Source organism: Lycium barbarum, chromosome 5 (assembly GCF_019175385.1).
Source record: "Lycium barbarum isolate Lr01 chromosome 5, ASM1917538v2, whole genome shotgun sequence".
NCBI lineage: Eukaryota > Viridiplantae > Streptophyta > Magnoliopsida > Solanales > Solanaceae > Lycium > Lycium barbarum.
Window position 1 is genome coordinate 2,935,122 of NC_083341.1, and position 282,152 is coordinate 3,217,273.

A 282,152-nucleotide genomic window follows, 5' to 3' on the forward strand; every position below is an offset into this window, starting at 1 on the left:
TAGCTTGCATGCATCTTAATTGTTCTATCGAGTACTTGCTATCTCTCATCAGCACAAGTATCAAACCAAAGCTTAGGCAGATAAAAAGAGGGAAATTTTACACTGTATGCCAATTATGGCAAAATATTTACTCATTTTAGCCCATCTTTTTTAAATTACCCGCCATAGCCCTTTTTTCCTCTTCAGCTTTTTGCTAGTCTTATACATTATTATACACTTTTATACAAGGGTTATACATTGTCTACAGTAGATGTATAAAGTTATATATTATTGTATAATATTATATACTAGTCTTATACATTATTATAAACTTTTATACAAGGTGTATACATTATCTATTATAGGTGTATAAAATTATATATTGTTGTATAAAGGTGAATATTCAAGTTATGCTATGAAATGTTGGGCTGTAGGTTTGTAATTTAAAATATGGGCTATGAATATGTAATTTTAACCCATAAATTGTTTATAACTGAAATTTTCCCAAAAAACCACAAAAAGATGCACGTCCCTTATGAGATTTGGACATTTGATCTCCCATGATTTTCATCCGCTTCCTTGGCCACTAGGTCACACTCTCTTGAGTACATTATGTGCAGTTTTTTATCGAAGTAACTTAATCATTATGCTTGGGAACATGAATAGGAACATCAAGTATTCTCACATTGGCTAGATTTTAAGAATCATATACAGACACTTTACAAAGAATTACACCTCAATCTTTCTAAAACAAGCAAGTGTGAAACCCAAAAAAGGACCTAGCATATTCTAGACATTAGTGACAAAATGAACTACAAAAGCAAGAAAAGAGCTTGCATTAGTTGGCTGAAAACTGAATTTACCACAATCAGCACAAGAAACATATACTCCTATTCATGTGTGTGCCTTTTTCTTCAAAGCCCCTCATAAACGATCTAATCGATAGATGCTCTGCAGCATATGTCATGAACGACGCCAAAACAAGGCCGCCTACGACCATCAAACCTAACCTGTTGGCAAAAATTATATATGACAGTTAATCAACTCCTATTAATTAGTCAAAACAAGCACAGAATAAAGCATGAAGTTCAAGATTTTCCAGTGCCTAAGCACACGAATAGGTCCTTCTCAAGAAAGGAACAAACTAAAACGACAAGGAAGGAATAGCAAATTGGATGACCGGGCTAAGCCATCTTGTACTGTATGCATGATTACCAGATGACACATGCATTGGAAAGTCGAAATGCATATGGTATAATCAACTAAATGAGAACAATCCGGTTGTCGAAGATGGTCTATGGTAACGTAGTGTTTCAGAGTCGCAATGCTATGAGGGCTTCAATGCCGTTAACACTACGGGAAATGACTGCATAAAGTTTAACCAGACTGGTTTACTACTGCAAACCATCTTTAGGGCCGTAAGTGTCCTATTTCTGAATATCTATTTTCATCTTTTATTCAATGTGCTCACCCAATAAAACATTTGTTCCTTAGTCATATTAAAATCCATTCAAACTGATGATGTTCAGTGGACTTCAGCGTGTCATCTATGAATACTAAATTCAAGATTCAAATTTATTTACGGAACCAAGACGTATGCGTGTAAACGCTAAATGACATGGTGTCATTCAGATGCAGCCATGAATACAAACAGATAAAAAGGATTACAGTAGATGATATGTAAACCACAGTAAATTGCTTGAAATGAAGAAAAAAAAAAGATTATTCAGAAGTACCTCAAAAACAAAGCAGTGATTCCGAAAATACTAGGCAATGCAGGGGCTAAAATTGCAAGAAATGCCATCCCTAACCCATAGTAGCACGCAGCAACATCGCAACATAATTGCTGCCGCTGATGACCTACAAGGAAACAGAACGTCAGGAACAATAAAACACTGCACGTAAAATTTAGTAAAATGAAAACTACTGATCTTACGTCAACCAACCTTTTCCAGATTCATGGTCCAAAGATGAAGGTTCAGCCCGAAATTGTCCAGCTCGATTTGCCACAGCCTTTCCCCATTGATAAACTAAGTGCAAATAACTTCCAAACTGAAGGAAGAAAAGTGTAAACGTCCACTCGTACATCAGGAGGAGACCCGTCCATGGCATTACTTGGCGGGGGATAATTACAAGTGAAAGCCCGAGGGACACCAGAACAGTAGCAAAACAGACACATATAGATATCCCGCCCAGAAAAGCAGGCACCTTCAGCTGCATAAAATTTGTGAACTTGTTTCATGTTAATATCATTTAAGAACAAGCAACATAAGCATATCATGAATTGCAAAACAATAGAAAAAGGGAGAAAATGACAAAAATAGTCCCTTCTGTTTGAGGGTAGGTTCAAAATAGTCTCTTAAGTATGCACTTGATAGTTTTGGTCCATTAAGTTTGTCAAAAGTTAACACTTTTAGTCTCCGTCAAATATTTACCGAAACATTGTCCGTCAGATATGACAGGAACTATGGGAAAAAAATAGCGGGAACTGACATTTAGAGGTATAATTTTTGTAATTTCTGCTATTTTTAATTTATTTAGAGTCTGGTGCAACTTTTTGAGGTGTAGTTTCTGGTATTCTTTTTATATCTTTTTAGTGTCCAGTGTTGTTTCTTGTGTCGCATATTTTAGGATTTGATGGGACTTTCTTGGTGTTTATAGTTCTTTTTCACTATTTCCGTCAAATCTAACGGACAGAGCCAGTAATATTTGACTGAGACTTAAAAGTGTTAACTTTGGCAAACTTGAAGGACCAAAACTGTTAAGTGCATACACAGAGAACTATTTTGAACCTACCCTCAAACATAAGGGACATGAGAGGTGAAAGAAGTAAGACTTTGCAAGGGAAAGATGTCATGCTTGAAATATAACTGAAAACCATTCTGCAAGTCGTGAGAGGCGATTCATTATTTTGCAATCTCATACAGATTAGGGAAAGGGAAAGAGCAAAAAAATAAGGACATCAAAGTTCCAAAAATTGACGGGAAGGAGCACAAATACCTGCTGATCTGAAATAATGGTGGATGAAGGAACGGAAGAATAAGCTAGGACACCTCCAGCTCTGATCTTGTAGTATAGTTGTCTAATGTGGTCAAATAATGATCGTGTCTGCAGACAGCAATATTTTTTCACTATGAAAGATACTTAAAATGCTAACAACTATTATAGTAATGACATCATTTCACCTGTAAACATGACCGATAGTAACAAAAGACTATCAGAAGTAACGGAAGCAAAAACAGAAATTTGACAAGAAGTTCATCTCTAGGATTTTTGCCCCCTCCAGTTCCAGGTAGAGATTCTTGAAGACGTACCCTAACATTCTGCAGCATGAGCGATCATAAGGTCAAACTCATACAGTTATTAGAGAAACTTAAACAAAATCCTCTCTGGCACACTAACATAGAGCTGGCAAAGTCAGCTCCACGATAGGAGCAGCAAAGTGCAGAAAATGACAAAAATGGTCCCTTATGTTTGAGGGTAGGTCCAAAATAGTCCATTAAGTATGCATTAACAGTTTTGGTCCTTTAAATTTGCCAAAAGTTAACATTTTTAGTCTCCATAAAATATTTACCAAACTGTAGGTTAGATTTGACACAAATATTGGAAAAAGAAAGTCTTAACTGTAAAGTTAACATTTTTAGTCTCCATAAAATATTTACCAAACTTTGTCGGTTAGAGTTGACGCAAATGTTGAAAAAAGAAAGTCTCAACTATAAACACCAGAAAGTCCAATCAAATCCTAAACATGCAACACAAAAAAACTACACTAGACACTAAAAAGATATAAAAAGTGGTAGAAATTACACCTCAAAAAGATGCACTAGACTCTAGAAATAAATTTAAAATAGCAAAAAATTACAAAAATGGACCTCTAAATGTGAGTTCCCGCTAAATTCCTTTTTTCATAGTTCCCGTCAAATCTAATAGACAGAGTTTGATAAATATTTGACGAAGACTGAAGGTGTTCAACTTTAGGAAAACATAAAGGGCCAAAGCTGTTAAGTGCATACTTAAGGGACTATTTTGAACCTACCCTCAAACATAAGGGACCATTTTTGTCATTTTCTCTGGCGAAGTGCATAAAATGGGGTTTATGTTGGGTAGGAAGACAGAGCCGTGGAACATGTTAGCAGGGAAGTAAAATATAGGATATTTATAGAGAAAGAAGACAACAATATTGAACGTAAAACGACTGTGGACAGTGACTAGAGCACATGGAGAAGAAAAATACCTGCCAGACGTCAACAGGTTTTAAAAGCCAAGATGTCCACCAATCCCATGGTTTAAGTGGTCCAAGTGTGTAATGAATAACTCGGAGTTCTTTCTCATCTACCATCCACTACAAATATATTAAAGCAAAAAAAAAGTCAGACCAAGGAAGGAAAAATTAAAATGCATTTAAAAAAAAAATCAAGGTCTTGCAGCCAAGATATTTCTGTTCTAAACATATGTACTCTAAAGTTTACCTTTTCTATCAAAGATTTTTACATTTATTTTCTCATAAACCCTTTACCCCACAAAAAAGAGAAGAGAAATTAACATAAATAGCCGCCCACGAAAATATTAGCCAGCAAATGTATATTTTTTGTATATTAATGTATAATATACATAAAATAAACATTTTTGATACATAATAGTGTATATTTTTTTGTATATATGGCTAGCAAATGTAACTATGTTTGGCCAAATGTGTAACTTGCTCACTACCCAACAATATAAAACGAAAGTTAAAAAAACACAAACACACACACATAGAACACACAACAGCCAGAAGAATTCAAACAAGGGCAGTCCCTTAATCCTAAAACAGACCTTGTTAGCAAGCATGTAAAGGCCAACATCTGCATTGTAAAGAGTAGAAAGTCTCTCCATTTCAGGGACCTTTCTAGAATTTAGGACCTCTGGAGGCTGGTTTGGCTCATAAACACGCGCATTAGCAAACCCAACATAGTAGGAGTTCAGAAAACCTTGATCACCTGTCAGCAGGAAGAGTAAAAGAGAAACATTTTCCACATTCATTGCCAAAATAGGAAGACTTTAATCTACACAACGAAAGCTCCTAATGAGAGTAAATGACTTCCATAATTAGACAACAAACTTAGTAAAACTATTAGACGACATAAGATAATCTGTATCCTTCCATACAGATTATATATGTTAGACTAATAAGGTTGGACCGGGAAGTGATAACCTCAGAATTAGTAGGCATTTGTCCATATAATTTGGAGCTCAAATTTGAAGTTTTGATTTGACATCAGTGTTTGTTTTTAACATTTGAACAAAATTTCATCTTCAATTTGAAATTTTGATTTCAAATCCTAAATTCACCTAAAAGGTAGGATTTCAATTTTTTAAGAATTTGAAACTTGACTGATAAGTTTAGATTTTGCAAAAAAAGACCCATAATTTTAAATTTTGCAAGAAAAAACACATGCTCGACGTGAAGAGATTGCCCATGCCACGTGGGAGGAATATATTAACTAGTTACTACTATTGTTGATTTATTGGACCAGTGGATCTTTGTAAAATTATGTGTATTTGAAAGTCTGTATATAGCATGTAATCACAAGCATTTATTTATAAACGGAACATGATGGTATGCGATTTGTTAATGCGGCACCTTAGCATATTCTGATACGTTGTTTATGAATTATAGTTTGCCCATTTGGTAAGATTGTAAGAATTGGGAAGTTTTGATAGTCTTCACAAATTGTGGAGTTTTCATGTTTATGAGAAAAACTACAACTTTTGAGATCCAAATTGCATGTCCAAACAAAATTTCAACTTCAAATCAACCTGATTTCGAATCAATAATTGCACATCATGATTTGAAATCATGGCCAAACGGGCTTAAACAGTTAAGAGAAATATCATACCTCCAGTATATGAAGGCAAAGTGGTCACCTTGCTCATCATATCCTTAAAAACCTTGTCTGATGGTTCAATCACCATTACTCCAGAATTTAGTTTCTCGGAATGTTTCAAATTTGCACAAAACTTCCCACATTTAAATAGATCTTCGATGCTCTTTACTACAATTGTATCAGCATCAAGATATACCACTGCCAAAATAAAAGGAGAAATTTCAACATTAAGGACTAAAATTTAGAAAATGTGTGCACCTCTACTTAACAAAAAGAAGGCAAACAAGTCACTATGACTGTATGACAAAGTTGAAAAGCACTCAAGAAAATCTTGAAATGTAGGAGTATATTATATCCCTTTCTTCCTTTCTGTCCAAACTTAAATTCAAGCGCTGAGCTATAGAATATATTACCTTTCTTGTACTTGGTCATGTTAAATACTTTTAGCTTTGTGTAAACACCCCAAAACCTCGTTGGCCTCACTTGATTTGGATTTGACAGTAAACTAATCTTTTCCACAATCCAACCATCAGCCTGCACAGAAAGAAACAAAGACGAAATCCTTCAATAAGATTATTAAGCCACGTCTAGAACTGCCATAGCGTCAAAGACAAATATAAAGATCGAAATTCAGGTCAACTGAAAAATATTAACGCGCGACTAATTGAGGAAACCTCAATGTAGAATAACAGCTACTACCACCGAAAAGAGTTTTAAAAAAATAACTGAAAAGTGAAGCAGCAAAAGGACATGAATACGTTGTTGCATTTGTAAGTACATGTTCGAGTCTATCTTCAACAGAAACCAAGCTACTACACCTACCTATCAAACTCAATCTTCTTAAAGTGAAGAAGCACAATGATACTTCAATTTAAGATCTTTAGTATTTACTGACTCTACGAAATTAATATTAATCGATCAATCATCATTGCCTCAACTCCAAATTATTTAGAGTAGACTATATGTATTGTTTGTATTCATTGTCCTTTTTGAATCACATACATACATGTTTAGGGCAGACGTGATGTATAAGCAGTGGATTTGTCCAAAACATTGCTCTCCACTCCCGACTTTTATATATAAGTGAAACTTTATTAGAATTAGTATAAATCGAAGAACTGGTTCAAGAGAGCATTGCCTCCTCAAGATGGTTAGAACTCCAAAACCACTTACTTAACATCCTAGGTCCATCCCTATACATGGGCATAGTTCTTTTTTTTTTCTTGTAGCAGTGGTGTCAGGTTAATTTCCACGCACCTCAACTAGTCCACCGAATGCCTCCCACCTCCCACCGGAATGCGGTTAACTCTGTCCACCAAGGCTTAGGCAGATGGGAAGATTCAATATAGAGTAGCAAGTGTTGGGATTCTAACACTGCTTTATCACCTAACTCTTCGATCACTTGGCTAGAGGCGGAACCAAAATTTAGAGTTTATGGGTTCTGGACTTGCTCTCGAATCAATAGTCGTCATAGTTACTAGTTTTGTAACTAAATGTTTATTCATATGTGATGGATTTCCTAATACAAATACAAGGTCTAAGCAAAAGTTACTGGGTTCTTCCGAACCCGCAACTAGTACTCTCCCTCCGCCCCTGCTGGCCACCCTCTTGGGGGCTAGGTGGGCCATGTTCATTTCAATTCACTATTTGATGGCACTCCACCTCCAGCCCATATTTTGGAATCCGGACGGTTTCTTGATATTTTTGCTTGGTGTAACCATTCAAATGTAAATAACATTTCCGTGCACTTTTAGGTTTTATCAGCTCCTTTAGTTTTTAGATAGACTTGAATGAATTTGTACTGGAGCTACATCATAATTTATCTACTCAATTGCATCCTCTGTATACTGATTAAATGAGAGTTCATCAACCTGGTAAAACAGCATTTAGAGGATTCATTATAACTAAACTACTGGTGTGAGCGGATTCGGCAGAACCTAGTAGTTTTGGTTCAAACCCAGTATTCTTCTTAAGAAATCCATTTAATATGTTAAAATTCTTAACTAGAACCCAGTAGCTCAATATGACAAAAATCCCGAACTCATAAACTTCAAATCCTAGCTCTGCTTCTGTTGCACTATCTTCACACTAGTTATCTACCTACTACATGACTACAACACTCATCAATTACCCGGCTCGAAAACAATTAGGGGTCGTTTGGTTGTTGGTAGTGAATTCATGTATTAAACTAGTATTATGTTAGGTAGCATTTTAGTTGCTAAGTATAAAATTCAGCACACCAAGTACGGTGTTTGGTTACCAGTTAACAATCTCGCATAACGAATAAATGCACTCTAAGTTATGAGAAAATCTATGTAAATTATTTATGCAGGATAGAAGATGGAATAACTAATACATGAATAACTAAACCCTCCATAGGTAATCCTTACATAACTAATAGTAATCCCTGCATAACTAATATATGCATTAATAATACTTGCATAACTCTAACCAGCAACCAAACAACCCCTTACTCCACAAAAACTAAATATTTGCATGAATCAAACTACACTAAGCAAAAATGACCCAAATGAAAGCACAAAGTAAAAGCTAATGCTAAGCAAAAAAAGTACATATTCGAAGGAGGTCACTGGCATATTGAGAAACTCCATCAGAGACCTAAATAACCATATCTCTAGTGGACCCAGTATCGCTAATTGATTTTCCAAGAACTCATCAGCCTAGAGAAGGGGCAGAGCTAGAGTACAGGAAATTGGTTCGGCAGAACCTAGTAATTTTGATGCAAACCTTGTATTGGTCTTAATAAATTCATTTAATATGTACAAATTATTAATTTAGAACTCAATAACTCGAAATGACTAAAATCATAAACCCGTAAGCTTCAAATCCTGGCTCCGCCTCTGTTACACTATCTTCACACTAGTTATCTAACTACTTCAACACACTCCTCGATTATCCGGCTCAAAAACAATTGCTCCCGCCATTTCAATTTGTTTGTCTTATTTTCCTTTTCCCTTTTAGCATGTTTAAAAAAGAATGTCACGTTTAGTAACTCTTTACACCAAACATCCTACATGACACATTATAGACCGCAAAATTCAAAAGTGCATTTTTGTACCTTACACACATCTTTAGTTAAGACAACAACATTCAAAAATCATTCTTTATTTTCTTAAATTCCGTGCCGAGTCAAACTAAGAGAAACAAATTGAAAACAATTACTCCATAGCAACTAAAATTTTGCATGAATCAAACTACACTATGCAACAAAATAACCAAAATGAAAGTGACTGCTAAGTATACAAAGTATACATACTCTTAGGAGGTCATTGGCATATTGAGAAACTCCATCAGAGACCAAAACAACCATATCTTTAGTGGAACCACTTTCCCTAATTGATTTTCCAAGAACTCTAACACCCAACAAGAACTCATCTCCATATAAAAGAGTCACATATGCTTCTTCACTTGATTGAGATTTGATAACCCAATTACATGATACAAACATCAATAAAAATAGAACCCCATATCTAAAATCAATTACTTTCATAGTAATCTTTCTCAAATTAAAATTTCCAGCAGAATTTAGTGAGCAAAAAGATCTTTTTTTTCAAGAAAGAAAGGAAAAAAGGGGATCTTGGGGTTGCTTGAAAATGGTATTAGAATAGTGTATCAGATATTTAAATTTTAAATTCAGGATTTGGGATTAGTATATTGTTTGTTCTTGTGTGTGTTTAGGTTGTTTCATCATGCTGGTCTATGTTGTCATATTCTACTAGGCTGTCTTTCTTGAAAGTGAGAATTTTCAAAAATCAAAGCTTTTCCAGTTACTGCTATTATCCCTTTATTTTTTGTTCTCTCTTTTTGTTTTGGTTGATGAGCCTTTAAAAAGGTTTGTGGCTTTTTTTATTACAAGAAATAGCTTAATAAATTTTACAACACTTCAATAAAATTAAGTGATTTTTTTATGATAAATATTATTTAGCGGTCTTAGTTGGGACATTGAGGTTTTTATATAAGTTTTAAGGACTAAGGGGTAGTTTGATCGTTGGTTAGAGTTATATAGGTATTAGTAATACATAGATTAGTTATGAGGGAATTTATGTATTATTTTATACAGGATTTAGTTATTTCATTTTTTGCCTTGCATAAAATAATAGAATTCCTCGTAGTTTATGTATGTATTAGTTATGTGTGTTTTTAGATTGCAAACCAAACACCGTATAGTTTTATACATGAATAACTCACCTCATAACTTAGCTACCTAACACAGTAATTACTTGCGACATGAATAACTTACTCCTAACCAGCTATCCAATGCCCCCTAAGGGTTCGTTTGGTTTGAATACAAGTCATGCAAGGATTAATTATGTTGGAATTAATTATTCTGGTAGTATTTCTCATTGATTGTTTCATTTATTGTATTAAAAGTAACATGCATTACGTAATTTCTAAAAAAAAGTTATTTGTTTGCAAAAATACCTCCATCTTATTTAGTAGAAAGGTTTGAGGCACCTCAGAGTTATTTTTGTCATTTTTATTATTTTATCCCAGGATTGTTATTCCACCCTATGCCTCTGATAACTTATTCTGGTACTATTTTTAATCCTGAATAACTTATCAAAAATTAGTAACGAAATTCAGAACTATTTTTCCTTATCCATTATAGTAAACGATCCCTATATCTTATGAATTATGCATGAATTGTTTTATTAGTGCTACATACTACTATATTTAAAAAAAAAAAAAAAAAAAAAAAAAAAAAAGTTCGCTTATTTACATGAACCTCCTACTTTTCTCCTCAGTCCCATCCTCCCCCCTCCTTTCCTTCCGCTTACGCACATTTAGTACAAGGCTGCTCGTGACTGGTTGGGTGCTCTCTTCGTCTGAGGTCTTAGTTTGGTTGCTCAGTTAAAATTTTCTTCTCCTCCGCCACAGGGGCGGAGCCAAGTGGTGGTCAGAGTGTTCACCCGAAACCCCTTGGGCAAAATATTACTATGTATACATAAAGTTAAAAACATTTTTTATGTATAAATAGTAGATATTGAACTCTCTTGACTTATTTATTTCTTGCTCTTTTATATTTTTAAACCCCTATTGAAAAATTTCTGGCTTCGCCATATGTTCCTCCTCCTTCACCATCATCATTATTACTACTACTTAGAAGACGGAGTTTGGTCGTCCCTCTTCGTCGTCCGTTGATGAGTCTCATTATTTTTTTTATGGGCCCTATATTAAACAGGCCCTAAAAAAAATATGGATTTCATATATATTAAACAACAATTAATATTTTAAAAAAATTGTGGGCCCCATATTAAATATCAACCAGTATTATAAAAAGAAAAGTGAATCTCATATTTAAAAAACAAACAATGTAAAAAAAAAAGTGGCCCCCATATTAAACACCATGCGTATTCGTAGCAAACACTAATATAATAAAGTTTTAGATACGGAGCACAAATTACAATGTTATATCAATCGTGTTTTGAACATAGCATATATAAAAAAAAAAAAAAAAATCGGACCCCATATTAAACAGGCCCATTAAAAAAAATTGTGGGCCCTATATATATTAAACAACAACTAATATTAAAAAAAAAAATATGGGCCCCATATTAAACACCATCCAGTATTAAAAAAAAGGGGGGGAACCCATCACATCCAAACTCACGGGAAAAAAAAAGTGAACCCCATATTAACAAAATCAAGCAATGTTAAAAAAAAAGAAATTGTGGGCCCCATATTAAACACCGTGCGTATTCGTAGCAAACACTAATATAATAAAGTTTTAAATACAGAGCACAAATTACAATGTTATATTAATCATTTTTGAACATAGTATCCCACATTGACAAAATCAAGCAATATATATATATAAAAAAAATGAATCCCACATTGTGGGCCCCATATTAAACACCATCCAGTATTAAAAGAAAAGTGGAACCCACCACATCCAAAGTCACGGGAAAAAAAAAGTGGACCCCATATTAACAAAATCAAGCAATATTGAAAAAAAAAAGTGAATCTCATATTTAAAAAACAAACAATATTAAAAAAAATGTGGGCCCCATATTAAACACCATGCGTATTCGTAGCAAACACTAATATAATAAAGTTTAATCGTGTTTTGAACATATTATCTCATATTGACAAAATCAAGTTATTATGTTCACTAAATATACTTAAAATATTTATATTTTAAAATAAGATAGAATTTAATGCAAAAGATAACATGACAAGTAAAATGAGCTAAACCGAGAATATTACCAACAATTAAAAAATAGTATTTCTTCGTTTAGATAGAAAATCAATTTCTACAACAAGTCTTCTCTTTTAAAAAATATTAATAAATTTGCCGATTTTGTATTCGTAGCAAACATTAATATAATAAATTTTTAGATACGGAGCACAAACTACAATGTTATATTAATCATGTTTTAAACATAACATATACTATATATATATATATATATATATATATATATATATATATATATATAATCACTATTCAAAGACAACTACATACACATAGATATACTATAATCTAAAGTGTTGGGCCCGTGCGCAGCACGGGCATAAGCCGTCTAGTTTTCAAATAATTAGCAGTTGTTTAATTATTTCTGGATATTTAAACATCTTCTCGATATTTAGCATCGACAACCGGAAGTTGTACTTTCCATTGTTTAACTCTCAGTTGTTTTTTGATGTACGGCAGATTTTATTTTATTTTTCACTATTTAAAATCTGATCTTCAAGAAGAAGAAGAACAAATGTGATTGAAGTTTATTGGACCAATTGACGTAGTTCTGAGCTATGTCAATTCTGAGCTGCGTGCAGCTCCTTTTAAATTATACTACAGTAGTATTTAAAAAGTTTATGGACAAATTACTTCAATCGCTGATTTCCATGACATAAAGTTGAAGTTCTCCATAGTTATTCCTTTAGACGAAAAAATTGTAATGCAACTTAAGGTTCATCGTGATTTGTCCCTTTTTTTTCTTTTTTTTTTTTTAATCTTTTGGGTGTCATAGATAATACAACCAATAATAAAACTTCTCAGCACTCATAAAATTTAATTTAATTTTTTGAGGTCATTGTGCAAAAATCGGGTTCGACACTTTTGTAACCCAAAAAAAAAATTGGGAACCAAACTAACCCATTAAAAAAAAAAACCAAAATAGGCTTCACGTACAGAATATGTGCGTGAAACCCGTCCCTAAAACCCAACATTTATTCTTTGGAAATCAAACTCAAAATTAAGGTTTTTTGCGTACTTTGACCGAAGATTAGTCACGTTTCAAAACACCGGAATATAAATATTTTATATAGAACTTAATATTTTTTTTAGTGTACAATAATATCGGCTCATTACATCAAGTATACATATACATTTGGATCGTCGTTTTAGGGGTTGTAAAGTGTTCCAAAGTACGTTTGAAAACTTGTTATATTTAGGTTTAAGTGCCATATTTTATAGGGTTTTGATTAATCTCTTTTGTTTTACTCTCAAAGCTATGAAAGTACTTTTTTGATTCAAGGCGAGAGGTTTATAATAATTGAAAAATATTTCATTCCATTAGCAACGAAATACATCATTAAATTACAATAGTCTTAAAAAAAAAAAAATCAAGTTCTAGACACTCTTCTACTTCCAGATGTGCTGCCACCACTGGAGTTTTGCCCACATGATCGCTTATCATGCCCAAATTGCTTACATGTCGAGCACTTGCGAGAGTAAGTCTTTTCACTAACATCCATTTGATTGTGATAACGGGTTAGCTTATTTTTTTCTGAATTTACGGATATGGTTCTTGTTCGCAATCATAGAAAACGGCGCGGTTGGCCAATAAGCTTGATCACCAAGGGGACGGAATTGGCCCGAATATGCTTTAAGGTATTTTACGACCTTATATTCCTCAGCCACACAATCAGTTACATTTCTGGCCATTCTCTCAAAGCACTTGACTGCATGAGAACGTGGCATGTGGTACGTTTGCCACTTACCACAAGTGCATGATTGTGTATGCTTAGTAATGATATGTTTGTTTCCTCCTTTGTTGTCACAATAACCCGTTCTAACTTCATACACTCGTTGAACGACGTCATACTCGGTCATTTGGTGACCCTCTGCCTTTCTTCTATGGTGCTCCATCTTTTTATAGGGCTTTGGCATCCATGTTCTCTCGTCGGCTAATATAGCTCTTGCCTGCATTGTCCTATCCGCAAATCGCTCCACGACCTGCCTCAAAGTTAGTCTTACCATTGCGGTGACAGGTAGTCCTTGAGTAGATTTGAGGAGTCCATTGAAAGACTCTGAGTTATTCGTTGTGAGCATGTCCCATGTCCTTCCTCCATCAGCATAAAGCGTTCATTTTTCAACTTCTAATTTTATCAACCAAATATATGCCTCTTCACTCACTTCCTTTAGCAGCTCCATTTTTGCAGCCCATTTTCTTTGTTGATGCTGCATCGCAGCCCCCCACATCAATTTGTTTACAGTGCCATTTGCAAACAAAAGTTTGCAAATTAGCCTTTAAATGCCTTAAGCAATATCGATGGTAAGCATGTGGAGGCTGACACCCTTCTAGAGTACGCAAATTGTGCAATATGCCTTTATGACGATCCGATAGGACACATATGCCTTGACGACCCTTAATAACATAAGTTTGTAGATGAGTCAAGAACATCCCTCATGTCTCGTTGCTCTCGTTGGCGGCAATTGCGAAAGCAAGAGGGAATATTGACCCATTGGCATCCATACCTACTGCATTAGGAGCTTAATGTCATATCGGCCATATGCATGGGTCCCATCTATCGATATCACATTCCGGCAGTGAGCAAAACAATCAATACTTGGTTTGAATGCCCAAAAGACGAAGTCGAAAATTCTGCGCTCTAAAAGCTGCCACTGTACAACAGTGCCAGGATCAGCATGTTGTAGAGCCGCCATATACCCCGGCAATGCCTGAAAAGAGGATTCCCAAGTTCCAAAGATCGTTTCAAAAGCACGTCTATGCCCGAGAAATCCCTTTCTCTTGCTTATGATTTTACCATATTTTGAGTGGACCATGCTAATACAAGTTTTGATAGGCATCCTGCATAAGTTTAAACAAACAACATTTAACAATGATATTTTAATTGCTATAAGATATATAACGTAAACGGTCAGATAAATTACCTTGGAGTTTCCTCAATGTGTTTAAGTAACACATGAGCAATCATGTTTATATCTAGATTAAAATGATCTGCTCGACTTTGTTCCATATCACAAGTGTGCTTCGGGTGGAATTTTGTGATTTCGCACAGACCATCCGGCTTAGCAATTTCCCGAAGCAACCACCGACAGCCTTGAGTATGTCGCTTACAAACTAGCCTCCATACCGATATGTTTGAGTCATCAACCTTAAAATCCCTTATATCCCTTACGCAATACATTCTGATAGCCCGTTGCAACATCTTTTTTGATGTGAACTGCAATCCCTTTGCAATGACGCATTCATCAGTCATGGGATTTTTTTGGTTCAATCTACGTTTTTTGGTGACTTTGATAATCATCTCTTGTGAAGACAAATGCATCCTCACGACCTTGGAGACTATTAAGTTATGGAATATAGTCAAAATGTCATTGCATTGAGCTGTCAAGAATTGGGTTTTCGGCCATCGGAGGTGGTACGTGGTGGTGAGTTGGTTCTGGTTGCTTTTGGGGACTACAATGCGTATCTTCTTCATCCCCTTCACTATCTTCATCATCGGTTACCTCTGCATTATTAGCTGGTTCATCGCCATAACTCTCTGATGTATTCACATAACTTGGACAATCAGTGCCATCTAAGAAAGGCCTCCTCATACACGATATATATATATATTGTTGATACCCAATTTTGTCCCGCCTCTCCTCCAAAATATCTATTTACGCTTCTAATATTTTTTGAAAAATTAAAAAATATATATATTATATTTTACTATAATTACTAGCCTCTTATCAATACCGGCGTTTCATTATTCCATTACAGTTACTAGCCATCATCAGTGTTATTATTATTATTCACAATTTTATCATTCTCGGCATTTTACCAGCTTAAGCACACGCATCGCATTTATCTTTGCATAATTAAGTAATAGTGTTTATTTACTGTGGATTTTCGAAATATTATTGCACGGCTATTACAACGCCATTTTTTATCTGAGCACCAATAATTGCATATTATTTTAACACAAGTTATTTAAATAGGTCTTTTATTTAAATGTAGTAGCTCAATCAACTCATACTATTTTCGGACCAATTCACAAAACCAGTCCACATTTTAATTTACCAGCCCATTTTAATTCACCCCAACTCATTTTTAATGCCCAATCCACATTTCAAATACCAGCCCAATATTTCAAAACGGACCAGCCCAACCCAATACACTACCAACCCAGTCCACTAATTGACCCGGCTCATCCGTTCAAAATAAGGGAAACCCTAAAGTCTCCCTTTCATTTCCTTTTTGTTATTCTCGTCGCCGCTTCCCCTTCCCCTTCTTCTCTTCTCCCTCATCGCTCCTCCCACGTTACCTCTCTGACACCCCTACTCCCCTCTGCCGCCTCCACTCCACCATGCCCTGTTCTCCACGCTTCTGCCACCCCCACGCTCCTCTGTCACTCCACCTCCATCTGTCCCCCGCTCCTCTCTCTCTTCTTCGCGACAAACCCTAGAATCGCCCTATAAATAATCGTTTCTAAGTCATCAAAATGGAGATTTTTTTGGAGGCAGGGAATGACCTGAAGAAATAGAGGATTCTGGATTTTAGAAACCCCCAAGAATCAGTTTTTTTTTTAGTCAAGAAATTTCTCCAAGAATTAAGCTCTCAGCCGCACAATAACCCTTTGAAAATTTGAGTCTTTTAGCCTAAAATTCCATAGAAACTGAAGGCATTCGTTTTGTTGCTAAAAATACTCTAAGCCAAAATTTCGATTTTTATCAATCTTTCTTATTTCTGGGAATTGAGTTTTGAAGTGTTCGAGGTGATATCGAACCCTTCGTCCCATTTCGCTGCACCCGAAGAAGGTCCGTAATTTTCTCGTCCCGTTTTAAATTTTTAGTCTCTGTAGTAGTAAGATGCTAATTGCGTGTTTAAATCAGATCTGATTATATGGACAATATGTTTATTATCTTAGTTTAGTTAGACATGTGATATGTGATAAATATGTTTCAGTTAGCCTTAATCTTGATGTTTGTTCGTGTTTGCATTATCTGAAGATTACCTTAGTATAAATCTGCATCTGTGTATTGGCTTGTTTAATCAAATAGTATGATTGATAATCCTTAACTAACATACAGTAATCTCTGCCCTAAAACCATAACAAATAAGTTCCCTATTGATAGAATCTGTTAGACATGTGTTGCGTGACCCTGTATGTGACTCTGCATGCTTGCTTTCATTAATTGTATGTTTGCTTGCTTCTGTTTGTGTTTGTTAAACTAGGAACTGATGATGAAACATGGACTTAACTTGTGGTCTATGTAAGGTAAAACAGTAAGAACAAGGTGAATGTTGCATTAAAATACATCTAAGAAAATGGGCTGTTCGAACCTCCTTTTAGTTTGCTTGCTCATATGATTCTAGTATTCCTATGTTGCTGGAAATGATGTGATAGAAGTCTTTTTTAAGTCTCATGTTTTTTCCTTTCCCTCCTTCCTCAAAGTCACATTAGTCGTTAATTACAATATTAAGCCTGTCCAATACTAACTTTGGTTCTGTTAGTCTGTTATTAAAGTGGATGTAATGCTGTGATTGGACTAATTGAAACCTAGAAGTTGATGTTTATTGTGGTCTGATGTGTTCTTAACCCAAGATTATCCTTATGTTTCGAATAAGTCTATTATCATCCAAATATATACTCGCATACTTCTCATCCCTCAAGTTGCTGGAATTGAGCAGCTCTGCTCTATCCCTTTGTTTACTCTGGTTTGTTCCCTTTGTTTACTCTGGTTTGTTTCCTATGCGATTATGAGTAGTTCGATATATGTTTAGCTTCTTGGTTTGTTTTGCTTAATGTTGCAGTTGGTAAGAAAACTATGTTCAAGTATTTAGTTTGTTTTGCTTAGTATGGCAGTTGATAAAGAGCTGTAATTAGCCTTCTAGTTTGTTTGCTCAATTTGAAACTGTGATCATAGTTGAAGGAGAAAGACACTCCTGGTTTGCTTAGAAATTAAATTGCCTAGCCTGTTTAAAGTTAGTTTAGTTCGATGAAGTTTGTCATACGATGAGTTATTTTTTTATTTTTTTTACAGTGAAGCATGGTTGGATGTTTGTTTGACCTAGCATAGTCAAAGTGTGTTTTTATGTTATCCTAGCCTAAGTCTATCCATGTTCAAGCATATGTAGAATATCCTGTTATGGTTAATTATGATTTATATGTCATATATATGTTATAGCTAGTGGCTGCATAGTGAATATTTTAAAAAAAAAAATCTGCTGCTTGTCCTTAAAATAAATGCCACTGGGCATAAAATCTGCTTCTTAAAGATGGAAAGGACAATCATTCTTCTTCATTTCTAAGGAATATAATTTGATCCTAAGTCGAAGTTCGACACTGTTTTCTTTTGGAGTTAAAATGAATTAAAAGACTTCTGATATCTAGTCATAGTTACTAGTGTATTGCCTTATAGTTTATTGCCATTTGGCGTTTAAATTTGGTGCGTTGTTGCAAGTATATATTTCAGTTGGTTATGTATATTCATGTATTACCGGTATACCTCTATTTAAAACCGCTATGAACATGTATACAGAAAGTATACTTAAATATACGTAGTATATACACGATCTGCTGATTTGTTTTGAGTTTATATTTCATATGTTCAATACTATTTACTGGTCGAATACTAATCCTTTTCCTTTCATCCTTTTATGCATGACCATCGCATACGAGTCTGAGGGACTCGTCTTCCTCCGCATTCGGTGTTAGGCTAAAACCTAACATAATCTCCCTCGCATCAGCTCTGTCCGCAGCAAATAAAAATTCTGGGCTAAAAGCCCAACAGCAGCAGCAGCAGTCCCTCAAAAGTGGGCTGGCCCATTTGATAATCATTGGCCCTTTCATTTTATTTTTGTGCACATTAATTTGTATTTGCAACTAACTTTTTTTTTTTTTTTTTAGTTTAGATAAATCCTAATGAATTAGTAGGTTTAGTTTAGGAATGGGTAGTTAGTTTAAGGAAACGAACTAAAGAATATTTTGTAAACATCTTTTAAGGTCATTCAAATTATGCATACTTTTAGCCGAATGTAGTTAATAAATCATAATTTTGTTTATACTTCTAAAAAAGCAAAGTCAATTAGTACCTCATTGTTTAGTTTGTTTCAAGTATTTATTAAAACATTGCACAAACTCGCGTTTTCTTCTATTTATATATTTTATGCAAATCTTATTTTAAATAGAATTATTATCTAAAGTCTTTGCAACATTTATAAGTTTATTTTAAATGGCATTTGAAGTTCTTTTTATGCAAATCATTATATTTTCTATAAATCTCATTCTAAATAGCATTTTTATTTAAAGCCTTAGCAACTTTTATAAGTCTTATTTTAAATAGCATTTAAAATCTTCTTTTATGCAAATTATTATATTTTCTCTACATCCTATCTTGAGCAACATTCTTATATTTTTTCTTAAAAACCTTACCAACATTTCTTAGCCCCTTTTCTTAAAATTTCAGGCATCTTATTTAGCATTAATTAATTAACCTAAGTTTGGCCGGATAACCGTAAGTTAACGGATTCTAAAGGATGCCTAACCCCTTCCCTTTAGGATAATATAGAGCCTTACCTAGAATCATACTGGTTAAGCAGACTATTAATTGAGGTTTAGTTTTAACTTTGCCTTAGTTGACCTCTAAGTGTCCTAATTCACCGTTAAATTAATTAGGTGGCGACTCCTTAAAACAAAATAAATAGGAATCACCAATATGTTGTACTCCTACTTTAACCCGGTTAATATATATATATATATATATATATAGAGAGAGAGAGAGAGAGAGGGGGAGAGAGAGAGGGGGGGGGGGGGGGGGAGAGAGAGAGAAAGAGTTTTGATAGTAATCAGCTGCACTGAACTGGGAATTATTATAATAATCAGCTCTACTGAACTGAGAATTATTGTAATAATCAGCTCCACTGGGCTGAGAGTTCTGATAATAATGACTTGCTCCACTAAATTGAGATGACTGCCCAATATTACTCGTATCAGGTCTATAACCCCTACAAAGATTTAAAAATGGTTATTTACCAATACATACAATAAACACGTGCTACTGCACAAAATAATAATATAAGAATGCATATTTACCAAGTTTGATTTAATTGTTGGGTAAGATTTTCCCGTGGCACCTAGCTACTCAAAATACCCCCGTAAAACATAAAATCTCCATACGTGTTAGCTTGACTGGGCTGTTCTTGAGAAACCTCTCTGGGTATCTTTTCATCTCCAGAACATTAAGGGCGACTATATGTTTTAATTCTTCTTGCGCATTCAAATAATCCCTTAAAGAATCATCATCATTGATATAATGCCTACCATAAAACACTATACCATTGGAAACTGATTGTGGATATCTGCCTGTTATAGAGATTTCATACTCATCTGTATTAACCTTCATTTTTTCATATATGTATGTGACTAGTGATTCATAAGACATTTCAAGTGGACATTTAACATGAACGTTTGGTCTTTTATTGTAACGAAATGTACTATTGTCATCAACGATAATACCATCCTAATGTATTGAAACCTTAATTGGTGGAATATCTTGAGCCGTTTTTGTATGACTTAAGATAGGTTTTTTTGAATGACTTAAGAGACTTAAACTTATGAAATGGATGAGTTTTTACCTCGTCCAACATTCTTCTTAAATAGATTCATATTCACCCCTATTGCGCACAAGAACATTGCGTAATATGAATTTAATTCAAATAAACAGTCAAAAATGCAGCATTTTGTTGTCAAATCGTTCCTTTAGGTGTCATAAAAAAGCTAAAATTGGCATGCATGATGTGTTGTCAAATCGTGTCCTATTGCGCACAAGAACATTGCGTAATATGAATTTAATTCAAATAAACGATAAAAAATGCAGCATTGTATTGTCAAATCGGTCCTTTAGGTGTAAAAAAAAAATTAAAATTGGCATGCATGATGTGTTGACAAATCACCCCTATTGCGCACAAGAACATGGCGTAATATGAATTTAATTAAAATAAACAGTCAAAAATGCAGCATTGTGTTGTCAAATCGGTCTTTTAGGTGTCATAAAAAAGTTGAAATTGACATGCATGATGTGTTGTCAAATCATGTCATATTGCGCATAAGAAAATTGCGTGATATTTAATTCAAATAAACGGTCAAAAAATGTATGACTATATATAACATGATTGACAAACAACTAGTATTCACTTTAAAACGAGTTATCATGACATTCTACAACCAATTTGGAAATCTTGATTCTATTACATGTTTTACCCCAGTAAAAATATTTGAAGTAATGGGTAGGACATGGGAACTAGATGATGATGATTTTCATTATTCATATAACCCTAACAAAATATTTAATCAAGAATACAATAAAACAATGAGTGAGGAATGAAATTGGCATGTTAGGGAGGCTGAAGCATTGGAGCAAAAGTTAGCTTCAATAGGGCTTAAACGCCCAAAAAAACGTGTTATGTCAATGCCTCGCGGAACTCCACAAGAGTTTAATTTTGCTCTTAATCGTTTTCGCGAAGAGAACAATCGGATGCAAATATGTTACCATAGGGTAGAATATGGTATACATGGTAACACAAGATTTAGATCCAAGTGGGATTGGGACTGTGAAATGTCCGATGAAGATTAATATTTTTCTTATAATAAGGTAAGTAGGTAAGGGTCATAAAGATCCTCCCCCCCCCCCCCCCCCCCCGAGGGTACTTGGGGGTTTGCAACTATATAAGTATCCCTTTCTTTTGTTATTAGACTACACCATATTCAATGTCGAGCAGTAGAAACTCAGCTTGGTCTTTACTCCTTCCAAAAGAACCAAATAGCAGTGATGATGAGAGTTCAAATCATAGCTGTTTTTCGAGTGATACCAGTGATTTCAAACTAGACGAGCTAAATCTGCACCTTCTTGTAGAGCGTAATGATGATTTCTGCAATGTGAAATATTCAGATCCGCGAGAATATTATTGCGGTTTACGCCGAGAATGGTCACATCGGATTGTCGAATCAGAACGTCTTGTTCGTGACTTGGAAAATCTCAACGCTCCAATCCCAACAAGGTACTCACTAACCATGCCTCGAGTAGGTCCAGCCACTTGCGAGGTGGCCGTACAAAGGATTAGAAAAGAAAACAACAGAATGCTGGCAAGACGTTGTAGATTTTACATGCTAAAGTTGGCTGAAGAACAAGCATCATCAACCGGTAGAGAACTAACATCTCCTGAAAAAAAATGTGTGTTAAGAGACCGCCAATATCGTTCTGAGGACGATATCGAGGATTTCTATTCTGATGACGATTAGGGTCTATTTAGGCTCACTGTCTTAGATTATGGGTCATTTAAGTTTCGGACTAAGGCTGTTAATTTGTATTTTTATTTTATGATGAAGTCATAAATTTGAATTAGTTTGGCATGTTTTTAATTCTTCAATGTTTATTGTTAAAGTCTATTATTAATTGACAATTTCACAAATAAACACAAATAAATTAGTACAAGGGTGCGGATTACATTATAGGGGAAAAGGTACAACTTGTAAAAAACATAATCCATAGAAATATTAAACTTAATAAACAAAATACATATAAATAACGAACAACAACAACATAGCACAAATAATCTTCCACAGTTTATGTTTTTCTTTCAAAGTTGTTTTCTCGTGTTGAGCTCCCTAAGTTTAGCCTTCAGCAAATTTCGTTTTTTTTTTCGGAATCGGTGAGCAACACCTCCAAACCTTCAATTTTTTCTTGAGCTTCCACAAGCTTAAATTCCGAGTCCAACTTAGCGGTATCTCTAGAGATACGTGAAGTCGCAATATCTCTATCCAAAATTGGATTTTAAACTTCGCTGCCACTGTTTTATCCACGTGAATGCTATCTTCCCACCGAAAGTATTTGCAACCGCCCATATCCTATAAACATTACAAGAAAATCAGTTTTTTAAAGTAAAATATATGGATAACGTGAAAAAAAAACACTAAAAAAATGTAAAAACACTTACTTCGGGCACTTTACAACGCCAAAAATGACGACCCGGATTATCTTGGGTCTTTGATATTTTTAGTTTACAGTAATAACTGCATTCGCAAATATCGGGTTGTATAGCAAACATTGAAGTTTCAAAACTTTGAGACATGTCTTTGGAAGTGCAAAAGTTTGTTGAAAGGGTGAAGATGGAGGAAATGAAAGAGAAGAGAATGCATGTGGTGGGTTGAGGTTCTTAGGGAAGGGTTTCACACACAGATTCTGTGCGTGAAAAGGCGAAAATATAAATGTACACTTTGGCCCTTTCACGCACAGAATAAGCCGAGTTTGATTCTTTTTATTTTTTTGGTTACAAAAGTACCGGACTTGCAAAAACCATGTACTTAATCATGACTAAAGATAGTGGACATTAGAATATGCATGTACTAACTCAAAAGCCGTCTAATAACTACATACGATATGTTTTCAGCCACGCACTTTCTTATATGCTTTCACCTAAGTATATGATAACTATGGATATGAATATTCTAAGAGAGGATATTTTATAGTAATTATCGCTTAGACCCCTAAGATTGGAATAAGTGGCACTTAGATTTTAATATACAACTGAGGTAGATAAACATCTCACAAATTCAAAGGATAAATGGAGAACTTTATACATGAACTATATAGTTTCGAAAGATGTATATATAATAATTGTATATTCTGAACATATTGATTTTAAATCTTAGTCTGCATGTAATTTCATTTTTCTCCTCAAAGTTTCATTGTAGAAGTAAGTGAAGTTTTGTGCACATCATGACTGATCTTTTCCGATATACCAAAAAATTAAAAATTAAAAGTTTTGTGTACATGACTGTCGCATCTAAAAGTTTAAGTTGTTAGAGAGAACACACTTATATTTACTTTATTATATTCGTAACATGTCCCCCTCACGTGCGACCTGTTTTTATTTTCATGGGTCAAACACGTGAAACTCGAATGAAGTACCTTTGTATGTTATGGTACCATGATCAAAATTGAACTTTGGATGTAACTTAACCTCAAAAGCTAGTTTATGAAGTGAGATTTTAATTTCAAAGACCAAATAGGAGATGTGAGATAAACTCAACACCACCCATCGCACGCTCAAGTTTACCAACTTGAGCGTGAACAACATAATATGAGGGTCTAATAGTATCGACTAAATAAGAATTGGAATAAATCGGGCTATGATATCATGTAAATTATGTAATTATCGCATTATTTAAAAGCTTAGGCTATTAAAGAGGTGATCAAACAATCACTGATTTTGTAATTAAAGTGTCCCCGCTAAGGTTTGAATTATATCAACAATTTAGACTTAAGCAGGAATTTTTTTGTTAAAATAAGATGCAAATATGCCGTGTATTATACTCGAAGTACAAGAATAGTTCCCTCCATTTTTAAATATCTTAATCCAAGTGATAATTAGTCAGATCATGCGGAAAAAGGTTTAGATGAAAATAGTCAAATATATAAAGTATTAAAATAACCAAAATGATGACTCTTGAGAGCTTTAAATTTAAATTTGTAAGTTCTGACTCTTATTCCACGAGCACATTTTTTTACTTTCGTGCATGAATGTCAAGATCTTAATCTTTAAAAAGGGCTCCAGTTATCTTGTCTCAACCTTTCTAAGATGTGCCAGCACTGACATCACAAATAATTATACGAAGTTTCAAATGAAATCTTATAAAAGTTTTCTGCTATCTTTTCAGGCTGAATAGCTTGGTAGGCATTTTAACTTCTTCGGTTTTGCCACACTATGGTTTCTATTTTATAAAGGTTCAAACCAGACACCTCAACTCAAATAAAATAAGTATTTTCACGCTTCTGGTCGTTCACCGGGCTTCCGTGGATGTGTCTGAGTTGGACAAAATATGTGTTATTCAAACTGTGTTCAAAATAACATTGTTAGTAAAATAATATTCAAACGATGAATTAATATTTTAATAAAACCGAGAAAACACAATGACATAAACACTATCCGAGTTCACAGAATTCACTGTGTGTCCTCAAGTAATTTAATCCTCAAGTACCCGAGGTTATGGATTACTTCCTCCCAGAATAAAACGGATATATAGTGAACATATGTCGGATATACTCAGTCAATTAGTAGATTTTATATCTTTGAACCGTTGAGCTTTGGTGTATACCTAGACAACCACATGTCACACAATTAACCCTTTAACCGTCTCTCACTGTTGTGCTCGTTTCAGCCATGAACACTGCCTGGTTCATGAGTGCGTAGAGCATGGGCCTCTACTTAACATACTCCTTGAAGCGGCTTACACTTCACACTCACATGGGCGATTCTTAAACGTGCCATCCCGTAGATATACTATCTGGTCATACCTTCCAAACTTAGAAATCATTAAAAAGCTTTAAGCTTTATTAACTCATTAAAAAACCTTAATGCTTTATCCTTGTTTCTAAACATTGTCTTCATCATGAGAATAGGTTGAGTTATTTGACAATGTTGAACCGTCATTCATAACTTTGTTTGATCTTTTTGAACCTAGCTCTTGGGATCTCCAGTCTACTAAGTAGAGTTACCGCCATGATGACTTGTCCTAGGCCTTAAACTCATTTCCCTCAATGATCTTTCAACCGCCTCTCTAGTTAGGCCTTTTGTAAGTGGATCTGATACGTTATATCTTGACCTTACATAGTCAATTGTGATAACTCCACTAGAGAGTAGTTGTCGAACGGTCTTGTGTCTCCGTCATATGTGACGAGATTTTCCGTTATATATAACGCTCCCTGCCCTTCCTATTGCTGTTTGGCTATCGTAATGCACGCATATAAGTGCCACAGGTTTGGGCCAGAAAGGAATATCTTCGAAGAAATTTTAGAGCCATTCAACTTCTTCACTTGCTTTGTCAAGAGCTATGAACTCCGACTCCATTGTAGAGTGGCAATACACGTTTGTTTGGATGACTTTCATGACACTGCTCCTTCACCAATCTGAATACATATCCACTTATCGATTTGGATTCTGTTGATCCGGTGTTCCAATATGTATCATTGTATCCTTCAATAACTACGGGATATTTATTGTACTGCAAAGCAAAGTTTTGGATATGTTTTAAATATTCAAGAACTCGTTTCATTGCCATCCAATGCGTTTGATTGTGATTACTCATATACCGACTTATTTTAATTATAGCACATGCTATATCTGGTCACGTACAGTTCATGATATACATTAAACTTCACAATACCCTAGCATAGTCCAATTGACACTCACTTTCACTTTTGTTATTTGCAAGAGCAAGGTTTACGTCAATTGGAGTTTTTGCAGTTTTGAAATCTAAATACTTGAACTTCTCAAGTAATCTTTCAATGTAATGAGACTGAGATAGTGCTAGACCTTGAGCAGTCTTGTGGATCTTAATTCCTAAAATTAAGTCGGCAACTCCTAAGTCTGTCATATCAAATTTTCTAGCTAGCATACGCTTAGTGGCATTTATGTCAGCAATATCTTTACTCATTATCAACATATCATAAACATACAAATAAACAATGACTATATAAATCAGAGTGTTCTTAATGTGAACACATTTATCACACTTATTAATCTTGAATTCATTGGCCAACATCGTTTGGTCAAATTTTGCATGCCATCGTTTGGTCAAATTATCATGCAATCGTTTGGGTGCTTGTTTTAGTTCGTAAAGGACTTAACAAGTCAACATACTTTCTTTTCTTTCAAGGGAACTTCAAACTCTTCGGGTTGTTCCATGTAGATTTTTTTTATCTAAATCTCCAATTAAGAAAGTTGTCTGAATGTCCATTTGATAGATTTCAAGACCATAAACAACAGCTAAAACTATTAATACCCGAATAGACGTTATTCTTGTTACCGGTGAGTATGTGTCAAAATAATCAAGACCTTCTCGTTTTCTGAATCCTTTAACAACAAGTCTTGTCTTATATTTGTCAATAGCACCATCATCTTTCATCCTCCTTTTAAATATCCATTTGGAACCTACAGGTTTGCTCTCAGGTGGAAGATCGACTAACTCCTACGTATGGTGGTCCAATATGGAGTCATCTCACTATTGATTGTGTCACGACCCGCCTAGTGGGCCATGACGAGCACCCGGAGCTGACTACCGAGCACCACGCATCATACTACCATCGTCTTAACCTGTACACATATAAACCCCATAAAACATGTACACACACACATATATATATATATACATAAGCCTTCGCGGCGACAGAAGTTTCATATACAGAATATACAATGAGGGTCACATAACATCCAATACCCACGCATGAGTATCTACGAGCCTCTAACTGAAATTCTGTAGTCATGGAGACGGGACAGGACTCCACCATATCCAAGTATGAACACTAAAAGATATATCAGAAACTGCACCTCCGGAATATGGAAGTGCTCCTGTGCAAGCTGGTCTGGCTCCTAGGAAGCTGGGTCGCCTCCCTGTTTACCTGTGGGCATGAACACAACATCCAAGAAGGAAAGGGACGTCAATACGAGCAATGTACTGAGTATGTAAGGCGTGCATCATAAAATAACAAGGGAACAGGAAGATAAAATAAAAATAAGAAGATAACCGGTAACTGCTTGCCTCTTAAGGCGGAGTCATGCATGCAAGCGCGTAAAGATCTCACCATATCATGTATTGTTGCGGAACGTGCAGCCCGATCTATATATCATTATATATCAATATATTGCCGCGGAATGAATGACCCGAACCATTACCCATATATCCCGCGTCCGGGATGATATCATAAGATACCAGCTGATCAGGTGGTTATGCGTCTATAGCGCCTCACCTTTTCCCCATGTCCCCTATATACATATACATATCATATACACATATAATATACGTAGCATGCATGAGAGCCCAAATAAAAGTGTACATTATCGGAGTGACGTAAGGTCGTGAACCTCCGATTACATTATGGCGTCATCCTCACCGTTAGGTCTCACCTTGAATGAACTAATATTTTGAGGTGAGGCAACAAGGACAAATAGTATCAATGAAACCACAAGCATAAAAATATCTGCAACATGAAGTCATCATTGTCGTCTTTATCGTTATGGAACGTATGTCGTAAAATATCTGCAACATGAAGTCATCATTGTCGTCTTTATCGTTATGGAACGTATGTCGTAAGAAGTTCTCAAAGTTCTTCAAACTTCATCTTTAGGAATGTAAGAAGGTCATGGAAGTATAGGGAAGAAATTATGAAACGAGAGTCATGCCTTTGAAGGAAAGGGGATAGCCTTACATACTTTGTATCTCCTTAATGGTGTCGACTAAGAGCTCTCCTTCCGGCTTACAATTCTACATACAAAGGGGTTCGCGCGAAGGTTAGATTGTTGAAGGCATACCTAAGCCTGAGCTAAAGCGAATAATGCTAACGAAAATTGGGCAGCATTTCGTTTGTTTCAACAACTTTCCCTCAAATAACAAAACAGCTCCCAAACATCATAACAACGCCCATAATATCATAACACATAAATTCCCTTGGCTACAGGTTATTCAATTTCCCAAATTCACCCCCACGATCCTCCATAACCACAACTATAATACAACATCATGCTTATCATGCACATAATACTTCCCTCAACATCATTAGTACTATTCATGACAATATTATACTCATATTATGACATGAATCATAACTCAACTACCTTTCAACCCAACATACCATTATTTGCATACTTAAGCTTATATTCCATACTCGTTTCTAATTCGAGTTCTTCAACTACTCAACACTATCATTAACATGAAATAATCGTAAAACTCACCTTTGGTTATGTAGAGATGATCTTTGGATGAAAATACTCCACTTGAGAAGAACTCCACTTCAATACCAAAGAGATTCTCAACTTCTACCAACCCTTAGGAAGCATTCACACCCTTGATTCTACCAACTTTTGATGTTTGATCCTTGATTTCTCTCTTGACTATGTGTTAATGTGATATGGAGAAAGTTCTAGAGGTTTAAAGGGTGTTGGAGAGATGGGAAATGAGAAAACAAAAGAGGAATGATACATATATATAAATAGAATTCGGACCCGACCCGAAATATACGGTCCACTATACGGACCGTATAATTTATACGGTCCGTATATTGGACCGTATATTTCTTCCAGAAACTCACCCCTTTCTGGAGGGGTTCTACGGGCAGACATACGGCCGTACAAATTATACGGTCCGTATGTATGGCCGTATAATCCATACTTTTCCGGATTCGCTCTCATCGCTTCGTTTGACCTCGAATCCTTATAAAACCTTCTTGGTACTTGTGTAACTCATCCTTAACGATCTAACGGACATTATAACTCGTCCTAAAGACCTTACTACATATTCATTAGTTCGACACCCATGAGATCCTCCCCAACCATAACTTATACTCCACTTCATTTGACAAACCTAGTTTCACCAAGTCCTATGACTTTAAAAAAAATCTTATCGTACATACATTAAGGCTGCCAATCACCCTCTTGTAGTCGTGAAGGTCTCGTGTCCGACTTAACTGAAGTTAGTCTATTCACGACGCAACGACATGAAATTGCCGAGGTGTAACATCCTCTCCCCTTAAGAACATTCGTCCCCGAATGTTAAATTCTCGGGATTCCTACCGAAATTTTTGCCAGAGTTTCCCCTGTAATTTGACACTACCATCCTGCCACAGCAACCCAAAATAATATCGCCACACAGGGCTACAACATCAACAATAAGAAACATGGCCACACACGACCCAGAAGTAATAAGGTAAAACATTTCATACCTGGGAGCACTGATGTTTCATCTTGGGTCTCCTCTGGGGGTGGAAATTGATGCGGATATTTAAACTTCATGGCTGCTTCTGCTTCCCAAGTCATCTCCTCTCTGTTATCATTCCTCCATAAAACTTTAACTGAGGCTACCTCTTTGTTTCTCAGCTTCCGCACTTGTCTATCTAGTATGGCAACAGGCACTTCTTCATAAGCTAATTTTTCAGTGACTTGAATGTCGCTTGTGGGTACTATTTTGGCCGGATCTCCAACACATTTGCGAAGCATCGATACATGGAAGACTGGATGGACTGAGTTCATCTCTGGGGGTAAGTCCAACTCATAAGCTACTTGGCCCACTCAGCGTACGATTTTGTAGGGCCCAATGTATCGAGGACTGAGCTTACCTTTCTTACCAAATCTCATTATCCCCTTCATTGGCGATACTTTTAAAAATACCCAGTTATTGGCCTGAAATTCCAAATTCCTATGGCAATTTTCCGCATAAGACTTTTGGTGGCTTTGAGCTGTCACCAACCGGTCTCGGATAAGCTTAATCTTCTCGATCGCCTGTTGGATCAATTCTGGGCCAATTAATTGTGTTTCTCCCACTTCAAACCATCCGATAGGCGACCTACACTTCCTCCCATATAAGGCTTCATAAGGGGCCATCTGAATACTGGCATGATAACTATTGTTATATGCAAATTCAATAAGTGGAAAATGATCTTCCCAATTACCACCAAAGTCCAATGCACAAGCCCGTAACATGTCTTCTAAGGTTTGAATGGTGCGTTCAGCTTGTCCATCAGTCTGTGAGTGGAATGCAGTGCTAAATTTCACTTGAGTGCCCAATCCTTCTTGAAAGGATTTCCAGAATTTAGCTGTGAATTGTGCTGCTCTGTCAGTAATAATAGATATAGGAATGCCATGAAGCCGCACTATTTCTTTGAGATACAGTCTAGCATTAGGAACATCTTCCTTTGTTTCTTCCCGAGGTTGTTTAGATCATTCGCTAGACCACTCACATTCCTTTTTATTCAGATATATATTTTCAAATAAGTCAGCATTATTTGATTTAATTACCGTATTCAGATGAACGTCGGGATTTTCTGGTTTGTGAACCAGTAATCGACATGTTTTACTATTCGTGTATGAAAACACAATCAACGGTTTTAATTTCTATTTTTACGCTTTTGGGTTTAGGAACTTGCAGTTGGCCAAACACCCCCACAATTTGAAGTATTTCAAATTGAGTTTTTTACCTTTCTATTTTCCATACAGAATAGATTGTGTTTTGCTATGGAGCACTTGATTGAGTATTTGGCTAGCCGCTAAGATAGCTTCCCCCCACAAGTTCTAGGGTAAACCAGGACTTGTTTATAAGGCATTTACCATATATGTTAAATTGTTCCTTCACAGTGCAACATCATCATTAAAGACCTATGCACTTAGTTCCGGTGAATCAGTACTAGTACGTACTAGTCACTCATTAGTAAAAGCTGAACTAAAGAAATCAGCCCGCAATAAAATTTTACAAGAAATCATTAACATAAGTGTCAATTGTCATTGTAATCTCCCTATTATATATATACAAAAACTATATGTATATCATTACTCCTGCTCCTTGCATCATAACCACTTTATCAACATTTAGATTATCAATAAAAAATTGATGGCCTGAATCTCTTTGAGATTGTTAGGTAAATAGGAAACTGGAGTGATGAAGAAGAATTTGCCATGAACATAGATGACACGGACAGATTTAATGTCAAGAAATTAATATGATCCTCTTCACATAAATCCTTAGCCACTGAATTTTGTAATAGTAAGGATAATCACAAGGAGTTATAGAAAAAACTTGTCCTTTCACACTTTAAAACTCCATTAGAGTTTTTCTTTAATTTCCATCTCTATCAGTCATTCGTGCCACAGAATGCAATGAACATCCTTTCAATCATAATCTTTCTCTTCTCTTAACTAGAGAATATAACGGTGAAGTTTTTATATCTTCAAACCGAATAATTTCTGGCACAAGCAGATTTTGATAAATCAGTGAAGTTTTTATATCTTCAAACTGAATGCAGAAACTTAGATATATTTGATGAAGTTTTTATATTTTCAAATCGAGTAACCAAATGAGTAGAAAGTTATGGAAAGTTTAGTCTCAAAACTAGAGTAGAAAATTCAAAGATAAAGTTTCCAAAGAAGTAACTTTTTATTCCTGAAAAAAAAAACTTTTTATCTTAGGAATTAGTACTTTTATTTATGGAAAAAAAGTATCCTTCAAAACCATGAGAACCATCGAAGATATTATTTCTTCAAACCAACACAATTTACTAACTTCGGCAAAGTTTTTATATTCTTTAAACTGAATTTACTAACTCAATAAAAAATTTATATTCTTTAAACCGAATGATAACTTGGAGTAGAAAATCACACAGATTTTAATCTCCAAACACTAGAAAATCACAAAAATTTTAATGTCCACAAAGAGTACTTTATTTTCCTTCTTTTTGAAAAGAGTGATTTTCTTTTCTAGGTAGATTATAAAGGAAAAACTTCCACCATTGGATTCCACACTTTCTGAAAAGAGTATTTTTTTTTTTCATTTGTGTCTTCCATTGACACACTTAAAATAATAAATATACACACATGTACATTTCAATCACACTGTATACTTTCTTAGCCCACTGCCAGACATCATCACTTAAACACATAGAATGAGTTTTTAACTTTGAGATGTCTTCACTGCTAGATTACATGGAGAGAAAACAAACTAATTTTCAAGCAAAGGAAAAGAAATTCTTGTGATTTTCTCCGTATAATGACGAGTGCACACAGACAAAGAAAACAAACAAATTTGTCATATAAACCTACAATTGGATAAGCAAGCAGTTCTCATCTCTCAGCAGTGCCGACAGGGACAAAGATCGAAAGCCAAATCCTTGCATGAAAAACTATTCCATTTTCTAGTCCAGAAAGGTCTTTCATTTTTCCACGCCACATGTCACGATTGTGCCGATAAATAATTCTATTTCTTGTTTAGTCTCCAACAAACAGAACACAGAAAATTAATACCAGTAAAAAATTAAATTCGTTAAGCTTGTTATTCAAACGGTGCTCAAAACAACAAACGTTGCTAGTAAAACAATTAACGACGAAACAATATTATAATAAAATCGAGAAAACAAAATGATATAAACAATATTCGAATCTACATAATTCCCTATGTGTCCTTAAGAAATTTAATCTCCTCAAGTACCCGAGGTTATGGAGTACTTCCCAGAATAAAACGAATATATTGTTGATGGCGTAGCAATACCTCAAACCTCATCAACTTCGTCGAATGCAAATTTGACAACGAATCACACGACTCTACTATAATTTTATTTTGAAAACAAATGCAAAAAATAATTTAGATTGGAAAAAAATTCAGATTTATGGTCTCCTAAATTTGAGGCAAAGCCTTTAAATTTATAGATAATGAAAGGGTGTGATGGAGAGGTGCAATCCAAAAGGTGTCTTTTGGGTACACTCCAAAAGATACTTTTTCTTATTTTTCATTCACACCTTAAAATCACAATAATATGTGATATCTGTAAAGAATGCAAGTAGAGGCGGTACTGTCAAGATTGAAGTTTGTAGATCCGAGATTTTAATTTTTTTAAATTATTATATTCTAAATTAATAACTTTATATATTTAATGAATTTATTAAGATAAATAAATATAGTATAGGATGTAAAAATAGAATAAGTAAAGGTGTCTATCGAGTCATTCGGCTATCTTTTCATCCCAAAAAGTCTTTAGGTAAGCTTACTTTGTTGAATTCAATTAGTGTCGGCAAAAATATAGATTTGCTCAATCTGGAAAATAGCAGTGTGCTTTTTATGGTGAGAGTGATGGGTCTACTTTTTTTAGTCATACATATAGACTATATAGTGCTTTACACGGGACATTTTATGGTACACATTCGAGTCAAATATTGATTATTGTTCATTGACCTAAATGTCATTTCGTTTTTTTCCCCTCTTGAGGTCCTCATCTAAACTACTTATGTCAACATTCAAGTACTTTAATAATGATAATTATGACGATGGTATTCAAGCTAGCTTTTTACCTCTTAAATTTAATAATAGAATCAGAATTTTCACTAATAAAAATAAAATAAAAAATAAAAAATAAGGACACGAAAAAGTTAAGTGTATATATGCATAAAATTTACGTACTTATATAATGTAACTTTTTAACGAAAGACTAGGAGTACCAATTGGATCCCTTGGATAAAGGTAGCTTCACTATTGCTCGAACCATTCCACCAAGTATATGTTACATTCTATTAAAGTAACTAGCTCACCGATGCTAAGACAAATCATAAAAAATTGCCTATAATTTCTTTTTATGTATAATGAGATTTAAGTCCAATAATTTTCATCTTTCTTGGCCGCTAAGCCACACCTTTAAATTCACTATTGTTGCTTAATAAAAATACAGATTGCTTAATAAAAATACAAAATAAACGTCAATTTGGGACATAAACTATTGCTTAAAGTCCCATAAGCTCAACCTTAAACCATATATGAGACGAGGTGTGACCAAGGCCGGCTAAAAGGCCAAGCTGCTGAAGCAAAGGCTTTAGGCCTCCACATTTTGGAGGCCCCGCTTTTTTTATTAGGGATACTAAAAGTGTTATAATTAAGTTCTTAAGAAAAATATTGAATATTGTAAGATAAAATGATATACAAGCTCTTCAGAAAGGGAAAAAAACTGTTTAGCAATGTAATAAGTAATTACTGTAAGATAATTTATTACATTCTCACATGAATAATCTTCTTTCGCTGATTTACTTTCTCATAATTTTTATTTTTCTTCTTCTTCCTACCAAGCTATCTATTGTCTCAAAGAGTTCAAGTTTGTATACTAAATATTTTTTACCATAAAAACATCCAAAGAATATTTATAGATAAACCTACTTAAAATATAGCAAATTTATTTTTATACTAAATTACCAACTCCTAGAATCATGCCCTATTGTTCGAGCATTCTGTTGCTTTTAAAAAAAAAAAACATATTTGTTGTATTTTTATACTTTTCTCCATAAGTGTATTCTTTTTTTATTACATGCTAAATTTCAAATATAATAACTAGAAAATATGAATCAAGTCTCTCAAAACTCAAAAAGAAGGATGTAAAAAACTGAAATTTGTATACAATCTAAAAAATGAGCTCTTTATCTAATATCTCAAGAAAGATTAAACGAATCGGTGATATTATAAATTAGAAAAGAACTATTAGAGGAAACCGAATATTAAATAATATTACTTAATAACTTTGTTTTTCAAAAAATTAATTTAAGAAATGTCAAAGTTTTTAAATTTTTTATAGAAAGACACTGAAGGCCTCTTAATATAATGTGATTTTTGGCCATTAAATATGTTGAGTCGCCTCTCGGTGTGACACTATGTTGACACACCTTGCGACCTCATCTCCTATGCCACTCGAGTGACAGAAGGGGTGCTAAAAAAACAAGTAATAACTTTTTGTGGATATCATAATAACTATATAAAATCTCGAAAAATCCTTTTAAAACACAAGAAAACACTTATAATTCTTCTTTTCAGCAAGAAGGAAAAGACCCACTTGAGTGACATATATGTTGGAAACTTTAGACAGGCGGCAAATTTGAGATAAATATGCGACTTTGTGGGCCGGGGACGCACGCAAATTTTGACTAATAACACATTGGAAAAAGTGTTACAAATGAAAAGGACATTTGCAGCCCAAAGAAACAACCGAGAAATGGTCCAGCATGTGAGAAATGTATTTAGCTCTAACATAAAAAGCATTTTAAGTAATGTGCAGTTGCACTAGCAAATTGTGTAAAATACGATCAACATAAACTTACCTATTATGATAGGTTAGTTAAATATTATTTCATAAAAATTTATCTTATAATTGATTTGTTCAAGGTGTAAATCTTTTTTATATACATAGAACTCATAGCATGTTCATCTCCCAAAATCTACTTAATTTAAAAAGTGTTCTGTCAGAAGTGTTTTTCGAAAAGTACTTTTGAAAAATATCAATTTAAAAAACACTTCTGACAGAACACTTTTTAAATTAAGTAGATTTTGGGAGATGAACATGCTATGAGTTCTATGTATATAAAAAAGATTTACACCTTGAACAAATCTCTCCATGAGGTTGGGGCAAGACATGCGTATACTCTACCCTCTCCATAATCCACCAGTGGAAAAACACTTGGTATGTTGCTGTTGATAGAACATAAATTTGTGCTACTCTCATAAAGTGCTTCGGGAAATAACTATTTTTTTATTTTCTAGACAACAGCTTTTCCTACTACTCAATTCGAAAAGCTTAATCAAATACCTTAATTTTCTAAAATAAATATTTTTAATTTCTCAAAAACGTGATCAAACAAGCTATTAAAACTTGACCAAACAAGCTATTAAACTCGATGAGGAAACTACCACCACCTTTCTCTATGTAATAATTAGTTTGAGAGGAAAATCCAATGCCAAATCTCTTAGTGATAAACGGTCACAAATAAAAATAAGAAGACAAGAAGAATTGCTTGAGACAGAGAAATAGACACACAGGACCACTGCAGTTGAAACTTTTTGCAAACACAAAAGTAGACCATCTTTTCCACGTTTTAAAGTTTTTATATGTACTAATTTATAGTTGGCCTTTTCTTTCACCCCCTTTTCATTTAGCCTTATTCTCCTCATCATAATATTTGTATTATCTAGAGAGAGAGCAAGAGAGAAAGGGTGATATTAAGCAATTAGCCAAAATGGTGAGGGCACCTTGTTGTGAGAAAATGGGATTAAAGAAAGGGCCATGGACTCCAGAAGAAGATCAAATTTTGATATCTTTCATTAAAAAATATGGACATGAAAATTGGAGGGCACTTCCTAAACAAGCTGGTGAGTACATGATAAATGATTCTTTTCAACTTGGCTTTCTTGTGTAATTCTTTTTCCTTCTTGATTTGTTTTGGAGTAGTTTAAATTCTATGCACATATGATAATGTACAAGAACTATCACACCATCAGATTGTTAACTGGATAATAGGTTATTACTTACATTATAATTGTTATAAAGAGCTACTCGTTGTTGTAAGATCAACTTAACCTAATGATATGTGCAAAATATATTCCTATATAGTATCAATGAGCAGAACTTATTTTCTTGATTTTCTTTGCATTTAGAAGGACGGAAGAATAAAGATTAACTAAATTTCTTCTAAAGAAGATTAGTTTTTTTTTTTTTTTTATTGAGTATGATCTATATCTCTCTTTCCATTTTTTGGTTTACAACTTTTGTTTAGGTTTATTAAGGTGTGGAAAAAGTTGCAGACTAAGGTGGATAAATTACTTAAGGCCAGACATCAAACGAGGAAACTTTAGTGAGGAAGAAGAAGAAACCATCATTAACCTACATCAACTTCTTGGAAACAGGTACAAGAATAACAAGAATATTCATTCTCATATTGTATTTCTTCAAATTATATCATCAGACAAAACTGGAGCACGCTTCTTTTGAATTTTTTCACTTTGGGCCTTGTTTCTTTTTGTAGCCTTCCTCTTAATTTCTTGTCCATGCATGCCACTATATATATACTAGCTACTAGCTGGCTAGGAACTACCTAATGTAAAAATTTCTTACTCTGACGGTATATATAATTTAGATTCGATAAAAATATGCATTTCATGGCACGGCATGGCTCTAGGGTTCCTTGCTATTGTCAACCTTCCCTAAGGAGAGGGCGGGGGGGTGTTGTGAGGGTTTTGGGGCGAAATCTACTTTGTTATCTTTCAACAAGGTGTGAGATTAGACGCCAGTTCTTACTCTCACAGTCAAAGCTTTAGTTGGCGCAATAAATTATTCTCATTGGATTTCGAGCATCTACTTTGTTATATGATGACAACGTGTTTGCGTATGCATCTATTTTTTGATATCTTATGTTACATGAATTTGAATCTAATGTAATTGATAGAAACACCCTTTAATAATTAAGAGGTATCATCCGACACTACTACTACAATAACAACATACCCCGTGTATTCCCGCAAGTGGAGTCCGACACTCTTGCTCAAAAATTCTTATCTATTTTGATTTGTTTTCAAAACAATATATGCGTGTGTGCACACACACTGACCTGACATCGCCTGAAAACAATAGAGAGCTAAAATCAATTTAAGATGGTAGAAATTAAAGCCCTAAGACTATCATAGTCTTAGACCTACACTTGCTATAAAGTCGAATTGTGATAATAGCCGACATTACTTGCACAAAATCTTGCGTTAGGCTGCTAGCTATCTAATCCTAGCACACGTTCGCACCCACACATATATCATCTTCATTTAACACAACTACGTCAAGACAAATGAAGGGGTGCGAACATATATCATCTTCATTTAACACAACTACGTCAAGACAAATGAAGGGTTTCATAAAATATAGAGGTAACATCTTCCCCAAAAAAAATATAAGCAAGAAAAAATTGAGAGGTCTGGCATATATTTTCGTATGTTATGTTGCAATAAATTAAAAGTGAGTTTTTCCTATTTGTTTCTTATTTTCAGATGGTCAGCAATTGCATCGAGGCTGCCAGGAAGAACAGATAATGAAATAAAGAATTTCTGGCACACTCACTTGAAGAAAAAGTTGGAATTAATACAACAAAATGATCTACCATCTACTACAACTACCAAGAGAGGCCATGAAATGATGCCTAAATGTTCAGCACTAAAAATTGAGCACCATCTTTCTTCAAATTATTATCAAGTTTCTCAAAATATTGTTGCCCACCATCCAACTTATTGTCATGATGAAGATCTTCAAGAGAATAATTCAAGTTCTCATGACACTCAATTAAACAAGGAGGAGAGCATGCAATATTCTACAAATGGACATGGGGACATGACTAGCTTCAACAATGATATGGTTTTTTGGTATAACATCTTCATGAATTCAGGAAACAACGTCTGAGAGTCAGCGTCGAATCCAGTATCTATAGTCAGTAGTAAGCTAAGTGTGATTTTTATTATATGTATACATTTTAAGTTTTTTCGCATATGTATACATAGAAGTTCGAGGCTAAATTCTCAATGGGGTTGGATCCACAGAAATCACTTCTAGACCCGCCTCTAATTATTTATGAGAGTTGTATTTCCACGAGATGTGTGTTTATATTATCGTCTAGTAATTTCAGATTGTTGGGATTTTTCGAGTCCAATCTTACAGTGAAAAGCCAACTTCTGAAGTTAAATGAATGAAACAAGAACAGCAAAATCACATATATTGGAGCTTTCTTGATATTGTTACCTTGCTTGAAGTTAGTACTCTAGCAGTGTGTTAAGCAAAGTTGAATGCGAGTTAATTTTCATTAAACTAAAACTATTTATATTTTTTCGAGAATGGAATTCACTCCTTTCGTGCAATCTAATTAAAATACTGACAGTAAATATGATTAATCTATAAGGCCCCGTTCTTAACTAGACTGGAAATAAGTATAGGCTTTGGAGCGATTAAACAATCAAAACGGACAAAAGTTGAAGAAAAAGTGTCTGGATCATGCTATGGGGTGTGCGCCACATGGCCATAGCATGGAATGCCCGGAATTAATATTGGAGGAAAAAGTCCCGGCCATCCCTGTACTCTACTTGTGAGATTATACAGGGTATGTTGTTGTTGTGAATAAGTCCCTAAATGAACAGCACATTTAAGCCTCATCACACAACAATCACACTAGAAGAAGGCAACAGCACCAGGCTGATGGAAATCAGGCATACGCAGCGGAAGCAAATAGCCAGGATCGAACTTGCATGTAATATAGACAACACATAATTAAGATATTAATCAAACATAAAATTGATACTTATCTCTTGAAGCGTGACCGCGACCAAGAATCGAATTTTCAATCACGAGCACACACCATCCAGTTGATCGTCATCCTTCAGTTCCACAGTCTTCTGCTGTGTAACCCGAATAATACCAGAATTTGTGAAATTCGTGTGGGCGAATTTCTATGGAAAAAGAGTAGAAACTTGTAAAACCCTTAGCCTCCTTATGAAATAAGACCTCTATTTTATAACCACAGGTTTAGGGTTTCCCCTTTTCCAAAACCTATTGGGTCTTTATTTTCCACCAAGAAGTAATATTCCATATAATTCTTTATTATTCGGGCACAGCAGGGACCACAGAATTTAATTAACGAGGCTTCCTACTATGGGATTAATTCAAGAAATCTGAATTAATCGTACCATAATAAATTACGAATTATTCCACTAAAAAATCGTAACTGCACTCCTCAGTTCAATTTTGAAATCATACATTAAAACTTATTTAACTCCCCATGTTAAGATTACAGATACCAATCAATTAAATTAAATTACTGACAATTTAATTCATTGATTAATTGAATCCTTTATATTTCTGCTTGACTTACATCATGTGACGGATACAAAATCCACCTGCAGGGTTTTCACATGAGACTTATAAGCATCTATGAAGAGGTATCATCAATCTCAAAGTCAAGACATGGATTCTATCAACTAATTATTTTTTCATAAATGTAATTTGCCATTATCCAATTCACCAGGATTACATAGACCCGCAATTGAGTCGTACCTTTTAATAAATCAAAATAATGAACAAATCACATTGATCATAATAATTATATCAAGATTAAGAGTATAAGTACATTTAATGAACTAGAGAATTTGTTTTATATATTCAGTACAAAAACACTTATCTCTACTTGATCCGTTCAATACATACAAAATGTACTAGCACAAGAAGACGAAATGATACCGTTCCCATAATGAAGATACATTATATTAATCTTGGGCTACAATCATACCGATGGCTTTGTCCAATTTCCATCTTAGATTGTGAACATAAATTTTATACTTATAAGAACCGACGATTTAATCTTCCGTGTATAAGCTAAACTCTATACACTAAATCATCTACTATATAAGTAAAGGACACACATACTGGTACATGATCTATTTAATTCTTTATTAAACAATGAATAAATAATTATTCTATAATAAATACTATATCCAAACACATGGTTAACAGTATATATCCCAACAATCTCCCACTTAAACTTTTAACCATGACAATTGTTAGAATATACCATGTCTAAACGCATGGTTAATGGTATATACCCCAACAATCTCCCACTTAGAATTTTAACCATGCATTTACAACTTTCACATGTATTCCTTTTGCACGACTACCAAAAGTCTTAGCGACTAAGCTCTTTGCAAAAATTAACTTACCAAGTTGTTTTATGATGCAACTTCGTCTAGTATTGCTTCGTCGTAAATGACCAGTTCTGTACTAAGATCTTCAGGGATCCTATCATGAAACTCTCCAAAAAAAAAACGTATTTCTTTTCAGGAATCCTATCATGAAATTCTCCCAAGAGTATACACCGAACCGATCTTGGTTATTATTCTCCCACTACGACTAAGTACTACTACTATTCTAGTCACACTATCATATTCCTGAGTCTTAATATTATCTTCATTGCCTTTCGGTATTGAAATATTAACGACTTCATATAGCGTTATTTGCTCAACATCACTCCCACTACTTAAAAGTAGTGAATTTCCTTACGCCTATTAACGTTTCTCCCACTACTTAAATGCAATGGAACGTCAACCCTGACTTGTCGGTTAGATGTTCTTGAACTTCTGAATTTTTTAGATGACTCATTTGTTATTTCTTTGCTCAGTTCCTATAAAACTAGTTTACTTCTAGCAACTTGGTTTATTAAATAGTCCTTTTCTAAAAATCTAGCAATTGTAATAACAATTACCTTATTTTCTTTTAGGACAGTAATTAAATCTCTTTTCGTTCCTTTTGGATATCTAATAAACATGCGTACATCCGTTCTTGATTTCCACTTATCCCTTTGAACACGTGTGCTAGACAACCTCATATCCGAACATGTTGCAAATTTGGCTTACTTCCAATCAACTGTTCTATGGGTATCAAAGGTACTAACTTAGAGCGAATTAAATTAAGAATGTAACTCGCAGTTTCTACGACATATCCCAAAACGAAAAAGCAAATATAAATAAGTCAATTAATCTTACCACCTTCAAAAGAGTCATATTTCTTTTCTCTTCCACACCAATCTATTGTAGAATACTTGATGTAGACAATTGAAAATGCAATCCCTTTATCTAATAAGTAACTAATGAACTCTGCAAAGAGGTACGCGCCACTATGATCAAATCACAGTGACTTAATATATTTTCGCTGACGCTTTTCATTTTCGCCTTAAATACCTTGAAATTTTCAAAGCATTCGGACCTACAGAGCATCAAATAGATATATTCATATCATGAGTAATTTTCTATGAATGTCACAGAATACTCAAAATCACCTCTTGCCTTGAAGTTCATTATATCACACAAATCATAATAGATTGTCTTAACTTGTCATTAACTTTATTTCCTTTTAAAAGAAAATGTCTCTTAGTAATTTTTCCTTCTAAATAAGACTCACAAGTTGGTAGTGCCTCTACTTTCAATGAACCTCAAAAGTTCATCATTTGGCCAACTTTGAAATTCTATTCAGATTAAAATGACCTAGACACAAGCGTCACAGATAAGTTCATTCAATTCACGAAAAAAAAAATATTCTCTAATGGGACAGATTAACACTATTCAGTTCAGAAGAGTTATTAATTTAAAGGGTCACGCATCAATGTACCACAAGAGATAAAATGTTTATCAAACTCAATAACATGAGAGTTACAAGAAAAATAAACTAACTATCCATCTCTTGTTTGGTTAGAAACTGAAAATAAATTCTTTTGTAACAGAAGTTACATATAATGCATCCTTTAAATTAATGTCTTATTTCTATCAGAAGAAATTCTTGACTAGTAATAAGTGGGCTAGATAAAATCTATTGAGAATTTGAGATATAATCATTAAATAGATCATTAGTTATGCTGAATGAATAATAAAATTCAAACCACACATCACACATATAACCATGCTTACCGAACAGTTAGATTCGATAGGGAAACTTAACAATTTATGCAAAATATATGAGTCATGCCAAATATATCACCCCATAAAGAAACAGAACCAACTCAGATAGAGAGTAAACTGCTAATTTATATTAGGTAAATATCCCATTTAATTATCCCTAGTTCCATTGAACCAACGTGTAACTCAGTTGGAGAGTCAAGACAAGCTATCAATTAACTAGGGACTAGGACACAGTAATCAACCATAATGAATCTATTCGATGGGGAGGAAGGCCTATGTCAACACATAAACTCATTATATCACTGCTATATACAATGGAGACCATAGAGAATGAACCCTACCACCACTGTTTGAAGAAATAAAAGTTTTATTTAGCAAAAAAAAATTCCAGAAAACAACAAAACGACCAAAAAAACCCATCTAAACGACCCCGGATGGCCTAAAAAGAGCCCAGTTCACGACCAAAGCTCATGAGTATTGCTCAGTGGGTTGTTTCCGATGAACCTACCAAATTTCAAGTCAATCGAAATTCGTCAAAAATCAAAATTCAGAAACCACGACCAATTCGAAAAAAAAAATCCTTTTTTTTCAGCCAAAATAGAATTTAAAAAAAAACATATAAATTTGTTCAGTAGTTCTTATCACATATCATCATAGCGTATTAATATACATGAATAAAGAACAACGAACAAAACTTTAAAATATGTTTACATAATCTCAGTGTTGCTTTCTGGAAATTAGCATGTTTTATGTAATCATTGAATATAAAATTCAAAACACACCACATAGATGTCCATGCATCTTGAACAACAAATTCCAATATAAAAGAACAATTCATGCAACATATATATGTGATGTCAGATATTCACTCTATAAATTCAAAACCAGAGCTAACTCAGACGAAGAGTGTCACACCCTAATGCCCTAGGGTGTGATGGGCACCCGACCCCATATCCGGAGCCGAGCGAACCCATAGATTCTTATTACGCACATAATTTCTTCGGACTCTGAAAATCAAATAAAAGTAAAATACATATTAAGCTTTCGAAATCTTTCCTTTATCGTTCTCAAAATTAAACAAAATCTGTAATTATATAAAATTTATTACATAACACAGAATGACAAATCGGCTGATGGAGCCACTTACAGACTGACAACCAATACCCACGACGCTGTCTCCAAAGTCTCTAACATCAATCTAGAAATCAGAACATACATATACTCTGACTCGGCAACGCTCCAGAAATAAATGGAGCTCGTCAATCCTGCTGAAACATCTTCTGACAAACCTTCTATTCGTCTGTAGGTACCTGCGTGGCATGAAACGCAGCCCCCGAAGAAAAGGGGTCAGTACGGAATATGTACTGAGTATGTAAGGCATAAGATATAGAAAACGGAACCATAATCGAAACAAACAGTACAAAAGGTACGTACATTACCCAGGACACCAAATACTTAATTTCCAAACGCGAATCATGTATCAGAAGAAATACAGATCCAAAATACCAAAACACCAGAATATCAAGATGCTTGTTTTTTTTTCGGACACAAAACATGGATGCCAATGTCATACGTAATGTAATAATGCCGCGGAACGTACGACCCGATCCATATATATATATACATATATACCGCTGCGGAACGTGCAGCCCGATCCATATAACATATCACATGTGTAAATAACGTGTCCCGGTCCTCGAGTGAAGGACTCGGTGAATAGAATCATGTATACAAACATCGTATATTACATATGCATAACGTGTCCCGACCCTCCAACGAGGGACTCGGTAGATAAAATCATGCATGTCACATCAAATATCATGTATGCATGTAACGTGTCCCGGCCCGCCAGTGAGGGACTCGGTGGATAACGTGTCCCGACCTTTTAATAAGGGACTCGGTAGAGGGGATCCGGTCTGGATCTGGCGCCATCATCATATAACGTGTCCCGGCCCTCTACTGGTGGGTCTCGGTGAACAATGCAATGGAATACGCAAGAGAACATATCCTGGCCCGGGACTCAGTGAACAGACATATAGAGACTTGCACGAACAGAGTAGTGCGAAACCACATACACACATATCAAGACTCGATATATACATACACATACCGACCTTTGAAGGATCATAAACATATTTCAAGTTAATCGGAGTTAGTATGTGAAAGTTACAGACATTTTTACCATAGAGCTTTTACGAACATTTCAAGCAAATCCAATATCCTTTACAAACGTTGGGGACATTAAAAACTTACAGAACTCTTTCAGAACAAACTCTTTATTCTCATCTCATTATTCGATCATATAATAAGCTTGATCATATCAGACATACTTATATCAGGAGTGAATCAGAATCATAGGCAACCTCGGAAACATATCGAACAGAGTCTCGGAATCACGGATACATATCATACCATATGGAGTAACTTATTCATTTAGTGATCATGCAATAGACTCAACCATACGAAACATACTCATGACAAAAGAGAATAGACATCATAACCAAACTCGGAATCAAAGAGTAGAATTACCCCGAGGTGCGTGTCATGTCATGCCTTACTTAGCTCTAGGACATGCCAAAAGAAAGGGTAAGCCTTACATACCTGTGTCACGCCTTATTAGCTACGCTTATTTATCCAAACTTGTTAGTCTACATTCAAGAAAGTTGACATAATCATTAGATTCATCGGCATATACTAGTCTTATTCTTTCAAATAAATTCATTTATATTCTGCCAAAATTTTGGCAGCATTTCCCCTGTAAATACACCATCCCCGAGAATCTAACTCGGTCAATTTCACAACAACAAATCCGAGAATGGAACTCGGCCACATTATCAACAATTATATTCAATCCAACCGCATACGATCAAGCCAATATGGTTGCTCACATATTCAAGTATTAATCCAAAACCATTCGAACGATACTCACGAATACTTCAAGCAACTCACACAATATTTTAAACGGCCTAGCCAACTTACAACATAGTCCAAAATCTTCCAACTTTAACATGGACAACAACAACACATTTTCCTTATTCTAGATTCATAAACTATATCAAAATTCACATGTTACAATACCGTCCATACAATTATGAGAATTCATGCTAGTGTCGTATTAACCTCTTCAACAATCCTACAACGATTACAACTTCATTTCAAGCCATCAAACTTTCATTCTCATCATAGAATCCACATCAACAACAACTAGAATATCAAATGAAATCAATTCACCATAACTTACCAAAACAACCCCTTATTCGGCCACAACAACAACATACACATTTTCATGAATTTTCATCTATTTCTATACATTACAACAACAATCTAAATACTAAGTAAAATTAATCCATTCTTTCTACACCACACCACTTCCATTCGGCCAACACATATACACACATATTTCATGAATTTAATCCTTTTCTACACACTTCAACATACATAAATCATCCATAACATATAAAAAGAAATTAATTCTTACTTTTTTCCTTCAACTTCTGCACTTGACCATGGTTATGAACTTGCAAGAATAGATGTTTTTCTTGCTCCAATAGGTACTCCACTTTGCTAGGGACCTTCCAATTAGTAGGAAAATAATTTTTGAACAAATTTTTCTCAAGGTTCTTGTTGGGGTGCACATGGCCGAATGGCCTTCAACTTGGGGCTTCTCCAAGTTTCTTGATTTCTCTTAAGGAAAGAAGATGAGAAATATGTCTTATTTATCCTTCTTTTTCCATCATTTATCCTTATTTATTTTTAAGTCCCTCAAATAAAAGTTATGGACACATGGGTCTTCTCCCCTTTTCTAGAATTTTCTTAAAATAACCAATACATCCACTTGTCTTGTTGTATAAACTTTGGTCCCTTAAGTAAGAACATGGACACATGGCTATGGGCGGAGCCCACTTTTTATGTCACATGGCCAAAGTGACATTTCAAGAATTTTCTTGAACACTCTGTGAAATTCCCATTTTACCCCTAGCCTTTCCACAATATTACCATAACCTCTTTTGTGAATTTTCATTTTTACCCTTAACCTTTCTCAATATTTCCATCCCAATAATACTCATAATAACTTGTATTTTAGAATAACTTTGGAAAATGATCTTGCCCTTAACTTCTCGCAATTATCTCGAATTATCCGAACGTACAAAATGCAGGATATAACATAGAGTATGCTGCTAATTTAAGCCAAGTGAATATCATTATCATTATCTCTAGTTCCATTGACCCAACATGTAACTCAGATGGAGAGTTAATACAAGTTATCAATAACTAGTGATTATACCTAGTGACAACCCATAATAAATCTATCCGATGGGGAGGAAGACCTAAAGTCAACACATAAATTTATTATTTCACTAGTATTTAGTCATGAAAACCATAAGAAAGAATCTTTATCACCATTAGATCATAGCCAAGTAATTTTTTCTAAAAGATTAATTTTTCAGAAAACGAAAATTGCCCAAAACACCATCTAAACAACCCCGAATCACCGAAAAATAACATGATTCTCTGCAAAACGGTTAATATTTCTTACTGGGTTGTTTTTGATGAACCTATTGAATTTTCGGTCAATCGGAGTTCGTAAAATTCTTGATCTCCAAAACTATGACCAAATCCGAAAAATAACCGATTCAGGCAATTTAAGGAAAACATAATATGATCTATATCCTTATCATATATCAATTTCATGTTGAATCATCATGTGTAATCATGTTCCAGATTTAACATAAATAAAATTGACATAAAGAGTAGTTTTTCATACTTAAAACACGCTTTAATCGAAAAGAACAGCCTAAAATCCATCTAAACAGCCACAAAGACTATTTCTTACTGGGCGTTTCCAATGAACACACCAAATTTCAGGTCAATAAGAGTTCAAGAAATTCTTGATCTCCACAACTAACCTAGTTCGTCAAAATAACCTTTTTAGGCATAGCTACGGATTAAATAATCTGATTCAGGTTTCTCTTCTCCTTTTATAATTATCCATGAGCACAAGATACATATTACATTGTGTCCTTTTTTCTTTTTTTTTTTTTAGGAAATACAAAATCTTCTTTCAACTAATTGTCCTTTTGATTAATACACCTGAGAATCTAAGATATTACGTTTCCCCTATTTGGGTGAGAAAATCTTAATATCTCTTCTCATGAATTAATTAAGCATTACCTTTTTTTTTATAGTCAAAATTCCACCACTAGCGTACCCTTATCTAGGACAATTTACACATAGTACATTGAGAATACTTAATGAATCAAATAAATAGATCACATCAGTAGATCCTATTTATTAATCGCAACTCTGAATTCATGTACAAATACAAGTGTACAACTTCACACATATAAAGCTACTAAGAATTTTCAATGATTCTGAATAAATACTACACCTTGAAGGTAACCATACATATCAATCATAAATTCTTAGTTTATACGGATTAATGCGTAACAATGTAAGGCTCATCTAATAAAATTCATTCAAGGCTCATCTAATAAAATTTGTTCACCGAAAGAAAACGGCTAAAAGTTAAATCCAATGATGAAACAGTGGCTGCCGTCTGGCACTTCAACTGAACCTCATCATTATTAATTTATCATACTTTGTTTATAATGCCCGAAAAACAATTGGTAGATCAATACTTTCACACAAACAAATTCTACTGCCACCATTCTTCATAATCAATAAAAATAGGTTCTTTTGAAACAATTAAACAAGGCACGTGTGCCTATTGAAATTGAGTAGTGAGCCTTAGCAAAGAAATTGTACACAATCAAAATAGAACTTCCAGCGGTAGCCATAAAGGAATAAACCGTATGCAACATACAAAAGATTGTTACTTCATAGGTTAAAATCCACCTTGGCAATTAAAATTGCCTTTCCACAGCCGCCTACCATGATTTTCCTTTCCCCGTTCTATCTATGGCCAATCACTAAGAACCATTATCAAACGTAGAAAACCAAGGCTGTTATTTCCTGCTCCCTGACAGACACTGTTTTCACACGCAATCAAAAGGGAATTGGCAACTTTCGCTCCACACAACCACTTTACAAAAGATCTAAACAAATTTTCAGATTGCAATGACCAAATTTAAAAAATGCAACCTAATAAACACAGCCGAATAACGCATAATTGTCCGACTACAATATGCACCAATCATGACAGCACGTTCGTGTCTACATAATCACGCATATACACATATAAATCTTAGTTATCTATTTAGATGCAAGTGTGGCTCTTGATGCCAATTGATGGAAATCAGGCATACGCAGCGGAAGCAAATAGCCAGGATCGAACTTGCATGTAATATAGACAACACATAATTAAGATATTAATCAAACATAAAATTGATACTTATCTCTTGAAGCGTGACCGCGACCAAGAATCGAATTTTCAATTACGAGCACACACCATCCAGTTGATCGTCATCCTTCAGTTCCACAGTCTTCTGCTGTGTAACCTGAATAATACCAGAATTTGTGAAATTCGTGTGGGCGAATTTCTATGGAAAAAGAGTAGAAACTTGTAAAACCCTTAGCCTCCTTATGAAATAAGGCCTCTATTTTATAACTACAGGTTTAGGGTTTTTATTTTCCCCTTTTCCAAAACCTATTGGGTCTTTATTTTCCACCAAGAAATAATATTCCATATAATTCTTTATTATTCGGGCACAGCAGGGACCACGGAATTTAATTAACGAGGCTTCCTACTATGGGATTAATTCAAGAAATCTGAATTAATCCTACCATAATAAATTACGAATTATTCCACTAAAAAATCGTAACTGCACTCCTCAGTTCAATTTCGAAATCATACATTAAAACTTATTTAACTCCCTATGTTAAGATTACAGATACCAATCAATTAAATTAAATTACTGACAATTTAATTCATTGATTAATTGAATCCTTTATATTTCTGCCTGACTTACATCATGTGACGGATACAAAATCCACCTGCAGGGTTTTCACATGAGACTTATAAGCATCTATGAAGGGGTATCATCAATCTCAAAGTCAAGACATGGATTCTATCAACTAATTATTATTTCATAAATGTAATTTGCCATTATCCAATTCACCAGGAATACATAGACCTGCAATTGAGTCGTACCTTTTAATAAATCAAAATAATGAACAAATCACATTGATCATAATAATTAGATTAAGAGTATAAGTACATTTAATGAACTAGAGAATTTGTTTTATATATTCAGTACAAAAACACTTATCTCTATTTGATCCATTCAATACATACAAAATGTACTAGCACAAGAAGACGAAACTATACCGTTCCCATAATGAAGATACATTATATTAATCTTGGGCTACAATCATACCGATGGCTTTGTCCAATTTCCATCTTAGATTGTGAACATAAATACTTATAAGAACCGACGATTTAATCTTCCGTGTATAAGCTAAACTCTATACATTAAATCATCTACTATATAAGTAAAGGACACACATACTGGTACATGATCTATTTAATTCTTTATTAAACAATGAATAAATAATTGTTTTATAATAAATATTATATCCAAACACATGGTTAACAATATATATCCCAACACAGGCCACCCGCGCAAAACCAAGGCAAAGCGCAAGCACAGAGCAAGGCCCTATTGTGTGATGCTCGTGCGACGTACAAGCTACTCCCCATGCCCAAAAACTATAAATACCAAGCTAAGGGGGTTTAGCGGAGAGAATAAACATGAAATTTTGGCACTTCCCAGACAGCGTTTTGAAAGAGAAAACAAGCCGAGGTTCAACATCTAACACCTTAGCTTAATGCTTTCTAGTTCAAAAAAAATGAGGCGGGCAACAACTTTTAAACAAATACTCCCTCCTATTCAAAACAAGTGTCCACTTATTTTTTATACCCCTTCAGAAAACACTAATTCCTACGGTAAGAAAACACTAACTCTATAAAGAAATAGTAAGTCTTTGGACAAAACTACCCTTAATTAATGAAACACTTGTCTAATTTTTGCCTTGAGTAAGTAGGGGAAAATTTGGGAAAATAAATCTAATTATTCCTTCTTGATTATGTAAGTGGATACTTATTTTAAACCAAGGGAAAATAACACTCTATGTCTATTTGGAGATATTTACCCAAAATGGCCCATATTTCTAATGTTACCCGAAATGACCCTTTTATACAGGGTTTATACTTTATACATTGTCTACAGTAAGTGTATTAATGTTGTATAACACTGTTGCAAAAAAGAAAGTTGGCTATGCGGATGTACGTTGAAAATATGGCTACATGGATGCAATATTTTATGCTGGAATGTATATTATTGAAATCATCACATAAAAGGCTAAGTTAAGTGGACACTTATTTTGGTAGGTATCTATTATCTCAGTTGGTTGGTTACCTGAGTTTTCACCTTATTGGTGAGGGTTCGAATCTCCACGTTTTAATCTCCTTCCTCATTTCCCTTTCCCCTACCCCTTATGTAATTAAAAGGGGGGGAAAACAGAGGGAGTGTAAGAGTAAGGAAGTTTGTGCCTTTAAACTCAAAAGGTTCGCGTGGCCTAATGGATAAGGCGCTCGCCTCCGGAGCGGGAGATTGTGGGTTCGAGTCCCACCGTGAACGCAAACTTTTTTTTTAAAAAAAAAAAAAAAATCCTTGAAGCCTCTCCTTAATTTGTAATTAGTGGCAATAACATATCATCAGTTTTCACAAAAGAATTTCTTATTTCAAGTCCTTTAAAATATATAATTCGATTAGTTTCAGATTAAGATGTAATAATAATTTTTTTTTTTATTTTTTTTGGTAATATAGAAATACGAGAGGAGAAAGCAGACAAATTCCAGTTCAAGTCTTGAAGACGACAAACATAAGTAACTCTATTTTGCAATCTCCCGGAGCCATTATTGCGGGTAAAAGTTTGGCAAACCTAGTAGTTTAGGCTCAAACTTTGTTTTTATGTTAATTTTTTTGTTTAATATGAATCAATAATTTATTCAGAATTCAATAAGTAAAAAAAGTGATTAAAACCCATAAATTAAAATTTCTGCTTTGCCTCTGACCTCTTTATGTTATTGCCTAGAACAGTTGCATCTATTTCATCCCATTATTTGCTCCACCAACTAAACAAGATTTAATCGAATCTATGGATGAATTACCTGTTGGTTGTTATGTTATATGTGTCACTGCGAAATCAAATTTGGATATTTGTCTGGAAATTCATTTGGACTTAAATTTAGGGGATTTGGAAGGTAGAGATTTTAGACTGATAATGGGCTTATTGAATCAATTTTGTCCTTTTATTTATTGTACGTGCCATTATTGTCATACCTGAAGAGTTAAAATGTGTTGTGGCAACTCCAAATAATAGTGACCGGTGCCATTTCAAGTTTCAGGTATGAGTTGACCGATTTATGAGTGACTGATCGAAAATTTAGATGTGTTATAATTTTTACATCAATAGATCAGTGAATACTGAAATGTATATCCAAATATGATGTTCCTTTTTTATTATATATTAGAGCTCTAATCCAAACTATTAAATTCTGCCGAACTCATGGTCAAATCCGTCATTAAACCTTTGTGACGTGTTGTTTAATTTATTTGAAATTGTTGACCAACGAATGTTTTAATTGGATGAATTTCAAATGACATGATAGTGTAAATACTTTTTTTTTTTTTATTCCCACCCCATTTAGGAGGATTTATAGTGTTTCCACACTTCCCTTCCAGCGTGACTCGAACCCAGGATCTACCGGTCGTGGGTGGAGGTGCTTAACCACTGAGCCATCCCTCACTTGTCCATGATAGTGTAAATACATTTAAGTGCGCGCGTTCATTTTTTAATTGGAATATGTTCTATTTACTTTTGTTTATAGTTAATGACTATCTCAACCCTCTGGTAAATGCCGTTCTCAGCTTGTTTATAGGAGTACCATTCTGTTTTACCCATTAAATTTTTTTGTGTATGCAAATACATACATGCATATATAAATCTTTAAAAATGAATCATAAACGTTAGAGTTTAAGTTATACATCATCAGTGTATAGAATTTTTTATACCATCAAGTTATTCAAAAGATATTTACATATAAGTTTCTTTAAATATGATAATTTTTTTTAAAAAAATATGAGAATTGAATGTTAAAAATAAAATAAATTACCTGCTATAACATATAAAGATAATCCGATGATATCAAATATTCCTTATACAGAACATGTTAGGAATTTTAAAAGCAGCTCAAGCAAGCAATTGTAATATAGTATGGTGACACTCACTAATGACAAAAGGTTGAAAACAGTAAATAGAACTTGTTGGAGACAAGATCCATCTGAAATGAAATTACGTTGTTTCTCTGAAAGGATGAATGTTACTTCAAGATTTTTGGATTAAGTAGTAAGTACTTTTTATTTTTATTTGCCACGAAGTTTCCTGGATTTATTTGTTGCTTTATTTCCTCTTTTATTATAGGTCAATACTACTATGGTTAACTAAACAAGCAATAATAACACTTGATCGTTCTCATTATACTGACACTTTTTCTTATAACATGACATATTTTAGACCACAATATTTAAAGGGTTTTTTTTAGTACGTAAACACAAAGTTAATTAGTTCAATAATTTTACAAGATTCAAAAGTTTTTTACGTTTTTAAATTTTTGTCCAGTCAAATTAAGACACATAAAAAGAGACGAAGGGAGTACTAATTTAAAAATTAAATGCCACCACTAAAGGTTATGGTGTGAGTGGTACATACTCCTTCAGCCTAAACTATATATTTGGGGTTTGAACGTTGAAAATAGAATCACATTTGATAAAAAAAACTTTTTATCCCCAAGTGAAACTTCCTAGCAAGAAACTACTTTAGCATGATAGCTTCAAAGTGGGCATCGGATAATTATTGTTAGTACTCTAAACATTTGTGTGTGTCGTATCTTGCTAAGGGATCGTTTAGTTTATGAGATAAGAGATTATGATAGAGGATAAACCGTGCGATTATATGTCATATGTTTTGTGAAAAAGATACTCCGAATTATTAATCGTGACACCTTGGCTTTCTCCCAGTGGCGGACCTAGGATTCAATAGCCCTGGATGCTCACCTTAAAATCAACAAAAAATATATAGCTTTGAGTAGGATTCAAACTCGGGTACTCCATGGCTTAGCTTAAATGCTATCACCTTTTAATTAGAGCACCAAGATCTTTTATTGCTTCTTAGGTGCTATTTATTATTTTATACCAAAATTTTAATATTTTCTATATGTCAACATAGAGTATCCGTCACGATTAATAGGTGCTCAAGCACCAAAAACTAGCTAATAGATGGGTCCGCCCCTGCCTTCTCCAAAGCTTTTCTCCCAAAAAAAAATAAATTAAAAAGAGAATGTTAGAATTCTTATTTTTATTTTTATTTTTTTTAAATTATCCAGTTCAAGCGAAACACATTCTTTACTCTTTAGTATCTTGTATATCTCATGTTTAGTCTAATATAAACCAAATATAAGAAATATACTAATTAAGTAGTTGTGTTATTTATTTTTTGTATAAATTCTCCGTATTATTTATTTTCGGCATAATTAATCCATCAACCAAACGAACCTCTAATAGCATAGACTGCTACTACTAGTTTAGTGCTATTATAATATAATTACTTTACTTTACTTTACTTTACTTTACTACTACTTAGAAGAGGGAGTTTCGTCGTCCCTCTTAGTCGTAGTTGATGGCCCCATAAAAAAAAAAAATTGAGTCCTATATTAAACAGGTCATAAAAAAAAATATAAAAAAAAAATTCTTTTGGGTAACCTTTAACATAATCATTTTCTTTCCCTTTTCCGTTTTAAAGTAAATCCCATATTAAAAAAATAAACAATGTCAAAAAAAAGAGTGGAGACTTTGTATTCGTAGCAAACACTAATATAATAAAGTTTTAGATACGGAGCACAAACTACAATGTTATATTAATCGTGTTTTGAACATAGTATCCCATATTGACAAAATCAAGCAATATAAAAAAAAAAGTGAATCCCATATTAAAAAAAACAAACAATGTAAAAAAAAAAGTGCAGACTTTGTATTCATAGCAAACACTAATATAATAAAGTTTTAGATGCGGAGCACGAATTATAATGTTATATTAATCGTGTTTTGAACATAGTGTATATATATATATATATGCATAAAAATAGTGCAAACTAATAATGTCCAAAAGGGTGTGTCCCATACTAAACAACACCAAGTAATAAAAAAAAAACTATATAAAGTATGGGTTTAGACCCATGCTTCATCGTCCGTTGTCCCTTAAAAAAAAGAGGGGGGGCATACTAAATAACACCGAGCAATAAAAAAAAGGAAGAAAAAAAATGGAACTCACCATCTCCAAACTCATGGGAAAAAAAAGTGGACCCCATATTATCAAAATCAAGCAATATCAAAAAAAAAAAAAAAAAAGTGAACCCCATATTAAAAAAAATATAATGTTAAAAAAAAGTGCAGACTTTATATTCGTAGCAAACACTAATATAATAAAGTTTTAGATACGGAGCACAAACTGCAATGTTATATTAATCGTGTTTTGAACATAGTATCCCATATTGACAAAATCAAGCAATATAAAAAAAAAGTGAATCCCATATTAAAAAAACAAACAATATAAAAAAAAAATGCAGACTTTGTATTCATAGCAAACACTAATATAATAAAGTTTTAGATACGGAGTACAAACTACAATGTTATATTAATCGTCTTTTGAACATAGTGTGTGTATATATTTGCACTATATATATATAGTGCAAATTAATAATGTTCAAAAAAAAAAAGTGCACCCCCTATTAAAAAATCAAATAATATTCATGTAATTTCCAATGTATCTCATTAAGTCAATAATGATGAATTCATTACCACGTGCGTGTCAATCCATGAAGTTGCTTTTCTTCAAAAGGTTACGTAGTCAAACCATACAATTTTCTTTCTTTTTTTATATTAGCCTGAGATCTAATCTAGTTATTAAACTGTTATATTTGCTATTCCGCCATGTCATTTATTTGTTATGTTTACTAAAATAAATATACTTAAAATATTTATATTTTAAAATAAGATAGAATTTAATTACTTTTTTATTTTTATTCTTACTCTAATAAATGTGAAAAGAAATTAATGTCGTAAAAAAAATATATCAAATGCAGATCAAATAATGAATAAGCTAAATTAGTCAAATTATAATTCTAATCGACGTTTTCTTAAAAAACCATGCAAAAGACAACATGACAAGTAAAATTTGTTTTAAACATGTAAAATTAATTTCATAATTTGAATTAGAATTGTCCAAATCAAAATTTTATAAAAAATAATAAGTATTTTACACCTTTAAATTAATCGAATTAAAATTGAAAGTATCAACTGATGCTTAAATATTGCTATTATTTTATCTCAAAAAGAAGAAAATAGTTTTCTTTTAAACAAGTCTTTCTCTTTTAAAAAATATTAATAAATTTGCCGATTTTGTGTTCATAGCAAACATTAATATAATAAAATTTTAGATACGGAGCACAAACTACAATGTTATATTAATCGTGTTTTGAACATAATATATACTTTATATATATATATATATTATCACTACTAAAAAATAACTACATACACATAAATGCACTATAATCTAAAGTGTTGGGCCCGTGCGCATCACGGGCATAAGGCGTCTAGTATACATATAAAGTATCAATAACTTAGGTGGTCGTACATATACACATTATCAGACAGAGAGTGCTGCTTCCTCCAATCACTTCAAATCAATGCTAAAATTAAAGCTTTCCCTTTCTTGCAAAAATACCGTCTTTCCCCAAATGCCACTATCTTCAATCATTACTCCCTTCTATTTTTCACATCTCTATTACTATATCCCAAAATCTCACACACAAATATGGCCAATGTCCCTCTTCTTCTTCTTGTTGCCCCTCTCCTTGGAAAGAAAATCTCATCAACGTCATCTCTTCATCTTTTAGGGTAATTATATTTCTCTCTTTATCATTCAACAAACTCAGACTCTTTCAAGATTTCAAGTTCTAACTAGTACTCAATTCACTTCACGTCAGTTCGATTCAGTTCAACTCGGTTTGATTTTATTCTCTCTCTTACTTAGTAAACTCAACCACTTCTAAAAAAAATCGCTTTAGTAATCAATCCAGCTTAGTTCAACTTAATTTTTTTTTTATCTTTTGCTTAACAAACTCAAACTTTTTCAAGATTTCTAGCTTCTACTATTCAATTCGGGGTCATTTCAGCTCGGCTCAACTCAACTTGATTTTTTTTACACTTTTACTTAACAAACTCAAGCTCTTTCAAGATATCTAGCTCTAGTATACTTAATACAGCTTGATCAGTTCAACTCGATTTTTCCACTCTTGATCTTTTACTTAACAAACTTAAACTTAAGATTTCTAGCTTTACTACTCAATCTACTTCAATTCGGCTCAGCTCAGCTCAGTTTGGTTTTATTGTTAGCTCTATAGTCCATCCACTACAATTCGACTCGTCTCGGCTCGATATTTAGTACTATTGATTGATCTTTACCATTTTTGTCTTCTAAACCTTCACATTTTCTAGAGATTATTATTACTACTGTAACCATTTTTAAACACAATTAATTTCCACATTGTCCTTTTGCCATTTCCTCCTACTACTACTAACCATATCTGAAGTAAATACTAACCCCCGACTTGTATCTATATATAACAAAGTTATAATACTTTCAAGAATCGACCTTTTTCATTGACTTCTCTTCACAACCCCATTATTTTCTTCAAAACCTATTATAAGATCCGAGTAGAAAACACTAGAAGTGAAAAAGAAAAAAGGGTTTTTTCTCTTTTTTTTTTTTTTTTTGGGAATGGATTTTGTTACACCACAAGGAAATAATTTCAGTTCAGGTAACAACATGGTTCAAGGTACAAACATGCTTCAAGGTACAAACTTTAATGCTGATGGTACTACCATGATTGCGTCCTCGGCTCCTCCTTTGAGTCGCTATGAGAATCAGAAACGTCGCGATTGGAACACTTTCTGCCAGCACTTGAGTAACCAGCACCCTCCCCTTTCACTTCCTCACTGCACTAGTGCACATGTCCTTGAATTCCTCAGGTACATCTCGTTAAATTGTGTGATCGTCTCGTTTAAAAGTTTAAATAACTATTAGAATGTTATTTGGTATGACAAAAGTGGTCATTTTCCTGAAAATATATTTCTGGAGAATGACATATATTCTGAAAAATGTTTTCCGATGGTTAGGTAGAGTAAAAATATATTATTTAAAGATTGATCAAATATTATAGCACACTGGATAGTGTTTTATGAAGATTTTAAGTTATAAAGATTGATGATGATGTTTAAGTGTGATACCAAATTAATATTTAAGATAATCGTGAACAAAGGCGAAACAAAGATTTTAAGTTTATGTATTCTGAAATTCTAATAAAAGCAATTTACTGATTTCTAAATTATTAATAAATCGATTTTTCAAATACAAATAATAATTGGGTTGAAACTGTCAGATTCTACCGAACCGATAAGCAGAAACCTAGTTCTGCCCCTGATCGTGAAGAAATATGATTTTCACTCAAAAGTGAGGCAATTCATCATCTTTCTTCTTCTGGGCAGCAAACATTTCTTGGAAAAATATTTTTCTGAAACATGTTTTCCACCACTTTCAATGTGATAGCCTACATTTCATTTAATTTACTTCTACCGAAAAGTGAGTGGAGTCATTTTTTCTCTTCTGGGCAGAAAATAAATGTTTTCTCTGAAAAAATATTTCTCAGTAACTAAAAACTAGAAAATTGACTTATTTTTCTGAAAACATTTTTCGTCAGAATTTCAACTTGTGATAGCGTACATTTCCATTCAATTTACTTTTGTCAACAAGTGAGTGAAGTTATCTTTTCCCTTCTGGGCAGAAAAAACTTTTAATTTTCTCGCAACCAAAAGCTAAAAATTGACTAACTTTTTTGGAATTTTCTTTGTCACACATTTAAGGCAATATTATAAATTTTTCATTTATTTAATTAATTACTAATTTGTCGGCACGTGCATTGCACGTGTGTACCGAGACATGTAGTATACGATTTTATAATTAATATATTTGAAACAAAGTTTTGAATGAATAATTATTCATGAAAGAATAAAGTATAAGTTTATGTGAGTGATTACCATAATGATACCATTGTTTGTGTATGACACTGCTTAGTACTTTGCTATTAATATGAGTGGGAAAGCGAAGTCATCTTTCCCCTTCCGAGCAGAAAAACCTTTTAATTTTCTCGCAACCAAAAAACTAAAAATTGACTTACTTTTTGGAATCTTCTTCGTCACATATTTAAGGCGATATCATAAATCTATTATTTAATTAATTAGTAGTTTTTCGGCACGTGCAACGCACGTGTGTAACAAATCACGTCGTATACAATTTTATTAAATAATATCAACATATTTAAAAATAAAATTTTGTAATAAGTAATTACAAAGTATAAGTTTATGTGAATGATCACAGTAATGGTACCATCGTATGTGTGTGACTCTCTCATTTATTAGAGATAGGTTAGTGACTCATTTTGCACAAATTAGAAATATTATCAACTTTGAAGTATTCAATTTTGCTAATTAATATGAGTGAGAAATTTTTTTATATTAAAAACCAAGCGAAGTCATCTTTTCCCTTTTGGGCAGAAAAAACTTTTAATTTTCTCGCAACCAAAAACTAAAATTGACTTTTTTTTTTGGAATCTTCTTCGTCACACATTTAAGGCGATATCATAAATTTTCATTTATTTAATTAATTATTAGTTTATTGGCACGTGTGTTGCACGTGTGCGAGTCGTGTAGTATACGATTTTATATATCAATATATTCAAAATAAAGTTTTGAATAAATAATTATACATCAAAGAATAAAGTATGCGTTATATGAATGCACTGCAGTAATGATACCATCGTATGTGTGTGACTCTGCTTAGTACTTCTCATTTACTTTTACTATTAGAATAGGTTATTGACTCATTTTGCACAAATTAGAGATATTATCAACTTTGAGGTATCCAATTTTGTTAATTAATCTGAGTGAGAAGAATTTTTATATTAAAAATTGAGCGAAGTCATCTTTTCCTTTTTGGACAGAATTTTTTTTTAATTTTCTCGCAGCCAAAAACTAAAAATTGACTTATTTTTAGTAATCTTTTTGGTCACACATTTAAGGTGATATCAGAAATTTTCATTATTTAATTATGTTTTCGACAGGTACCTAGACCAGTTCGGGAAGACCAAAGTCCACAACCAAAATTGTCCATTTTTTGGCCTACCAAATCCACCAGCACCATGCCCTTGTCCTTTAAGGCAAGCTTGGGGAAGCCTTGATGCACTAATTGGTAGGCTTAGAGCTGCTTATGAAGAACATGGTGGAAAGCCAGAAATGAACCCTTTTGGGGCAAGAGCTGTGAGGCTATTTTTAAGGGAAGTGAGGGATTTTCAGTCAAAGTCAAGAGGGATTAGTTATGAAAAGAAGAGGAAGAAACCATCATCATCAACAAATAACAATAAGCAGAAAATAGCAGTGACAATGGCGGCTGAAGGTGTTGATTGTGGTACAAGTGCAAATTTCTATGGACACACAAATATTAGTAGTGCTAATTGAGTGCTAATGAAGACGGGAGGTTCAGGCCGCGAAAGCAGGCTCTTGCAGAAATGCAAGATGAAGTTGTGTATATAAGATCCAATGTGATCGACCTGTATTTCCCCAAATTTAAAGCGTATTGCGGGAACTTGATAGCTCAATGCATCAGGTTATCCTTTTATTTAATAATTGTGTAGTTGAAGTTAAATCGTAATGTAGTATAAGAAAAACTATGTTAGTCATATAGGAGAATATGAAACTAGAACATTTTCCATGCATCCTTGTCTATATTATGAAGTACTGGTCTTAGTTTAATTAATTAGTATATGTGTATTTTAACCAGTTCAAGTAATTTGCCTTATTATCCGGGTAATTAATTTAACTTTTTATGGATAGATCATTGTAATTATTTTTTAGATGACCTATTCATGACGGAAATAACTGGGATTTTCAAATCTTTATTCTGAAGTTGCTAGAATATAATTGGCAAAATACATAAATAGGCCCTCAAACTTGGTCTTAGCTGGCAAGTATGTTCTTCAACTTTAGGTGTGCATAAGTAGGCATCTCAACTTGTATAAAGTTGAACAAGTAAACACGAATGCTCACATGGCACTGATGTGGCACTGACGTGGCACCTCCAAAATTTATGTGTCATGTCAGTTTCACGTCAATATTTGTGTTTACTTGTTCAACTTTATACAAGTTGAGGTGTCTCTTGTGCACCCAAAGTTGAAGGGCATACTTGCCAAGTTGAGTGTCTATTTATGTATTATGCCAATATAATTTGAACCAACTAATTGTACCACAGTTGAGTATTTTATCCAACCACTGCATAAACACAGTGTATTATATCTCACGCTCGGAGGAAACTTGAACCTGACAATCTCTTTATGAAATTAAAAAAAGTGATTGTTTGAACAAACTAGTATACGCTCAATCAATATATACGTTCTTCTCTTAATTGTTTTTCAAAAGGCAATATTTGGTATTCATAAGTCTAACTTCATATTTGGATTGAGCAGATGAATATAAGCAGATAGCTAGTGAATGATAATGCAATTTCAGCTGCTAGCAGAAGAAATCATAATAGCTTTTGACAACTTATATAATGGAGTAGTATATTTACGTACATATTTTTAGTCCTCTCATTTCAAAACTAAATGCTAGTTATTCTTTCTTTCTTTTTTCTTTCTTCTTTCTTCTTTATTTTTCTTTTCTGTTTTACAATCTTTTCATAAATTCAAAAACAAAATTTTGAAGTTTATTATAACTACATACTTTCTAGACATAATTCAATCTGGAAGACATGATTTATCTTTATTGAAGTTTATTATAAAACACTAACGAAGATTTGAAATAAAAGGGCCAATTTACACCACTCACCCACCCACCCCCTGGCCCAACACCCCACGTCATTGGTTTTTAGAAAAAGATTTCTTTTTTAATTTATTAAAAGGCACTAATCATGCAAGTTCTTGAATCTTAAGATGTTGATATAAAAATCTTATTGCTTTTTGGGAGGGTCGTATTAAACATGCAAGTTTTTTTATATACACGTAGTGTAAACATGTAATAAGAGTTTAAGTTCTACGCACTAACGTAAAAATTATCTACATAATGAAGTTACTTAAAAGAAAATTACATAAATTTATTTTGTAGCATTGATTGGTCTAGCATAAATGAACAATAAGTAACTTGTTATCGCTACTGAAGAACAAAAAACGAATGGATGAAAATTTCCGTCTAAAATCTGTTAGAATATCGCTGTACATCGCTCGTCGGAAACGTTTCCACAAATTTTTAGATTTCCAACATAAAAGTATGACGAAAATTCTCCTTTTTTAATAATATTATAATATGTTAAATTAAAGTGATACAAAGTTATTACAATATTATCATTGTATAACTTAAACCCCATAGAACAAAATTGTATTTACAATGATATTTTTTCCTCTATGAAGTGACCATTAGCTTTATCTCTTTATCCCATACATGATTTAATGTCATGGTAATGCATGGAAACTATCCACCAAGAGTTGTGGTAAAGTGATATTTACTTTTTCATTCTTAATTAGAGGTCTCTAGTTCGAGCGCTAGATACAAAATCGATTTGTTAGTCGCCCCCCATGCAGATATCATACACCAAATGGAAGCAAAAAATGCTTGGAACTATTGAACATTGTAGATTCTTATTTACTTAATTTAGAAACACTACAAGAAAAAACATATTTGGCAACAAATTATTTTTTGTTGCCATAGATTAATTATTGTTGCAAAAAATACTTTTGGCAACAAAAAAAAAATATTTTGTTGCATGACTTTTCTCAACAACTGTTATTGCAACAATGTGCAACAACTTTTTTTTTATTTTGCCAAAAGTACTTTTTGCAACAATAATCAATACTATGACAACAAAATTAAATTCTTTGACAATAAAAAAATCATTTGCCAACAATAAAACTAAGTTATTGCTAAATATAAAAAAAATTGTTGTCATTTCTATACTTTTTTGCAGTGAAAGTTGATTTAACCCCTTATTAGCTATAGTTCCCCCACAGGCCACCAGCTCTTTATTTGGTGCACAAGTAGCATCACATTCAACTATTGGTTCTTTTATAGAGGACAAATTTAAGATATTAGTGGATAACAGAAGAGACTATGGAAAGGGAAATATTAGTTAGCTATTGACTTATAATATAATCAAACTAGATCTATTATTAAACTAAAAGACAAAAACACCCGTATCTTGATTTGGGATTTAAATATCGTAAAGATAGATCCTTTGAGATCTTATAAAGTTTTAGACTATGACAGCTTACTAATATCATGTATTTAATTTACTCCTCACACCTTGCTAATATTTGCTATATAGTCTAATTTATTGATTAATCTCCCCATGAACATGTCCTCTTGGTATTGGCTATTTGGCTTGTTTTGGTGCAAGATCATGCTGCTAAAAATCTTGAAGATGAATATCTATAGCAATAAATTATGATGTGCTTCGATTATGTGCAGACTCCATTAAAAAGACAAAAGAAAGAGGGGTCTTTTCAAAGAGATTAAGTTTTATTCACGATATAAAAAGTATTTAGAAAATTGGGTCATTTAAAAGCTAATTATAAATGAGTATTATCATTAATGGTAACTTAGTAAAGATGGTAACTAACATACTATTAAAAGACAAAATCCACTAATAGTGAAAATCTATACGCGGTAAACGTATAGTTTGGGAATACGAGCAAAAGCATCACATTAATAGCTAAAAAGAAAATAAAGCCACATATAAGAGATATACTAATACTATCAACAATTGTAAGACTTTTTGATAAAAATTGTGGGTCCAAAAGGCACAATATATCACATTATATTAATAGTATCTTTGGACTGAATTAGACAAATAACTGATATAAGAGCCTCTGTATGGTTAAACAGAAAAATATGGAATATGGAAGAGAGAGGGGCGGGGACCCAATTTACTACTTTTACCAGGCGAAGATATAGCTCGGAGACGCCCGCACAAAAGAAAAGGCTAGCTTCTAAGCTTTGATTGCCATAAGAATACTCAGATAATATGAGTGATAAGCAATGAATCTCCAAATAAGCCCATAAAAAAGATGTGTCATGTGGAACATAAATCGAACGATAATGTCTAGAAAAACTTTGTCATGAGACACATTTTGAGAAAACTCATGAAGACTATATACATATAAGTATGAGGTTCATTTATATGTGTCGAATCACCACACAGCATTTCGTACAAATGTTTCAGAATTCAATTACATGAAGACAAAACTTGTGCAAATGGGCGAGTGTGTAAGAAGGGAGTTGTTGTTTTATCTAGTGATTCTTGATGTTCCCCTCAATAATATATTTTGGACTACTATATAGTATATATGTTCTCTTGTATAAAATCTTTTCCCTATAAAATTTCGGATCGCTTATAAAACAAAGCTCAAGTTTTTATATAGTATTATTTTCTTATGTTTCAATTTGTTTATCTTACTTTTTTTTTTAGTATGTTTTCAAAACAAGGTCACTTTCTATATTTGGTAACTCTTTTAATTTTAATATTTCACATAACATGTTGAAAAGTTAAGTTTTTGTAATCTCCTAATACTCTTCCTAAAAATATAACTTTTTAACTATATCTCTACTATTTTCGTCATTCGTCCCTTGTTACGAAAGAATTACTTTTTAATTTACATTTTATGTAAATAGTTTTAAGGAAGATTTCAATCATTTAATAAAAAATTATTTATCAACCGTTTTACCAATCGCAGTAATTGCTTACAATCAATGGCATGAGCGTTAGTAGACACGGGGAGGGAGCAGGCGAAACGCAGTAATTGCTTACAATCAATGGCATGAGCGTTAGTAGACACGTGGAGGGAGCAGGCGAAACATGTCGTTCGTAACGGTAGAAAGATACCTCTATTTCACCTCTTTGTTTGACCGCATTCATTTCAAATTATCTAGATGGAACAATCTTCTGCTTCCCTTCCACCAATGAAATTATTCTTTCAAAGTCATTTGTATAACCTTTTTCATTCAATAGCATTGTAACGCTTTCATTCAAGTACGTAACTATTTATTTTTAAAATTATTAGTATTAATTTAGAGTAACTTACATAAACAACTATAGTTTCTAGGCTTCTAACCAATCATCGCTATTGTTCTTGTAATTACAATTCGTAGCTATGTTTTACCTGTTTCGCGTGTGTTCGGGCATGTTCAAATACATAATTCCAAAATACAATCAGTCAAATACATAGATATATAGATCAGTCGAACAACATATATCAAATCAAACACTGTACTTTGCCAAAATACATATGTATATGGATTAATAAAATAATACATACAATCAAATATATCCAGTTTGCCCAAAACTACAGTCAAATTTTTTAACTATTTATTTGAATACATCTCGAATACACGCGAAATCTATAAAACAAAGCTACGAATTGTAATTACCAAAAAACCTTTATAGCTGCGGTTTGTAATAAAATTAAAGCATAATTATTATATTTAAATACCTGTTATATGTTAGTTACATTGTGTAAAATTTTCATTAATTTATTATTTATCTTTAATACTTAACAATAATTTTTAATCAACTAAAGCGGAGGTGAAATTGCATTTTCACTTATCAACTTTCCGACTACCTGGCTTTGCTGTCGGCAAAGATAGATCCCGGATAATCCGGGTGCAACGTGCTGTACTTTACTGACACGTATCCTAGTGGGCCCCACTACTTGACTACTCTCCCACGTGTCAGCTTGTACTGATTGTCGGCTCGTACTGATTGTCGGCTCGTTTTTTCGAGCTCAAGATCAACGGCTTCACCTTCTGCCACGTTGGCACGTGGATGCCTCAAGACCGTTAGATATTCATGATCCTTTTGTCCGTACAATTATCCGCGAATTTTCCATCTTTGGCTTTATCGTATGTTGCTATATAAGGGTACTGAATAATTATAAATCTCTACAAAGTTGTTTACATCCACTAGCGAAAAATAATAATACTCCTAACGAATCTACCAATAATTAGATCCTTGAATACATCTCGATTACACGCGAAATCTATAAAATATAGCTACAAATTATAATTAAAAAAAATTATAGTTGTGATTTGTAATAAAATTAAAGTGCAGTTATTTATACTATATTAAAAGCACGATGAGTCTTAGAAATGTTGATTGAACTTTTTGTCCTTTATTAAAATACTCTACAATAGACAAAATTGTCATTTACTATTTTTCTCACATTAATTATTGTTAATCTATATTGTAATTATTATGGTTTTTTCTTTTGATAAATATTTGCAGAATTTATGATTAATATTTAGTAATGTTTTGATGATGACTTTCTAGGGTTTCGATTTTGAACTATCTAATCGCGTAGCGTTTGATTTGTTTAATGGCGTCGTAACGTTTGAACTATTTAATGGCTTATTTGTTGTTTTGCTTATGTTCTCGGTAACTATTTTGTTGTTTTTAGGTGTTTAAAGCCGCATAAACCTCTTGCAGGGTAATTTTTGGAACTGAGACGTAGTTTACACAACGGAAAAGGTTCAAAAATACCCCTGAACTATTGAAAAAGGCTCATAAATACCCTCCTTCCACCTTTTGGTCTAAAAATACCCTTAAGGTTTGTTTTTGGCTCAAATATACCCCTCAAACTAACAAAGTTAAAGTTAACTCTTTTAAAAAGCCAAATGACATTTTGTGATTGGACACATATATTATTTAATTTAAAAATTAAAAAATATGAACAAAACTGATTTTTTTTTTGCATTTTGTGAATTAATCAACGAAATATGTTTTTTTTTTGCATTTCGTGAATAAAAAAACGAAATAGGAAATTATAATTTTTTTTTGCATTTCGTGTATTGAAAAATGAAATAGGATAAAAAAATTAATTTTGTTCATATAAAAACAAAATTGGAAAATATATTTTGTCCAATTTTCCAATTTCGTTTTTATATGAACGAAAATAATTTTTTTTTATCCTATTTCGTTTTTTAATACACGAAATGCAAAAAAAAATTATAATTTCCTATTTCGTTTTTTTATTCACGAAATGCAAAAAAAAAAACATATTTCGTTGATTAATTCACGAAATGCAAAAAAAAAAAAAAAAAACAGTTTCGTTCATATTTTTAAATTTTTTATTTTTTATTTTTTAAGTTTCCATACAATTTTTTTTAAAAAAAATATGTAAATTACGGAATTTTATTATTGACAATTTTTTTTTAAATCTGGAATTTTAAATTACTGGAAATTTATTATTGGCAATTTTTTTTTAAAATTTGGATTTTTTTTTTAAATTACGGAATTTTATTATTGACCAATTACAAATTGCCATTTGGCTTTTTAAAAGAGTTAATTTTAACTTGTTAGTTTGAGGGGTATATTTGAGCCAAAAACAAACCTTAAGGGTATTTTTAGACCTAAAAGGTGGATGGAAGAGTATTTTTAGACCAAAAGGTGGAAGGAGGGTATTTATGAGCCTTTTTCAATAGTTCAGGGGTATTTTTGGACCTTTTCCGTTTACACAATAAACTTGATAATTGATAGTATACTTGTCGCATATTTGACAGTTTATTATCGATATGAGCATGTTTAAAGTTTTTCTTTATGTTATGAGGACTATGATACCTGAATACGGGTTTTGATAATTGAGGCAAGTTTGTTCAGTATGAAGCATGAATAAATTAAATCACTTCTGCTTGAATATGAATATGAAGATGAAGCATGAGTTTGTTCAATATGAATGAATTTATGTGGGCTACTGGTTGGTTCATTTGTCACTATATAGCCTGCTTATAGTTATACTTCTCTCTATGATCCTCTCTAATCAGTTAGCACACAAAATGTGGTGCTGCTTTCACTTTGTCAAGACGTCTAAATCAGATTGTTTTTTAAAATTTAAAAGATGTCAAACTTTTTTACAACGAATTTATATAAAGGAAACATGTTTACATAAATTAAAATGGGCTAAAAGGAGTAGTATATATCAGTCACAGCGGAAGCCGCAAGAGAATTGATTGATAATTAAGTATCCTTAAATCTGTTGGCCTATGTTTGATGAGAAAAAGTGGATTCATATATTTTAGTAGTAGAATTTAAGATAAAGGAACAGAATCATTGTTGGATTATAACTTGAATCCAAACAAGAATAGACATTGTTTTATAATTAAGTCCACGATGTGGTCCTTTCCACAAGTTTACAAGGCACATGCCTATATTGTTTTCTTCGTTTCAAATAAAGAGTTAAAGTTGTAGTAGTGTACGTATTAATTAGCAAATGACTCCATCAAAAAATTGATATGCGTGTTTTCCTGATTTTTGAAACTAAAGTTTAAGTTGATATGGGGTTATGAGTATATATTTATAAATTAAACATAAAGTTCTAAATATTATAGGTTAAATTTTCGAACACTGTCAGCTCCTTTTAGGTTAAGGAGTATTTTTTCGTTTATAAGATTTTAGCTTAGGAGCTAAATTCCTTTAATTTTACTTGGTATTGGAATTGTTAGAAACTCCTTTTCTCCTTTGCGTTGTTAGGAATATCTCCTCCTATTTTTAATTTCGTATCAACATGAGTCCAAAGTGGAAAGATAAACAATATTAATCTTCGAGATATCTAATGTTCCATGAATATTATTGTTCTTTTTCTACCTTTCGTTCACCAATATGTTTGTTGTCTTTGTAAAGTTATTAGACCCTTCTTCAAACAATATATATATATATATATATATATATATATATATGAAAGTTATTATTGATTGATTCTTCAATATTCTATATAGGTGAATGAAGATTCATATGGAGAGTGTGATTGAGACTTCGTGCACATTAAGAACTGATTTGAAGGCATGTTTTTTCTGAATTTTATTTCTCATTCATATTGGTCCTATTTATGTTGCTATGGTTTTTGTTACATATTTTTGTACATATAATATTCTTAAGTTAATACTTCTTTTGCCGCATCTTACTTAGGGGTGGGCATGATACGATATTTGAAACTTCGGTAAGTTAATTTTGATTTTCGGTTTTTAAAAATAGTATACCATTATCGTACCAAATTAATTCGGTATTTTAAAGGTCGGTTTCGATATTTTACGGTACGGTAAATCGGTGCCATAATTTATCCTACTTCGACTTACATATACTCATATCGTTAAGAACTGTGACTTTCGCTACTTAAGAAACGTCTCAATTATTATGTACTAAAAACCTTACACATGTAAAAATATTCAAAAAAAAAAGTACAAGCAATCCCCATCGTAAATCAATTAAAAAAACAAGACATTTAAATCAAGATAGAGTAGTTAAAGTTCCAACGTTTAAACAATTAGTTTTCTAATAATACTAGTTTATATATTTGTTAGTAGTATAATGCTAAGATATTTGAATTGTATATGTAATTATATACTTCGGTATGGTATTCGGTATTTTCTTTATGAATACCGAATACCAACCTTTTTAAAAATGCATACCAAATACCATAATACCGAAACCGCAGTATAAACAAATTCGGTTTCGGTATGGTAATCGGTACCTACTATACCATGCCCACCCCTAATCATACTTATCTAAAATAAAACAGAAAATTATTGTACGTTTTGATTCAATTTTCATAAATTTATCATATTTACCGAGTGATAGTGTCTACTACTATTAGATGTGGTTATAGACAATAGCGTGGTTATAAAACCGAAAAGACGTGCTTCAAAATTCAAACATTATTTGAGATACAATATTTATTTATAGCTAATCCTATTTAGCGATGGCTAAGTAACGAATTATCAAAAAGGTTTAGCAATGAATAATTTAGTGACGGAATAACGACGAAATTCGTAGCTAAGTCAATTTTTTATAAGTGTTTGTTGTCAAATAAGGTACACGTTTTGTTTACGCGCAAAACACGTACACTAAATCTAGTTATACTTAAATACCTCTTATATGTTAGTTACACCATATAAAAATTTCATTAATTTATTATTAATTTTTAATACTCCACTTAACAATTATTTTTAATCAACTAAAGCTGAGGTGAAATTGCACTTTCACTCATCAACTTTCCGACTACCTGGCTTTGCTGTCGGCGAAGATAGATCCCGGATAATCCGGGCTCAACGTGCTGTATTATGTCTACACGTATCCTCGTGGGCCCCACTACTTGACTATTTTCCCACGTGTCAGCTTGTACTGATTGTCGGCTGGTATTTTCGAGCTCAAAATCAACGGCTTCACCTTCTGCACGCTGACACGTGGATGCCTCAAGACCGTTGATATTTCTGATCCTTTTGTTCGTACAATTATCCGCAATTTTTCCATCTTTGGCTTTATCGTATGTTGCTATATAAGAGTACTGAATAATTATAACACTTTATTGTTTTCTAACCTATTATGTTTTATAATAATATTTCTAGGAATTTGAGGAGGAACAGAAAATTTGTATAATGAAGACCATTGTTTGGTGGGGAAAATGTGGTCCTCACCACTTTAATTATTGTTCTTCACATTTTCCTATAAAAAAAAATGATTTTAAAGAACTATTGGTAGATTCATTAGGAGTTATTATTATTTTTCGCCAGTGGATGTAAACAATATTCTTGGCTTAATATCTAGATGGACCCTTAAACTTGGCATGTTTTGTAAGATAGGCATATAAACTTACAAGGTGACCAGATAGACACTTAAACTTACTCAAAGTGTATTTTTCAAGTTTTCCAGTTGTTTTGAAAATAAAAACTATATTTTTCAAACACTCACAATTTTCATGGCCAAACAAGCCCTAAATATATCACAAAATATTTTTTTAAAAATGCAAAAATAAGGCAAACGCATATACATGAGACTATAAATGTGCACTTAAACCAATAAATACTCGCTAATCGCAATTTTGCAACTTTCAATTAACTCGGATTTTTTTTTTACACTTGAATAATTAAAAAACAATAACTTTAACCAATAAAAATCCTTAAAAAAAGAAATTTCTTTTTTTAAGGATTTTCTTCTCGGCTTTACAGTTTTCTTAATTTGAAATTTCTTTTTTTAAGGATTTTTATTGGTTAAAGTTATTGTTTTTTAATTATTAAAGTGTAAAAAAAAAAACCGAGTTAATTGAAAGCTGCAAAATTGCGATTAGCGAGTATTTATTGGTTTAAGTGTACATTTATAGTCTCATGTATATGCGTTTGCCTTATTTTTGCATTTTAAAAAAAAATATTTTGTGATATATTTAGGGCTTGTTTGGCCATGAAAATTGTGAGTGTTTGAAAAATATAGTTTTTGTTTTCAAAACAACTGGAAAACTTGAAAAATACACTTTGAGTAAGTTTAAGTGTCTATCTGGTCACCTTGTAAGTTTATATGCCTATCTTACAAAACATGTCAAGTTTAAGGGTCCATCTAGGTATTAAGCCATATTCTAGAGATTACTGAATGAAACTAATTCCAATTTGTTAGACCCTTAAAAAAGTTTGTTAGACCCTTTAAAAAAGTACTATAATATTGTTTTGATAACATAAAAGAAAGGTGTAGTTTTGAAGATTTACCATGCATACACACAGTTTATTTCAATCCGGCCAACAGGGTTGAGATATGACCTCTACAAAGGTATCAGGCTAAAAAAAAATAGATTGTATAATTAATTAATACACATTGTCATCCTAATGTATTAGTAACTCACATCTAAAACAAAAAAATAAAAAATAGCGACGACCAAATACTATAGATAAATAGAAAAAAAATTATTAATCTTATTAACGATAAATTATCAAAAGATTCTATTAGGTACAACACAACTTTAGGTGACTGAGGATACTATCATAGATAGGAAGGTATAGAGGTTGAGGATTAGGGTAAAATGTTAGTAGGTAACTGAGTGTTGTTGTACACTTGTACTTTGAGTAGTATGATTCAGGTCTCATGTAGCTTTTTTTTTTCCCTACGTATACTGATATATATGTCGCTGCATTTATTTTGTACATTACTATTTTGTTGTTTATCTTTTCTTTCTTACTGTCTTGCGTCAGTTACGTCTCTTTTAAGACGAGGGTCTATCGGAAACAACCTCTCTACCTAGCAAAGGTAGGGGAGTAAGGTCCACGTACATCCTACCTTCCCCAGATTCCACTTGTGGTATTATACTAGGTATGTTGTTGTTGTTATTTGGTTAACTACAAGTAACTTTGCGATAGATTAACGACGAAATTTGTAGCTAATTTTACTTTTTTTTTTTTTTTTGTATTGGTAACAGCAGGGCCTGAATAAGCATTTGGGCCAGATTTTAGGTCATGGGAGTGGAAGAAGGCCCAAAGAAGTTCCGTGAGGTAATTAGCCTGAAGCCCAACAATTTTGTCTAGTTATTTTATTAGGCCTATTGTATATTTTAATCCAGTTGACATGTAATAACACTAGGGCAATTCGCAGGAATGCCCCTCATTCGGGGAGGTCTTTAATTTTTGTCCCTCAAATTGCTAGTCTTTAATTTTTGCGCTTCGCGTAGAAATCCTGAGGCTCTGGGTTCGAACCCCGGCTCCAGCATAAAAATAAAAAATAATTTCGTAAGGCAAGGCTTGAGGAAATTTATGCCGGATCCGGCATAAGCGCCTTAAAGCATAACTAGGCAATTTATAAGGCAGACTTTTAGTTATGCCGGAGACAGCATAAGTTGTCTTAAGGCATAACTAAAGTTATGCCGGATCCGGCATAACTTTTATGCCTTAAGGTAATTTATAAGGCAGACTTTTCTCAAAGCCTTGCCTTGCGAAATTATTTTTATTTTTACGCCTGAGCCAGGGTTAGAACCCAGAACCTCAATATTTTTGGCTACCTTTTCAAGCAAAGGGCAAAACATAAAGACCACCAATTTAAGGGCCAAAATTTAAAAACCACCCCAAAAGAAGGACAATCCGCGCAAAAAAATGATAACACTATACCCACGGGGATATCCTGTCTATTGAAATTAAATTAAGTAAGAATCGAGTTTTACTTGTATTTTATGTTTAACAATAATATTAATAATATTTTGTGCTTAAGGATACTTTGGATATTGTGAAGTTAGATATTTTGAATCCGCAAGTAATTGAAGAGCTAACCTAAATAATTGTGCAACCAACTGTTTAAACTAAACATAATCGGCGAACAATAATTTATGCATAATTCATATATAATATATGTATAACCATGTGTATAAGTATTTAACCTATCTATATTGGCTCAAAAAATGAAGTAAGAAAGTCTCTTTGCATTTTGGGTTTGGCCCATCTCAGACAGATCTATTTCAAATGATTTCGGGCTTGATCCTCTTTGGATAAGCCTTTTGTTTCCAATAAATGCGAGGTTTCAAATCATTTTTTGTGCGGATTGTCCGTCAAAAGCATTGGTCTTTAATTTTTTCCCCCTCAAATTGGTGGTCTTAAATTTTTGTCCCTCAAATTGGTAATTTTTAATTTTTGTTCTTCACCTAATACCTCAAGGTTCTGGATTCGAACCCCAGCTCAGTAAAAAAATAAAATAAAAAAAGAATTTCGCAAGGTAATTCACTGCCTGTAGGTAGAGTTTTGCATTCAAAATTCTGCCTGAGGCCTAACTTTACTACAAAAATCTTCCTTGCATTTTTTTTTTTATTATTTTTACTGAGCCGGGGTTCGAACCCAAACCTCATGGTATTAGGCGAAGGGCAAAAATTGAAGACCACTAATTTATGGGGCAAAAATTAAAGACCACCCCAAAATAAGGACATTCCTGCGAATTGACCGTTTGAAATTCTATGGATATCATAGTGGGTCATTTGCACAAACATCCTATCTTGGGGTGGTATTTAATTTTTCGCCTTAATCACTTTTCGCGAGGCACAAGTTTAGTTTATCTTGGCATAAATTTATATTTTCGTATTATAATATCTCATAAATTATTCCGAACACGGCAAAACTTTCAAAACTCAACCTAAAAATGACCAAAACACTCACGAAGAAGGATAAAGAACATATGCCCTAAAAAGCATAACTCTAGTTGCTGAACACTACAACAAATTTTGAAAATACTACACAGATTATGCCTCATATATTAATTCCTATAGAACTTATGCCGAGCAAAGCAAAAGTTCAGTTTTCGAAGATAAAACTGTTACAAAACTTATGCAGAACGAAACAGGTCTGGATATTTTCATTAAATGACCAGCAGGAGCAAAACTTAAAGACCATAGATATGGGGGCAAAAATCAAAGACCAATGTGTTTGAAGAACAATCATTTTTTTGCATGGATTTCCCTTCAAAGGTATTGGTCTTTAATTTTTACCCTTCGCTTAAAAAATTGATCGAACATACCCCAAGGTTCTGCGTTCGAATCCCACTCAGAAAAAAAAAGAATTTGCGAGGCAAGGTTTTACGAAAAGTCTGTCTTATAAGGTAGAATTTGCCTTAAAGCATTTTTTTTTTTTTTTGTAATTCTGCTTTTATTCTACTTAATTTTTCCATGAAACTCTGCCTTGCGAAATTATAATTCTCTTTTTTATTGAGCCAGAATTCGAACCCAAAACCTCAAAATACTTTAGACGAAGGCTAAAAATTAAAGATCAGCCCCGAATAAGGACAATGGTGCAAATTGGCCAAGATCAATACTTCTATGGCTGTTCAACTCATGCGGCCCATAAATATGTGCCTTTAGCCCACTTCTCAAAACCCGCATCTCTAAATTTCTCTCTTTTCTCGATTTTTATTGGAGATGAATATTATGAGCCCGTTTGGATTGACTTATAAGTTGCTTATAAGCAGTTTTTTTGAGTGTTAGACTGATCAGTTTAAAGTTATTTTATGCTTAAAATAAATTTTAAAAAGTAATTAGACTCATTTAATTTATCTAAAACAGTTTATAAGTTAAAAAAATAAATTAGACTATTCAATTTTTTATTTATTTATAAGCTTTTTACGGTTTATGAGCTAAAAAAAAATAATATTAGACTACCCAGTAAGCCCATCCAAACAGGCTCTATATTCTAGAACTCTCTACATTCTCCTCGTACCATCGTTCTTTTTTCTTTATGAATGAATGAAGGAACTCGTTATCATCATTCCACTGCAAAATCTGTCCAAACAGGTCCTTAAATCACTGATCGGAAAATCTCCTCTCTCATCTCCATTCACCTGTCCAAACAGGTCCTTAACGAGATTTCTCTTTTCGAAGAATTCTTTCGAACTCGTTATTATCTGAATAATAACCACTACAAAATCTAATCCAAACAGGACCTTAATTCATATCGGTAATTGCTATGTCTACGGTGCAATACAATAATTACTCTCACAACGGAACATACTTTCCGACGCCGTTTCATCCCTACATTGGCCCTACTCCTTCGCCAGTGGCTAATCCCGTTTATAATGCTACAACAGCTATTCCAGGCGGTTACTCTTTGCCTCAGTATCAACAAGTAAGCATTTGCATTATAATTATGTATCGTATTGTTTTGTATTATACTTGTATCGTTTTGGTGAATACCACGTTGAATACATTACTATCACTCTCTACCGATTTACGTGACATTTTTTGCTTCGCGCGATTCAAACTTTGACCAATATTTTAAGATATATATATATATTTTCTATCAAATTGATATGAGAATTGCGATTTATAGTATTTTTTTCGTGGAGTTTTCAAATATGTACTGATATAGTTTGATTAGGCACGAACTTTAAGAAACTAAAGAAAGACTTCTGAAACTTGTGGTCGGTAATAAATCAGAGATATTTGTGTGGATATAAATCATTTTATTAAGGGTAAAAGGGAAAGTTTTAAGTTTTTTTTTTTTTTAAATATAGAAATGTATCATTCAATGTATCTAAGACTAAAAAGGTAAGTGTTCATATCGAGGGAGTAAATTTTAATTTTAAAATATTAAGTTGATCTAATCCAATTTAGCTTGAAAGTTTAGTCAAACTGAATCTCAAAAAGCAAAAAGTATCACATAAATTGGACAGAGGGAGTAATTATTATGATATTTCGGCTGTAAAATTTGATTTTGATGAACCGACTTGGATTGAGATAGAGAGGAGAAAAACAGAGCTAATTTTTCAGATGCATGTTTAACTCATCAGTGGCTCGTAGGTGTATATATATATATGTAAGTTATATATAACTTAAGCATATAACTTAATATATATATAGTATATGCATGCATGCCTTCTGTGCATGTTATAGTACCTAATATGTTTACACAAAGTGCATGCTTCTTAGTTACAGTTAGCAAGCTAGCGATAAAGAAGATCTTCATTGAAGTATTTGAAGTAGAGACTCTGTACATCTTTATCGATGTTGTTTTTTTTAGCTTTAAAGATGTTGTTTTTAGCTTGAATTTGTTCCTCTCGTGATAAAAGAAGATTTAGTTGATAATCTTTCTAACGTGCCTAATTATTGTGGACAGGCGCAGGAATTATTTCAAAAAGTTGCACAGACAATTACGCCCGAGGCAATTCAGAATGTGAAAGCTGCGCTTGCAAGCAGTGAGATTGATCAAAAAGCTGAGGCCAAAAAGAAAGCTGTGCCTCGAAAGGCAGCAGGACAGACTTGGGAAGATCCTACTCTTGCAGACTGGCCAGAGAGTAAGTCGCTTGCTCCATTTGATTCTTTCTTCTAATTTGGTTTGGCGTCAAATGTTTGAATTCAGTTTTTACCCATTAAAAAAAAAGTTGAGTTTGTTTAGTTTATTCTCTTGGTGCTCTGTGGTTGTTCCGATTTGGTCTCCTCGCAGTCCTTGATAGTTTTGAACATGAATTGAACTATGTACTACCTTGTTATGAAGAGTCCTGGCAGCGCTTATAAGAATGTTAAAACTGGTCTGGATAACCGCGTAAGCTGTAGAAAGCAATTATGAGTGCTGAAGCAATCACCGGCTATGCCTTGCAGGGTGTGGAATTAAGGAAGCAGTTATTAAAGGTGAATAAGTCACCTATGCAATCACTCAGGGGGGGTAAAAATTAAGTCTAATTTCATATTATGATCCAACTTTCCGTGAAATCTAGATATATTTTGAGGTTATCAGCAACAGAATTTAGATTAAAGTGAGCATGATCAATAGTGATAGTTTAGGCAACTTGAAAGAATTGAGGACTGAAAAATATTTGACCACATATAGCAGTTGTTAAAAAAGTGGGCAGGCAATGATCGGGGTGCTGTTAAAACCAAGTAGGTGAGGTCCTTCAATAGAGCTGGCATGACAGTGTACCCTTCCCCTACTCCCCATCCTAAAGAGGTCAAAGCTTTCATATTGCTTCATGTGCTCGGCTTTTGGGGTGTCTCTGTGTGTGTGGTGGGGAGGGGGATTATCATCTTCATGAAGTAAACATTCCGTATCGAGTCTTCGCCTCGTTGGTGGACGGAGGGAAGCTTTTCTTTCGAGCCAATGCATCAGTCCAAGTAACACTTGTCATGCCTATCACCTTTATATGTTCTGTTTCCCCTTTTCCGTTTTGGCAGGGGCAGTGACACTTGGAGGCTGGAGCCAGTTTGAAGCAAAAATGGTCTATACTATAATGAATGCCTAACTGCCAAAGGCACAATGTGGAAGGTAGAAGAATAAATGTGCTGAATTAATTGTGCTTGAAAAGTTCTGGGTCGAGTCGTCCTTCTGAATAAACACCCCCCCCCCCCCCCCCCCCCCCGGGTCCACTCTTTTTGTGTGGAGGCAGCTGATTGCGAGGCGAACGAGCTAGCTAATACTCCTATATACATGTTTGAATGTTATCCTTTCGTGACTTATCAAAAAAAAACTACGCTTCAGTGATCCATTTTCACAGACTATTTTCCTGGTAATTTTTATGTCTGACTTCCCGTATAACTCTTTTCGCTCTTCTTGTTGTGTTGATTTTTATGTCTTGACGTTCCATAAAACTCTTTTCGCACTTCTTGTTGTGTTGACTGTTGGCTTTTGCTGTAAGATGGGTGTCAATTCTATTACATTTGACTGACCAAGTTGACTATTTTTCATGCAGATGATTTTCGTATATTTTGTGGTAACCTTGGGAATGAGGTGAATGATGATGTTTTGTCGAAAGCATTTTCAAGATTTCCTTCCTTTAACATGGCCAGGGTAAGTTCTTTTAGAATCATTCATGTTTCCGAACAGTGATACTTTTGATTCGTATACTTGGGACTTGTGTGCTTTCTTAAAATGGTCATGACGCGGGGGGGGGGGGGGGGGGGGGGGGAGGGAGGTCTTTGTGTCTAGACTTCTTCTTTGCTTTCTCTTATAGATTTTATATTTCCATACGTTCGACATCCTTCAATTTGGGGAGAGCCAGTGGCGGAGCCATTCTTTTAATTGACACCCCTTCGTGGAAATTTACTCTGCATAGATAGATAAAAATATACTTATATTTATACACTATATGTTGACTCCCACTTGTCTTTTTGGTATGTTTTCCTTTTTATATTTTTGGAGAAAATTGATTTAGTAGAAAAAATAAAAGAATTGCAGAAAAGGCCATTGTTGGGCTCTTAGATGGAACCAAACTTGTATCCCTCACCACAGCATGTTTTTCTCTTTTTCTGTTTGTTGTGTAGACTGCGTGTGTTACACAGTTGTCGTGCATGTTCATATTTGCACTAAACTGAAGAATATTGCTAAGTACATCAATCTCGAGCCATTAATAAGGTATCTTGAAATACTGTCAGCTTTTGAATGTTTAAAATGGCGAGTTATCTAGGTTGGTGAGCATCCAAAGGAGGAGGTTGTATTGATGGTGATCTATGTCCCAAAGACTCGTGTATAATTATCAGATTCAAGTATGGATATGTGGTATGTTCAACTTAAAGTCCGTGTAACATATAAGGGTTTTTAACGATGGTAACGGTGACAGGTTGTGAGAGAAAAGTGGACTGGCAAGACCAAGGGATTTGGATTTGTAAGCTTTTCAAATCCTTCAGACCTTGCGGTGGCACTTAAAGAAATGAATGGTAAGTGGTATTTCCATATGTATAAGGCATAAGCCTCTTACTCTGCTTCTGCTACGGTAGTATAACCAACATCTTAAATGGCATACCTTGATACAGGGTATGGTTAGATATCTTTTGAAGATCACCGAACTAGAATGGTATGGGATGATAACCCTCAATTTCATTTGGGATTTTCCTTTATTGAGATGCTTGATGATGCCTCATATGGGTCTCTTTCAACCCCTTGTTTGATGTCATAAGGTTGAAAGATGTACCCTGATGGGAGTGTGTTATCTGCAGACCCCTCTGGATGACTCAGCACCACAACAACTAGGAGTGTGTTGTTGACATTAAATTAGGTAAAGTAAAATAAGAAAGGGGAACTTTAGTTAAGAGTTTTGAGTAGTGTGGTTCCCTTGGGCCTCTTTGCAAAATGGAGGCGTTTGTTGATGTTTTAATGGGCAGCATATTTCCTACCAAACTTTCATGGCTCGGATACTTAAGTGACAGGGTACGTTATTGTGATTTCAGGGAAATATGTTGGAAACAGGCCAGTTCAACTTCGAAAGAGTAAATGGAAAGACAGGATTGACTATGAAGCTTTGGTGAAACAGAAGGTGAGCGTTCTTTTTCACTGATCAGCCTATGTATGATTTGTGTTCTAAAAATTGGCATTCACTGACCAGTTTTCTTATTGAACGTTGTGGCAGAATGAGTCTTTGAAGAAAGCAAAGTCGCCAAAGAAGAGTGTATTGCACAAATGAGCGCCAAATTTGTAGAGCATAGCTTAATAGTAGGATATTTTAGATGTATCTTGGTGGGCATAAGAGTAAGAGTGAGACATTGCAGTTATTGCATACAGATGTGCCATTTCATCCTACACTATCTTTAGTGCTTTATGGTTCACCATGACTCTCTTTTCTGCGCGTTGTATGGCGAACCTCTTGGCAATTGTGGAATGGGAAGCTTTAATTGTTCATTCACCTTGTGAGATATTTGCAGTGTCATTCATAAATCAGTGTAATTTGAAATATACTTTTATTACAGATTTACAGTGCTTAGTGCAGTCCGATTAAATGAGTCCACCATGGTCGTTACTTGGACTCTTAAAGTGCAAGCCCTGAATTGTTATGCATGTCAAGTTTTTATCGATCAACTCGTGGAGAATTAAAACATAAAACCAAAAATGCGTGACACCCTAACATCAGGTTGATAAAAATGCTCTAAAAAGACTGGTGATTAAACAATACACGCTAGTACTATACCGAAACTGCAAATGTTGACTTTACCGTCGGATTAAGAATTGAACTGCTCAACTAATGTAATGAGACCTGAGCTCAAGTAATTTGGGATGTGTTTAAGTGCATTCATGAGAATTTTACCATAATATGCGTCAAAAGTTGAAGTGAAAGTTATGCAAGCTTAAGTTTTAACTTCAAGAGAGTGTATCTCCATGTGTATGTGGAATCTTGGAGTTTAGTTTCCATCGCCACAAAACATTTGTCGATACGATGTTGGAGTAAAAGTTAGGCACGATTTACCACGGAACTGCGCGGCTGCTGAAAGGCAGAATCTGAATACGACACCAACTAGCCTCACTTGTGTGTTTCACCTATGGCTATGTGAGAATATACGCAGTTGCCGGTGAAAATGCAGCTGGCACTAAAGAAGCTAGGTAGTGTCTTTCTATTGCTTTGCTAACGGAGGAAGTAACCAGTGTCCCGGAAAAAAGAAAAACTCAGAAAACTACAATGGCGATGGGTTCAAAACGACAAGCGGAAAGTAATCAGCCAAAAATTAAGGAAAACGGAACATATGAAATCTAGTACTGTAACAATTAAATTGAATTGAAGTAACAGATATCAGCATCTAATTTACAGTGATGTCAGTTTATTCATGAAGCACACCCTTTACATAAGCGTGTGGTTGTATTCATTGCGATGGCATCTTCCTTGGCGCTGCTTTTTTCGCTTTACACAACGAAACAGTGACTCTTTATAACATTAGAGCAAACACAGTAAAATTTTAACAGCAACTCGTCGACCACATAATCAAGATGGATGTGCGCAGCCACTCCAGCGAGGGGTATATATCCTTAGATAAGTTACAGAGGTGATGCAGAAGTACCCTCATTTGAAAGAAGTGAAAAAGTCGATAGTGTCCTTGAGCGCCTCGATGAATCGGTCAACATCGTCTTTAGTGTTGTAGAAATGAAGGCTAGCACGTGCGCTTGAACTGATCCCCAAATGGCGATGGAGGGGCTGAGCACAATGGTGACCTGATCTAATAGCCACACCATGCTGCAGAAAACACTGCTATTTAGAAATACTTCATTTACATGACCTCTTAAGTTATAGTACGCATACCCGGGCTACCTTACAAATGCACATATCCATGTAAGGTGCATAGACATGCATTTGTTTTTCAGATCCTACCCTCATTTTAGTAAGAGTAAAATCGTAGCTATGCAAGAGCTAGGATGAATTTTTATTTCCCATACCTGTTGATCAAGGAAAGTCGCGATATCCGTTGGGTGAACATCTTTAACATTGAAAGAACAAAGAGCTGCTCGCTTAACAGTTCGTGAAGGTGCAGGGCCGTAAATACGAACATCAGATACAGAAGAGAGGCGATCATACAGATAATTACCCAGCTCCATCTGAGAAGGGATATGAGAATGGAAGAGCCATTATATCGCCAAAACCACTCCTTATCAAAATGCATATTATGCAACTTTACCTTGGATTTGCTTTTCACCACAAATTTGAGATGAACTCAAATATCATAATAAGTCAAAAGGTAAAGAAACATATATACATACTGAAGGTTGATTCATTTCGACTAAGTTCTAGATGATTCTAAAGACGAGCATTAATCTACATAAAGCGGCAATAGCCACCCTGATGAAATTAAAAGAAGTGAGCAAACCAGCAAAAGGTAGTGAAGAATAGAGGTAGTCATATATATATAGTTGCAAATTACACTCTACAGTGGAAGGTGCTAAATTAATGGTACAAAACTTTGAATATGACGCCCAAATAAAGGTTTTAACTGTAAGATTAGTTCAAAATAGTTGTCCATAGTAGCAAATACTGAGAGCCAAAATCCCAGGAAGACAGCATCTCAATGTCTTCTTTGAAGCTGGAATTGAAAAACTAAAAATCGAAGAACAGAAAACAATATCCAACCGCTACTTGAGATCTCTTCAGTATAATGCAAAGTTGTGGTGCATTTTTTAACCTCATTGAAATTTGCACGCTACCATTTTTTTATGGGATAGGTAATTTAGATGCTACCATACAGCCATACGGGAGAAGCAAATTAGCAAAATGGTATTGTGAACAGATACATGGATTTCAGACAGAGTGCAAAAGTACGTTTTTCAGGAAAATGAGTTTTTAAGGGATAAAAACTCACCTCATAATCATGAATCCGTTGCATGCCAATTTCCGACAGATAATCAATTGCAGCTCCAAGCCCAATTGCTTCTCCAATTGCGGGAGTCCCAGCCTCAAATCTGATCCCAATTACAAAAAGGGGTGTAAGAGGGAACTTACAAGAGCAATTAGATTTAAAAATTACTCCTAGATGATTGAGCTTTAGCCAAAACACTGAAGAGTTCCAGGCCAATGTATTATTTCCAGATCCAATATAAAGTTAACAGACAATCTAGACATACTTAAGATGAGAAGGGGTAATCAATGTCGTCGGCATAGAGCCTGCATTATTATCAATGTGTCATAGGATTTAAAACTCTCTTCAAACCAAAAAGGAAAAAAAAAATATTTTTTATTAAGACGTAGAAGCGTTGTATGATGCTCAGAAATGATGATGGGGAGGATGGATAGCTTTGAGAAGTGTGGAAGTCTTTGTATAAATCTAAATCACAGAATCATGAACATTTCCCCCAATGGTAATAAGAACCAATGACAATGAAGGGAAGATTCCAAGTTGACCTATCTTGACGGTACTTTATTCAATATAAGTGGAGCAAGAAAAGGATCGAAGAAATACAGCTTCAGGCTAGATGTAATGGTATTAATATCAAGATGATGAAAATGGACAAGTAGAGAAACTAAAAACATAAGAACTTAAAAAGATTTCAAGATCATGGTTCAAAGGCAGGCATTGGATGCAGTTCGGCTTGAATGGACAAAAGAACAGCTAAATAGTTGTCAAAAGTATTGCCAGAAAACTCTAATAGGAACGACGGAAAAAGCAACAAACCTAGAAGGAGGTTCAGCATAAGTGGAATGATCCAAATATACATCAGCTATCATTTCACCACCACCTGCAATTCAAGGGACAAGACAACTTAAGAACCAGCTTGACTGAAACCACCTTTAAATATCCTTCTACACATGGCATGAAATTTACCAAGCACGAAGCAGAATGTAAATAAATGATACTTGGCTTTGATTTTCTTTTTGAGAATAAAGATAAGGAAAAGTTACATACCAAGGAACGGAGGCATGCCAGAAAGGATCTCGCTCTTGCCATACAAGAATCCAACGCCTGTAGGCCCACACATCTGAAGCATGTTTATCCTCAATTTCAAATACTCAATGGAGAACCACTTATATAGTACATGGCATTTTCCTCACCTTATGAGAGGAACCAACAAGAAAATCAGTGTCTAGATTCTTAACATCGACCACCATGTGTGGGACACTTTGACAAGCATCTACAAGCACTTTTGCTCCAACATCATGTGCCCAACTTATGACTTCATCCATTGGAAGAACAGAAGCTGCATATAAAATGGGGATACTAAGAAGAGACCAATCGACAAGAAAAGGATAAATAGAAATATGGGAAAGAAAATTCACAAAGAGAAAGTGTATTCTGATTTGTTATTCAAATAACAATGAGCAGACTGAAATTTAAGCCACAGGATATCCACAGTTGACGTCACAAATAAATTCTAAAACATGCACCAATAAAAGTGACTGTTATCCACTAGGTTACATTGTCTAGGGAGTACTATGTTTAGACATTAGGATCATAATAGTCTATATTAGGGAATGCATTTTACAAGATTGAACCATCAGAACCTATGATACTGAAATTAAGCTCGTCGCATATTGCGTTGAATAAACCCCAGATTGAAGATCCATGATATAGCAGTCCCTCATACAGAAAGAAGCATCTGATTGGAAGGCAGTACAGGTGCTGCTACAACTAATTGGTTCTTCAGTTGATTGGTGAACAAAGGAATTTAGTATGGAGCAGCAAAGAAATATAAGAACATGACTGTCGACTCTAAATTTGATATTTTTTCACATTACCACTCCCAACAATGGGAGTAGTAGAGCCATCAGCAAGCTTTAGCTTACCCAATGATGTGATGGGTTAAGTGAAGAGAAAATGGTACTCATAAAAGAGTAGTGATCAATAGCGCCGCTATCAATTATACACTGTCCACTACTCGAGGCCAGAAGGAATTTGAGAGATCACTAAGACAGAAAATATGCTCAAGTAGATGATCTCCACCCCACCCCCACCCCCACCCCCTCCCCGGGGTCAAGTCCTACCATGAAGTATTTACTGGCTTCCATTTTCTTTTTTCTTTTTTTTTCCACAGTTCTAGTGTCTGAATTACTTGTTTGCTTACTTCTATTATTTTATCACCAAGTTTCTCCAAGAGCAATAGAAAATGATAAGTAAAGTGGCAATCCCTTCTAGAGTTTCGATATATCAGACAAAACTACTAAACATTATCTTCCAGTTATTCTGTTACCAATCAACTTTCAGTTAAGCAACAGAAAAAAGGAGAATCAAAATGAAGAATTCTTTTAAGAATATCAGCTAAATCAGAGCGTGCCACAAACTTGAAAATTCTGAAAAGCAGGTATAGTCAAGAGAAACCTGATATAGAACAGTTCCTGCAGGTTTTATGCGATAATCGATCCATGCTTAAAATGACCTCACTAGGTCAAGGAAAATTCTAGACAAACTTGATTCACTTCTACTATTTTCAATCAATACATGAAGTTGAAACTTGAAAGTAAATCATAGTTCTGCAACAGTTTCTGTTATCTTCTTTCTGACTGTGATTAGCAGTAGTTCTTTTGAGATTTGAGAATGACACTATGATTAGCAGTGGCTCACGCAACGGAAAGAGCAATTTGATCACTATCTCCTTTTGAGGTCAATATAACTGCAGAGCAAAGAGTGGTTTTACAAGTTGGACTAAGAGCGCCATTTATTATCTCTAGCATTCCATCAAACTAAGATGAGATTGAATTGTGGGTCCACAAGATTCTTCTATTATCTGGAAATGAAAATTAGTGGGTTGATCTCTGATAGAATAATTATTCACCAACCTAACATATTTGAGACATGATGCATGACCAGAAGCTTTGTCCTCCTTGAGAGAATGTCTCTTAATTGCCCTACATCTGGAACTTCATCCTCTGTCAAATTTACAAACTTCAGGACAGCACCAGTCTTTTGAGCAACAATTTGCCAAGGAACAATTGCACTGTGATGTTCAGCTATTGTGATTATAATCTGCAAAGTTAGAAGAAACAATTTTTAGTCAAATACCAGCGGCATATCTAAGTAAACAACTGCTAGAAAACTTTTAAAAAATGTTATAACAAGGATCCGAGTTTCAAATACCCAATGAGACGAAAAGGATAACAATAAACATGTATTATTTAAAGCTAACAATTAACATAATTGGAGGATCCTCTCAAATAAATATCTCCAGACATTAAAGTGACAAATAACAAACTCTGGAAGAAAGAATATACACCTCATCTCCTGGTTTCAAGTTTGAGAGTCCCCAAGAGTAAGCCACTAAGTTGATAGCTTCAGTAGCATTTCTTGTAAAAATGATTTCTGTAGCTCCGGCATTAATGAAATTTGCCACCTTTTGTCTTGCTGACTCGTACTCATCTGTCGCCTTTGCACTAGGTTCAAAATGATAATACAAACTAGTCAATATAGCATATCAAATAATCTATCAATCAACTATGCCTCAATCCTAAAGTAGTCTGTTGGTTTTATTAATGTGTTGTATTATTCCGCTCTGTCCAGGTCCATACTATACATAATATGAAAGAAAGGTCCACCACAAGCCTATTTGAAGTAAAATTGAAATGAATTTCTTTTTATGGATGGATAAAATTGCAACGAACTTCTAGATTTTATGGCCATTGTAAAAGATGTTGAGTATAAATCTTTTCAATATGAGTACCTCAAATAATGAATGCCCCTATGGACATTGGAATTGTAAGCTTCATAATAATTCTGCAAAGCCTTGATTACAGCTGTTGGCTTTTGGGAAGTTGCAGCATTATCCAAATACACAAGCTTTGAGCCATTTATTTCCTGCAAATATCACCACAATATCATTCCATGTAATATCAATCCTAACTCCTCTCTAACCCAACATTAATTAAATATCCTTTTTCAACTTCAACTTCAAATATTACTTTTTTCAAATCTAGACCAACTCATGCCGAAATGCCTACCAAGAGCTATCAGATCATTCCACTTAGCTTGTTTATATCACTCAAATATTTAAATTTATGCTAGCATTTGTACAGGAACTTAACTCTGCCTATGTGCAAAGGACAACTGGCCTCAGACTCAGACAAAGATGAACCATTTCAGTAAGCTAACAGCCAGTATTGTCGTCGAATTACAGTACTTCCTCAAATAATACAGAGAATTCATATAATCTAATTGGGATTAAGTTGATACGTATCTGTATACATATACACGCGGCACACATACATGAACACCAAAGAAGTTCGCAAAGTGGGAAGCATGCATAAAAGAGTTTTGGCAAAATAAAGTTTTTGAGTGTTTAGAAAAGAAGGAAAAAGGCACTTGTTTGAGAAAATTTTGCCAAAAAAAAAACTAGTTACTTTCTTTGAAAATTTTGAAAAACTGAGTTTCGGAATCTTCTAAAAAAAGTGCTTGTATGAGAAGATTTTGCAACAAAAAAACTAACTATTGTTTGAAAATTTGAAAAACTGAGTTTGGAAATCTTCTCCAAAAAGTGCTTGTTTGAGAAGATTTTGCCCAGAAATAAAAGTTTTTTCTTTTTCTTTTTTGTGAAAATTTTGAAAAAAATTGAGTTTGGAATCTTCAAAAAAAAGGTTACTACTACTTTTGTGCAAAATCTTTTCAAACCAACACTACCTACAAAAACTTCAAAACATGAGTTAACTACTTTTTGAGAAGATTTAGCAAATAAAAAGTTTTTTTTTTTTTTTGACAATTTAGAGAAACTGATTTTAGAATCTTCGAAAAAGTTGCCTTTTGTGCAAAAACTTTTCAAACAAAACTTCCTCCAAAAACTGAAACTGAGCTTGCAAAAACTAAGAATCTTCCATACAGCGAAAAGCTAAATCAAAATTTACCCAAAAAAGCTAAAAAAAATCGAAAAACTGAGTTCGGAAATCTTCTCAAAGAAGTGCTTGCTTGAGTAGATTTTGTTCCAAGCAAAGTAAAAAAAAAGTTATTCCTTTTGTGCAAAAACTGAGTTTGCAAAAAACTCAAACACCTACAATCTTCCAAACCACCAAAACTATGAATCAAAATATACCTAATACTACAGATTTTCATATACATAGAGAAAGTGGAAAAGAGGCCGGACCTGGTGAAGTATTGGGAAGTCGGGTCGGGTAATATGCCCGAGCGAACCGGGTCCAAGTTTCGGGTCATCTACTAATGGAGTAGAAGTAGATGCTGCTGAAGCTGACACGTGTAACGGCCGGGACCGCCACCTGAGCGAAGTGGAGCTCCGATTGGTGACCCGGTTAACCGTTCGGAGACCGATTGGTAGTTTGAGAATTGCGCCTTCCATCGGAGTTGTTGTTGTTGTTATCATCGTCGGTTTGTGTGAACTCCAACTACTACTACACACCGTTTATCCTTTTTTTTCATAATCTCTTTTTTGGTTTTTTAATTGCGGAAAAGGCTAAAAAATGTCCTTAATCAATTGGAAAGGACTCAAAATGTCAAAAATGTCCTTAACATTTTTTTTTTAAGTTAAAGAAATAACCCCAGTTAACAGAAACCAGAAATATAACATGGAATTTCGTTAAAGAAGTCGCCATTTTTAATTAATCCACGTAAATTTTTGATCCATTTAAAGACTCGATCTAAACCAACACCCAAATCCGTTTCCAATAAATGTAATATCCCACGCTATGGTAGACATAAATCGGAGTCATTTTTTTGCTCGGATTACCCTTCTTTTGGGGTGTTATTTAATTTTTGTCCCTTAAATTGGTGGCCTTTAATTTTTAACTTTCGCCCAATATCACGAGGTTCTGGATTTGAATCCCAGTTCAGTAAAAAAAAAAAAAAAATTGCAAGGCAGAGATTTGGATTCGTAAGGCGAAATTTTGGGTTGAAACTCTCTCTTGCAAATTCAAATTCTGTCTTGCGATTTTTTTTAGAATTTTTGACTAAGCGGAAATTTGAACTCAAAATTAAGAAATTTTTAGCAAGGATAAAAATTAAAAATCACCAATTTAAGGGACAAAAATTAAAGACCACCCCAGCGAAGGGCAATCTGCAAATTGCCCAATCGGAGTTAAATGGCAATAGTAAGAGCCTGTTTGGATGGGCCTTTGCTTAGCAAAAAGTCATGAGTCAGGAATTTTATCTTATGATTTTTTTTACTTAGTGTTGCTATTTTGATTTTAATAAAACAAGTGCTTAAATTTTTTATTTTATTTTACCAAACACTATATAAATTAGTTGATTGAGAAAAATATAAACATTACTAGTTTAGTTTGATAATTGCATTCAAGTGTGAGTGAAATATATACATTATTTCTAAACAAGAACTCAAATTTAAATGACATTAACTTCAAATTGAATGCAGAATTAACTTTCAAGCAAAAAATAAACAATAGAACTAAAGCAATACTAAATTCAAAAAAATTGTACAACATTAATTTTCCTTAATTTTTGAACTAATCATAGATGCGGGTAAACTTGTGCCCTTATAAATGCATTCGACACATGACAGTTATACCGATTGAAAAACAGAAAATATAAGAAATGTGAGTTATGAATCTCAAATGATAAAATACAAATTATATGACAAATATGACTTATTAATCACAATTCACAACTAATAAACATGACTTATAAATTGTGAAATGCGACGTATAAATGACTGTTCAGAGATGACAGTTATAAATTGTAATCAAGCAATTTATGCTTACAATCATGTTTAGATATGATTTGATTGAAACTAAAATAAATATCTAAAGTTAAAATTTTGTTTGGAAATGAAATTAAAGTTATAGGTGTAAGCAAACAAATTTAAAGTTGTGTTCGAACTTGATTCACTTATCAAGCTAACATATAAAAATCATATTTTGTATAATCATTTTAACACATATTGTATGCATTTGGACAAATACTTTTAATTGGCATTATCCAATATCCCTCTGTCTCAAATTACTTGTCGTGGTTATTAAAGACATTTATCTCAAATTATTTGTTATTTAAGGAGTTCAAAACATAATAAATTATTTTTTTCCATTTTGCCCTTATTAAAATTTTATCATTAATAAAGATGACATATAAATAGAATAAATATTTAATGGAGAGATATTATGATTTAAATATAAATAAAGGTAAAGTTAGTTAAATACTTCTCTATATTAATATTTTATACGGGGCACATAAAACAAAAAAACACAAATAATTTGAGACGGAAGGAGTATATATTTGTTTGTTTTATTTGTGAAAAAAAAAAAGGAACTAATCTGCATGCATTGGTGTCGTGGATAAAAATTGAGAAATAGATGTATCAAATATACAACTTGGAAAAGTTTGAGGGTCAATAAAACTTGTCGAACGAGAAGTAAAACCCTAGCATAGCAGGAACTGAACTCACTCAACTGACACTTTGAGTTATCTCCGGCGATTTCGCTCACGCGCCGATCTCATCTCCGGCGACTTCGCTAACGCGCCGATATCGGTGTAAGGTACGCGCTCAATCTCTTAATTTACTGGTGTAGCAGCAATGCACATAAAGGCAAACACTTGTACGCATATGCAAGTGCTAAGTTTTCAAGTTGCAAAAATTGATAAAAATAAAAGCTGAAATAGTTTAATTAGCAATGATATGAAGTTACTGACAGCTAAAAATAATGAAAACGCTATTTTTTTTTCTGATTTTTGTTATTTGTGTTGTTGTATTTGGTAGTTAATGACAAATTCCACGTCGGTTTGGTTTGGTGATGATTGGTTGATCATTGATGACACCTTTGTGATCATAATTTGAAATGATATGTCCAAAAAAGGTGTCTTTTGAAAGGATGTTAATTGATGACTGTTTATATTATAAATCGCATGTTTTCATTGTTCGGCTTCGGTTACATTTCTTTTGAGACGAGAATCTATCAGAAACAACCTTTCTATTCTCAAAAAGGTTGAGGTAAGGTCTGCATACATCCTACCCTCCCCTAGGAGTGGGCATGGTATGGTAGATATCGATTACCATATCGAAACCAAAAAAAAAGTATACCGCAGTTTCGGTATTATGGTATTTAGTATGCATTTTTAAAAAGTTTGGTATTCGGTACGGTATTCAGTATTCATGAAGAAAATATCAAAATACCGAATACCATATCGAAGTATATAATTACATATACAATTCATATATCTTAGTATTATAATACTAACAAATATATAAACTAGTATTATTAGAAAACTAATTGTTTAAACGTTGGAATTTTGACTAATCTATCTTGATTTAAAATGTCTTTTTTGTGTAATTAATTTACGAAGGGGATTGTTTGTACTTTCTTTTGAATATTTTTACGTGTGTAACGTGTTTAGTACATAATAATTGAGACGTTTCTTAAGTAGCGGAAGTCATAATTCTCCACGATATGAGTATATGTAAGTCGAAGTCGGACAAATTATGGTACCGATTTACTGTACCGTAAAATAACGAAACTGAACTTTAAAATACCGAACCATACCGAATTAATTTGGTACGGTAATGGTATAGTATTTTTAGAAATCGAAAATCGAAATTACCATACCGAAGTTTCAAACACTGTACCATGCCCACCCCTACCCTCTCCAAACCCCCCTTGTGGGATCACACTGGGTTGTTGTAGTAGTTGTGTTTTCATTGTTCTCTACAATCTACATAATGTAAATAGTAAGATCAATGCACAGTTATTGTCCTTTCTCTCTGCTCTATCATTTAATATACTGGTGTAGCGTCAATGCACAGACAGGCAAGGACTTGTACGCAAATGCAAGTTCTAAGTTGCTAAATTGGTAAAATTAAAGCTTAAATAGTTTAGTTAGCGATGATTTGAAGTTGCTGACAGCTAAAATTTCGTATGTTTAAGGTACCAGTATGAAAATGCTCCTTTTTCTGGTCTTTGTTACTATTTGTCTTGTTGTATTTTGTAGTTAATAACAAAATTTCACGTCTGTTTGGTTTGGTGATGTTTGGTTGATGACACCTATATGACCATATTTTTGAAATGATATGTCCAAAAAAAGTGTCTTTTGAAAGGACGTTACTTTTTATGAAACGATTTATTAGTTAAAATGATTGTTCATAAAAATGTCATTTTTGATCTATAAATAGCAAACAGTAAGTCCAATCCACAATTCATGACGGTGTGAAGTTGTGGAGTTGGGTATAAAGTGAATTCCCAAAGCTAATAAGTCTTTGGTGTTGCTGACAACAGAATTCATAAGTTTTTACTGTATCCTGGGAGATTCTAGCTATTAATCCTTCAGTAAACTTTGTGGCGCGTGGCGAATAACTCCCTAAGAAAAAGCAATTGAATCATGCCTCGATGCATCGACTCCTAGTGTTGTTTCTGTCAACTACCAAAACCTTTGGGTAAACAATACTCAGTTTAATTTATTGTTTCTTTCGTTAATACCCTGATAGCTTACTTACATTTGAAAAGAGTAGCAAGCTTTACATGGTTTTCTTTAAACGTATGTTAAAATCCTATTCTTCATGCCCTCCCTCCCCTAGTGAAAATTAGCAGCATCGGAAGAAGGCATTTTTTGATTTAGAAGGAATGTCCATTCCTGTCAATGCTACAATGCTCTCTTTACACTTTTGTTCTTTGTAATTATGCCTTTTGTTTTCCATGTGTTGCTTATCAGAAGAACAAAGCTTCCTTTATTTTCTTTTGCGTTTTCAGAAGAACAGAACATCCTTTCTTCTCAAAATTCTTTTTTCTTCTCCTTCAAATATTTAAAGTTATGGACTTGTATACCATGGGGATCCCCGAAACATCAATAGAATATTACTATGTAAAAACTGTTTCCAACTTCGGTTGTGCTACTAAGAAACTGTCACAACGTGGTACAGAGTTTTGAAGTATGTTTTCCTTAAATGGGTGAATTTCTTGGTTGAGTTGGCTTTGATCATCTGCAATATGCATCTTGTCTTAGTTTTGCATTTTCCAAGATTGACGCAATTCAGTTTGTGATTCTGAAGTTGGTTGAATCAAGAGAAGACAAAAGATGCCGCTATATGACTGTATGCTGTTGCTGAAACCCCATGTAAAGAAGGAAGCTCTGATGGACCTTGTTGCAAAGGTTGGGAAGCATGTCCATAGAAAAAATGGCGTCCTTACAGATATGAAGTCATTTGGAACTGTTCAACTGGGTTATGGCATTAGGAAACTAGATGGAAGGTACTATCAGGTGTGCATCTCTATCTATCCTTCCAGTAATGTTTTGTCTACCCCCCAAACCCCCCCCCCCCCCCCAAAAAAAAAAAAAAAAGGTAATTGATTTATCAGAAAGTCCCTATAGTTAACCCAGTGTTGTCAAAGGCGCGCTTAAGCCCTAAATGAGGCGCAAAACATGTTGAGCGCTTCGCCTTGCTTAATGCGCCCTTCAGTGATGTCTTCAAGGTTCTAAGACATACTTTTCTTTGCCAATAAGCGTCTCCTGAAGATGTGACACTAAACAATTGATATTTCACTTTATCGTAAATTGTTTTTTTCAGTTTCTTTGTCCATATATTTGTTATTCGAGCTTATTATTATTAGTCTTGGACTAAACATATGTATTTGTATTTTTTCTCCAATTGATTCTTTTTTCATTAAAACACACGCTTTATTTGCGCTTTTGATAACACTGATTTAACCGTGGAAGCCCCCAAAAAAGACAAAAGTATGCCAGAGAAATTCCCAAACAAACTCTACCAAAAAATTAACTAGTACTATGAATCACTGCTGCGGTGCTTGCCTTGTCCTTTTTCATGTATTAACTTTTGCCATTTTGGCTATATTTTATCAATAAACTGCTATATCTCTGCTGTTAATCCCCCATATAGCAGTAGAAAAATTAACTGGCTCTTTGTTCCACTACCCCCTGCCCTGCCCAAAATTTCAAATGGCTGCATGTCAAGACTGTGTGCACTTATATGCAGATTAACACATTCAAATAGGCAATCATGCTAGATGAAACCAGTTTCAGATCAAGACTTTAAGTTTAAGGTACTTGTAAAAAAGATTTAACATTAAGATATAATCAATTCAAAGAAACTACCAAAAAAGTCTAGTCTCTAGGAGTCCCATTGAATCTCAAGCATTTCCTTAAGGTAAATCCTTAAAATACTTGTAAAGCATTTCATATGCCTTGAGATCTGACCTTTAGCCATTCAATTTTTCACTTTTATATCTGCCATTTAAAAGATATTTTCCCTTTAACAGCTGTGAGAGAGTTTTTTAGCCCCGTCATCATTTTTTCTCACTGCTGTGTTCCATTATTTTGGTGCATGGCAAAACAAGCTCCAATTTGTTTTAGGGACTGTTGCGATGACCATGCCTTTGTAAATCCTTTTCTGTGATGCTCACATGACAATGCTCATCTGAGAGCTCTAGGATTCTTCTGTATTCTCGCATTGGAGTTAAAATTTCTGTTTCAAACTTCACACTTGGATGCTCCTGTCCTCAGTTTCATCATTATTACTACATTTAAGGGGATATTGCATGTTTTTTAGGGTCAGCTGATGCAAATGACAATGATGACACCACCGACCTTAAGCAATGAGCTGCATTACCTGAACAAAGAAGACCGCTTGCTCCGTTGGCTTTTGGTTAAGCATCGAGACATCAAATTTGGAATGGACTTCTTGGGTGAAGATGATACCAAGGCTGAACTAAGCAAGTTCAGGAGCAACTTGTACGAGGATGAAGAAGAAGAAGATGACGACGACGATGACGATGAGTATAATACGGATGAAGCCGAGAGAAACAAAGTCTAGAAAGCTGATGAATTTCAATATGAGACCACACCTTTTTTGCCTGTTCATCAGTAGTCATTGTACCATCTCAGTGAACATAATATTGTTCGCCAAGAAGCTAGGTGGAGTCTTGTGGCTAACGATTTTGTAGTGCATGCTTTTGTTGCCTAAAAACTAGTTGATTCATTGTAGTCGGATATTGGAATGTGTTTACACCAAATAAGTGAATGTAAGACACGCATCCTTTTTATACACTGTTAACTTAATCATGGTTAATTCGTAGTATGTATTTTTGCATTAGTTTATCACTTTATCATAATGTTGTGATAAATTTCGGTAGTTTGGTGTAAATACTGTATGTGGGTAAGCCTTTTCCGAAATAATGTCCTTTTTTTTTTTTTTTTTTTTTTTAACATTAAAATGTCTTTTGTTTACCCACCCAGGGTTGGTGAAGGTTGTTGACCATACAAATTCTAGATATATCTTTTTAGTTTTTGAAATTGCAGAATTTGGTAGATCTATATTCTTCTTCATTTTAGTTCTCCCTTCTTTAAATTACACATGGATGCTAATCTTTCTGACGTTAATTCCACAAAGTATATTGAGCTATCGAATAGCTCTAAACTTGATCAGATTAGATAACAACAAAACCAGATTTTTTAAAAGTTGGAACATAACTGCATTCACTGATTTGAAGTTATAATACACGCCATCTTGATTAGCTATACTTTTAGTTGACAAGAATGAATTTGTAAACCGATTGTTGTAATTGCTTTTTTTTTCGCGGATTGGCCTTCATTTGGGATGGTCTTTAATTTTTGCCCGTCAAATTGGTGGTCTTTAAGATTTACCCTTCGTCTAACACCCCGAAATTGTAAGTTCGAACCTCAGCTCAGTAAATAAAAATAAAAAAAATCTCAAGGCAGAATTTGGGCTGCACAGGCAGAATTTCTAAAGACCACCATTTTGAGGGGTAAAAATTAAAGACCACCCCAGAGAAGGGCAATCCTGCAAATAACCCTTGTAATTTTACTTAGCTATTGAGTTCTACAAAACCTGAAACTTTTACATAAACTTACTCTTTTGGGGTGGTCTTTAAATTTTGCCCCTCATATTTGAAATCTTTAAATTTTGCCCTTCGGCTAAAACCCATGGGTTCCAGGTTCGAACCCCACTTAGTCAAAATTTAAAAAAAAAAATCGCAAGGCAGAGTTTAAATTTCGCTATGCCCCCACCGGCATACACTTGTTAAGGATTTATCAAAGTTATACCGAACCCAGCATACTTATGCCTTATGGGCAGACTTGAGATAAGTATGCCGGGCATACTTATGGGCAAACTTTTAGTTAATCCTTAACTAAAAGTTTTTTCCTAGTCATGCCTTATGGGGCGGACTTTTAGTTAAGACATAACTAAAAGTATGCCCATAAGGCATAACTTTTCCTTAAGACATAAACTTTGTCTTATAAGGCAAATTTTTTATTACGCCTTGAGGAAAAGTTCCGCCTTATGGGGCATATTTTTAGTTATGCCTTATGGAGCATACTTTTAGTTGTGTCTTAACTAAAAGTCTGTCCCATAAGGCACAACTAGGAAAAGACTTTTAGTTAAGGCTTAACTAAAAGTTTGCCAATTAAAAGTTTGTCCATACGTATGCCCCCACCGACATAAACTTGTTAAGAAATTACCAAAGTTATGCCGGACCCGGCATAATTATGCCAACTCTGCCCATAAGGTATGAGTATGCCGGGTCCGACATAACTTTGGTAATTCCTTAACAAGTGTATGCCGGGTCCGGCATACACGCAACCCAAACCTTGCCTTACAATTGTTTTTTTAATTTATGCTTGAGCGGGGATTCGAACCCAGAACCTCATGATTTCTGCGTGAACGCTCAAGGTTGCAATGCGAAGGGCAAAAATTAAAGACCTGCAATATGAGGGGCATAATTTAAAGATCACAAATATGAGGGGCAAAATTTAAAGACCACCCAAAAGAAGGGCAATCCGCGCAAAAAAATGTAAACTTACATGAGGTGGCTTTTTTAAAGGCTGATGGTTAAGTTTTAATCCCATTAAAAATTGTTGTGCAAATATATACGTTTGGCAAGAATTCCTACTCCTCTTCCTCATTTTTATTCTCCATTTTCACCGATTGGCAGTAACAAATTGAAGACTCATTGCTTATTTATAATTATATTTGAGATAGTTTTGGTTGAAAAAATTGAATAACAGCATTATGGGGCTTTGCTGAGCTTATTCGTAGAATGAAACAAAACGTTTATTGATTTTTGAAGGTTTGAGTTAAATCTAACCATTGAAAATTATTTTGACTGACATTAGAAGTGTAACACCTCAGACCTTTAACTTAATTTTGACCATGATTCCAGACTTAGAAAATCAGATAAAGAATGTGAGAATTGGAAATTTCTCTTCAGCTGTCAGATGGGGATTTACGCCCCAGAATACGGACCGTAAATCAGTATACGGCCAGTATTTCAAGTCGTAAAGTGACACCCAAAATCACTGTGCATTCTGGAATTTGGCTTGTGGAATTTTATATTGTTAAATACGGACCGTATTTTGAAATATGGCCCGTAAAGTGTGATCGTATTTAAGAAGGAAACATAAAGCAGTGATTCTGTTTGAAATATGTTGAATTACGATCCAGGTTTACGGGCCGTAAATCAATGTACGGACCGCATTTTGGTTCGTATTTCCCAACCTGCACCAGAGCCTATAAATACCAGCCTTCAATTATTTTATTTCGTTTTTCATAATTCCAAGCCCTAGAAACGAAGTGTTCTTCTCCGAACAAACCAAAACAGCAAGCTAAGTCATTCCAAGCTCTTCCAAATCAATTCTATCATATATGCTCTTAATCTAATCATGAAATCATGTTCTTAACATAGGGTTTTCAAGAAAACCCAATTAAAGAGCATAAAGAACAAAACCTTGGAACTCTTTTCCAAGACCAAATTATTATACAAGTTTGGGAGCAATTCCAGGTATGTTAAGCGTACTATCTACATGAGGAACATTGTTTAATCATCCTCATACCTCAATAATCATAATTCCCAGAAATCTAGCAAGTTCATGATTTTGCCCAAGTTCTTGATTTTCATAACCTAGGGTTAGAGCTCAGTTTTCTGATTATGTTCATACTTGTTATGCATGCTATGGACTCTAGCTTAATCTAAAAGACTTGTAATTCAATCTACGAGTCTCAGAATACAGTTTAAGTCATCAGTCATGATAAAGAGCCAGTAGTCAGTTTTACACATGTTGCTTCATGTTTGATTGGGCCCAAGGCCATAGTTATGATTCATATGCATATGTAAGTATTTTGGGTCAAAGTCCATATCTTTGAGATCTCATTATTTATTGGTCTTGAGGCCATAGCTACATGATATTTGCACAGGTGGTTTCTATACAGATCAATTCATGATATGAGTATTCAATTTCATTATGCTTTATTGTTCATATATCCCTTATCATTGCTTCAGTTGCTTATCATACTTGTACAATTCAAATGTACTAACGTCCTTATGCATGGGCTTGCACTTCACGGTGCAGAGTTTGACTTTCAGGAGGATACAACAGCCGCTTAGCTTCCAGCACCTTGAGTACATCAGCTAGTTGGTGAGCCCCTCTCATTCAGGGCTTCTCGTCTATTTCCAGCTTTCGAGTATTAGTTAGTTCATTAGTATTTGAGGCATGTCAGGGTCTTGTCCTGACCTAGTTATTCTTACAGTATTTTGATCATAGAGGTTTCATAGACACCGTCTTTAGTCAGTTATGTTGGTTTTGCCTCACAACATTTATTTTCGCATCGTCTATTATATTTGAGTTAGAGTATTCTCTTGGTTCATTTTATAACTTGCATGCTTTCATGATACAACTGTTAGACTCAGCAGCCATGGGTTCGCTCGATCATAGACAGTCAGGCACCGAGTGCCGTGTCGCGCCCAAGCCATGGTTCGGGGCGTGACAAGAAGGCTGAATATCAATTTTAGGAAGATTCCATGCTGAGTTGGAATAATTTGGGTCAATTTTGAAGCAAAAATATGTTGTTTCTACACAACAAGTTAGAATGTCTGACGATCACCGTAACTTGCTGATATGATAAGCCTTGTAACTGAAATCTTATTGATTCGTCAGGATTTGTGGTAGAAATTTTGATGATTATCATAACTTGCTGTTAAGATAAGTCTTGTCCAATATCAAATACTAGAAGTTTGGAGATCGATCAGGATTTTATTGCAAACTCTGGCAATAAACTCTGGCAAAATAATTATTGTTGCATTATTTTTCTTTTAACGAGGACAAATTTTAATGGTGCCACTGAGAGACCTATTAGTGCAAAATCTTTTTTTTTTTTCGGATTGCCCTTCATTTGGGGTTGTCTTTAAATTTTGTCCTTCAAATTGGTGGTCTTTAAATTTTACCCATCGCCTAACACCCCGAGGTTGTGGGTTCGAACCCCATCTCAGTAAAAAAAAAAAAAAATCGCAAGGCAGAATTTTGCAAATCTGGCCAGCAAAATTCTGTCCATATAGGCAGAATTTCTGCCTATGCAAATTCTTCCTTAAGGCACAAATTCTGCCTGTGCCATGTAAATTCTGCTTGAAGGGAAAAATTTAAAAACCACCATTTTGAGGGGTAAAAATTAAAGACCATCCCCAGCGAAGGGCGATCTTGCAAATTTCCCGTGCAAAATATCCTAAATTCTATTGTCACGACCCAACCAGAGGGTCATGACGGCCACTCGGAGCTAACATACCGAGTACCTCTAAGCATACATCTCATAATAATTTATGGGTGGACCCCAATGGTAGCTCATGGTTGTCATAACCTGTAAGGACATCTATCACACCATAACAGTGCATCTCTATATAATCATCAACAATTATGCTCATCATCACCAGCCGACAAGGCTACCAATATATTATACAATAATATGAACCGGTGGAGCTATAAAACACCTAACTGTACACACACATCTACGAGCCTCTACATAGAATACAAATGATCGTAAGGACCAATACCAAATAGACTGTAGCTCCAAAGTAAGTGGAGTGCTCCTGAGAATCCACTGATAAAACACCTACGGCTCTGATCCGTCTCCCTGCCTACCTGCGGGCATGAGCGCAGCGTCCACAAGAAGGGACGTCAGTATAAATAATGTACTGAGTATGTAAGGCGTCAAAATAACATAAGAAGAAACGTGGAACTAATGTCACGACCCAACCGGAGGGCCATGATGGGCACCCGGTGCTAACCCACCCGGGCACCTCTTATCGTACATTTACATTCACATCTAGGTGGACCACATAGCTTATTCATAATTCCTATACATCAACACTATTAATCTCGTTGGGCAACAACACATTTATATCATCATCGACAACAATTCCCATATCCATATACATAAGCCGACGAGGCTATCAAAATGATATACAAAATATGAGCCGACAAGGCTGCAAGACATCTAACCATACACAACTGTCTACGAGCCTCTAAGAAGAGTATGTCACATCATATAGGCGGGATAGGACCCCGCTATGCCTATATGTATGTACACAAAAGAATAATACCCAAAAGCTGTAGCTCCGGATGAAATGGAGCTCCTCTATGCAGTCCCTGAACAAGAAATCTATAGATCAAGCCTGTCTCCCTATCCACCTGCGGGCATGACGCAACGTCCACAAACAAAAGGACGTCAGTACGAATAATGTACTGAGTATGTAAAGCATAATCAACATCATAATAAGAGCATAAGAAATGTCGTAAGAAGTAGCATAAGATAGAAAAATCGGGAGGTAATAGAGCCCTTTGTACCTCTAGTGGCCATCATCATATTTACTTACTTGTCTTTCATAGGGACCTTCCATTTCCAATGCTTACCCATGCATATATACATACATATACATATTCGTATTCGTGTTTATACCCGTATTCGTATCCATATCATACCCGACCATGAGGGTTCGGTGGTTCGCATACCCGACCATGACAAGGCTCGGTGATTATACATACCTGGCCCTACCAAGGCTCAGTGTTATCCGTACCCAACTGCAGAGGTGCGCGCGCGATAGGTATCTTACCCGGCCATATAAGCTCGGTGTTATATAATAGTCATACATACTTAGACACGTATACATAAAAGTCCATAAGTATCATTAACATCATTGCCATCATCGTTTACGTTACATCTATCCTTAAAGGATCAACTATCATATAAATGAGGTACTAGAATCGTGAAAGTATCGAGAAACATGAGCTTTGGTGATCTTAGAGATAGAGTCATTTGGAAAGCATTAAGGAACTCATAAAAGGATATATATAAAACAAATGAACCATGCCTTAATAAAAGAAGGGTTAGCCTTACATACCTCTTTGTCTTCTTAACTACTTAACGTTCACCGTCGGATCTTCTACAATCTACATTAGAAGGATTCATACCATGGTTAAGCCTTAATGATACTCTTAAATTCAAACCAGAATAATTCATGATCTAATGAAAATTGGACGGCTTTTCCCCTATTTCATCAACTTCCACCATGTTACAAAACAACTCCCAACAACCACAATAACATCCACAATATCGTAATCAAGTAATTACATTGCATTAAGCCTTCAAAATTCATCCTTGTTTTCAACTTATACCAACAACCTCACACCCATTTTAGCACATTTTCATACAATACTTCCTTATCACTATTTCTACCTTCCATAACAAGATTATACCCATACCATACTAATAATCATGGCTCGAGTTGGCTTATTACTCAAAACATCATAAAAGTTACACTTAACCCTCATTTTCTACTTTCTTCTCTACCCGAGTTCTTCAACAACTAAGCATTCATGATAACATGAAATAAGCATGAAAACTAACCTTTTTTCTCATGGGAATGAGCTTTGGAGCAGCTATCAACTTAGATGAAAACCCTAGCTTCAATACTCAAGAATTCCTTGTAGTCTATTAACCCTACGAAGCCTTCTAACACATGAATACTTTGATTCTTGCCTCTTGATCTTTGTTTTCTCTTGAATTGGGGTGGAATATGCTTGGAGAAGGGTTTGGAGCTCTCAAGACTTGTGGAAAGTGAAAGATGAAATAAAGGAGCAAAGGCCATCTATTTATACAAAAAGTTAAAGATCTGCCCGATGGACTTATACATTCCGTATAAGTGGACAATATAACACCGCCATGGAAAAGTCCCTCTCTGATATAGGTCAAGTTATACGGACCCCCTTATACGGATTGTATAAGTGGTCGTATAACACCACCAAGAAAATGACCTTTTCTGTGAAGGTCATGTTATACGGACCGTATAAAGCTATACGGACCGTATAAGTGGCCGTATAACTCCCAGTTATGCGAAACTTCCTCTCGTTGATTCGTTTGACTTCCAATCCTGGTGGAACCTTCTTGGCACTTACACAATACTTCATTAACCATACAATAGGCCCTATAGCAGCCTCTCAAGATATCACCAAATAAATATTATCCCACTCATTGCGAGAACCTTTCCGAACATGACTTATATTCCACTTCCTTCAATGAACTAAAGCTCATATATTCGTACAACTTCAAAATCTTATGGTATGCACCTTAAGCTATCTAATACCTTCCTTAATCTCGTAAGGATTTCATAATCACTTTAAGTTCACATTAGCCTATCCACAAGGCAACAAATCAGAAATTTCCGAGGTGTAACACATAACATGAGACCAAGATAACCTGTCATCTGGGAACGTACAATATATAATGCTTGAATCTTAGAAATCATATGTAAGTAAGCACATGCACGTGTATATATATATATATATATATATATATATATATATATATATATATATATATATATATATATATAATATAAATGTTGGTGTTGTGGAACGTGCAACCTGATTCATATATGTTAGTGCCGCGGAACGTACGGGCCGATCCATAAATATAATATGTTAGTGCCGATGAACATACGGCCCACTCCATACATATAATATGTTAGTGCCGAGGAACGTACAACCCTATCCATAAATATAATATGTCAATGCCTAGGAGAGTACGACCCGATCCATAAATATAATATGTTAGTGCCGAGGAGCGTACGACCAGATCCATAAGTATAATATGTTAGTGCCGAGGAACGTATGGCCCGGTCCATAAATGTAATATGTTATACAAATACATAATGTAAATAACATGCATAAAACCCATATGAAAGCTACAACTTTATCGGAGTGACGTAAGGTCGGTAACCTCTGATTATCTTATGGAACAATCATCATCGCTATATCTCACCTTGAAAGAACTAATAACATCAGGCGAGATCAATAACAATGAATAGAATCAAGGAAATCATGAAATAAGTTCAATGATCTCATGTTAGCATTTCAGTTAGAGTACTTGGAGTGCAAGTTCAGTGATGTAGTGCATTAGGCTGACGTGGAAGTGAAGCTTGGCATCCAGGTCATACAGAAGATAGATAGTTTCAAGTATCTTGGGTCTATTATACAAGGAAATGGGAAGATTGATGATGATGTCACACATCGTATTGGTGCAGGGCGGATGAAATGGAGGCTTGCCTCCGAAGTGTTGTGCGACAAGAAGGTGCCACCAAAACTTGAAGGCAAGTTCTACAAAGTGGTGGTTAGACCGACTATGTTGTATGGGGCGGAGTGTTGGCCAGTCAAGAAGTCTCACGTTCAGAAGATGAAAGTGGCGGAAATGAGAATGCTGTGATGGATGTGTGGGAAACTAGGAGCGGTAGGATTAGGAATGAAGTTATCCGAGACAAAGTAGGAGTAGCCTCGATGGAGGACAAGATGCGGGAAGCAAGACTGAGATGGTTTGGCCATATGATGCAGAGAGACGCAAATGCCCTAGTGCGGAGGTGCGAGAGGCTGGCTATGGACGGTTTCAGAAGAGGTAGAGGTAGGCCGAAGAAGTATTGGGGAGAGGTGATTAGACAGGACATGGCGCATCTCCAGCTTACCGAGGATATGACCTTAGATAGGAGGGTATGGAGGACTTAGATCAGGGTAGAAGGCTAGTAGGTAGTCGCGTTTATCCTTTCTTACGAGTAGCTGCATTGATCTTTAGTTTTTTGTCCCTTGATTTCTGCGAGCATCTGTTTGCACATAATGGTTTATCATGGCTTATTCACTTTCGTTGTTTTCATTTTCATAATTGCTTTGAATTGTTTGCCCGTATCTAACCTTTCCTATGCCTTTTCTTGAGCCGAGGGTCTTCCGGAAACAGCCTCTCTACCTAAGGTAGGGGTAAGGTCTGCATACACTCTACCCTCTCCAGACCCCACATTGTGGGATTCATTGGGTATGTTATTGTTGATCTCATGTTAGCATTAAAACCATAACTTTGGAATTTCTAAAAAAAATAAGATCATCATCATCATTATCACCATAAAAGGATATTCATCTTTAGCATCATAAAAAAAACTCTCCTAAATCATAAATCTCTAGCTTTTGGGAGTAAGAACATTATGAAGGACATGTATAAGTTCATGAGAAAGAAATCGTGCCTTTGGAAAGAAAGGGACTAGCCTCAACATACCTTGGAGCTTACTTCTCGTCCTTTTCCAACTCACTTCTTGTTTTGCAATTTACTTGAGATCATTCGTAGTCTCGTAATCTACATATACAACCATTCATACTATTGTTAGGCTCGTCATCATACGCTCGTCTTAAGCCCTTAATTTAAATTCATTTAGAATCTGCCGAAATTGGGGCAGCATCTCCCCTGTTTCTATGCCTAGCCCGAAATCATAATCCAACAACCAACAACGACAACAATACCAACATCACAATAATAATATCAACACCAAAATACTCCATAAACATCCCACACGATGTTTATTCAATTTCTCCATCAACAGTTCATTATACAATCATTTAATAACTCTATCTTCGTAAATAAACCAAAATTAATATTAATAAGGAGATTCACACCTTATTCTCGCTAAAGCAACAGGATCCTCAATATTCACCTTGAATCTAGGCCAACTCCATCGCAAGACAATATTATAATCGCTACTACACGTTACCCAAACATCGATTAATACTCCGTCGCTTGAAATTTACTAAAAATCCCCGCTTTTATATGATATATAGGCTCTTATATGTTTGATGAGCTTTCTAGAGCATTTGGGAAATTTTTGTGAAGAAAAAATACGGTCTTGCCCCTTATATAGTGTGCTAAAGTCGGTGGCACCGTAGCAGCGAGCCCTGCTCTGCCCGCCTAACTTGTAATGTCCATAATTCTCTACTCCGACATCGTATCGACGCACAGTTTGTTGCGTTGGAAACTAGACTCGACGAACTTTATTTTAGGCTTTTGTTTTACCTTAAAATTCCTCATATACTAAAAGATATTCTTCCTCTAAGTTGGGCCAAAATTGCCCCTCATATTTTCTTCAAAATTCCAACAAATTCAATTTCCTTGATTCACTTGCCCTTTAATCCTTCCATAGCTAATTATATGAACTTAAACCCCCACAAACATAAGATAAGTACATCTAATCTCATGTATCCTTGGAGGTAACTCCAATGTCCATACTTAAAACAACCAACATCTACGAATTTCCACGTACAAAACTACGGGGTGTAACATCTATTGTGGCGCTACCACTGCTTATGTATGTGAGGTGTTACGTAAAAGCCAACTCTGATCACTTTACAGCAGGGGTGGGCTTCGATATGTAATTTCGATTTTTGCAAATATTGTATTATTATCGTACTAAATTAATTTGGTATTTTTAAATTCGGTTTCAATATTTTGAGATAGGGTAAATCGATATTATAGTTTGTTCGACTTCAACTTATATATACTCGTGTAACAGAGAATTACAACTTCGGCTATTCAAAAAGGTCCCAAATAAATCGTACTAACACCTTACACATAGAAATATATTCAAAAGAAAGCACAATCAATCCCCTTCGTAAATTAATTACATAAAAGGACATCTCAATCGAGATAAGTTAGTCAAAATTTCAATGTCTAAATAATCGATTTTGCACTAATAATTGTTAGTAATATATTTTTGAATATTATAATATTAATATTTATGAACTATATATATAACTATATACTTCGATATATTTTTTATAAATATCAAATTTCTTAAAAAATATATATCAAATACTATAATACAAAATTCCAATATAAAAAATTTCGATTTCAATATCATAATCTCACGTACCTTAATATGCCCACCCCAACTTTATAGTCGTTCATAAAGTTCAAATCTCAGATTAGATTAGTGTTAAGACATATTATTACATCATTATTACACTACTTAACACTTGCATTTTTGCATACCTCCTTTCTCTCTCTCTCTCACACACACACACATTCAAGGGTTTCGAACTTCTGTAAATTGTCTCTTTTTCTCCGATCTCTCAAATCAAAATTCAAATCCATATAAATTCATTTCCTCTCATCTCAGCTCAGATTTCAAAAAAAATCTAGAAAGAAATTCTCAATTAAAAAAGAAAGTTCTAGAAGATAATAACGAAAGTTCTAGAAGATCTGAGTATTTGGAGTTGGATTGATTTTAAAAGCATTTTTGGTGATGGGAGAACTATTATAAGAGCTCATTTTTCTTTGTTATTTTAGGGTTTGTTTGGATGATAAGGAAAGTTCTAGAAGATCTAAGGATTTGGATTTGGATTGATTTCATTTTGATGGTTTGAGAGCTATTTTAAGAGCTCATTTTGGTTTCTATTTTAGGGTTTGTTTGGATGATAAGGAAAGTTCTAGAAGATATAAGGATTTGGATTTGGATTGATTTCATTTTGATGGTTTGAGAGCTATTATAAAAGCTCATTTTGGTTTCTATTTTAGGGTTTGTTTGGATGATAAGGAAAGTTCTAGAAGATCTACGAATTTGGATTTGGATTGATTTTATTGCTTAGAGTTAAAATGGATGTGGATTTAATTAGTGATATAACGAGTCTTGATGCTGAACTGTTGCAACTTCCTGAAGTTTCCTCTTTTGTTATTAAAGATAATCCTTATGTTGCCCAGAAGCTTTTTGATCAATGGCTATCGTTACCGGACACGACACCTTTGGTAGTTCCACAATGCTTAATTTTTGTTTTTAATTTTTTTGTGTATTTTTGTTGTATTAGGTATTAATTATGAAATTTTGATTTGGCTCAACTTGTTTGATGAAAAATGAAGTGTATTTGGCTATGAATGGGTTGTAATTCATGTGAACTTTTGTGAAGTACGGAATATTGTGGCCCAAATGACAAGTTGGAAAGATTAGATTTTGAAATTTAATCTGGCTCAACTTGTTTTATGAAAAATGATGGATATTTATCTATGACGACAACAACATACCCAGTGTAATCCCACAAGTGGGGTCTGGGGAGGGTAGAGTGTACGCAGACCTTATCTCAAAAGGGAGATAGATAGAGTGGATATTTGGCTATGAATGGGTAGTAATTCATGTGAACTTGTGAAGTATGGAACATTGTAGCCCAAATGACAAGTTGGAAAAATTAGATTTTGAATTTTAAGGACCCGTTTGGCCGTAAGAATTGTTCACTTTGTTCCGGATTTTTTTTTCACTTTTTTCAAAAATTAGTGTTTGGCCATGAAAATCCCAAATACAACTTCAAGTTGTATTTGGAATTTGAAAACACAAGTTTTTCACAACCAAAACAAGGCATTTCAACAAAAAAAAAAAAAAAACTATTTGCAAAAACTATGGCCAACTCCAATTCCAAAAAAAAGTGAAAAGGTTTTTGGTTTCTATGGCCAAACGCCTACTTAATCTGGCTCAACTTGTTTTATAAAAAATGAAGGATATTTGGCTATGACAACATACCCAGTGTAATCTCACAAATGGGGTCTAGGGAGGGTAGAGTGTACGCAGACCTAAGACCTTACCCCTAACTTGGGAGATAGAGAGGATATTTGGCTATGAATGGTTTGTAATTCATGTGAAGTATGGAACATTTGTAGCTCAAATGACAAGCTGGAAGAAAGTTCCAAAGTGAAGGGCAATTTTTGTGGTTGGGATAATTGATAATTCCCTTGTGAGATGGCTACTCTGCCCCCAGTTGGCCCATAGATTCAAACCGGTGGGACTGTGAGCCCGCCCTCTGCTCTATCTTGTGTTTCCAAGTTAGATACTTAAAGGCTATGTTTCCTTTTTTTTTCTTTTCAATATACTAGTTACTTACCTTCTCAAAAAAGTTATTTACTTTAAAGGATTAAAAAAATGGTAAAAAGTGTAGTTACAAGCAGTACTTTCAACAATGTGATCCTATATGATTTATCTTATATGTATCTTAGAAGTGGTTCTAACAACTATAATATGTTCACTTCATGAGAATAGTAATCACTTTATGTTGAGTAAATGTACTGTCAAGTCCTCGGGGATGAGAAATGATTAGAAGCCACTGTAAAGATGTATTAACCTTTTCTTATTCAACAAAAAAAAAGATGTATTAACCTTTTTGTGTATAGTGAAGAAGAAAACTCAATAGTCTGTTGCAATGTTGTGCTCTCTCTTATTCTTTACCAATTAGAGTCTAATATTGCTCAGAGTTTAAATAGTATACATATAAGACTACAACAACTTGTTGCAGTCGCTAAGAATTGCTTTATCGTGTTCATGGAACTACTTGTCTCTGAGAAGCTTTCCTGGGATGATGGAGATGTGGTGGTGCTCTGGTTTAATGGAGACTCTTTGTGAATTTTGTACTGTTGGTGATGAATAACAATGGGGATTAATGCTTGAGGATGTTCAGCTGGGAATCCCATATATTTTTGAAAAGATACTCTGCCGAGATATTGCTGAGCGAGCATTCGCACGAGGTTTAGGTTTTAAGAATGGAACATCGAACCTGATGGACTATTGAGCTTACATGTGTTTTTTTCTCAGTTCTGGGGGACTATGATGTTTTGTTTGGAAGAGCTGTATGTCCTGCATTATTTCAAACAGAAGCGATGATATGTTCATTTTTACCCCGTTTCTGATAAACATTGTTATTGATATCATTGGCAAATGGAAAGTAATCTATTTCACTACATGCAGGTGAAAAATTTGCTTAATAATGCTAAAGCTGGTGGTCCCTTGAATGCGGCTGGAACTTCTTCTAGCACAAATGTTGCTGCAACCAATTCTTTGCCATCTATGTTTCCGGCTGGAAGTACCCCTCCACTTTCTCCAAGAAGTTCATCTGGTTCACCGCGAACAACAAGACATAGGGCAGGCCCCTCTATGTTAGGTTCTTCTTTGAAATTTGTGAACGAGCCTGTTAAAGAGCCAATACCACAGGTATGGAAGCGTTGCATAACTAATTCAGAGTGATGTTTTTTTGGGCACAGACAGATTGTGATGGTTTCTCCTTTTTGATCAAATGCATATGATGATAGCAGTTTTATTTTCAAAATGGCCGTCCACCTCCAAATGAATTGAAGGAACGCTGCTTGTTTAGAATAAACCAGTTTTTCTACGGTCACACGGATGGATTACAAATGGAAGGTAAGGTTCCCCTTTCTTTTTTGGTGGTGGTGGGGGGGGGGGGGTTAAGACGTAAGAATTGCTTTCTTATGACTCTGAGATGACAATAAACACATTTAAGTATTTTGATTCTGAGCCAATACACACACTGCTTGTTTATGCGTGCATTTTGACGTTCTATATAACTTATTTTCCTCCTTGGTGTTGTCAGAATTTAAACCAATTACCAAGGAAATATGCAAGTTGCCGTCGTTCTTCTCTACAGCTCTTTTTAGGAAGATTGATGTTGATGGAACAGGCATCATAACAAGGTAAATATTTTCTTTCTTCCTAGAGAGTCGTCTGCACCTTCGGAATGTGGAAGTAAAATTGTTGGGATGAAGGGTGTAACGTTCTTCCTTTAACATCCTTCTGTGTCTTTTTGTCCTCTTCTATCATGGTTCTATTTGATACATAGGAATACATTTTCTTGAATAGATATATCCTTCTATGCGGACTTTTGATAGTTTGATTGATTACTACTATAGTAGCTCCCTTCAGAAATTCAATTTTAAGTTGTAGTTACTCTGCACAGTTATAGTTGATTATCTTTAAATTCTGACTTCTTTCCTGAATGTTGTGATTTGTCCATGCAGAGGTTTTAAGACAGACCGACCTTAATAGATTTTGTGTAGGGAGGAATTATATAGGAGTTTTTTCCCCTCAAACATATAAAGTGTATTATCTTTTTTGGAGGTCCTAAAGTTAGTCAGATCTGTTGCATTGTGACAAAATATTGTTATTCTGGATGGTTTGCCATAGCAGCCTCAGTATTAGTTTGAGATGGGTGTGATGCATATTCATCTCCCTTTAAAAATGAATAGATGGGATTACCAAATAAAAAGGACTCACTGTAGTATGCAAAAACAATATAAAACAATTTGATCATACAATAAAATAACTTTATTTGACTAGAAGGGAAATGCTTTTTTCAGGAGAGTTCATTCTTTCTTTAACTGAAGCACAACTTATGTTCGTGGTGTAAAAAATCTCTTATAGAAGCCAAGGATCTTTACCAGTTGTTGCTCTTTCAATAGTTCAAGTTAAATAGCTTTTTTTGGTCTGTATCTGAAACTCTTTGCCTTGTAAACTTATATCACTTCCATATCAAAATAAAAAAATAAAAAATGAACAAACAAAAATAAAATTAAAAAAACTTACTGCACCTTCTCACGTGTTTATTTATAACTACTGACACTTGAATAAGAGAAACTCGGAAGTGACACCTGATATAGGGTACTAGTAATGCATAGTATACCTGAGCTTTTGGTGTTAATTCATTTCTGATGATGTCTGAAACTACTACTTTAAAGAGAGTTTTCTGATGCTATTTGCTTAACATGGCTGTAGGGATGTCTTTGTTGATTATTGGGTCAATGGAAACTTGTTGACAAAAGATATTGCAACCCAGATGTACACAATCTTGAAGCAGCCAGATCTCAGACACCTGACACAGGTGCTTCTCTAGTTTGTTTTTTATCGGTTTGAGTAACTCATTACAATTATTTTGTAGTTTCTTCACTCATTCAATCTCAAAAGAGCTAAAGATTTCATCTGGTTCATGATTAAATAGAGATTATTTTTTCTGCAACAGAGGTTTTTTGGATTGGTGGATTTGTTTTTTTTTTCCATCTGTCAATTGAAGTTTCAATCAATTTGTTTGTAGGATGATTTCAAGCCTGTTCTTCGAGAGCTTTTGGCTACACATCCTGGGTTAGAGTTCTTACGGAACACACCTGAATTTCAAGAGCGATATGGTACCTTCTCAATATTATGCTGCATTAATTGCTGATGCATGCAGAACTTCTTCGTGCCCTTAAAATCGTCAATGTTTTTTGCGATGTATTTACCATTGTCCTAAATAAGCTCTTCTGTTAGACATTCCTATCAAGTTTTATCTTGAGAGGTTACATTTGACCACAGCAAAAAACTAGAAGTGCTATGGGTCCTAGTTTGGTATTGTTGTGGTTGCTATAAAATTTTCAGACTAATTTGTGAGGTGTGACTCTCTGGGATGAACTGGACAGTTTTTTTTTTTTTGAGGCAACTATACGTTGAACTAGGTGTGCTGTGTTACTCATCCTCCTACCCGATGGTGGAGAATAAAGTCAGTGAAATATCTAAGAGTTCCTAGCTGTGTCATCTCGCATGGATCAATTACCTTTTCTATTCTTTTGGAATGTCAAGCACGAGAACCCTAATTCCGCGGCATAGCTTTCTTGTCTAACTAAGACTTGAAATTTCCTTTAGTTACTCTCTATAAAGGAGTCCCATTCAAAGTAGTTTAGCTAACCTTTTACCCTTCACCCTTTTTGGGGGGTTCTATCAGCATTCCTGTTTTGGGACTTAGGAATGGACTAGATAGTCTGTTTTTTTACCGGTGGAGTGACACATCTTATTTAAATACTTGTTTGTAACATAGAGGGGTTTCAAACTACTTCACTCTATCTTAACAGTTAATTTTCTTGCATTGGCCAGCTGAAACTGTAATATACAGAATATTTTTCTACGTGAATAGATTGGGTGATGGTCATCTTACCCTCAGGGAGCTGAAGCGTTCGGACCTAATTGCTGCAATGCAACATGCAGACGAAGAAGAAGATATTAACAAGGTCCTTAGGTAAATACCATTGCCACGGGACTTAATATAGACATAAAAAAGTATACGGACTTCTTCTTTTTGGGAAGTTTTAGAGATTCACGCCTTTTACTTCACTTAATGCAGTCTGTTCTTGTTTCTTTGCCCTGTAAACATCAGATTGTCTATGTCACGTGGTTTAATTACAAGGATGTTTATGTGGCAAGTGGTGGCGCTGGGAGTCTTTTTTTGACTAGTCAAAGAAAGAAGAGAGAACAAATGCATTACACATAGGTTATAAAAATGCATTATACATCACTGATTAGTGGCATCCTTTTTTGGAGTTTGACATTACAAAAGCACATCACTATGTTTTGCAGATTACTTTGAAACTCTGGGTTCTCACAGAAACTATGTCAAATATTATGTACTCTTTATCTTTTAGAGTTTGTTCTGCTGACTTTTGCTTGACATTATTCTCACTGATAACTTTGGGCAAGTTCTTGTTACTTCTGCCGATCAAGTAAATACATGTGCGGCATCATTGAGTACCTTATATTTGCTGCAGGTACTTTTCTTACGAACACTTTTACGTGATATATTGCAAGTTTTGGGAGCTGGATACCGATCATGATTTTCTGATTGATAAAGAGAACCTCATTCGATATGGCAACCATGCCCTTACATACAGGATTGTTGATAGAATATTTTCTCAGGTTAGAGTCTTCCATGTACTCTGTTTGTCACTTCTTGTTTTACCTTCCTGCTATTATGAATAACTTGTTGTATTTGAAGACTGCTTATTATCACGTTATAAGGAGTTCTTAATTTTCTGTTGTCCCTTCAGGGATATCTGATGGAATTGTACACAGAAGATTAGCATGTTTTAATGTTTTTGTCAGGTTCCAAGGAAGTTTACAAGTAAAGTTGAAGGAAAGATGGGTTATGAAGACTTTGTTTACTTTATATTATCAGAGGAGGATAAAACATCGGAGCCTAGTCTTGAATACTGGTAAATTTCAGGATTAACATGAAACTCTTTTTTTCAAGCTCCATGAAAATGTTGAATTTTTCCTCCTGAATTCTTCTATAATGGAGCATATGGATCTTTTTTTTTTTAACGAAGATGGAGCATTCGAGTTTCTTTAAATCATCCTGTGATTTTGTTTTCCTCTGAGTGGAGATTATGTTACTGATGTTCTTTCTTTAGGGAGCCAACTGATTTCAACTATCCATGTCAATTTTATGAGTGCAGTTGGATTAGTGAATTCCTTCTGTATTGTGCTTCTAGTTGATTGAGTAGGAAAGGGGGAGGAGATATTGGTGAAAGTTTTCAAAAAGCACTTTTGTTTAGGATAGACAATCGTCTCTCCAATAATCGATAACATTTAGGAGCACCAAAGATGCTGGTACTTGGAAGTATATGGTATTTTTGTCCGTAAGACTATTGTGCTTGTGCTAACCAGGATATCACCATTCATGAGTATGAATAAGATTTTCCTTGCAAATTACTTCTAGTTCTAGCCATATATTTGTTGCATTTATTATATTCCCTGCTTGTTTTCATCAATTGTTTTTGTTCTGCGTAGAACAGTTTTTTTTTTTTTTTTTTTTTTTATCAAAAAAAAAAAATGAAAGGATGTTTCCCAGACCTAAATCCAAACAAACACATTGTTTTCTGGAAAGGTGGGGAAAAAATAAAAACAAAACCAAACCACTTCCGTTTTAGCTTCTTTTGGAAAAAGACCAGAACTAGATCCGCTTTTAGTCCAAATACCATCTAAGATGTATGAAGTTATCTGCATAGGTTGCAGAATTGAAATAACACTGATTCTGATACAAAATATTTTAGGTGATTTGGGTATTTTAATGAGATGTGGAGCAAGGATGCATTGAAATTTTTATTATTATGGAAGCTTATAACTTGGCGAATTTATTGGGGATCCAATTACATATGCATTTATTAACTGGAAAGCTGAGTTACCTACTAAATGCATAAGATTTGAGTACACCGAGGAGGTGGGGACTTATTCAGATTAGTAAGGTCATTTTTATACTTTTGTGAATCCAGGAGGTGCAAAATATTTTTACATAGTAGATAACTCAAGCTTCCTCAAAATTTAGGAACTGAGAAGTCAACCAATATGTCTTGATCAGATAAGTCCAATATTTTACACCAAAAAAGATCTAAAAAAATATTCCAGACATTGATAAATCAGTCTCCAAACTGGTGCTGCAGTATCTTCAAAGTATCGCTGATTTCTGTCTTCTTTCCTAATCGTCCTTTCTGCTAACCTTGTTATTAGTAGCTCTGTAGCTTTTCTTGGTTGATTAGACAGACTTATTTGTGTATGCAAGCATTGCTATGCTGTCTCTTGTTTCCTCATAGGTGTTGAATTGAATGAATTATTGTGGGCTGGAAGTCAAATTGCTGGTTTGTTGCATTTTGAAAATTAAGAGTATATCTATCAGGAATTATTGTGACAGTCAGGGAAGGCCATGTAGTTGCATGTGTTGCATTAGGATTTGTATGCTTGAATTCAGTTCATTTCAGCTAAGAATTTAGGCAACATAGTGTCATTAGAGAATGATGAGTCCTCTTCAGAAAAATTTCAGTTGTATAGTTGTGGGACATGCACAAGTACTCGCAGATGACACCGCCTTTCTTTTCTCTATCTCAATTTATTTTATGGGCAGGTTCAAATGCATAGATTTGGATGGAAACGGTGTTATGACTAGGAATGAAATGCAATTTTTTTATGAGGAGCAGTTGCATAGGATGGAATGCATGGGCCAAGAGCCAGTGCTTTTTGAGGATATTTTGTGCCAGATGGTAGATATGATTAGTCCAGAGGTAATCTTTGATTTTTTTTCACATTTGATATCTTTTATCATGTTGCGTCTTTTTCATGCTCAGACATATTCATCAGATTATTGCTTTTTTCTACACTTCTAGTTGACCTCTCTTGGTACCTTGAATTTGTACCATCTGGGTTAATTTTCAAAAATGACATATAACACCGAAGTTTCTTTACTTGCAGGATGAAAGTTATTTTACGTTACGCGACTTGAAGGGCAATAAACTATCTGGCAGTGTTTTTAATATTCTCTTTAACCTCAATAAGTTCATGGCATTTGAAACTCGCGACCCGTTCCTTATACGTCAAGTGAGTTAATGTTTAATTAACAAGTAAATGAACTTCTTTTACATTCCTTCATCATTCTTACCAATGGATTAACATGATTTTCTTTTTGTTCCAGGAGCGTGAGAACCCGAATTTGACCGAGTGGGATCGCTTTGCACACAGGGAATATATTAGACTCTCAATGGAGGAAGATGCAGAGGATGCCTCCAATGGAAGTGCAGATGTCTGGGATGAATCACTTGAGGCTCCCTTTTGAGTTTCAGTTGGCAAGGTGGAAAGGTATGGGCAATTCATTTATTTTCCCCTCCATCAACCGCTTCATATTGTAGACGGATAGTTCTATGAAACAGTATTTCTTATCGAGATCTCTCTGGTTTTGAATTCCATATCCACTCTTTAGTATTATGAAGCTGCTAGATGAAAGTTCAGTGCTTGACTAAACTTACAAACACCTGGGGTGGCAAGCCCTTTTGGATGATACTAAACCATTGCTGAAGTAGCGCAATATGTTGGGGTTGTATAAAAATGTTGAAGCAAGCTGTTCTCCTAGTTTTTCCACTCCTGGGCCATAAAGTATTTTTTTATGGTTCACTTTAATGGCGTGACACTGTTCCTTCTTAATTACTTGAAAGGACAGGAAAAATACTTCTTCAGCATCAAATGTAAAATGCTGGCTGGAACTGAATTCATAACAAAATTGATTGACTCGCTAGGTGAATGCAGAATACCTTTTTGTAAGAGATTATTTTGTAACCAAGCGATGGGAGATACATCATACATCCTAATCTCATTTTCAGTTGCAACACAAGTGTATACCTTATTTTATGATTCATCTAATTCAGCTACGTATTAATACTGAGTGGTCCTCTAGAATATTTGATCACTTTTATTTTATTTATTTAATATGTGAGTTGGGACGCCCTAGACATAATGTTGATTTATTGCTATACCAGAAGGCTGAACTCCTGTTTTTTAAATCTCTACTAGTTTCCAGCGAGGTGCCTGCAGCGAACTTCATCTCAAGCTGAATTTTGAGCCGCAAAAGTGAATTTTGCACAGAGAAGAATCAAGTGGGACAAGCTGCCCTATGTGTTCCACCAAGATGTTCTTTTGAGATAGCCACAGACAGAGTATGCTCGTTCGAAGTATCTCTCCATGCTAGTTTGAAGGCTGCCAACATGAATTATCAAGGGCTTGGCAAACGGCCGATTGGTGATCGATAGTCAAATGTACCTTCTGGTAATTCGGAACTTTCACATTTGTTCTCTCTTTAGCTGTAAGAAATCAATGTTATTGATTATTTGTTGTAGTTCCGATTTTCAGCGGTTTCAGATACCTTTTTGTCTAGATGAGGTTTAGTGTAGTGAGTGTCAATGTGCCATGTTATCTGCTTTTTTGTTCCTTTTTTTGTGGTCTGTGAATCTTAATAGTTGTGTATGGACTTGGGTGTATAATTTTGCTGACAAATGGCATTGTTGATTTGTTAATCACTGGTCATAAACTAGTTCTAGTTTCATAATTCATTAACCCTTGAATTTGGTTAAGCAAGAATGAGCTGAAATGAAACTTCCTTTCACTTGGAGGCCCAAGAAATGGCAATAAAGGATATTCAGATGTCTATATTCCAATAAAATCTCACTTTGTGGGGTTACACTGGGTATGTTGTATATTCCAATAAAGTTGTACTCATCAAAGTAGTCACTCGCTCTCCATAAATCACAGAGTATTAGCTTCAACCTTGATGCTTTATTTGAGATTGATAGTGTACTCCTTCCGTCACAAAATACTTGTCGTCCTTGTTAAAAATACTTTGACATTTTATGTAACCAAGATAAAATAAGTAGCTTTCCCCATTTACCTATTAATTAGCTACATTTAAGGGGTTCTCATCATTGAAGGAGTAAATATTTATTTTGGAGAGATTGCATGATGAAATATGTTAAGAGGGTAAATTGGTTAAAATGCTACCGTTATAAATGTTTTTTTTAAGGGGCGTGTAAATGAAAAATGTGACAAGTATTTTGGGTGGGAGGGAGTATTTTCTTCTCCTATCAAAATTTTACATAGATGACTACATTTTGGGGGTTTAAAATTTGCCATAGTTACATTTTCAATATTTACATGGCATAGCTATTTTTTTTTTTCGTTGTATTCGTTTTTTTTTCCCACTGTATTCATGAATACAACGATTTTTTTTTTCTTTTTTCACTGTATTCATGAAATTATTATTTGCATTCATAAACGGGCTCGTTGTATTCATGAATACAACGAGTAAAACTGAATATATAAAATTATATATACTCCAAAAATTAACGAATACACCCTAAAAAAAATGAATGCAATCTAAAGTATTAACAAAAAAAATTCAAAAAAGTGGATACAATCGTCTTATTCATGAATACAACACCACAAACCACTAGTTTTGGCCAGATCTGATGGAAATTTCACAACAACAACAACAAATAACGCTTATGCTAACAAATACACCCTAACAAAATGAATACAATTGAAAAATTTAACAAAAAAGATCAAAAAAGTGAATACAATCGCCGTATTCGTGAATACAACTTCTAGCCAAATCTGACTGTTTCCGTCTAGATCTGACACCGACGCCATCAGATCTACGAAAACACCACTGTCACCAACAACCGCCGTTGTTATCCTTCATCGTCATCGTCATCGTCACCAACAACTCCGCCATTAAAACGAAATCGAAGCTTGTTCAAGAATCCTAACAATGTCAGAAACGTTTTTTGTTAAAATTAAAAAAATGGAAGAAGATATTCAACAAAATACACATAAAAAAACAACTAAAAATGAAAGAATTATTGTGTGTATTTTTAGAGAGCAAAAGAAAACGGGTGTGTGTTTTTAGAGGGAGAAATGGAGATTTTTAGAGAGAGAAGATAGTTGAAGAAGAAGAAGAAGTACATAGAAAGAAAATGGAGATTTTTAGAGAGAGAAGATAGTTGAAGAAGAAGTAGAGAGAGAGAGAGTCTAACAACTGACATTTCCAATGTTTTTTTCTTTCTTCTCTTTTTCTTTATTTTATTTTAATAGTTATTAAGTGTCACTAAGATATAACTATTAGCTATGGAATGTAATTAATTGAAACTATAACTATTAAATATAATTAGATAGTAATAGTTAGTTACGTCCCGTAATTTTTTATTTTCTTCATCTTCCCCGTTATAATGGGAAATAGATCATTAATATATTTGAAAGATGTTTATACAATTTTCCTAACTAAAAGGTGTAACCGTGTAAGACCCGTAGGAAGTAGATGTTGGATGAAAATCATGGAACGGATATATTTGTACAAAAGAGAAAGAGCAAATAAAGTATAACCTCAATTACGTTTGTTTGATTGAATTCTTTTTTTGACGATGATGACCCATTATTCCTCTCATACTGAGTACGTAATAAAATCATTTTTAGTTAATGATAGTGTTGGGACAATTAGGGACGGAATATGAATCCCCTTTTCCAAAGTATATATATATATATATAGTAGATAATGAACTTTCGTAATAAAAATTGTGTCTCCGCCATTGGGGACAATAGCCTACTATCATGCATTGTAACATCTTGAAAGGACAATTTATTTTCCTCTTCATTAGGAATTTTCCCCCAAAAAAAAAAAAAAAACTTTTAGGTCCTGTTCAATCGTCATAAATCATAATATAGATGAATCTCCTGTTGCACAAGTAGGCAAAGACGCCATATTTAAAGCTGTGTTTTTACGGTTTGTACCTTGAAAGAGCCATCACACTCTATGACACCAAAATATAAAAAAGCTGTCCATTGAGAACATTTTCACATGCTAGAGGGGACCAATCACTCTTTAATAGCATTGCATGTGCCCCTCTGTACGGCTCTTATTTCGTGCATCTCTATTTGTTACTGACGAAATCAGAAATTTCACTAGATGTATCCGAGATCTAATATATGAATATAAGAAGTGTATTAAAATCAATATATATGTAATATAATATGTTGTTGCTAAATTTAGTATGATCTTTTGACAAAGGGTGTTCAATTGACTATCCTCGAGTATACGCGGTTCTGCCACCGGAACTAATGCAAGAGGATTGAAAAATAAACTATAGTTCCAAATTTGAAATTGAACTTGTGACTTATAAACAATTTTTGAACTCCCTCGGTTATGGCACTAGTATTTTCTTCTCTCGTGTTAAAGGAATTTAGCAGTTTATACATAACCAAAAACACTCAATTTTGGTCTATTTGCATAGTATTATTTTATAATGAAGGAGACTGTATGCATAGCTCTGTTCTAGTGTGTATGAGAGTATGTAGTGATATACACAGATTTTGTGTCATTTTTAATGGGGAAAAGGGTCAAAAATGCCCCTCTATTTTGGGAAAAGGGCTAAAAATATCTTTCATTACAAATATACCTCCTGTCATTAAAGTTTTCAAATATACCATGTTTTAACGGAAATCCCTAACATAACTTGATTTCATTTTGAAACTCGCTCCATTTAAATCCGACCCAACTAAATAAAAAATGCATATGGGTTACCCGCTCCTGTGCCTAGTGGCTCAAGATGTAGGAATCGGGAACAAGTTGGTCGCATATGAATTTTTTATGTAGTTGGGTCGGGTTTAAATGGAGCGGGTTTAAAAATGAAATCGGGCTATTTTGGGAATTCCCTTTAAGACAGGGGTATATTTGAAACTTTAATGACAGGAGGGGTATTTTTGACCCAAATTTGTAATGAAGGATATTTTTAGCCCTTCTCCCAAAGTAGAGGGGATATCGACGTGTCTGATAACACTATGTCGTTCAGCGTGCCTCTGCCTTTGAGTGTGTTTGACCCCGGGGGGGGGGGGGGGGGGCTGTACCGAGTATTGAATAAAGACTTAGTCGCATCTAGTATTTACTATAGTCAAGTGATACGTATTCTCACTATATTATCGGGTGCAAGTAAGTATTTACCAGTTATAGAGAAGCAAAAGTGGGTCAGGAAAGAGAAGTGAGATGACAGACATATGGGCCTCCAAAGAAGCCCATAAGGTCTCACTAAATCCAGGACACAGTGTACCAGACATTAGCTTTTTTGTGGGGATTAAAAGGCAGCACACAATAAAATACAAACTAACCTTTGAGTACCAATTTGTTTGGTTCTTCATTCAGGTTTATCAAATTTGTCCCAACCACGTCGCGTGTGAAACCACACGTGCACAAGTTATACACTAAAATTTTAAAAAAATAAACTTCTCATTTTACGTTACCGCAGTAATCCAAACATTACCTGGCTAACTTCATGATGTTGACCCCACAAAGCGATAGCGAAGGTGACAACAACAGATAAACAATAAATCTCCATTTTGTGGCTGTCGTTGGTTCTATTTTTGACGCTCTACATACTGAGTATGATTGTTACGTTTTTAGTAACATGATTTTGTAGCCATAAAAATGTTATGACATGTTTCGCCTTAGGTCACGAGATTCGTTGATCCGCCCCTGCTGGTGAGGTGGTAAGTACCAATCCACCCTTAACCATAGGTCTCAAATTCGAGCATTGAAAATAATATCAACTTTGTTAGTGAGCATTTTACACACACAAAAACAAAAAATACTAATCATAATTTGAAACAAAAGAGAGGAAAAGATTCAGTGGAGATTTCCAAATAAATTGGGCCAAATACACAACTATAATGACTAGATTTCACGTGAGAGCTTAGTTGGCTCCTCAAGGTTGCTCCATAAGGTTTCTGAAAAAATTAATGCATCGTCGTGTTTATTTATTAGTTATCTTATTTTTCAAAGAACAAAATGGACAAACATTAACATTATTGGAAAGTAATAGCTCTTAAATAATTCCTTAAAAAAGGATCCAATGACTTAATCAGTAGATTCGGTACTTCGGTTAGACTAAAAAATAATTTTATATTCAAGATGTTGGAAGAAATTTCAATTTTTTTGACCTTAAACATGTGGCTATAATAATTGAAATTGTTCTCACTATCTATAGAAGATTATAAAAATGACACAAACAAGTTTAATATTGTATCACTTCTTTATTGGCTCTATATTTATACACCAAGGTTGCAGTGGAATGAATAAGGTTTCTTCCTCTTAAATGAATCTTACGCGATGCGAATTTAAATTAATAGACTTCCTAATTCGCTCAAGATCTTTGACCTTTTTTCGGACCCCATTAAAAAAATGAAATTATGTAATTGGTGAGAATAAATCTACTATACTTTATCGAACACTAAAAACAAAACCAAAAACCTACTCCAATAATCTTAGATTTGATTTATGCAACTGTGTCCTATAAAAACGTATATCATCTTTTAGATTACTACTAAATTTATTATGAATAATTTATTTTCACATGATCATTTCGAATTTTATTTTTTATTTTTTTTACATTATCAGTAGTATATCAACCTAAAAAAATGAAAGTTTATATAATAGCTAGCCATATCACCGTTTATAATTTTAGCCGATATATATAAATTATATGTTAATTATACATAGTTATATACATGTTATATATGAATTATAAATTCCAACAGACGATGGCGGATTCAGGATTTTTCACTCAGGGGATTCGAAAAAAAACAACAAAAGCTAAATATAAAAAATAATGTTATCAACGGGAATTGAACCTAGGACACATGATAATTTTGAACACCCCGGACCGCTTGAGCTAACGTTTTGCATTTATTCAGGTGTTCAAAAGTTAATATATGTGCATAAACACATAAAATTTACCTATATATACACTGTAATATTTTTCCAAGGGTGTTCACATTGTAATTTTTTATCGAGAGTGTTCACATTGTAATTTTTTATCGAGAGTGTTCACATTGTAATTTTTTGCTGAAGGTGTTCGGGGAACACCCTCGGCATGCTATAAATCCGCCCCTGCCAACAGACCTCATTTTTTTTGTCATCAATAAGTTCTCCCTCAGTGATACTATTCATAAGAAATATTGATTGTTGAGAGACTGATTTAGGAGAGCCCGATGAGGCCTCAACCCACAACCTTGCTTCATTCTGCTGCGGTTTTCAAGCTAGCACCCGTTTCGGCACATCATCTTGCTCGATTTCAAAAAATAAATAAAAAAATAAAAAGACAGTTTTTTATTATCCAGTTCTATATCAAAAACGATATATATCCGTCGGCTATTTTAATTTAAGCAATTGAGTCTGCGACTATTTAGGTTTATTCTTCCAAAAAAGACCTTATTGGCCACGCTGGGTCCAGCACAAGGCTGCAGCTACACATTAAAAAAAACTAACACGCGCTTTACAGTAACACTATCAATGTCAATTCAGTAATTAAACCAAAATCAAAGGGCAAACTATTAAACCTATGTACAGAAACAGCAAAAACTACAGCAACAAAAGTCAGTAAGACTGTAAGGTATAGCAGAAAAAAAATAAAATGAAATGACAACAGAAAAGCAAACCCAAAAAAAGTGAAAGAAAAAAAATTTAAAAATCTATACATAAATATCAATTCTAGAGAGAGAAAGTAAAATACCCATTTTGATATTTGAACCAAAAATTTAAGAAATTTGGTTACTTTCTCTCTCTAAAAAAAAAAAAAAACTCCCTTTTTTACCCTTCAAGAACTCTCAAAAGCCCACTTGATTTTATTGGTTTTTTCAGGTAAAGTTTTGATTTTTATTTGTGGGTTTTGTATATATTTTGTGTTTATTAAGTTATATGTATTGATATGGGTATTTATTATGTTGAATTATGTTTACAAAATTTAAAGCAGTAAAGTATATTTAGATCGATGAGTGTGTAATGTAATGCCCCTTTTTTCAATATTTTTTTTTCAGTTTCTTTTTTGAGAAAAGAGTGAACACATTTTTTTTTCAGGTAAAGATTTAGTTTTTAATTGTGGGTTTTGTTTATATTTTGTGTTTAGTAAGTTATATGTATTGATTTGGGTATTTTTATGTTGAATTATGTTACAAAAATTGTAGTATAGTATAGTTAGATCGATGAGTGTGTAATGCCCTTTTTGTCAGTATTTTTTTTCAATTTTTTTTTTCCAAAAGAGTGAATACATTTTTTTTTTCAGGTAAAGATTTAGTTTTTATTTGTGGGTTTTGTGTATATTTTGTGTTTATAGGTTGTATATGTTGATTTGGGTATTATTATGTTGAATTATGTTACAAAAATTGAAGCAGTGAAGTATAGTTAGATCTTTGAGTATGTAATGCCTCTTGATTATTGGGTTTTTTTTTTAAGGTAAAGTTTTGATTTTTATTTGTGGGTTTTGTGTATATTTTGTGTTTATTGAGTTATATGTATTGATTTGGGTATTATTATGTTGATTTTTGTTATTAAGATTTAAGCTGTAGTATAGTTAGATCTTTGAGTATTTAATGCCTCTTGATATTGGGTTTTTTCTGGTAAAGTTTTGATTTTTATTTGTGGGGTTTGTTTATATTTTGTGTTTATAGGTTGTATATGTTAATTTGGGTAGTTATTATGTTGAATTATGTTACAAAGATTGAAGCAGTGAAGTGGATTAGATGATGCGTATGTAATGCCCCCTTTTCAATTTTAGTTTACTATTTTTTTCAAAAAGAGTGACTAGGTTGAAGGAGAGTGAACAAATCTAACTTTGATTTTTTTGGGAAATAGAATCTATGTATTTAGAAACTGCATAATAAGTGTACTATAATTGAATCTTTATAGATTTGTGAAAAATCATGGTGAAAGAGAATCTAGATGTGTCTTCAAATAGTAATAATGTTGTTCCTTTTTGGGGTTGGAGAAATATTTATTTTTGTTCCTTTTTTTCTTTGTTGGATTCAGATTTGAACTTAGTGGTACTGGAGTTCAAGGCATAATGGTGTTTGTGGTTCAGCAAATTAAGCTTGAAATTTGCATTGCTGTAATTGGTGAACTACGCGGGAGCTCAAGCCGATTTCAATAGCGAAAAAGCAAGAAGAAAAAAAAATCAATTTTTTGATCTTGGCAAAATCCTAAAATTTTCAATTCGGAGAAAGATGGGTGAATTCTAGCTTATTCCCAGTAGTTTGGAAAGGAAGAAGGTAGAGTCGAAAAGAAACCAATGGAAGACTGTTCGAAATATGTTCATAGTCCAGCTCATTTAGCTGTGGCTAAGCGAGACTATGCCACTTTAAAAAGAATAGTTGCTGGCCTTCCTCAATTGGCCAAGGCTGGTGAAGTGAACACTGAGACGGAGTCTCTGGCTGCTGAGATCAATGCAGATTCTGTTTCTGCAGTAATTGATAGGCGGGATGTTCCTGGCCGTGAAACCCCATTGCACCTTGCTGTTCGGATGCGGGACCCTATCTCTGCTGAGATTTTAATGGCTGCAGGCGCCGATTGGAGTCTTCAGAATGAGAGCGGGTGGAGTGCTCTCCAAGAAGCGGTGTGTACCAAGGAGGAGAATATTGCTATGATTATCGCTAGGCATTATCAGCCTCTTGCTTGGGCCAAGTGGTGCCGAAGACTTCCCAGGATTGTTGCCTCGGCTGGTCGAATTCGTGATTTCTACATGGAAATAACCTTCCACTTTGAGAGCTCAGTTATACCGTTCATCGGACGGATTGCTCCATCGGACACTTATCGGATTTGGAAACGAGGTTCTAATCTTCGTGCAGATATGACTCTTGCAGGGTTTGACGGGTTCCGCATTCAACGTTCGGATCAAACTTTCCTCTTTCTTGGAGAAGGGTATTCGTCAGAAGACGGGAACATATCTTTGACTCCTGGTTCTTTAATTGTGCTTGCTCATAAGGAGAAAGAGATTACGAACGCGTTAGAAGGAGCTGGTGTTCAACCATCTGAAGCTGAAGTTGCTCGTGAAGTTGCTTTGATGTCTCAAACGAATATGTATAGACCGGGAATTGACGTTACTCAGGCGGAACTCGTTCCCCACTTAAATTGGCGGAGACAGGAGAGGTCTGAGATGGTCGGTACATGGAAGGCAAAGGTGTATGATATGCTCCACGTTATGGTCAGTGTAAAATCGAGGCGTGTTCCTGGTGCAATAACCGATGAGGAGCTCTTTACAGTGAATGACGATGAAAAAGTAATGAACGGTGGTGATGATTATGATGATGCGTTAACGGCTGAAGAACGAATACAGTTAGATTCTGCACTTCGGGGCAATTCAGATGGACCTGGTGAGGATGAGGAGCCTGAGGTTCATGATTTTCAGAGTTGTGAATCGAACGGTGTTACAAAGGAGAAGAAGAGTTGGTTTGGTTGGAGCAAAAAAGGCAGCTTAAAAGACACTAATGACGATTCAGATGACTCAAAGCTTGTAAAGAAGTTCTCCAAGCTGGCTCCAGAGGATAGCAAGCAGAGACCAAATGAAAATCACGCATCATCATCCGAAGTTCCTCGGGAGGATACATGGGATAATAAAAGGAGCAAAGATAAGAGCAGCAAGAAGAAAAAGAAGAAAGCAACCGTGGGTGAGCCTAAGACTGAAAGTGAGTATAAAAAAGGATTAAGACCTGTTTTGTGGTTGACGCCAGATTTTCCGCTGAAAACAGAAGAACTCTTGCCATTGCTTGATATTCTGGCCAACAAGGTTAAAGCTGTCAGAAGATTAAGGGAGCTTTTAACTACTAAATTACCTCCTGGCACATTTCCTGTCAAGGTAATTGATACTCTCTCTCCCTCTCTCTCTCTCTCTCTCTCTCTCTAGGATCTATTTTGTTATCCTTGTTCCATTTCTTATTATTCTAGTGCTTTGTTGAGTTGTTTCTGCTCTGGCCTGTCCCTTCTAGGTAAACAAGTTTCTTAAAAAATGAGGAAAATGATTAACCCAATAGAAGTAGGGAAAAGAAGTTCTATAAGTGGCATCCAACATTGATTGTCTCCCCATCCTTCAACACACTCCTATCCCCCACCTCCAACTGCCATGGTGTTTACCAACATTATTATTTCACTTACGTACCAAACACAAGAAAATAAGTAAGAAAACCACTTATTTTGCCAGGAAAATATTTTCCTTCATACCCAAAGACACCCTTAATGCCAAAGGTGTTGGGGGAGGGTTTCTTAATATCTCAATCAGCTCATAAAAGCTCTTTTGCCTAGGGTGCATGATGTCCAAGTCATGCAGTGACATTCATCATCATGAACCAAAAAGATGGCTGATGCATTTACTTGAAAAGAATGGACAATCAGTTACAAGATTATTCAGCTGTCTGGGGGTGTATGATATCCAAGTTGAGACAATTGAATCTAGAAGGGAAACTGAGGGTCATGTTGTAATTGTCAATGTAGTTATTTGGTGGACCTTCCAACATATTCACCTGATAGTGGTTATTCTGCAGGATATACTATGTTGGTGGTTTAGTGACTACTAACTACTAAGAGAGACCTGTCCTCCATACATTGTTAAGTTTCCTGGTGCGATGGAAATTGTGCCATTCTTTAAAAAAAAAAAAAAAAAAAAGTTCCTGTAACCTAATATATAGCTTGTTTGGCCAAGTTTCCAAAATCTACTTATTTTGGAAAGAGCTTTTTATCAAAAGTGCTTTCCCAGAAAGTACTTTTAGAGAGTAGCAGTTTGTGTTTGGCTAATCAATCTGAAAAACACTTTTGCCAATATTGGAGCAGTACTTTGTGCTTGTCCAATGTTCCAAAAGTGCTCTCGGGGAAAGTTATTTTTTTTAGCTTCTCAAAAGTAGCTTCTGCTACTCCTCAAAAGCACTTATTTTTTCTCTAAAAGCTTGGTCAAACATCTCAACTTTCTAAAATAAGCACTTTTTAAATAAATAAGTACTTTTGGCTTCAGAGAAACTTGGCCAAACAGGCTAATAGTATATTTCTTTTAATCTTCTTGAAAAGTTTGTTGATACAGTTCCCGGAATCTAATACGTACATTTTCTTCTGCTTCGTAAAGGAATTTGTTAATCAAAAAGTTCCTGTAACCTAATATAGTATGTTTCTCGCTGCTCGTCTGTGCTTGCAGCAAATTTATTCTAACAACTCACAAAACCTGCCAAAAAGTTTCTGTGTTCAAATTTAGTATAGAATCGCAAATAGTTTCATCGAGGTCATAAGCCTGACCATGTCATGTTAAGAGTTTTTCGTGCCTGTGCATCAAAAACCAGTTCTTTCTGACTCTTGGTGTGATTATATTGTGTTTTTCCTGCCCATACTGTGACTCCCTGTTCACATGCGGAAATCTATTGATAATCTGGTACTCTTGTCCTGACAAGATGCTTAAAAATGGCTAAACCTGCTTCTGATGCAATAGGATATGTTGACTTTGCTGACCATTTGAAGTAAAGATTTCTCTCTTATGGTTGTAATTGTACATAGTGTGGATGATCAAAATATTTATCTGTTGATTAATATTATCATCAGATAATCCAGCATTTTATAATAGGGATAAGAAATACTCAAGGGCTTGGCTTGTGAATCGTCGATATGGGGAGGTTAATTGTTATATGGACTTAATCCTTATAAGCTTAAATGATTATCATTGCAATATGAAAAAACAGAATATATAAGTCACTATGCAATTTGGGGATATTTTCACAAATGGTCACTCAACTTAGTGGGCGTTTGGCCATAAAAATTATTCACTTTTTTCCGGAAATTTTTTTCACATTCACTTTTTTCCGGAATACAACTCCGGAATACCAAAAACGAAAAAAACTTGTTTTTCAAATTTTTTTAACTTTTTTCACTTTTTTACACTACATTTCACCAAAAACTACAATTTCAAAAACTATGGCCAAACACAACTCCAACTCCAACTTCAAAAATTCCAAAAAAAATAAGTGATTTTTTTTTTTTTTTGGTATTTATGACCAAACGGGGCCTTAATCTTAAGTATCCCAGAAAGTCTCTAAACTATTTTTTGTATAAAAAGAATATCACTCACACTTTGCCCAAGTATCATAGAAAGTCTCTAAACAACTTTTTTATACTAAAAAGTTATTAAATTTTGCCTAAGTATCATATAAGATCTCTCTTTTATTTCCTCCTAATGACTTTTTGTGATAGTAGGTAGAAATGAATTGACTTTTTTTGTTACAAAGAATAGTTTAGTGGCTTTCGCGATACTTGGGTGAAGTTTAGTGAATTTTCGTAAAAAAAGAGTATAGTGGCACCCAAGGTTGTAGCCTAGTGGGTTGAGAACCATGAGGTGTCAAGTTCAAATTCCAGCGGAGGCAAAAATATTAAGTGATCTCTTTCCATATGTGGTTTCAAGCCTTGGTGGACAGAGTTATCTAGTACCTGTGTTGCTGGGAGGTAGTAGGAAGTCCGTTGAATTAATTGTGGTGCGCAAGCTGGCCTTGGACACCACGCTTAATAAGTAGAGTGACTTTAGTACATCAGAATGAAAAGTTGAGTTGCGATCCATGAAACTTACCCATGCACTTTGGATAAAACTTTCAAGGTGATGGTCGCCATAAGAAAAGTTTTTTTTATGTAACTAAAAATCCATCAAGAAGTTAAATTTGGTTTAGAGCCCTTGCCAAGTTTTGTTAGATCTAGTGGAAAATCTCAACTTTCGTATTTATAGTCTGTATTATAGTTGGTGATGGGAAATTATTCCTCCACTCCAATTGACAGTCATACTTGTGATTTTGATGGATACTACTTGAACTGCATTCTTATGTTACTATACGATGAAGTTTTTTACATAACTTAACAAGACACTACTGCACTTCAGGTAGCAATCCCTATAGTTCCAACCATTCGAGTTCTTGTTACATTTACAAAGTTTGAAGAGCTTGAACCAGTGGACGAATTCTCAACCCCTCTTTCAAGCCCTACAAATTTCCAAGATGCTAAGTCGAAGGAATCAGATGGCTCTACATCATGGATTTCATGGATGAAGGGGAACCGTGATGAGCTATCTAACGATAGTAAACTCCAGAGTTTCCGGGATGAGATTGACCCTTTCCGTATACCTTCAGATTATTCTTGGGTAGATGCGAATGAGAAAAAACGCCGAATGAAAGCCAAGAAAGCAAGGAGCAAGAAACTTAAAAAGCATAGTGCTGCTAGAAATCCAGAGAATGGGCAGCATACAAGTGAGGATGTTGAAGAATAGTAGCGACGAGTCTCTCCTAATCATAGAAAGAAAGAGGTAAAGCTCCGTGCTTCCCTGCTCGTATCCGAGGGCCAATCAAGTTTTGGCTGGATTTTCCTGGGGAGAAGTGTTAGGGGCTTGCCTCGATTGTATAAGAAGATATTGATGTCTGCTTTTGTATCTTTATTTAATGTTGAATTTATAAAACGTCTTCTTTCTTCATAGCGTCTCAGGCATGTTTACTGAGCTAAATACATTAGGCGCATTTTGAGTTTGGAGATGGGGAGAGCTTCAATGCATCTCCCATTCTTTGTCGAACAGTGAGTTGCATATTGATTTTCTTTGTAGCTTTGAAATAGGAGAGCATTTTGTGCTTTGCCGTCTTGTTAAGCAGGTGAAATTTGTAAAGGTTTTTATACTTCCCAACAGCCTAGCATGCCTGTGCATTCTTTTTGGAACTTTGGAAAATCTTAATGTGTACCGAAGCCTTTGCTTTCTTTTTATCATTTTAGATGTTGTGACTCCATTAAATGATATTGAACTGTTTCTCTTTCAGAATTTGCATTTTTCATTAGCTCGACGTCAAGCTTTTGTAATCCGTAATTCAAACGCCTTTGAAGGAAAATAGAAACTGTACTCCCAGGCACATAGGCTTTGTTTTTATGGCAGAAGCGCAACACGTGATGTGTGGTCAGGTACACTGGCGGGTTAATTATCTGCCAGGTTTGAACATTGCTTAGTTGAGCATGAATTAGCACCAGTTATCGGTCGAATCTGCAATGCTGTATATGCTTTCTCATATGGAGCAATTATTCCCTCTGGCTATTAGTAAAAGTTTGATGGACAAGGTGAGTCGAGAGGAGATTTCCCAAATTTAGGGGATAGTTACGCCTACTTCATAGGAAGTTCCAGAAAAGTTCGCATAAAGTAGTCAAATTTTGGACTTAATACAAGCATTATCTCTAACTTAAAACATTAGCCTTTTCAATATTAAACTACTGATCTTTAGGAAAATAGAACTTGAATGATACCATTGCCAATCCAACTTGTTTGGGGCCAAGGCGTAATAGTTGTTTGACACAGGCACACAGCTATGTAGAATACAGCCTGCAGAAAATGATGAGCCTCCCCACAGAAAGGTTTCACTGACAATGGCATATTAGCAAAAGACGCAATCATACTAGATTTTCAAAATTATCTCAAAGTAGTATATACATCTGGTAAATTTGAAGACAAGTCTTCGTCATAACTGAAAAGATGAAGGACTACTGGTTTGAAATGCGAAATAGAGCAAATGCAAGCACAAAGTTTGATTAAAGACACGTTCCAACCTGGAAACAAAGGTATCAAGTTTCTAGCACATGAATTTCCACACAACCGTGCAAAATAGGATTCTAACCCACAGAACCTTCCTTACATTGATGTAATTTATCGCATATTATCCCTGCGCCTGTTGTATCTATTAGGTCTTATTCTGTCCTGACGCTGAGGGACGGGCTCTACTCTCCTCTGTCGTTCAGGCGATCTTTGAACTATCTCCCCGTTGACAAAAAGTTCAGCTGCAAAAAATTGTATGAGTTCATCAAAGGTATTGAAGTAAGAACCAATAGAAGGTAAAACTAAAAAAAATACATTCCAACATGAATCTAGACCCTTTTGCATGAAAGGCACAAGAATAACGTAACAAGACAAAAGCAGGGCCATGTCACAGGCACAGCATTTTCTCTGATGTACCAAAAGCGGTTGTCGTTTTTTTTTTTTTTGTGGGGGGGGGCTATTTCCAGTAAGAAAATCTCTGTACCTCTCTCAGTTAGAAGAGATCTTGAAGAAAATATCTAACAACTCATAGACTGAGCTTGAACTTAAAATACTACTATAAAATGATAACAACTTCGCCTCAATCCAATGCAACATTATCTTTGGATAGAAATTCTTGACCAAACTTATTATGTTGTTACACACAAATTCAAAGCACAACAAATGACACCTTTAAAAGCAGCAACAACAGGGAGGCCTCCATAAATTTAGAGCTTCAAATTCAGAACACTTTTAGATTTGCAATATACTATCAGTTCATTAGGAAACAAAAAAAAAAAAAAAAACTTCTCTGAAAAGTCTTAAGAGAAACAAACACATGGTAACACACATGATTTGTACCGGTTTAGAGCAAATTTTATTGTTTTGGATTTAGCAATGCACATGACGAGCTAATTAGGGGCAAAGATGCGAATGGGTAAAAGATTAGGTATCTTGGCAATAATCAGTATCCTAATAAAATAGGGGGCTACTACAGTTCCTCCTAGCCACCTGATAAATCCATCCCTCTAAATATATGTTCTGCAAAGTGGATAAATATGCGAAGGCAGATGAGTCAGCATTGCGAATTCATATATCTTAGAAAACCTTGCATTATTGTGGATATCTCTCTGCTGCAGATGATTAGAAACCTCATGATCAATGTACAACCCCTAAATATTGATATTATGTCCTCTCCTAATTCAACAGACCCATAAAATACTTATTCTTTTAATCTTTCTACTTAGTCAATGCCCTCTAAGATCTTCTTTTATCTTGCTACGCTACCTTCATTATCTAAAAGAAACCACGAATACCGACTTTCCAACCACATTCTTCATCTATTTTCTCCAAGAAAAACCAACATTAATCTCAATTTTGTTGCCTCTGAATGTCCATACTGGTGAGGCAAACCATAGTCTACAATTCAAATTACTGTTTTAGCAAGAGCAGCCTTCTTTATGCATTTCCTGATTACAGTTATTGGGTCATACTCTTAATTCCTTAAAAACATGACTGCCGCCAAACAAAGAGCAAACAATTGCTAAAAGAACGTTTACCTCCATAATCCTTATATTCAGGATCGACATAGGAATCGGGCAGCACAAACAGAACACCTGGCAAACCTATTGCAGAAAACATTCAAAGTCAATTCGTTAATATGAAATGATGCCTATTGCAAAAACTACTCAAATGAAAGTAAAGCATTTTCAACAGACCTTCCATTTTATTTGCAGTCTCCTCGTCAACTTCACAACCGAAGCCAAAGTACCTCTCACATGAGACATTGTAAATCTTCTTTTTTGCTTCCTCTTCGCTACACATGCAAATTAGAGGCTACATGAATAGGTTATAGGTATAACAACTACTATACGCATCAACTCTAAACTAGTCAGGGCAGGTTAAATGAATCCTCAATAACCATCCTGCTTCATGTGGGCCTTTTTCATTCCAATGCCTGAATAGGCACATGAACTAGATAGCACAAACGAGTTTATCTAGACACATTTATACTCCCCCCATCAAAGAAAAATCACATTACTACTATCTGAATGTCAAACAACTTTTTAACATTTCCAATTATAAAAGATTACGGTTATGTTATGAACGTGACCACGGTGGAGGATGTTTCGGAAGCTGTCAAATTACATTTGAGTTAAAGAATAGAGCGCGTGCAATGTGTGAAGAAGCATCTATAGAAGAGGAAATATTCCATTAGGGCTATGCTAGGTTTTTCTTTTCTTAGTTGTTTACTTAGAGTGAATCTGGAACTTCCCTCCTTTCTCTGTTTTCTCCTTTATTTTTTGTGTTTTATTGCAAGAAAGGAGAAGAACTCCTATATCAGTGTCGGTATTTCCATTTCGTCATTTCAATACAATCCCCCCCTTCATTACAATGGTGCTTTTGTTGCTCATACTCCATGGCATATTCATCTCCGACAATGGTGGCCTTAGGTTGCTTCAGCGACTGGAACCCGGAGGATTGAGTTTTTAGGTCGAGCAATGCTTCACCTTCTATGACTTCTCCAAGGACTGCTGGTTATCTATTCCTTTTGCATATTTCAACATCCATGCATTCGCATGGTTCGATTTCCTGTATCGTAACAACCAATTTGTCGACTGGAAGCATTTTACAGAGAAGTTGGTTTTGCGTTTTCATAAGCAAACCATGGCTACTCCAATGAGAAGTGGGGCCTCTGACTGGAACTTCGCAATCCAGTTTTGCCTCTGTATTTTCTGAAACTATAGCCTTACCAGTGACACAGGTGTATTCCTTTACTACTCTCAGCAATATTTCCAATTCATATGTGTCTGAATATGCTTTGATGTTGAACAATCTGAAGCGGACCACTTGTTCGATAAAGTGCCAGAGAAGTATATGGATGTTGACTCCTTGGACAATTATTCAATGGATGTAATACTGAGATGTAATGAAGGGGGATCTTGTTGAAATCGAGAAATAGAATTACATACACTAATAAAGGAGTTCATCTACTTTCTTGCAACAAAACTCAAGAAAAACAAAGAAAGGAGGGAGGTTCCAGATTTACTCTTAAGTAACTAAGTAAATAAAGAAAGAACAAGTTCTAGCATAGCTCTAATAGAATATTTCCTCTTCTATATATGCATTCACATTCCACCTGCTCTTACTTTATTTTTAAAACTAGAGTCCCAAATGTAATTTGACAGCTTCTCCATCATGGCCACGTTCATAACAGGTTATGAGCCTTTAAGTAGTCTAACAGAGTATTTGCCTAAGCTTATTGGCTGGTCAAACTAGTTTATAAGCACCTTTTGACTTATTTATGCTTTTGATAAGCACCAAAAGTGCTTATAAGCCAAAATTGGTCGCCCCTAAATTAAGCTTATAAGCACTTTTCGTTTAACCAAACCTTTTTACGTTATCCCTAATATCTTCTGTAATCTTCAAAATACTTTTCCTCAAAAGTATCATTAATCATCTATCTATTCTATCTCTGTCATTTGTCCTTTTTTATGTAAAATTTACTTTTAGATTTATATTTTTTGTGAATAACTTTTTTTTTTTTTGGGTAGAATGGTAACAATATTTTTTGTAAATGGTTTCAAGGACATTCCAATCATTTTAACTAGAAAATTGCTTATCAACGCCTTTTTACCAAACACACTAACTGCTTGTTACCAGTTTCAGTGATTCTATCCAAGTACCTAACTGTTTCAGCAACTGAAAGTGATTTTCAGCTCTTGACACTTATCAGCTAACTCAAACAGGCTCTAAATACATAAAATTTATTTGGAAAAAACTGATAATTAGATTAGTTCTCATATGCCAAACTCCGCCATTATTTTTCCTACACAGGGAGTATGTTCTTATAACCTGCCATTCTGTTACTACCTTCCAAGGACTTCTGCAAAGGTTTGGATGTAGCAACCCATCAGTTGCTACATTAATAGTATCTCTTACATAGTTTCTACATATATAAATTTTATTTTCTAAATAAAATCTTACAAGTCACACCAAAACTACACCCTTGGGCTCTAACCTACCATTCTTTTTCGGAACAAAAGAGTGTGTTTGTATTGTCTTCCAAGGACTTTAGCAAGGGTTTGGATGCAGCAATCTACCAGTTGCTACATTTCTAGTATCTACTTACACGGTTTCTAGACATAAATATTATTTGTAAAAGAAGTTAACAATTCATATAGAAAAATTAGATGTGTCTACTCTAATGCTCTAACCTAAGCTTCTCGGTAAGAGTATATTTGTATTACCTTCCGAGCACTTTACGAAGGGTTGGATGTAACAATCAATCAGTTGCTACATTTCTAGCAACTATTTACACAGTTTCTACTCATAAATATTATTTGTAAAATATGTTAACAGTTCGGGTGTGTTTGGTATGACGGAAAATGTTTTCTTATTTTGCATTGTTTGGTTGCACTAAATATATTGGAAAATGTTTTCCTTAAAAAATTTGAGAGACGACATTTCCCGGATCAATAAAAACACACCAATGCATCCCCAACCCACCCCCTAGCTTCCTACCCCACCCCACCTCACACCCCGCCTACCCCATCACTAGAAGTTGCATTCCAAATTCAAAAATGTCACAGCGTTTTGCTTTGAATATATACAAGTGCTCTTAAATGACATTTTCTAACTTCCATACCAAACACAAAAAAAATCACTTATTTTCTGTTTATGTGTGCCTTCTCCACCAGGTTTGGACATAACAATCAAGCATTTGTTACTTATGGGCTATGTGGCGTAAATATTTTCAAAAATAGACATAGAGCATAACTTTCCCTTACCTTCCAAGGACTTTAGCAAGGGTTTGAACGTAACACTCAATCATTTGTTGTTTATGAGCGCCTTCACCACCAGGTTTATCCATAACAATAAGCCAATGTTCATAATCACAACCCGCAAACAGTGGGGCCATCTCTGTTGGTGCACAGTCACCGGTTCCCGGAGTATACGGTGAGTTACCTGACCGGTTCACTCTGAACCCGACCAAGTTGAGACTGAATGGTTTAAGGAAATTAGGATTTGTAGGTAGAAGGAAATGGGAAAGGAGAAATGAGGGTTGAGGTGAAGATCCGACGGTGGGAAGGGAAGGTTGGAGAGTGATGGTCGGTGATGATGAAGTGGAGGAGAGGAAGCGAGAAAAGTGGCAAGAAGTGTATAGTGCGAGAAATTGATTTGGAGATTTTGGAGGCCATTGTTGAAGTTTTTTTGAGAGCTTGGGAGTGTTGGAGGCTTCGAGCTTTCAAGGGTTTTATGGGGGGTTTAATTGGGTACTCGGGGTTGGAACTGGCAAACTCCTTTTTCTTTTCTTTTTTCCTTTTTACTAATATTTGTTCCATCTACTTAGTCATTTAATTAATAGCAAATGAATCTCACCCATTAATTACCTCTAGGACACATTGCAATAATCTAATTGTGTATTGAACATTATCGGATGGAATGGAATGGTACTGGAGGGGGTGCCATTCCACCCCCCACCCCACCTCCCACCCTGCCTACCCCATCACTAGAAGGGAATTAGGTTTGTAAGTAGAAGGGAGTGGGAAAGGAGAAATGAAGATCCAACGGATGGATCCCCAAACCACCCCCTACCCTCACATACCCCATACCCCACTTACGTCCGTACCCCACCTACCCACGTCCCATCCCACCTACCCCCATCACTAGACGTTGCACTCCAAATTCAAAAATCACTTATTTTATGAAAAAAATATTCTTGGAAAACATCGTTCCATCATACCAAACACACCCTTCACATTGAAAAATTAGATGTAACTTATCAAAAAGCGTATGTTTATATTACCTTCCAAGGACTTTAGCAAGGGTTTGGACATATCAATCAATCATTAGTTGTTTATGGGCTACATGACGTGAATATTTTCAAAACTAGACATAGAGCGTAATTTGTTGGAAATGCTCTTACAATGACATTTTTCAATTTACGTACCAAACACAAAGGAAAATCACTTATATTTCAAGAAAACATTTTCCGTCACACCAAACACAGCCTAATGCTCTAACCTACCATTATCTGAAAGGTGTTTATACACAAGTAAGGGCTACATGGCGTAAATATTTTTCAAAAATAGACATAAAGCATAATTTTCCCTTACCTTCCAAGGACTCTAGCAAGTGTTTGTACATAACACTAATCATTTGCTGTTTATGAGCACCTTCACCACCAGGTTTATAGGTTTATCCATTACAATAAGCCAATGTTCATAATCACAACCCAGAAACAGTGTGGCCATCTCAGTCGGAGCACTGTCAGTCACCAGTTCCAGCAGTATACGGTGAGTTACCTGACCGGTTCACTCTGAACCAGACCGAGTTAAGACTAAACAGTCGAGTTAAGACTAAACGGTTTAAGGAAATTAGAGTTCGTAGGGAGGAGAGAGTGTGAAAGGAGAAATGAAGATCCAAGGGATGGATCCCCAAACCACCCCTACCTGCCTAACCCACCCCTTACCCCACCTACACCCCCTACCCTCACATACCACATACCCCACCTACTACCCCACCTACCGGATCCCACCCCACCCCCCACCTCGCCTACCCCACCACCAGAAGTTGCACTGCCAATTCAAAAACCTTACAGTGTTTTGCTTTAAATATATGGAAATGCTCTTAAAATGACATTTTCCAATTTAAGTACCAAACACAAGAAAATAAGTAGGAAAATCACTTATTTTCCTAGAAAATATTTTCCACCATACCAAACACAGCCTAATGCTCTAACCTACGTGTTTATACAAAAATATGGGATAAATCAGGTAACAAACATAAAATACGGGCTACATGACGTAAATATTTCAAGAAATAGACATAGAGCGTAATTTTGCCTGACCTTCCAAGGACTTTAGCAAGGGTTTGAACATAACACTCAATCATTTGCTGTTTATGAGCACCTTCACCACCAGGTTTATCCATAACAATAAGCCAATGTTCATAATCACAGCCCGGAAACAGTGGGGCCATTTCAGTCGGTGCCCGGTCACCGGTTCCAGGAGTATACGGTGAGTTACCTGACCGGTTCACTCTGAACCGGACCGAGTTAAGACTGAAGGGTTTAAGGAAATTAGGGTTTGTAGGGAGGAGAGAGTGGGAAAGTAGAAATGAAGATCTGACGGTTGGGAGAGATGGTTGTTGAGTAATGGACGGTGATGATGAAGATGATGATGATGACGTGGATGAGAGGAGGCGATAAGAGTAACGAGAAGTGTAAAGAGTACGAGAAATTGATTTGGTGATTTTGGAGGCCATTGTTGAGGTTTTTTGAGAGCTTGGGAGTATTGGAGGCTTCGAGCTTTCAAGGGTTTATAGGGGGTTTATTGGGTACTCGGGGTTGGGGGGGGGGGGGGGTACTGGCACTAATTTATTGTGTAGATTTTTTTTTTTTTTTACATATAAATCAAATAAATATTTGTAATATTAAAATTAGTTCTGTGTGTCGTGGCCTTCTGATCACATGACAGTGTCGCCTAGAATTCCCTTTGGTGTTGTAATATTAAAATTAATTTGGTGTGTCTTGATCTCCTTACCAGTCACGTCAAAACTTCTTGTACTGTGCCTTTTTGTTTTGTCTTTCTTTAAAAAAAATATATATCAGGTGTGACCCAACAAGTCATGTCATTAATGATATTACTATAATTGAGCTTGTTTTAAAAGATAAATCTTAGTAGCTCAGTTGCTTGTATACCTGAACTTTCACCTTTTTGGTAAGAGTTTGATTTTCATCTCGTAATCACCTACCCTTAAAAGTGATGTTTGTTACAAAAAATAAGATAGGAGTAATGACTCATAACGATACTTTTCACTGCATGAAGGCAAAAAGATAAACTGTGAAGTCAGAGTCTGTGATACAAACGGACCAGCTTAGTTACCATGCACAATCTTGGCAGGCAAGCTATGTTAATCCATCTTCAGCTTTGATTCATTACGCTTACAAGCTCCTAACTAGTTTTAAAGTTTCTTGCCACCTAAAACTTTGCCAAGAGAGTGCTATTTTACTTTTGATCTTATGTACCCATATACTTTTTCTCTCATTGGCGAAGCGACTATGTATAAAATTATTGAAATTCGAACTCATAACGGTGTTTTCAATTTAGGGGAAGAAAATATCAACAAGATAGCATTGGCTTAGACCTTAGTCTAGTCAAAAGAACTAGAATGCACCTAAATACAAGACAGCTAAACCTCACTAAAAGGCACATACTACTCGAATTTGAACTCAAAACTGTGTGGAGCTACTGTTCCATCTGTGAAATACTGTACATGCCATAGAAGGGCCGAAGAGAAAAAGGAATAGAGATTAGTGTAAACACTGGATGCGAATAATTTCTTTCTTTTTTTGTGATTATGTGCATTCTAAATTTTGAACTACAACAATTGGGCAAAAGTAGAATACACTCGACATATTTTGCTGAAAGGTAATGACATGATTTCGGCCTTGGAAAAAAGTTTACTTATAATCTTATCTTATAGAATATTTCCTATCTTATTCATCCCTTCTGATCCTGGGCAGAAATTAAACATCATGAAATAGTCTTCTGATCTGATCCACAGTTGCAGGCATCAGTGTCACAGGGCATCGCTTATACTGCACAAAAGTAAAGATCATGAGCCGGACATATTCACAAAGAGTTTAACTTCCATGTACTGACTATGTAAAACAATCATATTGCCGAACATAATAACTGGAAGTAGAAACCTAGAAAATAAAGCAGGTAACCTGGTAGAACAAGTTGAAGTACATTTTTTATTTTTTATTTTAAATTAGAACAAGTTGAAGTACATTGATAGATAGTGTGAAGTTCTTTAATAGTATGTATAAGTTAAAATTCATTTAGGCAAAAAGAAGGAATCAAGAACAAATCTATATGAATCAGCTCCGCGTTTCTACTAACAGCTAGCAAAACAAAGGGTGGTAGATAGTCATCGGATAGCTGCTTAGTAACGAAACAATCTGACCAGAAAAATATTTAAAAGGAAATCAGCAGAAAATTAAATCATTCTACTTGCGTTTTTTTAAAAAAAAAAATTGCAATTACGGGGCATGGAATTAGCAGATTAACTATAAACCAATATAACATTGCATTTGTCATTATGTGATTTATTAGTTTTCCCGCTGAATCTGGAATTTCACCTGAGAGACATATCTGAAAACGCAAGAATAGCAGAAGACAAGTCCTGAAACTGCCACTACTGAGGGATTTGCACGCTTTTGAGAGCACAAAGGACATAGCGTTCTGTCTGAAGGTAGTGGAATTCCCTCTTTTGCAACCTGCTTAATTGAAAAACGTTATGCACAAGCATTCTTGTGGGATAGAAGAAGAAACTACTTCATCTATGCATAATAAAACTAGTATAAGACCAAAACGGAAAAACTTTCTCCAGATCCATATTTCACAACAACAATATACCCAGTGAAATCCCACAAAGTGGGGTCTGGCAGATCCATATTTCACCAAAACAGAAAATGTTTTCCAAAGGAGGCTAACACTAATTTGCTATGGATTTAGATTTTAGACAAATTATGATTTGTAACCATTTTGCCCGCTTCCAATTGGTAACTGGTTTAGATACTGATTCTCATTTATATAAACTATGTTAAGGAGGCCAGAGCAAGTGAGCTTTTATACAAGACAAAGACTTTATTGGCCAAGTGCAACCATTTAATATTGGCACAATGATGCTCTCCCATACAAAATCACAATATCCTGTACAAGTATGTAACGCATAATTCATATTCATATTACATCCTTAGATCCAGCTCCTGTGAACTGCTTAAATGGATTGGTGTAAATGACAAGTCGGAGATGAGTGATCACAGATTAAAGTTTCAGAATGATGGTTGACTGGCAAAAGGCGAAAAACATGTATTAGATGACAATTTTCGGAGTTAAGCGCCCCTAATTGCTACCAAGTGCCAAATGTATTTGCTCACCCAATAAGAAATATGAACAAATAAGAAAATCTTCTTCTCCACCGAGCTAAGCAAGGTGATAAAGTGGGATCAGTATGGCTGTTAAAGTATCTTTTACATGTTCCAAATTAGCAAATTGCAAGATTCCTTCCAGAATGGAAATGTACTCACTTTTGGGGGTGGAGGAGGAGGTGGGGTTGGATAAACAGTTGGAGCTGACATCCTTTCTTCTGCTGACTGGTACCACCACTCCATCATCTAAGTACATTGAAAACAAAAAAAGGAAATATAATTATAGTATCAAGACATGAGCATAACAAAACTGGAGAAGAAAAGTAATCTTTCTACGGAACAATTCAGAAAGCTGCAGAACTTGAGTTAAACAACACTTACTTTAAAGAAAAACACCGCAGCAATGAGGCCAGTTTGAGCATAGTCGAGAACTCCATATGCACAACTTAGTAAAGCACTTTGTACTGCCTGAAATGTTAACGGATTCTAAGTACTTAGGTCAGAATATTAGCTGCGATGATAACTTTACACAAGCGTGTATGAAAATATTAAAGAGACCGGACACCTCCATTTTATTTTCTTGAAAAAGTACAGGGGACCGCGAATAAGAAGTAAAAGTAATACCAAGAAAGAAAAGCAAAAAGGGGATATATAGTCCCAACTAGCATAACATGCTGCTCCAAATACCACCCACCCCCCAAACAAAGGAAGAGAATCATAACAGAAACATGGAAAAGAGATGAAGAGATTTATGGGATGAACACAGACCTTTAGCCAAGGGGGTCCACGAAGTCTCTCGCGTTCACGGCTTCTTATTTTAGAAATCCTAGAAGAAGTATCCATCTACCTTGACATCACATAAAGGAAAATCTTAAATAACATGGTATAAAAGAGGAATTACCCAGTAAATAAGATCAACTGGTTAATACAGTAAATAGGATACACACAAAATCTAAGTTGAACGTTGAAACCTTTGTTTTTTATACAGATCTAAATTGAAACTTATACCCGTTGATTCAAGGTAGCCTCAAAGCACTGCATCCTCTATAGAACTTGTTCTTGATAAGGTAAGCATGAGACAATAATCAAACCAGAAAGAAACAAAATTGCAACTGATTATCCACAATGTTCAATTCCAAAAGGAACCTCCACGCATCAGAAAATTACATTATCTAATTGATCATTCAAATACAGATAGTTCGCATCACTTGTAACACATTTGGATGCTACCAACATATTGAGTCAACTAACATCGTACCATTAGTACATTTTCTTTCAGACTTTCATGCTACAGTACCTAAAAGTTCTCGGAATTCATTCTGATTCTCTGCTACCTTACATGTATTTATATAATTATTAGTCCAGGCATTGCAAGTTCTCCAAATGGATTCATACTTCACTTCTAATACCAACAAATAACACCTTTCAGACCTAGAGAGATACTAACAAGAAACTGTCTGCAGACATACCAGCTCCTGTCCTGTAGCCCGACAAACATGAATACCAAGAGCATGGAGTCCTAGAGAGTAAAATCCAGTAGCATCCAGCAAATATAGTAGCTGGTAAGCAAATGATAAACCTGCAGGACAATTGACAGGAAAAGGTGAATGATGGCACCAGGACCCGCTCAAGATCTCTATTGGAGGTGATGGCTGTGTATATAATGTGTATGATATTTTAATGGCAAATTACTTTTAACTTTTAACTGAGAAGCTCAAAAAGATAAAAGGAGGCATTTTTGAGACGGAATTGCAACAGTTTCACCATGAAGGTTAGAGTCCTTTCGGCATCGAGCAAGTGGTAAAGCCATTTAAGGGCAACATGAGTGATTAATACATGACCAGAATGAATCGGATTACCTTCTTCATCTCATTTCAAAAAGTGAAATAAACAGTACACACAAAAAAGGGAGCATAGTCACAACACAAATCAGAAATTGAGCTCTATATACCTTCATTTCCAGCATGTATCCATGGGTAGCAAGCAGCTATGATCTTTCTGATTTTCTTTCTCAAACGCTCTCTAACTGATTCTTCTGTATCTGAACCGCTTGTTGAAACTATGGGGTTCCCGCCTCCATCAAGATAGTCAGTGTCACCAAACCTCTCACCCTCGTGGCCCCATAAACTAGCTTGAAGAGCAGCCTCTCTTTCTTTATTGTAGATTGAATGCAATTTTGATCTAAGATATGGCAATACAACCTAAAGAAGCACATCCACATTATGCCATTGCATTTACCAAAAGCAGTACAACTTAAAAGCAAAAAGTTGATTCAAGCAATCATTTTTTAAGTCACGGCTTTTTTTTTTTTTTACATATATTAGATGCTACAGCCTACAGTATAGATGCCAGGAGTGGCTTTTAGACGCAAGGAGCAATTCTTCTGCAGAAAATCTTCTGACAAGAAGAAAGAAATAAACTCGGGGGGGGGGGGGGGGGGGGGGGGATGGATATAAATCACTTGTTCAGTAGGAACTGCCTCTCAGTCGGGGACAGGGCTTGGTAGGAATGGAAGGGGCGATGCATGTCAAAGATAAACCTTGTTAGTGAGTTGGAAGATCAGCCAAGAGGCAAGAGGGATAGACATCAGAGTTAGTACAGTTGGTTCTCACGTGGACAGCTTGGAGGTAAAGGAACAGAAGGGCTTCCGAGGGGACTGAAAACTCTTGTCATAGACTCTTGGAACTATTTTTTTCTATGCATTTCTGGAGCATACTTGAATATTCCTACACATTTAGATGATTAATTGCTTTTCATTGCGAGGTCTGTGTTAGACTTTCTTCTTTTGGCATACAGCATTTGTACAAGATTGCCCTTCTTCGCTATCAATAAACATTCGATTATTTAAAAAAAGGAGGTTCAACAAGAATAGCCAAAGTTTAGTAGGACAATATAGCAGTGATTTTGTTCCACGGGATCAATCAGAATATGAGAAACTTATAAGCAACGGCATAAGTGAGTATTCAAGTGTAAGAGATTACCAGAAACACAACCGAAAGAACTTTTTGGCGCTTCTCCAACCCAGTGTGATTAATTTCTTCTCTGGCGTCTAGACCTTTGTTATCTCCTTTAAGTTTTATCTTAACTGCCCTTCTTCGGAGGCCATATAAAGACTCAGCAAAAGACCCATCTGAGAACAAGTTAGGAATGAATTTGCTAAAGCTAAAGCACATAATTAGCTCCGCCTTCAACTAGAAACTGCAATTGTACCAGAGAATTCACACACGCCCGGATAAAAAAGAAAATACTAGTAGTAGACCAAACTGCAAATACTCAGCATTACTCTTTGGGGAGTCAAAAACTATAGTCTTTTTGTGCATTTTAAAAATAACGTCTACATAGACTTCAGTAGTTTTACATAGTTTCTACTTTGTAAACATTATGTTAGAAAAAAAAAAACAATATTCATAATAATGTCTGAATAAAGACTAAAACTAGATCGTCTCATACTCAAAACGAGTCATGATTTTTGGTAGGAAGGAGTATCTGGAAAGATAAATACGTTTACCTGTAGTTCGTAAGCTATGCGTTTCAAGAACTAGTGTAAGCAAGGCGAAGCACTCATCCTCGTAATCTAGAATTTTATGGATGAAAGGTCTTCTTAAAGCTAAAACCTGCAAGCAAGCAAGCAAATGATTAACATTAGCCATCACACGTTCACATAAACATATGACATTAACTACACCTAACCAACAATGATGCCTCAATTCCAACTAGTTGGAGTACACGGATATAAATCCTTATATCCATTCCACTCCATACTGCCCCACTATATTTCAATACTAATAATATGTCTTTAAAGACACATCTACTAAGTACATCTGCACAACAATAGTAACAACTATGCCTCAATCCCAAACTAGTTGAATTACACTAAATCCTCAAAATTCATTACCCTAAAACATTACACTAATACTAAAAATTGTATTTTAAGACGCATCTAATAAGCACAGTTGCGCAACAATAATAAAACCCACCCCTCAATTCCAAACTAGTTAAATTCCGCTACATAAATCCTCAATGCTCATTACGTTCCACTTGGACCTGTTTCTTTCTAATACTAATAATTCATCTTTTATGCTAATTTTGTCTTCTAAAATATATCTAATAAGTACAACTGAATAGCAATGATAAAACGACGCGTCAATCCCAAACAAGTTCAATTCCGCAATACAAATCCTCAATATTCATCACACTCCAGGAATGCCACTGGGAGCAAAATCTAAATCCATAGGAATTTGGGACAGTGTTATTGAAAAATGTGAGAAGAAACTGGCTAGATGGAAGACTCAATACTTATCTTTGGGGGGTAGGTTGACACTCATTCACTCAGTCTTAGATGCTCTTCCTACATATATGATGTCTTTGTTTCCAATCCCAGCAGGGGTCATTAAAAGGCTGGAGAATCAGGAGAGCATTCCTATGGCAAGGTAACAAAGAAAAGAAAGGGTATCATCTAGTCAAATGGGAAGCTCTTACTTTTGGAAAGAAATATGGAGGTCTGGGAATCAGGAATTTGAAGATTCACAATAAAGCACTGAAGATGAAATGGTTGTGGAGACTTACCAATGAGAATCAGACTCTATGGGGTAATGGGGTAAAGTTATAAATGCCAAATATGAGAAGGAAGACAAATGGATGACCAAGGAGGTTGATACACCATGTGGGGTTAGTTTATGGAGGTCCATCAGGACCTTTTGGAGTGAACTGAAAAGCAAAACAAAGATCAAAGTCCTGGACGGTAACAAAACTAGCTTCTGGGAGGACAACTGGCATGAAATAGGGATTCTTAAAGTACACTTCCCCGACATATTCAATCTTGTGCTTCACCAACAGAAGACTATAGCAGAAATGTGGACACCTCAAGGTTGGGAGATAACTTTCAGAAGATTACTCAATGATTGGGAGATGGACAGAGTAACTGAATTTTACAGCATACTCGCACAATTCAGTGCTGTACAGGCAGGTGAAGATGTATTGAGATGGCAAGGTAACAACAGTGGGGATTTCAAGGTCTATGCAGCATATAGGTTGATGAATCGGTCTAATCAGCAGATTGATAATTGGCCTTGGAAACATATTTGGAGAACTAACATCCCACACAAAGTGGCTTGTTTTGTGTGGCTCTTGGCAAAGGAAGCTTTCCTCACCGAGGAAAATTTAATGAAAAGACGGATAACATTGTGTCCCAAATGTTTTTTGTGTGGAGATAAAGCAGAGACAGTTAACCATCTATTCCTACATTGCAAAGTGACTGAACAGCTGTGGCGAATTTTCTTTAACCTTAAAGGCATATCCTGGATCATGCCTGGAAAGATTACAGAAGCTTTACAGAGTTGGGAGGAAGCAGGGTCTATGGCAAAGAACAGAAGTAGATGGAGAATTGTCCCTGCTTGCATCTGGCGGACAATCTGGAAGGAGAGGAATTCAAGATGTTTTAAAAATATAGAGAATAGTATGCAGAAGATCAAACTGAATTGTCTTTTGCTATTATGTTTTTGGTGTAAACAGATGTTTTCAGATGATACTGCTACCATAATTGATGTGCTAGATTCAATATGAGGTAGATCAGTTTAGCTTCTGAAGTATATATATATATATATACATACAATAGTTACCAGTTTCAAAAAAATATTCATCACACTCCAGTTGACCCGTCTCATTCTAATACTAATAATTTATCTTTACACATACATTAAGTACATCTGCACGACAATAATAGTAACAACTATGCCTCGATTCCAAACTAGTTGAATTATGATTTATGCTGAATCCTCAATATCCATCACCCACCATTGTGACCCATTTCATTGCAATACTAGTAATTGTATTTTAATAAACAACCACCCATCAATTACAAACTAGTTGATTTATGCTATACAAATCCTGAATACTCATTATACCCCACTTGGAGCCATTTCATTCTAATACTAGTAATTTATTTTTTAAGACACATTTACTAAATACAGCTGCACAACAATAATGTAACAACTATGCCCCTGATTCCAAACTAGTTGAATTATGCTAAAACCTCAATATTCATTACCCTCCATTTTTGACTCATTTCATCGCACTTACAATGACTGTCTTTTAAGACATCTCTAATAAGAACAGTTACATCTCAATCCCAAACAAGTTGAATTCCGCAATATAAATCTGCAGTACTGATTACACTCCACTGGGACCCATTTCATTTCAATACGAATAATTTAACTTACAAGATACTTCTACTAACAGTGGAAAACAATAATAGTTAACAACTATGCCTCGATTCCAAACTAGTTGAATTGCGCTAAATCCTCAATATTTATCACCCTCCATTCTAACCAATTTAATTACAATACTAATAATTGTATTTTAAGATACAACCAGCTGAAAAAAAAAAACAATAATTAAAACTACCCCTCAACCCAAAATTAGTTGAATTCCACTATTAAAATTTCAATATTCATTAAACTCCACTTGGCCCATTTCATCCCAATACATAGTAGAATTATGCTAAATCCTCAATATTCATCACCCTCCATTCTAACCCATTTAATTACTTTACTTTTTTTTTCTTTTCAGCCTGGTGCACTAAGTTCCCGCTATGCGCGGGGTACGGGGAAGGGCCGGACCACAAGGCTCTATTGTACACAGCCTTACCTTGCATTTCTGCAAGAGGCTGTTTCCACGGCTCGAACCCGTGACCTCCTAGTCACGTGGCAGCAACTTTACCAGTTACGCCAAAGCTCCCCTTCATTCTAACCCATTTAATTACAATACTAATAATTGTATTTCAAGAAACAACCAGCTGAAAAACAGTAATTAAAACCACCCCTCAATTCCAAACTAGTTGAATTCGGCTATACAAATCTTCAATACCCATTACACTCCACTTAGACCCATTTCATCCCAATACTAGTAATATTAATAGAAACCTTAAGCTTGGTGTCGTTTGTTACGCGGACTAAATTATCCCGAGATTATAATGAGCTCGTTTGGATTGGCTTATAAGTTGCTTATAAGCTGTTTTCAGCTTTTTTGAGTGTTTAGCTGGCCAGCTTAAAGTCATTTTGTGCTTAAAATAAGCTCAAAAAGATAATTGGACCCATTTGACTTAACTTATCTAAAGCAGCTTATAAGCTGAAAATAGCTTATAACTTATAAGCCAAAAAAAAAAAAAAGTTAGACTACCAACTTATTTTTTTTTTTAGGCATAAGCCCATCCAAACAGGCTCAATCACAAGGTTAGTGGGATAAGGTGTAATATCGCATCCTTAAGATTGTGCTTCATTTTATACCAAAATTAATGGATAAATGAAGGAGAAAAAGGGAAACTTACACCTAAGGAATAAGTTAAAGCGGCACGGAGACTAGAAGGTAATTGTTGAGCAGCAGCCATTTCGAAGAAAGTGGGACGAGTCCCTTGTCCTCCTACTTGAAACAACATCCTTTGATTTGTGTTGTACAAATTGCTTGCTTTCTCAACTGATTTCCACTCTTCTCTTAGTTATATAACTGTGAGACGATGTTGGGAAGAGCAAGATGATAAAACAGTTCTCTTCTCCTTTCCTTCTTTTTCACGGAATTTTTTATTTTTTTTGGTTGTTGAGTACTCTACAAGGGGAAAGTGTAAAAAATATTTTCCGTTATAAATTTGGAGAAAAAATACTCCTCTCGTTATTAAAAAATTTAAATATGTCTTTATCTTAACGAAAATTTCCAAATTCCTCAAAATAATCTGATTTTATTTTTAAACCCGCTTTATTTAAATCTGACATAACTACATAAAAAGCCCAAATACAACCAACTTGTTCCCGAATCCTATATCTCGAGCCACTAGGCACACAAAAGGTAACCCATGTGAGTTTTTTATTTAGTTGGGTTAGATTTAAATGAAGGGGGTTTAAAAATAAAATCAGGTTATTTTGGAGATTTCCGTTAAAATAAGGGTATATTTAAAAACTTTAATGAATGGGGGTATTTTTACCCAAATTTATAATAGAATATATTTTTAACCCTTTTTTCCAAAGTAGAAGGGCATTTTTGTCCCTTTTCCCTTTATCTTTCTCTTTTCTCCGAAGGTAGAGAAAATAAACATTAGATTTAATTCTCCAAAGGTAGAGAAAATAAACATTAGATATAAAAATTTTATGAGTTTCATAGACACCAATGTTTTAAGGAAATGATGTTTTAAACCCTCTTAGCAAGGGGAGAACATAGTTTGGGCCAACTGAAAATTCGAACTTTTCGAATATTTGATTCGAAATTTTGGATTATAGATTGAACTTTGAATTTTATTTTTTAAATTTTTGAGTATCGAATACTTCGGATTTTCGAATATCCAAAAATTCGAAATCTTTATACCTTACTCATATCACATGTGTCCAATACTAATTAGTTCAATAGATTAGTATCCTGCGGCCCTATCAATTATAAGTCTAATATGGAATTTTCTACTAAATTGAATATAATATAGGATTTCCTTCTTTCTCAAGTCTCACTCTCACCCACGAGAGACGTTCTTCTTCTTTGTAAGCATTGAAAAGCGAATGCCATATTTCTAGCTCTAAATTGATTTCACATTATGCTAAGACCTATAACTTGATCACAGGACACACGAATTTTGTTCAAATAAGCCTGCCTTAAAGGCTCAAAAATCAAAATTCAAAATATTCAGACCAATTAATTCGAAATCGAACTTAAGAAATCCAATCCGAACTTATTTGAATTGTAATTTCTTCAATACATCGAAGTTAAGAAATTCTACTCTTGTCATTTGACTAGAAAAATGATCATATAATCATCTTTTATGTTATTTTGGCAGACATCACGTGTTATTATTTTGTTAAAAATCTCTCGTAAAAGCTCATACAACTAAAATAATACTCCCTCCGGATAAAAAAAAAAGAGTTCACTTAGCCATTTGCACACCCCTTAAGAAAATACTAACTCCTAGACAAAAATAGATAATTTGACTAAACTACTCCTAATTAAATAGACATCGGGATTTGATCATACAACACTTAATAGGGGCAAATATGGAAAAACAAGGTTAATTCTTTCTTGATTTGTTAAGTGGACTCTTTTTTTGATCCAAGAAAAAAAAGTTAAGTGGACTTTTTTTTTTTTTTATCTGAAAGGAGTATTTGTTAAGAACTCTAAATCGGACTTCCTAAGTTTTTTCTAGCAATGTTTTTTACAATGTTAATCTGCCGTAATCAGGTATTATCCAGGATTGTGATGAGATGGATAGAATCTCTCCAACATTAGTAAGAGGTCTTAGGTCAAGTTCGAGCCTTGTGATGAAAAAAAAAAAAGAACTAATAGAGATTTTTTTTTCTTCCTAAAATGCATATTACATACCACAAACATTGTATTTGAAGTGTTATCCCTTATTAAGTGTTCATTTTGGAATTAGTGTATTATCTAAGCCATATTACACAGAGTAAATTTCCTAAAAGGTCATTTATTTATTGAGAATTAACTTCAAGTATCAATTTTGTTTCTTTTATGATTAGAATATCATCCAACTATCACTATTATCCTCGTAATATACTAAACACGAAATCTTTTTTCTCTCCCGTTGACATGCCATGTCACATAAAATTCTATGTTTTTAATAATAAATTTATTTAACTCATCAACTCCATTTAACTCAACCCAAACCCATTTAAGCAAACAATTAATATTTCTTCCTTTTTAGTTTGATTTTGTTTTTTGGGTCAATATTGATATTGGTTAGTGCTATTATTTTAACGCTATAAATATCTGAATTCTAGAATAATTTTTTATTTTAACACATAAAAATACTTTATTATGTGTTCAAGAATAAGACGTAGTTCGAATATCTAAATTAAATCTGACAATTTTAAGAGGGCGTGTCTATGCATTACCTATTACACCAAAATAATTAAAATCCATGTCCGTAATTTGACATTACCATTCTTTTTTGGCACTAAATGAATACTAAATTAAAACTCATCGTACTAATGCTATATAGTTTCAGAACTACTGAGAAAGAAAATAAGGTCAATTAGCTAAAGCTCACGTCAGCTGTACAGCCCGTTTGGATTGACTTATAAGTTGCGCATAAGCTGTTTTCAGTTTTTTGAAGTGGTTGACTGATCGACTTAAAATTATTTTATGCTTAAAATAAGCTTAAAAAATTAATTGAACCCGCTTAATTTAACTTATTTAACGCAGCTTATAATATGAAAATAGTTTATAATCCAAAAAAAAATAAGCTAACCTATGTCAATTTTTTTTTATTTTTTTTTACTTATAAGCTGAATTTTTAAGTCCATCAAAACAGGCTCGTAATGAATTTATGTCTGAATACAGAATTGACTAGCACGAGAAGCTTCCGTTACAAGTCCACCGTGGCATCTGCTCGCACCGTCAAAGTCGCCGGAAAATCCATTTCCATGGCTAACTCCGTTAAAGTCGCCGCTGCTCAAATGACGTCCGTTAATAACCTCGCCGTTAACTTTGCCACGTGTTCTCGCCTCGTTAAGGTATACATCCGATACCCGTATTTTTTTTTTTTTATATATATACGTTACTGCGTGTTCGTACTTTTTACTACACTGTAATTTAATGTACAGATGCCGCGTATTCATTACTCTATTTGTTCACTTTTACTTGTCACGTTTCGCTCGTTGAGAGTCAATTTGACTATATTTATGGAACTAAATTGAATTAGATTAATTTAATACTTTAAAATTAAAATTTAGATGTTCGAAAACTATACAAAAAATAGTATAAGTCGCAGTTCTTTTAGATGTTCGAAAACTATACCAAAAATACTATAAGTTGCAGTTCTTTTAGATGTTCGAAAACTATAAAAAAATACTAAAAGTTGCAGTTTTTTCTCATTACTATATCTGTTCACTTTTACTTGTCACATTTCGCTTCTGGAGAGTCAATTTGACTTTATCTTTGGAGTTAAATTGAATTAGATTAATTTAATATTTTGAAATTAAAATAAAATTTAGATGTTCGAAAACTATACAAAAAATATTATAAGTTGCAGTTCTTTCTCATTACTCTAACTGTTCACTTTTACTTGTCACGTTTTGCTTCTGGAGAGTCAATTTGACTTTATCTTTGGAGCTAAATTGGATTAGATTTGTTCAATATTTTAGAATTAAAATTTAGATGTTCGAAAACTATACAAAAAATACTATAAGTTGCAGTTCTTTCTCATTACTCTATCTGTTCACTTTTACTTGTCACGTTTTGCTTCTCGAGAGTCAGTTTGAACTAGATTAATTTTGATATTTTAAAATTAAAATTTAGATGTTCGAAAACTATACGAAAAATACTATAAGTTGCAGTTCTTTCTCATTACTCTATACTCTATCTGCAAAAGTTTGTTAGAATTATATGAGGAAGCAAAATGATTTGGCAATGTTGGTCAAACATGGTTGACTCTTGTTTTTGTTTAATTCTTGTAAACTAGTGATGTTGTAGGAGCAACTTATGCTTCACGAATCACAAGTATGTTAGAAAATCAACGTATCAATTCGGCTTCCATGGCAAATCATTTGGGGTCAGCTATTCGAAACCTTCATATGTGCATTAGTTCCCAATAACTTGAAAACTTCAACAACTCTAGTCATTTAATTGGCACAATGAAACTACCTGCAAGCCGGTAGTGTGAACTGGAATGCACTAATTCTTATGGAAAATAAAGTTTCTCACATGATCCAATACCGACGGATTTATGCTAACAATATGTTTATCAGATCCTAACAGTTATGGCAGTTGGGGGAATATATCTTGCTGTTGCTAAACGTGAGAAAACACAAAGAACAATTTCGTATTTTTCACAATGTTATGAGTAAATGAAGTTAAACATATCCCCCCCTCCCCCCAAGGGAGAGCGAGCTTCATGTTCTCTTTCTTTCCGTCATTCTGAAATGCTGTTGTCAATAGCTACTATCTGATTGGTACTGATGTGTTGCACTATTTTTGCTATATCATATCTTCTATTCCAGGAAGCAGCTTCAGCGGGGGCTAAATTGCTATGTCTTCCTGAAAATTTCTCTTTTGTGGGAGACCTACAGGGAGAGAGTCTTAAAATTGCTGAGCCCCTAGATGGACCTATTATGAAAGGCTATTGTTCTCTTGCAAGGTGTGACCATGAGAGAGAAGTTGGCTTTCTCCATCTAATGCACATTGTCCTGTTTCTAGAAGCGCTAATATGTATTGTCCTAACAACTTGTTATCTCATTATTTGGCATTTTTTAATGCTTAATGATTATGTGACCAAACATTCTGGCTTACTCTAACAATCTATTACTCTCTTTTGTCTGGTTGGCGTAGATTTTTCTGTCTTCTCTCTCTCTCTCTCTCTCTCTCTCTCTCTTCTCTCATGATAGCTTGTGGGTGATTCTTGAACTTGAAGTGGTATTAGTGGATTCAGTCAAATGACATCTTATCTGCCATTAATGGCAGGGAATCAAATATTTGGTTGTCGCTAGGAGGATTCCAAGAAAAAGGGAGTGATGATGCACACTTGCGCAACACTCATGTTCTCATTGATGATAATGGAAATATTAGGAGCACTTACAGTAAGATGCATCTGTAAGACTCTTAAACTTGATTTTATTAGACGTTAGACTAAGGTTGTCATACTTAAGTTGTTTAGTACTTTCATACTGTTGATAATAAAACAATATTGTACTTCTGTTTTGATCATTAGTCATTACCATGGGTTTCTAATGTGAGGCGGTAATATAAGAAACAATGTTATGTTACCTTGTAAAGAAATATAAGAAACAATGTTAGACATACCAAGTGAGCCCAGTATGAGTGGCAGAGAACTAATGGTTGATTGTATAAATTGAACTGGTTTTCTGAACAGATCAAACAATTTATGACATAATGCAGACCAACTAGAGTTGGCTTAATATCCAGGCAACTCTAATACACATTCAAGAGCTACATGTCGTGTACCATATTCTATGAGCCTTGAACAATCTGCTACTCTGTTAAAAACAGTTGATACTATGGTCACTTGGTTTTTAAGTAATGTGAAGTCCTTGCTAAATGAATGCATGATAGCATCATTTTCTAAATATTGAGTTACTGAAGTATCTGTGTTCTGTGAATAAAGAATGCTAACACGCATATAGTCAGATAGGATATCCAAGTACTTTTTACTTTACATTTCCTTATTACCTTACAGAATTTTGAAATGGAACTTGGTTTCTATAGCATACTGTAATCTACAAGACAGTAAAGACCCCTTATAATGTATTTGTTATGTAAACCATCTAACTAATTATTTGAAGACAAATTTTCGTCTGGAATTGTGAGACACGGGATATAAACAAATCAGATGGATATATTTGCCAAGCAGTTAATAGTTGTAAAATAGATGTACCATGGAGGGCTTTGCAGGCCATGAAAATATATTTTAGTCCAATTGTATTAGTTTTTTTTTTTTGGATGAATTTTGATGTATGAATCATTGTGAACAATCTGAAAGCAACATGACCCTTGGCAGCTCTTTGATCTACCTAGAACGCTAATTGTTGTTTATGCTTAATTTATAGATTTGACGTGGATGTTCCTGGAGGTGCAGTTTATAAAGAGAGCAGTTTCACTGAAGCTGGTAGGAAACACAATATAACCATGCTAACATTTATTTCCCTTAGACAATGTTTGGATTTAGCTTCTTGTATGGAAAAAACTTTTGGAGTAATAATCTTAGTGGATTTTAGATTGAACAATATACAAAAAAAGATGTGTGGTTTTACCATTAGGGTTAGCAGAAATATTTGATTGGTCAGTATCAATGGTCCATGCTTAACTTCTTAAATTTATGTTGTACCGTTTTCCTTGTCTTGAATGTTGCTTGGCACTAGTACACTCTATTGGTCTAAATATCTAATTAATCATGTCTAGAGTACAATAATCGGCACATTAACTTCTTTTTCCTTATGAAATCCTACTGACTAATCCTCATAGGAAAGGATATTGTTGCGGTGGACAGCCCCTTCGGACGTTTGGGTGTTACTGTTTGTTACGATTTAAGATTCCCTGAGTTGTATCAACAACTGAGGTTCCATCATGATGCACAGGTATTATGCGTTCGTCCCTTGTTTATCTTTCTCCAAAAAGAACACTGTAAGTTGATTAAAAGACTTTCATATGGTTTCAGGTTTTGTTAGTACCTGCTGCTTTCACCACAGTGACTGGTCAGGCACATTGGGAGATTCTTCTTCGCGCTCGTGCAATTGAAACACAGTGTTATGTATGACTGTTATTTGTTATATTTCAATTCTGACCTTTCGTTTGAACACTATTTGGTTATTCATGTTTTTCTAAATTGGAATTGCAAATATTTAGTTAGGCAATCTTAGAGGTTATGGAATGAAACAATATGTATGTTGGTTATGTGCAACCACACAAATTTCTTTCTTCGCAGTGACGATTTAAACATTCTTTTTGCTGGTATAATCTAGCTGAATTATGTTCCTGGTAAGAGTATCATGATCAATCAGTTCCCTTTTCTTTTTTGAAATCTCTGTAAATATCTTTGTGTTTTAATAAAAATGCTTGGTGAGAAGAGTCTCTTGTTTTCATCTCTAAACTGCTATATGTACCATTCTTTTCTTCTCTGATGATGCGGGTAGTTCTTAGGAATTCTCTGACCAGTCTTCTAATTTTCTGATAACTACTGCTTTAGTGCAGTCAATGAACTTAGCTTTTGCTTTTTGTAGCTTATCATCCCACAGCACTAACTTGTTGCTGATTGTGATGAACAACATACACTTATTAAAAAAGACAACTGCTAGGCTTAACATTGATCTGTCTGATGGTGATCTAACCAGTTTCATGTAGATGGACAGCTTGTTAAATCCTGCTTCTATGGCAGGCTGCAGGACTTTTACTGGCTCTACCTTTAGTTAAGGACTTAAAGAGAAGTTTTTACTTTGGGATTTGGTGAAAAAAAAAGGATTTCAAAAAGCCTTGATTGTCAGAAGCAGTTGTGTTTTATCTTTTTTTCTTTTCTGTTTTCATTTCTTTTGTGGGAGGGACAGTGGGGGGAAGTGGCAGAAGCAATGCTCCCATTATTATTTTTTTGGAAGAGGGGAGGATGCTTGCAATGTCCAATTTTCTTCACTAATTTTCCAAAAATTTAAAATTATTCTCACAATTCAAGTGTGCCATTTTCAGATTGTAAATTTTGAAGTTCAGCAAGTTTTGTCTTGCTCAGTTGGAAAAGTTTGTCACTCATTTCATACAAGCACCACTTCATATTAGCTTGAATATTCATAGTCCTGTGTTCTTGGAAAACATTCTTCATATTAGCTTGAATATTCATAGTCCTATGTTCTTGGAAAACATTCTTCATATTAGCTTGAATTCATAGTCCTGTGTTCTTGAAATGCATTCTTCAATCCTTCTCAAAAAGCATTCTTCAAAGTGGTGAATTATGGGCAAAAATCATAGAAAATCTCACTTCATTAATTTTTGCATTAGCTGTTTTCTACATCTTTTGGTAGTGTTTATTCTTCCTAAGAAGGTGGAAATTTGTATGCCGTCAACCTTGGGGTTATGGTTGTAGCAAAGAGGTTACAGCTCTCTTCAATGGCTTTATGTTGACAGTGATGCATTAGGTGTTTTTTAATATTAGATATTCCAAAAGCAATATTTTCTTTGATTTATGGCGTTCATAACCTTCTTCCAGATATCCAAATATTAACTGACATAGAGTTAATTCTAGTATTTGTTTTTAATCTAATTTTTTCATACTCTTTGACTTCTTCCCATTGTGTCCCTTGTGGATACTTATGATTAACATCTTAACAGGTCATAGCTGCTGCTCAAGCAGGGAAGCATAATGAAAAAAGGGAAAGCTATGGAGATACCTTAATAATTGATCCATGGGGAACAATAGTTGGTCGGTTGTCAGGTAAAATTTAATTCCATTCACTATATAGGAACTCCTTTCTTGTCTCTTTTTTCTGTTTAATGTATCGACAATGATTTTATCTCATGAGCAAGAGACTGCCGCTTTTACAGCAAAAGGATACCTCATTTATTATCAAGTTTTTGTTGCTACGGAAGCCATTATCTGACTTTTACAAATGGTTTTGGCTTCACCACTTGGACTTGTTTTGAAAATGTTAGATAATCCTTCAAGTGTTGGGTTATGAATTATGATTATAAGTTTGAAAAGTCTAAATGGAATTGCATGGGAATCTCATTAAGTTTCTTGCTTCATAGCAAATTTTGGTGCGAGGAAACTCTGCTTAGATTAACAACATTCATGGATGATTTCTCTAAGCATTCAACATTCATGGATAATTTCTCTAAGTATTCACATATAATGCTTCTGCGCATGAGCTCTGATGGGACCACTCCCCTTTTGGCTGAAAATAGTGTGTAAAATTGAATTCCTGGATTTGTTTCGACTGAAGGGTCTTTTATGAGGAATGATGAATGGACGACTACTTTTTTCTTTTTCATGGTGATATAAACATTAAGCAGACATATCCATCTTCTACTTTGCTCGTTCTTTTAGTGGCATGCTTTAAATGCGACATGTTCGTGGGCCTCCATAAGTTGGTCCCGTCTGGGAAAACCGTAAAGCTTTTTTGCAATGCTGTTTGTTTATAACAGTCAGAGAATAAGTGTATATGACAAATTCGTCTTGTTTCTGCTTCAGATCGGACGTCAACAGGTATTACTATTGCAGATATTGACTTCTCGTTAATAGATTCAGTCCGAGCAAAGATGCCAGTATCTAAGGTGAGTAAAGTCTGCTAATGTATATCAGGGACTGAGATTTGTTTTCATCCATTTGCAATGACACAAGGTGTTCTCTTCTTTATCAATATTGCTATCTGTATTTGTTTCAATAGTTGCTAACATTCATTAAATTTATATGTTCAATTTGGAGATTCCGGTTTTCATCTCTGTTTGTGCATGTCTACACTCTACCACACAACTCATATTTTGTCTTGAAAACATTCGAGTAAGGTGTTATACTTCCTTTTCATATAGCTTTGAATCTTTTCCTTTTTCAGCACCGCAAGCCTGCTGAGTTCTGGAATCAGCCTCTATGAGTTAGCGGGTATTCATTATATATAGCTGTTGTATTCACCCAATCGTTGCCACCAGACTTTGGTCCATTCGTGTATGCTGCTTAAAAAGGAGCACTGGCCATGTGGTTCGTAACATAGTAAAGTGTATACATTTGACATAATATCCCTTGTCTATCAGTAGCAGCTACTGGTGCTGAATTCTCATGTCTGCATTATGAATAAAACGTATCCTTCTTTTTCATTTATCTTCAAGCTTGCCATAAATGGGGATTCATATAGCCGACCTCAACTTGTTTGGGAGTGAGGCATAGTTGTTTTTATTATTGCTTGCCATAAGGCACGTAAAAATTACCGCAGTGCAGTGACCCTGGATTTCGTGCTCCTTTCATGCTCCTAAGTCCTAAGTACTCGAGGTGAAACGGAAAAATAGCAACAATGCTAGTGCCAGTGGTATACCGAGCACATGTAATAAGGGAAAAGAAGAGAAACTTTGGACATGGGATATGAATAATTATCCCCTCGCCTTACTTTGGTTGTATATAAGTATTTGCGGGCTTATCTAACAGCCAATATGACTTCTGTTTGATGAATGAGGATGTGTCCTTGAGATTACAGCTCGTGTATTTGAGGTACTTTTGATACCATGTCCGAGCTAGTTTGTGTGCATATCTACAATTTCATTCTTTTCCCAGCACAAACACTTATAGGTAGCATATAATTGATGAGTTTAATATAACTGAGTGTTTTCCACGCGAGCATAGATTAATTTTTGAAATCCATAATATCAAAAGTAAAGGTTTAATGGTAAGAATGAAGTCATCAAGTTCAAATCTTGAATCCGTCTTTGCAGATACGTGATGACTTTGCCTATCAAGGTTTATTCAAATGGCAAAAAATATTTGAGATACTTTTCGTTGTTGCTACTTGCTAGTTGATTCGACATTTCTACTTCAAGGAGCATTTTGAAAAGGTCCCTTTTTTATTTTCAGAAAGTCGCGATGTTTCCTCACTTTGATCCATTTGGAAGTTCATGGCAAATTGTTTGAATAACATTACAAGTTGAGAAAAAAAAAAGAGTAAAACTTGGCAACCGTAATCTAATGTTATGCGTTGATCATTGAATTCCCTTTCATGTTTGTTACACATACTACAAAAGTATTTTTCTTTTGGTTACAAAATAACAACAACAACAACAACATATCTAGTGAAATCCCACAGTGTGGGGTCTTGGGAGAGTAAAATGTACGCAGATCTTATCTCGGAAGATAGAGAGGCTGTTTTCGGAAGACCCTCGGCTCAACAGGTTACAAAATAACAACACTGGAAGAGAAATATATGAAATCTCCTCTCTTTCTTTCAATCCATCTAGGAACTAAAACAATACTATCACGATCTAAATTAAACCTCCATAAAAAAGAACACATCAATGAGAAGTTAATTCGCTAGTCTAATGAGCCTTCCTCTACGAGGAATGAAGAAACTGTGAATAAAACGACATCAAATTTAGGATGGTTATAGTACACGATCTACAATTTAGTATCCAGAATTTGCAACACAAGTAGAATGTGCTAGCACCAATTTTCACTGTATTAATGAATCAAGCTTACATCTCCTTTCCTAACTAATTACTCGAAGAAAAAGCAGCCAATAATTTACAAAACCAAATGAAGGTAGAAAAAAAAAGGATTCATTGTCTTGATCACAAGTAAAAGGAAATGTTACAATTGAATTGGAGATTCAAAAGGAGGGAGAAAAAAGAAGCAAACTTTCTATTTAACATGTATCAAAGGAAAAAGAGTAAAAAGCAAGTTATCTATTTAACAAGTATCAACAAAGCAAAAAGAGTAAAGCCAGCAAGTATACAAGAAGTATGAACACTAGTCAATGAACAAAATGCAGTTGTCGGCCATCAATCACTCCAACAGAAATTCTCTAGTAGAATCAGGACTTGCAAGAAGGTCGAAAGGCTTGCCTATGCTGTCCTTCAAGATTGTGATTTGACCCTCTTTCATAAGTATGTCCTCGTCGAGGGTCTCTACCTTCTTTTTCAACATGTTGATCTCAGAGTTCAACAACATGTTCTTCTCATTGTAGTTCTTAACTTCCTCCCACATGAAATCTCTCTCCTGAGATACTTTTGGTAGTATACCTTTTACGACGGTAAGTTCCTTCATGCATTCTTGCAAATCATTCTGAAGCTGATTGATATTTTCGTCCTTTTTTATCGTCTGCCAGAACCAACCATAAAAAAATAAAAAAGAAGACAACAAAGACCGTGAATACATTTTCATTCAGCAATTCACATCAAACTCATCACTTAGAAATTCAACCAAATCAGGACGAACAGTTTATTAACTAGTGCAACATGCTTAAAACCTGTTAACCTGTTAACCTGTTAAATCACTGTAGATTACTCTCATGAACCTCTCGAACAAATTAAGTCAGATGAAAGAGAGAACTTATATCCTATTAGCTATGCTGCAGAAGACTACCAAACCCACCTAAGCAGTATTTATCCATTAGAAATGAGCTCATAGAACTCATCTATCATCTATTTTTTTTTATTTTTGGGCGACCAGTCAGCTTTTATTGAAGTAGCAGCAAGGAAAATGCTATCTTTCTTGACTATGCTATTCCAAAAAAACAGTTTTCAATCACCTTCCTCCCCAACCCCACCCCACCCGAGCTTTAATTTCCATACGCTACCATCTCATGATAATGGGATTTGTTATCCAGTGTATCTATGACAAGAAGCAATTAAACGTCCTAAACAATCGGATGGAGATGCTAAGCACGACCAAGGCCTTGACAGTCTAATAGACCTCTTCCCCTTTAATTAATTCTCATTATTTACCACAATGCTATTCACATGCCAGCAACTCATGTATACAATTCCATCAAGGAAACATGCAAACCCCTATATGAGGATGACGTATCCAAAGTTGAAAAAGAAAAAATATTCCCGTGCTGCAAGATCTTAATATTGCCTGCTTACCTGAAGCTCGAGATCTTTCAACTTGTGTTTGGCACAAGAAAGAGTGTCCAGCGCATTTTGCAGTTCACATTTGAGAATGTCGTTACCTCTGACTGCTGCTGCCAGATCAGCCTGAAGTTGCTCTATATCCATCTCCTTAGAATAAAGCTTCTCCCTTAACATAGTTGTCAGCAAAGTCTCTGATTTGAGCTCTGATTGTTTAATTTCCTAAAACAAAACCAAACAAAGAGCTAGCAAAATCAATCAACAACACATGAGCATGACAAACAGCTTTCAAAATAACAGCACCAACTTACATCTGGTTTCTGAGAATCCGAATTTACTGGGTAGGACTTCTCACTTATCACAGTTGATACTGTCTGCAAACTGCCTGTCAGAGTTTCAATTCCCCTCTTAAGACCCTGCATCTTTACATTGCATTCAATCAAGAATTGACCATCAATTCCCCCGTTTTGTCTGACATTTTCTTTTGTGTACTCTAATAGCTTTCCACAAAGCTGGCTGCTCTCTCTAAGCAAATTGAGCCCCTGATTCTGCAAGCAGCAAACACGATTGCATAATTCCTGATCTAGCTTAAAAGTTGAGAACCCGCCCTCCTTTCCGCTGCCTCTTAAACGATTCAATAAGCTAATATTTTCATGACATAGAGAATCGATTTCGATCCTACAAGACTCCACCTCCTTCCTTAAAGCACGCTCCACGCCTACCAATCTTATTTGCTCTACTTGCGACTTCTCCAACTGGTTGTCGTAGTTTGCTGGACTCTTCTTGCCAACACCCTCACAAAATCCTCGTAGACTGTCAATTGTCTTCTCTTGTTCATTGCAAGTCCGTTGCAATCTAGCAATAGATCTGTGCAGGTCCTCACATTCTTTAACCTTTTCCTGGTAGTTTTCCCGGACATATTCTCGATCGTCTTGAGCTACTCGATAATCCTCATGTAACTGAGAAAGCTGCTGCCTTAGATTTTGATTCTCCTCCGACACCTCATCTATTCTCTTAGACAAATCTTCGAGTTCTTTCTCCGAAGATGATATCTTGCTTCTATTATCTACTTCCTTCTCGTTAAACGAAGAGACTTCCCTTTGTAGAGAGACATTCTGCTCTGCAAGCTCCCTCACCCTTTCACGGAGTCTGTGTTCTTCAATTTGATATTTCTCAAGTTTTAGAGACCACTCGCTGGATCTTCTATCCAACTCCTGTTCCAGTGCTGATTGTAACTCATTCTTTTCTGTCTCCAACCTTCGGGTCCGTGAATCTAATTCTGCCTGCAATAGTCTAGCTTCTTCCTTGGCAGAAGCCCTTTCAGCAACTTGATTCCGTAGCATGCTTGTAACTTCAAATGCCATTTGTACCTTCTCCTCTGTCAACCTTCTAATAGTCTGAATCAACACTGGAACACTAAGGCCTCTGCCGTGAAGAAAGTTTCTGTCTTCAAGCTCTTCTGACAGCAACACAGCACGCTCCTCAGCTTCCTTAAGTTTTCTCAATAACACCGAATCTGAATCGTCTTCTGTTCCCAAATATTTTCTCTCACCAAAGCCTGGAATCTCTTCATGGTGATATTCGTAGGTCCTACCATTAGAATCATCTGCCGAACAGCTCTTCCGGGGAACACCATCAGAACATACACTTGGACATCTACTTAAATTTCCACTGTAGATATCTTCAATAGTAATTGGACCATCGGAATCAAAATCTTCTGGACTTATTTTCGCCAGTGACCGAGACTGAGAGAGCCTCTCAACCACCTTCTTCGCAAGTTTTCGCGGAGATTCATTTTCAAAACCTATCTCACCAAACTCTCCAGATGTAAAAGAAAGTTTAGACGGCTTTGTTTCTCTGAAAGATTGAGATATCGGTCTCTGCTTCCTGACATCAGGTAGTGGCGAACCAGGAGCAGTAAGGTGAACTCTTGGAGGCAATTGTCTGCTTTCCTGCTCTTGCTCCCCATCTATATACCGATCTAAAACCTTGCTAGAGACATTACTGGAGCAATGAGAAGAGCTCTCTGATGGATGATCATAGTGGTGTGTTCTGAAAGACGCACCAGAATGCTTCCCTACCAAATAACCATTTTCTGCATCACATGTCTGGAAGAAACTTTCCGGGGGTTGCCTCTCAGGAGTACGTGTACGACCACTGACAAAAGTTATGAAATATTTGTCATTACTTTGGAGAAGAAAATACAAATTAAAACATCAGTAAGTGTGAAAAATCAGCTTCAGAAAATGAGATGCATACCGGCATGAATCACGACCCGATTTCTTAGGATGAACTTTCTTACTGTGACATGGAGATCTGCTCGGATCCGTGAAATTCTTTTTTCCTGAGTCGTAAAAGGATCCAGAAGACAATGAAAGACTCCTTCTAAGACATGGAGAAGAAACTTCCTTTCTGCTTTGTGATTTGCCAATGCTGTCTGATGATGGTGGTGAACGGTTGTTGTTTGCATCACTAGATGATGTTCGGAAAAAGAAGAATTTCTTCATCTCTATGTATGGCCACTGTACATGAATCTGCACATACAAACTAGTCCATGAGATTTCAAAGGACAAAGAGCCTAATTAAGGTTGGTTAAGAAAACACATTGTGCTCCAGATATTGAGAATAGACTGCATAAGTAATTCAGAGATATTGGAACAATGCTAAACTGAACCTTAATTTGTCCTAAACTAGACCCGGAATTATCAATCGATCAACTACACCTCAATCTCAAATAGTAGGGCATTATGCTAATCCTTTATATCAAAACAATTTTTAAAAAGGCATTTAGTTCTAACAAAAATCAAGGGGAAGAACATTTTTCAACTGTAAAGATGATACAACATGTAGAAAACCACCAGAAAACACTTATAAACAACTACTCAGGTACTCACCAATCAGGCATTCATGCAAATATTGTAGCTAACTAAATCCTTAGGAGCCGTTTGGCCATGAGAATTACTCACTTTTTCTCGGAATAATTTTTAACTTTATTTCAAAATCAGTGCTTGTTTATAAAATTTCCAAATCCAACTCAGAGTCGAATTCCAAATTTAGAAAAGTGCCCCAAACCTGTTTTCCAACTACATCTTCATAAATTCAAAATAAAGTACTCTTTTCTCTCCTTTGCAAAAAGTATAACCAAAAGCAGCTCCAACTTCATAAGTTCAAATAAAGAGAAAAAATATTTGGAATCTATGGCCAAACGTCTACTTAGGAAACATATAAAATATTTCTCTTCTACATGGTTCTTCTCCAACACACAAAAAAAAAGATATCTTTTATACATGTTCTTTCTTCAACATGTTCACACTATCAATCTGACTGAGAATGCATCATTGAACCCACCAAGAAATGACTTTTTACCTGCTAGTACTAAGGTTCAAGTGGATCAATTAGTTTTTATCTGCCCCTAGTCTCCCAAAAGGCTAAAAGAAAGGCACAACTCAAAGCAGAAAATGTAAATCACATCTGCTTGCTATGTAAAATATAATATAAACTACCATTACTTTTAGAAAATGGAGCATTTATTTCACCAACCCTTCTTTAAAGGTAGAAAAAAATTCATGAGACCCCCACAAAGAATCAATCAATTTGTTTCCTACTCCTGATAAAACAATCATTAGTGTCAGTAACAGTAATGAGCACACACTGTCAATCTGTGAATGATAGTCTACCATAACCTAAAAGACCACAATACCCCTATTCCTCTTAAGCCCTAGAAACACCCTTTAATTATTCAAATCCAGCAGAGATTATTAATCCACATACAAGTAAAAAAAAGGGGCAGCCCCGTGCACTAAGCTCCCGCTATGCGTAGGATCCGAGGAAGGGCCGGACCACAGGGGTCTATTAGACGCAGTCTTACCCTACATTTCTGTAAAAGGTTGTTTCCACGGCTCGAACCCGTGACCTCCTAGTCACATGACAACAATTTTACCAGTTACGACAAGGTTCCTCTTCATATACATATACAAGTATAAAAAATAAAAAAATAAAAACACACACACACAAGTTTATGAATTATTATATCAGAGTACCAAATCAAGTAGAATGAAACATAAATTACCATCTCAAAATGCAACAATCACATTTATCCAAAAATTAAAAGAAAAAACAACATTAAAAATAATAATAATAACAAAATGAACAAACCCTTGAATCCCAATATCAAACAGAAGCCAAATGTATTTTACAACCCAGATAAACCCCCTTTCAATAAACCTCAAAACAAGAACAATTCAAAGAACTTCAAAAAGTTACCAAAAATATTCCAAATCCTTTATAGTAAAGTAATCAGAAAAAAAAAATCCCATCTTGAGGGTCAAATCAAAATTTAATTCTAATCAACATTTTCACCAATTCACACACACACACACACACACACACATATATATATATATATATATATATATATATATATATATATAATTTATGAAACTTACACACGCACACACACATATACACACAAAAGATTATATATCAACTCATTTTAAATTCAAGATCAAAAAAAAAAAAAAAAAAAAAAAAAAGAGAGAGAGATTACTGAATCAAAGAGTTGAAAGGGTAATGGCCGGCAAAAGGGTATCAGAATCTATAAGTGAAAGTTCCAAAGAATCAAAGAATTGTGAGTTCAAATTTTTGTGTTTATGTATAGGAGTGACAATTCTTGAAAATGTAATGTATATTTCAGGTCTAGTTATATTTTTTAAACTAAAAGGGTATTTAGAGGGAATTTTGATGGATTGATAGGGGTATTTTTGTCAAAATAAAAAGATTTAAAATTCCAATGTGGCGGAGAAAGCGGGGCAGAAAAAAAGTAACGTTTTATTTTTTTTTGTTGGAATAATGGGCTTTTTTGGGCTTGTGGGCCTTAAAGGAGCGTCTTGACTTTTTTCACTTTTTTTTTTTTTTAATTTTTTGTAATAATTATAAACAAACATTGTAAGTGGTTATAAAACATATTAGTACAATTGAAGTATATTTTGAGTGCAAAAAGAAGTTACTAGCAGGAGCGGATACACTTTCGGCAAAAAATTACAGTGCATATATATGATAAATTTTTTGTGTTTATGTAAATATATTAACTTTTGAATACCTGAATAAATGCAAAAGGTTAGCTCAAACGGTCTAGGATATTCAAAATTGTCATGTGTCCTAGGTTTAATTCTCATTGACAACATTATTTTTTATATTTAGCTTTTGTTATTTTTTTCGAATTCTTGAATGAAAATTTTGAATCCGCTATTGATTAGTAGGTACTTATTTTAGTCTAGTTGTTCTTATCAATCATTTTGTGGTATCTTGCGTGACTGACTGAAGCGTTAGTGTAGGGCGTGACAGTATAAAAAAAGAAAGTTGAATAAGGAAAACATTTTTGTTTCGTTTTGTAAGAAAACTTGATTAGTGAAAAAAGTGTCTGATAAAGTCAAAAAGAGTGTGATCACATATTTTAGAAAGCTCAATTAGAGCTCGTTTGGATTGACTTATAAGTTGCTTATAAGTTGTTTTCAGTTTTTTTTAGTGTTTGGCTGGCCAGCTTAAAATCATTTTGTGCTTAAAATAAGCTCAAAAAAATAATTGGGCCCATTTGACTTAGCTTATGTAAAGCAGCTTATAAGCTGAAAATAGCTTCTAAGCCAAAAAAAATAAGTTAGACTACCCCAACTTATTTTTTTTAGCTTATAAGCTGTTTGCAGCTTATAGGCATAAGCCCATCCAAACATGCTCTTAGTAAGAAAAGGGCATTTGAAAGAGAGAGAAAATGGTGATCAGTTTATTTGCCAAGTAAATGATCTTTGTTTCGCGAAAGGTTTATAGTTCAAGGAGTAATATCACGAAATATTGTATAGTGGATTAAGGTAGTGCAATTTCAAATTTTAATAATCCATAAACACTTCGTCAATATATGTAATACATTTGATGTTAAGTTAATCAAATCTGTTGGTTGTTTCAAACTTTTTGATATCAATATTCCTAACGTATTTAAATTACCAATTAATGAGTCCTTTAAAAAGATATACACAATATCTTATAAGAATGTCCGTGTTATTGTTGCAATTATATCCCCTATGGTAAGTCGGTAACTGATCCATGAGTAATATGATTTCAAAATTTAAAATCGTTATCAACAAATAAGTAGCATTTTCTTATCTAGGATTGTCAGTTGAAAATCTTTTATCAAAAAATCATGTGTAAAATGTATTTCCTCCGTCCATTTTTATTTATCATGTATTGACTTGGCATGTCCATTAAGGGGTCGTTTGGTAGGAGGGATAGGATCGGCTAGATTATTAATCCAATGGGATTGCAATTAATTCTATGTTTGGTTGGTGGGATAACTTTTTTGATATCCCATCTAATCCCATGTAAATGGGATAAAAGGTGGGATAAGGCTTATCTCATCCAATCCCATCTACATGTGATAACTTGTCCTCCTACCAAATGACCCCTAAGAGTCAAAATTAGAATGATAATTTTACTCTATCACCCCTAATTATTGTTATGTAACCTAATAATTGAAATCAAATATGTACTTTATAAGTTGTGCAGGCTAAGAATTTCCTGAACTTACCAATCCAATAATTAATGCTCCCTCCATCCCATAATAAGTGTTACTTTAGTCAAAAAATATCGTCCCATAATAAGTATCACCTGAGGAAACCAAGACATAAATTGGCTAGTTTTTTTCCAACTCTACCCTTAGATAAAAACTGACAAATTAAAGTAACATCTAAATGATGATCGGAAAACCCACTTATTTACTTGGTATTGTTGGATTCTCAATGTCCAAAGAATTACTACTCATGCATGCTCTAATCAAGAGGAAAACTAATTTATTTTTATTATATAGGATAATTTGTTAAACTTTACATTGCATTATTGATTTCTTAATTTACGTATTTTTGGGTAAGATAACACTTATTATGAGACAGAGGGAGTATCTAATTTCGCTAATGGACATGGGAATTTGTAGTTGTGTGGGAACTTCTAGTTCTCAGATATCATAAAGTCTTTTTGTGATCCCAAAAAACTTTAAAAACAAACTAGTAAAAATTATTCGAAAAGGTCTTTTGGCCACATTATTTTGGTCATAATGACCCAAATAAGGTAAATTCATATGATTATTGAGGACAAATTTAATAATTTATGATTACTTAATGTCATTTCTATCTGTTTTTCTCAAAGTTTATCTTAATTTAAAATTATACAATAGAGATTATGATGATTTTTACATAAGTATGGCCAAATTTGAGTCAAATTAGTGTGGCCATTTAGCAACTCTCAAAATTATTTAGTTCCTAGAAACATGCAACCGAAGAAAAGGTTGTCAGATGTTATAAAGAAAGATAAGGTATAAGTGGGAAAGAGCATATAGCAATCATGTTTGTTCATCTTTTGTGATGCATAATGATGCAAAGGCTCTACAATTCAATCTAGTGACTAATGAGCTTTAAGCTTTTACACTCTAAGGTCCTATTCTTTATCAACGTGATCAGCTCTCTAATTTTTATTTTTATTTTTTTATAATAGTGATATTTTGATCGACTCTCTAATTTTTCCTTTTATAAAAGTGACGTTTAGACTAACTTGTGTGTATTTCAACTATTTTAGCAGATAACTGATATCTCTGCTGACAGAGGTATTAGGTAATTTTATCCATCAAAGTGTAGGTAGATGGAACTATTTATCGACCACCAATATAAGTATTTGATAACTCTGGCTACCATATTTTAGGTAGATAGAACTATTTTATTAGACAATTGTTGCCTTCCCAACACTGATATAGACTAAACCTATATTTGGTATCTATTGGAATTTGAACTCTAATTTATCACATTTTACAACTTTATTGACCAGTAGACCACACTTATAAGCTCTCTAATATTGATGAGTGAGTACAATTCTAGCGGCGTTCTTACTTGATGATGTTTTTTCTCTTATTCCTTTATTCATGAATTCTCAAATTTAAATACATTAAATTGGCTATGGAATAAATCAAGTTCAAGCTCAGTTTTACTAGTTCTTCTGTTTGTGGATGCTCATCCACTTAGGGAAAAAAAAAAAAGGAATTTTATTCTGCATCCAATATTTATTTTGAGATTCTGCTAAGAAGATATTCTTGATCTTTAGTCTTAGTTGTTTTGAAGGGGTTTTTGTTTTGATGGATTTCTTGTAAATTACAAGTTAGAGACATACGAAGTTCTCTTGTGAAAATGGATATTTTTAGTCCGCATCTTAAATTAATAAGAATTTATCAAGAATGCAAAAAATGTTTAATTTTACTCAAATTGGCGTGTATTTTTCAACAGTCATAAGCTCATAGCAGTGTATTTATAGAAAAATAGTCGGGTTTAAGTTGAGAATTCGCTAGCATCAGCACCACTTATGAATTAGACTATGCATTGAAAACTTGGTATTTGCAGAATATGATTTGTTGCCAGAAAACTTTTGGGCTGACAGATGAGTCACACAAAAACTCATATAGAGCCTGTTTGGATGATCTTATGCCTATAAGCTACAAACAACTTATAAGCTAAAAAAAATAAGTTGGAGTAGTCTAACTTATTTTTTTTGACTTATAAGTTGTTTTCAGCTTATAAGCTGCTTTAGATAAGCTAAGTCAAATGGGGCCAATTATTTTTTTGAACTTATTTTAAGCACAAAATGACTTTAAGCTGGCCAGCCAAACACTCAAAAAAACTGAAAACAGCTTATAAGCAACTTTATAAGCCAATCCAAACGGGCTCATAATTAACTGTCAAGAATCTGGTGAATAAAAAAAGATAAATCATACTATGTTATGATGGTTATCATTAGACTATTTTGCTTTTGACGCCTTTTCATGAGCAAACTAGGAATCATACCTGACATATTTATTCCTTTTCAGTGATCGACATGCTGTGCATCTTATTTGTATCGAACGGTTTTACATGGTATAAATAATCTATACAAGAACTTCTCAATACATCAAAAATAGCCAAAAAAACTGTACTAGCTAGTGTTTCAGGGATTGAATCTATTTCATAAAATTTGTGCAAAAAGGATAACTAACATTTTTTGACCATATATAAATTGTTAAATCTTCTTAGCATAAGGAAAGCTTTGGTGTAGCGGCATGCAAAAGCGAAGCTAGGGGCGTAAGGAAGTTCCCGCATCACCAAAAAAATTGCATTATAAGTACAAAATTATGTATATAGAGTGAAGGTTGAATCTCCATAACTCTTCGTGAGTTTACTTCTTTATATTATGAATTTCCTTGGTGAAATCCGACAACTACAAACAACTCTTACAGTATTATGGTTAATAATTCTATGAGGAGGTTGTGGAGAACTCAGATTAGGATAGAAGGCTAGTAGGTAGTCTCACTTTTCTTTCGCACTAGTATGCGTAATTTTGCTCTACTATGTATTGCCCTTTGATTCATGCTTTTATGTGTTGAGTCTTGTCTTTCCATGCTGTTTTACCATGACTTCTTTGCTCTTGTTATTTCTCATTTTCGCATTGCTTTGATTTGCTTGTCTATATCTGACTCTTTTCCATTGTTTTCTTTTGCGCAGAGGGTCTTTCGAAAACAATCTCCCTACCTTCCAAGGTAGGGATAAGGTCTGCATACATTTAACCCTCCTCAGACCCCACACTGTGGAATTCAACTGGGTATGTTGTTGTTGTAATTCTATGCCACTAATTGGACTGTCCACAACTAGAAATACTAGACAATGATACACCTTGAACTGCTCTTGGAGTTTTTCGATATTCACACACTATCTGCCCTAATATTCAAAACATATTAACTACTATACTACTTAGAGAGATTTACATAGCGTCCTGATTTCTCCCGAGACTGATTTCAGAGGTCATTATAATCATGCCATCTGCCAATTCCAACACCAAATACTAAGAGCCCGAGAGAAAGACAACACAAATAACATACACAATGGCATTCATGCTAGTCTCACACATGTTCGATCGCTCTGCCGGATGAATCTCAAATTTGCACCAACTGCTATTCACCAACTTTACAAGCTCTGGTACAGCATTTCGGAAGTGACATACATAACAAGACTTGACCAAGGAACTTTATGGTCATAGTTGAACAAAGTGTTCCAGGCTTCCAACCAAATTCAAGCTGAAGCACATAACACCTAGGGAACTTTTAATATGGTCTCAAAGAAAGAACACACCATGTGCAAGACAGTTTCAAATTCAGGTTATTCTAAATAATTCAATCACATGGTTTCCAAATATAACGAAAAGGTACTATAAAAATCACAGGGCAAGGACGGTAATAATTTAATGAGTCAAACATACACTGACTTTATCATATGCACTTTTTAGGGTGACTCGCTGCCCCTTTGAGAACCATTTTCATAGTTACCCGTTGGGCTCCTGTCATCCACTGGGCTTCCGTTCTCCCTATGGATTGGGCTATTGCTGCGACTGCGGCCATTTTCTTCAACGGGGCTCAAATCTCTACGATCATCCATTCTAGCATCATCTTTAGGGCTCATGCTATCGCCCCTTGGTGATGGCGTACCTCTCTCTTGTGGACTTCTTTCATCAGGTGAAAGGCTGTGTTTCCTTCCCTTCGATGGACGTGATGATGATCTACGGTGACGGGGACTCCTTGATCTTCTCTCTTCGTACTCAATGCTACGAGTCCTTGATCTTCTCTCTTCACGCTCAATGCTACGAGTCCTTGATCTTCTCTCTTCACGCTCAATGCTACGGTCCCTCTTCACAGGAGATCTGGAACGGCTGCAAGGAAATCAAACACAATATGTGTTAATATTTTATATTATTTATTTAGATATGGTGATGGGTACAAAATGTTTTGTAATACCATAAAGGCCAGATGAGATAACCAGAATCTGTTAGTAGTGACGGCACAACAGTAACACTTTCTTGGTTTAACAATGCAAGCTTGCATATATTATCTACCCACATAATACATCTATGAAAAGACAAATGCAATTACTTATCCCACGGTATTATTTCAACCATGAGTGGCAATGCCAATTTAGGCCCCGTTTGGCCATAAATACCAAAAAAAAAAATTCACTTTTTTTGGAATTTTTGAAGTTGGAGTTGGAGTTGTGTTTGGCCATAGTTTTTGAAATTGTAGTTTTTGGTGAAATGTAGTGTAAAAAAGTGAAAAAAGTTAAAAAATTTTGAAAAACAAGTTTTTTTCGTTTTTGGTATTCGGAAGTTGTATTCCAGAAAAAAGTGAATATTTTTTATGGCCAAACACTAGAAGGAAAAAAAGTGAAAAAAAATTCCGGGAAAAAGTGAATAATTTTTATGGCCAAACACCCACTTAGTATCTCAAAACATAAGGCTAAAGAAATCATCAATGAAGCAAAATGGAGCACATTCCAGAAAGGAGGAGCAAAAGGAGAGACCTGTAGCTACGACCTCTGCTGTAACTGCGGCTGCGACTTCTGCCACGACGAGGAGATGGTGAGCGGGAATAACTTCGTCCACGTCTGTTATTCAATAACAAATAAGAAAATTAACCGTTAAAGCAGACTAGAACATCAAAGAATATACAGGGTGAAAACGAGATGACCATGAGGAAATACTTCAATTTCTTGGGGCTATTCTGACAGTTTCTTTCTATATGACCTCGATCCCCACAGCGGTAACACTTGTTCTTCCAGTCCCCAGCCTTACAATCTCGAGCCCAATGGCCATCAAGTCCACAATTAAAGCAACGACCTGTACCTGGAGGAGGACCTCTGCCGCCAAACTCTCGAGATCCACCTGGACCACGAGGGACCTGCAATGCAAATAAATTTTAATATAAAAAGGACAGCTTCTTGTTTAACTATTCTGAATAGGGAAAAAGATTAAGGCAAGCATCACCTCCAGAAAATACCCAGAAAAATAGATTCTTCAAGCAACGCAACTACTGAAGAGAAAAGCGATAGCCCGAGATCCCACCGCGGGTGGGGGGATGCCGAACAAGAAGTAAGAAAGTTATATCAAGAATTTAACATTATCTCCAAATTTTCGAAAAGGCCATTCTCAAAAATAATTGAGTTCAAACCAGTTCCGCGATATTTTCCCACTCATTGGGCATAAAGCCAGACACTCTTTTCAGTTTTTTCTTTTTTGCACTGACATTCAAAATGTAGATTTCTAGTGTTGCACAAGTAAGAACATAAAGAATACTATGCATCTTGCAGTTGGGAACACATAACAAATGCGGACTGTGTAAACTCACCCCTTTTGCGAACTCCACAATAATGCGGCTTCCATCAACGTCTCGCCCATTTAGGCCGTATCTTGCATCATCGGCATCTCGAGGATCACTAAATTCCTAGAATTAGCAGTATATGGAAAAAAAAAAAGCTTATATCACAAATACATGAGACAAGGTAGTCACCCTGCAACTCTAATAAATATCATTAATGAAAAAGTGAAAAAAAGAAGAAAGGCGTACCACAAAAGCATAGTCACGCTTCATATCCACATCACGTACTCTGCGTAAATGGGTTCCAGAAACAGTAAGGCCATCAAGTCATAAGAACCGAAGGGTTGATACTTCGCCCCTCAAAGATGAACTAAACACCACTTTTGGGCTTGCGCCATTTCCATCAAAAAAACACGCAATAACATTATAGAAAGAATCGCCACACTCCGCAAGAATGGGAACCAATTCCACCAAGGGCAACCTCCCACCACAAACCTCCGGGTTGGGCAAAAACATAGAAACCTTCATAAACATCATTCGAGTTAAAAACGCTAAGACACGGGGGTGTTGCTCTCACACAGTTTCTACAAATTCAAAAAAAGAACAGCCATTGTAATGACTTGGATAACTCACCCCCTCCCAAAAACCACCTTACTTCCTAGAACGAAGATTATGAGCTACTAAAAAGCAACATCATTTCTTAAAAGTGATCACAATAAAATAATCAGTAGGACATCAATCAATTAATCAACTACGCCTCAATCCCGAACAAGTTGGGATCAACAACACGAATATTTTATATCCATTCTACTCTATTCAGGCTAATTTCATTCCACAACCAAAAACAAATCACTAAAAATTTAGTCTTGGTCCTCATTTCCAAATACTCAAAATTGATTTATAACAATGTGTTCAATCATTGAGTGAAACTAATGAATACTTATAAAAATTACCTCCCATATCTGCTAAAGACGTCCTCCAAGTCTCGAGATCGCGTTCTGGAAGACAAATGTCCAACATAGAGGCGTGTACCACCATACCGATCATCGTATCGCGGCATCTTCTCTGAAAGAAACTATCTAATTTAGCTCCATTGCTTTTTTATCAGTATAATTAGCTCCATTACTTTCAAGTCAAGTTAACACAAAAGACAGCTCAATAAAACATCAAAAGACCACACTCTTGAATAAATTTGTCAATAACTCGATCAAAAAGCACCTACTCTAAAAGAAACTATCAAATTCGCTCCATTACTTCATTACTCCTTCCGTCCCAAAAAGATTGTCCTCGTTTGACTTGGCACGGAGTTTAATTTTTGATAGACAACTTTTGTCATATCATACAAATATAAACAAAGTTCCAACTATACCCTCAAAGGCCCACTGCTTAGCTTTGAATGGAAAACACGTTAAATTAAAGCATAGTAAAAAAGGTCAGACAATTCCATCTCTTCTCTCCACTAACTTACTCCCAAGTCCCATCCGAGGGCTTTTCCATACCAATAAAATTTTCACCATAAGCCTTTGACAACAACAACAACATACCCAGTGAAACCATAAGCCTTTGACCAAGTCAAAATAAAAACTCTTCCTTTCAACTCTCTCTCTCTCTCTCTCTGCGGACTAAGTGCAATGTAGAACTACATTTCTATGGATCTCTGCATTATGTATCTTCAATGTTGAATGCAGCAAAAGAGTGGGAAAGAATAACAAAAGTGTAAAAGCCAAATCTTATGGAAGAGGGCTGACACGTTGTACCTTACTTTTTAACAGTTGACTTTTCAACCTACTATAATAACCCCGCATTGTTTACTTTACGTTTTTATGGGGTCCTGTCAGCTTTTAAAAGGAAAGGGTAGCAGGGTTAGTAATGGAACTCAAAAGTAAAAGGATTACCAAATTTGGAAAGGTGCCAATTTTTTTGGGACAGACTAAAAAGGACAGGAAGACAATCTTTTTGGGACGGAGGGAGTATATTCAGTATAATTAGCTCCATTACTTTCAAATGAATTTAACATAAATGCCAGCTCAATAAAGCATAAAACGAAACTAAAAACTACCTCTTTAATAAATTTGCCGAGTCAAAAAGCACATACAATACAAAATCTCATCCAAATTTCTCATAATTAATAGCAATGCCTAGATGAATTACGCACACACACTGTATCTGTAAATGTATAAGTATATGTTCTATATGAATGTGTGTAAAAATTAGCTCCATTACTTTCAAATGAATTAACACAAATGCCAGCTCAATAAAACATCAAACGAAACTATAAACGAAAGACCACCTCTTAAATAAATTTACCCAACCAAAAAACACATACAATACAAAATCTCATTCTGGTTTCTAAGAAATAATAGCAATTTTCCAAATGAATTACGCACATGCACTGTGAATGTGAATGTATATGTATATGTTTTATAAGAATGTGTGTAAATGTATATTTATATGTTATATAAATTTGCCGAGTCAAAAAGCACATATAATACAAAATCTCATCCAAATTTCTCCGAACTAACAGCAATTCCTATATGAATTATGCAAATGTATATCGAGAGTGTGTGTGTGTGAATTAGCTCAATTACTTTCAAGAATTAACACAAATGCCAGCTAAATAAAGCATCAAACAAAACTAAGAACGAAAAAGCACGTATAAATACAAAATCTCATCCAAATTTCTCAGAATTAACAGCAATTCCTATATCAATCACACTGTTTGCGTAAATGTATATGTTATACAAATTGCCGAATCAAAAATCACATACAATACAAAATCTCATCCAATTTTCACATAATTAATAGCAATTCCTACATGAATCACACACACACTGTTTGCGTAAATGTATATGTTATACAAATTGCCGAATCAAAAATCACATACAATACAAAATCTCATCCAATTTTCACATAGTTAATAGCAATTCCTATATGAATCACACACACACTGTTAATGTATATGTTATATAAATTGCCGAGTCAAAAATCACATACAATATAAAATCTAATCCAATTTTCACATAATTAATAGCAATTCCTATATGAATCACACACACACACTGTTTGCGTAAATGTATATGTTATATAAATTGCCGAGTCAAAAATCACATACAATATAAAATCTCATCCAATTTTCACATAATTAATAGCAATTCCTATATGAATCACACACACACACACTGTTAATGTATATGTTATATAAATTACCGAGTCAAAAAGCACATACAATATAAAATCTAATCCAATTTTCACATAGTTAATAGCAATTCCTATATAAATCACACACATACACACATTGTTTGCGTAAATGTATACGTTATATAAATTGCCGAGTCAAAAATCACATACAATATAAAATCTCATCCAATTTTCACAGAATTAACAGCAATTCCTATATCAATCACACACACACTCTGTTTGCGTAAAATCACAGAATTAATAGCAATTCCTATATGAATTATGCACACACACACACACACTGTACCTGTAATTGTATATGTATATCTTTTATACAATTTGTTTGTATATTTTTATCGAAAACTGTGAGAAAAAATAATTAAAAAGAGCAATTTTGATTACCTGAAGATTGAAGAGAAGGGCACAAAAAATTTGTAAGAACCCTAGATCCGATTCGTTCGAAAAGAGGAGTGAGAAAATTCTCTCTCTTGTATTTATAGTGAAGTATCTGGGCCTCAACAGCTATGGGTTTGTTGGTTCTTGGAGCGGGCTTATCACCTCAAGCCCACTATGAGTCTTCCCTAATGTGAAGCCTTGGTTTTGTAACCTTTTACAAAAAAAAAAACCGACCTTTTTACGACGGATTTTCTTTTTAATTTTAAGAGATCTGAAAATGTCATTTTCTTTTATTTAAATTGTAAGACGTTAGATCTCATTTGCTCAAAAAGTCTCTTTTCTTTTTTGGTGTGTGTGTGGGGGAGGGGGTGGGGAGAGTTACACATTTGACCGGTTGGTTAAAAATAATAACATTTGCTAGCCATTTAAATATACATAAATTATATTCTAGTGTCTAATTATGTACAGTTTATATATATCGTATATTTGTTGGCTATTATTTTGAATGGCGGTAATACTGTGTAAAAGAATCTTTTTTTCGTTAATTGTTAGAAACTTTACCTTAACTAAGGATGTCACCTTAAACTTTTTTTATTACCTAAGGTGTAGAGAAAGGGAAAATGAGGAGGGGATATGACCTTTTGCGTACTTACAGTTTGTAGAAAATATATCTATTGAACATTTAATTGACAATTTCTGATTAAAACGACAAAGTGCATGAGTTTCTAATGATATGACATAGCAAACAGAATAGAGTAACATGTGACACGTGAAAATTTAAGTTGAAATAAAATTATCTTGTATGACTTTCTTAAAATCTCTCTTTCGCTCCCTCTATTTCCTTCTCAGTTGATGTGCCCTATCCATTATGTCTACCTGAGATCACTTCCACTATTGAAACTCTTCGTTAGCGATCTATTTCTCATCTCCTATTATCTGCAATAGGCTGGCCTAATGATGTTTAGGTGTTGCTTTAATATTTTCTATAATTTAATTTCATCGTACATTTATTATCATCAAAGTGAAAAAATTATTCCGATCACTACTTATATGCAAACATCATCTTACATCGCATTAAAGTAAAATGTAAGAGTTAGGTAGATATTACGCTCAATTCGAACAAGAACACCGGAAGGCATCCAACAACTTATTGGCCGATACAAAATGTCGAATTAGATTTTTGTAAAACAAGAAAATTAAGACTAGTACGCTAGAATGGTTTTGATTTTGAAGGTAAAATAAATCATGTCAAAGTAAAAGACATGTAATTAAAAGATTTCCATCATTAATATAAGCAATAGCATGTAAAATTTGTTTATTCGATGTTTCCAAAGGAACAATAATAGCAAGTTGTTTTACTCGCAAAAACACTCACCCAGTTTCACAAAAAAATGCCCCCTCTTATTTACTAAGCCAGCCTCGTTTGCTCAAATTAACATACTTTTTGCTTAGTCTTTTGGGCTATGCCACTACTACAACATCCCGTTAGAGGGGGGATAGTTATAATTTCTGATCCTTCTAATGACTGGCAAATTATAATTTTAATCCTTGTAATATTTAATTAAACACATTTATCCTTCAGTTAATTAAAATGCATTTCTAATTCCTTCATATTAATATAAAATTAAATTACCTTCACAATATGGTGTAATAACATAAAACAAACATAATGTATAGATAATTAAACAATTTAATAAATTAATGTAATTCATTTAATTTGTGAAGGTTTGCTAGCCAAGGAATTAAAAGTACACAATTAACCACATATCACAAAAGCTAAAATCAAAATTTGTCATTATTAGAGGGGCTAACAATGCAAATTTCCCCCCCAAAAAAAATATGAGCTCAAACGACCCCTGAATCACTACCCGAATAGGTCAATCGGGTCGAATCTTTTCGACTCGACGCATATATACACACAGAAATATGAAGTATTTACTAAATATAGAAAGATACCTTTCTATTCTATACTATTTAGTAACAATCAACTTTAAATTTACCCTTAATAAAATGAGTTTTACCCACAAATCTTTATGATTTATTTTAAACCACAAATTTAAAAAATTTCATTTATTTCTTAAATTTCATGTCCAGGACAACAGAGTAATGACTAAATTAAAAACATGTCAATATTAGAGGGACCAAAAGTGCAAATTCCCCCAAGAAAAAAGAGCTTAAACGCCCCCAAATTACGACCCGAATAAGTCAATCGGGTTGAAAAAAATTTCACGCATATATACACGCACAAATCTGAAGTAATTCAATTTTCGTACTTTTATTCTTTACCGACGTTCATTCATATATCAAGAAAAACAATTCCATTCTTCCATAATTATACTGTAATCTCTTCCCAAAATCCATATTTATTATTATATCTCTTCTCTGTTATTTTTTTTCCTTTTTTTTTTTGGTTTATTTTCATCTCAATTTGCTTTGGTAATACATATATAAGGGTGCTGCTTTTGTTCGAGGTTGAAGGCTCAAAGCTGTTGAATTTGTTCAGATTTTGGTTAGTCTTTTTTTTTTTCTCCCCTCATTTATTTTAATTAATTAATCAATAAATTTCTTAGAAAAATACCCTTTGTGATATATTTGAACCTGTTATTAATGTACTCCAAGTTGCAACTTATTAAGCTAGGTTTTTTTTGGTTTTAAATTTTTATAGTTAACATGATTCATATAGCTGAACTCAACTTGTTTAGCACTGTGCGTAGTTGTTGACTATTAGAGGGTGTTTGGATTCGCTTTTTAAAAATAGCTTATAAGCTAAAAGTTAAAATAATAACCAACTTTTGACTTTTAGCATATTTTTGTACTTTTTTGGCCTGAAAATGCTTAAAAATAGAAAAGAGTTTCTTTCTGTGTGATTTGTGAGCTATTACACAAGAGCGATGTTTACCTTGTGCGCACCCGAAAGATAGCGGCTGCGGGTTCCCTTGTCATAAAAAATGGAGTAAATAGAAAAGAGCTTAAGTAGGTGTTTGGCCATGTAAACCAATTATTTTTCATTTTATTTGGAATTTTGAAGTTGGAGTTGAAGATGGAGTTGTGTTTGGTTATAGTTTTTGCAAAGAATATTTGGTTGGTTGACAGTATTGAAAGTGAAAAAAGTGAAAACAACTTTTTAGGTGTTTTTCAAATTTCAAATTTCAAATACAATGTTCATGGCCTAACATTGATTTCCAAATAAAGTGAAATAATTTTCCGGAAAAAATTGAAAAATTCTCATGGCCAAACGGGTCCTAAAAAGCACTTAAAATAGGCCAATCTAAACACCCTCTTAGGTTGCAGTTGCAATCCTATCTATTTTTTTTTCTTCCCATTATTTTTTTGGAGTGAACGCGGACCCGTAAACATGGTCAATGAGAATTCATATAGCCGACCTCAAGTTGTTTGGTACTGAGGTGTACTTGTTGTTGTTGAACGTGGACTTGCAAAGAGTTGAGATGAAATGAAGAAAGGACACGCGATTTGTTGGATTGGAAATTTGGAACTTGCGTATGTGGAGTTGCAAGCATTAGGCTGCGATTCTTAGAGGTGGAGCTAGTATTTGGCGCCTATGGGTTCTAAATTTACTGAGTTCTAAATTAATACTCCCTCTGTTTCAGTTTTGATTTGGCACGGAGTTTAAGAAGTAAAAAAGACTTTTGAATCATGTGGTCTTGAATTAAAAATATGTAGAATGTACCAAATATCCTTTAATCTCGTGGTCTTAAACATGCCATGTGGAAAGTTGAAATTAAAGAGTTGCCAAAAAAAGGAAAAAGACATTCTTTTTGAAATCGACTAAAAAGGAAAGTAAGACAAACAAATCGAAACATAGGGAGTAACTTGGACATATTCAATGGATTTCTTAAGAAAAATACAGTGTTTGGACCAAATTTGCCCAAAACTTGTATTCTAGCTCTGCCCCGGGCAATTCTATTCACAACTAGCTTCTTCTTTGTTTTCAAACTTTTTTTGTCTGAGGTTGTTGGAGACTGAGACAAAAATGTAGAAACCACTTTTGTTGGATTGGAACCTGTGACACAGGTAGGTGGAGATGTGATGATTATGCTGCAATTGTAGTCCTAGCTAGGTTCTTTTTACAATAAATTATTTGGAATGAGGGGTAGGCCCATAAATAGTTGGGATGTAAGCGTAGAAAAGGATACTTTTGTGGGATTTGAACAACCTATGGATGTAAGCACGTAGAGTTGTAACCAGTAGGCTGCAATTCAAAGTATGAGTATTTTTTTTTTTTTTTGGGCGTGTTGGGGATTTTGTTATAGATATCTGAATACTGCTTTTTTTCTTTCTTTTGGTTAAGCAGGATGTTAATGAGAGGACGATGAATCAAGGAAGTGCTACTAACATGATGACCACTTTGGATCCCAGTTCACAGGAGGTAACCACTCGAATTGTACTTTCTCTTCTCTTATCCAAACCTTGTTTCTGGAAAGATGTATGTCATCGTGGTCCATATAATTTTCTGCTAGTAGCAATTTTTTTTGTTTTTTTGTTGGCTGCTTTTTACGTACTTAGAACATGTGAAGTGTGATGATGTTGTCAAAATGAATACTAAGATAATGGCGGATGGAATTGAAAAGTTTTGGTTTTTTCCCTTTTTGCTTGAAAAGTGAGGTTTTAGTTGTGCTGCTGTTGTTTTTTCTTTCTTATATTATTTATATATTTACTCCATCCATACCAAAAAGAATTGTGGTGTTAGGAGTACTGAGGGTAAACACAGTGGAGATTCCGAACTTAGATGCCATTGGTTTTAAGTTGAAGAGTGAGTTCTAAAGCGTATATCTAACTCTATTTATACTTATTTTCACACACATATAGGGTTCAGCCTCGAAACTATGGGTTCGGTACTTGGATCTGCCACTGATGATCTAATAGTCCGTGTGAATTTGGACATCGATTCAGAATATTAAATAAAATATATTTAGGAACTATATGAAGACTAGAAATCACAATTAGAAGTATTTAAAATTGTTTGGAAAAATCGGAAACAGAATAGTTGTTTGACATTGCCTTTTTGAAATGTATTTACAACTTGTTAATGGTTAGTAATGCGATATAGAGAGGTTAGAATTTTCGATGAAGTAGCTACGGCAAGTCACTCGTGATATATCTGATACTTGAGTGACGCAATTGATTGTCTTGTGCTGTTGGTGTTGTAAGTAGTAAATCAAGACGCCTTGTTTGTTTTAACCATCAATATAAGTATGAAATGCTATACTAATATTTGGTAAATTGGTGTGGCATGTAATGTTTAAGTAGCTAGTCGTGGACATTATTGGGAAACAATGCAAGTAGATTGTGAAGGTCATGTTTGATGCAATGATTTCAGAGTGTCCTTATGTTGAGAAACTGCTTTTTATGAGCGGAAACTGTGCGCATAAAAGTCTGTTAAACTGTAAGCTAGTTTGCTCTTGCCTTTTATGGATAGGACATTCACTACGTGTATAATTTTTGGTCATTGGGCAACTTGATTGATTAAATGTTTTCTCCACTTGAATGGTGAAAACATTAAATGCTTCTCCTGTCCCAGCCGCCAAAACTCTTTTAACTTGCTTATATTTAGTATTCTTCTGCGATTGTATTATGTTCTTTTGCTATACTTGTTCCAGATTGGGGAGTTGATTTCTCGTTATATAACTTTTAAATCCTTTTTTTTGCCTTTACAGAATCATCAGGCTGTCGATCCAAACCAAAATCACATATCTTCATATTACGCACCTCCAAATTCTACAGTCGCACCATGGAGTGCTCATAGTGCAGATAGCTATGCCAGAGAAAATGGAGTTGTTTCACATTCTGGTTATGATCATGACCAACAAGCTGCGCCGCCTTCAGGGAATGTTCAAGATGGATTCAATGTTGCAACTAGTGCTACTACACCAAGTTCCGGTGCCACAAATGTACAGCAGGATTACAGTGGCTATGGCACCTATCAAAGTACTGATCCTTATGGATACAACAACCCCGGATATGCTGCTTACTATAATGGCTATCAACAACAACCTAATCAATCTTATTCTCAGCCATCAGGAGCATATCAAAATACAGGTGCTCCTTATCAGCCCCTTTCCTCATTTCCGAATACAGGGTCTTATGCTGGGCCTACAAGTTATTCAAGCACTTACTACAATCCTAGTGATTACCAGACATCTGGAGGTTACGCAAGTGGTGCTTACAATAACCAGACGAACGCGTGGCATGAAGGCCAATATGCGGCATACACTTGCCATCAGTATCCAAGCTACAGTTCTGATTCGAATGCCGCATACAGTTCTACCACAGCTCCTGCAGCTTCACAGTATCAGCAACATTACAAGCAATGGGCCGACTATTACAACCATACACAAAATGATGTCACCTGTGCTCCTGGAACAGAAAATATTTCTGTTTCTAATGTATCCAGTCTGAGTTGCCCTGTTCCTGCTGGATACTCAGTGCCAGGTGTCCAAGCCCGAGCATCTCATGCGTATCCAGCGTCAGGTGTCCAAGGCCCGGCATCTCATGCTCCATCTGACAAGCCAGAATCTGGTTTGTCCGCATTGTCTGCGGTGCAGGTTTTCCTTTTCATATAATTAGATTATTTAACTTTTATGCTCGCCTAGAGACTCCTATTTGAATATCAATTGTCATGTATATCACTTATAATTAAAACGATGTTAAGCAGTCTTAAGAGATGGGAAAGATAGGTGATAAAGCATGTATCACACTCACATAAATGTAAATATATGTAGAAATATCAGTAGGATTTTCCTGAGTCATTGAAGACACCATGGGACACCCATGTACACTAATGCAGAAAATATGAGTCTGCTGAGTATGTCTCTAGTTGATAGTTGTACTTCACAGTTCACAGTGCCCATATGAAGCTGGTGTCTTAGGAAATTATGAAACCCGACATTAAGAAAGATTACTCGCTAGTACTTTGAAAATGTCAAACTTGACAGGTGAAAATTCTCTTTTTTCCCCTTCTTAATATATTTTGCCTATATATACTCAACTTGGCAAGGTGCTAACTGTTGTATTTTCTATTAATATTTCCATGTTGAAGTTATTATGTTTTGCAATTATTAAATATGAAAATCCTCTAGTATAATTACAGAAGGCTGCTTTATAATTAATTAGTGATACAGTCTTACATAATACTTCTTTAAGTGGATCATATTTTAGGTTAACTTGCTATTTTAGTTTTTCTTTTGTTCCACAAGCTGCTAAAGATCTGGTAAGCAGTACCTTGTATATTCTTTTAACTCTGCTATGTAAATATCACTTCGTGTTTACTGTACGTTTAATCATCTGGATATTCAACATCTTCTATCCTGTACGGGTTGTTAAGTGCCTAATATTCACCAGAAGATATGTTATCTACTGTCATTGCAGTCAGCAGTGGGTACCTCATTTTTTTTTTGCTTTTCTCTGCTCAGTGCACTGAGAAAAGCCATTTATTACTCTTTCTCTTTCCCTTCATGCTATGCAAACTATGGATCCTTTCGATTCTCCTGATGAACTCAAACTTTCTATTTTTTTTGGTCAGTCTCCTTCTGTAGGTGGAAATGTTCATGATAGTTACTGGAAACAGTGGGCTCCCTCTTTCCAAAATCAGCAGCCTGATCCAGTACAGTCTTATGGTCAAAAGCCTTTAGACATAACCCCTTCTCATGGAAACCTTTCTACTCAACAAAGTTCTTCATGCCCCCAAGGACCAAACACACAATATCAAGCCTCTTATCAGATGCCCTATAGTTATCAGTCATCCTTGCCCACCGTGCAGCAAACTGTTACATCAGCAGACATGAGCAGTGCAAGCAAATTACAGATTCCCACAAACCCTAGAATAACTTCAACCATGACCATGGGATTACCGAAGCTGGATATGCAAAGCTCTACAACTAATGCAGCGGCAAAACCTGCATATGTCAGCGTTTCCTTACCAAAAACTATTGAAAAAGTATCATCTCATGCTGGTGATAATGCTCTCAAGGTCAGACACCTTTTTCTTTGATCATTTCAGTAAGATATGCAGTCACAAGATGAATTTTGTTACATAAGTTTGCATGTTTGAGGGAGAAGTTTTAAATGCTTGACTAAGATGATAAAATTTCCACTTGCTTCTTGATAGTCTTTTCATGTGCTGGTTGGAGAATTCAAATTTTGAGTCAGTCAGTTAGAAGTTAACTGAGCTAGTGTCCCTTTATGTTTGTTGTAAGGTTCTCTTAGAATTGGTTAAGTGATACTTCCTTTTTGATGAGGAGTCATTATGGATAATTTGTAGGAGAAATTTGAAAACCCCAATGCATTAACCAATTCGAGGGGAGGACATATTGTAATGGACTAACAAAATTTGTACTATACTTGCATCTACTTGATGCCAATTACAAAACAACTTACTTCATCTAAAACCAAAATGACCAATTGGAGGGGCCAACCATTCTCCAAACTTTCATATAAGCATTGATTAGAGACCTTTTTACACCCTTGGTTAAGTGACACTTCTTATGATCTGTCATCTCGTAGAACTTGCCTAACTTTGTCTTCGAAAATAATGATATGGTGCTAATGAAATGCTATTAATAGCAAATGATCCTATGCGTTTGAGAAGAATGATATAGTACTAATATAGCTCTTTAAATAGCCAATGAACCTCCGACAATCTAATATCTATAAGTGCATTTGGTAAGTAACTTGTCAGAGTGTATTTGGTGAGTGCTGTCATTTTATCGATACTAGCTAGATTAACTTAATTTAATGCTCTTGAGTTCCATATTTTCTTTGATTTGTGTGCTTTTAGTAAGGATGGTCTATATCATGGGTGATACTGGCGGAATAGATATGCAGAGGATATTTTGATAACCAGTGAATCGGTAGGTTGGGTGGTTGGTTGTGTATGATTGGTACAGATGAAGTTGGGGCTTTTAAAGGCTGTCACCACCATTGGTCTATTAGGAGAGCCTTTAGAGTTATTCCAGTGAGTCGCCTGTGGATGAGCTCACTTATTCAATCCTGGGGAGAAAACAATTGTACTCCTAGCTTAGCTCTTTTAGTGGAAGATGGGTTTTATTTTATAATCATTTTCTTGGTCATTTAAATGTGTAATAAATCTACCGAGATGTCTGCGCAAATGTAAAATTCTGTTATGGTAGAAGCTGGATAGTTTTTCCCTGTTTGAATTTTTGTTGCATTTACGTTTTGGATGTAGGTGTGAGAATAGAAATAGCGGAACTACTTTTTCGTCCTCAACATCATAACAACTTTTGAAGTGAAAAACAGCACGCATGCTGGCTAAAGTTAACTCAATTAACCATTAATGTTGGTGTGTTTAGATAATATTTGGTTCAAATTGGAAAAAAAGAGAATTTGAGATTGAAATTGGAAAAAATAATTTGGAAGTCAATTGTGTTTGAACATGAATTTCACTTGGAAAAAAAGTTGAAGTTTTGTGAGCGAACAATTATTTCACTTGAAATACACTTTGACCGAGTTTTTCAACTTCAGATTCTCTATTTCGAGTTGATTTCGAAATAATGAAAGATTTGTTATGGCTAAACGGGTAGGTTTGACTGGTGTAAATACCATCTATTGTAGCGTATGTCGTATTTTTCAGTTATCTATTATTATTTAATTATTTATTTTAAGTTTTGACTTGTTTTATGCTTCTCGACCTAATGCTTTGTGTCCTTATTGAAAAAAGGAAAGGTTTAATGTTTTGCTTATTTTGTACTTGTACTCTCTTAATTCTTTCTTTAATATTGACACTCGTATAGCAAATACAACATTATGGCTGACTAAGTGCTCACATGTATTTTTTTACTTTTTATCCTTGTATTAACTTGGCAGAGAATTTCAATATTGGTAAGACTGCTGATTCTGCTGAACCTTTAAGGAGCAGCTTTTTTCTATATGATACTTTGATGATGCAGTCTTCTATGTTGTTATGATTGACAGTTCAATGGCTAAGTTTTATTGATGAAATCTAGTTTTAACTGCTCTTGGTTGTGTTTTGTCACCACACAATCTGGGAAACCTTGGTAGTTCGTTCTACTGGTGACCATATAGTTAGGATTATTGTGACGTGTCGTAACGTGGTATTTATTGTTGCATTGCATCAATAAGTGGCGGAGTATTTATTTTTCTTGCATAACTAAAGTGATCTTTCTGTTGTCTGCAGCCTGATACTTTTCCAAAATCACTTTGTGGTTATGTTGAAAGGGCTTTAGCTCGTTGCAAGGATGATGCTCAAATGGTGGCATCCCAAGCTGTCATGAAGGAGGTATCTTAGTGTATTTTGAGATTTTCTCTCTTGGTCCTTTTCCAGTTCTTGCCATGTAATGCATGATGCACATATATGATTCAAGACTTTATGAAGAATTTTCAGATTGTACTGAGATAATAATGCTTTATAGCTTGTGTAGCAAGCAGTAATTCAGTAACTTCCAAGTTATGAATTGCTATAGCATAAAATGAGGAGCGCTCATTTGGCTCAAAAAGAGAAGTGGCGTTGATGATGCTGCTGCCAGAAAATAAAAAAAGAATTAAAATTAGAGACTTCAATCCACATTTCTATAGTACATAACATATTGGGTTTTAGCACTACATAGACATGACCTTTTCGACGCGGCAAATTCAAGGTGAGGTGCCATGGTGTATGTTATTTGCGGATGACATAGTCCTGATTGACGAGTCTCGCAGCGGGGTTAACGCTAAGCTGGAGGTTTGGAGACAAACTCTGGAGTCTAAAGGGTTCAAGTTGAGTAGGACCAAGACAGAGTATTTGGAGTGCAAGTTCAGTGAGATAGTGCATGAGGCTGATGTGGAAGTGAAGCTTGGCACCCAGGTCATATAGAAGAAAGATAGTTTCAAGTATCTTGGGTCTATTATACAAGGAAATGGGGAGATTGATGATGACGTCACACACCGTATTGGTGCAGGATGGATGAAATGGAGGCTTGCCTCTGGAGTGTTGTGTGACAAGAAGGTGCCACCGAAACTTAAAGGCAAGTTCTACAAAGTGGTGGTTAGACCGACTATGTTGTATGGGGCAGAGTGTTGGCTAGTCAAGAAATCTCATGTTCAGAAGATGAAAGTGGCGGAAATGAGAATGCTGCGGTGGATGTGTGGGCACACTAGGAGCGATAGGATTAGGAATGAAGTCATCCGAGACAAGGTTGGGGTAGCCTCAGTGGAAGACAAGATGCGGGAAGCGAGGCTGAGATGGTTTGGGCATGTGATGCGGAGAGATGCAAATGCCCCAGTGCGGAGGTGCGAGAGGTTGGCCAGTGACGGTTTCAGAAGAGGTAGAGGTAGGCCGAAGAAGTATTGGGGGAAGTGATTAGACAGGACATGGCGCATTTCCTGCTTACCGAGGACATGACCTTAGATAGGAGGGTATGGAGGACTCATATTAGGGTAGAAGGCTAGTAAATAGTTGCGTTTATCCTTTCTTACGAGTAGCTATGTTGCTCTATAGTTTCTTGTCTCTTGATTTCTGCGAGTATCTGTTGGTTTATAATGGCTTATTTACTTTCACTGTTTTCATTTTCATAACTGCTTTGATGTGTTTGCCCGTATCTGACCTTTCTTATGCTTTCTCTTGAGCCGAGGGTCTTCCGGAAACAGCCTCCCTACCTAAGGTGGGGGTAAGGTCTGCGTACACTCTACCCTCCCCAGACCCCACGTTGTGGGATTAACTGGGTATGTTGTTGTTGTTGTTGTATAGACATGACCTTTTCCCAAAAGAAGGATTTTGAAGATGGATAAAAGATGATATGTTAGAGGTTCGGCAGGCTGATTTAGCACACATTTACGTTTAGGATTTGAATGAAGACCAAGGTTCCTTAGGCTTTATATGCTGGAGTATTAATTCCAAGTTATGAATTGCTAGAGCATAAAATGAGGAGCACTCATTTGGCTCAAAAAGAGAAGTGGCGTTGATGATGCTGCTGCCAGAAAATAAAAAAGAATTAAATTAGAGACTTCAATACACATTTCTATAGTACATAACATATTGGGTTTTAGCATTACATAGACATGACCTTTTCCCAAAAGAAGGATTTTGAAGATGGATAAAAGATGATATGTTAGAGGTTCGGCAGGCTGATTCAGCACACATTTACGTTTAGGATTTGAATGAAGACCAAGGTTCCTTAGGCTTTATATGCTGGAGTATTAATTCCAAGTTATGAATTGCTAGGACCCCTTTAGATTGAAGTCCTCCCGATGATTTTTTAAATTTGAGCTTTTGAGGGAACTATAGTAGATTTTTTAATGTCATACGAGACCTTTTTTATGTTTTCAACGGCGTCCTATATGAACATTCACCCTTTGTCACTTGTCCCACCTCTTAGAGCTTTCCTTTTAACCTTATATTGGTACTGAGAGCCTACCTATGCTGATTGTTCTTGCCCGTAATGCATTTTCTCAGTGGTGGGATTCTAAAAGGTGCTTCTGATAAGAACATTCTAGTTATTCTTGTTAGGTGTGGAATTGGCCAAACAAGTCAATTCTTTTGTTCACATAGTCGTGTTGTAAGCACTTACCTCATAATAGTCGTGATGTAAGCGCTTACCTCATCATAGGAAATTCATTCCTATAAATAGGTAGCTTATGGTTCATTTGTAAGATATCATTAAGATCATTTGCTATACACATCCCAAGAGAGAAAAAATCTAAGAGAAATACTCTTAGTGAAAGACCTAAGTAAGAGAAGGTCTTTGAGAGAATTTTCTGTGGTAAAATTCTTGAGTGTAATTGGGATTGGGGTTGTGAGGTTGAGTGTTGTAAACACTTGTAATATTTCTTCTTTAATAAGATCTGCAGCAGCAACGTGGACGTAGCTCTCACATTGAGGGTGAACCACTATAAATCTGTGTGTGCTATTTATTCTTCGCTTACATCACGGTGTAAGTAGGTTCTGTCTAAGGAGGTTGGTATTTAAGTGGTCCAGCTGTGACCCTCCAATCTTTCTTGGGAACCTGCTTACAAAGGTCGGATTTGGGATTTAAATCCTAACAACTGGTATCAGAGCAACAGGTTGTGTTGTGATTTAGAAACGATGGGAGGCGAAGATGGTATGACGCACGACATCGGTAAATTCGATGGTACAGATTTTGCGTTCTGGAGAATGCAAATTGAAGATTATTTATATTGCAGAAAGCTTCATGAACCTCTGAGTCCGAAACCAGAGGAGATAAAGCAAGCAGATTGGGATCTCCTCGACAGACAAGTTCTGGGAGTCATTCGACTGACGCTGTCGAAGAACGTTGCTCACAACGTGGCAAAGGAGAAGACCACTGCAAATATGATGAAGGTATTGTCTGACATGTATGAGAAACCTTCGGCAAATAATAAGGTATTTCTTATGAAGAAACTATTTCATCTAAAGATGATGGAAAATGCTCATGTTGCTGCACACGTAAATGAATTCAATACCATTGTAAATCAATTGTCATCGGTAAAAATTGACTTCGATGATGAAGTGCAAGCTCTAATTTTGTTGGCATCCCTACCAAATAGCTGGGAGCCAATGAGAGCAGCGGTTAGTAATTCTGTCGGCAGTGACAAACTAAAGTTCAACGATGTTAGGGATCGTATCCTTGCTGAGGAAGTGCGCAGGACAGATTCTGGAGAGGCATCGACGAGTTCTGCTTTTAATGTTGAAAACAGAAGCAGAAATTATGACAGAAACTACAACCGAAATAGGGGCAGATCGAAGTCAAGGAATGGCAGGGGTCAATCCAGACCAGGAAGAACATTTGAGTGTTGGAACTGTGGAAAACCAGGTCACTTCAAGAAGAACTGCAGGGCGCCAAAGAAGGAGGACAACAAGGGGGCTGGAATCAACGCTGTTACGGAAGACATTGGCGATGCGTTGTTGCTATCGGTTGACAGCCCGATAGACTCTTGGGTGCTTGACTCAGGAGCGTCCTTTCATACCACCCCACATCATGATATAATGACAAACTACGTGGCTGGGAATCTCGGCAAAGTTTATTTAGCCGATGGAGAGCCGCTAGACGTTGTTGGCACGGGAGACATTGATTTGAAGATGTCAAATGGATCCTCGTGGAAGATTACAAAAGTTAGACATGTTCCAAAGCTGATGCGAAACCTGATTTCAGTAGGTCAGCTTGATGATGAGGGATATGATCTCAACTTTGGTAATGGGTCTTGGAAGGTGGCGAAAGGTGCTATGGTAGTTGGCCGAGGAAAGAAGATTGACACTCTCTACATGACGGATAGCTGTCGTGATATTGTTGCTGTGGTTGACAACACAAAGAAGACAGATTTGTGGCATTGTCGGCTTGGGCATATCAGCCAGAAGGGGATGAAGCTGTTGGTGACAAATGACTTAATTTCGGAGCTGAAGACGGTGGACCTTCATACGTGTGAGAGCTGCATTCTCGGAAAACAAAAGCGAGTAAGCTTCTCAAGTGCAGGCAGAGAGTTGAAGGTCGAAAAGCTGGAATTGGTGCACACAGACGTGTGGGGACCTACCACTGTACCCTCCCTTGGAGGATCACACTACTACGTGACCTTCATTGATGATTCAACCAGGAAGGTATGGGTTTATTTTATGAAAAATAAATCCGATGTGTTTAGTGTATTCAAAAGATGGAAAGCCATGGTCGAGAATGAAACAAACCTCAAGTTGAAGTGTTTGAGGTCCGACAACGGCGGAGAATACACTGATGGTGATTTCAAACGGTACTGTGCCGATAATGGGATCAAGATGATGAAGACTATTCCTGGAACGCCGCAACAGAATGGAGTAGCCGAAAGAATGAACCGAACGTTGAACGAGCGTGCTCGGAGTATGAGAATACACTCTGGACTGCCCAAGACATTCTGGGCAGATGCAGTCAATACCGCGGCCTTCTTAATTAACCGAGGACCGTCAGTTCCCTTGGATTTCAGAATTCCAGAAGAAGTCTGGAGTGGCAAGAAGGTAAATCTTTCATTTCTGAAAGTGTTCGGTTGCTTATCATATGTTCATAATGATGATACGGCTAGAAGCAAGCTTGATCCAAAATCAAAGAAATGTTACTTTATTGGCTATGGTGACACCGAGCTTGGGTACCGATTTTGGGATGAACAAAATCGGAAGATCATCCGAAGCAGGAATGTTGTCTTTAACGAAGAGGTACTGTACAAAGACAAGCTGCAAAAGAATTCAGAATGTCAGGACAATGAATCGGAAATAGTCGATTTGAGGGACTTTCCGGCACCTGAGCCGCAGCCAGGTACAACCGAGGCAGAGGAACAAACAATCCGAGAAGGTGCTGATGAAAGTGCTGATTCTGAAACAAATGAACAGACGCCAATCACAGAGCTGCGTAGATCATCCAGGATCAGGAAGCCGCTTCACAGGTACTCTCCATCCCTCAACTATATTCTACTCACTGATAGAGGGGAGCCGGAATGTTATGAAGAAGCAATGCAAGTCGATGAATCGACTAAGTGGGAGCTGGCAATGAAGGATGAAATGGATTCACTATCGGCAAATCATACATGGGAATTATCCGAGTTGCCAAAGGATAAAAAGGCATTGCAAAACAAATGGGTTTATCGGATAAAGGAAGAACCCAATGGAAGCAAGCGTTATAAAGCAAGGCTGGTTGCAAAGGGATTTCAACAGAAAGAAGGCATTGACTATACGGAGATCTTCTCTCCCGTAGTCAAGATGGTGACTATCAGAACTGTTCTTGGGCTGGTAGCAAAGGAAAATCTACATCTGCAACAGATGGACGTGAAAACTGCATTTCTTCACGGTGATCTAGACGAGGAAATCTACAGCGACAGCCGGAGGGATTCAAAATCAAAGGAAAGGAGAATCTGGTGTGCAAACTTCAAAAGAGTCTGTACGGACTAAAACAGGCTCCAAGACAGTGGTATTTAAAGTTTGACAGCTTTATGAAGAAAGCTGATTTTTCAAGGTGCGAGGCAGATCACTGCTGTTACTTTAAAAAATTTGAAGACTCGTACATGATACTGCTACTCTATGTCGACGACATGCTAATCGTAGGAGCAAACCTACAGGAGATTGATCGGTTGAAAAAATGGTTATCGGAAGAGTTTGCAATGAAGGATTTGGGAGCTGCAAAGCAAATCCTTGGGATGAGAATCGACCGAAGCAAAGAGGGCATCAAACTCTCACAAGAAGAATATGTGAGGAAAGTTATCAAAAGGTTTAACATGCATGATGCCAAGCCAGTCAGCACTCCCTTGGCTGGACACTTTCGGTTGTCAAAGGATCAGTCGCCGACAACCGAGGATGAGAAGAAGCAGATGGACAAGATACCTTATGCATCTGCAATCGGTAGTCTTATGTATGCAATGATATGTACAAGGCCAGACATTGCACATGCAGTGGGAGTTGTCAGCCGATTTATGAGCAATCCGAGAAAGCAACATTGGGAGGCTGTGAAGTGGATATTCAGGTATCTGAAAGGCAGCTCGAGTTCAGCTCTGTATTTCCGAAAATCAAAAACAGGATTGCAAGGGTATGTTGATGCTGACAACGGTGGTGATATTGATAGCAGAAAAAGCACATCCGGGTATGTTTACACCTTCGGAGGTACTGCAATCTCTTGGGTTTCCAAGTTGCAAAAGATAGTAGCTCTCTCTAGTTGTGAGGCTGAGTACGTTGCTGTGACGGAGGCCACAAAGGAAATGATGTGGCTACAATCTTTTCTGCGGGAATTGGATCAGGACCACTAGGGAAGTGTGCTATATTGTGATAGCCAAAGCGCCATTCATTTGGCAAAGAACCCGGTTTACCATGCTCGAACGAAGCACATACAACTCCGGTACCATTTCATTAGATCAGCTTTGGAAGATGGAGCGCTGGTGCTTGAGAAGATCGCAGGGAGTCAGAATCCAGCAGACATGCTGACAAAGGCAGTGACGATAGACAAACTGAAGCTATGCTCAACTTCAGTTGGCCTGCACGAAGTATGAAAGTAGGAAAGAGCTGCTGCATCGATCAAAGTGTGAAGACAAATTAAAATTAGTCTTCAAGTGGGAGATTTGTTAGGTGTGGAATTGGCCAAACAAGTCAATTCTTTTGTTCACATAGTCGTGATGTAAGCGCTTACCTCATAATAGTCGTGATGTAAGCGCTTACCTCATCATAGGAAATTCATTCCTATAAATAGGTAGCTTATGGTTCATTTGTAAGATATCATTAAGATCATTTGCTATACACATCCCAAGAGAGAAAAAATCTAAGAGAAATACTCTTAGTGAAAGACCTAAGTAAGAGAAGGTCTTTGAGAGAATTTTCTGTGGTAAAATTCTTGAGTGTAATTGGGATTGGGGTTGTGAGGTTGAGTGTTGTAAACACTTGTAATATTTTTTCTTTAATAAGATCTGCAGCAGCAACGTGGACGTAGCTCTCACATTGAGGGTGAACCACTATAAATCTGTGTGTGCTATTTATTCTTCGCTTACATCACGGCGTAAGTAGGTTCTGTCTAAGGAGGTTGGTATTTAAGTGGTCCAGCTGTGACCCTCCAATCTTTCCTGGGAACCTGCTTACAAAGGTCGGATTTGGGATTTAAATCCTAACAATTCTGTCTGATAGCAATCTACTTTCTTTCACCATCCACATTTTGTTCATTTGTTTCCAATTGACATTCATTACTTAAACGACTTGTTCAGTTCTGCTTCACAGCTTTGGATTAGGTAAAGTGACAAAAAGTTTGAGTTATAGGTCTTGGTGAGAGCATTTCTTGTGTCTTCCACTTGTGTTCGAATTTGTTAATCACATTATTCCAGCATCTTTGGTTTTGTATCTCTGTGGCATCAGTAATCGTGATGGCAAGTTTGAGGGGTAGAGTAGGACATAGGGCCCCTCATTTTACCCCTATAGAGCTAGAGAAAGCACATGAGGAGTTCATCGATGAACACCTAGAATTGAAATTGATAATGCAACCCAATAAAATCCTTCATTCGCATTTGTTATGATTTTCCTTACCTAAGTTACGAAAAGACTTCCTTCTTTTTTCTACCTTTTCTTTTGGGCAAGTATTTATTCCATAAAATCATCACCAAGTAGGTGTAGCTACAAAGCACAAACTCAGCCTTCCCTTTTTCACACATCTAGGGAGGTTGAATTCAATTAAAATGTTGACATCATATAGACTTGTCCAAAAATATAATCCTGAGTATACCTGATAAGTGACTTCCTTGGTTGGAAGACTGTTTTCTCAATTGTTGTAAACTAGTTATCATGTGGAAGTGCTTTAAGATTTGAAATTTCTTTTTGCACTTGTAGGGATGTCTCTACTGTCAGAACCCTCTCCCTTCCTTAGACTATGATTCGTATTAGCTACTCAATGCAGCAGCCTATTGCACTAGACAGATTGTAGTAATGTAGCAAACTGCTAAGTTGTGTATTGGGATTGTGTTATTTATGAAGTTTGTGACCTACAATGATCTTTCTGCCTTAACTATTATTCTGCGTCCCATCTGCTAAAGTGTTAGTGCTGATATTATTGAGCAATGATTGAGCTGTTTGCAACATAATGAGTTATAGTTGATTGAATAACATTGGATCTGTTTGCACTATAATGATATTTTGCTTTATTGATGTGTGGTTCTTTGCCTTGTCCCCTGTGTTACTTAAATGTACCATAATCTGCAGATTATCACAAAGGCAACTGCTGATGGTACACTTCATACGAGAGACTGGGACACCACACCTCTGTTCCCCATTCCCAGTGTGGATGCAGATAAGAAGGAGTATGCTATCTCACTCTTCTCAAAACTGATATGCCTACCTTGTGCATGCATTCGCACTGTGCTCACACAAACATCTAAATCTATACAATGCGTGCATGTGTGACTTACCGAAGTAGCTGTCATAGGGCATGAATGTCAATTACTATATCTCATCTCTGCATTTGCTTCACCTAGCATTTGATTGCTATCTTACAGCTAGTGCAAACATAATAATTTTTGCCTCAGTAGTTAGAAACATACAGCAGGTTCCTCCTTTTTCCCATTCATTTTTTTGGCTGAAGTATTTGTTTAACAGTTATAAACAAAACGCTTCTGCATATATAGTGTAGTTTCCCTGATTAGGGAACACAATCATGATCATGAGCTTTTTGCACTTTATACTGATGGATTTGCTCTCATACTTGGATATCTTTGACCAAATTCAAGGATTATTTTTGACTTCTATTTTTTTTTTCCTGCAGAAGAGTATTATTCTCAGCTCCAGTTTCTTCATCTCCAAAAAGTAAAAGAAGTCCGAGCAGGCGATACAAAAGTAGGTGGGAGCCTTTAGTAGAGGAGAAACCAACTGTCCAACCTGCATCAGTCACTCCTGATGCTTCTAAGTATGGGAGCTGGAACAGACAGGTACTCCCTCTGTCCCAGTTTATACGACACACTTTCCTTTTTAGTCAGTCCCAAAAAGAATGACACAATTTTTTATTTGGCAACAATTTAACTTTAACCTTTACCTTTTACGCCTAACAAGATGATTTATAAGTACACAAATATCTTTGGCTTGTTTTAGACCAAAAGATTCAAGTCTTCCTTTATTTCTTGAACTCCGTGCCCAGTCAAACTACATCACATAAATTGGGACGGAGGGATTAATATTTTTCTGCCTTTGAAGGTAAAAGGTTTTCCACTTCTCTCTTTCTATTTTTCACCAACTTCTTGCTTGAAAAGAAGAAGCTAAGAGGTGGTCTAGGTTGCTGAGTGGCTTATTTTATCCACACCAGGATTCTCCAGCTTCATGACTCTATTTTTTGTTCGAAACCTGCTGGGTGCAAACAATTTCTGAGGGCCATCGGACTGGGGAAACCCTGAATTACCCGTGGTGCACTTGCGGGAAACTCCTTGCCGAGGGCCTGTGCACCCCCGGGATTAGTCGGGGCTCAAAGAGACTCGGACACCCGGCGCTAATCAAAAAAAAAAAATTTTCTGTTTTGGTCCCCTTCCCTTGTTTACTTATCCCGATTATTTTGCCCCTATATTTTCTGGTGATCGATAAATGTAAATGGACATAGTATCAACCAAAAAGATGTTTGATTCTGTTAATTCTTTATCATACTCTTATTGTGTCAGAGATTGGAATATCGTCCAAATTATATTTTTTAGAATCCTTAATGATTCATGAAAAAACTTTTCTTTTAGTCCAGGTTTCGTAGAGCATAGTGGTGTTATACAAGTGAAATCAACCAGTGACGACTTTTTGGGTTAGGTAGCATACTATGTCTTTCTTCGCATCGCATGAACCAAAGGGGCTTCATTATAGGCAAGATCATGTTGGACCTATTACTATGTTAAGAGATGTTAAATTGTTGTTATAGCCTATAAGTACTTAAGTGGAACTCTGTCCTGACCCAGCTAAGATTTTTCTTACATGAGATTGGCGCATCTGATACTGGTCCTTTGGCTTAGTGCTACTTAAATAAACTAATCTTGAAGCCTGGGATCTTTTAATCTTTTGGCTTCTGACAGTTTGGCACTAGATCCATAAGACCAAATAAAATATCTCATTTGAGTGATTTTGTACAGTTTTCAGGTGGAAAGTCAGATAACAAGGTGAATAGTGCGAGTAATGTGAAATTCTCTTTACCACAGCGGAAAACCCCCAAAACTGATGTCTTTAGGCCAGCTAAGAGGCAGTGTGTTGGTGATGGAGTGGATGGGGCAGATAATGGTGAAGCATCCAGTGATAGTGATAAGGAACGAAGTCAATCAGCCTCTAAATCTGCTGGAGTAGCAGCAGCAGATACACCAGAGGAGAGAAAGAGACGTGAAAATCGATCAAAGCGTTTTGAAAGAGGGCATGGAAGTCGAGTAGCAAGTAGTAATAATCAATCTAGAAATGGCGGAGCTGGAAATGTGTATGCAAGAAGGGCTACTGCCTTGGTGCTTAGCAGAAACACTGAGGAAAATGGTGACTATGCTGTTGAAGATATCGACTGGGATGCTCTTACTGTCAAAGGAACCTGTCAGGAAATTGAGAAACGCTACTTGCGTCTTACTTCTGCACCTGACCCTGCAACGGTAGACTTATTATTCTGTCTGTGGTTACTTGAGATTGTAGGGGAATGCATTATATCTAGTGACAATTTTCACTTTGCAAGTTTTGAAGATTTCTCAAAAGTAGTTCTGCTTTTGCAGGTAAGACCAGAAGAAGTATTGGAAAAAGCGTTAAACATGGTTCAAAGTTCTCCGAAAAACTACCTTTACAAATGTGATCAGTTAAAATCAATACGGCAAGATCTTACGGTCCAACGCATACGCAACGAGTTGACAGTCAAGGTATTTTCCTTATGCTAATTTCATTATTCAAATGGAGCACATAAAATGTTCATCATCATATACTACACTTGTTTTCTGAAAATGATTGACATGATCTTTTCTTATCATAGAAGTTGTATTGCTTTTTCTTATTAAAATATCCTTCACCCGCCTTCTGTTTCAGGTGTATGAAACACATGGTCGGTTGGCAATAGAAGTTGGGGACTTATCGGAGTATAATCAGGTATCTCCTTTCTGTGTTGGGAACTCTCAGAATTTGTCGCAACTTCTCAGAACCTTCTTAATCCCTCTGTGAAGTTTCTTGTATGTTAATGTGTTTGGAAGTATTTTACTTAGCAAAAAAAAGTGCTTGGAAGTATTTCCACGCTGTTTATATTTCAGTTGGACTCTTCTTCGTTTTGCAGTCAAATTTATAGACAAAGCTATATAATTTAGTTATGAGTGAAATCCCTTACTGGGGCTTCCAATCCAGCAGTTTTAATTATATCAGGGTGAAATGTTTATGTCTCTCTATGGACAAAATTATGCTGCTGCTTTTTCCCATGGTTCAAATCCTTTTATACAACCGCATTACATGCAAGGAAGTTAAGTTAGTAAACTGTGGTATGATTTTTGTTGGTATTGCCATTATAATTCTTACAGCCCATTCAGGGTTCATTGTTGGTATAGGAATAGTCCGCTTTATGTCAAAAATAAGATCCAGACACATAAATGACATTTTGTTTCGGTAGATGTTTGCTACTAATGTTGGGTCACTCCTTCCTGATGCTTTATTGGTACTTTGGCATTACTGGACTGGATGACTGCCAACAATTTTCCGGCTTCACCTACATCCTATTTCTTTTCATGCTCCAGATTCTTTCTGCTAGCATCCTACTTTCTTTGGTCTTTGTCAAACACAAAGCAATAGTGTATTGTGAGCAGTATATTTACATTATTAGCTACTTATGGTATTTTGATTAAAGATATGTAGATGTTCCCACCTCCTCCCTAAAATTGTTTGGTCATGTTGAAAAGTTGTTTCTGAACTATTCCCTTAAAATTGTTTTCTAGAACTTTTCAATCTTTTTGTTGTTTTAAATGAGTATGTGTGCTGATGCAATTGCAATTTTAAATTGCATTGGAATCAAAGTTCTTGCACATTCAGTAAATAAACATGCTATTTGTTGCAAAGACATCATTGTTATATCTGTTTCAGTGTTACTCTTAGCTTTACTCTCTTAGTTCTGGTATATGCAGTGTCATGCACAGCTAAAAACGCTTTATGCAGAAGGAATCAAGGGATGCGATATGGAATTTGCTGCATATAATCTACTCTGTGTGCTTTTGCACTCTAGTAACAACAGAGATCTGCTATTAGCGTTGTCTAGGTTAGTCAACTACTTGCTGTTGCTTATTTCTCTGCTTCCATTTTATTCTGTCATTTTGTTCACGAGTACCCAGAGTATTTTCGCAGTTCCTCTGGTTAGTCCTTTTTTATCCCTTTTCTACTTTTTTGGGCATCTGCTACTGCTATGCCCACAAAAAAGAAAAAAAAAAAGAAAAAAAAAAGGAGGAGACGAAGAAGAAGAAGAAGAAGAAGAAGAAGAAGAAGAAAACTGGTTAGGTTTGCATGTAACAGAATTTCATTCTTGACATCCTTCCTTCCTGCAACTTTAAGGATGATTCTGATGTTAAATTGCAGCAGACAGATGTAGTTGACAAATCCTCTATGGTCGGTTCCTTTTAGCTAGGACTTAGCTATGCAACAGATTCTGCCAGTGTGGATCACCAACTCATATTTTTAGCTAGTTATGAGTCCGCATTGAACATCATCCACTGGTCAATCAGAATCATGCATTTTAATTCCTGACCTCTATGCAAACCTTTCTTACCTTTTCACTTTGTGGCCTTAATATACACATAAGCTCGTCATAACCCCACTTGCGGGATTACACTGAGTATGTTGTTGTTGTTGTATAAGCTCGTCAAAATTTAGACTTAATCAGAGCTGTTAAGCTCGTGTCTAGTTTAGGAGTGTGGCTATTCTCCTGTTCATCTTAATTGTTATGTAAGGAAGAAGACCAAAAGAAAGAAGAAGATAGACTTGAGGTGGAAAGGAATGGGTTTTGGTGTTGTTGGTAGTGGGAAAGGAGGTGGGGCAAGAAAGCAGAAGACAAGGAGAGTGTCAAGAGAGATGAAAGGTGCCTTTCATTTGACCTAGAAAAAAGAAAAAAGGCCTTCAAGTTATGTTTAAGTTGGATGAAAAATCTCAAATATCACAATTTAGTCCATAGTTCTAAGGAGTTTATTTGTGAGCGTAAGTGAATGGTAGTCTTTCTTCTCCCTAAATACCATTTCAAACTCAATAGTATATGTGGCTATCATCTCGAATTTCCATACACCTGCGTGCTGGTAGCTTGAGAAATTCTGCTCAAAAAATGGTTAAAACTTATGGAAATCCCCTCTTATCGAATTTGGAGTGTTAAACTATGTTGTTGTGCATTCTTTTTCCAGATTACCAGCAGAGGCAAGACGGAGCGATGCCGTTAAACATGCTCTATCCGTTCGAGCAGCTGTGTCCTCTGGAAACTATGTTGCCTATTTCAGATTATACAAGACAGCTCCTAATCTTAACACGTATCTTATGGGTGTGTTTTGTTCTGAATGGTGCATATTTAGCTATTGCACTTGTTATGCTAAATTTGATCATGTATGCTTGTTCTTTGCAGATCTATATGCTGATAAAATGCGATATGCCGCTGTTAGATGTATGTCTCGTTCAAATCGGCCTACTGTTCCGGTTACCTACATTGCCCAAGTTCTAGGCTTCACAAGTGTCTTATCGACAGCTGAAGAAAGTGAGGACACAGATGGGGTGGAGGATTGTGTGGAATGGCTGAAAGCCCATGGGGCATGCCTCACTCCAGATAATTCTGGAGAGATGCAGTTTGATGCAAAGGTGCGTTGCGTCCTGATTTATATGGAAGTATTTATACCAATTGCTCTACACTTAGCATGGTAGATCTTTGAGCATTTTAATTTTGGATCCTATCTCTGATATATTTAAGAATATTTGAAGTTGCCAGGGCTTCCGTTCACTGATATGGATGTGTGGTAGGTCAATGGAAAGAATTAGCAAGCAAGGGAAATCCCCCCCCCCCCCCCCCCCCCCCCCCCCAAAAAAAAAACGACAAAAGAATAGACTAAGAAGAAGAGATAGAAAGATAGGATCTAGGAACCAAATTGATAAAATTAGGACTCAATTAGCATATAACACTAATTACATCCTAATTATGTAACGATCCAAAGGTATCAAAGTTACAGGAAGAAGATACATCTTCAATGGCAACCCAAGGAGTTCTTGAGGAATCCAAAAGGTCTCTATGGAGCCTCATATAGACATATCATCCAACACTGGGTAAAAACTGCACATCACTAGCTTAAAAAGGGATTTGGGCCCAAGTCCAAGTACTTAAAATAATAGAATTCCTAACATAACAAAAGGAATCGTGGGCAAGTGGGATCCCGGAAACTCTGGTGGTGGTCAAGTCTTGGTCAACTCGTGGTCAACGCTGGTCTACCCATGGTTAATGCTGGTCAAACTTGGTCAACTCTCTGTCTACCGTTTGTAAAACCTTCCGGTCTTCTTAATGATGTAAGCTTTGAAAGAATCTGAAACACTTGAGGATCGCTCCTTAGTCCTAACTGGTTCATGGAGTTCAGGGTCCTTTTTCCTTTCTGTTGGAGACTTGCAATATGAATAGGAATTCTTGAACTTTTGACTTCCACAGTATTTATCCGTAAGGGTTGTACTTCATTCGTCAGGCTACATTCTCTTGATTTGTACTTCTTGAGCTCAATTTATTTTTGTGTTGTTTCCTATCAGGTATAAACAGTGTCAATCTTATTCTTCTGCTCCTCTTACTCTGCTAGTCTGGAACCATGCTTTTCTCAATTATTATTTAGAATCACGTTTCTTTCTTTATGGACCTGATGCTTTTAACAACTGTTATGTAATATTAGCACCTTAACTGGTCCAAACTCTGTGCATTCCTTTTGGTTTTACGCTTTATCGTTTTCTTCCATGAAATCCTATATGCTAACAATTCCTTTTGTTCCTAAATGCGCAGGCATCTGTGTCAACTCTCTACATGCCAGAACCTGAAGATGCAGTGTCACATGGAGATGCCAGTCTCGCAGTTAATGATTTTTTGACACGAAATCTTGTATAGGAACCTCCTTCATTTTCTGATAATGGTTGGGATTTAATACTAGTAGAATGATTCGTCTCCAGATACATGGGGAAGTAATCCATTTCTGGGGATTCATACTGGAATTCGACAAGGTTCCTTTGGATATTACAATACAAGAGTTGGATAACTGTAAAACGTATACTACAAGCAGCTGTTTCTGCTGATGTGTGGGGGTGTATGAGTAGTGGTTCAATCCCGTGGTTTAATCTCTGATTCAAGCATTTTTGATTCTTTTCACAGAGACAGCAATATACATAGAGATAGAGGGACCATAATCATAAGCAATAGCTACCTGTACTGTAGTTTGGATCCAGAGTTGATGTATATTTGCTTACCTAGCATGCAGTTGTAATAGGTGATTCAGTACTAGCCATTTTGTTGATCCGACATGTTAGAATCTTAATAATACATCTCTATTTATTCGTGCCCTTTTCTGTTGACCCGTTCTTACATTTATGTTCTTTCATATTTGCTTAAGGTTGTGATGCTGTTGAGAACTTCCTCTTGATGTGTTTATAAGGATGGGAGTGAAACTTCCGTTCAATTTGTAGATAATACTGTCTTTTCCAGATATATCTTTTGAAATTTATTGTTTCTTCCATGTTAAGTTAATTAGGAAAAGTGATATCAGAAGCAAAATTCTGTACTAAGTATAACACAAAAGGCGAAATAAACAATGTGATTGAATGATGCTGAAGGAACCGGCCGCCAAGGTGTGGTGAGATGGTTGAGATTTCTACCCCTTAAACTAAGAGGTCTCGGGTTCAAATCTCGGGCAGAGAATTTACCCCTTTAGTGGGTCTACCCGGTGCGAATCTAGATTTTTAATAAGGGGAGATGAATTTAGGTGTATCAACATAAGTTGCACCCTTTGATTCATTAGTTAGATTTGGTCACCTATTCACATGCCTTGCCTGAAAATGGTTTAAAGATGCGTATGCATGTGGGACTAAACTTTTACCTTTTTCTGTTTCTCTATTTTTCTTGGTTCTTTTGTATTTTGGCTCTTTATACGTAACTGGTCAACAACATTTTCTGCATTATGGGTAGCACAGGGAGGTGGAAACATGACATAATATTTTTGACTATGTATGGTGCTTGCTTATTTAGTGTCTGAAGTTTGTTTAATTTCTTGCATTACAAGAAGGGGGACAAGAATAAGGAGATTAACAACCATGGAATGAAATCATCTCCAGTTTATTAAAGTAAAAACAAAGGCGGATCTATGATTTTAAGCCAAAAACATAATTGTAACTCGAGACATAATATATATCTGTAAAAAGTTTTCTGTTATGTTGTACAACTCGAGACTCCTGGTAACCTTGCAAGGGGGTAAATATCTCAAAGGGTCATTGAACTTTGAGAAATTATGTAGTAAAGTCATTGAACTTCGCTACATATCAATAAAATCACTCAATTTTGGCATACTATCTCATAAAATCACTCAACTACATATGTCATCAAAAAAATCTGACATGACTAATAATTAATTATTTTATGCCATGTAGATGTGAGATCCACGATGAAATAAAATGAATCCATATCTTTATACCCACACTCACTCACCAACCCTTCATCCAAAATCCATTTTCCCCTTATCTATACCTTCTTCTCACTGTTTCCTTAAAATTAGGTTGGATCAAAATAATTACTTAGCCAATATAACTTAGAGAGTAAATCAAAACAATTATGGTAATTTACACATATCTTATTACCTCAAAAATGAACAAGTTCCACTCCAATGTACCACATCCATCACCTCTCAAGACTAAGACAAGCCCAGAGAAACATGTAAGCACTCCTTAATTTTTTTATACAAAACCATCACAAAGCATGCAAAAAAGCCACACGGAGATACACATAGTATTACTAGTCCCCCAACAATCATAAATATTACCATGATACGCCCTAAACCACAATTAATTGTTACCACTACAAATCAGTTAACAAATACACATATAACATTAATACACATATAACATTAACCACGCAAAATTGTAGAGTCAGAGCCCTAATCCTCATTGCATATAACTTTGGCTGTTATGAGCACCATGTTTGCCAAAAAAAAAGAAAAAAAAAAAAAAAGAAACACAACATACTGTGTCATCATAGGTGTTTGACATAACCACAAAAGATTACAAAGATAGTTCGTATACTTTGCTATGAGTTCTAGTCTTCTTCTTCTTCAACAATATACTCCTCCATAGCTTTCTCTTAAATAGCCTGCCTCTCTTAGAAGTATCAGATGGTCCAGCAGATTCAACACCTTCAATTGCAACTTCATCAACACCTTGAGCAGCCGATACATCAGTTTGAATAGCTATTATTGGTTCTTCATTTAGTTCCTTGTGAATAAAAAATAAAAATATGGATTTATTTTATTTTATTGTGGGGTCCACGTCTACATGACATAAAATAATTAATTAATATTGCCATGTCAGAATTTTTTGATGACATATGTAGTTGAGTGATTTTATGAGATAATAGGCCAAAGTTGAGTGATTTTATTGATATGTAGCAAAGTTCAATGACTTTACTACATAATTTCTCAAAGTTCAATGACCTTTTGAGATATTTACCCCCTTGCAGGACGTACCCTTACGTAGTTTTTGCTTTTTCGTTGCCTTGGCAGTGCAAACTTGTGTTTGTCCAAGAAATAGATTCAGAATTAAGGCAAGGCGTGAGAAATATGAAAAGATGAGCTTCTGTTCATAGATTAGTAAAAGATGTCACGATTTATAGTAATTCTTCCAACTTGACAGGGATAATCAGACTTGCTAAAGAAGCTGATGTGCAAATAAATAATCTATTCCGCCATCAAATAGATATATCCATATGAATAAAAATCAAACAAATGAAAAGGTCATAACAGACATTTCAGAGTGAAAATCCTCAAAGTTTACACTATTTGAAGTGCCAAGGACAATAGGCCAAGAGTTACAAGGACTAGAGAATCCCATCCAACATAATTGGAAAATGCAAAACTAGGAACAACAGAGGGATTTTTGCTCTTTGAAGAAGGTGAAGAAGAGGGCCCTGCCTCTGGTGCTGCAGCTGGTGATGCATCATTTTCTACATTTACATGAAGTTTCATTCCTCCAAGACAATGTAACCTATTCCCACAAACAAAGTATCTGTCTCCTGGCTTTGACAATGGGAAGGTTGTGTTGCCATTTTTATTCGAATCGAGCACGTTGCTCGTGTTGCACCCATCAAAATTCTCCTTCGTTACCTCGGCCACGCTATGGAACGACGAATATTGAAACACTGCAAAAAGAGAAAAAAAAAGATTGATAAAACTAAGATCTAATGGAATTATTGATCGTCACATGCTGAAAGAGTTTATGTTTAGTGCTCTAATAAAGAATATAGGAGAAAAAGGTTCAAATTTATGCCCCTACTATATGAAATATATTAAGTTTAGGGTTATTCATACCCTTTCCTTTACCAAATCGTCTTGTATTTACCGTTGACTTTTGCAAAGCTACAGCGTAGACTGAGTGGATTTCACGTGCCAGAATACTTTGAAAAAAGGGTCTAAATTTGCCCTCTACTTTTGATTCCCCAATTATGGTTCATGTTGAAAATTCATTATAGTCAAGGGCAAGTACGAGATTTACTAACGACAGTGACATGAATGATCCTAAAATTTAAGATATTTCATAGAGTAGAAGGGTATTTTGCCTTTTTCCAAGAACTTCTACGCTATCTAATTAAGTTGACCTACAGAAACAAGTAATTCTTCATATCAAGCTTGATAAGAAACCTAGAAAATAGTGTAATAATAACCTGCTATGACGTTTAAATTGGCTGATATTTTAAAAAATCTTTAGCATGCCAGTGTGTATAACTTAAATTGATATTGAAATAGTAAGATCGATGATACTTACCGAGTACATCACCAACCTTGAAGCTCTTTCCTATTAACCATGTATCAAGATCAGAACTAATATCCCAGCCAGAACTATCGCCCACAATGTAGTTAGTAGCTGAACTTGAACATACAATTAGACTTAGAATCAAAACTACAAAAACTACAAGAGGTTTTGTCATAATTGTATTAATTATGAGAATTAAGAATGATGAGAAAGGGGGCATATATACATATTCACACACACACACACACATGCACACTATATATAACAGGTGAACTTGTAATTAGATTACCTAACTACTAACTACATAAGATCATAAAAGCTTATTAGTTGAAATAGTTGATGATCATTGAGTCATGTTAAACATTAGTATAGACTATTAATCTTAATTGTTTTTTAGGTTTGAGTGGTTGAGAATAGATGAACTTGTTAGAAGGGTAGTTTAATACCTAACTCTTAAAGTAGTTCTATTTGTCTTGAAAATGTGATATGGTTTCATCTAGTAAGGAATCTATATATCCACCAAATAGTGGATTCAAGAATTTTGATTTACTTCATCGAGTTCTATATTAAGTACATGTTATATTTAGCTGAGTCTTCACCCTTCGTGTCGCTTCATCTAAGCTCGGCTCAATTTAGTATTATAAAGATTTAGCTTCTTTACCACTAGAAGTTCACTGCATTTTTACTGATATATAAGTTTATGACAAGACTAAAAGGCTCCTACCATACATCGTACAACAAATGTGCCAAAATGCATGATTAAAATTTAACTTATTAGTTAAGCAAATAAAATGTGTCAAAATGATTTAAAAATTAATCCAACTAGTTGTTACCGCATAGATCTTTTTCGTTCATCGTACGTGCAGTAAGTCTTATCTATTTTTATAATTGGAACACATATTTTGTCGAATAGAAAGGTTTTTAGGCACTTTCTAATTTAATAATGTCTTAAAGGTACTTTTTTCTTATTTAATAATGAGTCACTATTGATGGAGAATATATGATCATATGATTGCCAGATACTTCGAAATTCTTCTATTCTATTAGTTTTCCCAACTTCTACTGAGTTACAGATAGAGGTTGAAAGGTCAAGAAAACATACCTCAATCTACAAGAAATCTTTTAATAATAAATAGTAGTAAATTTTCCTAGTGCCTAAACAATATTAATGCATAGGCTTATGGATTGTAGATGTACGTAAACAAGTACCAGTGGCGAAGAGGGTGTCATCAAACACCATTTCGTCGAAAAAATTCTCATACACACACACATATATAATATTTTTTTATAAAAAATAATATGTATATATGTAATAGACCGAAATCGCTTGAAAATGAGCCTGAGTAAACATTAATTTGAGACTAGAAATAAAATTAGAAAATCTACAACCCTTATAAACTCAAACCAATATACGAAATCGAGTTATGATAATAAACCGATAACATATTTACATAAAATTCTACGTACACTACTATCTTGATGAGAGAAATGAAGTTTGTAATGTCTCACTTTGGCCAAAACCAACACGAAAACCACATGTGCTGCTAGCTGTGAATGTTGAAATATTCCGGTTTGGGACGTTGGAGTATAGTGTGGACAATAAATAGATATATGACTGAAAGTTTCAAACATGTACTTTTTTTTGGCTACTAATTGATTGGCCTGACTTAGTAATTACTCTCCCAGATTTTTCATAGTTTGACTGTTGAAACTGGTAGAATTGTAGTCTTAATTTAACAAAGAAACTGTTGAAACTCATAGTCTTAATTATGCAATAATATTTTTATGGTTATAAATTTTTTGAAATTCGTGGTTTAAAATATGTCATATTATTTATTTGGTTAAATATAAAATTTATCATTAAGAAAATATAGAAATATGTTGTTCATTTTTGTAATAGAATAGTAAAGAAATATAGTCTCAAACAAAATGGTAAGGACGGTGTATAAATTTGTTGTGTAAGGGAAGAATTTATGGTTCACCAATGTTTGTAATATATTAAAAGCAAGAGTAACTTATAGCAATAATATATACTCCACCAATGTTCTTCCTTAAACTCTAAGATCGGCTTGCTAAGAAGCAAATAATAAAAAGACGTAGAAGGTTGGTGGAACTATAATTTTAATTAAGGGAAGTCAAAATATAATAAAGTATATATATACATAATATGAGATGATGATTTAACACATAGTATCTATATCACAAAAAAATAAAAAAATTGATCTACATGCACAATACAATTTTTCAGATGAAGGATTAGCCAATTGTACAAGGGTATTTCCCCCGCCGCTCGGAAGGCACAATAATAACAATTGAAGAGATAAATACACAATATAATACAAAGAATGAAAATTGCGGGGTGGGGGAAACAAACAAATACATAAAGTTTTCTTTGTATATAAAAATTCTACAAGTTTCAAACTTTGTAAGTACATTATGTAGTCAATTTTATGGTTTGTCCTACAAAGCTTAGCAAAAAGCAGATTGCTAAATTCATGTCAAGTCATGCTTTATAATTAATAAACTTCAAAAAAATAATTTTGTAAATTAAGCATATCATTGTTCTACTAATTAAGTTTCAATTTTTTTAAATTAAAAATCTAGCGTCTTCTCTGAGTGTCCATGCAATAATTGCTTTTGGCTGTCGTTGACTTGTTTAGAACAAGATGCATGAGATTGGATAGTGATATTTCTCTATTTGATTAATCACTTGATAAACTCAATTCCTTAATTACAACACAAGTTCAAGAATTTTAATACATAGTTTTTGAGCTGTTGATGTTATCTAATTAATCAGACCTTCTCTATTACATGTTTTTTTTTTCTCTATTTATTTGTTAACGGACTATATGATTTAACAAATTTTCTTTTAAGTTCATTAACAGTTTGGTGACCTACATGGGCATGGGTGCAATACATTTGCTTCAAGCAACTTTCTTTCTCTTGTGTTAAATTTCAAATTCCAACTGCTTTGCACCTAACTCAACTTTGAGATAATAAAATCAGACTATCAAAAAGAATATTACATTTACTGTATTAATTAAAAAAACACATTCAAGTGAAAAAGAAAATCTAAAAAACACATATTTATCTCGAAAAAAAAAAAATCTCGCAGAAGAGGGACTATATTAATTGTTTATAATTTAAACACAACCCTTAGCGCTAAGATGTATCCATCATAGAAGCAATGAAACGTCTATATCATGTCTCAAGCTCGAACTTGATCAATATTCAAATTCGAACTCAATTTTGAAATAATAATCAATTAATCAGACTGTCAAAAAAGCAAATTTATTCTTTTACAGTAAAAGAGTACGTAAAGAAAAATCTAAAAAACACATTTTTCTTCAAAAAAGAAAAAGAAAAGAAAGAAAGACATTCATCCCGCCGAAGAGGGATTTCATTGTTTACAATTCAAACACAACCCTTAGCGCGAAGATGGATTCACCTTCATATAGAACCAATGGACTTACAAATCCAATCTGAAGCTCGAACTCGATCTATATTCAAATTTTGAATTCACCTTTGACGAACCTGAGTAGTAGTACATCACCTTCTCTTGTTCTTACTTCCAAGCAACAAGCTAAAGTAAAACAAAACCCTAAAGAAAAACCCCCATGCAATACAAATCCACAAACAACTCCACTTACTTAAATCAGTTATCCCTTGTTGAACCAATATATCAGCCCCAGTAGTCACACAAGTAGAGCTAGTAATTTTGACATTCAATGTGTTACTCATTGTACTCAACAATTTTTCCTTCAAAGCATTAGGCACACTCCCAAGTGGTGAATTGTCAAACATTTGAATCCCCCTGACAAAACACTTTGTTGGATCATCAAATTCATTTTGTAACACAGCTTCATAAGGGTATTTCACTAGAGAGAAATAGTGAAACCATATCCAATAAGGTGGGATCCGGTCGCGATTCATGAAGAATCCACTAAAGAGCAAGAAATAGGCTAGGATCGCAACAACGATCGTGTAACCTAACATGACACTGGGGACTACACCGGAGAGGAACGAGACAAATGAATTCCCGGCCCAGAAAGAAGCCAGGATTACCCCGAAATAGAATAAGAAGCCCGAAAATCCACCATCAAGGCCCACAGCCCAAAAAGTTATGGCAGCAAATGCAAATGAAAGGAAGATCAATGCTGGCAAAGAAACTATAGCATGAGAGAGACAATAGGAAGATCTCCTATAAGCATTATAAGCTGTCTCCCTCATAAAAATGTACCTTTCTTGGAGAAAGACGGGCAACGCGTCAGCACAAGTGTAGAAAGTTGTTGACATCGCGAATGCGAAGAAACCAAGTCTTTCTTGAACCCCTTTAGGGGAATTGTCAAGTTTCCAAAACATGGTTGCCAGGATGAAACCCGTGACCACGACTGCCGCTAAACGAATGCCAAAAAGCTCGGGCACCCTCCATGAATTCGTGAATGATCTCTTGGACAAGGTAACCATTTCGACCCAAAATGGATTCGCGTAAGTAGGAACCAATGAAGTAGGACCAGTATGAATATCACTTGTTGTTCCTGAAACCAATTTCCCTCTAGAAATGCTTGCACTAATTGCTTCCTTCAATGATAATCCATGGGTAGGTGTTGCTGTTTCGGGATTCTGATTGCTACTTTTGGTATTTTGCCACGTTTTGTTGAACTCAACCAAGCTTTTAGTCCCTCCTGGGGACCCTTCTAGCTCGCGGATCAGGTCCAGGGCAAACTCTGTCCGATTTTCAGTGTCTGGTATCGGGTGACCAAAATCAGCAAAGAAATGTGGAAGGTTCATAGGCGATCCGCTATAAACCGTTTGCCCACGGGACAAGAAGAGCATCCGATCCAATAAACCAAGAATCCGATAACTTGGCTGGTGAATTGACATGACCACAATACTTCCACTTTGAGCAATTCTTTGAAGGACCTTCACCACCATGAATGCACTAGTAGAATCAAGTCCTGAAGTTGGCTCATCAAGAAACAAGATGATGGGGTCATGAATAATATCAATTCCGATGGAAACTCGCCGTCGTTCACCGCCTGACACTCCACGATGACCCTGTTGAAAACAGCAATAAACTTAATTTTAAAAAGTATGATTAACAGTAAATGTACATTAAACATGATTCGTGTAACAGGAGCTTAAAAATTGATTTAGCACCTATATATGTGAGTATAGTACACTGTTTATGAGAGGGATTTATTATTAAATTATTAGTGTGCTTCATGTTTATTTTCTCCTTCCATACTGTTTGTGCTTGGGCAGAGAGTTTGAACACCATTTTCCGGAAAATTATACGGTATATATAGGTCAAATATTACTTTTATACATGAGTTTAAGTTACATACATGTAAAGAATTTTTTCATCATCAAATCACTTGAATGATATCTATTAGTAACCTTCTTTAAAATACGTAACGAGTAATCTTGAAAATAAGAAAGAACGTAGCCTAATAGTGTAAAAAAATGTCATACTAATGGTGAATGACTTTAAATCTTCACACACATATATACACACAAACACACACAACGGGCACTCGAGAATTTTTCATAAGCTATCTTGACATTTGAAGAAGGGAACAAATAAGTAAATTACTATTAAGATAAGCCGTCTCATTTTTTATATCCGGTACCAATATTTTTGTTTTTCTTATTATCTATACATACATATCAGCAAAAAAAAAAAAAAAAAAAAAATTCAATGAAACAGTTTCACGTGACACTATAATTGTGCCTTATAAAAATAATTTTTTTGTATGAAAAGCTTACGTACCTCATCAAATAATTTTTTTGTATGAAAAGCTTACGTACCTCATCTCCTATGATAGTTTTTGCAGCATTTCGTAACCCCAACTGATCAATCAAAGCTTGTACTCTCATTTTCTTCTTTGATTTAGATAAAGTACGAGGCAATCTGAATTCTGCCGCAAACATCAACGTCTCTTCAACTGTCAACATTGGATACAAAAGATCATCTTGCATGACATATGCTGATATTACTTTCAACAATCTCGAATCAAGTGGTTCTCCATTCAACCTTATCGTCCCTTTTAAACTCTCTTTCGCTATACGGTTCGCTAGCCCATCGATAAGGGTCGATTTCCCAGACCCTGAGGCTCCCAGGACGGCGACTATCTCGCCGTCCCGAGCCTCCCCTGAGATGTCGTTCAGGAGGACTTTCGTCCTCGTGAACACATTTTCCTCGGGGACGGGATCACCTATCCCTGGGGAAGCTCCGGCGTGTGGTCGCCGGAGCAACGCCGGAAAAGTCATTTTCCGGCGAGTTTTTACGCTGTATGTGAGGTTATTGAAAGAGAGTACAAAAGGAAGCGCGTGATGTGATCCAATGCTTTGGTTATCACTACTCATATCGAGTACTTGATGTACCGGAGTTTCATCTCCGGTGACTTCTTTTCGAACATCGCCTACGCGCTTTAATAATTGACCGAGAGTCGGTGATGAGTACGCGCTTGGTTGTGACATCTCCATTGATTGTACTCTTGGATCATAAAATTGTTCACTCTGTCCACCTTGTAATATATTCTCCGCTACTATCTTTGACATTCGTTGCCACACTGATAGTATAAAGAAATTTTATCGTGGTTCAAAAAATATTCAATTTGGTCGTTGAGAAGCTCGGTCAATTTCTTAAAATTTATAGGAAGATGGATTATTCAATAATTTGTAAGAAAAAATTGAGATTTGGGGTATGTTTATGGAGAGAACAATGGCAAGAAATGAGATGAATTTTGTGGGAAATTATGTTAATGTGATTGATATATAGTTCTTTCTTTTTTTAGAACTTGTGTAGTAGATTGAAAGTAGGTAAGCAAATTGTGTGAAAAAGAGACTGAAATGGATTGTCTAAAAAAGTTTCTAAAGCCCCCACACTATTAAAACTCTTTGTATTTCTCTTCAAGAAAAGCAAAAGAGTTGGCTACTGCTTGTTTTCTTATGTGTTACTATATTTATAGACTATGATTGGTGATCTTGGTATTTAATGTTCATACTCAATATTAAATTCTTATGGGTGATGGTGGGGTAGGGGTTAAGATTTTTAGAGAAGGATATCCATTTTGACTATATTTGGTCCGTAGTATTATCTGTTTTTCTTTTTAAAGATTTTGTGTTCTTTAAGAAAACTGTTTAGTAATCTTAACCATAAATGTATATATTTGTCTAAATTAGCTATCTTTTATCTCGTTAGAACAAATACTTGATCATCACTCCACTAATTGAACATGGTAAATTTGAAAATATATGTATAATAAATGACTTCTTATTATTTCTAATATATCAAATATTTTGAAACAAATTCAACTTGTGTTCACAAAAATAAATATTAAAAATGGGAAAGAGTAATATTGTGTATATCATTATGATTTTGATATTTGATATAATAAGATCAATTCAAATTAAAGTGTTGGTAGTGAAGTTAGGAAGTTAGGATTTTAATTGGAGGATCCTAAAATTTGGAAAACTATTAATGTTAATTGCACATTCTAAATTAGTTGAATATGAGTATAGTTTACGTAAATTATAAATACATATTATGGTCATGTATGGTAGATAATTAATTCATATCAAATTCTTTGGGGTAAGAGTGAGGGGTGGGGATTATGGTTGAGTATATCCTAGTTTATTTTAATAAGAGACTCAATTGAATTGTGGTGGAATGGAGTTGAGAGATAAGTAGTAAGGTGACCTAAATCTCCTAATTCTTTTCATCTACACGTTTGTTTTTTTATTCTTTCAAAGGGGTGGGAGGGGTTAGGGGTATTTGGGGGGTGGGGTGGGAGGTGGGAGGATGTGTTGAAGAGGTTTGGACACAAGAACACAAAGGTGTGCTGTTTTTGCCAGGTAATTTCTTAAGTCTTATGGAAGTAGGTATGTATGGTTATCTACTGTTTTGCCAAATTTTATTGGTGGAAAATTGCGGCATGAATGAAGATGATCTCATATACAATCCATCGTAATTTTCTAAATCTTATTAGAATATTCAATTTATCAAATGAAATCTTTGCTTTGTTTATTTACTGATAAAAATAAGCTCAAAATTGATGCCTATATGAAGAAAGTTCTTTTTTTTTTTCCTTTCATTTTTTTCCGATTAATGACGTGGTGTTCAGGTAGTTTGTACGTATTTAATTAGACTACTATTTTATTGAGTATATGTTACCTTTTTCCATTATAGCTGAGGTGGATCTAAGATTTGAAGTTTATAAAAAGTTGAAATATGACGCTTTAGAGTTATTGAGTTCCGATTATAATTTGTACATATTAGAATGAACTTTTTAAAGACAACTACATCATTTGGGCCAAAACTACTGACTTCCGCTGGACATGTACCATAAAGGCGTAAACTATACATCCTCCCGTGCCCCATCCATAGATATTGAATAACTGTGCCTATCAAGGTTGATGGGAAAAAAAATGCCCGACTGTTTTTTGTTTCTATTGAAATTTGAACCCTATTATTTTCAAAGAGGTATGAGATTAATTATTTTCATTTTTTTTAATAATACAGTAATGTTGTATTATGACTTTATTGTCGATTAAAGTAATTAGCAGTTGGCGAGTTTTGTGTGGTTAATCAGGCAAACTTTCTAACAATAAACAAATAATGTATGGTTGTAGCATTCACAGAATCACAATTACGTAGATAAAGGACGGTTTATATATCATGCTATTTAAATGAATTAGAATTTTGAACTTACTACTTCAAGTGTAAGAGTTGACAAGTTTAGTTAACTGAGTTTAACTTTTAGACACCGATAATGATAAAGTTTTTTTTTTTATATTTATCATATCATTTTTATCTGTTATAACAAGTAACCTGCTTTATTTTGTAAGATGAATTTAAGTTATATACACTGTTAGTATTATGATCTTTTGCACCATCAGTTTAATTTCATCTGTTATAGAAGGTTACTTACCATTTATTCTGAGTTACATTAGCAATCAACGTTATTAATTACAATTATCTGATAGTGTAAATATATTTTTTACACTACCAGTGAAAATGAGAGTTGCTAAATTGCCACACCAATTTGATCCAAATTTGGCCACACTTATGTAAAAACCACCATAACCTCTATTGTACAATTTTAAATTAAGAAAAACTTTCAGAAGAAAAGATAGAAATGACATTAAGTAAGCATAAATTATTAAATTTGAGCTAAATAGTCATATGAATTTACTCCATTTGGCCCATTGTGGCCAAAATAGTGTGGCCAAAAGACCTTATTGAAAATTTAAAGTCTTACAAAATTACAAATTCTATCCTTTTGTGAACGGTTAATTGTACATATTTTTGGGTGACAAAACAATATATATAATATTTTCTTAACGATTTCGATGAATATAAATTAAACTTCTAGTCGAGCACAATGTTTAAAAAGAATTTCATTCCCAAAACTTTGGTGAAAAATTTACTTATGCAATCCAAGGTCCGTTTGCATTCTCTAGTGCTAATAGTGAGGGGAGATCCAATTATAGGTTAGTCGGATTTGAACTTGAGACATTGCAATTCAAATTATAACTTTGAAAATAAAAAGAAATTACCCGTTCTATATGTTCGATATTCGCTTTTGAACAATTTATTCCTCTAGAAAATTTGTATTAATTAATGGGACCAACAACCTATGTTCATGCTTGTTAGAAATTTTAACAATAAAGAATATGTGAACAAACTCATGTCCTTCAAGCAAACATGCATGTGAACCCCATGTTTCAATCACCAAATACTTCTTTGGACTATAACCTTTAATTTGTTCATACTACACATTTATTGCACTAGATCCGAATTGGGGGTTTAAAACTTAAGGACTCTAGTTGTAGAGGACATTACACAATTTATCTTACGGTACAAATACCCATACCAGAATTGAAATGAAATGAATTTGAAAAAAAAAACGGAATACCCAGAATATAAACGTTACTTTGAGGTGTAATTGGTTGATTGATTACTATATATGTATATATTAATTGCTTTAATTACATTAAAAGGAAAAAGACTATTCGACAATGTAACATCCCGTACCTTTAACGTAAACTTCAATCATGATCCTAGGCTTAGAAAATCAGATAAAGAATGTGGGAATTGGAATTTCCCTGTTCAGTTGTAAGATGGGGGTTTACACCCATGAACAACGACCATATTTCAGTATACGGTCCGTAATTCAAGTCGTATACTGGTACTAAGGATTTCTAAGCATTCTGGAATTTGGCATTTGGATGTCAAATGGTTAAATATGACCCGTATTTCAAAATATATTTGGAATTTGGGAAAACTTCCTTGATGAATGTTGTAGATCTTTGAAATACCTTTCCAAAGGTATATTATGGGGGTCAAACGGACATCCGTGCAAAGATTTATGACCATTTTAATGAAGAGACGTAGTGCAGTCCGTATTTCAAAATACGGATCGTATTTCAAAATACGGCCAGTATTTTGATGGACGTAAAATTTAATTTTCCAGAACAATATATATTCGTCCATATCAGTTCAAATCATTATTTTTCATTCCTTCAAACCCTAGAATGACCTCCTATTCTCTTCCATCATCAATAACACCAAGGTAAGCCTACTCTAATCATTCCAAGTTAATTCTAATACATATCCTTGTAATCTAAACAAGAAATCATCATTCCTAAACTAGGGTTTTCAAGAAAACCCATCTCAAGGTTCAAGAATTTAAGATTTTGGAAATCTTCTTCAAAGCTCAAGTCTTTAATTCAAGTTTTGGAGCGACTAAGGTATGTAGAGTTACTATCCACGTGTGGGAATATCATTGTTCTTCCCCACGCCTCCTAATCCATAAAGTGTGAAACTTTACAAAACTAGGGTTTCTATTCTATACTATGCTCATGATAACCCTAGGTCCATGTCCATGATTATATTATGTATGAATTGCTATGATTCTATCATTGTGTTCTTAATAACTTCATATTATTATTGAGAATCAGTCCGTAATCCATGAAAACCCATATCTCGTATTCCATGGGTTCTTGCATGCATGGTTTTAAATAAAAATGATTATTTCATGAATATCCTACATGTCTACAAGTTTTCATGCAACTATATTATATAATTACTTTCATGCTATGATACAAGATACATACATGCTAAATACAAGTTATTTCCTGAAACCATATTTACAAGTTATTTCATGAAACCATGTTTACAAGTTATTTCATGAAACCATATTTACAAGTTATTTCATGAAACCATGTTTATAAGTTATTTCGTGAAATCATGATTATAAGACAAGTACAAGTTAATTCACGAAAATCATGGGCTTCTTAGCCAACTATATTATGTTCATGTTTTTGGGAGTTGCACGAATTACCGAGAAGGCTCAGATAGCCTGAAACTATGTAGCCACCATAGGATAAGGATCGCTCCGCCCAGTTAGGACGATGCCTTAATTTTACACTGAATGGATCCATCAGGCACGTTACCACCTTAAACCCTGGCAAGGTATAGGGGCTCTGCTGGTCCGGCGAGGTACCAGACTCCACGTACCCACGTGGTGATATCACATGTCGGTTTATGAAATGCTCTCCCTACTTATCATGTTTTACTTATGTTATATATATATATATATATATGTACACATGCTCATGTCCAGGTTTTCAGTTTCAGTTCTTATCATGTTATTCCATGTCCCATGTTATTTCTTTCAGTTGCTTTACATACTAGTACATTCAATGTGCTGACGTCCCCTTTATTTGCCCGGGGGCCTGCATTTCACGATGCAGGTACTGAAATACATGATGACACATCTGCTCAGTAGGACATCATTCGTATCAGCTTATTGGTGAGCCCCATCTCATTCGGGGTTTAGTCAACTTTTGTTTTATGATTAGTTATGCATCTAAGGTATGCTGGGGGCCTTGTCCCAGTAAGTATGTTTTCCAGTCAGACTCATGATAGAGGTTTCATAGACTAGACAAGTCAGTTATGTTATGTCAGACATTCGGAGTCGTATAGCCATTTTGGCTCATTCATGTTATTTCCGCACTCATGTTTAAACAAGTATTTTTATTAAGTATTATGACTTACTACGTTTTATAAAGGCTCATCATGCATTCACGTTATATTCCGCTCATGTTATGCCTCATGATGATTCAGCAAGCCATGTGGTTCGCTCGGTCACATGCAGTAAGGCACCGAGTGCCGTGTTTCGCCCAGGCCATGGTTCGGGGCGTGACAGACAACTTATATCGTCTCCCTCTATTCTCTAAATTGTGAGGCGTCTTTTCAGATAAAATTCTCACACACGTAAAATATTAGATAAATTTTAATGTAACTAGCATATTATATTTTTTTATTTCTCTAATAACATACTTTGGAGTTTGGACTCAAGTTTTTTGAATATAAGTATGTGAGCTAGTTCAAGTATTAATTTGTCTCACCACTTTATTGAAGATCTTATAGATTGATTGATTATGATGTAGTCAACTCGTGGTACTCTTGTTCGGTTAATTTCACTGAATTAAGGTCATCAAAATTATAGTATTATTACAAGAAAGTTATCCAACTAACTTTTCTAATCATAACATTACTCAACTTTCATTAATTTTCATAAAAGGTTATTTTGGCCATTTTCCTGCTAGTGAAATTAATGCAAAATGGATTATGGCAATAATTTTATTCCTCTACATGCTTTTAACTCAACTGTTGAAACAATACTATCTCAATTTATGTTTTGGGCCACCACTTTATATATAGATCCTTTTACAACAGTAGACTATATTTAGAAATTGTTGAAGTCATGAAGGAGTTAGGTATATTGCTGATAAACCGAACTGCTAGCTAACTTCCATCTTCTCTTGTGCCAATTTTTCTAAAATTTTCAAATTTAACAATACGTCGTACAGTGTATATAATAAATGAAGCCGCCCTATTGTATCACCGTCACCTATAGGAGAAAAGCAAAAAAAGTGATATACTGTAGTTAGATCTTCTTTGTATGCATGTATATTCAAACTTCAACTGTACAATAAAAGTCTTCCATCAAAATTCAACTCTAACACATGCATGGAGTGGCTGTTTTGGATATATGGATTTAATGAGTTATAGTTACGGAGTACATAGTTATAAAAGCTTTCATTATTACTGCAATTTAGATGGTTATAGCATATCATGATTGAGCAGTGACGAAACTAGAATTTTCAGTAAAATGATTCAAAATATAAAAAAAGTAAACTTATATATGAAGAAGTTAAGAGAATTCAACATCTAGGAAGATTCAAATGAACCCCTTTGCCCTTCTTGCTCTGCCCCTGCCGAGGAGTATACCTGGTGAGATGGTTTAGGACTCTCTCTCCTTAATTAATTAGATGTCGGGTGAGCTGATAACAATTTTTTTATTTTTTGGTTTTTTTGTTTAGAAGCAATTTATTCTTAGCGGGTCAATTCAATGTGAATATAAATTAGTCGGGTCAATGAATTCAAATCGTCGAATAATTTTTTTTATTAATTTGGTACTCATTTTTTTCAAAATATCCATCAATATTTGCTATAGACAATTAAATGAAATAAGGTTTTAAAAACTCTTTGATACTGTAAAAATTCCTTATATTTTTTGTTGCTAGTCTTCTTGTGCCCTTGAGATAGTCATCTCCTACTTTTTGTCTCTCCTCTCTCTTCTCTTCTCTCTCTTCTCTCTCCTCCACCATCAACGGTAACATCTCCCTCCCCCCACCCCACCTGCCACCACACCCGGCGATCAGACCGCGTCCGGCGACCAGGTAACTCCGGCGATCAGGTAACGCCGGCCTCTTTTCCGGCCAGATCTACTTTTTTTCTCTTTCTCTCTTTCCTTTTCTTCTTCTTCTCTTCTTCTTCTCCTTCTCTTCTCCTTTTCCCCTTTTTTATCTGCTCTTGGCGCTGCTAGAACACAGCTGCGACATCGCCGGAGACTTTTTCAGGCACCATTTTCCGGGCAACCCTCTCTCTCTCCTTTTTTCTTTTTTCTTTTTCTTTTCTTGTTCCCCCTCTTCTCTGCTCCTGTTTCAGGACTCTGTGAACAGTAACTCCGGCAGTGAACAGTAACTCCGGCAGTGAACAGTACTCCGGCAGTGAACAGTACTCAGAGTTGAACAGTGTTTTCCTGCGGCGATCAGGTTCATTTCAACTGGAGTTGGTACCTCCGGTTGCCGTATTCATTATTTGTCCATACACTTGTAGTTACATTTTTTGCTAACTTTAGACTTTTGAATAGTTTATTAGTTCATACTCATTTTCGTGGCTTTACTTTGTGATGGTAGACTAGGGTCATGTTCTCGTTCAGGGACGGGGGCGAGGGTTAGGAGGGGTAAGTGGGTTAAAGGAGCGTCTAGGTTGAGAGTAGGATCTTGGAACATTGGAACGTTAACGGGGAAGTCCATAGAGCTAGTTAAGATTCTTCAGAAGAGGAAGATTAATATAGCTTGTATCCAAGAGACCAAATGGGTAGGTCCTAAAGCTAAGGAGGTAGACGGGTATAAGTTGTGGTTCTCTGGTAGGTCGAAGTATAGAAATGGGGTGGGCATTTTAGTAGATAGTGAATTAAGGGATCAGGTGGTAGAGGTTAGGAGAGTCACTGATAGGATGATGTCGATTAAGGTGGTCGTTGAAGGACTCACTTTGAACATTATTAGTGTATATGCGCCGCAAGCGGGCTTAGGCGACGAGGAGAAGAGGCGCTTTTGGGAGGATTTGGACGAATTAGTGGGAGGCATACCGCCTACTGAGAAGCTATTCGTGGGAGGTGATTTTAATGGACACATCGGACCTATTTCGGGAGGTTATGATGATGTGCATGGAGGCTTTGGCTTCGGGGACAGGAATGGAGGAGGAGTCTCACTTTTGGATTTTGCAAGAGCTTTTGGATTGGTGATAGCCAATTCGAGTTTCCCAAAGAAGGAGGAACACTTGGTAACCTTTCGTAGTTCGGTGGCTAAGACTCAAATTGACTTTTTACTCCTTAGGAAGGATGATAAAGGTCTGTGCAAGGATTGTAAGGTCATCCCGAGCGAATATCTTACAACCCGACATAAGCTCTTGGTGATGGATTTAGCGATCAAGATGACGAGGAAGAAGAGGGTCGTGGAGGACCGACCTAGGATCAGATGGGGGAGTTTGACCACTATTAGTGCCCTGGAGATGGGAGAGAAATTGAAGGATATGGGGGCCTGGGATAGTAGTGGGGATGCGACCAGTATGTGGGATAAGACGGCTAATTGCATTAGGGTGGTAGCAAGGGAAGTGTTGGGGGTCTCGACAGGTAGTCGTGGTCAGCATCGAGGGGACTGGTGGTGGAATAGAGAAGTTCAAGGGAAGGTGGAAGCAAAGAAGGTAGCGTATGCGAAGTTGATAGAAAGCAAGGATGAGGTGGAGAAGTGGACGAATACAGAACTTTATAAGATGGCGAGAAAGGAGGCGAAGTTGGCGGTTTCGACGGCAAAAACGGCAGCTTTTGAACGCATGTATGCTGACCTAGAAGAGAAAGGAGGGGAACAGAAATTGTTCAGGCTAGCCAAGGCAAGGGAGAGAAAGGCTCGTGATGTGGATCAAGTAAAATGCATCAAGGACGAGCATGGCAAAGTATTGCTAGAGGAAACTGTCATTAGACGGAGATGGTAGTCATACTTCTCCAAACTCTTGAATGAAGAAGGGGACAGAGACATTGTGTTGGGTGATTTAGAACATACAGAAAGGCGTCGCGACTTTGGCTATTGCAGGAGTATTAAGGTTGACGAGGTTAAGGGTGCTGTTCGTAGGATGCGCAGGGGAAGAGCAACCGGACCTGATGAGATTCCGGGGGAATTTTGGAAGAGCGCGGCCCCAGAAGGTTTGGAGTGGCTGACTAGGTTGTTTAATGTCATCTTTAAGACGACATTGATGCCCGAAGAATGGAGGGCGAGTGTAATGATCCCTCTATACAAGAATAAGGGAGATTTCCAGAGTTGCAACAACTATAGAGGTATCAAGCTGCTAAGCCATACCATGAAAGTGTGGGAAAGGGTGGTGGAGATGAGGGTGAGGAGAGGTGTGTCTATTTCAGAAAACCAGTTCGGATTTATGCCGGGACGTTCAACTACAGAAGCCATCTATCTTATGAGAAGGTTGGTGGAGCAGTATAGGGAGAGGAAGAGGGACTTACACATGGTATTCATCGACCTAGAAAAGGCTTATGACAAAGTTCCAAGAAAGATCCTATGGAAATGCTTGGAGGCTAAAAGTGTACCTGTGGCATACATTAGGGTGATCAAGGACATGTATGAGGGAGCCAAAACCAGGGTGAGGACAGTAGGAGGAGACTCAGAGCACTTTCCAGTTGTGATGGGGTTGCATCAAGGATCAGCTCTTAGTCCGTTTTTATTTGCCTTGGTGATGGATGGATTGACACGGCAAATTCAAGGTGAGGTGCCATGGTGTATGCTTTTCGCGGACGACATAGTCCTGATTGACGAGACTCATAGCGGAGTTAACGCTAAGCTGGAGTGTTGGAGACATACTCTGGAGTCTAAAGGGTTTACGCTGAGTAGGACCAAGACAGAGTACTTGGAATGTAAGTTCAGTGAAGCAACTCAGGAGCCTGACTTGGAAGTAAGGCTTGGTACCCAGGCCATCCAGAAGAAAAGTAGTTTCAAGTACCTTGGGTCTATTGTGCAAGGCAGCGAGGAGATTGACGATGATGTCACACATCGTATTGGGGCAGGGTGGATGAAATGGAGGCTTGCTTCCGGAGTGCTATGTGACAAAAAAGTGCCACCAAAACTTAAGGGCAAGTTCTACAAAGTGGTGGTTAGACCGACTATGCTGTATGGGGCGGAGTGTTGGCCAGTTAAGATTTCTCATGTTCAAAAGATGAAAGTTGCCGAGATGAGAATGTTGAGATGGATGTGTGGCCACACCAGGAGTGACAGGATTAGGAATGAGGATATTCGGGATAAGGTGGGGGTGGCCTCGGTGGAAGACAAGATGCGAGAAGCGAGATTGAGATGGTTTAGGCATGTGAAGAGGAGAGATACAGATGCCCCAGTGCGGAGGTGTGAGAGGTTGGCCATGGATGGTTTCAGACGAGGTAGGGGTAGGCCGAAGAAGTATTGGGGAGAGGTAATTAGACACGACATGGCTAGTAGATAGTCTCGTTATCCGTTCTTATTAGTAGTCGCATTATTGCAATATAATTTCTTGTGCTCCGAATTCTGCTATTATCTGTTATTATGTGTTATTTCCTGTGCTTTGGTTATCCTGTGTCATCTGCTCTGATTTCTGCTATTATCAGTTATTTTCTGTGCTCTGATTATCCTGTATTATATGTGTCGCTTGCATTATTCCATTTCCATATCGCTTTAAATCTCTTATCCGAATCTCTTAACCTTATCTAACCGTATCTGACTTCTTTTTATGCTTTTATTGAGCCGGGGGTCTTTCGTAAACAGTCGTCCTACCTTGGTAGGAGTCAGGTCTGCGTACACTCTACCCTCCCCAGACCCTACGATGTAGGATTTCACTGGGTTGTTGTTGTTGTTGTTGTTGTTTTTGTCACGTAGAATTTCATGGTGACTAGTCGTGACTTTTGTGGGTTAAAAAAAAAAGTTGAACCAAAATAGCACAACACACACACACACACATAACTAAGTTTCACGTGCGAAATTCGTGCATGAAAGAAGCCAACAAAATCTGCCCCCTGCCTTTGTTCTTTGGCCATTTTTTTAAAAAATTAACGTTTTTCCGTACTTTGCTTGAAGATTAGTCATGTTTCAAAACGCCAGAATATCAATATTTTATATAGAACTTAATATCTTTTTTTGCGTACAATAATGTCGGCTCATAACATCAAGTACACCTAAACGTTTGGATCGTTGTTTTAGGGGTTCTAAAGTGCCTCGAAGTAAGTTTTCTTTGTTTGAAAACTTGTTATCTTTAGGTTTAAGTGTCATATTTTATAGGGTTTTGATTAATTTAGGACGTCGCACGAGTTATTATTAATTGAGAATAAAGACTAAGATAACTAATTATCATTAAGAAAATAATAACCAAAAATATATATAATATTAACATAAAATGTACACTTTATTTACAAATACACATTCTCAGGTCCCACTTCTGAGAGCCTTTAGAGTAAGGCTAGGCCTTAGGCCAAGTGGCCAACCCCACCACCCTAACCATCATCTCCGTCTCCCTTCCTCCTCTTAATCTGTACATGCTCTATGGCATGATCATCCTTACTTCCCTTCATTCCCTTCTTTTGACCCGGACCCTGGTTCATAACATGCTTCCTATGGGAGATGACGGTGAATGGTGGGAGTGGGACAACATCATCAGGAGTTTCATCAATCTCATTAGGAGACCCATCCACAGACGCAGAAGAATGAACCTGAAATAACATATAAACAATATAGTTTAGATTTATTCTAAACTAAACATGAAATAAACAATTAATTAATAAATTATTTTATTTTATTGTAAAAATCAAACCTCTGTGTCGATGGCCTCCTGAGATGGCTGGTGAGAGGGCTTTTGAGCTGGCTCCTGAACGGTCTCCTGAGTGGGCCCCGGAGCTGTAGCTGGAGCCGGAGATGGGTCCACAAGCGTAGAAGAATGAACCTGAAATAACATATAAACAATTTAGTCTAGATTTATTCTAAACTAAACATGAAATAACATATAAAAAATAATTAATAAATTATTTTATTCTAAAAATCAAACTTGTGTGTCGACGGCCTCCTGAGATGCCTGGTGAGAGGGCTCTTGAGCGGCCCCCCTATGACAGGAGATGCAGATGGTGCCGTATCAAACACGAAGTCCTCGAATATGGCGTCGACGGCCGGATCTCTAAAGCCGACGGAGCCTTATCACCTCTGCGAGCCCTACCACCTCTGCGACGACCACCAAATCCTCGGCGACCACGACCATCTGCTGCCTGAGGTGGGGCACCGGGAACATGCTCACCGAGATGCTCAAAGTCATGTGCCTGTCGCATACCAGTCTTGGTAAGCTCAATCATCCGTGCTGCATACTCCGCTGTCTCGGGGGCCTCCGTACGGGCAGTGCTCTCATAGCGCATCTTCTGAACGGTCCGTACCTGCATATGTTTGCAAATATTAACAATTGAATAAATTTGTAAAGTAGTACAAAAGACGATGGATTAAGTTTAAGACTAATCAAACTTACCAGCGCCTCATACGCTCCTGCGAGAGCTACATATCCTAGGCCATCTGGACGACGCCTAGAGGGGCTGCCAATAATGATGCGAGTGATCCGCATGTACCACTTCATGTACACATGGATTGGAGAGTCATGTCCGACCACCGCTAGGCTCGTCATCCTCGCGTCCCAACTCTGGACCTGCTGCTGCATATAGAGCCGCCATGCATCATCGACCCTCGCACGCTTGTCCCTCACATAGTGGTCGTGTGCTCAATCCGTAGATATGGGTATATTCTGTACATACCCAAATTGCCGTAACACGCGGTCGGCGCGTGGTACTCAACGATATCCATATGTATCAATGGACACCGCGACATCCACATGTGCTGACCAGCCCTACAAAACGCCGATAGCTCATTCAAAATATGATCATACGACATCTATAGAAAAGCCTGTAAAAAGAATTGAACTAGTTAACAATAAAACACTAAAATAGTAGCTATGTGGTCTAGCGTGTGGATCCAAATTATGAACATACCGTCTGTACCGTCATGCGGTCTAGCTGATCCCTAAACGGGAGAAGGTTGTGGTGCGTCTCTGCAAGTGGCGTACGCCTCGCGTCCATCTCCGCGCGTATAGCATCGGCACAGCAAGATAGTCAGCGGGAGGGTAAGCTGGTGTGGGTTGAAAAGGTCTCAACCTAGTCCATACCCATGTCTGATATAGTCATTTAAAAAATATTTATCAGTCGCCGTTTTCAAAAAAAATATTTTGTGTTTAATTACACACACTTAAATATATTACCTGAAGGAGCGAGCAAAATGTAGGGACCTCTACCCTTGTGCCTATAGAACATTGGCAGAATCCTCGATACATGTAGCCCAGCATAGCAGCGCCCCAACTATAACATCCTAACTCGGCGAGATCGTTGATATACCGACGATACCTCAAGCTCACATGCGAACCCGAAGTGTTCGGGAACAGGATGGCCCCGAATATGATGCGTAGGTATAGACGCGCACGTCGGTCAATATCAGCCTGAGGCGTGTCCTCTCCAATCGGATGCTGCATGTCTATGAGGCGCAAGCGAGCATAAAGGGCCGACAACAAAAGCCGACTCTGGCCTGAAATATCACCAGCCTGAGCCGCGAAACCAGTGAGCCTAGTCAACTCATCCCGGTAAGGCGGCAACACCTGAGGCTCCTCAATATACAATGGGCGTCCATCAACCTTTAGCCTATAAATGACTTCCACATCCTGGAGGGTAATGATAGCCTCAGCGGTGCGGAGATGAAATGTGTGCGTCTCCGGTCGCCACCTCTCAATCAAGGCCGTCACTAGCGACCTATCGTGCTGTACCCGACCAACTTCAACGCACCGGTAGATACCGCCCCGACGTAGTACATGCAGGACACGAGGATGTGGGGGCGAGCAGCTAAGATCCCCCATGCTGAGTCCCCTAATCGGGGTACGGACCTGAGCCTCAAGCTGTAGGTCGGATGTCCATATATGCTGCGACCTATGCTCCGGCTGAAGATATAGCACCTCTCGGTCGAAGGGCCCCGGATCAAGAGGGTGGTGATCCATCTATTTTACGTATTTTAAATCAATCATTACCAAGTAATATTAGTTATGTAATCTTTTATCGAAAATTATATTAAGGATTGTGGTGATCCATCTGTTTTACGCATTTTAAATCAATCATTAATAAGTAATATTAGTTATGTAATCTTTTATCAAAATTATATTAAGGATTGTGGTGATCCATCTGTTTTGCGCATTTTAAATCAATCATTAACAAGTAGTATTAGTTATGTAATCTTTTATCGAAAATTATATTAAGGGTTTTCAATCCTAAACTACGGGTTATCGATCCTAAACTAAGGGTTTTCAATCCTAAAATATAAAGATTAATAATTAATAAGTCAAATAATTAACAATTAGCTAGCAAACAATTAATAACTAACTAATCAAACAATTAACAAATTATTATCCTATATTTAATAAATAAACAATTAACTAACTAATCAAACAATTAACAAATTATTATCCTATATTTAATAAATAAACAATTAACTAACTAATCAAACAATTAACAAATTATTAACAAATAAACAATTGGCTTAACAAAAACTAAATAAATAATTAGCTAGTCTAACAATTGAAATAGCTAATTTAACAATTAACAAATACTTAAGTCGCTAATCTAACAATTAACACTTAAGTCGCTAATCTAACAATTAACAAATACTAAATAAATAATTAATAAATCATTAACTAATTAACAACAAATAAAAAAAATAAAAAAAGGGGCAGTCCCAAACTGCCCCAAAAATGCAAAGAAAAAAAAAGCGCAATTTTTTTCTTTCGAAATCCGCAACAACTACACAATGATCATGCTTAGGGTAATAATATATTTAACAATGTAATAGAAAATTCATAATGAAATACCTACATTGAAGCTTTTTTTGAGTTTTCCAAATGAGTTATACGCCATTCTATTTCGAAATCCAACCTTAGAAACTTGCTACACTTCAATATACCAAAAACATTGACTTTCGGGTTGAAAAACAACATGAAAATGACGTTTTTAGGGGTTGGGGACCACTAAATCTCCCTTTAATGGCGGGTCTTTTTTTTTTTTTTTTGAAACTGGGACCGTTGTGGGGAAGGAGGGTCTGGTCGAGCTTAGTTATGTGTTTTTTTTTTTGTGCTATTTTGATTCTAACTTTTTATTTTTTTAATCCACAAAAGTGACTCCTAGTCGTAGCTGTCAAGTAAAAACTCACATGACATTGTGACTTTACATATTCTACTATCTAATGAAAGGGTATAAGCCGGCGGCAGGTCAACATGCCTGCTTGCTGCATTGGGGTACTTTCGTCATTTAATATGTTTTTAGTATTTTTGATTGGCTTGATTTGTACATGTATTATAACTGATTTGTTAGTTTTGACAATTTTATCCTTTGCGGGTCCAGTCTATCACACCGACACATCACTTTATGTGTGCACATGTGATTGCCACCGTTTTGCTATGTGGGTCCTTTTATGTCTTTTCATTCTACACCTTTTGGGTTCTCTGCATCGTTTATTTTCTTTTGAAAACTTTGATTCTCCACCTTAAAAATAGGCCTGACTTATTCATTTTCTTTATCTGTAATTTTATTAAGCTGAACATACAATATTACTTAGAATACACAACATTGGTGCATTTAAGGAAAATAAATTTAAGTAACTTAAAGTTACTGATGTAAGTTCTTGTCTAACCTTTTTCTTTCCTGAATAATCTAAAATACTCACAGTCAAATTAAATTAAATTAAATAGCTTGAACAAAGATTCAACATTTATTATTAGTTAAAAAGTTCAATTGACTGTTTTAAGTAATTTCAAGAAAGTAAATTCATATAAAAATCTGGTTACAATTTCACTTTAGGTACACTTTATTATTTTGGATTTTTCTTCTTTTTGAAAATTAATTCCTCACTTTGGTTTATCCGAATTTTCTAAAATTATCGTGTTAGACAAGGGTAATTGAGATGTTTCGATTGGTTCTAAGTAGCATATATGCAAAACATACTCAATAATCACATATTGGGCTCGTGCTCAGCACGAGCGTTAGTCGTCTAGTATATCTAATAAATGGACTAAAATTGACCAAAATCTTTTTCTTTAATTTTTCTATGTATATCCAAATACTTTTCTTTATTTTTAGACATAAATAATGAATAAATAGGAGTTAATATCATTCCAATTGCCATTACAAAAGTATTTAGTATTTTTGGAATTAAAAAATATTTTTGGCCGGTAATTATTCCCAAAAATACTATCAATTCGGCAACAAAACCACTCATACTTGGTAATGCAAGGGAAGCTATGGAAAAACTACTGAACATCATGAGCATTTTTGGCATTGGAATAGCTATTCCGCCCATTTCGTCAAGATAAACAATGCGAATTCTATCATAAGTCATCCCCGCCAAAAAAAAAGTGCAGCACCAATATATCCATGAGAGATTATTTGTAGAAGGGCTCCATTAAATGAGGAGTGGGGATATTTGATGGTTTTTTGGGAAGCCACATGGGTGGAGCTAAAATTCTAATTACGAGTTTGGTAAAGTCCGGGGTGGAGCTAGAAGCGGATGTAATTGGGTTCGATTGAACTCAGTAGTTTTAGTTCAAACCCAGTAATATTAGTATTAATAAATTTACTAAATATGTACAAAAATTAAATTCAGAAATTGTGAAATACCGATCTCACAACGACGGAAATCTAAAAAAATATATTATATATTCATATAAATTACCGACCTCAGGAGGTCGGTAAACTCATATCATTATATTATTAATATAATTTACCGACCTAATGAGGTCCGTGCTTTATCTAATTAATACCCGACTTAAAAAACATTACCGAGCCACTATTTTCCGACCTAATTTTGAGGTCGGAAATTGCCATCTTTTAGGTCAGAAAATTCTATTTTTTTAGTAGTGTTACTAACATCTGATGTTTACTATCCTTGAATTTACAACTCATAAGGTTCAAATTCCGGCTCCGCCTCATAGAACCCAGTATCTTTGGCTAAAGGTCCATATTTGTATTAAAAAATTCACTTAATCCATAACCCAATAATCGTCCTTTCTAGAATGCAGAACCAAAAAATTCAAAATTCAGAATCCGTCGGCGTAATTTCCTTAGCTCACTAGACAAAGTAATAAGCTGTTGTGGCGACTTCTCAAACAAGGTTAATTAATTTACAAATAGTTTCCTCAAGTTAGCAAGAAAATTAGTATAGACAAAAAAATAGGTTTTACTCCACGAAGCTTAGGCCATACGTAAAAATTCAAGAAAATCGACACGATAAAACAAACTTTTATGTGCATTATGAAACGCAACAACAAAGTATTGGTCAAATTTATGTTGTCAAACTCTTCATGCATCCAGAGATTTTATTTAAGATGATTAAACACGAAATGTGCTAAAGAAAGAAAATGAATTGAGAAATTTCAAACTTGTTCATCAATTTAGTAGTACTCTTTTTTGGTTTATTACTCATTTTGGTTTACTAGAAGGCATGCATCATCTACGTCACTAATACCAAAAAAAAAAAAAAAAAAGGATTACTCTATGTGGTCGTTTGGTTTGAGGTCAAAATAGTCCCGGGATTACAATCCCGGGACTAATTTATACCATCTGTTGGTACTATTTTATACCATCTGAAAGATGGTATAAAATAATCCCAGTATAAGTGGGTTAAGAAGGTATAAGTTGAGTTATTCCAGCACTAATTTTTATACCACGTTTGGTACAAGGTATAAAATAATCCCGGGATAAATCTATACCTTATACCAAACGTGGTATAAAAATTAGTACCGGCATAACCCATGTTATACCTTAAACCAAACGACCACTATGAGTATGACTAGTGGCATTGTCCGTTTCTATTGGCCGCCACTTTTGTCAGAATTATCAGGTATGGGTTGTGAATAATAGATTTAATTTTAATCTCTTTATTCGATTCTGGGAAATATAAATTGATTTAAAGGAAAAAACTCAAATATGCCATTGAGCTATTCGAAATGTCTCATTAATGCCTCTCGTTAATAGCTGGGTTCATTTATGTCATCGCCGTGATCAGGGGCGGAGCCACATACGACTAAGGGGGTTCGCCGAACCCCCTTCGGGGAAAAATTAAACTGTTTATACATGGTTAAAATTATTTTTTATGTATAGATAGTAGATGTTGAACTCCTTTGGACTTCTTCGTGTGTTTACTTCTTCAAATTTTGAACCCCTTATCGTAAATCCTGACTCCACCATTGGCCGTGATACCATTGGTTCATTTGTACGTGCCACTAACTACCAGCTTAGCCCTACTACCAAGGGCGGAGTCCGAACCCCCTTCGGCGAAAAATTATACTGTTGGTTAGCATTGTTTTATGTATATTTAGTAGCTGTTGAACCACCCCCCCCCCCCTCCCCCCGATTTTTCGTGTGTTCACTTTTACAAATTTTGAACCCCCTTAGTGAAAATCCTGGTTCTGCCACTGCCTACGACTGCCATATTTTGCCTATGACATTATCTAAACCCTACAATACTTACCGGCCCCACCCCTGTCATCCCTTTTTACGAGTGGCATATGTAAGCCATTTCGTTAAGTTCAGTGACATATTTGAGCATTTTCCCAATCTCTTATAATACACAAATTTCACTATGAAAGACATACATACTCTTAACTCACACACTGAGACCCAACTATGCCTCATTAGTGTACTCTCTTTTAAACTCGTCTCTTTTTTTTCTTAAAAAAATTTTATGTGCTTTTTAAAGAGCCATAAAGTACTTGAAAATTGTGAATGATGTCGAATAAGATTAGATTCATAATTCAATTAAATAATAGAGTAAGATAGTTTTTCCATAAAAAAATAATAATGTTATTAGTATAAGGGACAAACTTGTCCTCATAAGTTTGTTACATGAAATTATAAGTTTAATACATAACGTTAGTAAATATGGAGGTATATCACTACTAAAAAAATAGGTTTTACCGACCTCAAAAAACCGACCTCAGTTGAGGTCGGAAAAAAATCAACCTCATGAGGTCGGTAAAGTCGTAATATTTATTTTTTAATTTTTTTTTAAAATAAACCGACCTCATGAGGTCGGTAATATTATACCAAAATTTGAAAAAATAATGTACCGACCTCACTAGGTCGGAAATTTATTTGATGATAAATATTATAACTTTATTTTTAATTTAAAAGAATACCGACCTCACGAGGTCGGTATTATTTTAAACAAAAAATAAAATTATTAAATATACAGACCTCATGAGGTCGGTATATTTTATCAAAAAATAATTATTTAAGTTCGATAAATATAATTACAAAATAAAAATCTTATCACTTAATTTATTAACCCTGTGTTCCTTTACCCCATTTTTACTTTTCAGTAAAAATTTAAAATCCCCCACCCCCCGTCTCCCGCCCACTCCTCTCTCTCTCCTCCTTTCACCACCACCACCGTATCCTCACCACATCGCCGTACCTTCGCCGCTAGACAGCTCCGCCGCCAGCCATCTTACTTGTTGAAGAAAAGGAGCAAAAGATTCAAGCTTCCTTTCAGTTCAATTTCAGGTCATTGCTGACGGCTGGTTCCAAATCCAAAACCCTAAGCTCTTTGTTCCGTTCCTCTACTAAATTATCAAAACAATAGAAATCCGCTACTACACCTTCAACTGCCCAAAAACAATATGTATCTTCCATTAACTCAACATCTAATGTTTCTTCTAAGCCTCTCAGTGAAATAATAGCCGAATGCATCAACTTTAATGACTCTGGTAAGCTCACTTTTCAATTCTTTTTTCCTTTATAAGTAGAAACACTTAAAATTGATTAATAATTTGTGTTCAAGATTTAAAATTGGTAGTTGACTGTTGTCTCATACTAGTAGTTGTAGAATTACCCTTGTAGTTTCTTGTACTTCAATTATCGTAATATTTTGTTGTAGTTATTTCTTTTAAGAATGCTTGAACTTTAATGACACTGATAAGCACACTTTCCAATTCCTTTTTTGCTGTAACATTATAAGGAGAAACACTTAAATTGATTAATTATTTGTGTTAAAGATTTTAAATTGGTAGTTGAGTGTTGTCTCGCTTATCCGATGATATTAGTAGTTGTAGTATTACCCTTTTAGTTTTTTGTTATGCTCACTTTCCATTTTATTTTATTTTTTTGCTGGAAGAGTATAACGAAAAACACTTAAAATTGATTAATTATTTGAGTTAAAGATTTGATTTTGATAGTTGAGTGTTGTCTCGCTTATATGATGATACTAGTAGTAGTTGTAGTATTACCCTTGAAGTTTCTTGTTATTCGATTTTTGTTAAGCTCACTTAGGGTGTGTTTGGTACGAAGGAAAGTGTTTTCATGGAAAATATTTTGTAATGGGATAACCCCCTAATCCCTGTAACCAAGTGGCCCCTAAGTCTTAGATAAGTTAAAACCTGAGGAAGAACAACTAATAAATATTAACTTCTCTTTGGTTATTCTTTTGTTGACTCTTTTGATTGTGTTTTTTACTTTGCTATACTGAGTGGACTTAGTTGTTCAAATTAGAGAAGAGTTGTTTAATATTAATGCACATTATGATAGATGCCATCATATTGGTACGACATCATGCTTTGCTTATTGTACTTAGGACAATGTTAGTTTGGTAGAGCAATAGTGAAGAGGCTCTCCAGCTTTCCTGCGACTTCTACTTTCTTTGGCTTGGATTTGGGAATTTTTGTTGTGTACACAGTTGTTCTACCACGTAGAAGATGATGTTACCTTCCTCTGCTAAATGTATATTGAAATGGTAGAAGTATCTGTCAATATGTCTTTTTTCATTCCTTCTTGAGTCCTGATTTTGGAGTGGGGCTATCTTCGAACTTCAATAATTCATGTTGTGACCTTTGAAGTCTTAATAATAGTTCGAGAACTCCTAAATGGGTCACCACAAATTTTTAATTGCCAGATCGAAAAATTTTGCCACAATGTCTAAAATGTCATTCCCCACTTTGGAGTTTGAATCTTCCTCTGTCTTAGGAATTCTTTTATGATATTTGATAGCAAAATCATGCCTGCGCCTTAAAGGCTTAAACTCACTGCCCATCATAGTCAATATATGACTTTATCTGCAGTCAATATAATTTAGATACGATCTTATTATGGTGCCAATTATTGTTTACGGCTACTCAGCTATACGATTAGACCATCAATAGATACATGTAGTATTTTGTCTTGTACGGTTGTACGTATACTTGTACGTTGGTTCTTGAGGGGTACGGTACGGCAGAAACAAAAGATGCTGGAATGAAAGAGTAAACTGACTTGGCAGCTACTCCATAAATATATAAACAGAAAAGCAGAATCTTATACTTTTGCATCTGATGGTACTTTTCTCCCACCTTAATGTTATAATTATTGAAGTTCCTTTAGAAAAAGATTAGTTCTATTGTTTCTGCTCTTTCTTGTGAATTCTTTCTCTTCTTGCTAGGTATTTTGGAATATGATGCACCTGAATGCATCTGTTGTTGATCTCTTTAAAAATACAAATTATTTATGTCATTGCCTTTCCAAGATAAGGCACGTATAAGTAAATTGAAAAACTTTGTGCAAGTTAGTACATTGGAAAAATGTTCAATTTACCAGTTGTTAAAAAAAAAAAGTACAGTGGAAAAATGCATGGTTAGACTCAAAGTTTAGAATTGATTGCAACTATCTGCTTAGCGAAATGTTGCCTTGATGAGAATTCGCCAATTGGTGTTTGTTTATAGTGTAAACTGCAAAGGGACTACAAAATTGGTTTAATTTTTAAAAAATGGAATGGTTGTTGCTGAATAGGCGGGCTACTTTGATTAAGGTTTTACCACTCTTTTTGATTTGAGCTTATGACTACAGTGGCGGAGCTAGCATATTAAATTCGGGATATAGCTTTCTGTTGACTAGTTTACCATTGTAATGTGGATGACCAGTAATGTTGTTGCATCCATTGCTCTTATATGAAGAAGTAGTATGATATATTTTTCACTTATTGTTCCTGCAGTATCTCTATCACCCAAAAAGATTAGTGGCGTTGTTCATGTTACAAGCTTTAGGTTCTCGTATTTAGAAGATTGAAATCTGAATATTCAATATGAGATGATAGAAACTCACTTTACTACTTGTTCACCTAGTGCATTAGTATAGATCAAAATGGTGTTCTCCGTGGCATTTTAGATCTGTATACTTGCGATGTTTTTCTACAATATTATCATCTTTTGACATAGTTATTTTATTATTTTAGGTCATGCAGTATGAAGTTCAAAAATTTCCCTTGTGGAAGATTTCACTATGATGAAGAGTTTGGAAAATTATTTGAAGACATTAATCGGTAGGACTAGTTATTTATTTCAAACAAGATCATTTTATTTTTTTAGGTTGTGACATTGATATTTTGGATTAGTACTTTCTTTTATTTGTTTAGATTTAATAAGATATTTTTTTAATGAATTAATTGTCTTTTAGCACTTTCCAATCTTTCGTTGCTTCTAGCCCACTACGAGCTCCCTTATACTAGTAATTGTATTTTCTGAATGTAGTAGCTTAATGTTTTATGTATTTATAGTAGTTTGGTGTATTGTTGGCAGCTATTTGAGCCGGTTTAATTTGAAAGTAAAATTATTTTCATCTTGACAGGTGGGCAGTTGGAATAATAGCTAGGTGCTACCATTTTTCTTGCAGAGTATCGACCTCATGAGGTCGGTTTTGGGCCCAGACACATAAAATACCGACCTCATGAGGTCTGTTTTAAGATATTTCCAGAAATTGCAAATTACCGACCTCATGAGGTCGGTTTTTTGCAAAGTTTTTCCAGAAATTTGCGAGGTCGGTTTTTTGCAAAATTTTTCCAGAAATTGCAAATTACCGACCTCATGAGGTCGGTTTTCTGCAAAATATTTCCAGAAATTGCAAATTACCGACCTCATGAGGTCGGTAAACTAATATCATTATATTATTAATATAATTTACCGACATAATGAGGTCGGTATTTCATATAATTAATATCCGACTAAAAAAAAATTACCGACCTCATGAGGTCGGTAAACTAATATCAATATATTATTAATATAATTTACCGACATAATGAGGTCGGTATTTCATATAATTAATATCCGACTAAAAAAGAATTACCGACCTCATGAGGTCGGTAAACTAATATCATTATATTATTAATAAAATTTATCGACACAATGAGGTCGGTATTTCATATAATTAATATCCGACTAAAAAAAAATTACTGACCTCATGAGGTCGGTTTTTGGCGACCTCATGAGGTCGGTAATATTTCCGACCCACTCTTTTCCGACCTAATTTTGAGGTCGGTTTTTGTCCAAAACCGACCTCATGAGGTCGGAAATTGCCCTTTTTTTTAGGTCGGAAAATGCAGTTTTTTTAGTAGTGTATATAGGAGTATGATTCTAAAAGGTTGAATGTCAGACATCAATAATAAACAAATTAATAACATAAGTTAGTATTGTTACCCAAGAGAATCATGTATTATAAGGGATTGGGAAAATGCTCAAACATGCCTCTGAACCTAACAAAATAGCTCATATATGTCACTAGTAAAAAGGGGTAAGAGTAGGTAAGGTCTTATTTGTTTTCATTAAGATTAAGACGTTTGAATCTTAATGCACATCTGAATGGTTAAGATATTGTCTCTAAATCTGAATACTGAATGATCTAGACTGTTTTTTTTGAAACATCTAAATGTCCATAATGTATTTATTTAAACATAATAAATACACAGGTTAAATAAAAAGTAACTAAATATTAGAAAATAAATATGAATTTAATAAAATAAAAATAATATTTGATAAAAAAATAAGTTCGCTAGTGATGGTGGAGTTGCTTTGTGGTGGTGATGGTGATAATGGTTGGTGCTAGTGGTTAGTAATGGTGGTGATGATAGTTGTGAGTGTGGAGGTGGTTGGTGTTGTAGTGATTGGCGCCATGTGGTAGTCAGTAGTGTTGGTGGAGCTAGTTGATGTTAGTAATTGACGATGTTGGTGGTGGTTGCAGAAGAATGTGGTGGTTGACAATGGTGTTGGTGGTAGTTAGCGGCGTGCTAGTTATGATGGTAGAGGTGGTTAGTAGTAAGGATTAGCTACAATGGTGGTAGTGACAGCGACGATGGTGGTTGCTGACGTAATTATAATAATGAAGGCTGGTAAGTGTGTTAGCGACTGACAATAGTGGTTGTCAACGGTGGTGGCTTCCAGTTGTGGTTGTGATGACAGAGGTGGTTGGAGGTGGCGGTGGTGGCTAGTGGTTGGAGGTGGCGGCGGTGGTTGTTGTGATGGCAGATGTGATTAGTGGTGGTGGGTGGAGTGGGGTTGGGTGGGGTGGGGGGTTGGGAGGGTGGTGATGGCGGTTGTGATGAATGAGGTAGTTAGAGGTGGTGGTGGTTTTGATGACAGAGGTGGTTAGTGAAGGGGGGGAGAGGGGATGGAGAGTGGGTAGAGGTGCGTGGGTGGGATTGGAGGGGTAAGGTAGGAGCTGGGAAAGTGGGAGTGGAGCTGGTGGTTGTGGACAGAGTGGTGGTAAAAAATAATCATACAAAAATACCTCTTAATGATATTAAGCTTTGATCAAGATCTTAACGATTAAAACCTATTCAAATCAAATAAGTGCTTAGATCTTAATGTAAACAAATGCACTTAATGACCTGTTGGAGTTTATGACATTTTATTATTTAAACTAGGGTGCGCGGCCCGTGCCAGCATGGAGGTCTAACTGGTATACAGTTAGCTTTATTTGCAAAACTCACTACTTAATTTTCAATCTGTGGGTATATGCCATAAGTTGTGAAACGCAAACATACGAATCAAACTTGCTACATATTAACAGCTTGATGCAGTCCTGTGCCAGCATGGGCCCATTAAGTATAAGAGATATGCATTATTTACATCACATAATTTCGAAAACTACTTAGAGGCTGTTATAAAATATATATGTGAATGTCCATATAGTCTAGGTTTTCCACATGTCCTAAATAAGAGTAGGTACATGTACATTTGGTGGCATGTATGAAATGAAGAAAATGAAGCAACACAAGTTTGATTTTAACTCTTGGTGTTGTCATTGATGACTTCATCAAGAGATTTACCATCTCTATAAATAGATGGTTAAGTTCTCAATTTGTTATGAGATATCAACAAGAAGTGAATACAATCTCTCTCTCATTTCTACAAAGTTATTAGTTTGCTTCTCTTGTTTATTTCCAATTATATAGTTTTATAACACGTTATCAGCACGAGACTCTGCCATATTGGTCATGTGCTTTAGAAAGATCGAAGCAACTCAAAATTCAGCCAATGATGAAATCCTTCTACTATTTATAAGATAAGTATTAATTACTTATGCTCTTTGGTTCCTTTGAGCTTGAATAAATATGCCCATCACCTATGATTATAATTACGTGTTTTAGTCTAGTGATGCAAGTACAGTTTTATTTGGATACAATCTCGTGAGATTGGAGAGAAATATATTCTCTATATTTTATATCTAATGGTGCTTCTTTTGATAAGGATGAGTCAAGGTCCTTATTGGTGGACAATTTCACCCCCAGTTACGTATCTATTTAATTCTTATGTGTAAGATGTGTGTATTGTGCTAGTGATCTGCAGGTGACATGGTGATACTCCTCAAAATATAGTCCTGCCATGCGTCAGCATGAGTTTGTCAGAATTGGGTATAAGGATGGCCCGGTACAAGAAATATAGCACCAAACATTCCAGCAAACTAGAGCCATGCTCATTGCTGGATGTGTTCCAGCTAGATTCTTTGAATTTTACATGAGGATGTCAAAAAAAAATAAAAAAATCAAACATCCTTTTTATAATCTAGCCATGTTCATCAGGTAACGTCTTTACCTTGTTTATTTTTTGTGGATTTATAACTTGATTATAAATATGAGCATATACAAGCTTACGCTCTGGCAGAAATTGAAGAAAGAAAATTAACCATCGGAAGTGGTAATATTTTGTTGGCTTTGTTGTGATTACAACTGAAGATGTGTTAGAAAAAAAAAATCTCTACATCATATGTATACCTCAATTTGCTCCTGAAGTAGCAGTATCTCAAAAGAGGTTATAAGTTATCACTATTTGATATGCTTAAGGCACGTTCAAATGATTATATTTCATTCCTGAAGAATGAGAAAATTTGATAAATGTTGCAAATACGTGTTCTTTCCCTGAAGTGAATGTAATAGTATGTAGTAAAGCCTATAAAAGTGCATTTGGTTGTGAAAATAATACGAATCATCTCCAGAAGAAGTAGAATAATTGAGAAGTAATATTCTGAATATTCTATGCTTTACTCCCGAAGTAGTAAACTCAGAAATCTACTCTAGAAGTAGCAAACTCAGAAATTTGTTTTCATGGTACCAGAAGTATTTAAGAAATATTTGATTATAAAAATTAATGATCAAAGGCTCCAGAAGAGCTAATTATTTATTTACAAGTATCATGACACTAGCAATGTCCAAATAATATCTGATTATGATAAAGAAATTGAAGTCTCTTGAAGATGTTATATATGATAATACCATTCATCGTAGATCGTAATTGGTACGATCGGAACACTGTAGTAGACCTGAAGTTTACTAACAACAAAAATGGTTATCATATTGAGACTACAAATGATCGGATTATTAAATATCTTCAAGTTACTATGGTTAAGAAATACACAAGTGAAATGTTACCCGAGCATGATGAGATCACATACCACAATAAACCAGAAGTTTATTGATATACAATTTCATGCAATAGTAAACCAGAAGTTTATCAAAAGAAATAGCACTCGTCATGGTAAACTTGAAGTTTACGGGTACAGATAATTTTATCAGTTGACAAGACCATTTTGATCGTCCTGATTTAAATCTGATGTGCTAATTGAGTATTAAAAACATATTGAAGAACTAGAAGATTCTTCAAGAATTTGTTTGTGTTGCTTGTTCTCATGATAAGTTGATTACACCAGCTAATATTGGGACTGAATCCCCAAAATTCTGAAAAATATAAAAGGTGAATGTGGGCCCCTTCACCTGTAATGTGATGTCTTAAATAGATGCATCTATGAGACGGTCACATGTATGTTTATTGTCAACTGACAGTTTGACATTTATGAAGTTGCTTGCTCAAAATGATTGAGTTAGAAGCACAATTTTCAGAATATGTAATCAAGACAATCATCTTGATAATGCTGGTTTATATCTAAGTTGGTTTGGCATTAGATGCCTCCATAATACAGCTAAACCATTGCTTATGAGAGCAGAGTTTCAGATGTTAGTCTGAGATATGATATATTGCATACAACAGCACTTGTATGCTTCAGATCAATAAATTTTGATAAATTCTCCCCTCATATTTGGTTCAGGGTCAGGAACTAGATATTTCCATCTTTTAGCATTTGATGTGTGGTACATGATTAATGGATATACCATGATACACACAGATGGATTTTCCCAAAGAAAATGGGGACATATGTCACTAAAATAAGGGGGAGAGAATAAGCAGCTAAGAAATATGTTGTGAATTATCATCAGTATGATCCTCAGATAATTCAAGTCAAATGCTGGAAGCATTTGCTGACCCAACTATTTCATATTTCATCTGCAAAATGCTCCTAATGTCCTTGAAGGACAGAGTCTACAACATGCATGGAGCATGGTAGACCAATCGGTTCCAAATATAATAATCCTTGAAAAAAAAAAGGAGGAGCAAATGATCATAATAAGGAGGCAAAGTGCTCTTGAAGAGCCGACGACATAACACTTCATGAAACCTTATGCGAGGTTCAGGTACCTGAAAATAATGAAGTGATGAGATCTCAGTAAGTTATGCCGAATTGCGAACCGATACAACATGATATCTTGTCGACAATATTTTGATACAATATAGCGCGCAATATTGTATAAGGTTGTGAGGATTTGATTTCTACGTCTCTTAAAGCATGTTGATGTGGAAATAATTACCAAGTAAAATGATGCATCTTGGTAAACGTAATGTTTATTGGGCCAGCAGTCCAAACATCAGAAAATATCACATTATTTATAATGATGGAAGTTGTCACAGCCTATATGGCTTACTTGACAAAATTTATATGAAAATTTCTGAAGGATTCAAAATGCCTGAAACATATACAAATTCTTGGGAAACTTGTTTAGAATCCTTAAATGGATTAAATAAATCAAGGCTGATGTACTGAAATCGCCTTAATGAATATTTATGGACGAAGGGTACAAATAAGATCATGTTTACCCTTATCTCTATATGATAATCAGAACCTTTCAAATTATTATGCAATTTGATGACTTGAATATTATTGGAGCTCTTGAAGAGCTTCCAAAAGCACTTGATTATATCTACTGAAATGAGAAAATTGAAATGGTCCTGAAGTACCATATATTTGTGCAGTTGATGCATTTATATATCTTGCTATAACTACAGACATGATATAATTTACTCCAACATGGAGTTATTGAAATAGATCAACTGCATATTGCAAATGAAAGCCCTAACATGAATGTATTTGTCCTAACCAATACTGTCAAGTGTTTTAGACATACAGGGCATTCATCTTATCGACATAAGAATTCAATCCAGATGTGTTATCTATTTCCATAAAGGATTATTGTCATGACAGTCAATTCATAGAAAGACAACAACAGATTATGAAGCAAGTCATGATGTACTTGTCCTGATTGCAACAATATTATACGGCGATGATGCAACTCTATCTGAGAAAGGAAGATGCAGATCATCAACCAGTTCGTCAAATGATCATTTGACAGCTCTGATAAAAGCTCTGTCAATCTCAAGATATGATAAGTTGGTATACAAGATTTGTCACATCATCGTCAAGAATTATGTGATGCTTTAATCAGGGGGAGCAAATACGCACTGTACTCTTTTTCCCTTGACCAAGGTTTTGTCCCATTTGGGTTTTCCTGGCAAGGTTTTTAATGAGGCAGCTCTCAAAGCGTATTACTAGATATGTGTACTCTTTTTCCTTCATTAGGACTTTTTCCCACGGGGTTTTTTTTCCTAATAAGGTTTTAACGAGGCACGTCATCTATTAATGGTTTAAACCAATCCGGGCGCAGGTGATATAACCGCCTTAGTGAATATTTGTTAAAGGAAGGCTATACAATTAATGCAATTTGCCCATGTGTTTTTATAAAGAAAGTAATATCAGAGTTTGTTGTACTTGCTGTATATGTTGACGACATAAACCTTATTGGAACTCCTGGAGAGCTCAAAAAGGCAATTGATTATTTAAAGAAGGAATTTGAGATGAAAGATCTTGGAAAGACAAAATTATGCCTTGGTTTGCAAATTGAACATTTGACAAATGACATTTTTGTCCATCAATCTGCATATACAGAGAAAGTGTTGAAACGATTTTATATGGATGAAGCACATCCATTAAGTACTCCGATGGTTGTTCGATCACTTGATGCGAATAAAGATCCGTTCCGACCTCAAGAAAAGAATGAGGAAATTCTTGGTCCAGAAGTACCATATCCTAGTGCAATTGGTGCACTAATGTATCTTGCCAATACCACAAGGCCTGACATAGCATTTTCAGTTAATGTGTTAGCGAGACATAGTTGTGCTCCTACAAGGAGACACTGGAACGGAATTAAACACATATTGAGGTATCTAAATGGGACTATCGATTTGGGCTTATTTTAACTGCAGTCCCGATCTTGTTGGTTATGCCGATACAGGGTATTTATCTGACCCACATGCACAAAGCTAGATCTCAAACAGGCTATGTATTCATTTGTGGAGGCGCTGCCATATCTTGGCGATCTACAAAGCAGTCTATTGTGGCTACCTCATCAAATCATGCTGAGATAATAGCTATTCATGAAGCGAGCCGTGAAGTTGTGTGGCTGAGGTCAATGATACATCTCATTCGAGAAAAGTGTGGTTTGAAATGTGATAAAATACCCACAATCTTATATGAAGATGATGCAGCATGTATTGTCCAATTGAAAGGAGGATTCATAAAAGGAGATAGGACAAAGCACATTTCACCAAAGTTGTTCTTCACACACGAGCTCCAAAAGAATAGTGATATCAACATGCAACAGATTTGTTCAAGTGATGATATAGCTGATTTGTTCACCAAGTCTCTATCAACCGCAACTTTCGAGAAGATGGTGCACAAGATTGGAATGCGAAGACTCAAATGCTTGGACTGAAGTTCTCATCAGGGGAGTTAATACACGTTGTACTCTTTTTTCCATACAAGGTTTTGTCCCACTGGGTTTTTCTTGTAAGGTTTTTAATGAGGCAACCAAAATGTATACTATTAGAAATATGTACTCTTTTTCCTTCACTAGAATTTTTCCTACTAGGTTTTTTCTAGTAAGGTTTTAACGAGGCATATTATCTATCAATGGACATCCAAGGGGGAGTGTTATAAAATATATATGTGAATGTCCATATAGTCTAGGTTTTCCACATGTCCTAAATAAGAGTAGGTACATGTACATTTGGTGGCATGTATGAAATGAAGAAAATGAAGCAACACAAGTTTGATTTTAACTCTTGGTGTTGTCATTGATGACTTCATCAAGAGATTTACCATCTCTATAAATAGATGGTTAAGTTCTCAATTTGTTATGAGATATCAACAAGAAGTGAATACAATCTCTCTCTCCTTTCTACAAAGTTATTAGTTTGCTTCTCTTGTTTATTTCCAATTATATAGTTTTATAACAAAGGCCATGTATTTACCTATTGCAAATGGTGTTGCGTTTTTTGTCTCCATTTCGCCTCCTTTGCGGCGTTCTTCTTAGAAGCGTTTGGCAAAAAAACCTGTACAGTCGTGAAGTACTGATCACTTGTTAGTACTTATTTCTTCAAGGGAAAAGAGAAGACAATAGATACAGGCAAACTATGGTCAAACACAAACAAAATCACAACCAAAATAGAGGGAAACAACAAAACCAATGTTTCATTGGACAATCCCTTTAGCACAGATACAGATCAAATGAAATATTAATGGGATTGTAGTCACTAAATCAACAATCATTTCCCCTAGATTTACTTTGTATCTTTTGGTACTACATCTTTGTTTCTTGCAAGAGTTATTCCCTCTATATTGTAGGTATGACGGAGTAGAGGGCATTCATGTCAACACACTTGAAGATATTACTGACAAATTAGATAGCTAGAAAAACCCTTTAAGTGACATGCAACATAATATGTGTTATAAGAAGTTACAACATCATTGATTCTATCCGTTGAGAACTTTACCTTTCTAAACGTTGATCTAGTTATCCAGGAGAAAACAAATTACATATTTGAGTGAAGAATGTCAACTTGTTAATTGAAAGCCCTTCTAAGGCTAGCTAGCACTTAAGTAGTAAGAAGCTAATCAGGAAAACTAATTCACAGCTCTTCTGAAATGTTGCTTTGCGAGTATATTTCAGTTGATGGGAAAGGACTACAAAAGAAAAAACAATTAGTTTATAATCTTGAATCCAAACATAGTTTTCACCTAGATTAATCACCTCATAACACTTACCAGCAAAAAAGATTTTTGCTGATATATAAGCCAACCACAAAGACCTATCAAACCTGACACCATGAGTTGGTGTCACATGCAACATATAATGAAATGAAGGCCATAAGAAATGCTAACAAAAGCCACAATAATACTTGTTTATTAAATCCAATGACCAGAAATTTGGTACACGCCTTAATTTCTTTCACAAGAACTATGCTACTTCCTCTTGTTCATTCAATTCTAAATCTGCTTTCAAACACCTAACATAATATTCTCCAAATCTAGTGAGAACTCATCTTTTAGCTGCACACAGTGCATCTAAAGCATATTTGTCCCATTCAAAACACTATTTTTTCCCTCCTTACTCCCATAAGACTTCACTGGCAACTAATGTGGTACAATCATCCTCCTAACTCTCATTTTTCTTAGAAGAGCCCGATCAACACCAGAACAATCATCAAAATTCAGCAGATTGAAACAAGATCTTGACAACATAGTGACAAAACACAACCAAAAGAACAGGGAGGAAACACAAAAAATAAAAACTTGGGTACGAAAAATTAAGACTTGTTAAAGAAAAAGTTGAGAGCTCTGTATATAAGACCAACAAACAGAGCAAACTCTAGGGATGCTTCTTCTTGCTGTAGGTTATTATTACTCCATTATTTTTCAAATTCATGTTCATCATGTACCTGTCGAACAATTTCCTCTTGTTACAGATAGGTATCTACCCGATTTTCCTATTTCTGAAAATTTCATGACAAAGTCAGTTAGCCGCAGAAATATTAAGTGAAATTGTTAAATATTTACAAAATGGATGCCCTCTAAGAGTAAGAGAACATTCAGACATCATCCGAGGTTGAATACTTGGCCGTTGTTCTAGGTGGCATTTGCTGAAAGGTGGAAAGTTTAGAGATATAGCATCAAAAGTCTCTCCTAAATAAGTCTTCTTTGAGCACAAACATTAAGCATCAAAATAAAAAAGTTTGATCTCAAAATGCTAAACTATGTGTATGTTTAACATCAAAGATAACTGTGAAAATAAATTATTGGAAAAAGTTGTAAATTCTAGTAAAAGTTGAGATGAGAAGAATAATATTTTACCTCAAATTAAGTGTTAAATTGAAGCATTGCCATGGGGTGTGCTCCTCTACAAAAACAGCGGAAAATGTGCATTTGCTTGAATTAGTTTTCAAATACTCCACTATTTTGCACCTTCGAGCCGTCATTTCCAGCTTTTTAGTGATATCTGTGCATATAGTAGAAGAAAATCGCACAACTCACAATATAAAGGAAATAAATAAAGTGATCAAATAGCCCAAAACATATACACTCATATGAATTATGTCATTGCTAACAAAAAACTACATATTCATGAATCATTAAGTCAAAGAACTAACGGACATTCACCAATGAAGTTATGGGAACCAGCTCCATTCTAACTAAGATGCAGTACAATAACCGAATAAATAGAAGCAACTCAACCCAATTAGTATGCAAATATTCTTCATTGCAAGGGAAAAATGAAAAAGGTGTGATTAAAGGAGGAATCGGTAATTTGCGGTGTCTATTGTATTAAATTAAAAGACACATGGAGTCACATACTATTAACACCCATCAATTCTCAAAACAAATCAAAGGACACGTAATTTTTCCATTATACCCTCAACTATGATTTTATTGCCCTAAAGCTAACATGTCGAAACCCAATCTTATAATATGGGAAAATTACAATATTAAAGTGCATTATATCTTGTCATGTTATTGGCCAAAAAGTGACAAGAAAGTGGTGATGTAACTCATCCTACTAACTATCCCACTAAGACTTAAATCTTGTAACCTTAGTCCTATGTTCAGTGGCGAATCCAAGATTTTCATTCAGGGTGTTCGGAAAAAAGAAGAAGCTAAATATACATTGTAATTTTTTGCCGAGGGTGTTTAAAAGTTAATATATGCACATAAACACAAAAAATTTACCCTATATATACACTATAATTTTTTGCCGAGGGTGTTCGGGTGAACACCCTCGCCCCCAAGTGGATCCGCCCAAGTGGATCCGCCCCTGCCTATGTTCTACCTCACTTATTACTCTACTCTTTTGTATTTAATCTATGGAAGAATTCTAGACCTATGAATAGTGGTATTTCTTTCACATGTTGCATGAAAAAAGACTGTATATAAGAAATTGTGTGGGAAAATATCTCTGCTTCCTTCCTTCGCTCCTTCGTTCGATCGATTCCTCTTATCTATCTCTTCTTCCCCAAGAGCTTGAAATGGGCTCGCAAAAGGGAGTGAGTTGTGCGATGAACCTGATGATATACTATCTAAGAATTCTCTTCTTTCTTTCCTTTCTATCCCTTTCCTGCTTCCTTCCCTCTCATGCCTCCGTTCAATCGATTTCTTCCGTCTATCTCTGCTTCCTTTCCTGTCACTCCTCCACTCGATCGATTTCTTACTTCTTTCTCTTCTCCACCGTTCGATCAATTTCTCATGTCTATCTCTGCTTCTCCGTTCGATCAATTTCTCACATCTATGTCTGCTCCTCCTTTTGATCGATTTCTCATGTCTATCTTTTCTTTCTTCCATCTCGCTCCTCCATTTGATCGATTTCTCACATCTATCTCTTCTTCCCTAAGAGCTTGAAAATGGGCTTGCAAAAGAGAGTGAGTTATGCGATGAACCTGTCGATATATTACCAAAGAATCAACCTCTTCTTTCTATCTCAATGTTTATTTGGTTTGATATAGATCTAATCTGCTCTTCCCAATCTTTATTTGGTTTGATCATCTCTCATTATTTCTATTGAGTTTTATGTGAATTGAATTCACTATCTCTTAGTTGTTGAGTTTCCCTCCTCTATTAACTCCATCTAATTAAAAAAGAAAAATAATAATCCATCCAAGGATGTGGTCTACCAGTCACTAAATTTAGTGAAAATCATACGTGAGTTCACAATTGTCTAAGTTTGGGTAGGCAGAGTTGCCATCCGTACATGTGCGTGTGAGAGGTAAACTAAATACGCTCAAATTAGGCCGAACGCTACCGTTCTTTAAAAGAACATAATAATTTTAGTAATACTCAACTTAAAAGAATTTCACTTCGCCCTTCGGATTGATTATGTCTTAGCTCTATAATTCGGATATCGAATCACAGCAACCATAAATTATTGTTGATATCAGAGAACTCCATTGAGGCAATAAGTATATCGATCTTTTGCACCTATTTTTTGGCAAAAAATGAAGAACTTTTCTAACTGAAGGATGAAATTGAAAGATTAATATCGTCGGTTAATTGGACAAAAGAAATTGGATAATTCCCTATATTGCCTTTTATAATCTCAAATTGAACAAGGATAATAAAGTTTATATTTAAAGAACTGTTTTGGTAATACAAATGTATTGGAAAAGATTACAACTATCCTTAATGAAAATAAAAAATGTTTTACACCAAGACTCAAACTTCTCTTTGAAGGTGAAACAGACTGTTTTTGGTGCAAAGTGCATAACATTTATCATGTTTCCTTAACAACTCAAGCAAGTTGCTATGGTGTAAGGACGAAACGTATATTCTTTTCCACTTCCACAATGAAAATAGAAACTTTCGATCCAAAAACGAAATTTAACTCGCGGAAATGATTGAATTATCAATAGTGTAAGAGGAATTACCTTGAATCTCAAGAATGAGAATAATATGCTCCTCTACAATTTGTGGTTCCATATTGTGAGCATGCCGTGAGTGAATATTGCCACAACAATGAAATGCACACATACATCTATAGTGATCTTAGTAACCAGGGGTAGCATACCTACAAGTGTCATTATATTATTATTACGCTGATCACCAGGTTATGACGCATAACCTTTTCCTGGGAATGTTATCTATTTACATTCACGTCTCCTAAAAAGAATGGCTAAACAACTAAACCAAAGGACTTAGGTAGCTTAACCGCCTTACTCTCCATTGAAACACAAGCTAGAGATGGATCGGCCTATATTCCCACTAATGTGATTCCTATTACAACATTCTTGCATTGTTTTTAGTCACATTGCATGTATAAGTTGTTTATCTTTTTCACCTTTTAATTTGTAACTTATATTATGTAATCTTTTACCAGTATCTCTTCTTTCAAGAATCTGGACAGAGTAATTATATCTATGTCACACTGAAAACGGGTCCGTCCAAATAAACGAAAGATCCGCGCAACATAGTTGCCTTATTCAGGGCTTTAGTCTAGTGGGTAAGAGCGAACTTGTGATACGTGGGTTAGGCGCAAGTGACAGGTCTGAACCCTGCCGCGGACAAAATCCTGATAGTTAAGTGGAAAATGATAGAGGAGCAGGCTCATTATCTATCGACTTTCGAACCAGTGCGCCACTTGTCCTTAGTGATTTCTCGGTTATAAAAAAAAAAAAAAAAAACCTTAATTGCCTGCCAAAAGACAGCAATTTTACCTGGTAAAAGAATGTTTATACCTATCTATGACACCATTATGCAGAAAGGAAATAAGAAAGTTCTATAGAGAGATATCACTTGCCTTCCAAGATGCTGCACAAGACCTATGTATGTAAGAAGTAAAGTAAAATTTGTGAGTCAAATTACTACAAACATCTAAAACACAGCAAAAAGAAATTTGATTGGATTAAATGGATGTTGACAGAAAAACAATTGAATTCAAGAAAAGTGATTGTGAACACAAATATGGAGTCTTTAACATCACCAGAAACTAAATCAGCTTTTAGTCTTGTCAGTAACTTTCCAAGTTTCATATGCCAATGAGTGGAAAATTTTGACAGAATTAATTCACCCCAAGCACTGTTCATGGCATAATCATCAACTTGACATTTATACATACTATTTTTTCCTTTTTCTCCGTGACTTTCTGTTTTAAGGGAGCTTTACATAATAAACTTGAGGGATAGACGTAGGTTATAGGTAACTTATTCTAGGTATTGGCATACTCCTCTATCTATCCTTTTCAGGTCCGCGTATCTTTTCTCGTTTCTTCGCTGCTTCCTGAAGGACAGCTTTTACAAGTTTTCAAGTAATGCCCTGCACAAATTTGTAAAATATACGTTCAGGGCAGAAGTTCGACAGAGCCCAGAAGCTTTGACTCAAACCTTGTATTTGTGTTAAAAAATTCATTTAATACGTACAAATAATCTATCAAGAACTTGATAAGTATAAATAATTGTGGTCCAAAACTCATAAACTAAAATCCTGGCTCGTCAGTAGAGAAAACAACCGACACAATAATTTCATACATCTTTTCATCATGTGCTCCATAAGCAAGTTCCAACCGTCCGTAAAATGTCAATCGTTGTTTCTTGAATGTGACACCTTAGGAGAAGAGTCCTACATTGTCAAAGCACAGGAGAAATGATGGGTATATAAATAAGCGGACTTACATCTTAGTGACACATTTTAAAACCGTGCCGAAGCATACATGTGAAACTGGATGCACATCGAATCGAGAACAAAACCACAAAAAGGAAGAAAAAAAAATCCATATAATACTTTAGACCTCTAAAATTTCTCTAAAGGAATTATTGCATTTAGATCCCAAGAGTTAACCATCACGTTGACAACCTCTCAAGTTTCGATATGAATGAAACGTCCCCTAAATTTCAATACTTCCAAAAACATTAATGCCCCACTGCATAAATTACTTATGTTTAGAAAATATAGAGAACTTCTAATACAGTACTTTTTATTTGTACTTGCATAACATTGGCATGAGATGAGTTCAAATGCCTCGCTGCATAAATTTTAATTTAACCTCAATTTTTTTACTATGGTATTACTTCTATGTTAAAGTTCTATTAGAGGTCAAGGATAAAAAATGAAACTTTTCCAAAGGTCGAATGTAGTATAAGAGCAAAAGTCAAAATGAGAACAAAGTAGCTCAATCTCGGGTAAATTTGATCATTCTATTTTATTTGTCACTTTTTTTCACCATTTTGTTTTTATTTTTTTCATCACTTAAGAATGTTCGTTAAAATTCGCGATTATCCACGTGAATTGGTAGATGAGTGACACGTCAAAGCTCCAAAGCTGACTGATAAATTCAATTGTAGAATAGAAGATTATGAAAATAACAGCGAAGAAAGAAAAAGATGCTTCAACAATGGTGGAAACTGGAAACCAGCATTTCTTTTTCGGGTATCCTTCTATTTCCCCCTTTTTTGGTCTATTCTTCAATTTTAAATCCCGTATGGGTTAGCCAATTAAAAGTAGCTGATTACCATCCCGTGCTGAAAAATACTTTTAAGTGTTTAAACTGATTTTATAAATAAGTATAATTGAGTATATGATTTGATAGAAGTGAATTGTTAAAATGATTGAAATGCGCTTAAAGTTATTTCAAAAAATCTAAATTTAAAAGTACTTTTATATATGGAAATAGAATAGAGAGATGCAATAAGATATTAGGGACAAAGATCATACTATATTTGGTTAAATTAAAAGTGCTTATAAGCTGAAAAATCATAAGTTAGAGGTGATCAACTTATGGCGATTGGTTTATACATAAGCACTTGACTTATATGCACTTTTAAATTACTAAACGCGTAAATAAGCCAAAAATGTTGAGCTGAACACAGATTTTTAAGGTTTGGACTTAGTAGATGTGTGAGGAGCATTTGTTGAGTATGTGAATAATAGGAGCAGCGGCTGCCAATCAAATGGTCAAATGGGAGTTTCTAATTGAGAAAGCTAGGTCAATGAGCTCCATTATTTTGGTAAGTTTCATCTCTAGCTAATTTGAGGTATTTTTTTTGTTAATTTCTAACACATGGTATACTAAATAATACTGTAGTTTGTTAACAGTTGAGGGAAAATTTGAACTTTTATCATTTAAGATATTCTAATTATACAAAGACTCAGTGAAGACTTCGTTAAGATATGTATAGCGAATACTTCATTGAGATATGAATATATTTATAAATAGTTCTGCAAGTTGATGGACCAATATGGCATTTTAAGATACTCTAATGCAAAAACGACAAAGAGGTACTGTTGTCAAGATTACTCGACCTGTACAATAGATTTTTACAAATATAACAAGTTCTCTTCTTTTTGGTTTTGTTTACTTACAATTATATTGTTCCTCCTGTTCGGTTAAATTTTCTTTTTTTCATTTTTAATCTGTTTAATCAAATACATTGAAGGAAAAGAGATCTATGCCTTATTAATTAGCGATAATTATTTTATGCTATTTCATTACTTTTTTTGTTGAATATTTTATTACAATGTCATCGCTCATTTCACATTTTTGTTATTTTCTTAGGAAACACCTTAATTGTATAGTTGCATCTTACTAGAACTAAAGAAATATTTGAAGTAAAAATTATTTTGTATGAAAAAAAATCCGGGAGAAAAAACCGAAAAACTCAAAAAAACGCAAAGTCGAAAAACCCGTCTTTTATTGGTTTGTTTTGGTTTGGTTTATCGATTTAAAAACCTGACATAATTGGTTTTGTTTGGTATTTGAAAAACCCGAACCAATCTGGTTCATGCACACTCCTAATATAAAGTATACACTATCTATACACTGTACATATTTTGTAAACTATATGGCCGAATGATATTTGGCTTTAATTTTCCTATTTCGGTAAGTTTCATATGTTGATAATTTGGGTCAGTAAGCTCTGCATCAGTTTCATAAACAATTGTTGTCATCTACATTGATATTCTTTCAATTGTACTAATATATAGTTTCACTAAAGGAAATTAAAGAGAAAATACGAAAATTAGCAAAACTCAAACAAATCGTTATCTTCTTATCAAGGCAAACACCAAATCCCTTTCTTCAGGGGCAAACACCAAATCCCTTTCTTCAGGGTTCATCAAGAATCTAATTAGATTTTCTATATAATGTTTCGTCCAGAGAAAGCAAAGTACTCTCAAGATCATAATTTTTGGGAGACTTTTGACAAATCCCCAACAATAACAACAGACCCAGTGTAATCTCACGAGTGGGGTCCTAGAAAAATAGAGTGTACATAGACTTTAATCCTACCTTGGAAAACAAAATGTTGTTTTTGAAAGACCCTTGGCTCAAGGAAAAGTATTAGCAGTTCGGAAAAAGAAAATAACGGGTTTTGAACAAATACCGAAATTCAAAAAAAAAAAAAATAGCTAGAGGCAGAGGTAGAGTGGTCAACACAGTCAGGAGTGGGCCCATGTAGTCATATTTGGTGCTCGAGCATCCATTAACCGTGCCGATATATGTAGACATATAGAAAATATTGAAATTTTATGATAAAATAATAAATAGCACCCATGAAGCAATGAAGGATCTTGGTGCTCTCGCTAAAAGGTGGTAGGCTTTAGGCTAAGCTGTGGAGGAGTTGAGTTTGGATTCTACTCAAAGCAACATATTTTTGTTTATTTTAAAGTGTGCACCCAGACCCATTGAAACCTGAGTCCGCCACTGAACACAGTCCTCCATGTGGAAGCTCTATATGGCCTTAAGATTACTCCATTTTGTCGGAGGCGAAGGTAGTGTTGAAGTACGGATTTGGCAGAATTTAGTAATTCGGTCCCAGTCTTGTATTTGTCTTAAAAAAGGCATTTAATACGAGCAAATTAATAATTTGGAACTCACCAGTTCGAAAGGGCTAGAATTCAGAACGTAGCACTTCAAATCTTGGATCTGCCTCTGCATCTTTTTATGCCCTCAGTAACAAGAAAATAGAACGTGTGCTTCACATAGCCAGAGCCGTATTTGAGATTTTAGCTGTATGAGTTCAATATTTAGGATTTTAGCATTGAATCCATCATACGCAATGTATTATAATTGCACTTTTAGTAGATTCTAACATGTAATTTATATTATGCACGGACAGTACTGAATTCAAATAAACATGCTACCTGAAAGTTGCATCCACCCCCGCACACAGCAACTAATGAAGGGCATAGTTTAAAAAAAGAACAAGAAGAAAAAAATAAAGAGAGAAAAACAAAAGAGTATTACCATAGGCTGCTTCTTAAACACCTAAGTGAATTGTCTTCCAAAAAGAAAAAGGCAAAGCCAGTAGTAAAATAAAGAAAAAAAAGAGAAAAAAAAACACAAAAGATTATCACCATTGGTTGCTTCTTCAACACCAAAGTCAATTATCTCCCAAAAAGAAAAAGGCAAAGCCAGAGCCAGTAGTACCTTTTTCAGTAACTGGAAACGAAGAAAAATAATTTAATCAATTTAGCTATAATTAAATTTTCCTACTTCCAGTAATATATTTTAATTTAACACAACAGTAATTAGTCAATATGTATTAATTAAAAAATGAGATGTGTGTTATTTTATGATTTAAAAACAAATCAGACCAATTGTGCAGCATGCAAAAAAAGAATTTGAGGGAGTTGTGTCGCATACTTAACATTCAACAATTAGATACACAAAAGGGTATTTCTGGAATAGAACAGAAATTTTGTCATTTGAAGCGGTATTGTAATAAGGGAGGTGAGGGTAGTATCTCAAATCATAGCGGTTAACATTACAAAGAAACAATTGGAGGGAAGTTTCTGAAATTATCCCTAAAAAACCTTTATTCGGTGTAATTTAGAAAAATAAAAATCCTTTTTTTTTTAAAACTATTTGAGAAAGAAAAGAATTAATGAGGATATGAATTTTAGTAAAAACTTAATTTTTCAAATTTATTTGGACCTCACGAAAACATTTTTCTTGTTCTATTATTTTCTTAATTAATTACTTAATCTTGTTTGTGTTGAAAAAAATGAGTCATAAGAAAAGTTAAATCTTAAGAAAATAAGTACTACTGATTAATATTTTGGTTTTTGGAGGTTAAATAGTAGTTGTTTTTATTCATGTTGAGAGTTCTCGTGCTCAAGCCTTGTTTGGATATGGAAACAATCTTGTTACGGAGCGTATTTCCTTAGATGAGTCTTACGTGGCGCGAATCCAGATTAATTGGGGCCACAACGCCGTTATCAGACACTGTGTAGGAAATTAAAAAGAAAATTCTTTACAAATTCCTTGCTTCTGATTAAAGAAAAGAACAAGTACCTTTCTTTCTTTTTTTTTTTTTTTAATCAAAGGAAAAGGTTTGTGTGGTATTATATATAATGTTTGATCCAGAGGAAGTAAAGGATCACAAGATCATAATTTGGGAAATTTTTTATAAATACCAAAATCCATTAAAAAAAAAAAAGAGTGAGAGAGAGAGAGAGAGAGAAAATGGATCCAACCTTGTACAGTGCTGCGGTGGAAGGCAATACCAACGATGGTGATTTTTCACTTGTTGAATATCTGAAAAGGGATGAAGAAAATGGGTACCAAGTCACTCCAAAGGGAAACACTGTAGTCCACGTGGCAGCCCTTTGTTCCCACTCCAATTTCGTGGGAGAAGTCCTTAAGATTAATCCAGCGTTGTTATGCTGTCAGAACAAGAGAAATGAGACTGCACTTCACATAGCAGCTAATGAAGGCCACACTGAAGTAGTCCGCGTGCTACTTAGCATAGCTGGTGAGGAGAATTATAAGGAGACACTCATGAGGATGGCAAATAAGAATGGAGATACAGCCCTGCACAAGGCCGTGAGGAGTGAACATGTTGATGTTGTCAAGATCTTGGTGAAAGAAGAGGATCCTGAATATGAATATCGGGCAAACAAGGCAGGGGAGACACCACTTTATCTGGCGGCTGAGTCTGGTTTTATTCATATTCTACGTGAAATCTTGGAATCATGCAAGAACCCAAATTATGCTGCAGGTCCATTTGGTCGAACACCTCTTCACGCAGCAGTTGTTCACGAACACTTGGGTAAGTAGTTTTTGTTACTCTGTATGAACATCTAGCTTCTGTTTGATTTGCCCATAATATCATCTACATAAATTAGGATTAATTATATCGGATAATTTCAATGAGAGGCCTGATAATGAGTACGCATTCCCTTTAATTGACACCCCAAAATTCAAATTATAACTAACCAAACAGGAAGAAAAGATTATTTTTTAAGGAAAAAAAATTAATGTGAAGCTAAGGTCTTTTTGAATGATTTCATAACTTTAATACTACTTGTGAACATATATGTGTATGCATGAATATCGCAAGAGTGTAGATGGATTGACCACTTATCATCATAATATTTGACATATCCAGATTGCGCAAGATTACTAAGGCAATGGAACAATTCTTTATGTGAGGAACCCAGACAATTGGGGTTGGAATCCACTGCATTATGCTGTTAAACTAGGATTGAAAGAAGTAGTTTCTGATATGTTAGAATGGAAGAAATCCTTAGCCTACCTTCCAGCAGGCAGTAAAAACGTCTGGACGACAGCAATTCACATTGCAGCCGGTGAAGTTGATACCTTATATATTACAAACATGCTAAGTGAGCTATTACAGCACTGCCCTGATTGCTGGGAAATGCTTAACAGCAGCGGCCAAAATGCTCTTCATGTAGCCGTAATGAACGGACAGGCAGCGTTACTTCTTACCTTGTTGAAGTCCGAAAATTGGGGTAGCCTTGTCGATGAACCTGATAATGATGGCAACACTCCTATGCATTAGTTTGCCTCTGGAAAGTACTTTAATAAGGACGATATTCTTCAGCGTAAGCATTATAGGAACTGTGTGCCTTATAAGTTAATACTCCATCCCAAAGCAAAGAAGATGACATTTAACAAAAATAACCAAACTCCGCTTGATATATTTTCTCGCGCAGTCACAGAGAATTCAGAACGGGAGGTAAGCACCTGCAGACACTTGATTACTCCCTCCATCCAATTTTATGTGAAGGTCTTACTATTTGGGAGTCAAACAGTTTTTTGACTGCTAATTTTCTCAAGTCCTTAAAATATATTGTATCATTAGCTATGTTGACTTGTGGTGTTTTTTGTGAATCTTGAAATTTATTGAATATTCTTATCATCTAAAATATCATGTTTGATAGTACGTATTGGATAGAATTAAAATATAACTACTCAAACTATTTTGTCCTCGCAGAGTAGAACATTAAGAATGAATTTCAAAACCTTTTACAAATAATCTTTTCTTTTGAACTGAAGTTTAAACCTTTTACATATAACCGAGATAAACTATTACTCTATATTGAAGTGGACCATTTCATCTAAAAGTTTTAAGCCGTTGGAACTAAATATGTCATCAACATTGCCCCCTCATGTGCATTCTGATTTTTTTCCTACGTCAAGTACATGAAAATTATATTTTGATAATGGGTAAATGTGTTGACACTCGAACTCAACCCCTAACTATTCCAATGACAGTATGTTGAAGTGTGTAATGATCTTATCTAAAAGATTAAGCTTAAACTTAGATGAGATGGTGATACTCCAACACTTCAATCTAATCAAATATGGCTTGGCAAGATTCATTTCAAATCCAGCTAATGTGTCAATTCTAAAACTGCAATAAAGCAATCTTTGAGAGCGTTGAACCATCCTTGGCTATAGCTACACTTATATAAAACCAATTATTGTTTATGGGATTACTGGCAGTACTTGATATATGGCAAAATTAGCCCATGAAAACATGACCTGTCCAACCCATCCAAGTTTGAGCAGGTTAATGAGTCATTCATTTATTAACTCAACCTATTTTCGCTAATCCAATTCAGCTCATCTAAAAGTTGGGTTGATAAGTAGCTCAAATTGACCCATGAGAAACTTTGTCAAAATATTTTTAAAAAGAGATTTTTCGGTTGGAAATGCTGTGGCAGATAGCCTAGCTAATTATGCCATTGATGAGGAGATTTCTAGCACTTTTGAGGAGGGGAAGGCGCAACGGTTAGTGACTGCCCGAGGAGTGATCCCTCTCTTATTTTCCTTCGAGCTCGGGCGAGAGTGAGCTTCCCGATAGTCTCTTCCTTCCTAGAAATAGAACTCTAACTATCAAACTCGTCTCCTTACTCGAGATATCTGAGATAGCTCCATAGTTCTGACTTAAAGGAAATGATTAGGATTTCTTCTTTCTGTTCTTCTTTGTTTCTTTTTTTGTATCGGAATGCCCACATACTTGAGTGTTGACATTTCTGTTTGTTTCGGAGCCGTTTGTTTGGGCGGGGCGTACTAAACCCACTACGTACCACACCACCGGGTGGCTCGCCTCAATGCCAAGTCTTTCTCTGCAGGGTCGGGTTAAATGAGTTCCGCGGGTAAGCAATTCGGTGCAAGCTCCAGCTGATGCCATTGATGTAAAAAAGACATCTAGAATAGATCGAGCTAAATGTTGAATCATATGTAGGAGGAATAGAGCTTCCTTTTCTCTTTATAGGTCTACTTCTTTCACTACTTATGCTTATTTGATATGTTATATATACTCATAAAAAAGAAGAAGAAATTATTAGGTAAACTGAATAAGCGTTTGGCCATAGATTCCCAAGAAAAATTTGAAAAACCTGATTTGGGTGAAGTTTTTCAAGTTTTGAATGTGTTTGGTCATTTTAATTTTCCAAAACATATTTCACTTTTTGTTTTGGAAAATATGAAACATTACTTATACCCATGAATTCTAAAAACTATCAAAAAATACTCAACCATACAAAAACATACATACTTGCTAATCCCAAATTATGCAGAACATGATATTTTAATAACAATTGTGTTAATAACACACTCACTAGCTACTACAATTAAAATTAAAATACAAAGATCCATTTTTATCTTACGGTTTTCTACAGTTGATAGAGCAATTTTCCCTACCATTTCTTCTTCTACTATTTGAGCTCGACTTAACTTGTTCACTTTATAGAAGGGATTGTTTTAATTGTGGAAATTACATGGTAAATGCGGCTTTGATGGAGGAACATGGTAGATAGAATTAGTTGAGCCATAGATAGATGGGGCTTTTTTTTTTATAGAATATAAAGGTTTGGGATAGTTTTTAAAAGGCCAAAACATAGATCTTGGCCCCAAAACAGGTTTGAGCAAGAATTTGAGATTTGAAGATTTGTTTTCAAAATCTGTCAAAATTTTATGGCCAAACAAAGATTTGAAAACACATCTTCAAAATTCGCTCCCAAAATTTATGGCCAAGCGGGAGCTTAGTAAGAGTTGGGTAGATTGGATTATGACTCACTATTTAGCCCATTTCAGCCGAACCCATTTCAACCCAAGTAAGTTTTGGGCGGTGTCACTTATTAACTTAGTCTATTTTGACCCATCCAAGTTTAACCCAACCCGCCTATTTGACACCTCAGTTGTGGTGTTGAAACACATATTATTGAACGAATACTGGCAAAACTGCAATCTATTTCTTCCTCTATATATCTTCTCCTGAATTTACTTTTACATGATATCAGTGGTCCTGCTGAACAAGTTACATGTTGTTCGACTATATATAAACTCAACTAGCTGGTGATGACAGGAGAAGTATGATAAGGAGAAGTACAATAAGGAGTACGATAACCTGTACCCTTTTCACCGTGGTCAATTTGGACGACGTAGCTTCAAGATAAAATCGCAGGAGCAAGAGGAACTCATCATGTGGCGCGGCATCAAAACAAGTAGGTCACTAATGACGATGAATTATTGAAAAGTGAAAGCAAATATATAATGTAGATAGCTCAAATGCATCTAGTTTTTCCAAAACAAGCTGATAATTCTTTTGATAGTCGAAGCTCCTCCAAAAGAAGATTAGCAAAGGAGGAAGAAGAAGACGTTTATAATTCTTGTATAAATAATCATGTTTTAATGGTTACTTCTTCGATAGTTTTAACTTATAATTTTTGGAGAATATCAGCAAAGGAGGAAGAAGAAGACGACGCCTATAATTCTTGTATAAATAATCATGTTTTAATGGTTACTTCTTCTATAGTTTTAACTTATAATTTTGGCTCAAATAAAGGCTTTTATAGTATACTAGTTTCTGGGCATGTGCGTCTCATACTAATATATATATATATATATATATATATATATATATATATATATATATATATATATATATATATTAAACGGTATAAGTAATATTAAAATTACAATATAATCATTACTGATAAATATGAAGGGAAAACTTATAAACTCAAAATGATGAATAATTAGCTAATTCAAATGACTTTATTATTGTAAACTAAGTGATTAGACATAATATGAAAACTTGAATAACTAAATTTAGTTAGATAGGTATGATGTGTAATGAGCTAACTTTTTAGGTTATTAGGAAACATACTATTTGCAATAGTCATTCAAAATATAGTTTTCCCCCCTATAACCTTTTACCTTTTGAATAAATTTCTTATATGTATCCTTCTAGAGTTTCAAGTTTTCCGAAAATGATAATAATCTAATTATTAATGCTCCCGCATAACTTTCGTAACACTTTAATATTCAAGTGCTCGAAGAAAAGTATTGACAATTATTTTCTTATTTTTGCCCAAAGAGGCTGCACAAGTGTATTGTTGCCATTTACTTTTGTATTCAACTTATTCTCATTTTTATGATCAATCAAAAAGTGAAAAAAAAGAAGCACTTTTTTCACTTAAACGTGTCACTGGTCAACAAAGCTCGAAGGGTCCATGGGAGATTAGAGTACAAATGTTAAAAAGGCTAAGTGATTTTATTTTCTTTTTCCTCGTATGTCTAAACTTGAGTTTAGTAGATAGTGTTACCTAGTATGCTTATTGGTGGACGGTAACAGCAGCAGCTTGTACCTAGTGAATTAGTTAATGTGCGTACAAGTTGGTTCAGATATCACTTTTATCAAAATCGAGAAAATATCTTCTTCCTATTTTTCATGATCTGGAGGAGGCTCAAATTCACTTTTTAAAATATAACCTTAAGTGGTCTTTGTGTAGCTTGTGTGCGTTATGACTATCACTTCCTACCTCCTGCCAACACAAGTATCGAACAATTTTCTGATCAAGGCGTATTCAAATGAAAAATCACCTAACTTTTTTCCCAATGCTGAAATACCATCTTGTGATTTTACCACTAAACCATACCTTCACTATACCTCCTCACAATAATTTTCACCAATTTTTAAGAACATAGTAAGCAGGGAAAAAAAAAGAATATCAAACAGAAACTTTTTGTCCGAACTGATCATGAATCTCCAAATTCTGAAAAGGAAAAAAACAAATAAATGAGTAAAATAAAATAATAAAACCAAGAATTTGTCCCACAACTGTGAACTTAAATGCATAATGTAAAAAAACATGTAAAATTGGAGAGAAATACTGACCATGCCGATTGAAGTGTAAGTAGTAACCGTGAACTTATGGTCAATTACATAATCTGTAAAAAAGAGTTATATAACACAAAATAAAAAAGGACATATTACATTTGCATAAAAAAATTACGATGCTCATTAAAAGAACATAGAAAAAACCGACGTTGCTGTTGGAGTAAAGCATACTAGAACTGTGAAAACTTTTACTTTGAGTTTGATAGATCACACTTTTATAGTGCGAAAAAAAAAGTGAAAAGGTTGTGCAAAGAATTAATACTCCATTCTCTTGGAAGATGAAAGAAATAAACAATTAAAAGCACAATAACTACATTAATAACTAAGACGATAAATAATGTAAAAAGACAAGTGAAATGGTTGTTGACATCATGCCATGGAAGTTATAGAAAACAAAAACAACAACAACATACCCAGTGAATCTCACAACGTGGGGTCTGGAAAGAGTAGAGTGTACGCAAACCTTACATTTACCTACGCAGACCTTACCCCTACCTTAGGTAGGGAGGCTGTTTCCGGAAGACACTCGGCTCAAGACAAAGCATAGGAAAGGTTAGATGCGCGCAAACAATTCAAAGCAATTATGAAAATGAAAACAATGAAAGTGAATAAGCCGTGATAAATCATTCTGAGAAAACAAATAATCACAGAAATCAAGGGACAAGAAACTGTAGAGCAATGCAACTACCCGTAAGCAAGGGAAAACACGACTACCTACTAGCCATCTACCCTTATCTGAGTCCTCCATACTCTCCTATCTAATCGCAGAAAACAAAAATGTAAAGACTATAATAACTAAGGAATTTATATAGATGGAACAATTCTTAAGAATAATCATTTAATGGTACTTTTTTTTTGTCCTGTACATAAAATGAATGTAATCAATTTTATCTTTATCAAGTATTTATTATAATGTAAATTTACATTTTTATAGAAAAATATTAAATGAATATTATTTAAATGGGTGATGCTATTTGGGCAGAATTTCGTGGACAGAAAATGGGCAGACAAAGTGAAAGGTCTTGTGTGCCCTCAACAGCCCAAAGATGGTTAATTTACCTTCACCAACTTAACATCCAAACAAATGTTAATTTTAACCTTCACAACAGTCAAGGCAAATCAATCTTAAGCATGCTTAAGATGTAGTTGCACTGATAGAGGTAACTTTTATTCTTTTCTCTGCTTTGTCATATACGTATAAAAAATGTAGAAAATTTTTTCCGTCCATTTTCAGTTGACCCTTCATATAAAGATAAAAAAAAAACCTCAATCATATAAAAGATTAAAAAAACCTAGAGAAGACCTGATCTTACAAACTTTGCCGCCATAACCTCTATTGTGTTAGTCATTATTACTTGAATGAACCCCAATCAAGATAACCAATTTGATCCTATTAGGTTTACGTTATACGAGCATCTAGGATTGACATCGGAACACAGTTTGATCCATGAAGATAATGAGAATAATTCTTTTGACAGTCACAATGCATATAATGAGATCAATGAAGATAATGAGATTAATTCATTTGGCAGTCACAATGCACATAATGAGATCAATGAAGATAATGAGATTAATTCAGTTGCAGGAGAAGATGAACACAATTTTGGTGGAGAAGATAATAAGATTAATATCGATTCAACTGGCAGTCACCATGGAGAATGCGGAGAGGGTGAAGAAATGGAGTGAGTATATTCTAATAAGGAAATATTATTAGGTCCAAAAAGTGGTATGATATTCAAATCTGCTGAATCGGTGTTTGATTTTTATAAAAAAAAAATTAAAGGTTTTGTGTGGTGAAAAGAACAATCAAAAGTCGTTCGTATGCTTATTTTGTTTGTGATAAGTCTGGGAAACCAACTAAGCAAAAATACACCAAGAGGGTTGGATGTAAGGCTAGAGTCTATGCCGTTAAGCAGACAGATGGTTCATGGCTGGTGACTAAGGTATGTAGCGTCCATATTCATCAATTGGACTCTAGTCTGTCGTGGTATATGGCTGGACACAGATCTATTAGTAAATCTATAAAGAGGACTCTTGAAGCTAATGACAGAGCTGGCTTAACACCTTGCAAGAGCGTGAAACTTTTGGATGTTCAATCTGGTGGGCCTGAAAATATGGGTTGTACCCCAAAGGACTGTAGAAATTATATTGCACAGGCCAGGAGGTTGGAATTGCTAGCAGGTTATGCAAATGCTTTATGCAATGTCATTTGTGACATGCACACAAAGGATAATGAATTCTTCTACTCTATGAAATGGATAGTGTTAATAGGATTAAGAGTGTCGTATGGGTTCACTCCTACTGTAAGTATGCATATGAGGAGTTCAATGACGTTGTCTGCTTCGATACAACCTACCTTGTGAATAGGTATAACATGCCATTTGCTTCTTTTGTTGGTATTAATCATCACGGCCAGTCTATACTTTTGGGACGTGCACTTCTTAACAGTGAGGACGTAACGAATTACGAATTAATTTTCAATAAATGGCTAAAATCCATGAAACTAGTTGCTTCAAAGGCTATCTTGACTGACCAATGTGAAAGCATTAAGTGAGGTGTTACTGAAGTTTTTAAAAATAATACAATTCACAGATGTTGTATATGGCATATATTCGCTAAGTTGCCAAATCGTCTAAAGGTGGCAGGTGGTGAATACAAAGCAGCGAAACTTGAATTCAAGAGCATTGTCCTTGATACATTGAAGAGTTCGAGCAAAGATGGGGTGATTTTATTGAGAAATATGAAATAGAAGAAAGTGATTGGTTTAGTAAGTTGTACTCGGAAAGGCAAAGATGGGTGCCAATATACCTTAACGACCACTTTTGGGCTGGGATTTTATCAACATAGAGAAGTGAGGGGAATGCATGAATACTTCAATGGATTTATCAGCCATAGAAGCACGCTGAAATAGTTTGTTCAGCAGTATGAGTTAGCATTGAGAAATAGGTACGAGAAAGAGTTGGATGCTGAGCATAAATCTCATTACATTGAAACAACTTGAAAGTCTATGTTCTTATGGGAGGTGCAACTCCGAAATGCTTATACCCGCAGAATTTTTCAAAAATTTCAGTGTGAGTTAAAGAGGTTGTATCACTGTGAATTGAGACTAGTTGAAGATGAGCAAGCTGTGGAAAGAGTGCAGAAGTACAACATAACAAATTCCTCAATTAGAAATGATTTTTATGGAAATCAATTTGTCTAAAGGGTTAAACACACTATACATGGGGAACATTTTGACTGCAATTGCAAGTGCTTTGAATCAAGGGGGATTGTTTGTTGCCATATACTTAAGGTGATGGCCCTTAAAAAGACTAAATATTTGGACGATATGTATGTTTTGACAAGGTGGAGAAAAGATATTGTCCGACACCACCTAAAAATGTTCTTTCTTTGAGGTTACCCTAATATGACGGATGATTACATGAAGTATAGGGAGTTAATGAGGTATTTAGACGAGACACGTAATATTGCATTGGACAATGACATAATGATACAATTTCTCAGGTCAAGATTAATTGACTTGCTTAATGATCTTACAAATTTTGATCACAACATGATACAACACCTTATGGAAAACATGACGACCATTACAGTAAGTAGTGGAAATGATCATATACCAGATGTAGAAGGAAATAACGAAAATGTTCATATACCAGATGTAGTAGGAAATAGTGGAAATGATCACATACCAAATTTACTAGACCCAGTATTGCGTCGTTCACGTGGAAGGCCAAAGGAAGTACGATATAAACCACCACTTGAAATGTTATTTAGATCCTTAGGAGGGAGGGATGCACGAAGTTATGGCGGTAGGGGCGGAGACGGTGGCAAGGCTGAAGGAAGAGGAATATCACAAGCGGGAGGAAGAGGAATATCATAAGATGGAGGAAGAGGAATATCTCAAGATGGAGAAAGAGGCAGAGGCGGGAGTAGTGCAAATCAATGGGGTGCCGGTTCGACAAGAGCAAGAAATGAGGTATTGGTTTGCATTGTCACTTTATTTAACGTCATTGGAATTACTTGGCTTAACTTTGAATCTGGTCTACCCCCCCCCCCCCCCCTCCCCCCCACTGTAGCAAAATCATGATGGAGCATCACAAGGCGGAGGAAGAGTAAGGGGGTACTGCAAATCGACGGCGCGCCGGTTCGACAAGAGCAAGAAATGTGGTACAGTTTTGCATTGTTAGCTTATTTTAATGAAATTGGATTAACATTGAAATTGGTCTAACCCCTACCGCAGCAAAATGTTGATGGAGCATCACAAGTTGAATGAAGGGGTTCTGCAAATCGATGGCCCACTGATTCGACAAGAGCAAGAAATAAGGTATTGTTTTGCATTGGCACTTTATTTTAATTAATTAACGCCATTGGAATTACTTGGCTTAACTTCAAATTTCCCCTAACTCCTATTTTAGCAAAATGGTGATGAAACGTCACAACATGTGGACCTGCCGGATCTCAATCTCAATAGCCAAGAAGCCTCACTCTTTGAATACTAATTTTTTTGTTTGGAGGGAATACTTGAAAGCATGATTTTGATCATATATTACAGTGCTTGAGGGTTATTTTTCATTTTGTTAGTATGTGAAGGTACCTGATAAATTCAAGAATTCAAAAGTGTTTTTAATTGAGCCGTCAGTCGATTTCGTTATAAGGATCAAGCAAAACAAAAGCGCATGAGTGACTCTTGCTTGACCCTTCAGTTACTTAGTTGAAGGATCCAACAAGACAAACTTCATGAGCTATGGAATGGTTGACCCATCATGTAAATTGTAAGAAGGTTCAACCATAAATATATAATAATAATAATGGGGACACACCAACTACCTTCTAGATGAAAGTTGTTTAATACAAATTTTCCTTAACATAAATAGACCACTACAAACCCAGAAATTGTAACCTCATTTACATTAAACTTAAATTTAGTAAACAGGCGTCGTAGCATCAAGGACGCTTAACAACCTCATTTGCATTTAACTTAAATTTAGTACACATGAATCATAGCATCAAGGACGCTTCTAGGAAATCATTTCCAGATTGACAACAATAGCATTAGGAAGACCAGGTAGCATATTCTGGGGCTGCTTGACTTTAACGATCTTTCTCTTTAAGGTGGTCATACGTTTCTTTATGTCTTCAAGCCCTTCATCCAGACGGACGTTTAAATGATCAATCCCAGCTTCCAAAGAACTCATGCGGCGCAAAATCAATGTGTTAGAGAATGCATTCCATATTTGTTCTGTGCACACAAGTGAGGAAACAAGAAAAGAAACGTAAAAAACCTATTGGGAACTTTGAACATACACATATTTACCAAAAAAATGGAGAAGAACAAAGGAAGAATGTGGAAAGCATATAGAATCAAGAGAATAGAACTTATATTGTTTCCTCAAGCACGCTTAGCTAATGACCTTCAAGCCTTGGTATACGTATCTTCTTGCTAGTTCACAAACAAACTCAATGTTTTCACGGATACAAATAACACAATTAATAGGGTAGTTGAGAATTTATTTTAGATGCATCTATGCATAAGGTGCCTTAAATCTCGACTTATCCTCTGTCTCCTTTTTTATCAATTAAAAGAGGTATAAAACCAGATATAAAGCCGAAAATATTTATTTGGTTGAACCATCAAAAGGCGTATTACAAAGGTTCAGCATCCAATATCCAGTTATTGTCTCACCCAATGCTTTCACGGATACAAATAACACAAATAATAGGGTTGTAGAGAAATTGTTTTAGATGCATCTATGCATAAGATGCCTTAAATCCAGACTTATCCTCTGTCTCCCTTTTTTGCAATTAAAAGACGTATAAATGCAGATATAAACCCATAATATTTATTTGGTTGAACCATCAATAGACATATTACAAAGGTTCAACCATCCAATATCCAGTTATTGTCTCACCGAATGCTTTCACGGATACAAATAACACAATTAATAAGGTTGTTGAGAAGTTATTTTAGATGCATCTATATATAAGATGCCTTAAATCCAGACTTATCCTTTGTCTCCATTTTTTGCAATCAAAAGAGGTATAAATCCAGATATAAACCCATAATATTTATTTGGTTGAACCATCAATAGACATATTACGAAGGTTCAACCATCCAATATCCAATTATTGTGTTAATTTTGTTAACTAAATAATAACTAATTTTCCTTTTATAATTTAAACAAACATAAACAGATAAACCACATCTACCATCCTTAAACAACAATCTAACATAACTTCCCCTTCCATTCAATATACATTTAAAAAGGGGGTGGGGGGTTCCAAAAGTACCAACAAAAGAAACCACATCCAACATCCTTAAACAACAACCTAACACAAACAACAACCTAACATAAACAACAACTTCATACTAAAACAAGTACCAACAATGAAAACAACTAGAAGCATCCTAAAGCAGTGGTAGTGGAGAAGGGGGAGGAGTGACATATTGATTAGCATCAATATGAAAGGAGCCCAGGACACCACGGATCATCCTCTCTAGACTCCTTGCCACCCCCTCAAGGCGGTCTCTCAGCTGTTGTTGTTGTTCGAGGATATCTCTACATTGCGCGTCTATGATGTTCACTCTTTCGTTCAGGTCATCCAATCGGTCTCCCAAGTCATCCATCAATTTGTCAGTGCGCCTCAAAATGGTTTCCATCTTATCCTATGGAAAGAACACAATAAATGGATCGACGACTGAGTAAATAAAAAATACTAGGTTAGGATAAATGAAACTGTGAAGGGAAAAATTGAGCCATACCTCTATGTGAATCTTCAATGGACCCAGAACAAAAGATGAGAGAGATAATATTGGTGGGCGGTGAAAATGAAAATTATGTGGAACAGACTAGCCATTTAAATAGACAAGAAAAAGGCATGACCGGTAACCTAAAAGACGCAGCCGGTCACAAAAAAGCAACACCTCTTCGATTTTTGACAAGATAGTATGAAAGGTTTAAAATAAAATAAAAATAATATTAGCTTGTAAATAAATTCATTAATTAAGATCCAAATATCCAGACAAATTCACATTATATTGCATTAAAAAAGAAATAACATTAATAGTTCCATAGACGTTGCACCAAAATCACATAAAATGATAAAAAGCTAAACAATGTCTATTTCGACATATCACAGGGAGTTGATGCTTGTGGATAAAACTACAAAAAAAGTACTACCAAATGGATAGATATTCGAGATCAGGGTGAGGCTCTGCGAAGAAATTAAAGGTTGTCCTCTTTGAAGTTTACAGCTAGATCCCAGTAATGAGGAACTCCAGCATCAGAAAAGACCTTACGAGCAGCAGCCTCAGTCCCGCAGTCGTGAACAAAAAACCTATGGAAGCTCGATTTAACAACAGTCCCTTGCTAGACTAACACGCACTTGTTGAGAGGCTTATGTTCATGTTCGTCTTCATCATCTTCTTTCTTAACAGCAGCAGCCCAATCTATTCTCCTAAGCATGAGTTTCCCATATCGCTTTATGGACTTTTTACCACCTTCAACTACCACCATGCTTATACCTTCCGAGATAACTGCACACCCAGTCATCCGATTCTCCTGAGCATTAACATCAACCTAGAAGCGATTTTGAGGATGTGAAAGGTCATTTACTCTGTATACTGAAACTATCGTCTCTGATGTGATATTCGGGTCATCAAACAGTTTTCTTTCTTTCTTCTCGCGACGTTCATCGGAAGTGAGCTTACGAGCAATATTTCTGTCTATGTGAGCCTGCTCTCGCTCAGCAGCAGCACTTCTAATCTCCTTTTCAAGCTTTGTGGGATCCTGAGTGGCTTCTGAGCCAAGGACTCTCATAAGATTGCTCATTTTAATTTTTGGTTTTGGTGGTTCTAACAGGCCCTGATGGATCATTTCCTGTTTTTCCTTCTCCCTGTCCAGTCGGTGCCGGGTGCGCATTTTCTTCTGTTCCTTCTTGGTCAGCTTCAATGGTTGTGGAGGAGGTGGAGCAGGTTCAGCAGGAGGCTCAATAGGGCAGGGATGTTCAACATAAATGGTGATCCTCTCCCTCTTCAACAAATCATCAGTTAAGTTTCCGTCCACCATACCACCATAAGCACCAGATCGTAACAGAGGACAATCCCTGGCATGTCAAATAAAGAAACAAGAAATACTTAAAGTCAAGTCAAAGTCATATCATTTTTCGGAATTAAGAAGACAATTTGGAGATCGCACCCGAGGATCATCCACAAATCATGTACGTTGAATAAAACATGGAAAAGTTTGAAGCCATTTCAATCACATTAAAATTGCACATTACCAGTAGTGTGTACCGCTAATCGTAGCAGATGTCAATTTTGATAGATTCTTCTTAAACGAGGGTTATTCTAAAAGGGAGAGAAATTCACATCACAGGATCTCCATCTAAAGTGTGTAAAGTCTGGCAGACAGGACAGTGCCGAGATAAAGGCCATAATTACATCAAGGAGATAAGTCGCATTATAAACGTTCTGCTATCCCTATATTTTGGTGATGTACAGAGACTAGAAGCACCTAGGACGCAGACCCATCAAAATAATTATGCATCCATCGTTAGACAAAAGACCAACAGTGTTCAAGATCCACTTGCATTTGTGAAACTCACTAAACACGCAACGAATAGTGGCCTCAACAATGAGTGAGGAGACAGATTAAGGGTCCATTAGAGGGGGAAAACACAGGATAGCCAAAAACAATGTAAAAAGAATGGAGATTGAAATAACTTACCACCACTCAACATCAGGGATTGGTTCCTTCGGTTTTTCTTTGGTGACAACCTCTCTCACACCTCAATAAGATTTGGATTTATGTCAGGCTCTGCTTTTGCCTTTGCCAATTGTGCTTGCTTTGCCTTCAGCTCTTTGGCTTGTAATTCACCTAATTGGCTCTGCAAAATCACCTAATTGGCTCTGCAAAATCAAAATTGCATAATTAGTAAAATCTAATAAGAGTAGTAACAAGAATAAAGAGAGAATCACAACAGAACGCGAAAATACAACAGGGATAACAAAATAATGAAGGACCTTTAACTTCATTATTTCAGCATCTCGGGACCATTTACCTTCCTCCACAAACTGAAATGACATCTTCTCGGGCCTCAAGAATTTGTTCTTGTCAATGCCCATCCTCGGATCAAAATGAGAATTTTTATCAGGATCAATGTCAAGTTCAGGTTTGAGAAGTTGGAAGCTCTCTTTTTCTGCTTATTGATGTTCACCTGCACAACAACCCAAAGTCACCACAAGCTATTTTAACATAGAAACATGAAAAAAGATGGCCTGAACATGTATGATCCTTACCTTAAGGGTGCTAGATGGCTTAGGCACATTAACCACATTTCCCTGCTCATCGATTTCCCTGCCAAATGCATCCAAACGAAGGACAGGGGCTTTAGCGGGTTTTGGCTGAATTGTAACCTCTGGAGGCATTTGCCCAGGAAACATGCTAATGAGGGAGGGAAACTCCGGGTCCTGCCGGAATCCCATCTTAGCAGAAAGCTCCTGTAAACGCTCTACAGCTTTGTAGTTCAGTGCTGTTAGGCCCTGAGGTAAGCTACTGGGTGGCATATTTGCAGAAGCCATAATAGCTATAGTCGATGTCCCACGTGCTGAACTTGGAGTGGGTAATATCCCTGCACTTGAAGATGCAACTGGTGGTGGCAATATCGCCATATTGGTTGAAGGGGCTTTAAGACTATCCTTGGAATCCATCTCTTCTAGAGTTAGCACCCTTGTTTAACTACATAATTGAAATGAGGACATAAGTTAGTTTAAGGCCTTTGACACAAAATGGGTGGGGGGCGGGCTTCTCTCTAAACCTAAGAAGGAAAAGGAAAGAAAAAAGCTCTACTCTTTAAAGCTCTTCTGCATACTTCAAATCATGTAATGCTTCTCAATTCCAACTAAAGAAAGAGATAGAAATAGGGGGCCAAAAGGAAAGGAGAACGGAGTTACAAACTGTAGAAATGCGCTGGGTGTTTAGATGCAAAAACTTACCAAAGGAATTCTCTTAAGCTTTCTTAGCTTTTCTGTCAGCACCTTATGCCTTTGTATGAGATCCATTGCATTTCCTTTAGCATCAATGGATAAGGTCACACTCATGCCAGTGTCCGAAGCTGCTCCATCTGTACTAGATTTTCCATGAACCTCATGAGATCTATAAATATTAAATCCCTTATTTTCGTTTGTGGTAGAAATTGAAAATACCTTGATAGCAGGAGAATCACTACGAGTCAAAGATTTATCAGGGGAAGTTCTTGATGCGGCACTGTGTGATCCCATTGCCACACTCTGCAAATAAGAAAGTCAAATGCATAAATCAGGACAAACTTCCTGACAAAAAGAACAATAGAATATACCATAACAAAAGACAAATGAGAAACAAGAAGTGCCATAGTAGTCAAGTTAAGCTCTACCAGATATAAAGAAACCACAAAACAGACTTCTTCAGACATAATAAGATAGCATAAAGAAAAGTATATGATATAACCAAACAAGTTATGTGGATCCTTTCTATATGTTCCCAAGTTTACTACCTAAGATCAAACAAAGCATGACAAAATACCATGTCGCAATAAGATGAAAGAGAATCCTAAAGAAAGTTTTTAGTCAGATAGTTTCTATCGTCATTCTCCAAAGGAAACAGATATTTCCACACATGCGCACTCTATTTCGAATGAAATTTTCAAACGAGAAAATCCACTAGTGGGATTACACACTGTGTGTTGTTGTTGTTGTTGTTGTTGTAAACTAGTGTGAACACTGTTACTTACAGAGAAGCTTGGACGAGAAAAATACCATGAAAGAAAAGTCATGTTGCCGCAGAGGCACTGGTGATGAAGAGGAATAGATTTTATAGAAGAGAGAGAGAGAGATAAAGAGAATTGTTCGGTAACCGCCGGCAGTTACTCGATTAGAGTAGCAAATTGAGCCGCAGTTCGTAGGAATCAGGATTTGGGGTTTAAATATGATCTTTTTTGAAATAAAATTATACTCCTACTCCCTCTCTCTCTGTTTCAATTTATGTGAACCTATTTTTTTATTAGCTCGTATAAAAAAGAATGACTTATTTCTATATTTAAAAATAATTTACCTTTATGCAATGATTTATAGCTATACAAAATATATGTGATTCATTTTACATCACAAGTTTAAAAGTCTTCTCAGGACTTCCTGCACCCGCGTCAGAGATTACTTTGAATCCATATCGAATGGAGTCAAGATTTTACTTTGTGATCCGAAGGAGCAATTTGAATTACTGCAGACTGGTTTCCTCCGATATACCCCCGCTGATTCTTATTTCCTATTTTCTTAAATTTCTTGTTCAATCAAATGGGTTCATATAAATTGAAACGGAGAGAATATTAAAATTAGGATTTTGAACTTAACTAAAATATTACTCAATACTTATTAATCTTTTTTCAAAAATTTTATTTAGATTATTTAGAAAGTTACTTAAGTACTATATTTAGGACATTGCAGGAAGGGGAAAGTGGCTACGTTACTAGATACGGATCCTGGTAGTAGGCTGGACCAAAATCTAATCGAGAGAGGGTAGTCTTTTAAAAACAACAGGGTGTTAAAGCACAAGAACCAAAGCCGAATCGACTCGGTCTAGCCCGATCACCTTAGACTAATAGCCTATTTAGCAAAGCTTTTAAAATCAGTTTATTTTGAAAAGTGATTTTCGAAAAAGTATTTTTGACGAAAAGCAGTTTATGTTTGGTCAATTAATTTTATAAGCACTTTTAAGCTACAATTAGTGTTTGGCTAAGCTTTTAAAAAGTGTTTCTAAGTGTATTTTTCTCAAAAATACTTTTTAAAAAAAAAATTGGAAAAAAACTATATTATTTAGCTTATGAAAAACTATTTCTGCGACTCACCAGAAGTACTTATTTTTTCCCAAAAGCTTGGTCAAACACCTCACTTTTTCCAAAATAAATATTTATTGGAAAAAATAAGTACTTTGTGGGGGAAAATAAGTTTGGCCAAACAAGCTATAAAATTCTGTTAACTTCCTTATTTGAAATATATAACATAAATTAACCATAACATCTTCATATTAATTTTTCTAATAATTAGGAATTTAAAATCAACTAATATTTTATTTAGTAAATTCTTGAACTATGTAGGAAATCCTAATATTCAGAATTTTAATATCAATTAAAATTTTAATTACCTTATTAAATAATTTTCTTATGAACTAATTGTAAGATTTTGAATCAATCAGAAATAAAGTATTGCCTTTAATGTGGAGAACAAATAATTAAGTCTTTGAGTTAATTAATTAACTAGTAAATTTGGCCGCGCTTCGCGCGGTTATAAGAATTAGTTAGTAAATTTAAAAAATATTTTATACATGTAATCAAGATAAAAGATATAAAAATTTCATATATACAGATATAAATTTATGTTCACCTTATGTAATTATATTTTTTAATTGAAGCACCATCAATAATTTCAATTAAAAAAAATACTTTTTTACTACGAAAATTTCTTTTTGACATCTCCAATACTAAATGGAAAAAAAAAAAAAAAAAAAAAAAAAAAAAGAGGAAATCCTACTCATCTTTTTAATCATGTGAATTTCTGTGTTTTTTTTTTTTTTTTAATGTTTTACTGATGATCTGCTTTATATATAATTGAGGATATGAAGACCATTCTAAAACTTCCGTATGTCATTCGAAATGTCAAAATTCGATTTAAATATTTTTAAAAAGAGATTTGTAGTCCTCGAGTTTAGAGAGAATTGATTTAGATTTATTATTTTGTTTCTCCTCACTTAGAAATTTTAAACTTAAATAAAAAAATTTATTAACTTTTAAAACTACATTTTTTATAATTTCTTTGATTTTCTTAACATGGAAAGAAGATAAAATCATATGGACACAAAATTTTCATGTTAGAATCAAGTTGCTATTTTCTCACTTTTTTTTTTCTTATTTAATTTTTCTACTTCGCCTCTTTGTTCTATACATAAAGAAGAAGAAAATTCAAATGGAAATAAGACCAGAAGAAAAGCATGCACACATTTCGTTCACTAATTTTGTATATTAGAAATCAAGTTGCTATTTTTCTCCTTTTCCTCATTTATTTTTTCTTTTATTCATTTTTTTTAAATCATTTTTTTAGAGCACCTTTCCCGTAATTATAATATTTCTTTTTAACTCTTTTTTCTCAACAAAAAATCACACTCTCGAAACAAATATTGTGTTACGACAAATGAGAAGGTAGAAGAAGAAAAAGGAAGAAAAAAAAATGTTTCAGTGAAATTCTCATGCTTGGATTCATGATCTATCAAAACCTTAAGTAAAGACGAATAAAAAAGAAACAGATTGTTGGTAGCTTATAATTTTTCAATACCCCAAAAGAACAAACCGCACATGTAATACAAATCCTCAAGTTATAACTCTGAAAATTCAAGTATATCAACATCATAACAGATGCAAAGAGACGGACAAAACGAAGAAAAAAGATTGAGACACAATTAATTTTGATAATAGATAGAAGACCGAAGCATATATAATTGAACATAATTCTCAATATTTTTAACCGTCATCTCAAAACCACCAAATCTTTTCAGGTTCTAAATGTTTGCCAGAGCAGCGAAAGAATAAAAGAACCTACTATCTAAAACTTGCAATAGTGAAAAAGTGACCAGAATGTCTAATAATAAAATAAACCAAACCAATATTATACATAAAACAATCCCAATAGAAAATAAATAATATCACTCACTCAAATTGCTAGAAGAACAAAAGAAATTTTCACTGCTCTTATTATATGCAAAAAAAGAAATTGAATGAAGAAATTGAAAGTGAATGATTGCTGCAGATTTCTTTTCTCTAACTTATATAACATAGATGAATCCTTTTTATTTAGTATTAATTAAGGAAAGTGAGACGGCTATTAGGCATTATTAGGGAAAGCAAAAGGGTGTAAGTGACTTAATTAGGACAAACACGACCATTTAAATCTTTATTTATTTAATAAATATATTATGAATGACTAACTTTATTATAATATACATGGAAGAAAATGGTAGAGTAGAAGGAAAGAGGGGCTTATGGAAAAGAATTAAATGAATTCACGCTTAATTATCATTTACTACATGTGTTTATTGCTCTTACAATTCATCATTGGTAACTGCTCATGCTATGCCTGTTCACTTTTTTCATTTATTTACTACAATTATTTATTCTTTATTGTCTTTATTATATGAGCTTTTAAATATAATTAATGATAAAAATGATGGGAAAAATGTCAAAAAAGGAGATAAAAGATAAATGCATTTGGAGGCCTTAGAGGGATGCCACATAGGATTGGCTATGCCTAGCTTTATATTATATATAGATTAACTAGCAAAATAATCCAACTCAATTCCTTTTCGAAATTCATCATATAAGTTTAAAAAAAAAAAACAAGTTAACAAGATTCTTAGGGTGCATAAATGTGTTCATCGTAGTGAGAGATATAAAAAGAATGAGCAAATCAGTTGTAATGCAATATTAAGAGTCAAATTGGTTAAAATGTAAACTTGAAGCAATAAGGATGAAATCATAGAAGAGAAATGTATTCTAAATAAATTGTCACTAGTCATTTTTCTTTCTTTTCCATTTATTCCAACAGATGGCCGCTCTCCACATTTTTTTTAATATGTGAAGTTATTTGGATGAACTCATCTTATTCGTCATTTTAGACTTTACATGAACTTATCAATTTTTGAGCTTGAAGGCCAATCAGTGGGTGTTGTTAATTGTCTCACATCAGTTGAGGAAACGACCTGATTTCTTCTTAAATGGAGTTCAAACAATTCTCACTGAGCTAGCTTTTGAGATTACGTTAAGCCTACGTTTATTTTCTTTACATTCTTTGCTGCAAATTTGATTCTGATAGAAGTTACCCTAGGAGACGTGAAAAAAATGATGAAACCTTTTAACTTTCATATCGTAGAAAACAATTACCATCACAATTCACATAAACAGTTCCACTTGAAAAAAAAGGGTAATCTTCAAGATGCATCATTGAGTTCTAGGAGAACCCTCTTCATATATAGTATCAGCTGCCAAAAAGAATTTATATCAACAAATGATCAATTTTTTATATTGAAGGAGGCTGTTCATCTCAAATGTGCTTAGAGGTGGTAAATGTCTTGTATAATTTGGAGATTTTGTGGAAGTATAGTTGAACAACTTCATAAACTGGCCAAAAATGATGAATGCAATACATTATGACATTAAATTGTGCATTTTCTGATGAGGAATAGAGAGACGACATTCAGACTTCTCAACCACACGCGTTTGAACTGCTCTATCGTGCCGCTCAAGTTGCTTCTGACAGGCTTGTGAACAATTCGGCAAAACCCCCTATATATGTATATATAGTATAACCGCGATTCAAAACAATCAAACCAATGCAAGTATCCCCACACCCCACACCCCACACTTTGGGATTCAACTGGCTATGTTGTTGTTAAACTAAAGAAAAGAGAAAACAAATATACAATCCATATATAGGCAGAGTAAGATGGACCAGAATTTTATCCTAACATCTATCACGTGAGTCTTTATCTTCAGATTTTACCATTTGGCAAAAAACCTTACTCATTGAAACACCAGCAAGATCAGCCATACTCCCAATGCTGTATTGTGTACTTAAGACACTGTTATCCAACTGATTGTCCGATATCTCGTTCTCTTGCTTTGTTTTTTCATCTTTCCCTTGAAGTTTCAATGCATATTCCAAGTTCCACAAAACTTCTCCCATAGTCGGTCTGTCTGCACCATATTCAGCCAAACATTTCTCACCAGTCTCTATAAACTTCATCAAGGACTCTGGTGTTATCTCGGGTGCAATCCTAGGATCAACGATTGCTTCTGATTCTCCCGTCCTTAGACATTTCATCACACGTTCAACCAAATTTACTGACTCCTTGGGAAGAGTGGGATCAATAACGGGCCTGCCACATAAGACTTCAAACATTACAACACCAAAGGAATAGACATCAGATTTATCGGTTAGTTGTTGCCTCGTCAAATACTCCGGATCAAGATATCCAAAACTTCCTTTCACTGCAGTACTAATATGTGTTTGATCAATCTCCGGACCAGTTTTTGATAGTCCAAAATCAGAAACTTTAGCCCGGAGATTTTCATCAAGTAATATATTTGAAGACTTGACATCACGGTGAATAATTGCCTTATTAGAACCCGTATGAAGATAGTGAAGTCCTTTTGCTGATCCAATGCAAATTTCAAGCCTTTGTGTCCAATTCAAATTCGGAAGGTCCGAGCAATACAGATGATCTTTAAGAGTTCCGTTCTCCATATACTCATAAATAATTATCATCTCCTCCTTTTCATTGCAGTAACCGATCAGTGAGACCAAATGTCGATGTCTAAATTGAGAGAGCATTTCGACTTCAGTCTTGAACTCGGTAAGTCCTTGTTGTGATTGATGAAATCCTCTCTTGACCGCCACTTTCGTGTTATCCCTCAAAACTCCCTTGTAAACTTTTCCGAAACCACCTAAGCCTATAACCATAATTTCACTGAAATTATTGGTTGCTTCCTTAACTGCTACAAGAGGGAACTGGTACCCCAGATTCGACTTGGAAATGATAGAGGCATCTTTGTCCTCCGTTGAGCCATCAACCGCTGTCCGTATTCTACTTCTGCAGAGGAGAATAGACACCAAAACCAAAACTATGCAAAATATCGATCCTCCAATAGTTGATCCAAGAATCAACCATGTTCTAGTCTTCTTTGAAGTCGGCACAGAGGACTGAATATCCGCGTCTGAAGCATCAAGACTGCCTTTGACATTACTTATTTTCATGATCTCGAGACCATTAAGGAGGCCCTCGGGATACGCATTACTTACATCTGCTGGACCAATGCTAATGCCAATGCTGCGAACGCTCTCTAACCTCGTGACAACATCCATGTAATACGGAGAACCAACAATGTTTGACGTCTTGTTTTTAAGATCAATAAGGTACGTCGACGCAATTTGGGAATTGACGAAAACATTGAATATCAGATCATGGTCATCGCCACCTACTCGGTTCGGATCCTTGTGGCCATTTACTATGTCACAAAAGTGGAACCTGATGAAATAATCGAAGCCAGGATCAACATCAAACGACCACGTGACATTTACCGAAGTATTTGGATCAGGGTCCGAAAGGATCCTTGTGGCAGTCCCGTACACCGCTGGAGGGGCAATATTCCGAGAAACCCCTCCTCGTGTACTGTACTTCACAGCTCGAGTCCTCGACACAAACTGTACAAGATTGCTGCTTGCTAAGTATCTTTCATCGGATTCCCAAGATCGCCACGAGGTATCATTTCGAGGCAATACTGAAAAATTGCCCATATTCACCCGTGCCACGGTTTCTAGTGCTTGTTCCCTCAGATTATGAGTTCCAGCACTAATAGGAATGAGCTCATCAGGAAGTGAAATGATTTCTAAAGCGTTTACAAATGCGAACGAGCTAGGAAAAGGCGTAAACGTAAGAACAAGACTATTGCTAGTAATGTTCAAAGTGTACTCTTTTACTGAAGAAACATTCAATGGCTGAAAGTTCTTGATCAAAGTGAAGTTCTGAGCAGAAAAAGAGAACTTAGCTGAACTTAGATTGAAATTTTCATCCGAAAACGGATGAAAATACAGGCGAATCCAAACGCGCCCTTGTTTCTTGATCGAAAAGGTGAATTTGGTAGTCTCATTGAGAATTCTAGCAGTTTGATAAAGTGATGAACTATAGGTAGATGGAATGGACTTTAGAGTTGTATTAACAAATTCCTTTTGAGGGGAAGTTAAGTCATCAGCCAAGAAAACTCTATCACCTATAGTTGTATTTTCAAATGATCCACAGTTTATGAGATAGTTATCAACAGGATCAAATCCTAATGAACAAATCATCAAACACAACATAGATAATACCAAAATAAGCAATTGAAGTACTGCAAAATTCATAATGGTTTTCATTTTTTGAAGTGAGAATGAAAAAAGACTCAATCTTTAAGTCATTGATCAAAAAATGAAATCTTGAAATAAACTTAATATGTGATATCAACACAACCCCAACACACCAAATGGACTGAACTTTCAGACAGTGAAAATAAAATAAAAAATAAAATAAAAACTTTGAAATCTTGAAATAAACTTAATTTGTGATATTAACAGAACCCCAACACACCAAATGGACAAAACTTTCAGAAAATAAAAATAATAGTTCACCTTTGTGTTGCAATTAGAAGTCTAATTTCTGAGAGTGTGCAAGAAAGGAGAAAAAGTTTCTATCTTTAATGTTGGTGGATGAGAAAAAATGATGAAAAGCACAACTGGTTCTACAAATTTCTAACACAAGCAAGACTGGATATTTAAGAATAAGTCAAAAAAGTGGAAAAAAAAATATTTCTTCTTATCCTTTGTTAGTTGTTGAATGGGGCACATATTGTTTGAAAAAAAATCCAAAAAGAGGAATTTAAAAGGAACTAAAAATAATAAAATAAATCAAGAGTCAAAAGCTAAATTGGTGCAAGGGATTATGAACAAAGCTCCAAAAATAAAAGAAAGACTATAGATAATAACAAAGGATAACAGCTATTAGGATAAGGGTCTCTCATGTTACATGTGAACACTAGAAAATGATAAAGACAGACTAGTAGATACTAACGGTGGAATCTTAGTAGCTCGATTGGTTGATTATCTGAATTTTTACCTTGATGGCGAGGAGGATTTAATTCTTCACTTTATAATCCTCTCTCCAATTTCACCTTCACCTAACTCATATGTAATAAATAATTTTTGAACTTTTGTTGCCATCACAATAAAAACTTCTCTTATTGCAAGGCTTCAAAAGTTTATTAATATACAAAATAAATTATGTTTGCTCTATCTACCTAGTGTAATTTTTAATGAAAGGAAATCAATTGAAATCCTTTCTTGGTTGCGGCTCCACTATTTTCAGGGGCGAAGGTAGAAATTCAGCTACACGTTCCGCTGAACCTAATAATTTTTGCTTAAGTAATGTATTTGTGTTGAAGTTTATTAAACATATATACATATCAAATTTAGAATCCAGTTATTAACGCTTATCATTCTAAAATTGAGAACCTACAGTGAGAGAAAGGCAGGCAATAAATTTGTCAACCGACATTGATTGTCACACCAATTTAACTAACTTTATTTATCAATTGATTTGATATTGGGGAAGTTTCCTTGTAGCTTCTTCAAGAATGACCTTTTAGAATTAATCTCATAGGTGGCCATCCAACTTTCAGTATATTACACTAAAGTTATCAAATTAAATTTTTATAACGAAAAATATATCATATGTCAGGCAAAAAAATACCAGAAAATACTAAATTTGACCCAAAAAATACAAGTAGGAGGCCAAGTCAATATATCTTACATAATATCTACGTGGTAATAACAAAGTAAAAAGGAAAAATCTTCAACCCATATCTAATGTCCAATGTCTTTCACCCCTAGGCTGAGCCACAATCAATGAAGGAATTTCAATTGAATCTCCTTCCTTGGAAAATGGACAGTGCAAGTAGGGAAAATATAGTTGCCGTATATATACAAACTTTTTGAGTCCCTATGATTTATTTAAGATTGCAAGTTTGAAAATTTTGAATTTTTTTATTAAAATTTTTGAGCTCCGCCACTACGTTTACCGTGTGGCATATCATCATCGTGTTCTTTCTTAAGTGTGTCGAAAAGTGGGATTTTGGCTTTTCAATTAGTGTCATTGGGATGTTACGTAAGATGAGCGGAAATCGTGGTTATACTTGATAGGCATAATTATATTATTTTCTCGTTATAAAAATTAATTTAATAATTTTAATATAATAAACTAAAAATTGAATGACCATCCGTAAAAATGTCAGTCTGATTTTTCAGTGTTGGGACAAATTAATGAGATGGGACATATGCTAATGTCCTTTTCTGATGTGACTAAAACGCGTTTTTGTTGTAACAAATTCAAACAACTAATTGATAGCAACATATCAAGTGGCTCTTAATTTCGTTTGTAATTTTTGTCATATATGGATATTGATTGACAAATGACTTCGAGAAATTTGATTTGCGTATACTTTGGTTCTTTTGCAGTATTGTAAACTTCAGACTAATAAATTGAGACTTTAATAATTCTTGAATTTTTTAGTGCTTGATTGATTTGGGAATCTTTTACAATAATGTTAACACAACACCTACTTCTATTCTCAGCGTAATTCATTTGATGTATTTTCTATTTTTAATTATATGATTAAGCAATTTTAGCTACACATTTTTATTTGATTAGCATACCATTGGAGGAGGTAGTCGTAGATCCAGCAATTATCGTAAGAGTTATTCTCGCCATTCTATTTTATGTGACTCTATTTTCTTAGATTATTTAGTTTTAAAAAGAATGTCACTTTTTTAATAGTTAAAGATAATTTAACTTTAAATTTATTATTTTACCCTCAATGACATAGTTTTATAACCACAGAAATCTCGTGACATGTTTAAGACTACACATTTCCGAAAGTCTTTCTTTCTTGCTAATTAAACCTCATTCTCTGTCAAACTACGTCATACAAATTAAAACTGACAAGTATTAAAAAATTGATGGATTGATAGTATGAGCTAGGTGTGTCTTTTCACGTGGGTAATTATAGTGTAAGAAATTTTTTAAAATTAGATATGCTTCGCAAAACATCTAGCTAACCTATAATCTCATTATGGTTGTAGAGATATTTTAATAATTATAGCATGTCAGTGACTGGATCATCAAGGTGTGTAATAGGATAGATGAGCTCTCTTCAACACCTTAATTCGAAGCTCAAATTCGAACCATTAAAATGGAGAAACTCCTTCTAGAAACGAATTAAAATTAATTCGGGTACCAAATGACTATTGAAAAAAATGTCTGTGACAAAATTGAGGTGGTTAGACAAGCATATTAATTTGGTGTACCAACTAGTAAAGAAGTAAACTAATCCCACTAAATGTTGAAAACCTGAATAGCCACCCACACTGACCATGTAAATTCTGAATAGGAAATATTCTAAAGTCAAAGTAATTAAACGTAACTTTTACTGAACTTATTCCAGTAACCTATTATGGATGTTCAATATTATATTTTTGGGACTGAATTCTATATTAATGTGAATTGGTATCCGGGACCATAAAAGTTTCCACGTGTATTTGGCGCAAAGGAAATCATTTTCTAAAAAATGTGTTATATGGAAAATGTTCTTTTCTTAGAATGCTTCCTGATGTTCGGTTTGGGGTTGGAAATTATTTTCTGAAAGAGCAAATTAAAATAATATTAGCAAATCAGAGAGAATTTTAATTTTGATGATATTTTTAAGTGCTAAAAATTAATAATAATGCCTAAGTATTAGTAGTAAGAACAAGTAAAAATAACTCCAATTACTACTACTCAATTTAGTCCTAAACAATTTAGGGTCGGCTGTATGAATCATCACTTCTCCATTTAAGCTTAACTTATATCATACCAAATAAAAGTGAAGAATAAGTTAAATGATAAATTATACTAAACAGGTTAAATGATAAATTATACTTAGTAATAATCATATTAATAATAGCATTAGAAATTCTGTAACAAGACTAATTAAAACCTATTTCGACTAGTAGATATCACCTATATGAATCATTTTCTTTCATGTCCTATCTTTAGTCAAGTCTGCACCGATTTCAAGAAATTGTTGGACTTTTACAAAAACTATCTAGTGATTTTAGGTCTAGCCCGTCCCATTTTAATATCTTCACCACAACAATTGCACATCTATGGACCAGTATTTGTGTAGGTTGACGCAAGACATGACTAATAATACGAAGTTTAGAGTAGATACTTGTATGAAAACTTTCCTATATAAGTGAGGGATTAGTTTAGAAAGATAGCAGCAAACTTAAGTTACTGATAACGTTCAAATCTACCCCTAAAAAAAAAGTGTACACGATTGTATGTAATATAATTTACTCCATTATGAGTCGGGATCGAATCACACAGGGAACAATATACTAGGCGATCAAGCAAATAAGGAGTTTTCACTTTCGACACTAAGCCAAACACTTTTTCAATATTTGATTTTTGATTTATAAACTAACAAAGATAAAACTAACTAGAAAGCGGGTAAAGTGATTAATGGCCTCACAAGCAAAGGAAAACAGGAGAAATTACTCTCAAGTCACGATCCAATGTATTTTAGAATTACAACTAAGAGCGAGTTTATATTAATAGATAATGATTTCTAAAATCTCATTTAAAGTCTTTCAACCAAATCAATGAATTTAACTCTAAGCTTTTTCAAGCCTTAAAGTGTGATATTAAGCACAATCAATCTAGCCTCAAGTTAACTATCCTATTCCTTGCTCAAGTTATTAGATAAGGTTTAAAGCTTCAAATCCTTGATATTTAGTCTTTTCCTAACCCTTACTTTTTTTCCAAGCAAAGCCAACGTAAAATGGCACACTTAATATTTGCAACCACTAAATGACATTAAAGCTTGAAGAGTAAATAGAGAAATATTAACCCACTCCATTAAAAATAAAAATTGTTTAATACATAAGCAAAACAAGAGATTCAATCCAAACTTTAAGATATGAATATTTCCAAACAAGATTAAAGTGATGGAATAAAATGTTACACACTTAGGTATGCAATAAAAGCAAGAGTTGAAGAAATGGGTAAAGAAATTCTCATTGAGTGCCTCCAAATCTTCAAACCCTAGGTGTAGTTTCTTGCTTCTAAACATGGAAGTAGGGGTGTACATGGACCCGGTTGG

General features: G+C 35.1%; 18 protein-coding genes, 2 long non-coding RNA genes, 1 other non-coding gene and 2 pseudogenes across 34 annotated transcripts; 11 read left to right on the forward strand and 12 right to left on the reverse strand.

Moving 5' to 3' along the window:
• Nucleotides 1-644: 644 nt before the first annotated feature.
• LOC132640139 (inositol phosphorylceramide glucuronosyltransferase 1-like) lies at nucleotides 645-9,672 on the reverse strand. The gene is made up of 10 exons (XM_060356599.1): nucleotides 9,124-9,672; nucleotides 6,260-6,380; nucleotides 5,859-6,044; nucleotides 4,795-4,958; nucleotides 4,214-4,321; nucleotides 3,165-3,302; nucleotides 2,980-3,087; nucleotides 1,926-2,193; nucleotides 1,716-1,839; nucleotides 645-989 (listed from the first exon to the last, which is right to left on the reverse strand). Exons 1-10 carry the CDS (start codon nucleotides 9,355-9,357, stop codon nucleotides 848-850), a joined length of 1,593 nt encoding a protein of 530 aa, XP_060212582.1. The 5' UTR covers nucleotides 9,358-9,672; the 3' UTR covers nucleotides 645-847.
• A 26,757-nt stretch (nucleotides 9,673-36,429) lies between these two features.
• Nucleotides 36,430-39,040, forward strand: LOC132640140 (transcription factor MYB14-like). The gene is made up of 3 exons (XM_060356601.1): nucleotides 36,430-36,752; nucleotides 37,157-37,286; nucleotides 38,415-39,040. The coding sequence occupies exons 1-3, from the start codon at nucleotides 36,620-36,622 to the stop codon at nucleotides 38,818-38,820; spliced, it is 669 nt and encodes a 222-aa protein (XP_060212584.1). The 5' UTR covers nucleotides 36,430-36,619; the 3' UTR covers nucleotides 38,821-39,040.
• A 4,807-nt stretch (nucleotides 39,041-43,847) lies between these two features.
• Nucleotides 43,848-46,522, reverse strand: LOC132642194 (uncharacterized). Its single transcript, XR_009583065.1, has 3 exons — nucleotides 46,330-46,522; nucleotides 45,453-45,499; nucleotides 43,848-44,161 (listed from the first exon to the last, which is right to left on the reverse strand). It is a non-coding gene; the product is annotated as an uncharacterized LOC132642194 (long non-coding RNA).
• A 4,856-nt stretch (nucleotides 46,523-51,378) lies between these two features.
• Nucleotides 51,379-51,451, forward strand: TRNAR-CCG (transfer RNA arginine (anticodon CCG)). Its single transcript has one exon. It is a non-coding gene; the product is annotated as a tRNA-Arg (tRNA).
• A 5,188-nt stretch (nucleotides 51,452-56,639) lies between these two features.
• Nucleotides 56,640-60,846, forward strand: LOC132640141 (protein LIGHT-DEPENDENT SHORT HYPOCOTYLS 1-like). The gene is made up of 2 exons (XM_060356602.1): nucleotides 56,640-57,964; nucleotides 60,112-60,846. Exons 1-2 carry the CDS (start codon nucleotides 57,714-57,716, stop codon nucleotides 60,503-60,505), a joined length of 645 nt encoding a protein of 214 aa, XP_060212585.1. The 5' UTR covers nucleotides 56,640-57,713; the 3' UTR covers nucleotides 60,506-60,846.
• Nucleotides 60,847-74,995: 14,149 nt separating this feature from the next.
• On the forward strand, nucleotides 74,996-79,980 carry LOC132640142 (uncharacterized). Of its 4 annotated transcripts, none has more exons than XR_009582168.1 (8): nucleotides 74,996-75,430; nucleotides 76,421-76,598; nucleotides 77,988-78,085; nucleotides 78,855-78,951; nucleotides 79,048-79,088; nucleotides 79,192-79,289; nucleotides 79,462-79,547; nucleotides 79,641-79,691. XR_009582168.1 is itself a non-coding variant. In XM_060356603.1 (6 exons), the coding sequence occupies exons 1-6, from the start codon at nucleotides 75,272-75,274 to the stop codon at nucleotides 79,692-79,694; spliced, it is 672 nt and encodes a 223-aa protein (XP_060212586.1). In that variant the 5' UTR covers nucleotides 75,000-75,271; the 3' UTR covers nucleotides 79,695-79,980. The 4 variants fall into 4 exon arrangements, 1 of the variants encoding a protein (XP_060212586.1); XR_009582169.1 differs by having other exon boundaries at nucleotides 79,231-79,289; XR_009582167.1 differs by having other exon boundaries at nucleotides 79,048-79,289.
• A 764-nt stretch (nucleotides 79,981-80,744) lies between these two features.
• LOC132640143 (cysteine desulfurase 1, chloroplastic) lies at nucleotides 80,745-87,861 on the reverse strand. The gene is made up of 10 exons (XM_060356604.1): nucleotides 87,545-87,861; nucleotides 86,135-86,268; nucleotides 85,691-85,847; nucleotides 85,257-85,443; nucleotides 83,535-83,680; nucleotides 83,389-83,461; nucleotides 83,158-83,221; nucleotides 82,348-82,447; nucleotides 81,431-81,589; nucleotides 80,745-81,230 (listed from the first exon to the last, which is right to left on the reverse strand). The coding sequence occupies exons 1-10, from the start codon at nucleotides 87,776-87,778 to the stop codon at nucleotides 81,060-81,062; spliced, it is 1,425 nt and encodes a 474-aa protein (XP_060212587.1). The 5' UTR covers nucleotides 87,779-87,861; the 3' UTR covers nucleotides 80,745-81,059.
• Nucleotides 87,862-89,735: 1,874 nt separating this feature from the next.
• On the forward strand, nucleotides 89,736-94,459 carry LOC132640144 (uncharacterized). The gene is made up of 3 exons (XM_060356605.1): nucleotides 89,736-89,900; nucleotides 92,402-92,610; nucleotides 93,917-94,459. The coding sequence occupies exons 2-3, from the start codon at nucleotides 92,428-92,430 to the stop codon at nucleotides 94,178-94,180; spliced, it is 447 nt and encodes a 148-aa protein (XP_060212588.1). The 5' UTR covers nucleotides 89,736-89,900; nucleotides 92,402-92,427; the 3' UTR covers nucleotides 94,181-94,459.
• A 10,993-nt stretch (nucleotides 94,460-105,452) lies between these two features.
• On the forward strand, nucleotides 105,453-115,918 carry LOC132640145 (serine/threonine protein phosphatase 2A regulatory subunit B''beta-like). 4 transcript variants are annotated; one of them, XM_060356607.1, is made up of 13 exons: nucleotides 105,453-106,261; nucleotides 108,240-108,482; nucleotides 108,581-108,689; nucleotides 108,880-108,979; nucleotides 110,058-110,163; nucleotides 110,374-110,464; nucleotides 111,186-111,327; nucleotides 111,854-112,001; nucleotides 112,188-112,297; nucleotides 113,983-114,139; nucleotides 114,327-114,452; nucleotides 114,547-114,710; nucleotides 115,385-115,918. In XM_060356607.1, exons 1-12 carry the CDS (start codon nucleotides 106,112-106,114, stop codon nucleotides 114,685-114,687), a joined length of 1,623 nt encoding a protein of 540 aa, XP_060212590.1. In that variant the 5' UTR covers nucleotides 105,453-106,111; the 3' UTR covers nucleotides 114,688-114,710; nucleotides 115,385-115,918. The 4 variants fall into 4 exon arrangements, with proteins under 4 accessions (XP_060212590.1, XP_060212591.1, XP_060212589.1 ...); XM_060356608.1 differs by having other exon boundaries at nucleotides 115,426-115,918; XM_060356606.1 differs by having other exon boundaries at nucleotides 105,455-106,261; nucleotides 115,419-115,918.
• A 5,917-nt stretch (nucleotides 115,919-121,835) lies between these two features.
• LOC132640147 (uncharacterized) lies at nucleotides 121,836-128,981 on the forward strand. The gene is made up of 3 exons (XM_060356610.1): nucleotides 121,836-122,082; nucleotides 123,247-125,068; nucleotides 128,108-128,981. The coding sequence occupies exons 2-3, from the start codon at nucleotides 123,506-123,508 to the stop codon at nucleotides 128,489-128,491; spliced, it is 1,947 nt and encodes a 648-aa protein (XP_060212593.1). The 5' UTR covers nucleotides 121,836-122,082; nucleotides 123,247-123,505; the 3' UTR covers nucleotides 128,492-128,981.
• A 648-nt stretch (nucleotides 128,982-129,629) lies between these two features.
• LOC132640148 (multiple organellar RNA editing factor 2, chloroplastic-like) lies at nucleotides 129,630-134,982 on the reverse strand (annotated as a pseudogene).
• A 942-nt stretch (nucleotides 134,983-135,924) lies between these two features.
• On the reverse strand, nucleotides 135,925-137,035 carry LOC132642125 (multiple organellar RNA editing factor 5, chloroplastic/mitochondrial-like). The gene is made up of 2 exons (XM_060359393.1): nucleotides 136,620-137,035; nucleotides 135,925-136,036 (listed from the first exon to the last, which is right to left on the reverse strand). Exons 1-2 carry the CDS (start codon nucleotides 137,033-137,035, stop codon nucleotides 135,925-135,927), a joined length of 528 nt encoding a protein of 175 aa, XP_060215376.1.
• A 1,048-nt stretch (nucleotides 137,036-138,083) lies between these two features.
• On the reverse strand, nucleotides 138,084-147,304 carry LOC132640149 (peroxisome biogenesis protein 12). Its single transcript, XM_060356612.1, has 10 exons — nucleotides 147,034-147,304; nucleotides 143,218-143,323; nucleotides 142,691-142,839; nucleotides 141,661-141,910; nucleotides 141,179-141,288; nucleotides 140,478-140,552; nucleotides 140,091-140,177; nucleotides 139,869-139,955; nucleotides 138,918-139,055; nucleotides 138,084-138,371 (listed from the first exon to the last, which is right to left on the reverse strand). The coding sequence occupies exons 1-10, from the start codon at nucleotides 147,139-147,141 to the stop codon at nucleotides 138,300-138,302; spliced, it is 1,182 nt and encodes a 393-aa protein (XP_060212595.1). The 5' UTR covers nucleotides 147,142-147,304; the 3' UTR covers nucleotides 138,084-138,299.
• Nucleotides 147,305-149,945: 2,641 nt separating this feature from the next.
• LOC132640150 (deaminated glutathione amidase, chloroplastic/cytosolic) lies at nucleotides 149,946-157,002 on the forward strand. The gene is made up of 9 exons (XM_060356613.1): nucleotides 149,946-150,208; nucleotides 151,694-151,830; nucleotides 152,154-152,282; nucleotides 153,257-153,315; nucleotides 153,672-153,784; nucleotides 153,865-153,957; nucleotides 155,520-155,622; nucleotides 156,379-156,461; nucleotides 156,740-157,002. The coding sequence occupies exons 1-9, from the start codon at nucleotides 150,014-150,016 to the stop codon at nucleotides 156,776-156,778; spliced, it is 951 nt and encodes a 316-aa protein (XP_060212596.1). The 5' UTR covers nucleotides 149,946-150,013; the 3' UTR covers nucleotides 156,779-157,002.
• Nucleotides 157,003-158,428: 1,426 nt separating this feature from the next.
• Nucleotides 158,429-164,488, reverse strand: LOC132640151 (uncharacterized). 4 transcript variants are annotated; one of them, XM_060356617.1, is made up of 6 exons: nucleotides 164,284-164,488; nucleotides 163,606-163,653; nucleotides 161,997-162,271; nucleotides 160,049-161,894; nucleotides 159,753-159,959; nucleotides 158,429-158,985 (listed from the first exon to the last, which is right to left on the reverse strand). In XM_060356617.1, exons 3-6 carry the CDS (start codon nucleotides 162,242-162,244, stop codon nucleotides 158,671-158,673), a joined length of 2,616 nt encoding a protein of 871 aa, XP_060212600.1. In that variant the 5' UTR covers nucleotides 162,245-162,271; nucleotides 163,606-163,653; nucleotides 164,284-164,488; the 3' UTR covers nucleotides 158,429-158,670. The 4 variants fall into 4 exon arrangements, with proteins under 4 accessions (XP_060212600.1, XP_060212597.1, XP_060212598.1 ...); XM_060356614.1 differs by lacking the exon at nucleotides 163,606-163,653 and having other exon boundaries at nucleotides 164,284-164,485; XM_060356615.1 differs by lacking the exons at nucleotides 163,606-163,653; nucleotides 164,284-164,488 and adding an exon at nucleotides 163,104-163,505.
• A 5,437-nt stretch (nucleotides 164,489-169,925) lies between these two features.
• LOC132640152 (serine/arginine-rich splicing factor RS2Z32-like) lies at nucleotides 169,926-175,665 on the reverse strand. Its single transcript, XM_060356618.1, has 7 exons — nucleotides 175,513-175,665; nucleotides 172,887-172,998; nucleotides 172,183-172,222; nucleotides 171,964-172,059; nucleotides 171,320-171,516; nucleotides 171,140-171,223; nucleotides 169,926-170,495 (listed from the first exon to the last, which is right to left on the reverse strand). Exons 2-7 carry the CDS (start codon nucleotides 172,991-172,993, stop codon nucleotides 170,072-170,074), a joined length of 948 nt encoding a protein of 315 aa, XP_060212601.1. The 5' UTR covers nucleotides 172,994-172,998; nucleotides 175,513-175,665; the 3' UTR covers nucleotides 169,926-170,071.
• A 2,044-nt stretch (nucleotides 175,666-177,709) lies between these two features.
• Nucleotides 177,710-201,472, forward strand: LOC132640154 (SAC3 family protein A). Of its 4 annotated transcripts, none has more exons than XM_060356619.1 (14): nucleotides 177,712-178,015; nucleotides 179,819-179,893; nucleotides 181,182-182,069; nucleotides 183,047-183,493; nucleotides 185,678-185,779; nucleotides 194,153-194,250; nucleotides 194,712-194,874; nucleotides 196,045-196,539; nucleotides 196,657-196,797; nucleotides 196,961-197,020; nucleotides 198,022-198,167; nucleotides 199,294-199,427; nucleotides 199,509-199,738; nucleotides 200,910-201,472. In XM_060356619.1, exons 2-14 carry the CDS (start codon nucleotides 179,837-179,839, stop codon nucleotides 201,009-201,011), a joined length of 3,063 nt encoding a protein of 1,020 aa, XP_060212602.1. In that variant the 5' UTR covers nucleotides 177,712-178,015; nucleotides 179,819-179,836; the 3' UTR covers nucleotides 201,012-201,472. The 4 variants fall into 4 exon arrangements, with proteins under 4 accessions (XP_060212604.1, XP_060212602.1, XP_060212603.1 ...); XM_060356620.1 differs by having other exon boundaries at nucleotides 177,713-178,015; nucleotides 198,037-198,167; XM_060356622.1 differs by lacking the exons at nucleotides 177,712-178,015; nucleotides 179,819-179,893 and having other exon boundaries at nucleotides 181,308-181,563; nucleotides 181,662-182,069.
• Nucleotides 201,473-203,720: 2,248 nt separating this feature from the next.
• LOC132642195 (stellacyanin-like) lies at nucleotides 203,721-205,131 on the reverse strand. Its single transcript, XM_060359453.1, has 2 exons — nucleotides 204,923-205,131; nucleotides 203,721-204,299 (listed from the first exon to the last, which is right to left on the reverse strand). Exons 1-2 carry the CDS (start codon nucleotides 205,128-205,130, stop codon nucleotides 203,932-203,934), a joined length of 576 nt encoding a protein of 191 aa, XP_060215436.1. The 5' UTR covers nucleotide 205,131; the 3' UTR covers nucleotides 203,721-203,931.
• A 2,935-nt stretch (nucleotides 205,132-208,066) lies between these two features.
• Nucleotides 208,067-211,837, reverse strand: LOC132640155 (ABC transporter G family member 1). Its single transcript, XM_060356624.1, has 2 exons — nucleotides 210,722-211,837; nucleotides 208,067-209,968 (listed from the first exon to the last, which is right to left on the reverse strand). The coding sequence occupies exons 1-2, from the start codon at nucleotides 211,472-211,474 to the stop codon at nucleotides 208,460-208,462; spliced, it is 2,262 nt and encodes a 753-aa protein (XP_060212607.1). The 5' UTR covers nucleotides 211,475-211,837; the 3' UTR covers nucleotides 208,067-208,459.
• Nucleotides 211,838-231,041: 19,204 nt separating this feature from the next.
• Nucleotides 231,042-234,235, forward strand: LOC132642196 (uncharacterized). Its single transcript, XR_009583066.1, has 2 exons — nucleotides 231,042-231,401; nucleotides 233,894-234,235. It is a non-coding gene; the product is annotated as an uncharacterized LOC132642196 (long non-coding RNA).
• Nucleotides 234,236-253,312: 19,077 nt separating this feature from the next.
• On the forward strand, nucleotides 253,313-257,991 carry LOC132640156 (ankyrin repeat-containing protein ITN1-like). 2 transcript variants are annotated; one of them, XM_060356625.1, is made up of 2 exons: nucleotides 253,313-253,961; nucleotides 257,529-257,991. In XM_060356625.1, exons 1-2 carry the CDS (start codon nucleotides 253,376-253,378, stop codon nucleotides 257,537-257,539), a joined length of 597 nt encoding a protein of 198 aa, XP_060212608.1. In that variant the 5' UTR covers nucleotides 253,313-253,375; the 3' UTR covers nucleotides 257,540-257,991. The 2 variants fall into 2 exon arrangements, 1 of the variants encoding a protein (XP_060212608.1); XR_009582170.1 differs by lacking the exon at nucleotides 253,313-253,961 and adding an exon at nucleotides 254,726-254,891.
• An 8,578-nt stretch (nucleotides 257,992-266,569) lies between these two features.
• LOC132642197 (protein RDM16-like) lies at nucleotides 266,570-269,051 on the reverse strand (annotated as a pseudogene).
• A 5,297-nt stretch (nucleotides 269,052-274,348) lies between these two features.
• On the reverse strand, nucleotides 274,349-277,874 carry LOC132640157 (receptor-like protein kinase HERK 1). The gene has a single exon (XM_060356626.1). It carries the CDS (start codon nucleotides 277,333-277,335, stop codon nucleotides 274,888-274,890), a length of 2,448 nt encoding a protein of 815 aa, XP_060212609.1. The 5' UTR covers nucleotides 277,336-277,874; the 3' UTR covers nucleotides 274,349-274,887.
• Nucleotides 277,875-282,152: the final 4,278 nt, after the last annotated feature.

What these genes read in the sequence shown, in the direction of transcription:
- LOC132640157 (XM_060356626.1), bottom strand. Translation starts at nt 277,335, where the DNA reads ATGAAAACCATTATGAATTTTGCAGTACTTCAATTGCTTATTTTGGTA.
- LOC132642195 (XM_060359453.1), bottom strand. Translation starts at nt 205,130, where the DNA reads ATGCCCCCTTTCTCATCATTCTTAATTCTCATAATTAATACAATTATG. An exon ending in CAAGGTTGGTGATGTACTCG is followed by an intron (nt 204,300 to 204,922) that starts GTAAGTATCATC and finishes CTCTTTTTGCAG; the next exon opens with TGTTTCAATATTCGTCGTTC.
- LOC132640145 (XM_060356607.1), top strand. Translation starts at nt 106,112, where the DNA reads ATGGATGTGGATTTAATTAGTGATATAACGAGTCTTGATGCTGAACTG. An exon ending in ATCTCAGACACCTGACACAG is followed by an intron (nt 110,164 to 110,373) that starts GTGCTTCTCTAG and finishes ATTTGTTTGTAG; the next exon opens with GATGATTTCAAGCCTGTTCT. An exon ending in TAGATATGATTAGTCCAGAG is followed by an intron (nt 114,140 to 114,326) that starts GTAATCTTTGAT and finishes CTTTACTTGCAG; the next exon opens with GATGAAAGTTATTTTACGTT.
- LOC132640141 (XM_060356602.1), top strand. Translation starts at nt 57,714, where the DNA reads ATGGATTTTGTTACACCACAAGGAAATAATTTCAGTTCAGGTAACAAC. An exon ending in CATGTCCTTGAATTCCTCAG is followed by an intron (nt 57,965 to 60,111) that starts GTACATCTCGTT and finishes TGTTTTCGACAG; the next exon opens with GTACCTAGACCAGTTCGGGA.
- LOC132640143 (XM_060356604.1), bottom strand. Translation starts at nt 87,778, where the DNA reads ATGATAACAACAACAACAACTCCGATGGAAGGCGCAATTCTCAAACTA. An exon ending in TCATGTCTCAAATATGTTAG is followed by an intron (nt 83,681 to 85,256) that starts GTTGGTGAATAA and finishes TTTTATATGCAG; the next exon opens with CTTCTGTTCTTCCAATGGAT. An exon ending in CGACTTTCCTTGATCAACAG is followed by an intron (nt 81,231 to 81,430) that starts GTATGGGAAATA and finishes TGTTTTCTGCAG; the next exon opens with CATGGTGTGGCTATTAGATC.
- LOC132642125 (XM_060359393.1), bottom strand. Translation starts at nt 137,035, where the DNA reads ATGGCCTCCAAAATCACCAAATCAATTTCTCGTACTCTTTACACTTCT. An exon ending in CTTGCTAAAGTCCTTGGAAG is followed by an intron (nt 136,037 to 136,619) that starts GTCAGGCAAAAT and finishes GGTGACTGACAG; the next exon opens with TGCTCCGACTGAGATGGCCA.
- LOC132640150 (XM_060356613.1), top strand. Translation starts at nt 150,014, where the DNA reads ATGAATTTATGTCTGAATACAGAATTGACTAGCACGAGAAGCTTCCGT. An exon ending in GGCTATTGTTCTCTTGCAAG is followed by an intron (nt 151,831 to 152,153) that starts GTGTGACCATGA and finishes CATTAATGGCAG; the next exon opens with GGAATCAAATATTTGGTTGT. An exon ending in GGTTCCATCATGATGCACAG is followed by an intron (nt 153,785 to 153,864) that starts GTATTATGCGTT and finishes ATATGGTTTCAG; the next exon opens with GTTTTGTTAGTACCTGCTGC.
- LOC132640139 (XM_060356599.1), bottom strand. Translation starts at nt 9,357, where the DNA reads ATGAAAGTAATTGATTTTAGATATGGGGTTCTATTTTTATTGATGTTT. An exon ending in TTTACATGCTTGCTAACAAG is followed by an intron (nt 4,322 to 4,794) that starts GTCTGTTTTAGG and finishes ATATATTTGTAG; the next exon opens with TGGATGGTAGATGAGAAAGA. An exon ending in ATCACTGCTTTGTTTTTGAG is followed by an intron (nt 990 to 1,715) that starts GTACTTCTGAAT and finishes TTTTGCCAACAG; the next exon opens with GTTAGGTTTGATGGTCGTAG.
- LOC132640142 (XM_060356603.1), top strand. Translation starts at nt 75,272, where the DNA reads ATGTCTACGGTGCAATACAATAATTACTCTCACAACGGAACATACTTT. An exon ending in CTTTGCCTCAGTATCAACAA is followed by an intron (nt 75,431 to 76,420) that starts GTAAGCATTTGC and finishes TATTGTGGACAG; the next exon opens with GCGCAGGAATTATTTCAAAA. An exon ending in GGCACTTAAAGAAATGAATG is followed by an intron (nt 78,952 to 79,461) that starts GTAAGTGGTATT and finishes TTGTGATTTCAG; the next exon opens with GGAAATATGTTGGAAACAGG.
- LOC132640144 (XM_060356605.1), top strand. Translation starts at nt 92,428, where the DNA reads ATGCCGCTATATGACTGTATGCTGTTGCTGAAACCCCATGTAAAGAAG. An exon ending in TAGATGGAAGGTACTATCAG is followed by an intron (nt 92,611 to 93,916) that starts GTGTGCATCTCT and finishes CATGTTTTTTAG; the next exon opens with GGTCAGCTGATGCAAATGAC.
- LOC132640140 (XM_060356601.1), top strand. Translation starts at nt 36,620, where the DNA reads ATGGTGAGGGCACCTTGTTGTGAGAAAATGGGATTAAAGAAAGGGCCA. An exon ending in GGCACTTCCTAAACAAGCTG is followed by an intron (nt 36,753 to 37,156) that starts GTGAGTACATGA and finishes ACTTTTGTTTAG; the next exon opens with GTTTATTAAGGTGTGGAAAA. An exon ending in CATCAACTTCTTGGAAACAG is followed by an intron (nt 37,287 to 38,414) that starts GTACAAGAATAA and finishes TCTTATTTTCAG; the next exon opens with ATGGTCAGCAATTGCATCGA.
- LOC132640154 (XM_060356619.1), top strand. Translation starts at nt 179,837, where the DNA reads ATGAATCAAGGAAGTGCTACTAACATGATGACCACTTTGGATCCCAGT. An exon ending in ACTTATCGGAGTATAATCAG is followed by an intron (nt 197,021 to 198,021) that starts GTATCTCCTTTC and finishes TTACTCTCTTAG; the next exon opens with TTCTGGTATATGCAGTGTCA. An exon ending in CTGCTATTAGCGTTGTCTAG is followed by an intron (nt 198,168 to 199,293) that starts GTTAGTCAACTA and finishes TTCTTTTTCCAG; the next exon opens with ATTACCAGCAGAGGCAAGAC.
- LOC132640155 (XM_060356624.1), bottom strand. Translation starts at nt 211,474, where the DNA reads ATGTCAAAGATAGTAGCGGAGAATATATTACAAGGTGGACAGAGTGAA. An exon ending in AAACTATCATAGGAGATGAG is followed by an intron (nt 209,969 to 210,721) that starts GTACGTAAGCTT and finishes TGTTTTCAACAG; the next exon opens with GGTCATCGTGGAGTGTCAGG.
- LOC132640147 (XM_060356610.1), top strand. Translation starts at nt 123,506, where the DNA reads ATGGAAGACTGTTCGAAATATGTTCATAGTCCAGCTCATTTAGCTGTG. An exon ending in CTGGCACATTTCCTGTCAAG is followed by an intron (nt 125,069 to 128,107) that starts GTAATTGATACT and finishes ACTGCACTTCAG; the next exon opens with GTAGCAATCCCTATAGTTCC.
- LOC132640151 (XM_060356617.1), bottom strand. Translation starts at nt 162,244, where the DNA reads ATGAAGAAATTCTTCTTTTTCCGAACATCATCTAGTGATGCAAACAAC. An exon ending in CGGATTCTCAGAAACCAGAT is followed by an intron (nt 159,960 to 160,048) that starts GTAAGTTGGTGC and finishes GTTTTGTTTTAG; the next exon opens with GAAATTAAACAATCAGAGCT. An exon ending in TGAAAGATCTCGAGCTTCAG is followed by an intron (nt 158,986 to 159,752) that starts GTAAGCAGGCAA and finishes TGGTTCTGGCAG; the next exon opens with ACGATAAAAAAGGACGAAAA.
- LOC132640149 (XM_060356612.1), bottom strand. Translation starts at nt 147,141, where the DNA reads ATGTTGTTTCAAGTAGGAGGACAAGGGACTCGTCCCACTTTCTTCGAA. An exon ending in GCATAGCTTACGAACTACAG is followed by an intron (nt 142,840 to 143,217) that starts GTAAACGTATTT and finishes ACTTGTTCTCAG; the next exon opens with ATGGGTCTTTTGCTGAGTCT. An exon ending in TTTTCAGATATGTCTCTCAG is followed by an intron (nt 138,372 to 138,917) that starts GTGAAATTCCAG and finishes ACTTTTGTGCAG; the next exon opens with TATAAGCGATGCCCTGTGAC.
- LOC132640156 (XM_060356625.1), top strand. Translation starts at nt 253,376, where the DNA reads ATGGATCCAACCTTGTACAGTGCTGCGGTGGAAGGCAATACCAACGAT.
- LOC132640152 (XM_060356618.1), bottom strand. Translation starts at nt 172,993, where the DNA reads ATGCCGCGATACGATGATCGGTATGGTGGTACACGCCTCTATGTTGGA. An exon ending in GTCTTTAGCAGATATGGGAG is followed by an intron (nt 172,223 to 172,886) that starts GTAATTTTTATA and finishes CCATTTACGCAG; the next exon opens with AGTACGTGATGTGGATATGA. An exon ending in AGCAGAGGTCGTAGCTACAG is followed by an intron (nt 170,496 to 171,139) that starts GTCTCTCCTTTT and finishes ATTTCCTTGCAG; the next exon opens with CCGTTCCAGATCTCCTGTGA.